General features: G+C 38.9%; 19 protein-coding genes and 3 long non-coding RNA genes across 31 annotated transcripts in view; 13 read left to right on the top strand and 9 right to left on the bottom strand.

The window, feature by feature from the left end:
* Nucleotides 1-1,768: 1,768 nt before the first annotated feature.
* Nucleotides 1,769-6,708, top strand: LOC134814969 (uncharacterized). Of its 2 annotated transcripts, none has more exons than XM_063823359.1 (9): nucleotides 1,769-1,960; nucleotides 2,094-2,297; nucleotides 2,445-2,732; nucleotides 2,902-3,206; nucleotides 3,380-3,555; nucleotides 3,687-3,872; nucleotides 4,027-4,119; nucleotides 5,985-6,168; nucleotides 6,319-6,708. In XM_063823359.1, exons 1-9 carry the CDS (start codon nucleotides 1,832-1,834, stop codon nucleotides 6,482-6,484), a joined length of 1,731 nt encoding a protein of 576 aa, XP_063679429.1. In that variant the 5' UTR covers nucleotides 1,769-1,831; the 3' UTR covers nucleotides 6,485-6,708. The 2 variants fall into 2 exon arrangements, with proteins under 2 accessions (XP_063679429.1, XP_063679430.1); XM_063823360.1 differs by having other exon boundaries at nucleotides 1,772-1,960; nucleotides 2,080-2,297.
* A 157-nt stretch (nucleotides 6,709-6,865) lies between these two features.
* On the top strand, nucleotides 6,866-12,029 carry LOC134814968 (muscle M-line assembly protein unc-89-like). 2 transcript variants are annotated; one of them, XM_063823357.1, is made up of 4 exons: nucleotides 6,866-7,099; nucleotides 7,317-9,977; nucleotides 10,143-11,772; nucleotides 11,945-12,029. In XM_063823357.1, exons 1-4 carry the CDS (start codon nucleotides 6,922-6,924, stop codon nucleotides 11,949-11,951), a joined length of 4,476 nt encoding a protein of 1,491 aa, XP_063679427.1. In that variant the 5' UTR covers nucleotides 6,866-6,921; the 3' UTR covers nucleotides 11,952-12,029. The 2 variants fall into 2 exon arrangements, with proteins under 2 accessions (XP_063679427.1, XP_063679428.1); XM_063823358.1 differs by lacking the exons at nucleotides 10,143-11,772; nucleotides 11,945-12,029 and having other exon boundaries at nucleotides 7,317-10,083.
* Nucleotides 12,030-15,447: 3,418 nt separating this feature from the next.
* LOC134815035 (uncharacterized protein DDB_G0271670-like) lies at nucleotides 15,448-19,554 on the top strand. Its single transcript, XM_063823482.1, has 3 exons — nucleotides 15,448-15,563; nucleotides 15,762-15,879; nucleotides 16,949-19,554. Exons 1-3 carry the CDS (start codon nucleotides 15,465-15,467, stop codon nucleotides 18,505-18,507), a joined length of 1,776 nt encoding a protein of 591 aa, XP_063679552.1. The 5' UTR covers nucleotides 15,448-15,464; the 3' UTR covers nucleotides 18,508-19,554.
* A 5,246-nt stretch (nucleotides 19,555-24,800) lies between these two features.
* Nucleotides 24,801-26,404, top strand: LOC134815081 (uncharacterized). The gene is made up of 2 exons (XM_063823555.1): nucleotides 24,801-24,927; nucleotides 25,065-26,404. The coding sequence occupies exons 1-2, from the start codon at nucleotides 24,890-24,892 to the stop codon at nucleotides 26,332-26,334; spliced, it is 1,308 nt and encodes a 435-aa protein (XP_063679625.1). The 5' UTR covers nucleotides 24,801-24,889; the 3' UTR covers nucleotides 26,335-26,404.
* Nucleotides 26,405-41,263: 14,859 nt separating this feature from the next.
* Nucleotides 41,264-48,972, top strand: LOC134816035 (zinc finger RNA-binding protein-like). The gene is made up of 15 exons (XM_063824725.1): nucleotides 41,264-41,432; nucleotides 41,786-41,958; nucleotides 42,361-42,467; nucleotides 42,792-43,134; nucleotides 43,283-43,394; nucleotides 43,500-43,750; nucleotides 44,151-44,343; nucleotides 44,484-44,638; nucleotides 44,914-45,033; nucleotides 45,218-45,469; nucleotides 45,658-45,820; nucleotides 46,057-46,184; nucleotides 46,407-46,703; nucleotides 46,830-46,976; nucleotides 47,158-48,972. The coding sequence occupies exons 1-15, from the start codon at nucleotides 41,336-41,338 to the stop codon at nucleotides 47,500-47,502; spliced, it is 2,883 nt and encodes a 960-aa protein (XP_063680795.1). The 5' UTR covers nucleotides 41,264-41,335; the 3' UTR covers nucleotides 47,503-48,972.
* A 2,127-nt stretch (nucleotides 48,973-51,099) lies between these two features.
* LOC134816036 (transcriptional adapter 3-like) lies at nucleotides 51,100-54,795 on the top strand. Its single transcript, XM_063824726.1, has 9 exons — nucleotides 51,100-51,186; nucleotides 51,771-51,891; nucleotides 52,211-52,297; nucleotides 52,442-52,603; nucleotides 52,952-53,268; nucleotides 53,367-53,481; nucleotides 53,656-53,760; nucleotides 53,899-53,994; nucleotides 54,307-54,795. The coding sequence occupies exons 2-9, from the start codon at nucleotides 51,772-51,774 to the stop codon at nucleotides 54,499-54,501; spliced, it is 1,197 nt and encodes a 398-aa protein (XP_063680796.1). The 5' UTR covers nucleotides 51,100-51,186; nucleotide 51,771; the 3' UTR covers nucleotides 54,502-54,795.
* A 10,641-nt stretch (nucleotides 54,796-65,436) lies between these two features.
* Nucleotides 65,437-69,116, bottom strand: LOC134814662 (tubulin alpha-1A chain-like). The gene is made up of 6 exons (XM_063822828.1): nucleotides 68,924-69,116; nucleotides 68,492-68,776; nucleotides 68,103-68,342; nucleotides 67,602-67,976; nucleotides 66,179-66,495; nucleotides 65,437-65,733 (listed from the first exon to the last, which is right to left on the bottom strand). Exons 1-6 carry the CDS (start codon nucleotides 68,924-68,926, stop codon nucleotides 65,598-65,600), a joined length of 1,356 nt encoding a protein of 451 aa, XP_063678898.1. The 5' UTR covers nucleotides 68,927-69,116; the 3' UTR covers nucleotides 65,437-65,597.
* A 10,175-nt stretch (nucleotides 69,117-79,291) lies between these two features.
* LOC134815401 (uncharacterized) lies at nucleotides 79,292-80,389 on the bottom strand. Its single transcript, XM_063823933.1, has one exon. It carries the CDS (start codon nucleotides 80,387-80,389, stop codon nucleotides 79,292-79,294), a length of 1,098 nt encoding a protein of 365 aa, XP_063680003.1.
* Nucleotides 80,390-89,029: 8,640 nt separating this feature from the next.
* LOC134815399 (solute carrier family 22 member 15-like) lies at nucleotides 89,030-93,431 on the bottom strand. Its single transcript, XM_063823932.1, has 13 exons — nucleotides 93,267-93,431; nucleotides 93,044-93,161; nucleotides 92,496-92,930; nucleotides 92,104-92,314; nucleotides 91,737-91,864; nucleotides 91,448-91,598; nucleotides 91,205-91,308; nucleotides 90,782-90,932; nucleotides 90,272-90,486; nucleotides 89,970-90,164; nucleotides 89,820-89,865; nucleotides 89,612-89,717; nucleotides 89,030-89,189 (listed from the first exon to the last, which is right to left on the bottom strand). The coding sequence occupies exons 1-13, from the start codon at nucleotides 93,429-93,431 to the stop codon at nucleotides 89,112-89,114; spliced, it is 2,103 nt and encodes a 700-aa protein (XP_063680002.1). The 3' UTR covers nucleotides 89,030-89,111.
* Nucleotides 93,432-97,289: 3,858 nt separating this feature from the next.
* On the bottom strand, nucleotides 97,290-99,670 carry LOC134815316 (nucleolar protein dao-5-like). Its single transcript, XM_063823834.1, has 2 exons — nucleotides 99,483-99,670; nucleotides 97,290-99,234 (listed from the first exon to the last, which is right to left on the bottom strand). The coding sequence occupies exons 1-2, from the start codon at nucleotides 99,584-99,586 to the stop codon at nucleotides 97,488-97,490; spliced, it is 1,851 nt and encodes a 616-aa protein (XP_063679904.1). The 5' UTR covers nucleotides 99,587-99,670; the 3' UTR covers nucleotides 97,290-97,487.
* A 3,709-nt stretch (nucleotides 99,671-103,379) lies between these two features.
* Nucleotides 103,380-106,015, bottom strand: LOC134815580 (ciliary microtubule associated protein 1A-like). The gene is made up of 6 exons (XM_063824123.1): nucleotides 105,903-106,015; nucleotides 105,447-105,557; nucleotides 105,220-105,333; nucleotides 104,912-105,022; nucleotides 104,532-104,765; nucleotides 103,380-104,215 (listed from the first exon to the last, which is right to left on the bottom strand). Exons 1-6 carry the CDS (start codon nucleotides 105,946-105,948, stop codon nucleotides 104,082-104,084), a joined length of 750 nt encoding a protein of 249 aa, XP_063680193.1. The 5' UTR covers nucleotides 105,949-106,015; the 3' UTR covers nucleotides 103,380-104,081.
* Nucleotides 106,016-109,900: 3,885 nt separating this feature from the next.
* Nucleotides 109,901-151,039, top strand: LOC134815095 (ras GTPase-activating-like protein IQGAP2). 4 transcript variants are annotated; one of them, XM_063823572.1, is made up of 24 exons: nucleotides 109,901-111,313; nucleotides 111,558-111,701; nucleotides 111,969-112,085; nucleotides 113,269-113,433; nucleotides 113,984-114,001; nucleotides 114,578-114,747; nucleotides 115,399-115,456; nucleotides 118,937-119,095; nucleotides 121,151-121,301; nucleotides 122,621-122,721; nucleotides 126,527-126,634; nucleotides 127,548-127,696; nucleotides 134,086-134,160; nucleotides 144,212-144,365; nucleotides 144,754-144,831; nucleotides 147,139-147,262; nucleotides 147,384-147,558; nucleotides 147,760-147,967; nucleotides 148,145-148,405; nucleotides 149,004-149,140; nucleotides 149,324-149,428; nucleotides 149,634-149,715; nucleotides 149,850-150,128; nucleotides 150,356-151,039. In XM_063823572.1, exons 1-24 carry the CDS (start codon nucleotides 109,961-109,963, stop codon nucleotides 150,461-150,463), a joined length of 4,479 nt encoding a protein of 1,492 aa, XP_063679642.1. In that variant the 5' UTR covers nucleotides 109,901-109,960; the 3' UTR covers nucleotides 150,464-151,039. The 4 variants fall into 4 exon arrangements, with proteins under 4 accessions (XP_063679642.1, XP_063679640.1, XP_063679643.1 ...); XM_063823570.1 differs by having other exon boundaries at nucleotides 149,850-150,156; nucleotides 150,356-150,586; XM_063823573.1 differs by lacking the exon at nucleotides 113,984-114,001.
* A 653-nt stretch (nucleotides 151,040-151,692) lies between these two features.
* On the top strand, nucleotides 151,693-152,576 carry LOC134815094 (ras GTPase-activating-like protein IQGAP2). The gene is made up of 2 exons (XM_063823569.1): nucleotides 151,693-151,931; nucleotides 152,162-152,576. The coding sequence occupies exons 1-2, from the start codon at nucleotides 151,704-151,706 to the stop codon at nucleotides 152,279-152,281; spliced, it is 348 nt and encodes a 115-aa protein (XP_063679639.1). The 5' UTR covers nucleotides 151,693-151,703; the 3' UTR covers nucleotides 152,282-152,576.
* A 10,091-nt stretch (nucleotides 152,577-162,667) lies between these two features.
* LOC134814608 (ATP-dependent translocase ABCB1-like) lies at nucleotides 162,668-189,065 on the bottom strand. The gene is made up of 30 exons (XM_063822734.1): nucleotides 188,941-189,065; nucleotides 188,339-188,444; nucleotides 188,117-188,216; nucleotides 187,851-187,949; nucleotides 187,449-187,608; nucleotides 186,608-186,779; nucleotides 186,010-186,251; nucleotides 185,677-185,845; nucleotides 183,796-183,916; nucleotides 183,296-183,411; nucleotides 182,359-182,562; nucleotides 180,408-180,657; nucleotides 180,148-180,245; nucleotides 170,181-170,237; nucleotides 168,312-168,383; nucleotides 168,051-168,162; nucleotides 167,844-167,914; nucleotides 167,392-167,517; nucleotides 167,065-167,142; nucleotides 166,849-166,939; nucleotides 166,543-166,668; nucleotides 166,241-166,412; nucleotides 165,959-166,114; nucleotides 165,425-165,578; nucleotides 164,710-164,788; nucleotides 164,464-164,582; nucleotides 164,134-164,236; nucleotides 163,884-163,987; nucleotides 163,595-163,741; nucleotides 162,668-163,422 (listed from the first exon to the last, which is right to left on the bottom strand). The coding sequence occupies exons 1-30, from the start codon at nucleotides 189,027-189,029 to the stop codon at nucleotides 163,225-163,227; spliced, it is 3,891 nt and encodes a 1,296-aa protein (XP_063678804.1). The 5' UTR covers nucleotides 189,030-189,065; the 3' UTR covers nucleotides 162,668-163,224.
* A 1,298-nt stretch (nucleotides 189,066-190,363) lies between these two features.
* Nucleotides 190,364-191,896, bottom strand: LOC134815739 (uncharacterized). Its single transcript, XR_010160286.1, has 3 exons — nucleotides 191,100-191,896; nucleotides 190,805-190,937; nucleotides 190,364-190,516 (listed from the first exon to the last, which is right to left on the bottom strand). It is a non-coding gene; the product is annotated as an uncharacterized LOC134815739 (long non-coding RNA).
* A 2,768-nt stretch (nucleotides 191,897-194,664) lies between these two features.
* LOC134815709 (uncharacterized) lies at nucleotides 194,665-200,496 on the top strand. Its single transcript, XR_010160279.1, has 3 exons — nucleotides 194,665-195,739; nucleotides 196,904-196,991; nucleotides 200,463-200,496. It is a non-coding gene; the product is annotated as an uncharacterized LOC134815709 (long non-coding RNA).
* A 3,898-nt stretch (nucleotides 200,497-204,394) lies between these two features.
* On the top strand, nucleotides 204,395-205,949 carry LOC134815598 (uncharacterized). Its single transcript, XR_010160253.1, has 2 exons — nucleotides 204,395-204,481; nucleotides 204,692-205,949. It is a non-coding gene; the product is annotated as an uncharacterized LOC134815598 (long non-coding RNA).
* A 1,538-nt stretch (nucleotides 205,950-207,487) lies between these two features.
* LOC134815717 (protein FAM193A-like) lies at nucleotides 207,488-221,678 on the bottom strand. The gene is made up of 17 exons (XM_063824292.1): nucleotides 221,634-221,678; nucleotides 221,116-221,194; nucleotides 220,899-220,972; nucleotides 220,573-220,671; nucleotides 220,185-220,324; nucleotides 219,889-220,063; nucleotides 219,594-219,744; nucleotides 218,858-218,945; nucleotides 218,288-218,464; nucleotides 218,002-218,109; nucleotides 217,627-217,805; nucleotides 214,825-215,013; nucleotides 213,752-214,650; nucleotides 212,939-213,623; nucleotides 211,016-211,047; nucleotides 207,946-207,995; nucleotides 207,488-207,764 (listed from the first exon to the last, which is right to left on the bottom strand). Exons 1-17 carry the CDS (start codon nucleotides 221,676-221,678, stop codon nucleotides 207,674-207,676), a joined length of 3,261 nt encoding a protein of 1,086 aa, XP_063680362.1. The 3' UTR covers nucleotides 207,488-207,673.
* A 22,454-nt stretch (nucleotides 221,679-244,132) lies between these two features.
* Nucleotides 244,133-253,961, top strand: LOC134814864 (protein Wnt-1-like). The gene is made up of 6 exons (XM_063823163.1): nucleotides 244,133-244,210; nucleotides 244,424-244,499; nucleotides 246,121-246,268; nucleotides 250,971-251,144; nucleotides 251,356-251,453; nucleotides 251,657-253,961. Exons 1-6 carry the CDS (start codon nucleotides 244,140-244,142, stop codon nucleotides 252,125-252,127), a joined length of 1,038 nt encoding a protein of 345 aa, XP_063679233.1. The 5' UTR covers nucleotides 244,133-244,139; the 3' UTR covers nucleotides 252,128-253,961.
* Nucleotides 253,962-256,114: 2,153 nt separating this feature from the next.
* LOC134815398 (uncharacterized) lies at nucleotides 256,115-258,796 on the top strand. Its single transcript, XM_063823931.1, has one exon. The coding sequence runs from the start codon at nucleotides 256,115-256,117 to the stop codon at nucleotides 258,794-258,796; it is 2,682 nt and encodes an 893-aa protein (XP_063680001.1).
* A 561-nt stretch (nucleotides 258,797-259,357) lies between these two features.
* LOC134815397 (uncharacterized) lies at nucleotides 259,358-264,633 on the top strand. The gene is made up of 4 exons (XM_063823930.1): nucleotides 259,358-262,714; nucleotides 262,881-263,542; nucleotides 263,920-264,011; nucleotides 264,218-264,633. The coding sequence occupies exons 1-4, from the start codon at nucleotides 259,358-259,360 to the stop codon at nucleotides 264,553-264,555; spliced, it is 4,449 nt and encodes a 1,482-aa protein (XP_063680000.1). The 3' UTR covers nucleotides 264,556-264,633.
* Nucleotides 264,634-270,630: 5,997 nt separating this feature from the next.
* Nucleotides 270,631-280,129, bottom strand: part of LOC134815585 (cyclin-dependent kinase-like 4) — a 10,391-nt gene continuing 892 nt past the window's right edge. The window contains exons 3-13 of one of the 5 annotated variants that reach the window (XM_063824137.1): nucleotides 279,408-279,498; nucleotides 278,299-278,386; nucleotides 275,099-275,211; nucleotides 274,766-274,905; nucleotides 274,240-274,410; nucleotides 273,768-273,839; nucleotides 272,394-272,552; nucleotides 271,976-272,115; nucleotides 271,598-271,719; nucleotides 271,291-271,352; nucleotides 270,631-271,089 (exon numbers count right to left, since the gene is read on the bottom strand). In XM_063824137.1, coding sequence (XP_063680207.1) covers nucleotides 271,057-271,089; nucleotides 271,291-271,352; nucleotides 271,598-271,719; nucleotides 271,976-272,115; nucleotides 272,394-272,552; nucleotides 273,768-273,839; nucleotides 274,240-274,410; nucleotides 274,766-274,905; nucleotides 275,099-275,211; nucleotides 278,299-278,386; nucleotides 279,408-279,498 — 1,191 coding nt within the window. In that variant the 3' untranslated portion in view covers nucleotides 270,631-271,056. Of the gene's footprint in view, nucleotides 271,090-271,290; nucleotides 271,353-271,597; nucleotides 271,732-271,975; nucleotides 272,128-272,393; nucleotides 272,553-273,767; nucleotides 273,840-274,239; nucleotides 274,411-274,765; nucleotides 274,906-275,098; nucleotides 275,212-278,298; nucleotides 278,387-279,407; nucleotides 279,499-280,129 lie in introns of all 5 variants that reach the window. The other 4 variants (XM_063824133.1, XM_063824135.1, XM_063824134.1 and 1 more) reach the window with 4 other exon arrangements.

Raw genomic sequence — 280,129 nt, 5'->3', positions numbered from 1 at the left:
CATTGTTGAGGGACTAACCCGGCGCGCGTTATATTTCGAGAAAAAAGCGGCGGGCGATACTTCGAAGAAATTTAACTGAGTATCATCCGTCAAGGTTAAAATTCTCTCCTGGCAAAATACTGTTTTGATCACGTGATCAGTGATGTGAGTGTAGCGCTCGCGATGCACTACTGGGCTGCGCCGCGCATCTAAAAATGCTTTTCGCAACCTTCGTTAGATCGGCAAGATGCACCACTGGGCTAGTGCCACGCCGAGCTGCTAAGAATTAACATCATCAATTAAGTGATATACGATCATATAAGGAAGTTTGTTTTATATAAGGTTAGGCATATGCTTCATTTAAGGATTGGGTAGAGCTGGAATCATATTTTTATTCTATTTCAAAAGTATTTTAAATAATTTCAAATTTGTATAATATATAAGTGCATACATTTAATATTTATTCTGTGGTCAGACCCACTTTAACAGCGTGTATTTTTTATTAAATACGTACCAGCGCGCTAGTTGCTATTGCATATTGACGGATTTTACTCGTCTAAATTTCTTCGAAGTAGCGCGCGCCGCTTTCTTCTCGAAACGTTATGGCCCGATGGCCACGTGCTACGACATACGAAGGCACGTGCTACGAAGTAGCGCCGGGCCAGATCATGCATTAACAATGGTCAATAGTTGCTAGCATACTTATATTATTTACTTTGCTGTCAGATCAAGTATATTTATAATTAAATTGTATGTTGGATGTTATACATCATCTAGCGCAAAAAATTATTTTGGTATTCTTTATTCGGATTTATATTTATGAATTGATTGTGTAATGAATCGGTGATAAATAATAAAATTGTATTTTCTCGAAAAATTGTCTTTTCTCTGCAATACATTGCGAAAATGTAATTTCGATTTATGAAGTTTGAAAGATGTTACTCTGTACTGCAATGCGCGCAATTTGGCGCCTGTGTTTTCGGTATATGGTGAAAATACATAAAACGATAAAGGAGCTACTAAAGCTGACACTAGCGAAAGAGTATGTGACAACAAAATTAAATAGTCTTACAATATTTATTGTGTGATTTGCAAACACCTGAATGATGCAGTCAGACCAGAAAATGGCGTTAAATAAATTTGTCTCTTGATTTTGATAGCAGTCTTGTTTCAAACCAAAAAGATTAACGAAGGGACTTTTTGTCACTATAGTTATACGTAAAAGATTCAATCGTTCAAACAATGTATACATTCAATTAAATCAAGTGATGCAATTGGCAGAGCACAATCGATGCAAGTGTTATAATTAGCAGAGCAGGGACTTGGAGTATAAACGATCAGTTTGTAAAAAATATTTATCCGATCCAGAATTCAGGAGGAGATGGTGGGTGTGTCATACTCACAACCTGCACTCTCCTGTATCATGCTGGACTATTCTTACCACTTCTTAGCTACTCCAATTCAAGTCCCTCAAGACATCAAAAATATTGCTTTGCTTGCTTTTACTGATATTAAATAAAATTTTTGTTTTGTTAAAATTGTTGTTTTCTTGGACCTTTTTGAATTGGTATAGAAATATCTTGAGTTTATCAAACTGTTTGTCCAATTTCCCCTTAAGTCATTTGTTAATATTGTTACCTTAGACAGCCACTGTTATGTACAAAATGCTACTGCAAGTGTGGTTAGTGTGGCGAAAACTGAAGTACTTATATGACCAGGCATCAGTTTCCTTTACATTGGGGTGTCAATTATATTGACGATATGGGATTTAATATCTACCTTTTATTATGCTAGGTAACGTCTTAATGGAATAACTAGATACGATGGTTTGTTAAAAAAGATAAGTTCTACAATGCCTGAGCTGCAGGGATCTGATCAGGAAGATATTAAGGTAGCACTAAGAAAACTCAGGAAAAGATTACGACAGATTGAGTCCCTGGAGAAGCTAACTCGTCCTTTGACATCCGAGGAGATTGAAAAAGTGAGTACCAAGATTCTAACTGATATATCAATTATCATACACAGCACAAGAGCCATTGTAAACATTACATGTTCAATTAACTGCCCGCATATTGGAGTATAATGAGATTCTTATTTCAGTCTTTAAATCTCAGGTTAAGAGTAAAAAGAATTGTCGAGAATCACTTCAAAATTTTGTTAAGCTTGCAGAGGACTTTGATGTTTCTATGACAGAATTTACATCAGAAAGTGGACAGATAACTTCTCATAATGATCTTCAAATTACTCCATCATCAGTTCAAAATAGTGAACAAAATGGAAACACAAATGCAATTCTAATCAGTGTGCCTAACCTAGAGGTAAGGTAATTTTTTTCAATTTGATATTAGATCCTTTAATTCTACATGATTATCCTTACTAATAATGTTGATCATACTATCTGTTATACTATGTTGTATTGTCTTTTTTGTGTCAATACGACTTCAATGAAATCAATCAAAATTCAGCTCTCAGAAGGTGATCATATTGAAGCAGAGATAAACAATGATTTCATAGAAGTTCAAAATCAGAAGGGAAATGATGCAGTAAAAACAGAAAATGAAGCTGATGTGAATGGTCCATCAGAACAGCTCTCAAAAGGTGATATTGAAGCAGTGATGCACCATAATTTCATAGATGTACAGAATCAGAAGGAAAATGATGCAGTGAAAACAGAAAATGAAGCTGATGCAAATGGTCCATCAGAACAACGAAAACGAAAGAGGGGGCCTTCAAAGAAATTAGAGAGACAAAAGGTTTGTGCTCACATTTTAATTTGATGCTATTTTTCCAAAAATTGTTTTGGATTGCATATCAAATCATTATCGTCATTTAAAAATTTAAACCTTGTCTCTGCAAGCAGCTTAGTCTGACATATAAAATTATAATTACTGACTTGGTTGTTAATGATTTGCATCTTTGCAGTTTATTGAAACAAAAAGTAAGTGGAGCAAATCCAGGTTTTGCTTTTTGGACGGCCATAACGACAAAGTTTGTTCTTTGGCCTCAAACAAAGAAACGCTTGTGTCTGCCAGCAAGGATACAACTTGTAAGGTATGGGATAAACATGGAAAAAAGCTACATACATTGGGGGATCACACCTCCACAGTAACAGGGGTGTTTCTTCTTGAAGATAAGATCTGCACAATTTCATATGATTGTAAGCTTCGAATGTGGGACACAAAGTCTGGAAAGCTAGAGCATTCTCACTATCTTTTCTCTCCCATAACGTTAGTATTATTCAATTGTTTTTAAACTTTATTGGATTTTGTGTTAGGAAAACGTAATTTAACAAGCCTGATCTTATAACATTATCTACTGAGATCTAGCATATTACATTAATAACCTTGAATCAACTTTAAAGGTATTCTATAATTCAAATTATTCAAATTATTATGATTAGTTGTGCAGTGATATTTGGTAAAATGGCTCTGATTGGAACTGGAGGTGGAAAAATCATGTATTACTGCACAGAAACATTAGCTGTTAAATGGGAAACTGTTGGACACCTTGAAAGTGTATTATCACTTGCTCTTAACGAGAAATTAGTAGTATCAGCTTCACTTGTTCCAGACTTATGTAAGTTTTGGTGTTTTTAGTGTGGATTAGAGTTCAATGAATCCTTATCAATCATTATTAAATGTCTTAATTTGGTATCTACTGTCTGTGTAAACTGAAAAGTAGATAATGAAGTAAATCTCTGTGCCCAGGTGTGTGGAAAATCTCCAAGGATCTTCTATCAGTATCAACAGTCCCAATGACAATTCCTGTGACGCGTCCAGTAAGATGTATGATCTTACACAATGAGAAGCTATATTTTGGAGACGACGGTGTAAATATTAAAGTATTTCACTTCAATTCGGAGAACATGGATAAACTTAAAAACCACGACACTGGTTTGTTGTAGATTAGTACTTACATTGCATCATTTGGGTTCATAATGTAAAATGTATCATCATCAATATCATCGTGCCTCCCCTCATTTACTGATCGCATATAATGGAATCTTTAACTAACCCTCAAACCCTGCTAAAAATGATTTAATTTCAGATCACGGAAGCACAGATTCTATGCTGATTTACAAGAATTGCTACCTGGTTTCAAGTTCTTACAATCTGGATTCTGGCAAATCATCCATAAATTGTGAGTTCAAAGATCAGAGTTCAAAATAAAATATCTGATTATTATGACATATTGTGCTTGTATTGAACGTGAATTTGATTGTGGATAATAAGAATTTTGGCACAGAAGCCTTGATCCCAGCCATTGATGATTGTACCCAGTCCTGATTAGTTTGTCCACTCTTGTGAACACATCCTGTAACTCAATCAAATCAAGGCTAAACCGATCTCTTCTAGATGCCCAAAGCAGGTTCGATAATGAGTGTCATAATGACAACTTTAACAGTTTTGGACCATGCTAGATTATTGATAAAAACGTGGAATTTATGTAAACAAATACTTAATTACTTATATATTGCCGTTTCCGTACGGCGCTATATGTAATATATGTTAAAAGCGCGCCGCAGCTACTCCCTACCTCAACATTCAAGCGCGGGTTTCTTAAGCGCGCACGTACGTTTATTCTTGGCCGTTAATCAGACCCATGACATAACGCTATAGGTGGCAGTGACTGTAATTTTCTTCAACAATTACTGAATTATCCATCCATAAAGTGATTTACAAAATGACACCTAAACCTCGTGTTTCGGTGTTCACTTAAACGGTACTTGGCGGCTGAACTGTGGTGTCTGACGTTTGCAGCTAGATCGGACTCTGCATGATATTGTATTAGCAAATTTGTATAGTGTACTAGAAACCCGCTAGTCGAAAGCTTTGTTCGAGGAAATTTTAAAAATCAGTTATGTTTTAATTTCTCTTCGTCATATAGCTCTGTTATACTGTAGACATAATGGAATTTATCTAACAATGGCGACAGCGTTGTTAGTATTTGGATTCCCAAAACGATACTTTTTACCGCATCAAAAAATACCAATCACAACCAAAGTTATGAATATAAGTCATAGCGTGAGCGTAAATGTGAGCTAGTTTTGAAATTATGACGTAGCATACAGCATCACAACGCGCGTAGTTAAGATGTTATTGCTCGCGCACGTGCATTTTAACGTTGCTACGCAACAGCGCAGTAAACCTTTGCTAAAATAACGACATTATTCTAACGGTTATTTTACCTCACTTCCGACGTTAATTATAAAAAATCTAAAGCCTAAATCAAAATTCTAAGAATGCTATAGCCTATTCCTATCCTTTTTTTACAACCCTGCTAAAAATGGCGAGGTTTCAACTCCATTTGCGAGCTGGGTTTGATTTCACCAAAGGGTCATTTTGAGGTCGATTTTCGGTGTTTTTTCTTCTATGTCCCCGTTGCCGGGGAAATTTCGTCAAGTTTAAATTATAGTATAGATAATTGTTTAGTGTTTATAATACTCTGCAACCTGATAGCACGGCTGACACAAAAACAAAATGTTGGCCTGGCTTGTGCATAACCAAGTAAATAACACGCACTCCGATAAAAGCCGTCTGGAGAAACACCGCAAAATGTTCATTGTAGTCAACGGGCACAAAGAAGCACTACTAGCAATTGTGTCCTTTACCCTCCTACATAATTTGAACATTTTTGTGGCTAACTCATTGAACAACATCTGAATTAAAATCTGTCTAGTATTAAAAGATTCAGTAAGTAATTTTTCATGTACGCTGTACACTGTAGTTAGTAAATCAAATCAAACTTTTTCGATCAGCCGCGCGCTGAACCAGTGTTGCACTAGGTAAAAATTGTGTATATTTTGTTCATTTTTGAGTGTAAATTAATTTATTAATTTATCACAAATTATTTTATTATAATATAACCACTTATGTGAAATGGTTATTTTGACTTTAAATATTTGAACTAAATATGAATTGATTGTGGGTATAAAATAAAATTTGTTTTACTTAAAAAAAAAAAAAAAAAATTTGTTTTACTTCAGATCAACTCCTATTCCTCAGTTCGGTTGTTGGAAGATCACAGCTATCTGTTCACTGTGAGATGTCCTGTTTACAATCCCATCACATGCATGTCATGTGATCCGTCAAGTAGTTCAGATGAAACTCTCGAGTTGTTTTGTGGTGGATTCGAGCTAGGAGTTATTCAACCGATCAGGGATCAGAGTGCTGAATATTACGAGATAGAGTGAGACTTTGCTTTGTTACTACTTTTTAAGATGTCGTTAGAACTAAAAGTCTAATTAAAAACGAAAAATGTATGTTCTTTCAACAATCATTTATCTTTCATCGTATTCAGTCTTCCCAATCTTAATCTTAATCTGACTGTTTCTCCCAGGGAGGTTAAAGTAGTACAACTAGAAGCATTGCGAGACAGATTTGTAGACAGCTTATCAGAAGCCTTTTCTAGTGACGAAGAAGAAGTGCATTCTAAGGCACAAAGAAGGGAGAGTGATGTTGCAGACGAACCAGGAGCGCCGGGGTCCTGGTGTTCAATATCTTGAATTTACTGAGACATTATGTTTTTACCCAAGATCTGCTTATCATTACATTTAAAGAAATTACGGCCAGAAGATTTATATTTAAGATTTATTTGAGATTTGAGGGTAGTAAGAGCTCACTAGGACATTTTTTAGATTAAGTTTTGTTAAAGTTGTTTTAATTTTGAAATTAAAGTTATTGTTATGGTAGTAATAATGCTAAGTAAATATCTATTCGTCATTTTATAGCTGGGAACTCAAAATCTAGCCGTCTAAAATTATTCATGGAAGGGTGTATACTGAGTGAGAACTGAGACTTGAAGGATGGACAAAAATGATCATAATAGAGTGCATCAACGTTATATAGTTCTATAGTTATGATAATTGAATGTTGATTTTGAAACATTTCACCGCTTTTTAACTGAACGATTGTATCTGTTACAGGTTAAGTATAATTAGGTATGTCTGCAACAAGTAAAGCAGTTCCAAAGAAAGTCACAAAGATAATTCGTAAAGATGGAATAACTTACCGCCCGGCTGGTGGATCATCACAACCGCTAAAGAATTCAGAACCTGTCAAGCCTGTAATCTTTACCCAACCAACGAGATCTAACTATGCTACCGTGGGTTCGTCTCAAGGTTTGAAATTAGAAACGAATCGTCAAATTGTTACTTAGCAGATTCACAATAAAATGATCTTACATGATCTGAAAATCTAAATTCGTGACTCGGTACATAATTATAATATGAACAAATTGACATGAAAATGTGCATAAATAAAAATTATATTCATTTAAATTTTTTGATTCCTAGAAAAGTTATGATGATCATGATGAATAGTTAATCAATGATTCAGGTAAAAAGAAGACATTTGGTAAAGTTATCAAACGTGCTGATGGAACCAAAATTGTTGTTGTCGATGGAAAAATTGTCAAAACTCTCAAAGCAAATTCTAAGGAATCATCTCCTTCAAAATCGGAAAGAAGCAATGAAGATTCTTCTAAACCAATACTTATCAATGATGACGCTTTGTCACCTTTGACTGACATTTCTGCTGATGAGCTTCCGCCTGAATCACCAAACGTTGTGCAAAACAAAGCTGAGGAGAAACAGCCTTCATATAAAAATCCTGCCAGTTCTGTAGTGAGAATTAAGAGGACAATAACATTTAATGGAAGAAGCAGTCCTGCACCATTACTTGAAAAGCCTGAATCTCCCGATAACAGTCTTTCTTCTAGCCCCATTTTAACAAAGAGTTTCAATGTAAGAAAACGTAATGTAGATCAAAGAGCCCAAAGGCCAACCAATTCAATTCGGAAGCCGACTTATGTGAAAAGACCAGTTTTTGATAGTAGAAGCAAACAAACTTCAAAAGATGTCAGTATTCACAAAAGTCGTGACCATTTGGAAACTAATAGACCTGAAATCAAAGAAGTTGCACCACAATCACAAAAGAGAGATCGCAGATCTAGATCCCCAAGGAGAACCAGATCTCCCTACAGAAATAGGTCACCTGCACAATCTAGGGGATCTGGAAAATATAGGCCATCAAAACGCCCAAAGGATAGATCGAGATCACCAACAAAAATTACAACAACTGAAAAAAGATCCCTCTCCCCAAAGAAAACATCTCCTGAAAATGCTCAAAGTAGCCTTACATCACTATTGGACCAAGAAAATAGTATTGGATCTAAGGATGCCATTTTGAATCTAATACAGAAACAAGCTGAAGAAATGCTTCAAGCTCAGCACAGTGGCCCAATTGACGAAGATAAGAAGAAAAAACTTCGTGAGGCTATGGAATCTATTTTAGAAAAACGGGGAATCATCAATCCTTCAAACACAAAGACCAGAAAGAAAAGCCATCTTCGTTCAGCTAGTTCAGACTCAAGTGATGGAAGGGGGTCACCTCAAATTTTAGAAAAACTTCATCTGAAATACAATACCAGCGCTGATGCTTCCACTGATATTAAGAAAATGAAAACTGATCCATTTGATATGGAAGCGATTAGTCCTTGTATTGATAACATTTCAGTTGCATCCGAGGAGCAAAAAGTTAGTGACGTCAGTCATTCTGATATGGAAATGTCGGATGAGGAAGCCAAGAATGACATTGAAGATGGCAGAACACCAGCATATAGGAAAAAACCTGTTGAAGTAGATGACCATGCCAAAGAATCTTCAAGTAAAATAATTCAAATCAAGTTAGGTAAAGATGAGGATGAAGAAGCGTTTCAAGCACTTGCAGCAAGAGTTGATGGCCTAAAGAGTTCTTCAGATGTCCAAGAACTGATTGAAGCAATTGAGAACAGAATCAAATCATTTCTTTCTAACAACATTGATCCATCTAATCTTGAAAAGAAGATCAAACGTTATCAGACTCTGGTGGCTAAAGTTGTGATAGAAGCTGAGTCTATAAAAGAAAAAGAAGAGGACAATAAAATAACTAATCATACGCATCGGCGCAGCAAAAGTAAAGAAGTAATGAAGTCTACTCGACCAGAAGTTGAACAGAGCCTCAAGGCTACAATAAGCTACCCTGTGCAAACTCAGGAACAGAAGCAGCCATGGTTGTATCAGAATCCTACTCCAGAAGCAATGCATCAGAATAATGGTAATCACGGAACCCCTCTTCTGCACAATGTTCCTGAACCTGAGCCTGAACCAAGTAATTACGATAAGATACAAGCCCAGTATGTATCCCAAAGAGTTGGGTATCACGTTTGTTTGCTATGCATGATTGAGTCGAGCGATGTGTCCCACTTTCGAAAACATTTGAATGGCAAAAAACATCATGAAGCTGTCCTAACAAAAATACGGCAACTGTCTCAGACTGATTCAGCAAATGTTAAAAAATACAAAAGACATGACCTTGTCATAAAGTGTAAATTGTGTGATATCATTTGTCGAGGGCAAAAGAAATATAATGAGCATGCAAACCACAGAAGTCATCAAGCGTTAGTTCAAGCGTATGTTAAAATAGGACGAGTAGTTCCAGAACCTGAGATACTGCATGATCAAGAGGACAAAATCAGAGAACAACTGGAAGAAATACAAGAGTCGGAAACACCTGCTGTTGGAAGAGAATACATGTCAGTGAAAACGGTAAAGGATTGTGATGATAACGTGATGGATGCATACCACTGCTCTTTGTGCAAAATCAACTGCAACTCTGAGATTCAAGTAGAAAAGCATGTTAGGTCGAAGAAGCATTACTTGATTTATGTTAAAGTCACACAACCTGACGTAAATGTTCAACTCAACACTGCAGAGCACAAAAAAAGAAGAGAAACTTCGAAGAAAATTGTATCAGCCATGAAAACTATCAAGCAGATGGAAGTAATGATGGATCGCAACAGAGATCGTATTGGAAGAGATGCTCCTACAGCTACAGTTACAAATTATGAAAATGAGGGAACCCCTGACATGGCATTAAGCATGGTCAATCAGCCTCCTTCATCTTTTCAATCACAGCGTTCAAGTTTCCCACCTTACAGCTCCAGTCAAACTCAACTTGGTCAGTATTATTACAATTGTGCTTTCACAGTGTCTTAAATTGCACTAAATGATAAAAAACAGCAATAAAAAATGGGATTTCATGAGTCATGTATTATATGTGTGCTGCAAACTAAATTTATTCAATTTGTCATGTTTTGATGTATAATATTATCTTACTTTTCAGTGCCGGGTTCAGTTCCTTTCAAGTATCAAAATCGGCCTTCAACTCCAGAACAAATGAAGTCACAAAATGCACCATATTATCGGGACCCTACCACAAGATTTTCTTCTCCACTGCAAAAAGCTCCATTGGCATCAGCTCCCCTACCTTATTCCTCTCGTGTGCCTAATTCCGCATCTGCCATACATGATATTCCAATATCTTCACCAAACAGCAGTATTGCTGGTATGATTAATAGTCAAGAGATGTTGCAAAAGAGGGACCCTCCACCTTTTATGAATATGAATTCTAGGAATCAAGAGCAGTTTCCCAATCGAGGAGTGAATGACACTTATAACCATGGAAATAATTTGCAAAGCTATCAAAACTATCCCTCTCGACCAGAAATACCGAGAACGAGCAGGGACAATTCAAGTGAAAGGGTTAAGAGTTTCAGTCCCACCTCCTCACATTCTGCTCCATTCCAAGGTCCTTACACGTACGGCTCTACATTAGCTCCATCGATCAGCCATTATGGAAAGAATTCTGGATCATTTGGTTCCGACAGAAGCTCAAGTGGTGACAAATTTCAACAAAACATTGGATCTCAGTCCTTTGGCCAATATGGTGGAATCAATGAGCATCAAAAATATAGTAATGCTGATTTGTTTAAAAATCTGGATGTTGGTCCAAATAAGTTTCCCAACAATGAAGTGCGGACAGGGTTCAATCGAATCACTCCTGGTGATTCAAATGCTGAGTTGTTCAAAAATCTGGATGTTGGTCCAAATAAGTTTCCCAACAATGAAGTACGGACAGGGTTCAATCGAATCACTCCTGGTGATTCAAATGCTGAGTTGTTCAAAAATCTGGATGTTGGTCCAAATAAGTTTCCCAACAATGAAGTACGGACAGGGTTCAATCGAATCACTCCTGGTGATTCAAATGCTGAGTTGTTCAAAAATCTGGATGTTGGTTCGAATAAGTTTCCCAACAATGACGTACCTACAGGGTTCAATCGACTCACTCCTGGTAATTCAAATACTGAGTTATTCAAAAATCTGGATGTTGGTTCAAATAAGTTTCCCAACATTGAAGCACGTAAAGAGTTCAATCATGGTGATTCAAATAGGAGCAGTTACCAAACAGAGCAAAATTTTCAGCCACAGCCACAACAACCCTGGTTTGGGTCTGGCAAGGTCCCAGCTAGTCATGGTCAAAACTTTGGTGACCAGAATCCTCACTCTGAAAACACTTCACAAAGCCGTAATCCTCCTTTTGATTCCCATCATAGTAGTTATGTTGAACAGACATCTCGAGAAATTTCATGGCCAAACAGACCCATTATGAACATGGCAAGAAAGCCTACTCCTGATGAATTTGTGCCATCCTCTGGTAGTAAAGCTGGGAGCATTTTTAACAATGCACCTCCTTCAAACCAATCTTACTCTGACAATACCAGAAGTACTTACAGCTCAGCATACGATAAACTGAAGCAAGGTGATCAACAGTCCACGCCTCCAGCACTGTCTTACGCTCAGTCCATGCCTCCAGCATTGTCTTATGCTCAGTCCATGCCTCCAGCAGTTTCTTACGGTGGCCCCACTTACAGTCACAAACCTACATACAGTGGTGTTTACACCAATGTTAGAAGGTAATAATTTTCGCATTGATATGACTAGTAGCTATCATCACCGATTTAATCAGCTTTACTAGAATTTTAGATCTTTCCACATAATATGTTAAAGCCTAGCTATGGCTGTTATCAACCGTGTTGCTCAGCATTTCCCTATTAAATGGGTCTGACCTCCAATCAAATATTTCAGAGGATAAGGTTGCGATACTGAGCTGGAAACTTCGTAGCTCATAAGATCAACATTCCCGACAGCTGAAGATCACTCGACACTGGTAAAGACCTTTGTGGAAACCTCGCTATCACATTCAGAGCTCATTGAGGGGACCCGTTAAACAACCTGTGTGCTATTTGTATTTGTCCTGCTGTGAATGTCGCCTGTTTTACTCATGTGGGAAAGTCAACCATGAAGTCGACCAAAAATTAATGGGTGCCTCAATAATCTTGAGACCACAAATACGATTGGAGCAATGTCGAAAGTGTGGATGAACCAAACTGAATATCATATAATTATGGAAACGTATGGTAACTATATTCAGTGTGATTTTAGATTTAAGAAAATTAGTTGGTACTTTAACATTTCGTCTGTTTTCTTCATTTTCAAGACCTATTTGATTTTGATTTTATATCGCTTTGTCAACTTTTAGCATTTGAAGTTTGATAGATAAAGACATATTTAACATTGTTTTACAGTTTTATTGATGCTTAAAAATCACCCAAGAAAATAGTCTGTAAAATCTTTTTTACCTTCGGGCCCAAAGGATAATTTATTGATTTGATACTATCACTTAAATATAAATACCTGATTATCATCGAATTTTTCTTTTTAATCGTTATGAAAAATATTAACGTTATTATAATATTTATAGAACTATTTCTTTTATTAGTTTTTTCGTAATTTAGAAATACCATATGGAATCAAATTTTTGATAATATGACAGTATGACAATAACTAATATAATGATTGTTGACGAGACAATATATGTAGCGACAAATATTTAAAATTAATCAGCTTTTTGATGAATGCACATTGCACATGATGTAGTTTTCAAACTTTCTGAATCGATGATATTTGTACAGGTTTCCGGAGCCGATTCCTAATTAACAACTATGGCTTTAACTGCTGAGGAGGAAATGCTGATTTCGATAATCGAATTCAATCAGAGTAAGATAGAAGAGCTCCTTACCTCACGGAGCCAAGCATACCAATTACAGAACAACTTGTTGCTGCTTAGTCCAACTGCTGCCTCTAAGACGTCTAACTCTCAGTCAAGTGGTTCAATCAGCAATGAACGTGTTAAAAAATGTGCTTCTGACTCCAAGAAAACTGTTCCAAAAATATTGACTTCATTTTCAGAAGATTCTGCTAAATTGAACAATCAAAATGCAAATACACTTCCCACAGAGTCTACTGATCATGAGGGAATGGAAATAGTTTCAAATGTAATCGTTGACCATAGTATTCCTTTACCCATACTTTCTCATGAGCCTTCGATCCAATTGCTGCCACCTGTTAAAGGTTATTACTCGCCTCTCTTGCTTAAAACAGAGGCTGAGAAGGCAAAATTAGATGCAATTATCAAACTTTCCAAAGGCGAAAACGAGCCATCAAATATTCCTGGTCTCGGTCAGGACACCGACTGCTGCGAAAGTGTAGCTATCAGCAAAGTTGATATAAATCAGTCGAAACAACTTAATGCGTGCAGTGATGATGCAACAAATTCAGGTAATGTTTGGATCATAAATAGAAATAATGGCAAACGAAGAAAAAAAGCCAGATCGTCGTCACCAGGTTGTGATCTTAGAAACAAGTGTCAACCTCCTTCTAAAAGAAAGAGGTGCCATTCTTCATCCTCAGTCCTTGACTCAACTTCACTTGAAAGTATCAGACCAAATCCGTCGTTTGATTCCAATTCGATTACAAACGATCACCCGGAATCGAGACTAAAAATTGAAGTTGTAATCGAAGATGAATCGGAATCATCGGCGACAGACAACAGTGACAAACCTGTTAAGGAAAAATCTCTGGCACCAGCTAAGAAAGAGGATAATCTTTCTCCTAAAATAAGTAACACGACTTCTTCACCTACGAAGAAAACAAAAATCCTCCATTCTTCCATGAAAAGAAAGAGACAGTCTAGTGCAAAGCTTATTCAGAAGATAGTTTTGAAACCAAGCCCAAATTTGAATAACAGCTTGGAACCGTATGTGGCCTGTTGGGCACATTGTCCGGCAAAATCAGCTCCAGTCCCAAAACACAAGTTCATGGATCATTTAATGGAGTATCATACGCGTCCTAGGTCAATAGCCCTTCGTAACCAGCAAATTGTGTGTATATGTCATGCTTGTGAAACTGTTGTTCCGTACAATTTCAAGTCTAAAACTGATCATCTGAATAAACGATGTACCAAATGGCATCAGCAGTTCTTCCTTTTCATTGAAAATGCTCAGGATAACTATGCTATTCCCCGATTTAATGCACCAGTTGTTAAATCTCCTGGCCTTGCAGGCATGTTCAAGTCTATCAGCCATCACCCTCATTTAGATACACTGACCTGGCAAAATGTGAAGAACGAGCATTTTTGCTATCATTTTTGTAGCTTTTGTAATGTTTTTGTGGAGGATACAATGAGGTCCGTCACCGACCACAAATCTACGGCAATTCACAGGGTGAATGTTCGGAAATCTACTTGAAGCTAAATTTTATTGACAATGATGGGTATGATAAAGTGTTCCTTATCAGGAACCTGGTGTTTGACAGTGGTGGGTAAGTAGACTTTATAATGATATAGAAATAGTTTTTAACGTTAACACTCGAAATTGTAATGTCAAAGTTACATTAATTGTTTGTTTCCATCAAAAACAGTGATTTTTAGACTTAAAGAGTTTTTAACAGTCATATTATTCAATATACGTTATTATTTCCATCTAATATTCATCTAATTTCCTGGTTATCCATTAATTGTTTGAGAATTTTGCTACAATTTGCATTTATTTTTAAATCTCATTAATTGAATGTGAGACTATTGATTAATCATATATTATCATAATTAATCATATACTATATTAATTATTAATAATTATTTAAATAATTATTTATTACCAAATGAACGAATTATCGTATTTCATTAATTATGCTTTAATCAAAATTTTCCTGAATTGTCAATCATGTGTTTCCTTTTAGAACTGCTCCTACTAAATCGCTCGCCGAAATTTTAAGAAGATTCTTGTGAAAAGCCCGTAAGGGTATGAAAGTAATCTATTTCGGTGTATTTTTGGACGCTGATTCCGAATCACCCGCCCCCCCCCCCCATGAGTTCATGACGGAGGGTACAAATACTTCCCTGGAGAGTTGTGGGCAAAAAACTGTTTTGGTCACGTGACAGGCTAGTTAAACACGAATTCGATTGTTAAGGGCTCGGGTTAGGGTTGTGGTTAGGGTTATGAATAGCTTCGGGGTTAGGGTTAGTGTTGGGATTAGGGTTTATGTAAAACAGTTTTGTTCGGCTGCAAAACCATAAACACCAAAGTCATGTGATAATTTTTGGGCGAGCGAATTAGTAAGATCCTTTTAGACCATTTGGGAGCAGATTTGCTTTGAAATCACGATAATATTTCCTATGTAAAATATATATTCAAAACGTCATATTAAGCGCAGAAATATTTAAAGTATGATTTTATTTAACGTCTAGCACGTGTTGAAGTGTCAGGTAATGTCAGTACAGAGAAGGAATGTGACAAGTCTGAGGAATACCAACAATCCTAGGTTCCAACGAACCATAGATAGTCCTGGCAGAGACGTCCGCAAATCGGTCAGTTATTTCTTACTAAGTTCCGTTTTCATAAAGTTAACAAGGACTTGATTTTCAAATCACTGATCCTATAATGATATCACAATGAGTAACAAAATTCAAGTTACAATTGGTTCAATAATTGAAACTAACCCATTCTTAAGTTGGTAAGTAAGCTTTAGGTTAGATCCTAAGATTACATTTTTGTAATATTTTCAGAACGGCAAAATCCGGATAACTATCTCGGCAGATGACACCAGTAACAAATCCGATAAACCCGGAGCTCCTTCCTCTAGTCATTCTGATGGTCAACACTTTCGTGACCAAAGTCGACTAGGTATGAATCGTTCAGAATGTTTTCTTGCGTTTTTGGTGCTGACGACTTATATAATATCTACAGGGTGGGCCATAAGTCAGTACCCATACGTTGGCCTTTATAGCTCAGTCACTGAGTGCCCAATTTAAATACTTCTTTCTGGTATGACTTAGTACCACCACTGGTTCGAGGAATTTGTCAACTCGAAAAATATTCGCGTTCATTTTTTTCAAATGGAGGTTCATTTTCACATTTATTTGATAATTTGGATAGTCGGATCAAGCTAAATGTTATTGAATTGTGTTTGGCCATTCGAATTACGTTTGTCCTGAAAGAATTAGAACTGTACCTTCTCAGATGACCGAGATATGAAGCATAACGAGTTTATTCATTACGTGTGATCAGGTGATTGGTTTACCTAATTACGTGATAAGGTGCCCCCGTTAACTACCCCGTTAAACATTATGGGAATTGTTAAGGGTGCCCAATTAAGGTGTCGTGTCACGGTGTCACATAATCACCCAGTCAATATTGTTAACGAGATACAGAAAATGCTTGATAACTTCGTCATTTCTAATCCGTTTTGCCTCATGTTTTTAGATCATATGCAACATTTGATAATATACCGTCTCTGAAAAAATTAGGCGTTCAGCATGTTCAGAGAAAACAATATAGGTGTTTTAATATTGAATGGGCGTGGTCTAAAATATTCGAATTTTTAAATTTTGACGACGGAATCCTCGAACCAGTAAGTACAGTATGCCATCTGCAAAGCAACAGCTTTCAAATATAAAACACGGCGGAGCTATTAAGGCCAACGTATGGGTACTGACTTTTGGCCCACCCTGTAGTATTCATAAGTCATAACCCTTATCACATCTGAGCATGTAATATAATACTACTGTATCTGATACAGAAACCAGCTAGTCAAAACAGAGATTTTTGAGGACTTCTAATTAAATCAGTAATTTACTACTTTCCGTTTATCATAATATTATTGAACCACTGACCACTTCGAGTTAAAATTCCGGACAATTTTATTAATATTATCTTCAATGGAAACAAAGTTTTAAGTTTTCCTTAATCGCAGGTAGACCGCAAGAGAATGACCGGGAGATTGATCGTCAAAGACGGTCAGACCACGCTGTTCCACAGAAAAGACAGAGCCCCCCTCGTGCTCGAACGTCAAATCATTCGAGACAATTTGCAAGTACAAGCAACAATAATAGAGACAACCATAGATCAGTGACTAATGAGGAGATAACGAGAAAAAGGAGAAACGTGTACAGTCCGGCGAGAACCTTCAGTGATAAAACTTCATATCGTATTTCTGATACGAAGACTGATTCTAGGGGTCAGTTAAACCACAGGGCCGAGCGGAATTGTCAGTTCAAAAGTGGTGGCGTAAGTTCTCATGATCATAGCAGATTGAACGGATCTCATGGCAAAAGTGCCAGATCGACCAATGAATCGTTACATAACAACAACCATAGGCCTTCGAGAGGCTTAAACAGAGACAACAGACAGCAGGAAGTTCAACATAGTGAAACTGTGCCAAGTTTATCCAGAGCAAGACGACGAAACTCCTTCACAAATGGTAGGAGAAGATCAGATCATTTGATACCTTCCAAGAAAGTTGACAGATATCATAAAGTCCAAACGTTTAATTCTGTCGACTCTAAAGCTGCTGCTGTATCTCCTACGTCCTCTTCAAGTTCAAACGACGAGAAAGCTATAAGAATGCAACTTTTGAAGGACAAATACGACTCCGGATCTAGAAGACGTGATTCTGACGAAGTTTCTTTCGTCAAACAGGAATTTCATAATCATCTTGACGACGAAATTTTCAACCCGCCTTCAAAAGGAAGAAGACAAAGAGCTTCCCCTGTTGAAGACAAATATCGCGAGGAAGCAGTGTTAGATTCGAGGAAACGCAAATCGGATCTAAATCAATATCGTAGTACTGTAACTAATGGTAAAGATAGGCGAAAAGCAACGAAGGGCAAACCTAAAAAAGCTCTCGGTCTTATAAAAGATGATGGCTTGGACTATGATCCTGTTTTGCTTAACAAGAAATATGATGAATATAAAAGGAAGAAAGATGATGTGACTGTAAGCAGCAGCAGTTCTTCTTCAAATTCCTCTTCTTCCTCAAACTCTTCCTCCACCTCGTCTACAACCTCCCTCGATGTCACTGCTGATTTGAAACGATCTCGCTGGAACTCTGGATCAAGCAACGGCAGCTCTAACAAGGCTTCCGAATCAGCTGCCTCCAAGCCTTTCGGACCTCCCCTTGCAGACCCAGATGTTTTGCTAAAGATCAAGCCAGCAAGTCGGGAGAGCTTGATTCGACAGAGGAACTGCAAATACTGTGCCCTATTCCTGAAGACCAAGGACGATGTTGACAGGCACACCATGACTCATCGTCACAGGGTGGTCACTGGAGAGTACTTCATTGATCGTGAGTACCTTATAGGACCCCCTTATGCTGGAGACAGGGTACAATGTACTATTTGTAATGCTCCGGTGGGAAATGGAGTCTCTATTGACAGGCACGAGGATTCTAGTCAACATCGACAGCAGCTTCATCGCTGGATGGCTCGTCAACAGCCAAAACCACCTATCAAGTATTATATTGAGCCTAATTGATTGTGATCTTGTTACAAACTCTAGTTAATAAGTTAATTGATAGAGATAACGTTTTTCCCAAAGAAATCCTTCAATTAGGTTTTGCTGAACTGATTTAATTTTCGGGCTTTCATCTAATCAGCATTAATCTAGACGTCACAATTTGTTAAAAGAGTATTACAAAGAATTAGTTAAAAGTTTGCATGTGATAATAATAATATATTGGTATGGGTTTACTTAATTTTTTGATGATGGACAAGAAATTGAGACTTTCTTTTTTTGGCTATAATAGTCAGATTTATAGACCAGATGCTTACAATTTGAAACCGTTTTGGTACCTTTTCTAATGAGCTTCATTAAGAAGGTGCCCGTGGCAGTCTGAAACCCGAATGACAAGAAATATTTCAGGCTTGTCCACGTAGACTGCATGTTTTTGGCGATTTAGTAAAAATTCTCGTGTGTATTTCTGACGGTATCTTCAAAATTAAGTAGGTTTCTGCTGGTATGTATGTAGACTGTTCAATCATACCAAATAAGAAATCTATCATAACCATCCGGATGCATCCGGTCTGATGATGGAACTAAAGATTTCGCTATTTTGATAAGATAAGAGCTTCCACTGTTACCACTGATTTGAGTATAATTTGTCACTTTAATTGATGTAAACGATCTGATGAAAAATATTAATTGAAATTCTCTTAATGTATTTGTTACATTTTGTATTATATAATATTGTCACACTAAATTGTCATATATATTACAATAGTAAACTTTTTTGGCGGCTGTTGAACTGTTGTCAGTGTAACTATTCCATTGTCATCTTGAGAGCTTTTTTACTTAATATTTACTTACTGGCAATAGTAAATTTTCTGTAAGATCTGATGTAAATGATGATTGTACTTTGGCACTCTTACCAAATTAAGAGTTGCAGAAATTACTCTCAGTTAGGTATTGAAGGACGTTAAAAGTTTGAAAACATAGACTCTGTTGGGGAAGTGTGCCATGTTTATTTTTACATGTGATATCCATTGACCAATCATATTTTAGCAGCGACCAATTAAATTTCAGAATATGGCTTGTACCTCTCCACAAGTGTCGAAGTTTTCAGTGAAATAGAATCTATTAATTATATCATATTTAGGACAAACTATGCAAGTATAGAAAGCATAATTTCTGAGTATTTCCTCATTCCTGTTAACTTTAAAGGACCAGTTAACTGAAAAATTTGTAGTCTCCAATTTGGCTAAGATTTAAATCAGCTGTGACAAACTCGTAAAAAATTGTATCGCCGAAAGAACCAACTCTCTAGCTTACGTGTAACGCGTGTTATTGCAATAATAAGCTGTGGCCGCGTGACGTCATAAAGTCCCTCAGTGCGCGCTGGCATAGCGTAATACAATGCACAAATGTTTATCATCGTCAATAAAACACGTGTAACTCACTCAAATTTTAGAGTTATGACTATTTCCCTAGTTCTCCAAAATCCTTATAGTTTTGGCTATCACCCTAACTATATGAATAGCTGATTGGATGTACAGTGCTCACGTCAGGATTTTAAACAGTGACATAAGTTCTTGAACAGTGGCGGGTGAATGTACGGTTAGAAAGTTTCTGCTATTACAAGTTATGTCATATGTGATAATTTTGGATTGTTTTCATTGCTTCATTAAAACGAAGGGAGACTGTACCGATTATTTTTCCCCAGTCCATGAAACTAATACACAAAATAATGTGCTATATATTAAATATAGCTGATCAGAGTGTAACTCTGTAATATAATATTACAGTTGTTCGGAAGAATGCGAGCAGTCAAATGGTTCGCTATCCTAAAAGACATAGTTCCGAGAGCAATTATATTTCTAGCATAGCGAAATTTCTTACTTTAATCCACACGTGCCAGACAGTACAGGAGACATGAAGTCTGGCTATTTTACGGCCGTTCCCATCGGACCATCAGTAGAAGTAGCTCCTATCAGAACGGTGCCGTGGGAACTGAAAAATACCCGGTATACGTAATACTGATTGGAGTGTACGGTGAGCGGTGTGTTTTGAATTTGACTTACCTAGTTATCGTCCTACTTGTATGATCATCGGTAGGTACATAACATAAATAAACTACTGGTAAAATTAAATACCAAGTGCAAACGTGTTCAGTCAATCGACCCACTGAACAAATATAGAATTTCCAAGACCCTATTATTCTTTGGCCATATATATTGCGGCACGATCGATTCTTAGATGGCTAAACGACATACGTTAATCTATACAATTCTTAAACTATGAGATAGCACTTTAATCTAGAAATACACTTATTATATTACTCCTGATTTTTACATTTCAATTTTCATGTAAAACATTGTAGCCATAGGTTGATCATGGACACTGACAGCTTAATTTTAGATAATAATGATTTATGAGTTTCTCTAAAGTTAACTCTAAACTAGTGTAGTCCAGTCATTTAAGGACATTTATGGAATTGAACCTGCAAATTTTCGTATACTCACGAAATTTTGCAAAGACCTTCTCAAAAGTATGAATAAACGATTTTCGGTTGGAGACATATTGACCACGCCGATATTGACCCAATAACGTAACCGACCCTTTGCTTCTGAAGGCCGTAGACTTCTAAATAGGCTTAAACGAAGCGGCATATGCATGTTTATATAGGAGTTACTGAGCAACACATGGCCTAAAATCCTTACTCTTCGAGAAATTTGCCAAAAACCATTTTGGGCGTGGTGCTGAGCCCATTTTCGATAGGATCGTGATAGAGTCTTTAGACAGGGTGCAAAAGAACCGCAATTAGCATATTTATATATGACTTACGAAGAAACAGATGCCTTAAAGTGCTTACTTTTTCAGTTATTGGCGAAAAACTGATTTCCGGTTCCAGAAATCATGCAAAAGTATGGGTATCTTGTAAATTGGGCTATGAAGGCCCTACAGATTTTTGAATGATTGCAAATTGTGCAGAATGGCCATGTTTATATACAACTTATGAAGCAACATGTACCCTAAAACACTTATTTTTCGAGTTATTTAGGGGAGAAATATTGTATTATGTCCATTTTTACCTGTAAAATACAGTCTCACGAGCTCTTCTGTGCGCGCAAGGGACTTTATGACGTCATCGCCAAAATAATACAAACGCTAATTACACGCGTTAGAGAGCAGTTAGAGATTTAGGAATTTCGATTCGTTGCTCAGTTTGCTATTTGTCACAATCTGTCAAAATATGAGGATAACTTTTTTTTGAGTTAACTGGTCCTTTAATAGTGTTATCTTTGCCCTTCAATATTATAACCAATAACCAATAAACATGGTGTTTGCAGTTTCAGCAGCATGAGCCCTAGAAGTTAGAACTGCCCATGAGTTTTAATTGGTATGTTAACAGCGGCTGCATGACATCTTATAATAACACGTTTTAATGTTCATGGGCATTTGCAATCACCTCGCTCATCGGTATTTTTTCTACCTTATTACAAGCAAGTGCTTCAAGCATGCCGCCTCATGATATATAGATAATGTTACTGTGTTCAGTTTCTAATGTTTGATTTCAAATTTGAATTGAAGGATTGATTTTGATATCTACTGTTCAGTGTTCAAAATGGCGTTTTTAATATCTAATCTACAAATTCATCCAAAGATATTAAGAAAATTAGTTGATTATATTCTCCCCTGTCCGTAATCCGTATCATTCAAATTCAATGATTGAAAATATGTTATAATATGTACATTTTGCGTGTAAACTGTATAATCCAATGTACTCATCATTATATTTCAGATTAGTAGCTAGTAATGGAAGCTTATTCGCCCTCTCATGTTACCCGGGACAGCAGCTCAGAAGAGTCGGATACAGATGCGAGGCAAGGATACCTTCATGATGATAGAGCAGAAGTAGAATATGAACCACCTAAAGTTAAAACTTCCCATTTGAGAAGTAAGTTTTCCAGCGACGAACAAGATTCAGATCTAGTTGTTGTAAAGGAAAGAAGTGATCTCCGTAAAAAGCTGGAATCTCGACGTATAAGCACAAGTGACAGAGGTTCTTTAAGGAGATCAAGGAGCAGATCTCATAGCAGATCACGTCACAGACGACATTATAGAAGACAATCCAGTTCTCGGTCTCACAGATCACGGGGATCTAGAGATAGGTCTAGAGATAGGTCCAGATCAAGGTCAATGGAGAGATCGAAGAATAGAAAATCTAGCTACTATAAGGAGGATAAACTTGATATTGAGATTAGAATCAAAAATGAGTCCCGAACCAACAGTCGCAAAGAAGTTGGAAGCAGTAGTCGCAGTCACAGAAGTAAAGAAGCTGACGACAGTAACCGCAGCCAAGATGGTAGTTCATCCACCATGTCCAAAATGTACACAAAGTACACAGAGGAGCATTACAAGAAATTAGCAGCATTTAAAAAGACCTTGGAGTCAAAGTTCAATGTCTCAGTTGACAGTATTGTCAATGGTATTTTGGATACAAAATCCGCAACTGAAATCAAAGATTTGTTAAAAGTTGACATTGATAAAGTGCCCAGCAAAGCAAATGCCTCTGTCAATGCCACAGCTAAGTATGAGCAATGTATGCACTGTGGCAAATTGTTTCATGTCAACTCGCCTCCTGACCTTTGTGTGAAATGTCACAAACCACGAGATGAAATATCGCTAGAAGCTACAATGATGGTTGACAACCCCCCGTATGACCATTTCAGACAACCTGTTGCCCCTCCTGGACGTGGACCCTGGTCTGACCAGCCCTGGATTATGATGCCCCCTGGAAACATGCCCATGATCCCGCCCGGACATATGCCTATGATTCCTCCTCCTCAGATGATGCCCATGATGCCCCAATGGAATATGCCGCAATTTCCGCCGAATATTGCAGGATTGCCTCCCAATGTTCACGACTTAACACCAGCAAACCCACCACCAACTTTAACATACAGTAATGAACAATCAATACAAACGTCTAATTACTCAACTGCGATTAATCAATACAAGAATGTTACTACTCAATCTTCATCGTCACCAGCTTTGCCAGCAATTCGTGGTCACACCCTTCTTCCTCCTGGTTTCGCTCCACCTGATCATCTGTTTGCTCTTAACCAAAAATCTAATTCGTCAGATTATACGGGATTAACCGGGCAGACGGCTATTGTCATACCGGATGAAGAAAATAAAGATCGTAATGATATCGTCCCAGAATCAAAAGCACGTTCAACTCAAATTAAAGACGATCTGAATTCAGACCCTCAGTCGTTTGAGGTTCGTACAGAGAATAGTGCCCCAGGAAAAAGGAGGCCCGTCCTACTCATGAACCCTGTGACTACTTCAGACAATTCTCAGCCGCCAAATCCTGCTGATCTTATGAGAACTTTAGTTACACGAAATTATTGACTTAAATAAGTTGAATATGTTGAATATGTTGAATATCATAATGTTAAATATGTTCTCAGCTGATTGCCAGCTAAAACATCATTTGCTTAAGTATCCTAAACTGTTTCTTTGTGAGATGTTTGTCACAATTATTTGTTTAACACTTTGACCACCTTCTTTTATCTACGGTACTATAACTATTTGTTATATTGTGGTGTCTGGTGATAATGTATAAACGATTGAAAATGTTTGAATTTAGTTACAATATCATTAATCACTGTGACACTGTGATGAACTAGAACAATTTCTAGACTGCTATTTTTATTGTTTAGTAGCGAAACATTGAGGCGATAAGGGATTGTACACATGATATAATAACGTTTACCAGATTTTGTGTTTCCATTGTCTTCACTTAATAAAGGTTATCGTAAGTAATTAATTATTTTGACCATTTGAGCGATAACTTATTAAGTAGTTCACTTAGAATTAATTAATTAATTGCGATAATTATAGAGCATTATATTAGGTAATTATATATGTATGCGATACCATAATATGGGATCAGAAGGCAATTTAAGGGCATTTATAACAATTTATTACTTAGTCAATGATATAGAACGGATACGGGTGTCATATTATTTCAATACATTCTGCGCTTTGGTACCCCTACAAAACTTAAGACGCTTTTTATTGTTTGATCTATTCATCTCTATAATTTCAGCAATATTCATTACCTACCAGTGTTCATTCACTTAACAAATAATGTACCATTCCTTTAAATGATCACTGTAATTGGATGATAGCGACTCAAATATTAGACTTGTTAACACATGATCATCTACATTTTCAGAGCTCAAGGCAATGGGAAAAAGAAGGAAGATACCTGATGTTCCTGATCCATATCTTCGTAAGCCTACTCAGCAGAGGAAGTTTGTGGATCGTGAAAAATATAACATGGCCGATATGATATCTAGTTCAGACTCACACAGTGGTATTGTTATCCCAAAGTTTTCTTCCCTTGGATATGAGCCCCAAAACACAAGTGCTCGAGTTAACTACAATGTAAGTACAAGGGTCAATCTCAATCATAGCACGTTCTCAACTATAAAAGACTGTAATAATGATTCTAATAGAAGAAACATGCAACAATGTTCTTCAAGAGATGCTGAAATCCACAAATCAAAGCCGACTGTTTCTAGCTACAGATCACGAAGTCCCAAAAACTCAAGATTCAAATCTAGGAGCACTGAAAATTTTAGAACATCCAGATTTTCTCCAAGTCGTAACAAAATAAATAGATCCCGATCTAGATCACGGTCCAAATCACGGTCTAGATCACGGTCCAGATCACGATCCAGATCACGATCCAGATCACAATCTAAATCATTCAGCTTCAACTTTCCAAGACATAGATCTCCAACTCCTAAACTCTCAAACCTGATGGATAAATATTCTGCTCCGAAGGAGAAAAAAGGTCCTGACGTTGCCAATGTATTAAAATCTGTTCTCGTTAGTGTGCTCAATGCTCCAGATGTCAAATCTATGATAGCTTCTATTCCAGCAGGGAGTAGTCGTGTTGAACTGCTCAGTGGATTGATAGAGGAACAACTCACCCAATCTGTTTCCAAAAATCTTCTCAACCAGATTATTGGAGATACTTACAAGGCGGTTCCTTCTGTCAGTGATACATCATATTGTGATTATGCAACTTTAGGTGACGGCCATAATGTGTATCAAGAAAGTAAAGAGCAAATCCCCGGATCGTCTGAAGGAAAAATACTAGGTAGTCATGATTCATCGACACTAATCTCCCTTCCTAGTTCCAAGTTTGTTCCTTTAGAGCCTACAGTTGAGCAGTCGAAAATGTCTTTACTAGGATCGTACGTAAAGAATCTATTTCATAAAAACGAGATAAAATATTGTGACGAGGACAGTTCAGAGAGCAATGAAATGCTGTTGATTGACTATAAAGCCAAATACTTGCTACGTGACGGCCATCAAAGGATCCTACCATTAATGGCAAGAAAAGCAAACATCAACCAAGAGATGTACTGTGGACATTGCAGGCAAGAATTCGTGTCTCTGGCTGAAAAATGTACACATGAGAAATCTTACTTGCACCAAATGATTTCTGGAGATTGGTGGACGAAGCACACGCAACCTCCCAAGTATATTCCTATGTTTATCAACAACGTTAGGTGTGAACGTATGTTCATTTGGTGTATTATATGTTTTGAGAAACACGGAATAGATACAAATGAGCAATTGTTCCAGCATTTAAAAAGTTCTCATCATCAGTTTAATATGTCCTGTTGGAAGGAATGTTATGATACTTGGCCTTTACACGAGTGGTGTTTATGGAAGGATGTACAGTCTTTCAAACAGACTCTACCTAAATCAATTACTGTTGATGGATTTGATTGGCCAAATCAGGTAAAGTTTTGCATTCTACCCGATGACAAAATTTGAAGACGTTTCCTGCATACCTATTTAGAGTTCAAAAGTTTTACTTAGAATTAAACAGATTTATTATCTTCTTAATTTTTTAATTTGTATGTTATATAGAACTGTTAGTTTTAGATGCAGCAAATTCGATCTTTCAATTGTTTCGCTTTCTACTTACATTATGTGGTATCTTAATTGTTTCCTAATTGTGGATAATTATGTTTGAAATGTTTCTTCGTCTGTTGTAAACAATTTTATACTATTAGTCTAAATTTATATAAACATTTTAAAGCTATTCATGATGAGCCAAATGAAATTTACTGCCAGAACTATTTGATGTGAAAAATAGGCTTATATTATTAAGCTGCATAATATAGGTACCAAAAGTAACTCTCGCACATTAAAAAAAAAGAAGATACCTTGAAACCCTGGTACTTTTGGTTACTCTCGGGCATTAAGCCCTCTTCTCTAAATAACGTATCATAATTAAGATGCCGCAATCGTTGTATTTTGAATTGCTGGGTGAATGGTAGGGACACCGTATTTCAGTATTGTTTTTGTATCAGCATTTCCATTTAAACCAATGGTTTCAGGATTGCGATGTCTTCAGAAGACCCCTCTTGCAGTATTGAAAGGCCCGATAGCAGGGAAAATGTGGTGGATGGAATATCGTCTCCGATTGATGTAACTACTTCTCAACAGCCCTCCACTGGTTTCGACTTCGCTAATCAGAGAGGTGACTTATATGAATCGGAGGTAGTTAATGAAAGAAAATATCATCACACTCCTGATGAAGCATTACCTCAACCTGGGACAACCAAACATGCAAGTAGCACTTCTCATGTTGGCTCTTCGATTGATGTTACTAGTGCAAGTGGTAGCTCTACCCACTTAGAAACTTCTCAACAACTCCCCCCTTGTAGTAAAAACAATCCTCTCGCTAGTGGTACAGAGAGTTTGGAACTTCCTGAAATATCCTCAAGTAATACTGACAGTTGTGAGGAAACAATGATGGTGGTTTCTACGTACGATATAACTGATGAAACATATGAACCTGATTTGGAAGTGGATAATAATCAGTTTGGTGTTGGGGATTGTCAGAGTTTTCCTCATCCCGAAGGGACCTTGGACGGGGATAAAATTGAATGGAGCGAGGAAGAAATGCAATTTGAAGAAGATGAGCAAGACATGGAGGACGAAGCCGATTCCGAACTTGATTTCGTCGAAGAAACAGTTGCAGAAACTGCTCAAGAAACTGAAACCGCTCCTGAATGTGCTGATGAAACACATGAACCTGATGAAACACATGAACCTGATCTGGAAGTGGATAATCAATCATTGTCTGGTGTTTGGGATTGTCAGAGTTTTCTTCATCCAGAAGGGACCTTGGACGGGGATGAAATGGAATGTAGCGAGGAAGAAATGCAATTTGAAGAAGATGAGCAAGATATGGAGGACGATGCCGATTCCGAACTTGATTTCGTCGTAGAAACAGTTGCAGAAACTGCTCAAGAAACTGAAACCGCTCCTGGATATGCTGTAAAAGGTAAATCATTGTCTCACCACCTTCAATATCTCGAGGATTCTGCTACAATCAAAGAGGACCGATCATCTTATCTTCAGTGCTTGCGAGAAATACCACATCATTATCAAGAATATAAGAAAACGAAACCAGCACCGAAAACCAAATTAGGTAACTTTAAGAAACTGATTGAGGAAACTCCATTAGATTTAAACGATAGACGTAAAGAAATAAAACGTTATCTCAAAATTGAGGCTCCAGTGTTACACACTCTTTTAAATTTGTTGAATTTTATCCCTGATTTAGATACAAAGAATAAAATCGTGGCTTGGTTGATGCATCCACGACACTCAAAACAACTTGCCCATCTGTTCAAGACTGTGCTCAGTTCTAAAACTCTTTGGGAGCAGGTAATCAAAAAATCCCGTAAAAAGATTCTGAAATATGCAGTAGTTCCTAAAACAAGTGCTCCAGACGAGTGCGCTTTCCCGGTTGTACCACTTAAAAAATGTAAAGTTAACCGTGATTTCGCTCCTCATCAGAAGTGCCAGTTTTACCACGACAAAAGGCTGTGTCGATATAAGATTACTGGCTTACAAGGAAAAGTTAGAAACATTTTACAGAAATACGATATTGCTGTTAAAACATCCTACTGTGGATCAAGAAAGACCAATTTTCCTGAGGAGTATACTTCCACATCTCGATCTGATAATCAGAAAAATGCCCCTGTTGAATGATACTTGACGTGTGATGGATTTCAGTATTATTAAGTAGTAGGTAATGACCATTTGCATTTGTTGAAGCTTTTGCTTTTAATCCAATTATCTTAAATAATAGCGCTTACCATGTGTTACCAAGGAGGCTTGCCATGTTATTACATTCAACTGTTCAGTTTTCAGCATGCTCTCTGTATAAATTTGTTTTACCTGGAATTTCTATTGTAGAGATAAAAACTTTGTTTTAAATTTTTATCGGTAACAGATTTGGTAATATTGCAGACAGATCCGTCTGAAAAAATCGATCTACCGACACAAGAAGCTTTCAAAGGTTTTTTTACTTTTTTGAGTCCCATTAGGTGCCCTTTATGGCTGAACAACTTTTCCACGTGTCTTAAGGCCACTTTTTGTCACTTTTACCACTTTTTACCACCTTTCTTGTTTGTCGAAATTATGGGACTCAAAAACGTAAAAAACCAAGGAAATGTGATGATACATTACATTTCCTTGGTTTCCCTGGTCTTTTCTTGCCTTCTTCGAGCTGTAAATGAGCCATGAGGCCAAGTAGACGTTTTCGTGATAAACTGTAAAACCTCTCTATACCGGGTCTCTCGCGGTATAAAGCGTTTCATATACCGCATTAAGGGCCATATAATATCTAGACGTATTGTGTCGTATTGTGATTGAATACAGCTCGATATTACTTACATCACCCACCAAATGCGCTATGGGCCATTATACATCACATTTATTGCACAACTTGGTCTGATTGTTGAGGAAAAGAAGAGGTCTGGTAATCCAGGTAGGCCGGTTTATCTACAGGGTGGGCCTAAAGTCAGTAAAGACGTTGGGTCTTATACCTCCGCCGTGTTTTATATTTGAGAGTTGTTGCTTTGCAGATGGCATACTGTACCTACTTGTTCGAGGATTCCGTCACCAAAATTTGAAAATTCGATTTTTGGGGGCCACACCCAATCAACATTGAATTGCTTATACTGGTGTTTGTGAACATGTTAGAGACTCTGTTGTAACATATTGCAATAGGTCATTAAATCCGGAATATGATCTGAAAAGATGGTGCGAAACGGATTTAAAATGACGAAGTTATCAAGCAATTTGTTTATCTCGTTAGCAAAATTGATTGGGTACTCAATGATTACCCAATTACGGCACCGTAATTGGGCTCTCTACACGATTCCCATAATGCGGATCTAGCCTCAACCCAATTACCTGATCACACGTAATGAACAAACTCGTTATGCTTCATATCTCGGTCATCTGAGAAGCTAGAACTCTCATTTTTTTAGGACAAACGTAATTTAAATGGCCAAACTCTATTCAATGAAATTTGGCTTGATCCGACTATCCAAACTATCAAATAAATGCAAAAATGAACCTTCATTTGAAAAGAATGAACACGAATATTTTTCGATTTGACAAATTCCTCGAACCAGTGGTGGTAGTAAGTCATACCAGAAAGAATTATTTCAATTGGGCACTCAGTGATTGAGCTATTAAGACCAACATATGGGTACTGACTTTTGGCCCACCCTGTAGATTAGCACAATTGACGGTACATAGAGGTTTTATATATTACAAATGTGATTATCTTAACCCCACTGATTCATCATTGACATCAATAAAATGATAGTACAGCAGGCTATCGCTTCGATCTTGACTGTGCCTTTGGTGCAGTTTCTGTGAAAATCGATAAGGCTGCACTGTAATTAATTATGAAACTCTAATATCGTGTGGTTAATGTTTTTCAGTTTCAGACCTTTTCACTTAGATTTACTGAACTCCAACTACAAATATTGGTGATTTTAGTATTCTTGAAACGAATCACTTTTGGCGAAAAAAATATTTCGAATTTTCAAAAGATTTTTAAGTCTACGGTAGAAAAAAATGTTTTTCTAAAAATTACTTTCCTCCGCGTTTTAAGCTATTCATTTTGAGCCAATAAAAAATTTAAATTTTTTGCTAATTAGCTAACTGATAATTATCCAATTAACTAATTGTAAAACTGTAAAAATTGTCTTCATACGAAAGTTTTTCTTCCTGATAAGATGAACACCCTGGATTAATCCGCAACCTTTTACGATGTTCACAACTAAAGATATTCGACAAACAAGAAAGGTCAAAAGGTGGTAAATAGTGGTAAAAGTGACAAAAAGTGGCCTTAAGACACGTGGGAAAGTTTGGAAAAGCTGGTCAGCCATAAAGGGGACCTAATGGGATTCAAAAACGTAAAAAATCCTTTGAATGTTTCTTGTGTCGGTAGATCGATTTTTTCAGACGGATCTGCCTGTACAATGGCGTGGAAGTGATCAATATTAATTGCACTACAAAGTTTCAATTTAAGTCCTAGCATAGATATAATTCAAGAGTATTGTCATGTTGATATTACACACGTCCTATAATTATCAAGGCCGCTGTAAACATTTTGCACACTGCACTGCCCTCCTAGCTCGTTTTTTGCTAAAGTTTAGATTACATCCCCACCATTAAACACGTATTTTCTATGCAGTTTTTTAGCTATGATTTTTTTTGAAACCAATAAACGGTTAAACCATTTTTCCAATCAACTTGCAAATTGTACCAAAATCCCGTTTTGATCCTGGCATATTGAGGGATCTTAACCTTGTCTGGTAATTCAACTGGGATCGCGATCGGAGCTATGCCGGTTACAGGATTCTGGTCAATCCTTGTGCATGGTAATAATATATAATTTTATTTGAATTGCAGATTTTTGCAAATTCACAGATTTTCTCTCGAAAAATGTAACTTTTCTTTTTGAATCAACATTGTTAAGATTTTTCAAATCAATGTACAAACTGAAGCTTGATCTGTTATATTATTATTTGTTATATATTGTTATAATATAACACATTATATATATTATTTAATCTGAAAAATTCTAAAAGAATTTGCTATTTTCAGTCATGGCCCTGAATCCATATGATGAAAGAGGAGATAGCTTTCTGTATGACTGTGACGAGGTCCCATTTGATGAAATACCTCCCGAACCGGGCAGAGAAATTAAAGATTCAGGTTTCGGCGACTTAGTTATCCGTGTTCAAAAGGACTCAACCGAAAAAATTGAGAGTGATTATGAGGTTTCTAGATCACCTTTATCACCTTCGGATTCTAGGTATGTTGGTCCTCTCCGGCGAACAATTCATCAATCCAGAGACCGAATCGTACATGGGCCTGAATATCCTAGGGATCATGATAACCATGACCGCCAAGATGTCTATGAAACCAGTAGAAAACGTCGTTACGTTTCCTCCGATCGAGGGAACTATGAACGGAGTGTCAGAAGAGCACTCCCTGCAGACGAGGGTTATTATGAAACTGATCAAGTTTCTGATTATCCCCAAAGACAACCATCAACATCTTCTAACTATTATAGCAGAGACGATCGTAATGACAAAAAATCGCCAACCCTTGATGGACCAAAATGTCACATGGCTAACCCTTTGATGAATGGTCGGCGTTTTAAAATTGATTTGAGGCAGCATAAAAACTCAAATAATTCCAGGCCTGAAACAACAGAGCGTCAGAATGCTAACTCATATGAATCTGAGGTAGTGAACGAAAGAAAATATCATCACACTCCTGATGAAGGATTACCTAAGGGACCGAATAAACATTCAAGTAGCACTTCTGAGGTTAGTTCAGCATGTAAAAGGAGACCTCTTCTGTCTAATACTCAAGCAAAGCCATCAGTTTTCAAGCCTAAAACGAGGCCATTATCTGAACGACTGGGACCTCCCGTGAAAAAGTCTGCTCCTCCACAACAACCACCTGCTTCAAGGACTGTAAGTTCGGCCAAGAAGCCTAGTACCAATTTTATTAAACGTAACATGGCTTCGTCTTCAAGCACCATTGATAGGCATACAGTATCACGTGTTGGTGCTGGTAAAGTTGGGGCAGCTTCGGCAAAACAAGGTTCACAGATTAAGAAAGTGGCGAGAAACAATCCGTTTTCAAAAGCAAAACAAAAAGCTGCTCCAAAGAAAACCAATCTGCAAAAGAACATTGCGCTTCTGACAACCTCTGGCAACAAGAGCAGTAACACTAAACCTGGGATTCTAAGTCCAACAGCCGGGCCAAGTAAAGGTCCTCCCAATGCTATAGCTGATTTAATTCACGGGATTCTATCTGAACCTGATGTTAAGGAGATGATAACGACCATTGCTAAGCAATCAGTGCCATTGCCTCTTGGAGAGACACCCACGGAACAAGATCACATTATTTCAGCAGGCCCTTCTGTATCTGATACTCGTGACCTTGAAGTCGATACGTCCAATATTCTTGACCGTGCGAATCAACTGCTCAATAATAATTTCCAGGGTATTGATGCCACTGAGTTTAAAACAAATAGACATATTCCAACGAATAAACTAAAGCATGTCAAAGAAAGTCAATATTGCAAAGAATGTAGGTTAGAATTTCCTACCACCATAATGAGAGATCTTCACTACAAAACCGAAATGCACTGCTTTGTGAACGGAGACTGGTGGAAGTTTAACCCGAAGCCTCCCTCAAGGATTTCCAAGAGCAGGTACCCAATAAGTGTGTTCTGCATTATGTGCTGGGATATTGTCCGAGCACAGACCGACACGGCGTTAACTTCTCATATGTCAAGTAAACGTCACAAAACGAACAAACAGAAATTCCAGCAAATATATCGTCGCTTGCCACTCCATGATTGGTGCATGTGGGACGAACTTTCGTTGAACTTCCGGAATGACTTCGTTCCAGTGCCGTCTCAACTTCGCAATGTTATGCATCCAGAGTACTTCTACGATCAGAGAGTGATTAAGAAATAACCAACTTGCTCTTATTCTCGTGTGTAAGTTGGTGAGTTGAACCTTTGGACAGTTTTATAGGTTGATGTGTGTAAAATGAATTGGTGCTATCTTTCATGTATGATAATTGGATTTTATTGTTTTATGGGTTTTGAGAACTATTCAAATAAACAGAGCTTTTGTTATTTTTGTAAGTATGTAGCCGTAGAGCTGTAAAATTTCTTAATGATATTTTTAAAACGGTTTATCTCTGGTAAAGCCTCATTTCTAGTTAAAATCGTTGCCTTTCTGTCCATTGTAAAAATGTACTCTTGAAGGGCGTCTACTTCTTGATATAAGACTTTATTTTCCTAAGGCTAAACCGAACTTTCAATAACTTAATGGTGAACATGTGGTAATAGAGCTCAAAATCTAGGATTCGATTATTCATTTTACACGCCGTTTTTGTCAAATGGTACTAGGGAATGGGGATAAAGTATTTTGACAAGAATGGTTTTTAAACGAGCTGTTAAATTCGCATACAGGACCGCTACTAGGTATAAACTACCTTACACAACCTATAATATTTTATCAAGTGTAAGTTACAAACTTATTTCTTTCCGAAGTATTATTTTCCTTTTCCATTTACCTCTCTTCGAAAAACGCATTCTTAGATTTAATACGAATTTAACAGCACTGTTTTCAATTAGGGAAATAATGAAGTGTAGTCTGTTGATTATTACTAATTATGTTATTTCTATTAATACTAATTTATTCCAATAAATTATTCAAAAGGGTATATTCTTGTATTATCGAGCACATTGATTTTATAAACTGAGCTATCAAAATTTTCGGCGGAATTTGCTGTTTCCCTCTTCATAAGAAGTATTTTTGAATACCTTTTTATAAGAACAGATCTATATTATATATTTTGTAGATTCCTTAAAGATTCCCCAAATTTCTCGATTTCAATTTCATTTCATTAAAAATTGTATACACTTGTGCTGTTCTTACTTCGTAGTAAATAAAAGAATAAGTGAAACATTTTCTAATTGCATGTAACTTACTATAATATTTTGAAACGATTATAATATCACGTTTCACGTTATGCTCTTTTTGTTCCCCCATCGAGCATTTTAACCGTCATAACATAAAGAAAGTGTTGAGCGGTTATTCACTATTCACTGATCTAACTGTTATTTTGTCTCCACAATTACCGTTAATTTAACAAATGACACCCAGGAAGCATGCAGTCTGCTGCAGTAGCACATGGGAAGAGAGTTGTACAGTTTCTCAACCACCACAAACGGCAGATAACATACACAGTTGTTGGCACGAGTCTAGCAACCTTCTTCATCACCTCCAGAATAGCCACCACGGCAGTTGTCACCGGTAAAAGCATGGCCCCTACCTTCAACGAGAGATCCCCAAAATCACGTGTCCTGATCGACCTCATGACTCCAGTCACCAAGGTTAAAGAGAATGACATCATCCTGGCACATGACCCTGAAGAGTGTGATGCCTACATTGTTAAGAGGGTAAAAGCGTTGGCTGGTCAGCTGGTTGATGTTGATGAGGACAACCAGGGGACTTATGCGCGTAAACATGCGTACCAGGGCAAACTAACAGTTCCCACAGGTTACTGCTGGTTAGAGGGAGATAACAAGTATAACTCTGTAGATTCTAGAGAGTATGGGCCCCTCCCTCTCGGTCTTATTAAGGGGCGGGTTTTGTTTACTTTGTGGAGTTAACGTAGATTAGGTGTGCTTTTTTAGGTACATCATATTGTGTCCAAAGTTCAGTTATTTAAAGTTAGCTTTAAGGTTGTAGACGTTGTAAGTTTATACATTACAGATTTAAGTACAGTATTCTATCGCATAATTGGGTTAATTCAACTCTGTTCTGCTATTTATAAACCTTATATAGTTATATAAATTCTGGTCACGTCTAGGATGTTAGAATAGGTTTCACTAAAATTGAATTTAATATTTGTGATAACTTTTGAAAGCTTCCGTTTTTATTATTTTTGTAATGCAATTTAAGAAAGTGATTACTGATTAATACTGAGGTACTTGGACTGCTCGTTTAGTCATATGGATTGATATCACTGTACATTTGTTTAAAAGTATTTGTCCAGGAATTCTAATAATTTTCATCGGAAATTTCTATATTTATATGCGTTATAACCTTACTATTTGTCCATTTTGATGACATTTTTCACTTAGATGGCTGAGTTGGATTCAGCGGAGAAGATTAGCAACAAGAGAGTCAAAACTGATAACCTAACTGAGGGGGAAGGAACTGTTTCTAGTCTAGCAGAGAAACAGAATACTGTCAAGGGAGTTGATAGTTTGCTACTCTCTTCATTACAAACTGAGCTCAAGTACCAGGTCTACAGCTTGTGGAGACAGTTGAACCTCATTGAGACATATGATCACCCAAAAGGTGTTGAGTACAATGAAAACGAAATGATATCTGCTGATGCATACAAGGAAAAATTAGCAGAGGATATCGATACGTCAGTCCTTCCAAAATGCTGCATTGAATGTTTTGCCCACATTTCAGGTGACCAAAACCTTTTCAAACATCACCGTCATCATAGACAAATTTGTGGCGATAATATTAAGAATTATCACTATGTACCCGTTCTCGAAATGGATCACTCAAATGCCCTTACTCCCAAGTTTAGACCAATGTCTTCTGAAATCATCAAGAAGGTTTATAACTTTGAGTTTACCCTGTATTGCAGACTTTGTTTCAGCCCGGTGGAAAAAGCATTTTCAATCAATTTCAAGCATTTGAGTACTTCCAGCCATCAAGATGGTTTGTTTAGTTTCTCTCTAGATCAACATTTGAGATCTTCCCAACATACCTCCGCTGTAAAACAGTATTTTAAGAGTACAGTGACACAGTGTAATCCACCAAAGTTTCTACAACTTATTAAGGGGCCTATTAAACCGGGTGATGATGTAAAGGCCCCTCATCCTACTAATAAATACCACCCTCATGTCTTTCTAATGGGTTGTTGTTGTCGGATGGCAGCTTGTAGGTTTTGCGAAACACCTCCGTATATCTTTGAGTCTGCCATGTCATCTGACTTGAAATTCATTAATTGTACGATTTGCAAAATATCCTTTCCTTCTACTTTTGGAACTCACTTTATGGATATTGGGACACATGTGAGATCACGATCACACTGTTTAAGTAGAAGAGATGCTTTTATGAAAAACGGTTACATTCCTCAAGACACGAAGATATTCAAGGTTGCTAATTGTAAATTGTAAGACATTTTATGAAAATTAATTCATCCAGGCTTGTTGTTTATCTTGTAGATGATAATGTTATGTAATCACTGATTAGTAATATTTCAAATTCAAATAATATTCTATTTATTTAATTGTGTTGCTTAACTTACAGGTATTCTTGATCTTGTGTAGGTAAATTGTTACAATCATAGTCTCCTGAGAGATATTAATTAACGCTAGATGGATATCGGAGGTGATCGAAGTCTTAACCATGCTACCGAAGACTTAAATGCAGCTCGAGACGAACTAAGGAGCCTTGTTACCTCTCTTTTCAATAAACTCGATCAGCTGAAAGAGATTGAAGACGACTTCGAACTGGACCCGGACAAGAACATTATAGAAAACTTTAACTGCAAAAGACAGATGAAGTGTGGGCAGTGCAGCACTCAGTTCAGCAGCTGGAGTGAGATAGAGTCACACAACAGCACCCACCACGAGAATGAAGTTGGAGATCCCCGGATTTGTAATATTTGTAACACAAGCTTCACTGACTGGCAGGAACGGAACAATCACATGCTTCTCCAGCATCCAATCGACTCCCGCTTCACCGCTGCTCCAGCGCCCGCCGTCCAGAACAGTACAGCTCTTTGGTGTTGCTCCATGTGTAGCAGCCAGCACTTTCTCGACCAAGACCACTGGAAAAATCATTACAATTCATTTCATGCCAAGTATATGGGTCACAAAACGTATAATTGGATGGTCACTGTATGTGATATAAAAGGGCGTGGTATTGTAAATGATTCAAGTGCTGCACTTTTGTGCACTCTTTGTGACGTTCAATTTCCATATGCTCCTGATATTTTCAATTTTGACTTCCATGCTAAATCAGCTCGTCACATCGAGAAAGTGAAGGAATTTGTCATCCAAAAGAAGCGTCTTCCCATGAAGTTTCTCCGGATTACAAACATGAAGTATGAAATAACAGGGCTGTTCCACCCTCATGAGCTGCAGAGCTCGTGCTGTTGCAGAGATCTTGCTTGTCAGTTTTGCGGTTTCCACAAATCCATGATAAACAAGTTCCCCGATGGATCTGCAGTTTGGTGTAACATATGTGAGAGTAATGTTAGTTGGACCAATATTGAAGTTGGGAGCGAGCATGTTAAATCAACTGAGCACTACAAAAATGTTTGTTCTTATGTTGTACAGCATGGTTTTATACCCGGTTTTAATGCCATGTTCAAGAAACAGGGACAGTTTATTGAGTCTGTCTCTTCTTCCAGAAGGTGACACATTTTTGAAGCATGATCTGTGAAATTTGTATCCTTGTTTATATTTTGGGTATTTTGCTGTTCCAATGTTTTCACTGTTTTGAGCGGAATGCCGATTTTATTCGTACTTGAAATAGACAGCTTTTTGTTTGAATAGAACTGCAAGTTTGTGATGAAATTATAAAATAATGAAATTCCATAACAATCGCGCCTTATGGCTACAAATCAAAATTTCCCTGAAAATAATTTATGGCATTTAAAAAAACTCCACCTGTTGTATCATTGCTTCTCATTCAGTAACGCTTACGACTTCAATTGTATCATCAATGAAATTCTCAGTTTAATGGTTTAATATTTACATTCACTGTAAAAAAAGATGTTTCACTCGTTTTCTAATTTCTGTTTTTTAAAGCTTTCTTTTAGGATTGTATGGCTGGAAAGGGTCAAGAAATTCCTACATTTTCCGACCTTCAGCAGCGAACCAGCGGGAATTCAGATGATCCATTTTCTAGTTACAATGCGAGCAAGACATCTGACGATGATCCATTTGCATCTTATAATGCAAAGAAATCATCTGAGATTTGCAGTTCTCCATCTGAAAGGCCCAACATAACAATAAGTGTCCCTATTCGGAAAAGACACGACGAAGTTCCCTCAAAAATGAGACGAGTAACACGGAGCAACAGTAGAGAAAGAGATGATCTACGAATTGAAGTCAAGCAGCACGAAAGATCTCGTGAACATAATAGATCTCGTCATGCAGATAGACCTCGAGACAGAAGAGATGATCGTCACCATTCGAGAAGTCATAAAAGCCATGATAGAAACAATGATCGCAGTCAGAGACCCGATCACAGATATGATGAACGAAGATATGATGATAGGAGGAATAGTGATCACAGAGATGATAGACAACGTCGTGATAGTGACCACAGTAGGAACCCTGGCTCGAGAGAGGACAGAAGAGAAAAGGGTCCAATTGAACCCAAGCCCCATATAGACGTTAATGAGTTTCGAAAGGTTCCAGCTTTTCGGCAGCAGGTGGAGGAAGCTCCTCCAGTAGAACCAGTAAGTCTTTCTAGAGACCCCCACAGGGAAGATCATCGACAACCACCACCACATCCTGATCCTCGTAGACATGAACCCTATCCAAACAGAGAACACTGGGATAGACAATATGCTCCTCCTCCTCCTCCTCCTCCTCCTCGTCCACATCCTGCACCTTCTTACCTGGACGAGCATCCTCATCACCATTCAGAGAGGCTTTACGATAGACCAGAACCCCATGAAGTGAATCACTACCCACATCGCCAAACGGCCCCATACCCACAGGTCCTACCTGCACAATCCTATATTGACCAACGATCCCGACCACCATACCTCCACGCTGCTTCTGAGCAACCTCCTCCAGATAGGTTAATTCCTCCTCATATTGAACACAGGCTACAAAAGCCTGAACACCAGCCTGAGCCCTACCCTCATTGGGACAGAAGTAGACCTCCGCCTCCGAGCATCCCAGATTATCACGATCAACACCACCCTAGAGATAGGTTTGGTCCTCTCCGAGGAGCTCCGCGCAGTCATGATCATCGGCCACCTCCACAAAAATTACCTGACATTTCTGATGTTGCACAAATTATGAAAGGCTTGAAGGAAAGTGCTTCAAAGAATTTAGAGAGCACAAAAGAAATGATAACGACTTTGTTACCACCTAAACCTGCTACCGAGGAAGCTGGACCTGTAGATGAAAGTGATCTACCCCCTCGATTAGGTGACTCAAACTACTCCTCAGTAGCTGTATCTTACAAGGAACCTTCACCACCTCCTAAACCACGGACACCTGCTAAGAAGGGTCCTGACTACACAAGCATGTTCTCTAAAACTGCAAACGCGTACAAATCTAATTGGGTTAAAACTCCAGAGAAAGAAGAACCCAAAGCGTCCGGATCCAACGATGCAGAAGGTGGGGAGAGGGTCATAAAGCTTTCGGGAAGTCTTGAAGTTGATTTGGATGATGTAAATGAATCCCAAGTAAACTTGCTAGCAAAATACTTGAAGTTTAGGACTCGAGGTCTCAGAGTTGTTGCTGATAATCTTCCACTCCGCATAAAGAAACAGTCTGAGAACGATGACGAAGATAGTGCCCTTGAGACTGTAAAATCGGTCAGAAGAGCATTTAACACTAAACCCAATCCCATTCCTGGTACTATGTCATGTGATCTATGTCGGAAATTCAACCTCCCTCCAGATGAATACAGAAGGCACATAAACTCAGATTTCCATTGTTGGATGGAAGGGTCATGGAAGCACAGACTCCCGGGTTACCTCCCACGGTTCTCAATGGTTTGGTGCACTATTTGCAGGGACTTCTTCATGATAACCTTTGAAGGGAACACAGTGCTGGGGCATGAGGACAAGGAAGACCACAAGAAGAACAAATCCGTGTATCGTCTTCAGTACGACGATGTACCAAACATCAAGTTTTGTCTTTTATCCGAGCTTCGGACGACTAAGGTTAAGATGCCAACTCCGTTAAAATGCAAATATTTTACTCCGAGGGAAGCGTTAGAATCTTATAAAACTGCTTATTCAAAACTGTGTGATAAGAATTTAGTTGTGGATTGACATTCATATTAATTAATTATGGATTTTGTTTTCTTGTACAGCAGCAAAGCCGAGATCGATTTGATAGGGACCTGTGGCATTATTTCTGATTGACAAACCAGAGACTTCTAACAGTTTTGCTAATTTTTTAAACGAAGATTGGTACTTTTTCTGCATTTGGTTTTTGATTTAATCAGATTTGATATCTAGACAATATGTTAAGTTGCGACAATGTGATTGTTTATTGATAGCTGTTTTTATGCATCACGTAGAAAAATCAGGTATTATTTTGTAAAAATTATGATATCTAGTTGCAACTTTAATAATTGATTTCCAAGTTTCGAATTGTTGTGAGTCTAACGACTGCCATCACGCGCAGAGTAAACCCTTTTAAATAGTCGGTCAAAGCACGACAAATAGGATTAGCTCAAATAAAGAAATATTGAAGATAACGTGTCGTACTCCTTGCAGCTTAGCATGTCCACTTAAAGAATTTGGTAAAGCATATTTGGGGATATTATCGAGATTGAAGATCATCGTTTGCGTTTGAATATCATGCATTGCCTCTCTCTCTGTAGAAAAGATCTCCATGTATGATCCGTTTTTTAATTTTGCATTATATTCTCTCTGCACAGTGCACCAAACGGTACCTGGCAGCGACATATATTATCATAGTATCTACAGTCTACTCTTGCACTCTACAGTATTACTGCAATCAATAATCAATACGCACTATATTATTCGATATTGTAAAAGCAACAATCCTAATAAATAACATCAAACTTCCAAACACAGCTAACCTCTCATTACTTCCCCTTAGAATATACTATATTTATAAGAACACCAGAAGAAGTAGTAGTAGTACCCCCTCGACAAGATGGCGAACAGTGTGACGGCCCCCTATTACGGACCCTATCCTACAAACATACAGCCCGGTTACAGCACCTCCCCCACTGGCACTCTCGGTGTTCAAGGTTAGTTTGCTTGATACTTTCATATTTTAGTCACAAGATACTTGTTTTGGAACTTTTCCTCTGTCCCACACATATTATTAGCATCTTTAACTTTCGGCCTATTTTTATATGTTTGTTCGATTAGCTGTACATTTGTTTATTGATATTTTTAATAAGTTTCAAATCAAATCAAAAATCACGTTTGTCTTGTCATTCAGCTAGCATGAAACTCATAATCCTGGATAGTTCAACAACCCTTTCTCCAAAACAATATCATCAATCAAAACGAGCATTAAGATGACGTCATTCAAATCGAGCACTAAGATGACGTCATTCAAATCGAGCACTAAGATGACGTCATGTACTCTATCCAGGAAGTATACCAGGAAGTCAGCCGGCCTACTCCTCCTACGACAACTCAAAGCCGTTCAGCGGGGCTGCCATGCTGGCAGCCTCCTTCACCAGCCCCACAGCCGGCACTGCTCCCCAGTACTCTGCAGCTGCTGCTTACTACAGCCAGCCTAACACATCTCTAGCTTATGGTCAGGTAACAACGATCTGTCAAGCAACCTGGACTCTTTCGTCCCTTTACCTGCTTTGTTCCCTTCATATCGCACGTTTTTATTGCAGCTTATCCAGTTACTGCAGCTTATTCCTTGCACATATTTGAAGGTTCACCTATTTTTACTTAATAGAATTTATGAATTATGTTATCCATCTGCATCTGTAGTATAAATGGGTGGCTAAGTATGGATTTGGACTAGTATCATTTTACTTTTTCATCACCATATTTCTGTTATATTGTATGTTTGAAAGTAAGATGTTAAAAATGTAACCCATCTCGCCATGAAATCCATGTTGACTTATGTTGACTTATGTTGAATTATGTTGAATTATGTTGACTTTCGTTGACTTATGACTATGTTTACTTATGTCGACTACTTTTCAGCACACGACAAGTGGCATTTACAGCAACTACACAAACCAGTCACAGTTACAGGCTAACACCTCTCTCACAGCTGCCCACGCTCAATTAGCTGCAGCCTCTTTGCGAGGGTTAGTTCATGTGTTATATTATTTAGTAATTTCTATTTAATTAGTATAATATTTAGCAATTAGTATTGCTCTGAAATTTCAATACTCAATACTTAAAAACCTGAATGTTCAATGGGTACAATAGCTTTACAGCTTTGCCGCCAGCTATGTAGACATTGGTATATGATATATATATATTATATGTATTGTCCATATTATTAAATATTACTGTGTTGAGACGCCGATGTTTTCGTTTTTAAGGCTATAATTCCTTAAAAGCAACTCACATGTTTAAGGAGACTAATGTCCGTTTCACTTCGTTAAACCTCGTTTTTACCTCTTCAGATTCCAATCCCCCCCGTACGGAGCAGCAACTAACTACAGCTCATTACAACACACCGGTGCTACCAGCGTTCAGCCTTCTTACGAACAGACCCTCTACAGCAAGGTTTACAGCGAGCAGCTGGCTGCAGCACAAGTACAAGCTGCGCAACAACAAGCACAACAGCAAGCGCAGCAACAAGCGCAGCAACAAGCGCAGCAACAAGCACAGCAACAAGCACAGCAACAGGCGCAGCAACAGCAGGTTCAAGCGCAACAACAAGCTCTTACCGCTGGGTTCCAGCAGAAACATGACATTGTTGATGGGTACATTCAGGCTGGTGGTGGAAATAGGCTTCAAGCTAGTGTAGGTTCTATACAATGATAATTTGCAAATACTACCAATTTCGTACTTTTGGTATAGATACCTCCTCTAGGATTCAGTTTTTAGCTCTCTGAATGTAAGCAAGTAATCAGATAAAGTTGGTACAAACCTTAATAATGTTACCCCGCAGATAATCCCGCACCAAACCCCACACCACCTCCTCTCCTCCAAACAGCAGCTCTCATCACACATCACACCTAACTCCCCTCCCTCTGAACATCGGGCTTCTGTCTCTTACTCTCGTTAGTACATTGGGTTGTTAAGTGGGTGGTCAATTCCTTATTATGGTCTATCAATCTAATGTTATTTTTCTAATTATAAGAAAACTGACAACAACAACTTCGCAGATCTGGACTCTCTTCAATCATCCTTCTCGTGCCCCCCTCCAGTAGCACCACCTATCTCCTTGCCTCCCAAACCCACCCCTCACATGCCTCCCACCACCAAGCTATCATCCCTGTCCATGAGGGAACACAGGAACAAGCACTCTGACATGTCACCAGGATCCCATCACATGTTCAAGAGAAGTGTGGTCACGTGTAAGATTCCCTTCCAGAAGACAATACACATGCACAATCATCTCTGTGAAACTTGCAAAGTGAGCTACTAACTTTGAAATCGATGTGTTTTCCGAGATACTTGCGTTGTTGCTTCTAAGGCAACTATAATTTCTGTTTTTTGTATTATGTAATAACTAATGAGTATTTGTTACAAAACAATATTACAATATCACTCAGGTGCCAGTAAACATACAAGGATCACATATCACTAAGGTATCTTGTGCCAGTAGTAAAACTGTAAAACATACAAGGATCACTATTACAATATCACTAAGGTATCTTGTGCCAGTAGTAAAACATACAAGGATCACTATTACAATACCACTCAGGTATCTTGTGCCAGTAGTAAAACATACAAGGATCACTATTACAATACCACTCAGGTATCTTGTGCCAGTAGTAAAACCTACAAGGATCACATATTACAATATCACTCAGGTATCTTGTGCCAGTAGTAAAACCTACAAGGATCACATAGAAGGTCAGCGACACAAGAAGCGTGTAGCGCTGCGGGAGCAGGAGAAGAAGAACGAAGAGCTGGCGACAGTGCCTACAACCGGTGCCTCGTACAAGTGCGTGTTGTGTGATGTCACCTGTACTGGCAAGGAAACATTCGATGCGCACATCACAGGTTTAATGATGTAAAATCATCTCATATCAGGATATGTTACGCGGTTTTTATCTGATAAAAATGGAATATGAGGTAGTGTAATGGATTACCACACATATTCGTCACATAATCACGGTATCTGCATCCTTATTCTCCACCAGGTATGAAACACAAGAAAGCGGCTAAATTGTACAAAGAGTTGGGTAAAGAAATACCTCCTCACGAAATAACGGGAGATACAGAACCCAGACCAGAAGTTCCGGTGGTAGGACGAGAACTCATCGAGACCAAGAGCGACGCTTCCAAATCATCTAAGGTTTTACATTCAGTTTTGTTTTATTTTAATTGTGTGATAAACCTTGATTGTACATTTAAAGTTGAATCATGCTATGTTATAATAGTGACTCAGTGTCAATAATGAACCATTAAAATCCTCCACTTGTACTGCTATCGGATTCGCTTTAATAGTTTAATAATTAGGGAGAAGTTAAAACCCCAGATTCAACCTGACCAAAAAATTCAACACTTTCAAGTGCATTGCTCTTTTTATGTCTAATCTATTTATCTAACCTTACACAAACATTAACTCAGGTTATCTATCATTGCAAGATGTGCGACTGTACTTTTAATGATGATCTAGCTAAAGAGCTTCATTTGAAAGGACGTCGACATCGACTGAACTACAAGAAAAACTACGATCCTTCTCTGAAGGTAAGATTGTATGAGTCTTTTGTTGAAGTCTACTTAACAGCTACTTTCTCTCCTGAAAATTAAGAACCTAATCTTCCCACCCAAGTTCTATTTTTAACCTGGATGAAGAAAAACAATATGAAAGATTGAACTTGGTGGGTATCTTAATACTAAATAGCACATCAATAACAAAATGTTCCCACAGGTAGAAATACAGCCGAGTAAACGGGAGAAGATAGCCGAGCAAAAAGCGCGGCGCCGAGCAGAAGAAGCAGAGAGACGTAGGAACATGGTGGAAAGTAGACGGCATATTTGGGAGCAGAGCAGGTGGCGCGCGGAGGAAGAGTGGCACGAATGGGCGGAGGCGCGCAGCTGGCATCAGTACGAGTCAATGAAACAGAAGCAGACGGCTGATTACGAGGAGAGGTTCACTAAAGAGAAGGAGCATTGTAAAAAGGTAAAACTTAATTGTTAATAACTTAAATCTTAATGACTTTCTGTTATTGTTAATTTAAATTTTATTCTTAATAACTTCCAAGTTCCTTAATAATTTCCTTTATTCTTAATAAACTCCTCTTTTTGGTTTTTCGCCAGGATTAATATCATGTTGTACCCACATTTACCTAACAGTTACCATGATTACAGATGGGACTGCCAGAGCCCACATTACCACCCCGTCCCCACATCCCACCTCCGCCGCCCCGCCAGAACAACGCCCGGTTTATCTGTCCTGGAGTAGACGAGTTCTTGATGATCCAGAAACAGAGCATGGTCAGTCCTAAAGAGGAGCATCTCGACACTTTGCAGGGTGAGTCACTGTGGGACACTGTGGGACACTGCCAGATACTGTGCGATACTGTGCGATACTGTGCGATACTGTGCGATACTGTGCGATATTTGATTATCTTAGCAGTTGTTTGTAGATCAGTTTCACAACCACAGATAAGACCCTCTATAATATTATATATTATAATATATAATATTATACATACTATTTTAATTTCCAACCGAGAAAGTGCCATATTTTAAATGTTTCCCTTTCAGATCTGGTGAGTGGAGTTGAGATGGCGCTCAGACAGGTTTCAGATATCCTGTGTGCAGAAGCAAAGGAGCAGATGACTGCTCAAGGGGTAGAGCCCAGCACTACTGCTACTGCCAGGATAATTAGCACTGTAAGTATTTGCTGGATTAATTAGCTAGAATCATTCGGTAAATTAATAGTTGCATGTTGTTTGACCGATATTTAAAATGTGAGCACTCTTCAATCGGTCACCTTTTAGTCCTTTGTGTGTTATTGTCATTCGCGTGGTTATTGGTTAAACTCACTTGAATAATAATAATACTAATTCTATGTACTCTTAGATTCTACAAAACCTAACTAGACAATTATCTAGATCCACAAAACGGGCGACCTTATCAAGGCAATCCTGCTAAACGAGAACCTAACAGCTGACGTAGCAGTACTCTGCACAGAGAAACCAACCCTGTCAATCCTGAGCACTGTGTTTATTAAGTTTAAGGATCTGTTCCAGTGTCCAGAGGACGGTAAGGTGGACCTTCAGGCGGAGAAGGCCATGTTTGTAGTGTCCCAAGGGGAGGGACCCAGCTTTACTGTCAATGTTAAGTTGACGAGTCCTGCGTTTGATGCTCCTGTTTCTGAGGACGAGCGACGTGCTGAGTTTGTTGCTAAGGTGGGTAATCTGGACATTTAGGTGCTATTTGCAGTTCTGTATTACTAAAAGTTTAAATATTGTAAAAGTCTGCTCCGTGCTATCATTCAGATTACATTAAATATTAGCTCTGACCGTACTAACCAGGTGTTGGAGAGGAAACATTGTGAGATGACAATGGCAGATGTTAATGAGGCTGGATGGTACAAGAGCCGCTTTAAACCCAACACTCCAGCAGTCATTGTACTCAGAATCCTGGCTTCTCTTAGACTAGAACCCGAGTCAGAACTTAAGGTATGTATAATATGTCTTAAGTTATGTATAATATGTCAGTGCTGCTTAGATTGATATATTATTAGAGGTTGAATAGCTAATCTCCTTCAAATTTCAAGCTGTGTAATATAACTTAATTGCAAGATATGACAGATCGTATTGACTCGCTGCAATATTAGTCCCTTATTGTTCTCCCCTCCAGGATTTATCTATTAAAGCCCTCCAGATGCTAGTTTTCATAGCGTTCAAGACATTTGGTCACATCAAGGCAGTGGCCCCAACACTGATCCTGCGAAGATTCTTCGAACTTCTGGCGGCTGGATACGTCCTGACGGAGGACATCATTCCTCACTGGCACCAAGCCAAAACACCCACCTCCAGTCTGCTCGACAACTTGGAGGTGCAACAAAGAGAGAGGATTACCGAGTATGCGCAGTACGCGCTGCGCTGCATTGCGTTTGGTCAGCTTCACCGAGTGCTGCTTATCCCACCTCCCCCAAACCCACCTGCTTACAACCCCTCTAACATGTCCAACTCTAGAATCTAACTGACTGGCTCATTTATTTATCTCTTTACACTCCTTTTATCGCATCCTGTCGTGACTGAATCCCAGCTATTTTACTTCTTCCTTTTCTATGCCAATTCCTGTTTTATCTCACTAGTTACTATTGCTGCCTATGGTTTGGTTCCGTGTTCTAATCTCTGCAATTTGAGATATTACATTTATATGACTGTGTTTGTGCAAACAGCAGAAATTTTTAACGAAAGTGAAAGGTTCACTTATGATTTCTTAATTTTTTGCCCAACTATATGTCTCGGCATCTTGCCAAGAATGTTCCTATTTTATTGACTTTTGAATCATTGATACCCAGGTTTATTTATTAACTAAAGTATATAGCTTGATCGTTGAGCAATTAGTCATCAGCTTTTGGCTTTCTCTTTCTTTCTAAAACTACAGTCAGAAGGTGGGAGTATTCCTACAAGTCTTATTAATCTTTTAAGTAAGAACTCTAATTATTTAATGTTTGGCAAGAAAATGTTACAATCTGTAAGAATTGTGAATGTAGAGTGTGGAAGGTTATGTTCATAGGTGAAGGTATGTGTGGTAGTATTATTAGTGTGTTATTTACGGTAAAAGTGGGCTAAACTTGTACCTTGTAAAATGTAACATGGTCCTGCAAATATCAGGAATCATTTCGAGAAGGACTGCCTCAACCATTTTTCTCAATTCTGTAATGTTTTGAAAGTTCAATGGTTGTCCCCTGCCTCTCAAATACTTAAATAGTTCCTGAAATTGTATTACGTGGAATTAAAATTGAATAAGTTATTGTTTGGTAAAGCGTACGTTTTATCAACGATGATGTTTGGGGACAACAAACGACACGCCGTTTGACACGTCGTTTGAACATGACATTCTTTGTCTGCTAATGACGAAAATCTTGTGTATTGCTGTAAGGTTTGACTTGCATCAACATGAGTGAAAACTTAAAGAGTTAAAGAGTGTAACTAAATGCCAAGAAATACATTTTCTACACGTGCAATTGAAAATCTGACCACTTTTATCTCGTATAAAGACTGCTTTTGGCTCTATTTTAGTCTGAACATTGAATGAAGACATTGTTCATGACTGAATGGAAACTAGAAAAAAGTAGACTTTTGGTAGTACGGTCTTTATTGTAACTTTATTACTTGATATCACTTTATTAGTAAGATTAACTATCTTTATTATGCCATACAGTATCAACCATAATATTTTATTAACAAAACGCGGGGTAACCGGAACCAAACTGCAAAGAAGGGTTAAACCATGGATTCTAACTGACTAACAGTTGACATAATAATATGGCTTTCATGTTACGAGATTGAAGGAAAATGTGTCGGAGACTGCGTGGTCACTGGTTCATTGTACCCTGTGTTTTATCTCACTCACATGATCCTATACGATGCAGTATATTATTGAATTTAGAGTAGGAAATGCATGTTAACTATAATAATGATAAACATATCTTAACAGTCAAATCCTTGTAGTATACGTTCGTAGCAAACTATTTGCGTCATTCCAAGTCTCTCTTGCGGTTACCATTTACCTTTGTTGTGCCAAATTTAGGTATATATCACAAACATTTTAAAAATCTATAGACTATACCAGAATCACAGCTCTCGCGGCCTCACCTTATAGATTAGGCCATTTTAAGTGTATTGGAATGATGTAGATAGTAAAAATAGCATACTTTGCCTGCGCTCGGCTGCTTCAACATACGACAACGGAACGATCTAGTTCTAAAGGGACGTGTTTATTGTTTATATTATGTGTTTGTCAGTAACCAAATACTAAGTATCTTACTGCTTCTGAGCTTGGGACCGTTCTCACATGACACATCACGTGGCATGACGTCACACCACGTGACTTACTAACCCACGTGATCGTCGTTTAGTTTCATTTGTGTGCGACCTGGTACCACCATATTGGCTTAAACACAGAACAGCTTGGGTTCGAGATTTCAAACTTTACACTGTCTCCTTTCTACCGCTCTCCCCTTCTTTTCCACAGTAAAATATATCCTCAAAACATATCTGTATGTATGCCTGTCCTTTGACTTTTAACAGCACAACTTATGTAAACATTAGCAAGCTTAAATGAATTCTGTTATCTCAATCCAAGTTGTTCACATGCCTGCTTCTGGACTTGTCTAAGGATATTTATTATAACTCCTTTTAATGCCCTCATAATAATATGACCTTTCATAGGAATTTGTGCTACTATGTTTCTCTTGATAGGCCCAAATCCAACTTTGCTTTTCCTCGTCCGAGAACAAGTCCAAGGGGCGGCATGTTGAGAATTTCTTGCACCAACTACTGACGATTTTGTAATAAATCCTTGGCTAAACTTTGATTGAGGTGTTTAACAATGTTGAAAGATATTATAATGACAATGAAGATATTGTGTCAGGAAGTGTTTCTTAAACTAGAGACGGAGGAAATCTAAAGTAATCCTAGCATGAACACCTCGCGTCGGAGTGAGTATTTAGAATCGGCCAATTTACCTTATAGATCTCTCTGCAAATAACAGGCTACACAAATTAAATTTTTCTTAATGGTTCTGACTTAATTTTTTTCAATTTATAAGTTGCATTTGGTGTGTAAAGTTCAAAACAGTCAGCTTTCGTTTGTGAAGAAATATATGAATTTGCATTTTGAAGTCGGAAAGATTTTAAGATTTCAATTTTGAATCCTATTGAGGCTTAACATTTTGCCCCAAATTAACCCAATATTTTAATCCTGTCCGTAAATTCAGAGAGATCCGTCGGGGGCCTTATATCTTGTACAGCATACTTATTGTAAACTAGGCCATTCCATACCTAACATATTATTACCGAAATTCGATACTTCTGATGAAAAATACCATAGGTTTTGAGATTATTATTTTTGTCCTGGCTGTGAACTTCTTTTTAAAGCCTATCTTGAAGAATGAAGGCTGTATTCTGATACTTTGGTCTTAGGCGATCAGACATGGACAAGTCTTTTACAAATTACATGCAGGAAGGCAAGAAATTGACCTAGTTTTCAATAAGTATGCAAGTTTCGACACTTTGATTAGTACCACAATTTGTAATCTAATTTATTACATTGAACATGCGCTTTACTGCCTGGAAAACTTGGTTCAGAATCATAGAATAGAAGGTAGATGTCTTATCTATTAAAACTGTTAATATTGTCTGATTTGTGATATTTGCTAAAAACTCCAAATCTAAATCTGTCTTTTTAATGTAGAATTCCTGAATGTTACGAACCAAGTTAGTCCTTCACGGCTTCAAAAATGTTCTGAATTCTGAGTCAAGTTTAACACGGCAGTGAAGCGCGGCTTTATTAATAGAGTATTGCTTTTGTTGTTGGGAAATGGTTGAAGTATAAAACCTTAGTCCTAACCTAGCTACTCACCGAGTCAAAGTTATGATCACTTATGCATATTGCATATTATATACACATTCTTTCGTTAACGTTCTGTAGAAATACAGTGCTGACGAGAATGTCCCAGATCATATACATGGACTTGGTGATGTTTTCTAATCGTAAATGATAGTATTTGAGAGTGTAGCAAACACGACCATTTGGAGAATAAGAACGCTGCTATAAATATTTTAACAGTAGATAAAGATGTTGCTATAACCAAAGAGGCGAAACCCGCATGATTTGGAACGTGACCTTCGACCCCTGACCCCAGATCAAAAGTGTACGTATTTTGGGTTTTAGCAATATCTAGTTCCCGTTATTTCATAGCTCTAATTTATGTTTTATTGTGTTGACCTGCTGAAATTTTGCTCAGGTAAAACCATCCGTTCTGTGAAACAGGATTTAGAAATAAAACTGGAAAAAGCCACTCCAAACTCAAAACCATAACCCTAACCTGAAAATAAAAATCATAGCTTGAAATACTGTGAAACATTGGAAATGGCAGTAATGAAAAAATTTGGACTATTCTAAAATTTTGCCAATATATTTGACTTGTTCACTGTGATCATGTACCTAACCTTGTAAACAACATGTCCCTAGACAAGCCCGAGAGGTCAAGGTGCATGAGCTGTCACAATCTAAAACATGCTCGACGTAGCGCGCGGAGCCATTCTCATGACTAAAGTGGAAATCTTTTCAACAGCACGGGCACGAGTGTTTTTAATTTTAATTTTCCTTGTTTTGGAAGGTAAAATGCAACTTTTCTACTTACGATATTGATTAATCTTCCAACTTCCAAGTTCCAGGGGGACGGAATTCAGCTGAATAAACTTACTCATTCACGCAATCTTACTACATTGCTAGGATGACAGAACACACTATTCCAAATCTACTGGACTATAACAAGTCGTGTCAAGCTTTCTCCTCTGTATTATCCAGACACAGGGAGTCTTACGTCAAGACTGAGGAAATCTCCAAACTTCAGGTGTGTAGAACACTTACATGGTTTTAATCTCTTGAAGTTTTAATGCAGTTTTTAGTGAAAGTTCACAGATGACGGAACCTCAATGTTGAGTCACTACTGGACAACACTTAGCCTACCCGCTAGGCGTTAAGGCTGTGCAATACATCCAAGCATCGTTCTCATATTACATTACATCCTGCAGTAGGAGAGGGCTCGAAAAATCTTGTTATTTATACACAATTATTGGCGGCGGGATATGAAATGACAAAAAACGGGTTTGGCAATTTCAATAAGTAGCCGAACAATGATGACAAAGATTTACAATATTTGCGTATCTCAGAGTGACCTGGAACGGCTGTTGGCGGACGCCGAAAAGAGATTAGCTTGGCTTCAATCAGAAAACGAAGGCATAGACTCTTCAGATAAGGTTTTTAGAATTAATTTATATCCATTAAACTATTTGTATCAAGTTATTATCAGATTGTACTTATCAGTAATGGTGATAAATTTACCAACTTTCCGTTTTCAAATCCCTTGTCACAAAAATAGTTACCATACTAATCTTGTTCAGGGTATAAGTAGCGACAGCAGTGATTCTCAGTGTACTTCTTCCAACTCACCTAAACACAAAGCGGGCTGCAAGAGGGGTCCGGGAAGGCCTCAAGTCAACGATAGAATTAAAAACATGAAACTCTCGAGCAGACTCTTTAAGAACAAAGTCAAGAAACCCGAGGTTTGTAGTCATAAATGTTTTCCCCAAGACATTAATACTACTCTAGCGCAGTATTACTATTGAGCTATTGTCAGTTGTAATGGTATCTCCAGCCCCGTTTCCTGAGTCTATGCCTGACCCAGGCCATATGTGTAGCAGGTGATCGTCTTGCTGGGGATATTTTCAATGGTGTTTTGCAGTAAGTCTCTGTATTCGCTATTTAACGTTGTTCACGCCTGGAGTTGTAAATCATAGATGATGTAGACTAGTGGACCATGTTTTTTAGTTCATTATTAAGAATGTTTGATTTTGTGACTAGACTACTGAATACCATGTAACCCATAATCACATAATGTTTGTTTCCTGCAGCAGCCTCCAGTCGACAAAGCACCCCCTATCATATCAGATCGTCCCCACCAATTCTGGCAGTCATTAGACGCCTGGTGTTCTGACATAACATCAGACGACATGGACAGCTTACAAGAGCTCCTCAAGTCTCAGGACTACGATGACGAGTACTTTAAAGTTCCAGCGTTGGGTACCCATTATTCTCAACGCTGGGCTATGGAGGACCTGTTAGCAGAGCAGAGAGAAGGTTCAGAGCCTCATGGGAGAAATAACGAGATTTCTAATATTACACCAGCTACAATAGCTCAGCTTGATAACAAACCTGGCAATGCAAACAAGTTAGTTTTTTATTTTAATTTTATTATGATTACTGGATCCGATCAAGTTTTTGAGGTAAATGCCACTGCCATTTTTACTAGATTTTGATCTTCTTCAGGACTCTAGGTCCGTTGACGGAAAAGCTTCTCTCAGCTCTTATCGAAGAGGGAGTTTGCTCCAGGAGTGGCGATGATCTAGACGAAATAGAAGAAATCACCTCGCCTAAAAATGAGGTCGGTTTGTCTTTACTTATTAAATCGTATTCATAAAAAAGTTGGAAAAATTCAGTTTTCGTGAATTTTGAAATTTCTAATTTTGAATTTCATACATTTGGTACAGTTATTGTTTATACAACGTTATAGAACGTTCCCAAAAAACTTGGATCTAAATTTTGTCTTTTGTAACAGCCAGGTACTAGCAGTTTAACCACGTCTCACGTCGAGAGTAGAGTCAGGGAGGAGCTGATACAATTAGGAATATTGGATGACAGCGAGGGAGAAAGCGAGGACGAGGTCAGCTCATTCACTTTTCTGATTTCCTGATTAGAACTCAATTTGAAATTCTAACCAGAACTTTAAATTGTGTTTTTTCGTTTCGACCGCGACCGCACACTCTATGATAAAATAAGGAACTGACTTTTTTCCCATCAGGTTCTGTCGGAGTTGTTATCAAAACAACAGGAACTGAGGGACCTGGTGGATTATAACCGGACACAGCTCGGTCTCCTCTATGATACTGCTCTAATGGTTTGGCAATTTTATGAGTTTATGCTATTTTTCACAAGTTTTGAATTCAAAATTGCATAATTTTGTACATATTCTAAATAGTTTAGTCAAACTTAACACTCGGAGGACTGTTCGAAGCATAATATATGTTCTAATTACCTGTAGCCAAATGAAACCATAATATCATAATATGTCGAGGCTTTACAGAATTTTTAAAACTTTTGAGTTTTGATGTCTTCTCTAATTAAAGTCTGTTCACTCTCTTCTGATTTCTCACAAAAATATTTCCTTTTCTTTTCATACCCTTTCTTAAATTTGTATCTATCCTCCCAGCATATGAAGCAGCAAGACATCCGGCACAAGATAGACGAGATTGATGAGGAGGTGTGTGATACGTATCGTAACTTCATGCTAAAAAAACACAAGAAAATACCGTACAACAAGAAGGAAAAGGAGCAAGCTAACAAACTTTTGCAAAATAGAGAAGAACTCAATAAAATGTTGATGGAGAATTCCTTTCTCACTTGATGATCGTATAGGAATTCAATTCATTGTGAAATTCAAAATGTTCGCCGAAATAAAGGTGTATGAGGTACAACAATGAAGTAGAACGTAATGGTGGTCAAAATTGTGAAGATGATGTTGAGTTTACAGTAATGCAGTACGAACTATTGTAGAGCATTTTTGGTTTTATTTTAAACAATTGTTCACCGTTTTATTATCCTTAATTTTGATTTGTTTTGGGAGTTTTTTTATGAATTAATCATAATGTCTGTAACTGGATTTCAAAAGCGCTTTATGTTAAACTAGTTTACCCGTGTGTATCCGTTCATTATTAAGTGTCCACTGTGCATAAACTTAAAGTGTCCGCTATGTCGTTAAATTACCGAATCACCTGGATCACTGTGAAACCTCTCTGAAGAAGCAGCAGCATGTGCAGACACCACGGTGAAGACGTCCTCGAGCAGTTAGGGCAGTTAAAATTAGTTCCTCTTTTGATTTTTTCCCAACTTCCCTCAGTAATATAGACAGATAGACAAATATTACCCCATATGCACCCCATGATTTTCCCTTCCTAACCTTGATCTCCCTATCAGTAATCTGTGCTTTCAATCCAGGAGGCTGGTACACGAAATCATCCTCACTTTCTATGCTTTCTCCCGATCGACTTCGAAGGTCGTTAGATCGATCCTCCATATTCAGTGCCATCACATTGGTCTTGCCTTCGTTTATATGTTTCCCTACGCTCGCTGCTGCCGATTCTACTCTGAGCAAGAACTCGTTTGCCTTGTCCATGTCTTCACATATTAATGCTATGCCGTCCGCAAAGGCCCAAAAATCTTGGCCCTATTATTGGAATCCCGGTAAAAATTTGTGTCTATTTGCTGCGAGATGGGGCCACAGGGTGAAGCAAGTGTGACCTACGTCACACTTGCAAGCGTTACCTCAACGATGATTAGCGAAGGCGACTATTTTGCTCCAACCAGAGCCCTAGCGCTTGCAGTAGCGCCCGCCGCCGTCACGTAGCACGCGAAGACTCATGATTCAGCGAAGTTAACTATTCGCCATGAACCATAGTTAACGTTCTCAGTTCAATTGACATAGGTCGCACCGTGTAACCAGGAAGAATTTACTTTAATGAGTACAATAGTATTATCCAATATTACTCTGAACTTACTATTTGTTATATCTACGGTAAAGGACACACTCACAGACGGAGGTCAGATTCACAAGTTTTAATCCGACAATTTAGTGCTACTTCAGCTAGTGAGTTATGTCCAATTTAAGGATAAGAATGGATCTGGACGAGTCATTTTAGGGCCTATCAAATAATTTCCACCAGTATTTTGACGAGCTGAACATTCTGCACCCTTTGAACATCCTCGATTTGCTTGAATCTCAAAAATGGCGAGCTGGAGGTCAGATTCACAAGTTTTAATTCGACAATTTAGTGCCACTTCAGCTAGTAGTAGTGAGTTATTTAGGGAAGTTTGATTAGGGTCGAAGAAGCTCACAGCAGAAAGTTTAACAAAAGGAATAGTTGTATTTTCAAAAGTCTGTCCCATTTTCAGATATGAAACTTTCTGATCACACATTTGACATATTGGATAAAATTTTTGCCCAGAAACCAATTAGTCAGTTAATTGATGATAGTATGAAACCAAATTGGGACACTGGAAGTCAAATTCTCGGGGGAAAAAAAGGAAAATCATACTGTCCTATACTCTGTCCCATTTTCAGTCTCTGAGCTGAAATTTCATGGGCAGAAATTTTACAGTTTTGACCGAATTTCTGAGCCGCAACCAATTAGTCAGTCAACTATAGATGGCAAATGACACGATTGAGGTGCTTGAAGTTTGATTTGGATCGGAGGAAGCTCACAGCAGAACGTTTAACAAAAGGAATAGTTGTATTTTCAAAAGTCTGTCCCATTTTCAGATATGAAAATTTCTGATCACACATTTGACAGATTGGATGAAATTTTTGCCCAGAAACCAATTAGTCAGTTAATTGATGATGGTATGAAACCAAATTGGGACACTGGAAGTCAAATTCTCGAAAAAAAATGGAAAATCATACAGTCCTATACTCTGTCCCATTTTCAGTTTTTGAGCTGAAATTTCATGGGCCGAAATTTTACAGTTTTGACCGAATTTCTGACCCGCAACCAATTAGTCAGTCAACTATAGATGGCAAATGACACGATTGAGGTGCTGGAAGTTTGATTTAGATCGGAGGAAGCTCACAGCAGAAAATTTAACAAAAGGAAAAGTTGTATTTTCAAAAGTCTGTCCCATTTTCAGATATGTAAATTTCTGATCACTTATTTGACAGATTGGATGAAATTTTTGCCCAGTAACCAATAAGTCAGTTGATTGATGATGGTATGAAACCGAATTGGGGAACTAGAAGTAACCAATAAGTCAGTTGATTGATGATGGTATGAAACCGAATTGGGGAACTAGAAGTCAAATTCTCGAAAAAAAATGGAAAATCATACTGTCCCATACTCTGTCCCATTTTCAGTTTTTGAAGCTGAAATTTTATGGGCCGAAATTTTACAGTTTTGAACGAATTTCTGACCCACAACCAATTAGTCAGTCAACTATAGATGGAAAATGACACGATTGAGGTGCTGAAAGTTTGATTTGGGTCGGAGGAAGCTCACAGCAGAAAGTTTAACAAAAGGAAATGTTGTATTTTCAAAAGTCTGTCCCATTTTTAGATATGTAAATTTCTGATCACACATTTGAAAGATTGGATGAAATTTTTGCCCAGAAACAAATTAAATAGTTAATTGATGATGGTATGAAACCAAATTGGGGTACTGGTAGTCAAATTCTCGAAATAAATGGAAAATCATACTGTCCCATACTCTGTCCCATTTTCAGTTTTTGAAGCTGAAATTTCATGAGCCGAAATTTTACAGTTTTGACCAAATTTCTGACCTACAACCAATTAGTTAGTCAATTATAAATGGAAAATGACACGATTGAGTTGTTGGAAGTTTGATTTGGATCGGAGAAGGCTCACAGCAAAAAGTTTAACAAAAGGAAAATTTGTATTTTCAAAAGTCTGTCCCATTTTCAGATATGAAAATTTCGGCACTATCCGTCGCGGAGTAGAGTCCGCGGCCCGGAGCCGCCGGTGCTCCGCCAAAATGTATTTACACTGGACTCGAATACATTTTGGCGGACTCCGAGCGGAGCCGAGCGGACTCCGAGCGGACTTTAAAGTCCGCCGCGGACTCCGAGCGGCGGCTCGGCGGAGTGTCCGCCGCGGACTAAGCCACTAGGCGGACTCCGGTCCGCCGCGGACTCCGGCGGAGTGCTTGGCGGACTCCGGCGGACCTCTCCGGCGGACTTGAATCCGGCGGAGTCCGGCGGAGCTTGGCGGAGTCCACCAGCTCGGCGGACTCCGCTCGGAGTCCGCCGAACTCCAACAGAGTCCACTGACTTCCGACCTCCGACTTCCGACCCTCGGCTAAATTTGTCACGTGACATACAATTACAACATAGCATTTTGCAATATTGTGGTCAGATGAAAAGGTCGCTAGTGATAAACCTTAACCATTACCCTCACAATGTCAATAGTGTACAACTCTAGTCCTAACTTTGACCCTATAATGTATAAACGTTGACCCTAACCCTCCACCAAACCGTCAGCAGCGAAATATCAATGTCATTGACTGGTCACGTGACCAAAACAATTTTTGCCATATTATCTCATATAGGGAAGCGTTTTTAGTTTTACCCTACACGTTGCATGTGGCGTCATTCGGCCGGATCCCAGCAAGCAAAAATACGTCGACCATCACAGGACGACGCCAGCCAGCACTCTCTACGCTCTTCGAGCTCCGATCGTCCTGTGACGAAGTAAGGACGAAGCCTGAGGTCCTCAGGTAACATCGACCACCGATTGAAAATTCAGAGATTTTTTGACATAAAGGTCAAATGTAAAACTAAAATCTTGATGTTGATTGATTGACGACGTCAATTTTTGAGCACAGCGCATGCGGAAAAGGACCGCGTAGCTAGTCAGGATGTTGATAAATATTTGACTTGTGGCGCGATGTGTTGCTCTAACTATAGCCCTCTCGCTTGCAGTAGCGCGCGACCGCCGGAGGCGGAAATGACCTGGTTAGCTAGGTAAACGCGATGTGCCTTGTAGGATGAAATCCTACTAGCTGACGCCACTCGCAGCTGTGCTGCTCGCTGTACGTCAGCGATCGAAATTTATACGCGTATCACCCGTTAAGATGTGCCACCCGACGCGCCACTTAATTTTTCTCGTTGCTCGTCGCACGTCGACGAACAACAAAGCTCGTTGCGACGCGCAATGAGCTGCCAGGCTAGGACATCGTCCTGGTCCAACAAATTTTGGCGAGCGATTTTCTCCAAAAATTTAATGAGGGCGCCGACTTCCACTCTGGCTAGGTTTCTTTATTCTTGTTACCCAGCGCGGCGGGTCGGGTACTCATATACTTGATTTTTGAGAGTACCCCATCTTATGAACGATAAATGAACTTATATGTTACAATATATTTTGAAGTTTTTGAAGTATATTATATGTATTGATTATTCTGTGGCAAATAAAATTCTCTTTTTCTTAAATTCTCTTTTTCTTAATTCTTGTTCATTGAAATATTACCGCCAGCGAGGAGCTGCAGCTGCGACTGCAAGCCGTGTTACCCACTTCCCTGTACTGTATTGTGATCAGCATGAGTTTAATCAAAGTAATGTGTATCACTCGCTTCACTCGATCCGAAATTAAAGTATATAATCCTACAACGCCAAGCTAGTAATACAGTTTTATGAAAGCACTCTGGCCAAGTCAGTGGATTCTTTTTACCTAATTTTACCTAATTAAGGAACGCGCGCTGGGTAACAAGAAACCTAGCCAAAGTGGAAGTCGGCGCCCTCATTAAATTTTTGGAGAAAATCGCTCGCCAAAATTTGTTGGACCAGGACGATGTACTAGCCTGGCAGCTCATTCATCATTGCGCGTCGCAACGAGCTTCGTTGTTCGTCGACGTGCGACGAGCAACGAAAAAAATTAAGTGGCACGTCGGGTGGCACATCTTAACGGGTGATACGCGTATAAATTTCGATCGCTGACGTACAGCGAGCAGCACAGCTGCGAGTGGCGTCAGCTAGTAGGATTTCATCCTACAAGGCACATCGCGTTTACCTAGCTAACCAGGTCATTTCTTGTCATACGTTGTATAACCCACCGCGCACGAAGTGCGCGGCTCCCCTCGTATCGTCAGGACGATAAAAACGATAGTGAAACGACCGTGGGGGTCGCAACGTGATACAAGTCATTTCCGCCTCCGGCGGTCGCGCGCTACTGCAAGCGAAAGGGCTATAGTTAGAGCAACACATCGCGCCACAACTACAAGTCAAATATTTATCAACATCCTGACTAGCTACGCGGTCCTTTTCCGCATGCGCTGTGCTCAAAAATTGACGTCGTCAATCAATCAACATCAAGATTTTAGTTTTACATTTGACCTTTATGTCAAAAAATCTTTGAATTTTCAATCGGTGGTCGATGTTACCTGAGGACCTCAGGCTTCGTTCTTACTTCGTCACAGGACGATCGGAGCTCGACGAGCGTAGAAAGTGCTGGCGTCGTCCTGTGATGGTCGACGTATTTTTGCTTACTGGGATCCAGCCGAATGACGCCACATGCAACGTGTAGGGTAAAACTAAAAACGCTTCCCTATATGAGTGATGAGATAATATGACAAAAATTGTTTTGGTCACGTGACCAGTCAATGACATTGATATTTCGCTGCTGGCGGTTTGGTGGAGGGTTAGGGTCAACGTTTATACATTATAGGGTCAAACTCAAAGTTAGGACTAGAGTTGTACACTATTGATATTGTGAGGGTAATGGTTAAGGTTTATCACTAGCGACCTTTTCATCTAACCACAATATCACAAAATGCTATGTTGTATGTCACGTGATAAATTTAGCCGAGGGTCGGAAGTCGGAAGTCGGAAGTCAGTGGACTCTGTTGGAGTCTGGCGGACTCCGAGCGGAGTCCAAGCTCCGCCGGACTCCGCCGGATTCAAGTCCGGCGGAGAGGTCCGCCAAGCACTCCGCCGGAGTCCGCGGCGGACCGGAGTCCGCCTAGTGGCTTAGTCCGCGGCGGACACTCCGCCGAGCCGCCGCGGAGCCGCTCGGAGTCCGCGGCGGACTTTAAAGTCCGCTCGGAGTCCGCTTGGCTCCGCTCGGAGTCCGCCAAAATGTACTCGAGTCCAGTGTAAATACATTTTGGCGGAGCACCGCCGGACTCCGCTCGGAGTCCGGCGGCTCCGCCGCGGACTCTACTCCGCGACGGATAGTGCCAAAATTTCTGATCACACATTTGACAGATTGGACGAAACTTTTGCCCAGAAACAAATTAAATTGGAAAGTCATAATGTCCCATACTCTGTCCCATTTTCAGTTTTTGAACTATAGATCAAGATGACAAATGACAAGATTGAGGTGCTGGAAGTTTGATTTGAATCGGAGGAAGCTCACAGCAGAAAGTTTAACAAAAGGAAATGTTGTATTTTCAAAAGTCTGTCCCATTTTTAGATATGTAAATTTCTGATCACACATTTGACATATTGTATGAAATTTTTGCCCAGAAACAAATTAAATAGTTAATTGATGATGGTATGAAACCAAATTAGGGTACTGGTAGTCAAATTCTCGAAATAAATGGAAAATCATACTGTCCCATACTCTGTCCCATTTTCAGTTTTTGAAGCTGAAATTTCATGGGCCGAAATTTTACAGTTTTTACCGAATTTCTATAGATGGCAAATGATACGATTGAGGTGCTGAAAGTTTGATTTGGATCGGAGGAAGCTCACAGCAGAAAATTTAACAAAAGGAAAACTTGTATTTTAAAAGTCTGTCCCATTTTCAGATATGAAAATTTCTGATCACACATTTGACAGATTGGATAAAATTTTGCCCAGAAACCAATAAGTCAGTTAATTGATGATGGTATGAAACCAAATTTGGGCGCTGTAAGTCAAATTCTCGAAAAAATTGGAAAATCATAATGTCCCATATCTGTCCCATTTTCAGTTATTGAAGCTGAAATTTCATGGGCCGAAATTTTACAGTTTGGACCGAATTTCTGACCCACAACCAATTAGTCAGTCAATTATAGATGGTAAATGACAAGATTGAGGTGCTGAAAGTTTGATTTGGATCGGAGGAAGCTCACAGCAGAAAGTTTTACAAAAGGAAAAGTTGTATTTTCAAAAGTCTGTCCCATTTTCTGATATGAAAATTTCTGATCACACATTTGACAGATTGGATGACATTTTTGCCCAAAAACCAATTAGTCAGTTAATTGATAATAGTATGAAACCAAATTGGGGTACTGGAAGAAAAATTTTCGAAAAAATTGGAAAATCATACTGTCCCATATTTTGTCCCATTTTCAGTTATTGAAGCTTAAATTTCATGGGCCGAAATTTTACAGTTTTGACCGAATTTCTGACCCGCAACCAATTAGTCAGTCAACTATAGATGGCAAATGACAAGTTTGAAATGTTAAAAGTTTGATTAGGGTCGGAGATAGCTCTCAGCAGAAAATTTAACAAAAGAAAAAGTTGAATTTTCAAAAGTCTGTCCCATTTTCAGATATGAAAAATTCCGATCACACATTTGACAGATTGGATGAAATGTTTGCCCAGAAACCAATTAGACAGTTTATTGATAATGGTATGAAACCAAATTGGGATACGGGAAGTCAAATTATCGAAAAAAAAAGGAAAGTCATACTGTCCCATACTCTGTCCCATTTTCAGTTTTTGAAGCTGAAATTTCATGGGCCGAAATTTTACAGTTTTGACCAAATTTCTGACCCACAACCAATTAGTTAGTCTATTATAAATGGCAAATGACACGATTGAGTTGCTGGAAGTTTGATTTGGATCGGAAGAAGCTCACAGCAAAAAGTTTAACAAAAGGAAAAGTTGTATTTTCAAAAGTCTGTCCCATTTTTAGATATGTAAATTTCTGATCACACATTTGACATATTGTATGAAATTTTTGCCCAGAAACAAATTAAATAGTTAATTGATGATGGTATGAACCAAATTAGGGGGTACTGGAAGTCAAATTCTCGAAAAAATTGGAAAATCATACTGTCCCATACTCTGTCCCATTTTCAGTTTTTGAAGCTGAAATTTCATGGGCCGAAATTTTACAGTTTTGACCGAATTTCTGACCCACAACCAATTAGTCAGTCAACTATAGATGGCAAATGATACGATTGAGGTGCTGAAAGTTTGATTTGGATCGGAGGAAGCTCACAGCAGAAAATTTAACAAAAGGAAAACTTGTATTTTAAAATTCTGTCCCATTTTCAGATATGAAAATTTCTGATCACACATTTGACAGATTGGATAAAATTTTGCCCAGAAACCAATAAGTCAGTTAATTGATGATGGTATGAAACCAAATTGGGGCGCTGTAAGTCAAATTCTCGAAAAAAATGGAAAATCATAATGTCCCATATCTGTCCCATTTTCAGTTATTGAAGCTGAAATTTCATGGGCCGAAATTTTACAGTTTGGACCGAATTTCTGACCCACAACCAATTAGTCAGTCAATTATAGATGGTAAATGACAAGATTGAGGTGCTGAAAGTTTGATTTGGATCGGAGGAAGCTCACAGCAGAAAGTTTTACAAAAGGAAAAGTTGTATTTTCAAAAGTCTGTCCCATTTTCAGATATGAAAATTTCTGATCACACATTTGACAGATTGGATGAAATTTTTGCCCAGAAACCAATTAGTCAGTTAATTGATAATAGTATGAAACCAAATTGGGGTACTGGAAGTAAATTTTTCGAAAAAAAAAGGAAAGTCATACTGTCCCATACTCTGTCCCATTTTCAGTTTTTGAAGCTGAAATTTCATGGGCAGAAATTTTACAGTTTTGACCGAATTTCTGACCCACAACCAATTAGTCAGTCAACTATAGATGGCAAATGACATGATTGAGGTGCTGAAAGTTTGATTTGGATCGGAGGAAGCTCACAGCAGAAAGTTTAACAAAAGGAAAAGTTGTATTTTCAAAAGTCTGTCCCATTTTCTGATATGAAAATTTCTGATCACACATTTGACAGATTGGATGAAATTTTTGCCCAGAAACCAATTAGACAGTTTATTGATAATGGTATTAAACCAAATTGGGATACGGGAAGTCAAATTATCGGGAAAAAAAGGAAAGTCATACTGTCCCATACTCTGTCCCATTTTCAGTTTTTGAAGCTGAAATTTCATGGGCCGAAATTTTACAGTTTGGACCGAATTTCTGACCCACAACCAATTAGTTAGTCAACTATAGTTACACTCATCCTCCATTGCTAATCATGTCTCTCTCTGTCTGTCTGTCTGTCTGTCTGTCTGTCTGTCTGTCTGTCTCTCTCTGTCTCTGTCTGTCTCTGTCTGTCTGTCTCTGTCTCTGTCTCTTTGTCTCTGTCTCTTTGTCTCTCTCTCTCTGCCTCTCTGTCTCTCTCTCTCTGTCTCTCTGTCTCTGTCTCTGTCTCTGTCTCTGTCTCTGTCTCTGTCTCTGTCTCTGTCTCTCTGTCTCTCTGTCTCTCTGTCTCTCTGTCTCTCTGTCTCTCTGTCTCTCTGTCTCTCTGTCTCTCTGTCTCTCTGTCTCTCTGTCTCTCTGTCTCTCTGTCTCTCTGTCTCTCTGTCTCTCTGTCTCTCTGTCTCTCTGTCTCTCTGTCTCTCTGTCTCTCTGTCTCTCTGTCTCTCTGTCTCTCTGTCTCTCTGTCTCTCTCTGTCTCTCTCTGTCTCTCTCTGTCTCTCTCTGTCTCTCTCTGTCTCTCTCTGTCTCTCTGTCTCTCTGTCTCTCTGTCTCTCTGTCTCTCTGTCTCTCTGTCTCGCTGTCTCGCTGTCTCTCTGTCTCTCTGTCTCTCTGTCTCTCTGTCTCTCTGTCTCTCTGTCTCTCTCTGTCTCTGTCTCTCTCTCTGTCTCTCTCTCTGTCTCTCTCTCTGTCTCTCTCTCTGTCTCTCTCTCTCTCTCTCTCTCTCTCTCTCTCTCTCTCTCTCTCTCTCTCTCTCTCTCTCTCTCTCTCTCTCTCTCTCTCTCTCTCTCTCTCTCTCTCTCTCTCTCTCTCTCTCTCTCTCTCTCTCTCTCTCTCTCTCTCTCTCTCTCTCTCTCAGGATTAATACACTCATCTTCCATTGCTAATCATGTAAGCGCGTTGACAGCACGTTGAGTTAGCTGCAGAATCGACCAACAGTAAAATTTCTGACCCACAGCCAATTAGTCAATCAACTATAAATGGCAAATGACACGATTGAGGTGCTGGAAGTTTGATTTGGATCGGATGTAGTTCAAAGCAGAAAGTTTAACAAAAGGAAAAGTTGTATTTTCAAAAGTCTGTCCCAATCCCATTTTCTGATAATGAAAATTTCTGATCACACATTTGACAGATTGGATGAATTTTTTGCCCAAAAACCAATTAGTCAGACTGTTAATTGATGATGGTATGAAACCAAATTGGGGTACTGGAAGTAAAATTCTCGAAAAAATTGGAAAATCATACTGTCCCATACTCTGTCCCATTTTTAGTTTTTGAAGCTGAAATTTCATGCACCAATTCAACTTCAGACACCAGCCTAAGGGGCTGCGATATGTTTTTCAATACACAAGACTGGTTTTTGCATAGAGTCACCAGTCCACTGTCCAGTCCTACATTTCTTGCATATCCGTGAAAGAACCGAGCAGTAAACTAGCATGAAGCTAGGTAAGAAAAAAAAAACTGCATTTCAACTATAATAAGGCCAAGGGGATGATCCTTATAATGTGGCCTGACTTTTAAATCTGTTTTTCATTTGGACAATTATATGTCTCGGATAAAAACCAAATTGCCATTTAATGCAGTAATACTGCAATTACGTCCAGTCTGTGCATACAAGGAAAACAAGTTCTAGAGCTAAAATGTTTTGGAGAAATAATAACAGCAAAACGAGTCTTTGCATTTCAGTCAAATTCAAATATTTCTATCTGTAACAAAAGAAGAACACGATATAATGATATACAATTTTATTGAGAAATTAGCTGTAAACTTTAAAGGTTCTAGAAAAATCTAGTATTCCTCTTCATCGTCTTCTCCTTCGTTATCAACAGAGTCCACACCGACCTCCTCGTAGTCCTTCTCCAGAGCAGCCAAATCCTCCCTGGCCTCCGAGAACTCACCCTCCTCCATACCCTCTCCTACATACCTGAAACCAGCATTAGGTTAATAATCAATAATTTGATCCTTTATTCTCACTTCATATCCCCTCAAGTCGTATCGATTACTTTTCAGTTGGTAACGGGTCACGGGGTCAGGGCACTAGGAGTGCAGGAATGAATGTTGGATTGCAATTGGATGCAATCTAATATCTGTAATATCACAGCACATATGAGGGTTAATTATAAGGACTCGGAGTGAGAAACGTCATACTTCTTTTCATGATCACATTGAAACAGTTTATGCCATATTTGGTTGCAGAGCTGTAGTGTTGTGATGGCAGCCTTTAAAATTGTGGCCAAGAGGTAATAACAGTGCAAGAACTTCAGACGCAATATTTCAATCATGTTAAACAGTATAGTGACTATCAGCTAGGGGAACTGTTACAACAGTCTTACAAATACAAGGTACAAGATGAGTAGAGAGACACTGACCAGTGGACGAAGGCTCTCTTGGCGTACATAAGATCGAATTTGTGATCCAGACGAGCCCAGGCCTCAGCAATGGCGGTGGTGTTAGACAACATGCACACAGCTCTCTGGACCTTGGCTAGGTCACCTCCAGGAACAACAGTTGGTGGTTGGTAGTTGATGCCAACTTTGAACCCGGTGGGGCACCAGTCGACGAACTGGATGGTTCTCTTGGTCTTGATGGTGGCGATAGCAGCGTTAACATCTTTGGGAACAACGTCGCCTCTGTACAGGAGACAGCAAGCCATGTACTTGCCGTGTCGGGGGTCACATTTCACCATCTGAAAGATTGGTTCTGTTTAATATCTATAATAGAGATGGGAAGGCCAGCCTGACCATCTATTGTCGTTATTCGTATATTTAGGGTTCTGAATTTGCAGCAAACTGTACCGTTACTGTTAGCAACCCGTGTTTAGCAATTAGCCCAGCCATTCCACGTTAGTAGTCTAACGTGGGATGAGTTAGCCCAGCTGTATATTTGTTAGGCTGTTGCCATGGTAAACATCAGTTATACTCTTGGGCCAATCGATTATTTGCCGGTCGTATCCATAGCAACCGCAATATACATTGCTGAGCTGAAATTGAATCAGCTAAGTATCAAGTGTGACACACAATTAGCAGAATCTAACCACGTGGCAAAAATCACATGATCAGGTCCCCAACATGCAACCTCGTGATATTCTCAGTCATGTGACAGTGCACGTGCGGTCATGTGACTGTGCAACTGCACGTGCGGTTCCTGGACATGTCACGTGGGGATGTGACACCCTCATTAGTCGTGTATAAGGTGGCGCCATATCCCAGATCATGATTCTATAAATGTGACTGTGGGATAGAGGGGTTATTTTGAGTATTGTGTATGAGATTGTGTATAAGATTAAGAGCGTAAGTGATTTGCCAAGCAGGCCGACAGATTTAATAAGTAGTTTGTCAAGCAGAGAATTAGAAATTTATGACATCAAAATTAAATTCCAGGTCTTAAGAGTGAGAGAAAATATTGGTTTTCCAGTTCTACACTTCTCTAATTTGTAATCAACAAATGTTAATAATACAGAAATGAAGAGAGATTGTATAAAACCCGTTTTATCATCGGCCCGAAATAATTAGGTATAATTACATACTAACGATGTTCTGATATCCTTAATTTATGTCTTAAGACTCAGAAAATGTATCATGTGCGTTTCTTCAGGGTTCTCCCTACTAAGATTTCAAATTTCAACCCAATTGCCAACACTTCGAGCACTAATTTCCAATTTAGCTGATAAGCGGATGAGGTCTACTGGTTAGTATGAGTACCTTCTTACTATATACGGCTTATAATGTTTAATCTGAACGAGTAACCAACAAACGTAATCAGTTAAAAGAAGAGAAACTGGTAAACACTGACCTGGTTGGCGGGCTCAAAGCAGGCATTGGTAATCTCTGCAACAGAGAGCTGCTCGTGGTAAGCCTTCTCAGCAGAGATAACTGGAGCGTACGTAGCAAGAGGGAAGTGAATCCTGGGGTAGGGTACCAAGTTAGTCTGGAACTCAGTCAGATCAACGTTCAGAGCACCGTCAAATCGGAGTGAAGCTGTGATGGAGGAGACAATCTGTGCCATCAGTCTGTTCAAGTTGGTGTACGTTGGTCTCTCTATGTCAAGGTTTCGTCGGCAGATGTCATACACGGCTTCGTTGTCGACCATGAAGGCACAATCGGAGTGTTCCAGGGTAGTGTGAGTTGTCAGGATAGAGTTGTAGGGCTCTACCACAGCAGTTGAGATCTGAGGATATACAACTTATTAAAAATGAGGAGCATAATAACGATGAAGTTGCAAGACAACAACCGTGCGAAGAATTGTGTAAAATCAAAACCAAGATGACTGAGACTGGTGAGGTTTATAATATACCTGAGGGGCAGGGTAGATGGCGAATTCCAGTTTGCTCTTCTTGCCGTAGTCCACACTCAGTCTCTCCAGGAGAAGAGAGGTGAACCCAGATCCAGTACCTCCACCGAAGGAGTGGAAGACGAGGAATCCTTGCAGACCGGTACACTGATCAGCCAGTTTCCTGAGTCTGTCAAGACAGAGATCAACAATCTCTTTCCCGACGGTGTAGTGACCTCGAGCGTAGTTGTTGGCAGCATCTTCCTGTAGTAGTTGTGTTACTAGCAACTTGTGAGCTTAAAGGTAAAATGACAATCAACTGTGAGCTACATTGATAAGTTGTTGTACAATCCTGTACATTTTATTTGTGTATTAGTCCGCTAAAAATATGGGTACTGTCGTCTGTCGCAAACCTTTCCAGTGATGAGCTGCTCTGGATGGAAGAGCTGTCTGTAGGTTCCAGTCCTCACTTCGTCAACAACAGTTGGCTCCAAGTCAAGGAACACAGCCCGAGGAACGTGTTTCCCGGCTCCAGTCTCGCTGAAGAACGTATTGAAGGAGTCATCACCACCTCCGATAGTCTTGTCAGAAGGCATCTGGCCATCAGGTTGGATACCATGCTCCAGACAATAGAGTTCCCAACAGGCATTTCCAATCTGCACACCGGCTTGACCAAGATGAATAGAGATACACTCACGCTGAAAGTAAAAAGCTTTGAATATGGGCATGCATACTGATTGCTGGCGTTCAAACGGAACTACTGTAGTAATGTAACTATTTGCAGGTACACAGAATAATATTTAACAACTTAAACGAAACATGAGTATAAAGTTTACTTGTCTTACCATGTTTAGGCTGAATAAATCGTTAAAACTAAGACTCAGTAAGAGTAACGGGGAACCTCCGAGAAAAGAATTTTATAATGAGCCTGATGTACATTAGCTGTCATTATATAGGTTTGCGTTGGCAACGGTTGCCGTAACCATGGAGTGTATTGCTGTCCGTACATTGGTCGAAGTTAAGGCCACTTGACAAGATAATGCGCTCTCATTGGTTAATATAAAGTGCAGGTTAGCCCACGTGACTGCGCGTGTGATCACGTGACTGCGCGCGTGATCTATTGGTAACGCGGACCAGGTTAGCAGCAATCTGATTATACATGACGCAACAGATTCTTAGCGGGGTCTCTCCATTGTAATTAAGGAGTTTCCTCCAGATAATAAGCAAACCGATTAAGCTTGGACCTTGAAACTGAGTATGCTTCAGTCTATGGCCGAGAGGTGCTCTGCGGTAAAAAATGAGCCCGATCTGAAGATAGCTTTTTAAGATCGTGTTTGAATGTCGTTAATGAACATTTTGTTTGTTATTTCTTGCTATTCCGTAATATTAATCGAAATTAGTTATTGATTAACTGATCATTCTCAAAAGCATGATACTGATAGAACTACCACATGATTTCCCCTTCCTCTCGTCATTAAAATGTCCTGCTATACCCTTCAGGGTACCAGATGTTTGCGTTGCAGATTGGTGGATTCAGCTCCCAGTCCCCCACAGCCGAGGAAACATATGACAAGTATGGAGAGTCCACTAATTGTGCGGATGATGGAGAAGGGGGAGGATAGCTAACCAAGTCTATAAAATACAATTTGATGGTGAGTTTATTATAATCCATACCTCTCCTTTTCATCCACCAAACTTTACCTCATTTTACGTTTAATCTCAACGTTTGGTAATGCTACGATCAGGGATTGACCATTTTATCCTGGACCCGGCAAATGATTGACAAGAATCTAGCTCAATCCCCTGAAAGATGGCGCCAATCTTGGTCGACCCCAGGTTTCGCTACTTGAATGTAAAAAGATCTGAACCAATTTATAAATTTTCTGAGGTTAACATATTATTGAAATTGTTAGGTCCGAAAAGCACGGAGTGTCTTGATGAGGATGACCTAACAGGTTACAGAGGCCAAGTGTTAGTGACCAGGTCTGGTCGGGAATGTCAGAGATGGGACTCTCAATGTCCTAACGAACACACAATGACTAATGAGAAGTAAGAATATATTCCATGATGTGTATGAAGTGTGTTATGAAGTGTGTTATGATTTATGCAGATGAATATAACTCTTTTAGTACTGTTCCATCTTGTAGGACTCTTATATAACAAGATGGAATACTAAAAGAGTTCCCGGAGAACTTAGAGTAAATTTTACTAAGAAAGTTAGACAGTTAAAAACTAAATTCATTACTTTTAGTACTGTGTTTCACAGTTTCCGAGGATTAATTGCATCAATACTTGTAGTTATCCGTCCGCGGGACTTTCCGGGAGCTTTTGCAGAAATCCTGAAAAGTATAAGTCCTCTCAGTTCGTCAAAACATTTAATTCATCAAGCATGATGATTTGTTATTTGATGATGGTAACCAGGCGACGGGGGCCACCTGGTCACTTAGTGTAACAAAACTAGCCACGTAGCATGCGAATTAGTCCCCAGGTTGAAGTTAACGAGGGAGAATGTTGGTGCATTAAATAAGGGTGTGTTGGGAGCTTCAAATTCACTATTAAATCACTAATTATACTAATTGCATACTAATAGCACTAAAAGTAATAAAGTAGATCGGTCGGTAATGGTCTCCTCAGCTCGCCAGGAGTTTGGTGTTTCAACAGCTATGGCACGGTACCTCAGCGGGAGTACTGTGATCTGCCTAGATGCTCTGATGCAGGTAAAGTTAGCTGTCTTTCTTCTGAAACCAGAGTGCCTGGTGACTACAGTCGTTCGAAATAGAAATAAAACTTTCCGATTGGTCAAAAATCAAAATAGAAAGGAATTATTGATAAAATTATCGATTTTTCTCAAAAAGCCCTCATTTAAAGACGCTTTACCATTTAACATGTTTATTGTTTAAGGTACTATATCAAAAGCTTTTCAGCTCAACGTAATCCAATTCCAGGGAATGTTGTGATACTGAAAGCAAACTGTGCCGACAAAATGACGGTTTATGTTGACGGATATTTGCAATACGCCGCTAATCTGGATACTTGGAACATTGAGTCCACAGTCGTGATACCCAACGGTTTTAAAGTCATAGCGATAAAATGTGACAATATATTAGAGGAGATTCAGGGTTGATAACATCTGTGGAAAATCATCTTGGAGAGCGGGTCCTCCTCTCTGATACCACATGGAAATGTTCTAGAGTATTTGAAGAGGGATGGCAACGGGAATACTATGAATCTTCCTCAGAAAACTGGTAAATCGCAACAAACATAGGAAAAAATCGTGGACAGATAAGCCCACTTGCTAGTTGGATCTGGACTGAAGATAAAGTGGACACCATCTACTGCCGGGGAGGATGGCCCTGGACCAGAGGTAGTCATTACGGTCTTTGAAGGAAATTAATTAATTGTTTTGTCAATGGTCAATGGTATTGGTACTACTATAGGTATATTGAATTCGTAAAGTGTAAAGGCCGAACAAGAAATGCTATTGTATTTATCAATTTATTTGATTTATAATGTCCAATTTTCAGCTATATGTCCACCCTTACAATTGGGTCATGGATCAGTTCAACCTGGTGGGCCCATACCTGCTGGAATAACAGTAACCTTCTCCTGCGATGTCGGCTACAAGTTGACCACCCTCTACCTTGCTACATGTCTTGACTCCTCAACCTACGACGTAGAAAATCAGGTGTGTTTTCCTATCACAGTAGGTGAGTTAATTGGTAGTTATAGAATTTAATGGAATTCATGTCCAGTGACCAATTACTAATTAGTGAGTTCACTGTGGATGTCACAAGACACAATTGAGGTATTGAAAGTTAGAATGCTGGAAAAATCTTAATTAGCTGTGGAAAAATTCACTTTGAAATGACCAAATTCGGCCCAGAATATAGGTTAATTTCATAATTTATGGAACCATAAGTCTGCCTTTTATCTCCTGAAAGTATAACACAATTATTGCAGAGCGAAAGGAGATGTTTAGCGACTTTGCTGATGATGGGACGAACATGTACACCAACATTAGTATGGACTTTTCTTCTTTCTTTTTTCTTTTTTTCTCAATACAAGGCCATATTCACGGGAGATTACGATAAAGGATGTGGAATGACATTTGATATCATCGATACTGATGTCATGTACCATCTTGACTTCTGATTTAACTATGAAGGTGCTTATAGAATACTTATCCAATCGTCCAGATGGAATGGACAGTGGGGCTACAGATACCCACCGCTGAGATCGAGCTTACCAGATTTGGCCTTAAAGGACCAGTTAACTGAAAAAAAAGTTATCCTCATATTTTGACAGATTGTGACAAATAGCAAACTAAGCAACGAGTCGAAATTCCTAAATCTCTAACTGCTCTCTAACGCGTGTAATTAGCGTTTGTATTATTTTGGCGATGACGTCATGAAGTCCCTTGCGCGCACAGAGTAGCTCGTGAGACTGTATTTTACAGGTAGAAAATGGACATAATACAATGTTTCTCCCCCAAATAACTCGAAAAGTAAGTATTTTAGGATACATGTTGCTTCATAAGTTGTATATAAACATGGCCATTGTGCACAATTTGCACTCATCCAAAAATCTGTAGGGCCTTCATAGCCCAATTTACGAGATGCCCATATTTTAGCATGATTTCTGGAACCGAAAATCAGTTTTTCGCCAATAACTGAAAAAGTAAGCACTTTAAGGCATATGTTTGTTCGTAAGTCATATATTAATATGCTAATTGCGGTTCTTTTGCACCCTGTCTAAAGACTCTATCACGATCCTATCGAAAATGGGCTCAGCACCACGCCCAAAATGGTTTTTGGCAAATTTCTCGAAAAGTAAGGATTTTAGGCCATGTGTTGCTCAGTAACTCCTATATAAACATGCATATGCCACTTCGTTTAAGCCTATTTAGAAGTCTCTACAACCTTCAGAAGCATGGGGTCGGTTACGTAATTGGGTCAATATGGGCGTGGTCCGCCTGGGTTTTCTCCACGGTCAAAAAATGTCTCCAAACGAAAATCGTTTATTCATACCTTCAGGAAGGTCTGTGCAAAGTTTCGTGAGTATTTTAACATTTGCAGGTTCATTTCCATAAATGTCCATAAATGACTGGACTACACAACTTTAGAGTTAACTTAAGAGAAACTCATATGTCATTTATCTCAAATTAAGCTGTTAGTGTCCATAATCAACCTGTGGCGACAATGTTTTACGTGAAATGTAAAAATCAGGAGTAATATAAAAAGTGTATTTTTAGATTAAAGTGCTAGCTCATAGTTTTAGAATTGTATAGATTAACGTTGGTAGTTTAGCCATCTAACAATCGATCGTGCCGTAATATATGGCCAGAGAATATTAGGGTCTTGGAAATTCTATAGTTGTTCAGTGGGTCGATTGACTGAACACGTTTGCACTTGGTATTTAAACTTACCAGTAGTTTATTTATGTTATGTACCGATGATAATGCAATTAGGATAACAACTAGGTAAGCCGTAAGTCTAATTCAAAACACACCGCACACCGTACACACCAATCAGTGTTACTATTTGGTAGACCGGGTATTTTGGCGGGAATTCTGTTCCCACGGCACTGTTCTGATAGAAGCTACTTCTACTAATGCAAATGGTCCCAGAGGAACGGCCGTAAAGTAGCCAGACTTCTTGTCTCCTGTACTGGCTGACACATGCGGATTAAAGTTAGAAATTTCGCTATTATATAAGTATAATTGCTCTCGGAATTGAACAAACTCCTACTTATCTAGATCCTTTCTAAATTCGTTAGAGTTTCATGGACTGGGGAAAAATAATCGGTACAGTCTCCCTGCTTGTGTAATTAAGCAATGAAAACAATCCAAAATTATCACATTATATGACATAAGTTGTAATAGCAGAAACTTTCTAACCGTACATTCACCCGCCACTGTTCAAGAAATTATGTCACTGTTTAAAATCATGACGTGAGCACTGTACATCCAATCAGCTATTCCTTTAGTTAGGATGATAGCCAAAACTATAAGGATTTTGGAGAACTAGGGTAATAGTCACAATTCTAAAATTTGAGTGAGTTACACGTGTTTTATTGACGATGATAAACATTTGCAATGTATTACGCTATGCAAGCGCGCACTGAGGGACTTTATGACGTCACGAGGCCACAGCTTATTATTGCAATAACACGCGTTACACGTACGCTAGAGAGTTGGTTCTTTCGGCGATACGATTCTTTACCAGTTTGTCACAGCTGATTTAAATCTTAGCCAAATTGGAGACTACAAATTTTTCAGTTAACTGGTCCTTTAAAAGAACGATATCATTGTGCTTGTAACGGACGAGAATTTCGAAGTGACTGTTAACAATATAATAATAACCCCAAAGTTTGTAACTGACTTAGAAAGATTGCACAACTACAAAGGGGTGTCTCTTCGTTACAGTGGTGATTGTATACGGTTGGACTTGAACAGGAGCTATATGACGAATGGAGGTGATATAATATATAATATATAGACTGGGAGAATGAAATAACAATTTATGAAGTGGCATGTTATTGTTGATATGGTAAAAGGTATGTTTACTAAGATCTATGGAGGAGTGGCCTATAAAAAAGTAGATTTCTACGGAAATGATGCTGTCTGCCTTTTCAAATACTTCGTCATGGCAAACGATCGACAGAAGCTATATGTGTTGGTAATTCTAGGTATAAATTTTACATGCTTCAGCATCATAAAATCATCCTATACTGTTATTAATCTCCTCTCAATGAGATCTTCAAGAGCTGTAAGTATGAAAGGCAGGCGCAACTCAACTGTCACAAGGAGGAACCAGCAAATGAACCAAAATATTTCAATTATAATCCTCACAGATCCCCTTCATCTTGACGTGTGCACACGTTTGAAGTGGTAGATGCCTCCGCGTGGTACGCACTATTCTCAATAGTAGTGCTGCCCATCAACTCCGTCATTAACCCTCTGCTGTTTGACACAACTATTTCTAGGATCTGGTTTAAAGTTTTAAATAAAACCAAGGGTGTTGTCTCTCAAAAAGGATTAATAATATCTCATGCCGGGAAATCATCCCTCTCAAAAACAAATGAATCTACTCTTCAAACAGCGAGCCAGGCTGCATCGTCCCAAAAAGTAAAACTACGAGCACTTAGCGGTGGAGCGACGGTAAAGAAGACTCAAGTAAAACTAACATCACATCAACAAACAAATGTTAACGAATCCGGGGCCCCATCGGGGACGAACGTGTTGGTGATCACCCATAAGGACGTGATTTATGCTGATATCGCTGAATCTCCTGTCTAGACGATATAACAAGAAACAATAGACTCCGAGAAATGTAATGACAACGTTTTGTGAAAATCAACCATCGACTAACTTACATACAAATAGTCAAAGAATGTTTTTAGGTGAACAAATCAAAAACAGAACTACTGAGTACTGGTGTTAGTAAAGAGCCCTTTATATCTTTTTTCTCTATTTGTTCTCATTTTAGTGAGACAGCTTGGTTTTTTTTCCTGTACGTCATTTCATGTCATTGGTTCTACTTATTAGAATCTGCTTTTGTCTTGACATGTCACTGTACTACATTTTAATATTACCTACAATAAATTGTACGGTTTCTGCTGTTAATTTCAGTTTCTAGATAATATAAGTGTGGTTTAATTTTATAATTAAAGATATTTTAATTTTGTCTTTGCCTTATAATGAGTTATAGTCTTGTTCACATTTACAGTTTACACATTTGCTCACATCACTCACAGTCAGCTGCTCTGACATGGTTAATCACCTTCATTGTATACAAAATAACGAGTAATACATCAGATGAACTAGAGTTCTGCAAAATATGAATTATAATTAAGCACGGTACAATGTATTTATGGAAAAATAGTCATTTATACTCTATAGTGACAGAGACTACTTATTTAAATTTTTAACTTTCGCTTAAAGTGTTTATTTTCATAAAACATTTTTACATTCCAAATAAATGATGTTTAATAAAAAATGTCTTAAAAATGATTAAAAAAGGTTTATTATACGGAAAAATGTTATAAAAAAACTTCTTACTCACACGACTCTAAAAACTAAAAATTACGTGAAAGATGACCCCTCCATCAAGGTTGCTGCGTCCGGCTCCAGGATTGCGATCTCCACCGCGACTTCAGGTCTTTCACAAACACTTTTGAGACGTCCGACATTAGCTGCAGCTGCTTCTGGGTCCTCTTCATTTCCGGGTGGATAGTACTGGCAGAGCAAGATAAAATAAATCCCGGCCTCTCTGTACTTGCAATCCACCTCTTTGGTACTCCTCCAAACAATGTTTGTGAAGTCATGAATATCATGATCAGGGATTTCTGAAGAACTAGAAATGGATTTTGCGCTGGTGGTGTAGTCCCAGTGAATCCATTTTGGATACCAAAACAATGGAGGTGCCATTTCGTAAGTTTCAGTTTGGGATTGAAGTTTCTCAAAGTTTGAATAACATAGCTCTCCCCGATGTCTACGTCAAATGTAAATGTTCCTGTTGGGTTCCACCCGGTAACCCTTTCTTGAGTGCTGAAGGTAAAATCATCCCCCGGGTTCGATAAACCGAAACAAAGTGGTTCGGTATCTACGTGCCGTGCCCGCAGTTCGTTGTGCTTGTCTAAAATTAATTGCTCTAAAGCCGTGGGGGGATCCTTGCAGAATCCTTCAGCTGGGCATATCAGCGTACAGAAGAGAATTGCTATTGTCACAACCTTGGCAGTCATTTCGCTGAAAAGTTGGTTTGGTTATGTAAAGTGGACCGTGTTTATAAACAAGGACTGTAGAATGACAAAATTACTAAAAGTAAACAAACCTTTAACAAGCTATGTAAGTTAACCTCTGACTATAAAATGAAAACAATATTTCCTCTGCATGTAACAAACACTGTGCATAGAGTCAGCCCTGAAAATTTCGGCGCCCAACGAACGCTGTTCAGAATTTTGAATGATGCAATAGATTAAAATAATATTAATCCTAATTCTAATTCTAGTAAAATTCCAAAACAGATTTTATCCAAAACTGGGGTTTCTATCCTCGTATTGAAGGCGTGCCCTCTGTTTCCAGTACGTGTTTGTTTATTGCACGTGACGATTATTAACTGTACGTGACGTGTGTTTTTACTGTACGTGACGTGTGTTTTTACTGCACGTGTCGTGTGTTTACTATACGTAACGATTGTTTACTGTACGTGACGTGTGTTTACTATACGTGAAGCGGACGATCGTTTACTGTACGTGTCGTGTGTTTACTATACGTGACGATCGTTTAATGCACGTGACGTGTGTTTTTACTGTACGTGACGGCTCTTACTAATTCGCTCGCCCAAAAATTTCTCGTGACTTTGGTTTTTATGGTTTTGCAGCCGTACAAAACGGTTTTACATAATTACCCTAATCCCAACCCTAACCCTAACCATAACCCCGAAGCTAACCATAACCTTTACCACAACCATAACCCTAACCTGAGCCCTAAACAATAGAATTCGTGGTTTACTAGCCTGTCACGTGACCAAAACGGTTTTTTGCCCATAACTCTCCGTGGAAGCATTTTTACCCTACGTCATGTGGGGTGATTCGGAATCAGCGTCCAAAAATACACCGATTTAGATCAATTTCACACCCAAATGGCCTTTTCACAAGAATTTTCTTAAAATTTGGGCGAGCGATTTAGTAGGAGCGGTACGTGACGTGTGTTTACTGTACGTGACGTGTGTTTACTGTACGTGACGTGTGTTTACAATTACTGTACGTGACGATTGTTTACTGTGCGTGACGTGTGTTTTTAGTTTTTACTGTACGTGTGATGTGTGTTTTTACTGTACCTTGTCACAAGCATTAAGCAGGTCATCTAACCGGCGCAGCCTATCATTCTACGAACACATATTTCAATTTGTGATTTGAAACGTTCAAAATGTAACCCCTAGTCCTACCATAGCAACCATGACTGTAATATAAGTCTTATATTATTCCTAATCTTTATACTAAGAAGGCCTATTTCTCTGATAATGTTAGTAAAAATAAAGTTCATTTTTCTAAAGATACACTTTTGGAATGTCTTAATTATTTGATTGATAATTCTTATGTTACTTATCAGGGTCAAATTTATAGACAAGTTATTGGAATACCAATGGGTACCAATGCAGCACCACAAATAGCTAATGTTTATTTACATGTTTACGAATATAAATATATTAAACTTTTGATAGAACAAGGGGATACAGAAAATCTAAAAAGATTAAAAGACACATTTCGTTATCAAGATGATTTGATAGTTTTTAATGATTTCAATTTATTACAGAATGTATTAGAAGATATTTATCCTAAGGAAATGATAGTAAATAATACTAATATTTCGGCTCGTAAATGTTGCTATCTAGACTTAAACATTAGTATTTATCAAGGAAAGTTTAGAGTGACGTTATATGATAAAAGAAAAGATTATAATTTCAAAGTTATATCTTATCCTTTTTTGGATGGAAACGTTCCAAATAATTTGTCTTATGGAATATTTATTTCTCAATTAGTACGATTAGCCAGAATTAATTCGACACTTAAGGGTTTCAAAAATTGTGTTACCGAACTTTTAGGTAAATTGGTTGCGCAAGGATTTAAGTTAGCTGCTTTGCGCAACAAGTTTGTCAAGTTTTATAAATCAAGGTTAAATATTTGGGGTAAATATGGTAGTGATATTTATGATGAATTTATTGAAATGTTTCAATCACCTAATATTATTTTGTAATTTGTATCGACATATATCGTTTTTCAGTTATATAAGTTACCTAATATCTATTAATTATTCTAGTATTTGTGATTAATTTGTATTGATTTATTATTTGTGACTTATAAATTAGTAACCATTATTTTACCGTCTAAAAAAATTTTTTTGTCAAAAATTAATTTTATGAAGGAGTAAGTTGACAAAAGATGCGCATTCGTATATTCATTTATTGCATGTTTAATTTGTGTTTTGTGTTTAATTTACGATTATTTGCATTTGAGATTCTGCGATTAAATTTATTTTGTTGATTGTAATGAGAAAATACTACAATATAATCAAGGTACGATGTTGGATACCTGAGTTCTATATCTTTCGATAGCAACTCCATCTATGTATCTGCTTAGCTTCCATCACTGATCCTGGTACTTGAGATTCCAGGTGTGGCTTTAAACAATGTTTTAAGGGCCCAACACTCAGCTCACTCAGTTGATGGTAGAACAGTGGGTCTTTGTGCGATGTTGTAGCAGGGACTCCACTTCTTGTTTTCTCTTGCTAACCAGATTGCATAGGAACATCTGAGAGCAACCAAAGCCGCCTCTTGGAACACTGCTTTCTTTACTCTCTTTGTAACACCAAAGTAGTTTAGTAGGGCTGGTAAGGTATGATGCCAGAAGCCTCTACACCCAACCTCTACCGTAAAAAGCTGAGCTTTCCACCCACTGCCATGCAGCCCAGGAATAAGCTCTCTGTTGTAACGTGCTTGTTTACGTTCTACTTGGTCACTAAAGTTACTCTCGTCACCAACTGTCAACTCTACTAATATGACCACCTTTCCTTTATCAGACCAGACTACAATATCGGGACGTTCTGCAGTTCCGTAGATGTGCTGGGGGAACTGTGCTGGGAGGTCATCTTCGTCCCAGATAATCTGCCAATCTTGGTCTTTCTCAAAAGGACTCTCTCTTTTCATCTTCGTCTTCGGTTTTTGGTAACAGCTGCTAGATGACTTGAAGCCTGTCCAGTCCTGAACTTCAAGTTTAAAATCTTTGTTGTTGAACTTCTCGATTTGATCCAGTAGGGATTTCGCAATGACCCGCAGCACGTTGTCATGCCTCCAATTGTATCGTTTGTTGTTCAGCGAGAAGTTGCAAGCTACCAAAATGTGCTTAATGTTGCAGTGTCTCCATCCGCAAAGTGGACAGTGTCCTGTGTCAGCATAGTTCCACAGGCTCATGTTTGCTGGAGTATTTGCAACGTCATGGGTTGCATTGAGGTGGAACTTAAGAAGAGCAGGGCTCATCTTGTAGTTGTAAATAAGGTTGTTCCAACCTAGGTCTAGCTGCATGGTGTTTTCCCATGTTAAGAATTGTCCTTGAACTCCCTTGTCTACCAGTGTCAACAGGATATCCTGCTCTGAGATGTGGGATACCAGTTCTTTCAGTTTTTCCTTTTCACTGGCTACACTCCTCTTGGATCCCAAGCCCATCCTGCCTTGCACTGTTACCCCTACTAACTCTCTGAAGTAGAGATCTCTTTCTCTAGCACTCAGCTCATTAGTGTAATGTTGATATTGCATAATTTATTGTAAATGTAATATATGTTTCAGAAAATTATGTAATGTAACGTGATGGAGGTTCTTTAAGCGGGAAATTCCAGTCCAAACCCTGGAAACATGACATAAATGATAAAGGATTTGTTTTACTTGTTGCATGAAAAGCACTAATATATATAATATGTACAGCAGGGTGTCAGAATTATTGGCGTGTTTGAAATTTTATGTGTATTTTATGATGAAATCAATATTTTTCGACGGGTCATAACTTTACTTCTGAATATTGAAATTACAAAATTCAAAAACTGGTCTGTAGACAATCGTCTGAAATTTTTCAGAATTTCAAAATTTTGTGTTGATATACCTCAAAACCCATAATTGAGGCCGTTATTTAAAGGGTCGATTCCATACTTGGTTAGATTTACGAAGGAGTAAGGAATTTATGTGTATTTTTTTTTTGGTGAATTTTTTCTAAAATTATTCTTTAGACTAAAGTGCACAGCTCTTCAGGCGATAGCGAAACATATCGAAAACTATAGATTTTATAAAAGCTCTCTTTCTCCTCTAACTGACCCAATAAAATATAGTCGGGCGGACTCATCCCGGAATTCAGGGGAAGCAGCCGAAGGCTTCAAGTCCGATAATCCAAATTTTTCTCTTTCGTCGTGATTATCAACGAAATTTAACTTCTTTCGGACTTCGTTTTTAGACTGAACTGTAGTATAAAGGATTATCTCTCGAATGATCAAAACTCCATAGGAAACTGACCCTCAGAAGTCAAGTAATGATCGTTTCTAAAAGCTTGGGTAAGCTAAAATTTCACGCAGAATTGTCTACGCGCCAATAATTATGACACCCTGCTGTATATATGTAGGAGAAAACACAACGCACGAAACATACAGAGATCAGCTATGAAGGGTGATTCAGAAAATAAAAGGGAAACAGTGGAAAATGTTTGATGGTTGAGAAAGTTGTGCAACTTGTACGAGGGTCTGTGGCTTAATACCAGGACGTGACACGTTACGTAACGCGTCACGCGTATCGCATCCATGAGTATAATTATAAATAAGACGGGTTTGTTGTTCCTTATTACTTTTACCCTAGCACTAAGTCTAAAGCTAAATTACTGGGCCCGCGCGCCCAGCCTGTCATTCCGCCGAATCTCTATGTTAATGAACATGATAGCCTGAGGTCCCCAGGTAAAAGCTAAATTGAGTTATCGACGATAATATGCACTCCTCGTCAATACTGAAGTATATTCGTCACAACTTGATTTTTACATTTTTAGATTAAAACTCCGAAATTAATTGAATTTGCATTTTTTTTCTTCCTATGTCAATTTTTACAGTTACGATCTTTTCTGACCATCAGGAAATAATTTTCAATTCTTAATGTCATAATACAGCGTTACAGGTTAAATTTCAAGTTACAGGTTAAATTTCAAGTGGTCCTTAGGTGCAAAAAAAGATGTTGCAGGATTAGCGAAACACAATTGTTGGCCAACAATTTCAAAATTTGTATTTTACCAATTATAAAAAAATAGTGAAATGAAAAATTTTAATAATTTTCATTTTCCTGTAAGTGTAATTTCTTGAGTTTGACCAATATAAACCTAAAAAGAAACTGAAAAGAAATAACACACATAATGCATAAATTGTTCGAGTGTTTTTGTGGTGTACCCGCGACGAAATTATTTGCCCTTGATAATGAGCTTAATATATAACGGGTGATACTCGTAAAATATTTGGACCGTCGACGAGTCCAACTTGGCGCGCGTCCTGGTAGATTGTAAACCTACAATGATGAGCCATCTCGGTTCTTTGAGTTTTGTTTTTAAACATGTATTCTGTTTTTTGATTTATAGCGGTTCAGAGGAAACTCCGGTCATGATCATTTTTCAACGGATTCTGGGTATAGGGTCCCGGTTAGCATCAGGCACGAGGTTACCACTTACCAGCCTTCGAGCTATTTTTACATTACGTGTTCGCATTTCCTTTTTCCTGGTATTTCCTGGAATGTGGAAATTTATTCTCAATTTCGATCAAAGTTGTAGATGATTCATTAGTTAACATGTTTTTTGCAGCTGTTGCAGAGTCATAATTTGATCTGGATCTGCATTGCAGATACAAATCAAATTATGACTTTGCAAAATTCAGCTGCAAAAAACATGTACGTTACGTATTTTCAAGCCAAATGATCTATAAGGTGGAATTTGTGAAAACGATTTTATGGTTAATGTCAGTCTGCGACCCAAGACATTTATACTGGACCTCCAGGAATCATTATTTCAATAAAGCACCGCTATCATCTAATTTGATAATTGGAGAAGCAAGAAATAGACAAACAAACTCGGTCTTAACCTCAATGATTAGTTTGTGCAAGGGCCGTCAATAATAATAATAGAGTGGAAAATGAACATATATTCAACAATAAAAATGCAAATTCGATAAATCTTGGAATTTTTATCTAAAAATAAAGTTGCGACGAATTACTCATTATAATTGTTAGGCTGCAGGCTTGGCTACCCTGTACTCATAGAATAATCCATAACCTTCTAGAATATTCTGAAATATTTATTTTACTTTTAGTTCAGGAACGGTCATAAAAATGAGTTTGTAACAAGGTCGATTATATTTTTTTAAATTTCCAGCTTTCTCTCAGAAAATGAATCTGGCTTTCTATGGGAGGTAATTAGAATTACACTTACATTCACATTCTCAGATTTAAATAAAAAGCATGCGAGATCACCTGGTCCAATGAGCGGGAAACGGAGAACATGAAGCTCTGGTGACGTTATAATCACGTGACCTCAGGCTCATCATCACTTGACCTCCGACCCGATCAACTGGGTTCTTGCCTGGTCAGCTCCCTGTTGCCTGATCTTAATTGAGGTGACGTACGACACCTCGTTAATTCAATAAATGTCTGGAAGGCTGCAAATTTTCACATGCCCTTGCACAACTAAGGAGTTGTGCAAGATGACGATACGCATAGAGGCCGCAGAATTATGAGGACTACCAGATCCTCGTGGAACTTAAGCGATCTATGATATCACGACAGGCCATACTATAATACAAGTACTACTGGCAGCTGCTGATTTTAGATTTCAGATTTCAGATTTCAGATTTCAGATTTCAGATTTCAGATTTCAGATTTCAGATTTCAGATTTCAGATTTCAGATTTCAGATTTCAGATTTCAGATTTCAGATTTCAGATTTCAGATTTCAGATTTCAGATTTCAGATTTCAGATTTCAGATTTCAGATTTAAGCACACGTGTAGCATTTAGAAGTTAATTGGAAGTAAAAATTATATTCTTATAGCTGCCATATCAAAGTTAAACTTATAATATCTGTGCATGATCTATGCTCCTCTCTCATATGAGACCGACTGGCGTGCGAATAGAATTTTTATTGATAACAGTAAATTATTTGCAAATAAACTTAGCTGACCCAGAATTCTCCCGCGGCACTAAATTAGATTTATCAGAAGCATAAAGTCTCCGGTAAAATTTGTTGCGTTTATGTGTTAAGATTTTGGATTTGATTAATATGAATAATATAAGTTCTTTACGATTATCACAATGCTGGCAAGCATTACCGTCGCCCTTATATTCACAACACTATCTACCCCCTATACGATTATATCCCCTTTATTGTTTTCCAGGCATTAAGACTCATCGAAAGTAGTTCAGCAGGTACATTTAAGTTCAAAACATTCTAATTCAATGTTGAAGATGACAGGAATAAGAAATAGTTGTATGGAGGTTTTTAAGAAATTTGCGCAAAATACGCGCCAGCATGTTATACGAAATTAGGTAAAAAACCCAAAATCGCCATATTCAGGTGCCTTAAAAACCATGTTAAAATTGAGTTAGAGATCTGAAACTTTGCAGGGCGTCTAGACCTTGTCCAAATCGACTGTAAAAAAAATGTCATGTTTCAGGAGTATCGGGAAGTGGGTTTTCTGGAACCCCTGTTTTACAACAGATTGTCGTGAAGATATATATGTATGTATAGACGCTTTTTGCAGTCAATTGTAGCCTACATTTAAGTGTCCGTAGATTCAAAAGTATAAACGATACAGTCATTTCGAACCACAGGTTTTAAAGATAATTGTTTAAGCTTTAGTTTACATTGTATTGAAAAATAATTTAACGTCATCATCATCACTTGATGACGTCATCAAGTTAAGTGTTTTTAAAACTTGACTTTTGACAAAGTAACAACTTTTTAAATCGATTTTACACTATTAAGGAGTAATTTTATTCAAAATCTGAGGACATTTTCATCTTAGATAATTGTTCAAGCATTCCGAAAATCTACCGGAAAAGTTTCCTACCTTGCTCCTTCATAAAGATATTTGCTATTGAAGTTAGTGCTTTTTTGAAGAATAATTTTATAAAAACACAAAAGTTGTGAATTAGTATTCTCTGGTGTTGGGCCATCCCTTGGGTTGTGGAGCTCAATTTTGCTTCTTAAAGGTGTAAATTGTGTTATAGGCTAGTTTTAAAGTTAAAAATCGAAAAGTTGCACACGTGGGGACACGCCCAAATTCATTTAAAATCGCTAAAATCGCTAAAAATTTTGATTTTCACGATTTTTATCAACTTTGGAGTCCCGCTGTGATCCAAGTTCTTTTTGAAATCTTCTGAAACTTTGCATGCTTATCAAACTATATATTAAATACCACTATGCAAAAATTTACGGTGATTCAATATTGTATGCGCACGCGACGTCCGCTCAAAGTTTGCACGTGCGAAAGGTGAGAAATTTGCTCATTCGTGATTTCGAATATATTCTGCTTTCCACGATATTTAAATGGCATTATATATGAATTTAATGCCAACTTGAATGAGTAAAAAGTGCCATATTCAGTCGGTTATCGACAGAAATACCTAACTAAACACAAGGAAACGTTTTCAAAGGCAGAATTTCGAAATCGTCGAAATTACCTCCTTGTTAATGAAGTTTCGACTAGCTGTGTAAATTATCCTGACATTATAATCAAAAAGAGATGATATTTGACCAAAACCCATAATCATGGGTAGAGTGTACCGCTGCCAGTGTCTCTCTTTTCCAAACAAAAGGAAATGATATTAATTTGAGGAACAGTCCGCTAATGCAAATTGATACCGAGAATGAAATCGGTCGCTCGCTTTTTCCATTCGATCACGGCTTACGAATTGTAATAAAGCTTATTGATTTGAAAAAGCGAGCGACTGATTTCATTCTCGGTATCAATTTGCATTAGCGGACTGTTCCTCAAATTAATATCATTTCCTTTTGTTTGGAAAAGAGAGACACTGGCAGCGGTACACTCTACCCATGATTATGGGTTTTGGTCAAATCTATAATGTAATTTGATAACCAGTATTGTAAACCAGTATTTTAATGTAAAACTGCTATTTTTTATTTGCAATGATGCAAGTGCGAAGAACACTGCCATCTCCACGGAACTACCGGCACTATCCGTCGCGGAGTCGAGTCCGCGGCGGAGCCGCCGGACTCCGAGCGGACTCCGGCGGTGCTCCGCCAAAATGTATTTACAGTGGACTCGAGTACATTTTGGCGGACTCCGAGTGGAGCCGAGCGGACTCCGAGCGGACTTTAAAGTCCGCCGCGGACTCCGAGCGGCTCCGCGGCGGCTCGGCGGAGTGTCTGCCGCGGACTAAGCCACTAGGCGGACTCCGGTCCGCCGCGGACTCCGGCGGAGTGCTTGGCGGACTCCGCCGGACCTCTCCGCCAGACTTGAATCCGGCGGAGTCCGGCGGAGCTTGGCGGAGTCCGCCAGCTCGGCGGACTCCGCTCGGAGTCCGCCGGACTCCAACAGAGTCCACTGATTTCCGACCTCCGTCTTCCGACCCTCGGCTAAATTTGTCACGTGACATACAACATAGCATTTTGCAATATTGTGGTCAGATGAAAAGGTCGCTAGTGATAAACCTTAACCATTACCCTCACAATGTCAATAGTGTACAACTCTAGTCCTAACTTTGACCCTATAATGTATAAACGTTGACCCTAACCCTCCACCAAACCGTCCGCAGCGAAATATCAATGTCATTGACTGGTCACGTGACCAAAACAATTTTTGTCATATTATCTCATATAGGGAAGCGTTTTTAGCAAGCAAAAATACGTCGACCATCACAGGACGACGCCAGCCAGCACTCTCTACGCTCTTCGAGCTCTGATCGTCCTGTGACGAAGTAAGGACGAAGCCTGAGGTCCTCAGGTAACATCGACCACCGATTGAAAATTCAAAGATTTTTTGACATAAAGGTCAAATGTAAAACTAAAATCTTAATGTTGATTGATTGACGACGTCAATTTTTGAGCACAGCGCGAGCGCATGCGGAAAAGGACCGCGTAGCTAGTCAAGATGTTGATAAATATTTGGCTTGTGGCGCGATGTGTTGCTCTAACTATAGCCCTCTCGCTTGCAGTAGCACGCGACCGCCGGGGGCGGAAATGACCTGGTTAGCTAGGTAAACGCGATGTGCCTTGTAGGATGAAATCCTACTAGCTGACGCCATTCGCAGCTGTGCTGCTCGCTGTACGTCAGCGATCGAAATTTATACGCGTATCCCCCGTTAAGATGTGCCACTCGACGCGCCACACAATTTTTCTCGTTGCTCGTCGCACGTCGACGAACAACGAAGCTCGTTGCGACGCGCCGCGCAATGAGCTGCCAGGCTAGGACATCGTCCTGGTCCAACAAATTTTTGCGAGCGATTTTCTCCACAAATTTAATGAGGGCTAGCTTAGCGTTGTAGGATTGTATACTTTAATTTCGGATCGAGTGAAGCGAGTGATACACATTACTTTGATTAAACTCATGCTGATCACAATACAGTACAGGGAAGTGGGTAACACGGCTTGCAGTCGCAGCTGCGGCTCCTCGCTGGCGGTAATATTTCAATGAACAAGAATTAAGAAAAAGAGAATTTAAGAAAAAGAGAATTTTATTTGCCACAGAATAATCAATACATGTAATATACTTCAAAAAAAACTTCAAAATATATTGTTAGTTCATCTATCGTTCATAAGATGGGGTACTCTCAATAATCAAGTACATGAGTACCCGACCCGCCGCGCCACGCAAGCACCACACTGCAATTGAAATTGGAGATATAATGTATAAGCATAATGGGCGCGGGGGCGCCGCGCACGTGGATCGAGCCGGCCCACGTACCCAAATTGCAAATGCAAATGTACATGTCACAATGTCACACTCACAGTCACATTTATTAATTTCTACACAATTTATTCATTATACTTATTTGCCCACGAGTGCTGGTATCAGTTTGTGTCTTAAGACTAGCTACGCGGTCCTTTTCCGCATGCGCTCGCGCTGTGCCCAAAAATTGACGTCGTCAATCAATCAGCATCAAGATTTTAGTTTTACATTTGACCTTTATGTCAAAAAATCTTTGAATTTTCAATCGGTGGTCGATGTTACCTGAGGACCTCAGGCTTCGTCCTTACTTCGTCACAGGACGATCGGAGCTCGAAGAGCGTAGAGAGTGCTGGCTGGCGTCGTCCTGTGATGGTCGACGTATTTTTGCTTGCTGGGATCCGGCCGAATGACGCCACATGCAACGTGTAGGGTAAAACTAAAAACGCTTCCCCATATGAGATAATATGACAAAAATTGTTTTGGTCACGTGACCAGTCAATGACATTGATATTTCGCTGCGGACGGTTTGGTGGAGGGTTAGGGTCAACGTTTATACATTATAGGGTCAAAGTTAGGACTAGAGTTGTACACTATTGACATTGTGAGGGTAATGGTTAAGGTTTATCACTAGCGACCTTTTCATCTGACCACAATATTGCAAAATGCTATGTTGTATGTCACGTGACAAATTTAGCCGAGGGTCGGAAGACGTTGTCATACGTTGTATGACCCGCCGTGCACGCGCGGCTCCCCCTGTATCGTCAGAACGATCGTATCGTCACTACGTTTCACATAGTGAAACGACCGTGGGGGTCGAAACGTGATACAAGGAAGACGGAGGTCGGAAGTCAGTGGACTCTGTTGGAGTCCGGCGGACTCCGAGCGGAGTCCGCCGAGCTGGCGGAGTCCGCCAAGCTCCGCCGGACTCCGCCGGATTCAAGTCTGGCGGAGAGGTCCGGCGGAGTCCGCCAAGCACTCCGCCGGAGTCCGCGGCGGACCGGAGTCCGCCTAGTGGCTTAGTCCGCGGCGGACACTCCGCCGAGCCGCCGCGGAGCCGCTCGGAGTCCGCGGCGGACTTTAAAGTCCGCTCGGAGTCCGCCAAAATGTACTCGAGTCCACTGTAAATACATTTTGGCGGAGCACCGCCGGAGTCCGCTCGGAGTCCGGCGGCTCCGCCGGAGTCCGCTCGGAGTCCGCTCGGAGTCCGCTCGGAGTCCGGCGGCTCCGCCGCGGACTCGACTCCGCGACGGATAGTGCCGAACTACCGCTGTAAAGACTCACTACAAAAGGCGAGGGCATCATCTACTCGGGGCCTTTTTCCAGTCATCGGCCCGGGGTTGTGCTCTGCCGTTTACGTTTATCATAGTATTAGTACTAGCAGAAACATGTCTTTTCAGATTTTTTAAAATTTCGTTTAAATTGTATATAAAAATCGAATGTTATTATTCTAAAGCAATACCTTTACGCGATCATAATTATAGCTCCAAGTTCATGATTGACAAAGGAAGGAATAGAAGCTCAACAAACATTCTGTCAGAAATTATTCGAAAAACGTTTTTTAATGTTATTTTGTAAATGCTTCGTTGTCGATGACAGAGTCCGTGGCTGCTTTATTCAAGTTCTGTAATCTTCTTGACTGAACCTGAGAATATAGAATGCTAAATGACCCCTTTGATTGATTGATAGGTGTATCAAATTGTATATAATTGGTATATTTAATATTTAACAATTAGATACCCTAATTATGATAAGTCACTATAATTTTTGAGTGATCCAATTATTATAAATGTAATATTCCAGGATTGCTGTTGTGTGTTGGTTGACAGTCTCACCGACTAGTCATCATAATAAAAGTATAATTCTATGCATTATCACTATGTAAAAAAATTTCCTTCATGATTTTTCAATACAGTAAAACCCCTTCTTACCTCGCCCGATTTACCGCAGCTTTTTCCTTTCTCCCAAACTTATAATTTATTTTGTTATCGCCAAAAATAACTAATAATAATCAAAAAGGTTTATAAAGTATGATCACAACAAATGGATTTTGATTCTTGAACAAACCTCTTCTGCGGAGGTGGGGGTTGGAATTCCTTTTGTATCTGGAAGCCTAAAAGTGGCCAACCCTGCTAAGCCAGACAAGATCGCAAAAATTATGAATGTCCCTGGCCTGAAAAAAACTTAAATAACCATTCGTGTGGCAAAATGCTTTTTGTCTGAGAATGAATCATTCAAAATTCCACTGATTTAAATGTGTATTAAATGAACTTACTTGCTCCAGGCGAACATCAGGTTCGCATATGGTCCACAGAAAGCACCTGAAAATGTGAAATATTTGCTACTTTATTCAAAAGAGTTTTGAAGTATCCTCGAAAATCGTTGACAATGAAATTTTCAATGTTAAAATGTTTAATAAACATACCAATACGGGCAGCACACGAGCAATAGCTGCATATCCTTCCTCGGTGAGAGATGGGTGCTAGTTCTGCAGTGTAAAGATAAACAAAACCAAAGACTGCTGAGACGAACATGCTCCCAATGAGACAGCTCAGTTGCTCCACCGTGAAGGAACCACTGATCTTGCTAGGTATCATTGCAAACAGGAAGGAAGCACTGCCTGAATTTGAGGATTAGTCATCTATCATTGTTAAGGTTCCTGGTGGATGAAAATAGATGATAGGCAAAATGAAAGCAACTCGATATTTTCAATGGCTTGTGTCTTACCAACAAGGAACATCATAATGTGGGAAGGTTTCCTCCCCCAATACTCCAGCGGGAACGTTAAAACAGTGTACGCTATAAATTCTCCAATGGCTGCGTAGAGATAGCTGATGTAGATGTTGCTACCGAGAGAGGCCCAACTAAAACTGAATCCGTAGTAGATAAAAGCAGACACCATCCACAACCACATCTGTACCATTAGTTGCACCAACATCTCTCTAAAGAGGATTAATAATGGTTAATCTTATTTTATTCTCCGTTGAACTATCGCCCAGTGAATTGAATAAAAGTTATTTCTAGCATCCATTTCCTTCCAGATTTGGGCATATTATTATTTGGCTTGCACATATCAAGGAATAATTTGAAGATTTGAGCTCCAGCAAGTCTATCAAAAGACTGCTGGGTTAAAACATCTCCCCCTTTTGATTATGGAATTCCTAACTATAATAACTATGTACTAAAGCTGTACAGTTGCCATTGAGATCGAAGCTGATAGATGATATTAAATCTTACTTGTATCTCCAGAAATCTTTCATTGTGCTGATAAATGACGGTTCCTCAGTTTTCTCATCGCTGTCCTCTAAAGTCAAACTATCTACATCAAGACTGCTATTGTTCAGCTTTACCAGCCATTTCAGACTCGCCTTGGATCCTTCTACATCTCCTGGGGATCTCTCGGTAAATATGGGCTCTTATTGAATCACTCGCAGAAAAAGTTTCACGTGAATTAATTTATCCTAATTTGGGAAAGCTTACTGTAATTTTTACACCAACATGTGAAAAATCCCTAACTATCAAAGTAATTTATATACCCTCGCAGGACATAAATTTTTTAAGATGTGAGCGAGATGTATATCACTTTTATAATTTTATGTTATCAACATCCAGAAGACATATCGTGATCAAAAAATTGACCATCCATTTGTAATTACCCACTTTTAGTGGTAAGAAGGAATCCAGGAGATTCTGGTGTCAAAAGAAGAGGTATCAGATTGAAGGCCAAGTAGAAAAACCCAGGGGTAGCTGCTAACCAGTGCCAACTGTGATTATTATCTCTGTTATTGCTGTTCCGTTACTTTATTCCAGAAAAAAATCACTGACCTCAAAGTTTATCTTAACCTTTTAAAAAAACCCGTTACATTTATCAAGTATTATAACCTACAGAGTTCTCTTTAAAACCTGTATATCAGATACCCAGTCATGGTAACAACAAGATACCCTACTGCCCAAAATACGAGAGTGACAGTGTTAACAATTGCCCGGTACTCGGATGCCGTATACTCCAGTAATAGCACATACATGCCCATGAAGCCTAGGTAGACTCCAAAACCTGCAAAGATTTGAAAATAGGTAAATAGATACAAAGATAATGTCATGTGATCATTGACGGAAAAGTGAGTCAATAAATCCCAGACAAAATAAAAAGCAGTCGACTCAAATACATGAGTAGCTTAACGAAACTATTTACCTTGAAGAAATCTGCACACGAATAAAAACTCTATTGAAGGTGAAGCAGCGTTGGCAAAACAGGCTATTGTCACTACAGCGTAGCCGACCAAAGCGCCTTTTTTCCTTCCTATCACATCATACAACCACCTGATAAGATCTTACCGAATATTGGAAAAAAATTTTAAAATCATTTCAGAGTAAAAATATAAATGTATGCTATATTGTCGACAATTAACATTTTACGAAAATGGGAGAACATACATAGTTACATAAAATAACAATATCAACTCTAGACTATGATCTACACAAGGAATTAGAAGGAAGTTATAAGTCAACCTTCCAATTGATTTCCTTTAAAGGCCGATATTAGAGCACTACGAACCCACCCGCCTGCTGATAGCCCAACCCAAGCTCCACCGAAGTAAACAGACTTAATGATAGATCCGAGGTACTCCCTATCACAATAGAGATCCCAGTCAATTGCAAATGAAGTCCGTCCTTTTGTGTCCCAGTTAAAGTCCTCACTGACATTTAACTGACCCTCGTATTTACTTTCTCCCGATCCACATAGGTCATCTCTGTTAAATTGTTCTTTATCTAATCGGAGGTTTTGTCAGTTAGTAATTTTGAATCTTAAAACCAATACAGTTGATTAAACACACATACAAAAGGCCAGAGTCGCATCGATAATTATTCAGGTTTCATAATCGTTTCATCAACATCGCCAAAAACTGGTTACCTAACCTGAAAATACCGGTTACTTATAAAAGCCGGTCACCTGGACAGTGGAGATTGTAGCTCCCAATTCTGTTAAGTTTGATGTATTTAACTCGATCAATCACAGTGAGCACGCCTTCATCATCCGCCAAATTCAATTTCTCTTCGCTACTGGTAGATTCGCAAAGAAGAGTTGTTTCTTTTTGCGACCAAGTCGATCCAGCAAAGGTTATTTGGCAATTCAAGCCTTCCTTATCAGTCTCCATATCATAGGGAAATTCTTTTGTGCAAGAGCTTGCCTCATTCTTGCAAAATCTCATCGATCTTATCACAATTTTTTGGCCACTTGCATCAAAATCTAGGGTCCCAAGATGGGTTGTAGCGTTCTCCCATAGTTCCAAGGTCAGTAGGTCCGCAGTTAAGTCATCCTGTCTAAGTTTGATAGCGCATCTACTGTCAATAAAAACAAGTTCATCTGTAGGCCTTGTCACCCAGCCTGTCAATAATCATTGATCATCGTGAGTTTGGTGCAAATTCAAGAGACCGATCGCGAGCTTTGTTTTACTTTAATGGGAATAAGAAGTGGCAATCACTAAAATTTAGACTCACCTCGGTCAAGGAACTTGGTAGTTCTTTTATAGCAATTCTCACTCGTTGATATACATCTCCAATCTGTGTAGGGCACGTAACCTCCAAAATTTGGGAAATAAGCTACAACTGCACACGTCTGAGTTGGAATTAGTCAGTATTAAATATAGTGATAATGAAGATTATGTGAATAAATTTCATTAATCAGAGTTCGCAAGATACAGACAAAATGAATGTTTCTTACCATGTTGAAGGACCCCAAGCCCATCATCAAAGCGATGTACAGCAATGTTGGTTTAACTGCTACTTGGTTGACAACATCCTCGATGGAACTTTTTTGTTTTGAGATGGCATCTTCTGTTTTCGAGATCTCATGGTCGTTTTTGTTGATTTCTTCGTCGAGCTCCATACTTTCAATTGTTCGGGTAGTGATCACTGATCAGTAAGCTTGAAGTATTTTTAAAACAAAAAACAAAAAAACATGAACAAAAATAAAGTGGTAATTAACGTGGTAAAAGCGGTAAATTATCTCGCGAGTTCTCGGAAATAACGGGATCCTATTACAATTACGTAAACAGTTAAAAAATTAAAACATCTGCTAGCATCTTAAAAGGATAATAAAGGCCGTCAACTCGGCAATCTACCAACGGAAATCTGAACACCTTACCCTAACACTAACAAGAAAGTTTAACAATTTTCCTCCTTATATGGATTGGTCATATCACGTGATTGAGACAGTTTTTCGACGATATCACGCCAGGGGAGCATTTTACTCATGCCATGTGGGGTGATTCGGAATCAGCATTCGAAAATACATCGCTTGAAGTCGGTACCAACTGTCGGGGATCCTTCGAAGATCAATTGTAAAGTGATTTAGCACGCTCGTATGATAAAGGTACAATTAAACAAGGGAGAGTGAGTTTGAGATAGAAATACGGCTTTCATAATTCGTTTACTGTTACTGATGCGGAACAAGTAGGAACTTACTTATGATATTAATATTATAACAACCTTTCAGGATTGTGTAATTGAGATAAAAGAAAGGCACCCTGGTTGGTATAGGTCACCTCCAAATCATACATCCAGCAGCTGTGAAGATTAATAAAGTTAATTCACTGTTGAACAGAAACTGAGATCAAAGCTGAGAGTGACTCAGTGACGGCTTTTTGTGGGTTTGGAAGTTTATTGATAAAAGATGGGTAAAATACCCTAAAAATTACGTAAGCCTGAAATGGCAACACTCAACAGAACTAAAGCTGAAATAAAGCGGAACCCTCAAAGAAAGGTAGCCAGGCTGGTGTAGGTCACCCTCAAATCAAGGGTTTTTCTCGAAAATAAATCATTGTCTTCTAATTTACACAATTCCGATCAATTAGGACCATTCATCACGCAGTATCAGTTTAATTTCATCAGAAGGTTTCTGCATCGCACACTCTGGTGTTAATTAGTTTTAACTCTATTCGCCATATACGACATACGTCCAGATAAAAAGCCAAGCCCATATTTTAGCTTATTGCCCAATAAACCCCAGAATATTGAACGATATTTTTAGGAGAAGGACAAAAATGATCACAAAAAGATCCATTTAGCCATGCCCATACATGTTTCATTACATAACAGGTGGCAAAATAGTATTTCAGATTGTGAGTATAGGTACTCTAATTCACTTCGTTATAAATTGACTGTTTGCCAGATTTCCAAGGCAACGTTGTGCATTTACAGTCACATTTTATATCAAGATTGTCGGGGTTAGCCGGGTTACTGCCAACCACCCAAAAAGGGGCAGGCGATACGTTAAGACTGAACAGATATTAAAAGTCAAGACTCAACAGCCATTTTTCAAACTGAAGTAGGCCGGGTTAGGACGTTATAAGGAGTAGGACGAAATCAGCAGCAAGATTCCTTATCGCATTTTAAAAAAAGTTATGGTACTCTCAGTCGTATTATAGTGTTTCACATAAAATTGGCTTCTTCATTCGAAAAGATTATAATTTTGACTCAACTAAATTCATTTATCATCAAACAAAAAGATCAAACATTTTAACTTACAACATACAATATAAATGTTCATAAAAATAAACTTTATGTAGAAATTTGCAAAACGTTAAAGTATTAATTTCACCAATTGTTTCATAAAACCATAAAATGCGTCTGAACAATTTTGACTTATATGGATCTACCAAGCAATTCAACCACAAAAAACTTGGTTACAAAAAGTCAAATCTTTTAAGCTTTTAAGACACTTCACCCATAAAGCACTTGGCAAATTTAAATGGCAGCTTTATTCTCGATAACAGTTTCTGGTTTCTGAAATATATGACACACGTTGTTCGGCAAAAAAATATCCAAAAATTAAAACAAAATGTCAAACCTCCTCTGGGGTACTGAGTGTTGGAACACTTTTTGTTACAGGGAGCCTAAGAGTAAGACTAGAAAACCCTGCCAAACCAGCCAAGCAGTGCTGCAAGCCGCCGTTTATTTTCAAAACGGCAGCGGCGTGGTTAAAATCGTCGGCGGCGGCGTAATCGGCGTAAGGTCACGTGATTTCGCAGATTAAATTTTCCTCTAGAATAATGCCATGTGGAGAGCAATTTTTAACAGTTTTGAATTTTGACACGAGGCTCGTCATATCTGTGCGTTCATTTTCACAGAAGAAAATGGCTTATACCATATACTAAAATGTATTTGTTGCTCGAGGAAGAAGTTTCCAAACATTTATCCGTATATCGTCGAAAATTGCTAGGACAAAATGTAAAATTAACGGGCTGTGTCTTTAAATAGTCCTCCAACGACCTCAATTTTTTTAACAACGGATCAAGAAAGGCTGCCAGATAATGTAGTCCAGTACTAAACAGTCTGCTGTCCCATTGCAGCATAATTTTATATTTAAGATCTTTAATCATATCAGAGTCCCCAGTTTTTGGTGAAATAATGTCATATAGGTTCACGCCGTGTACGCCGTTTGAAAACGGCGGCGGCGGCGTGCAGCACTGGCATATGCGAACACTATATCTCGGCATTTTATACATTGGACATACATTTGGCTGATAAAAATATGTCACAAACAGAGACTCACGATATTGAAAGACATCAGGACGAATAGTAGAATCACAAAAAGGAAGCTTGGTTTAGGCTTAGCCGCCACGATGTTGACAACATTTTCGGTGGAGGTCTTGTCTTTTAGCTCTGTGATCTCTCATTTACACTTAACAGGTGGTTGAGGAATAAGTATCACTCAGTAACGGTGTTTTGGGACTGCGACCATAGTTCAGCAGTGGTTATCAAAAAAGCAAGCAAGGAAATGAAATTGGTAAGATATCAGAAAATGTAAATGGTTTATGAGAAGCTTAAAGTTAATATGTTAATATGACGCTTAATATGTTATTTGAGAAGCTACAGATAGTGGCCAGTGGGGATTGAGATCAGGTGAACCTCTCCAGTCTCTATACCGTTTCTTTTTTGTTTTTGGTTTTCGATTATGCTATTCACTCCAATAATCGTAACCGACAATTATCTCAGATAATTCGTTTAAAATAAATTATATTATTATCAAAATATATTTTTATCAGTATAAATAAATTTGTATCAGTATGAATCAATTTTTATCAAGAATACTGCTACAGGTCATACATCCGAATCCCGACGGCACTCTCGTGGCACTCTCGTGGCACTCTCGTGGACCTAGGGCTCGGTAAATTGATGGAATTACTTTAGAAGGAGCCGGACTAATTTCCTGATCAAATACAAATAGAAGTTCGCAAATATTATAATATGATTATGTTCAGTTATCTTTCGCACCAAATCACAATAATTTTTATCAAAAAACGACGGTTGATTGTTAGTATCTGGGAATTGAATTAAGAATGGTCACAGCTGAATGCCGCACAGGGGAAGTCACCAAGTCGCCAAACTTTAAACAATTCTGTAAACTAGGGTTTTCATGGTAGTGGTACTATTACTAGCTACGATCAACATATTTAGGGAATCTCATTCCAAATCACCCCCATGATATATAGGGGTAATATATAGGGTAAATATATGATGAAGTGTTATGTTGTGCTCACGTGACACGCTAGTCGAACGCTCATAAGATTGTTTAGGGTTAGGGTTGCGTTTGGGTACACTTCCATAAAAACCACAGACATGAAAGTTTTGAAAGAGGGACAACGTCAACAGTGTGTGCAATTTAATGAAGGACGCATTTATTATAAATGTTGTTTAGACTTCAGAATTGAATAATCGAATAAAATAAGTAAGACACAATCTATGAAGAAAACAATTTCTCTTGGGTAGAATTAATTTCATCAAAATGATATTTTTAAAGCGATAAAAAGTATCGCCTTTTTTCGAATAATATCGAATTAATATCACTGGAATAAATTGTTAACAACACATCGTAATCAAACTCGATCATATTCATACTTACTGAGTGTCACAAAAGTAAAAATCTTAATCCCAAGAATCATCATGGTTTGGATTTTTTCGAGAAAGAAACCGATTTATCAGTTCCTGGACTAATTTTCATTATAGATTTAACGCTATCTGTTTCAGATTTTTCATCTATTTCATCTGAATTACTAGATTGTTTTTTTTCGGATAGGGGTTTCTGAGCGGTTTCTGTTGACGGTTTATCAACTGAGGATTCCTCTTTCGTAGTCTTTTTAGCTGAAGCTTTTTTACTAGGTTCTTCCACGGTTGATTTTTTCCCAGTTTTCTGAGAAGAGATTTTCTCGGTAGTGTCTTTCTGATTCGTTTCTTTTTCAGATAAAGCTTTCTCTTTAACGATTTTTTCGGCTGATACTTTTTTACTCGCGGATTTCTCGGCAGACACTACTTTAGCAGTTGCCTCGTCTTTAGAAGCTTTTTCAGTCGCCACTTTTTCGGAAGGGGCACCTTTACTAGAAACTTTGCCACTGGTGACTTGTTCAGATGATGCTTGCTTGGTGATAGACTTTGCAGTCACATTTTTATCAATGGAAGCTTTCTTAGAAGAAGCCTCTGTGGTAGACGGTTTCTCCTTAGCAGCTATTTCTTTTGTCGAAATTAACTCAGTCGAAGTTTCATCCTCTGTTGAACTATCTCTCTCAGGCGATGGGATAGAAACAGTGTGCCTTGCTGGGGGCCTCGCCTTGACGGCTTTGATATCCGTTTGTTTTTCAGTTTCTTTGCTGTTTGTCTTTTTAGCCGGCGATGGAGTTCCTTTCACTTCAGACTTTTTAACCAGTGATGTCTCCTTTGCTTCAGACTTTTTAGTAGGTGATGTCTCCTTTGCTTCAGGTTTTTTAGCAGGCGGTGTCTCCTTTACTTCAGGCTTTCCAGCCGGAGGTGTCCCCTTTGCTTCAGGCTTTTTAGCCAGTGGTGTCTCCTTTGCTTCAGACTTCTTAGCCGATGGTGTCTCCTTTGCTTCAGGGGTTTTAGCTGGAACTGTTTCCTTTGCTTCAGGATTTTTAGCCGGTGGTATGTCCTTAACTTCAGGATTTTTAGCTGCTGGTGTGTCCTTTGCTTCAGGCTTTTTAGCCGGCGGCGTCTCTTTAACTTCAGGCTTTCCAGTCGGTGGCGATTCCTTTGCTTCAGGCTTTTTAGCTGGTGGTGTGTCCTTCGCTTCAGGCTTTTCAGCCGGCGGCGTCTCCTTAACATCAGGCTTTCCAGCCGGCGGCGATTCCTTTGCTTCAGGCTTTTTAGCTGGTTGTGTTTCATCATCATCGAGTTTTGGGCAACTGCAGTTTTCCAATTCTTTTTCAGTTTCATCTCGATTTAAAACATCAGCTTCAAAATCGCTGTCGTCTGAATCAGAATCAACAGGTTGACATTTTGGTTTTGAACCAGTCTCCTCTTTAACTTGAACACACTTCTGCTGGTCATCATTACTTCCAAAGAAGTCGTCTAGTTCCCCCGTTGTATGCTTTTCTTTGGTCTCCGACTGATCTATACCAGAGTCAGTGTCTCGCTCAACTGGTGTCCTTTGATCCTGCTGTCCGCCTGTCTCTAGCTCTCCTCTATCATCTAGACATATGGTGTCCTCATCTCTGTCCTCTTCGACGTGCTCTAACTCTACACAAACTATGTCTACACTGAGGCCCTGAATTACAGAATCTGTTGCCGGTACAAAAAGCTCTCCGTTGGTGCATCTCCTAAATTCCTGGGACAATGCTTGCTGGGATTGCAGTCTCATTCGTCCGATGGGACGACGTCTTTTCCTCCATGTCTTTGGCCTGAAATTTTTAATGTCATGTACTTTACAGTTATTCTATAAATGTACCATCTGATCATTAAAATCAACGACACACAAGAATTTATACAGAAATCAGAAGCGACTAATAAAATTTGAATCAAGCCAAGTGTTAAAACATAATCCTCTGCACGAACTCTAAAAATTATAAACCACAAAGTCAAATTATACTGACTGTTAAAAGTTTATAAAAATTGATAAAACTCAAAAGAATCAATGAACTTATCGTACGAATCATTAGAATGCGCCGAACTTGGACTTTCAACGAGCTGAAAATCTGTGTAGTTGTTCCTGGGGCAGTGTCGATCTTTAACTTTCGCCAAACGGTATTTCATCTCAAGACTAAAACATCTGCAGTGGAACGAATACGACCTCAGTACACGACAAAATGCTTATTTAATCTGCTAAGCATACGTCGCTACGCCTGCATGTTACAAAGTAAGCTTATTTATATACGTTAGCTCAAACAACAGCTAGTTTTATCTCTTCGTTGGCTCATCACTCAATCATCAATGCTTCTGCATGTTTGGCAATGTTACAAATAGTTTAATAGGCATCCTTTCATAACTTGTCCTTTCATCAAGGCTGCTAAGTCAAATTAACTCCAATTTATGAGGAAGCTAAAATTTGATGTTTTCCTTCCGAATATCTGAGTTAAAGAAATGTAACTTAAAGCTAACATGTATGTGTCATCACGACATCTTTATAATACTCAGCCAACGTCCCAGTGATATCTGGTGAAAACTAAACACACTTCGTTTGATTGTTTCAGGATCTGGCCTTACCTTTAATACTGATGTCGTCCCAATTACCCTTTCCAATGACAGCCAAGTGGTTTGATCCAGGTCTAACAAATGAGCTTATGAGAACGCGCGCACGCACAAATCATGTCACGTCGCGTCACGAGATAACGCAACCATATCACGTGATAATCACAGAATTTGCACCGCGCGCGCTCATACGTCCTGACTGTCTCAGAAATGAGACCGGCCACAATTTATATCGTGGCAACGTCGCATACTCGCATATCGTAATCACGTATTAGAACTGACTAGTACCTTTAGCCTGGTCATTAAGAGTTAGCCAGTTAGATATAAGACTATATATGTAATATGTCCAATAAGTGGTTCAACAGACAGTTGCTATGGATTAATGATTCATAGAGAGTCATTACTGGACATCTCCTATTCTTTGTCTGTATATGTAGATTGTAGTCCTCCAGTGCAATGTTGCTGCCTGACACATGTCACAACATGCAAAAGCAATATTTAAGAATTTGAACCAATGGTGTGGCAACCAACACTGCTACTACCACTTTGCGGGGGAAGGGCTGTATTTGCAGTTTGCTCAGCATTTAGCAATAGGGTTTGCTTATAGGGGCGGCAGAATGTGAAAACTTTAAAAGTTTAAAGCACAATGGCTTGAACGAGGTAGAATATATTATAGAAGATGTGTGAGATTCACCACTTAAATCTGCTTTATATATCCGATTGTGCTGCACAAACGTTTCTCTTTGATCGCCACATGGCTCTATTGACATTCGGGAAAAGGAGATCCTACTATAGGGTTTCATTGAATGGTATCAGAGGTAAACCGCCTGAAACCATTTGTGTTATTGATACCATTCATCCGACTGATATCTTTGTTATATTAGTTCCGCAAATGGTGATTGTTAATATGACTGGAAACCTTCTGGCCGATATATGTCGACCCTTTTACTTTTTTATTAGAGAGAAAAAGGAATTGATGCGTTTGTAATAGCAAGGGAAGCATTTTAACAGGATCGTGTTTCACATAATAATATATTTATCAGAATCGCTTGAAATGTACCCAATCGTAGAACAAACTCATATGCAGGAGAATAGCACGTTTGCTACTACAGTTCTTGAGTTCTGGTCCGAATTATCATATCAATTATCATACCTTATATATACTGACCCCTATTGTAGGTAAAAATTAGAGTTTCTGATCGTGGCTAGAGAACAATTTATCTATTAAGAATATTGTCCAGCCCATGTATTAAATCGAGTATATCTTTAAGAGGTATTATAAATAGGAATATGAATTTCATCTTACAAGTGGTATTAGTAAACTTCAATTTATCATTATCATTATCATCACAGTTTGGTAGATGTTAACTTTGAGAAAAATCTCATTAGATTTTCGCTCAGTTTTACTATTCTGACTTCTAAGTGAATCCTTTCATTCAATTTTTGCAATCGATTCAGCAATTTAAGTTAATTCAGTTTTTCGACATGCGGCCTCGTTGATTCATGAATGAGAAAATCAATTTTCCCATGCAAAAAGATGAGGTCAACTTGTGAAGTTGTAGCCATCAAACTGTCATTGATCAAGCATCACCATTCATGTCGGTTCTCAGTTATCAAGAAGGCTTCATCTTTTTCTTGAACGTAGCGAAATAAAGCTTGCCAACTTGACAAGTCGTACACGAGAAGATAGTGCAAATGTTTTGAGAAAAAATTGACCGCAGTGGCAGAAACAGACTAAATTTAATTAAAACAAAATTATTTACTAATAAACATAAGTTTTAAAAGTTTATACATGGTTTTTGTCTATATATTTATGCTAATCTTAAAAGTGCCAGCAGACAGCTAGACAGAACTTAAGTATGAAAGTAACAAGCATAAAATGTAAGTATTCATTTCCTGAATAACCATTCCAGCATCTTCTAATGTCAGTCACTTAGTAACGATGTTTACATTTTGGATATTATTTCTTGTAGCTTAGCAACATGATGCAAACTTAACTCGATTTTCTTCTTAGCTCAGCAACGTCGGATCAAATTTCGCCTACTTAGCTCGCAGCTGTATTTATTTGAGGACTTTTTACCAAAAATGTATACTATCTTAATGCCTAGAGACCAAAAATTCTTTTTGAGTTGATTATACCAAATTGGTGTTCAAAGGAATTATATTATATAGTTACAAGGTTGAATGAATTTAAGGAGCGAATTAAGGAGCGGAGCGTTGTCAGCGTTATAAAGTCACGTAATCTGATTTTCCTGCACCAGTTTCAGGGGTGTAACTAGGGAACTTAGTAAGAAATCTTATAATCGTGGTAAAAAGTCCTGTTTCTTATCTTATCTTTTTCCCGTGGTTCTCTTCCTTAGTTTTGAAAGCTTTGAAAGTAAGTTTAATCCAATAATTTACATCGCCAGCAACCAGTCTTACAATTACAAATATTGTCCATAAATGTAAAGAAAAGGGGACCTATCCAAACAAGGACATTCGCCAGGTGAGCGATGTCGCTATTAGCGTATGTACTCATTTTCTTTCATTTTGTGACATAAACTAATTACAACACTACAAATCTATTACATTTATTGAAATATTCTAAGCGGGTAATATCCTGTCCAAACCCAGGATACATAACATGAAGACTTTGTCGTAACTTCGTATGAAAAGCATTAATACACTGGAAATGGTTAAGGGCCTATACTTTTTACTGACTGATCATCCACAAATCCCAGTATGAAATGAATGGATTGTTGCCGCGCTTGTGTTTGTTATGGCAACATATCAATATCATTTCTAAGTCTCAACAGCTGTCTCTCCCTTCATATTCATCAAGCATTGATTATCATCACACCGTCACAACCTAATCGTTCGCAGCATGACAAATCACCGTGATATTACTAAAATATCCGATGCCAAAGTCAGCCTTCGATTTACAATCGAGACCGGACCATGAAGGTAAACTTTAGGTTCAGTGTTTTTAATAAGACCACCTTAACGGTAATAAGTTTGTACTCCTAGATAGTTGAAATACTGAACAACAAAGTTGACTTTTTAGAAAAGAAAAAAAGCTGCTCAGAGGAGGTCGCTAAAAGTAGCATGTATCAAGTAAGCCTCCTACAGAAATATTGATTAAATTGAGCACTCTCTTATAACGTTCATGCAATGCACGTAACCTTCATAAAAATGTTTGTGAACTTCATATGGATCGTTCAGATGGTTATTTCCATGAATATTGAGATGGATTTTACTGTTTAGTATTTGTGTAAGAGTATATTTACTTCAGTACAACACCGTTTAAAGAACTCTTTAAAAACAGGATAAAAACCCCCAATTATAGTTTAGAGCGTGTACAAGCGAATCAAAGACATAATTTGTTAAATATAAATCTGTAGGTATTTTATGTTGGTACTACAAAAACATTGTACTCAATCAAAATAAAATGACTACGCTATTGGTTGTCAAATCATCTAGAAGTTTTGTTTGTCTCAGACATAAATGAATCGTCGCACTAAACTAGACGCATTAATGAGAAGTTTATTCTCGCTCGTGTATAGAGTTATAGAGCATTCACAGATGACATCATCGCCAAATTCGGTCAATACTTTAGAAAAGTTATGAGAACTTTTATTATTATAATGCTGATGTTATTTGTCTTTGAGTAAAGAAATATCTGAATAGCAAAAAGTGATGACGCCATTTGTAAACGCTTAACTCAACATGTCAGTAAAATTTCTACGCAAGCTTAACTTGCGTTACATAAAATAGTAATGTGTATAAAACAAGTTTTTGTGTGCTTCCCGAGCATACTGCTGCCACAATACCGACTCAAAATCATGTTATTTAAAGCACACCAAAAAGTGAATAAATCACGTATATGTACATAGGAATATTTTATTTTACAAGTGACAAAAGAAGCATGACCATGCACACAACCTTTTCCTCGAGCAGCAGGAGTAAACGAATAAAGATTAAATCAATGAAAATCTCATTTAGACTCTTTTAAATTATTTTGAGTTCATTTCTAGGAAAACCCTAGCCCCTATCCCCACTGAAATCAACTTGACTTGGAAGCTCACTCCACTTCAACAATGAGAGGAGTAATGTACTCGGAGTGTCGGATTCCAAGTGAGTAAGAAGGTAAACGCTGCTTGTTCAACAGAACCATTTCCGGAGAATAAGCACCAGGACCAGGCTTCTTAGTCGAATCTGAAATTTTAAAGGCTTAAATTATATTTGAGATAAACACCAAATGTGGACTTTTCTAATACAAAATCTTGTATATAATGATAAGATTTAATATGTTGTCATGGCAACCAGGGAACAATGGATGCCAATATAGCAATATATCACAAACAGATTACAGTCTTAGTTAACAGAACCGATTTGTTACAAACAAATTAAAATGCCAGGTGATATTTAACTTGTAGCCAGGTAGCATATAAAATCTTGGCATCATTCCAAGGAGTGGAATATAACCCGAAGATAAATAATCGAATAATTTCGAGAACGTTCTGGAACAAACCTCCAGGCATGTAACTGCGTCCCAGCATGGAGTAACCGGGAGCCTTTCGTTTGGTAACATCAGGTCGTACATGTTGGTAAGCTCCTGGGCCAGGTGCTCGGGCCAGATCTTCCGAGAAACCTCCTGTCTTGGACCTGCCGGTCATTGAGAAGCTAGCGGAGTTCATTTTAGTAGGGATCCTGCTTCCCAGGAAGGTAGGAATTGTGTAGACGTTGGGAGCTGGTGTGCTGTCTCCTGAAATTTCGACAATTTTAGATCGAACATTCTCAATTAAACCATATTGGTCTCCTTTAGCTGTCTAACCATCTGCATCAGCTATATGTTCGTAAATGGCTATTAAATAGAAACTGTTCATTTTTGTAACTCCTAACATTACATACGTTTCCTGTATCTAGTTCTCATAGCCATAGAGTAAGCAGGGGCATGTCGTTCTCCTTGAGGATGGACTTTTTCCGGGGAGTAGGCGCCTGGTGCTGGAGTCTGCACTGATCCTGATTGACAAAGAGTGGAAGGCGGTCAGTTTGTTGGTTAATGATTAATTTTATGAAAATGTGAGTTCACCGAATTTGCTGCTTTAGTATAAGTGGTTTGTTCAATAACCAATTTAAGTTGCGATCGTAACGATCTTGGCAAATAATGATATTTTTAATGCAAATGTTCTATTCATAGGTGAAAATTTATATCTCACTTGGATCCTTTTGCCTCCCTAGGATAGAGTACATAGGTGTCCCGTCTCTACCGGTCCGGCTAATTGTTGCATCGATGAAATAGCCAGGTCCAGGGCTGCAGTCCTTTTTGAACACTGGAGAATATATTATTTTAGCGAAGTAATATTCGAATACCTTTGTTTGACTAATTTCTTTAGGTCAATGATTTTAACGTAGAATGTAAAACAGTAAACATCAAAATACTTACTAGTATTCTCGAGACGAGCTCCGAAGGAATATGCAGGAGCCTTCTTCTTGGTGGGATCGTGGTTACCATAGCCAGTTGTATTGGGGAGTCCATATCGTCCTGGCCCGGGTCCTGCGGCAAAATATGATTTGTTTAGAAATAAACCAAGAGTTTATGAATTTATACTGAATTGGATGTACCGAAATTCAAGATTTAAACATATTTTAAAATCGCTCGTTGGTAGCATATGAAAAGCAAGCAGCACGGCAAACAATAGAACAGAAGTGATGTTTTGTAGTAAATCTGTGTTAACTTCTACAGGAAATAGTTATCATTAATGGATAAAGCCTTCAGAAGGATGGACTTGGTGATGGATTGAGGTGATGAACTGTGAGATGACATTGTGCTGGCGAAGTTAGAGGGGAAAAGCGATTCTTAATGGCGATTATATTCTATAAACAAGGTAATTCTTCGAACCTCTTTCTCGAGCAGCGATAATAGGCACTTTCTTTTCGTCTTCCATAGCAGTCTTAACTCGGACTAAAAACAAGGATACTCAATCAATGAAACTTAAAGAAATGAGACCCGACTATACCAGAGGGATACGAACTGTAGTTATAGAAACACCTCCGCAAGCAATTCATATCTGCACAGAGAGTCACGTTAGTAGATGCGCGGCGCATTTAAAGAAAAATTCATAATTTTAATGTTTGATCATTAATATTAAATTAAACTGAAACAATAATAAATGTTGATCAGTTATCTTAAACTTTAAACTTGCTGTAACGTATCTGTAATCTGACAATCAATGCTAACACATTATTTTGATGGATTTGATGAGCAAAACCTTAATGTATAAATTCAAAATTGTATAACCCTGTGCTCACAAAATGATAATTTTATGTTTTATATTCACATTTGGTAATCATTTGGTAAATTGGTCAGCTCAGTAGACATTTTAACGGGTGATACTCGTAAAACATTTGTTTCAAATATTGAATATTGACGTCGCGAGGAGTCGAACTTGGCGCGCGTCCTGGTAGGTTATAAATTTACAATAAACATTGAGTTAATTTTAAAATTTTGATTTACTTTGTAAATGTAAAAATTCAATATTCATTAAACAAATTTAAGTAAAAATGAATTATTGTTAATAATGGCGTTGATTCACGATGTCAATCCTTCGCAGCTCGGTAAGGCACAGTGGTGCATTTTGCCGATCTACCGAAAAAGAATTATTTGATGCGCGGCGCGACCCAGTATGCAGTAGTGCATCGCGCTACAAATAATGGCGTCATCCAATTTTTCAATCATGATTGTTTAGTTTGTAATTTAATTTAAGTAATCATGATTGAAAAATTTGACCATTAATTGCATTAATCATTGATAATTACAATTAATTGACGATGTTAACCCTTCCAGATTGTTGCTTTGCAAAGCAAAGCAATTGCAATTGCAATCACGAGATCTTTGATTTCGTCGATGCGAAGCATGAACAGGAATGATTGATGATAATTCGCGCGGCGCGGTGAAATTCTTTAAAAATTAATTGTTTTTACGTTGTAGGTTTACAACCGACCAGGACGCGCGCCGAGTTGAACAAATATTTTACGAGTATCACCCGTTAATTTTTATGTACTTGTCGTTTGAATTCTGACACGTTGACTTGATAATTGGCAATTTTTTCATATTAATATATTTTAAAAAAGCAAAGCAATTATGATCATAATAATTGATAATGCGCGCGGCACGCCTAGTCGAAGTGGAATTGTTTTCAAATACTGCAAACTCTGTTTTTTGTCTTTTTCTACAGGACTGTGGAGCTATGACAAACTTATTTGACACGCCAATCCCTATTCGCTGCGCCCTTTTTCATAATAAAATATAAGTTTCTTCATTCTTGTAAACTTTAAGTGAGGGAACAGAAAAGCGAGCAAGAGACTTGCAAGCTAGGTAGGAGATAGACCACCATATGTAAATCAACATGGGTGTTAAGCTGACCGCCAATACTAGATACGGAACCTTGTGAAGCCATTCAAAATATCGACAGAATGTTGCTTAAAGTAAATAAATTATAACTGTATATGTATCATTCGACTGGTATCGTAGTAATGATCTCGATTTCAATGTTACCTATTGTAGGGTTAATAATTGACTCATGAAATCTTATCTTAAAATGTGTAGTTAAATTGAACCCAACAAGATTGATTATCTTTAAAGGTCTGAGAGGAAGAATCTAAATTACGCTGCACAATTTTAGCCTCAATGTTCTAATCAAATATTGGTTCAAATAGGGGAATAACCTTTAGAATCATAATCCATCTGTAAACAACACATGAAACACATTAATTAGGCAAATAAAACTATCCCATGTCAGTTATTCTATTCAGTGATTCTTACCCTAAGAATAAACTGTTGGGCTTGGCGGTCCCATGGATGATGGACTTTTAATCGGTTGGAGACTCGCTTGTGCCATCAATTGCAGAGAGTGCACAAAAAACTAGATAGATAGACTAATAGATAGTTCTGGTAATGAACGAGAAAACAAGTAATTTACAAGCAGGTCAACTGAAATGTAATTGATGACTTATTTTGTAGCAAATTAGTTTTGATTCTAACACTTCTAATTAAAAACTTTTGTAGAAATATTTATTATGATGAGTGAAGATGTTTGTGTCATTGTTATTTGATTTGATTAATTGATTTGGTTTGGTTTTAACACTTCTTGAATAGTACACAAGGTGTGCAAGTATTAAGTAAGTGAGAAAAGGGGTATCATTCAGGAAGTTTAGCACATTTAATGCTCACAGCCTCCAAAAACCCCTAACATTTCTGAGACTGAGCACAAACTTTCCCAAAGGTTTAAAGTTCCGAGAAACACTCTACTACTTATTTCTGGTATAGTTTCGGGTGCCCAGATGTTCACACACAGGCATTGAATCTCAGTTTCTGAAGGTCTTCTGACTGGAAGACCTTAATTGTTTTTTATGTAACTGTGTCAACCAAGAAGTTGAAGTTTTAAATGAGTGAAATCTTTGGCCTAAGTACCCAAATAGCCCAATTACTAAAGATAAACATTAGGACAGACAACCATCTACCCTAATGTATACCTTCGGTGGTTAGGCTTCTTGGATTATTAAAAGTAAAGTTAAAATATTTGCTGATGATCTTAAGCTTATAGCTAATGCCTCCGAGCATGAAACTATAGCTAATGATCTGAACGAACTAGAGATGTGGGAGAGTAAATGGCTTTTAAAGTTTAATCCTACTAAGTGTTCAGTAATGCATTTAGATGTTAACGATAACCCAAGATCAAGTTATTCTCTTAATGGAGTTACATTGGCAGAATCTGTACAGGAAAAAGACTTGGGAGTTATAACCCATAACTCTCTGCTTTGGAATGAACAGATTAAGGCTTCAATATCTAAAGCCAACAGAATGATATGTTGGATTGTTAGAAATCTGATTATCAGGGAAAAATCTGTGATGATATCCATTTACAAAGCTTTAATAAGACCCCATTTAGAGTATTGTGTTCAATTGTGGACTCCAGTTGCGGCTCATGGAAGTTGGGGGATCATCTTGGAGCTGGAGAGCGTCCAGAGGCGGTTTACCCGTCTGATTGACAAGGTGGGTACTCTTCCATACAGTCGTCGACTGAAAATCCTCAATTTGACAACGCTGGCAGAGCGGTGAATACGTGGGGACCTCATTGAATCTTTTAAAATGATAAGTGGTTTGGCCAATTACGGAGCTGGTTTGTTCAGTATGAGCAGATCTGGTCTTAATGTGGTATCAAACAGTAGATGCAGTAAAAGTAGAAGTAAAATGAAGAAAGTCCACAGTTCTTTTCTTCCGGAGAGGGTGAGACCATATTGGAACAAACTCCCCTCGGATGTCAAGAATTGTGGGACTGTGTTAAGTTTTAAAATAAGATTAGAGGCTTTCAAAAAAGAGACTATTTTAAACGGATCCGTAAATGATATTCATTTTTGGTATGTTTCGGACGAAGTATTAGGAAAGATTGAGGGATTAAATTATGCTACTAATAAAGAGAAGCACAATGAATATCTTGTGTGTCATCCTCATGTTGCTAAGAAACGCTTTATTAACTTATATAGTAGTGGAAAGTATGTAAATTAGATTCATTTTATCTTGGTTGTTTAGGCCAATAGATTTAAGATATTTTTAAAACTTTAGTAGATATATTTTTGATGATGTGTGATGATGTTTGTGTCATTATATTTTGATTTGATTTGATTTGATTTGGATACTGTCATCTTCACATGGTGTAAGGTCTGGACTTCTGGCTGGCTGTGTGTACACAGGTACTGCCCAATAGTTATTTGGGGAAATCAGATGTATGTTAGTCATGACTGTATTTATTTATGAAGAATATTTATGAAATATGCTGGTCAATTCATGATCAGTCGAATTGAAATTAACTTAAAAAACCTTTTAATTTCTTGATACAATTTTGTCAATTGGCATGGTTTTCAGGCATGGTTGAAAGGAAATGTACCTATTCATAAAAAATGACTGAAACTGATGGCTCAACTCAATTGTTTGGTGGGGTGGCAAATGTGAGAGCCAAAACCCAGAACATCCATGACACTCCACGTTTTTACGATGGGGAGGAAAATGGTGTTGATGATAGAATTACAGCTGATAACATGGATGAGGCAAGGCAGCAGAACATGGCGTATGAGTACCTGTGCCATTTAGAAGAAGCTAAAAACTGGATCGAAGCTTGTATCGAGGAAGATTTGGGACCAACAATGGACATTGAGGAGGCCCTGCGGAATGGAGTTATTCTTGCCAAGTTAGGACATTATTTTGCTCCTGAAATTGTTACTAAGAAAAGGATTTATGATCCTGACTTGGAGCGCTTTAACGTGAGGGGTCTTCATTTCAAACATACTGACAATATCAACTACTGGATGAGAGCCATGGCTAGCATTGGACTTCCTCAGATATTTTTTCCTACCACACCTGATTTATATGACAAGAAAAATATGCCAAAGGTCATCTATTGTATTCATGCCCTTAGTATCTGGTTGAGTAAACTGGGAAAGGCTCCAAACATCGAGAATTTGCTTGGTATTGCAGAATTTACGGAAGAGGACATTACTGAGATGAGAAGAGCTTTGGAGGACTATGGTATATCTATTCCTGCATTTAACAAAATTGGTGGTATTTTGGAGAAGGAAATAGGTGTTGATGAGGCAGGTAAACATGCTGCTGTTATTGTTATCAACGAAATTCTCCAAAAGGAAGACCCAGAAGTTACACTCAAGGCACTTAACAACAAGAAAGCTTATCTCAACTACATTGAAATTCCTAACAGTGTAAGGTACCACGAAATTTTGTTTTTGGCAAAGCTTGATAAAACTGAGACTGCTCTGGAAGAAGGTAAAACATCGGAGGAAAGTGACATTTACGAATTCTATCTGACTCATACTGAAATCCAGGACATTATTGATGATATCAATGATATAGTTCGAAAAGAAATTGCTGAAAGTAAGTTCAGAGCTGCCATTGCAGAAATCAATAGATGTGCGATGGGCGACTGTGCCCAAACATTACTTGCTGCACTGCAAGTAACTGCTTCTCGATTAAAGAACGTGAATGACTTGAACTACGACTTGTATCTCGAATTTCTCAAGGCTGCAAAGCTATCAAAGGAAGGTAATCTCAACGTTGATGAAATTCAAGAAGTTTTAGAGTTGGCCAATGAAGAAATGAGAAAAAGAAGAGACCTCGAGGGAGCTCTGAAGGCTTTGCATGAGAACTTTTTGGCATCCAACATCGATGGAACATTTGAGGCACTTCACCACGTCGCATTCAAGCTCCCAACTCTTCACAAGAATGCTGCCCCAAAATATCAGGTTACCTACCTTGATAGTTCTGTAGCTTAATTGAATAAATTATTAGTTTATGAATCATCATTTATTTTTATAAGAGTGAGGGAGGGAGGGCTCCAATAATGATGATGAACCCTGATTTGATCATGTATTTAATAAATAATATACATGGCATCTTAATATATTCATGGTGGTCATGCAATGCTTCTAATGAATCATAACTTAATCGTTATAATTAGATTTTTAACTCTCATATATTTTTCTTCAGGCTACCTTATTCTTTGAACTCGCAAAGTTGCAAGACAGAGCCGAGAAAGAAGCTGAAAAGGAAGGTGTAGAACTAGAAGAACCCATTACTATTCGATTGACTCACGCTAACATACAGGACTGTATCAAGGCTGTAAACAACCAGGTAAATGTGACGTCACTCACGTAGAACATGTCTCCTTTAAAACTCAGAGATTTATTCGGAAGGTACAAAAAGTGCTTCAATCCCCGGGCCGGAGTAGTTCAGTGCGTTGAGTTTGCAATTTGTTCTAGTCTATTCGGTACGGCTGATGTATTCGGAATGTTATTATGTCTTTAGTTGGGCAAAGTGCCAGAAATCAACTGATCCAAAATAAGTATGTCCGGCGAAGTTATTGTTTTAATGTATCCTAATCTGATCCCAATTTTTCAGCTGAAAGAGGTACGGCGGTTTGCGGAGGCGATAGCCAATATAAACGGGTGTTTGGTTCAAGACGACCCACAGGAGACCCTAGGAGCTCTACATGTTCAAGCTGCTGGTATCAAAGAGGTACGTTATTAACCATTTACTTCGGCCACAATAAAAGAATTTATTAGTTATTAACATTCGATTCAGCATATTATGTCATTAGTTTTAGTTGTACAGCAGGGTGTCAGAATTATTGGCGTGTTTGAAATTGTATGTATTTCTTGATTAGACTCTTTAAAATCTAATTTCATCTAAGAACGTTTGTAAAAATACATGTACTTCTAGGAGACTAAGACTTTACAACAATGTGCTGTTGTCAATTCAATAATAGCTGTTTTGAGAAGCACACTTTAATTCAATAGTAGCTGTTTTGAGAAAAACACTTTAAAATCTTCTCTGAAACTTGGCTGATGGCCATTTCAAAACTGGAGCAAATAACTGGAGAACCTGATCTTCGAGTACAATCATCTTGCTCTTGGCGTAAGCTGCTGTTATTTCCTCGAACTTTGTACAAGTTTTATGAACTGCTTACTTAAGTACTTTGTGATGGGTTTTAAAGTTTGTTTTAAAAAGCTATTTTCCGGGTTTCAGTAGTTTTTATTACACTTCTAAGTGTGAGCATTGTATGAAAGTTTAGAATATTTGTATGTCTCAATAACGCTGGGTCGAATGTAACATACCTTGGCACTTGGAAAGGATCCCTTGATCTGTAGTCAGCTGTAGTCAGCTGTAGTCAGTTGTAGTCAGCTGTAGTCAGCTGTAGTCAGCTGTAGTCAGCTGCAGTCAGCTGTAGCCGGCTGTAGTCAGCTGTAGTCAGCTGCAGTCAGCTGTAGTCAGCTGTAGTCAGCTGTAGTCAGCTGCAGTCAGCTGTAGTCAGCTGCAGTCAGCTGCAGTCAGCTGTAATCAGCTGTAGTCAGCTGTAGTCAGCTGACTTATTCACAATTCCTACTAGAAACTCTGTCCGTGCGATGTCAATTCGCAACATTTACGATCTGTTTATTGATTGATTTAAACTCTCAACTATCACATTATGACTGTGTGTGTAATAATGTGATACCTAGATAATTATACAATACAATTAGAAATTCCCCATTTCTAAGGTAGACGTGATCTGGTCCCTGATTACTGGTCAGGTTCCTTGCTTGCTTTCTTTGTCACGAACACACTCACGCAATGATCATACATCTCGTACAATAATAAAATCTTATATTGCACAGTGTATAACATACAAATGATTATAATTTATATTGTCATGATATTGCAGGTATTAGAAAGATGTGCCGATGACTACCACGTGTGGATAAAAGAAGGTATCTCAGTAAAGAAAACAGAGTCTGAGATTGCAGAGGGCGACAGCTCCTGGATTGAAATGCGAAGTCCTGACAATCAGATATTTTTCTACAATCCCGAGTCCAAAGAGCTTGTCTGGGTAGGTTATATTAAACGCTTCATTGACGTAGTAGCTATTTAGTGAACAGTTTAACCATTACTAATACATCTTTAAAGTACACATTGAGCGTGAGAGCACCTTTATGCAGCTCTCGATTTACCCAGCTCGTTGTGAATGAAGCATTGCAACAATCATTTTGACCTTTGAAAATTGAAATAATTATGCCCACTGTTCGACCTGTATTTTTTCTGAATAAACGCTGCTCAAAACGTAATCCCTCATAAAACTCGTAATAAAACATGTGAGTGTCCTGAGATCTGAAATACCGTTAGTGCTATGATGTAAGAGTAACTGTTCGTTAACCAAATAGCGATATTTAATCTAATAATGCCTTACAGATCGGAGAAATTTAAGCTGATGTTATCCTGGCATTCGTCCTTATTAATGTTGTGTAATATTATAACAAATGAGAAACAGTCGCCGTTTTACATGCAAAATATGCATGATATTTGAGCTGCTAGAAGGAATGCAAACAATTTAACAGGATAATATGTTAATGATAATTAATTCACTAATGATTCTATCACAGCAAACTGAATTGAATTCCGTAAGTAGCTAGCCCGATATTTGCTAAGATTTATTTGTGAAACAAAGCAGCGGGATGCTACATTTCTTACATTTCTTTCATTTCTTACATTTCTAACCTCCATTTCACACCATTTAAACCAATCGCATGCCCAGTCTAATGCTATGCTAGCGATTACTAAACTACACATTTTTTAAACATTTTATACTTTTTGTGTTTTATAATCTGATCATTTCATTCAATTACACACGTCAGTTGGGTAATAGGCCAATTACTGCAAATCACTCACGATTTGAGGTGTTTGACTGTTTTTATACCACGTTGTGTGACGCTTCCCTCCCCTTAGGGTTTTAATGACACTGGTTAATTATTTGCTGTAATGTATAACATTGTATAGTGTCTTCCTTTTCAGCTGACGCGGGCAACTACATTCTAACTTTGCCCGGCCAGCTTGCATACAACTAACTTAACTTGCAGATTATTACTGTCTTAATGTTGGTTAAATTAATCATAATATCATGATTCAATTATCTTTCAATTAACCTATAATTAAACCCCCCTAATCGTGTGACCTGAACCTTTTCTCTTCTCCATCAGGTTAAACCAGAAGGAGCATCAGAAGTTTCCCACTATATGGCGCAGGATGAGATTCAATGGATCGTGTCACGTGTCACAGCCAAGCGGCTCCGTGACGAGTGGTTCGATACCAATGTGGACGCTGTGGTCCGCCTGCAGAGTATTGCGCGCATGAGCATGGCTAGAAAGAGGTAAACCCGGAAAAACTATTCCCGCTGTATTAGTTAGTGGCGCCAATAATTTAACACTGTTTAATTGTATATATTGGAAATTAATCAAAACACTACATTCATTTTCTGTTCATGTACAATGACTTGACCGAACAAACGCGCACTCACTCGACTTTACAGGCTACACTGTGAATGATGAGCTGTTACATTCTCAAAATGACTGTAACACCACTGTAACACCACTGTAACACCACTGTAACACCACTGTCACACCACTTATCATGTCTTACACGACTACCTATACTGACCTGCCAACTGCCAAGGCGGGTGCAGGAGGAAATACAATTTAACGATCATCTGAAAATTTAACGGTGCCGGCGCCTCTGGAATCTGTGTTGCTCAAAAGAGCTGCATTATGACACATCTATCATGCGCAGTATATTTTATAGGCTGGGCATGAGCGACAAAAGTTTAAATTGTTTCACAAAATTTTGGTATGGCTTGAGAAGTTCGATCCCATGGGCATGATCAGACCTTTTGAACTAGACAACATTGGTACAAATATCTCCATTCTCCACCCTGCATATTTTACAAACTATTCTGAATATCAGGATGCACGAACTTTGTAGTCCGCATTCCTAGGAGTCCTGCAGCTCACTTTTCATTTCTCAGGTTTAAGGCCAGACTGAAGTTTTTACACGAGAACGAGGAGGCTGCTCTGAGAATTCAGGTAAATTTAACTTTGTAGTGTTCAGTAGGGAGCATCACTGCTTTCGATATATACAAAGTGAAACAAGGCAAATGACTGGTGAAAGCTAAATGAAATGGTCGACGTTTCGGCACTCATTGGCATTTTAAAATATTAAGCTCCAACAGAATTATGCGCTGTTGGAACTTATATTTTAACTTATTGTTTGGATGTATTATTTTTAGAGCAGCATATTATTTTAAACTACCGTGCATGTTTAGCCAACTTCAAGTTGGGGACCACCTTACTTACTCGTTTTAGTTCCTATAACTGAGCTCATCTACTTAAGTCAGACCCTTTTTGATTTAATCATTAATCTTATTAAAATTCCATGATGAGTACCGAAACGTCGATTATTTCATTTAATTTTCATCAGTCATTTGTCTTGTTTCACTCTGTCTGTTGAGAGCTGTGATGCTCCCTACCAAACACTACAATGTTAAAAACTCACGCTCGGCCTTACGAGATCTAGGTAAATTTAAACTATTATATTTTATAAATAAAAACTTGTTCCATGTTAGATCCACATTGTAGATACATAATATCATAACCCCTCCATCCAGTATGAGTATTGGATCTTAACCAAGACGTAAACGCTACTTCAGACTTGATGTGTTATTCTTGACACTGAGTAGATACAGTAGTACTCATTACCGCTCTTAAAGCAGATGATCACCATTCACACTGGTTTAGTAGTTAAGACTGAACGCAACTCTAACAATTTAATGTTCAAATCGTAGCACCGTAGCAAGAATAAGTCTCCTGTTATTGGATGATAAGCGGTCACGTGATGCCCAAATAAGGAGGTCACGTGGTTATGAGAGTTGTTTTATCATAACTATTAAGTCTAATTCTGCACACGTGATAGATAATACTAACACTCACACTCAACAGGGTATAAACTCTAGAGATATTAGAAATAATATGAGAAATATCATTGCTATTATTCATGATCTCAACTAACTTCATATAATTGGTGGTTTATCAATATAAAAAAGGTTCATCATAATAATATAATATAATTAGTTTCATAGTATAATTAGTTTCATCAAATGATATAAGCCTGCCACATATCGATAAGATATCGCCTAAATTCGGTCGGCAGCCTTTTTAACATTATACTGCCTAAGAACACGAACAATGGATTTTACATTTCGAAGAGTGCATAATATGGGAGTATGGGTCATGTGATTAATGTTCAGAACTTCTGAACATGATCGATTAACAGATGCCAAAATTATGCCACTAATGTAAAAACACTATTTTTGAATGTAACAATATCCTAAACTTCAAATGAAGATGTCCATATTATTATACTATAATACGTGTGTTATAGTTCTCTACTTGTCTAATAACGGTCTTGTGATACCGACTATTGTATTTATTAATATTGCCATTCTCATTATTTTATTTACTCAATACGCACACAATACATATTGCAAGCATTCATCATTACCAGCATTTTGGTGCGACACATGAACTTAACACATGATTGTTAGCCGCCGACAAAGCTGTTAATACATAATAAATATTACATGATCGTTTGTTTATACGATCATATTATTTTCTTTTAATTATCATATGCCAGGATAAAACAGGATATTGTTACAGTATCTTGGCACCTGTCACTATATGGACAAAATAAAGAAAGTATTTGTGAACGTTTGTAACAAATAACAACCTGTTACTGCTTATATAAACTTATTGCTCACACAATAATTATTCATGCTATTTTTAAATACGACAAATTTTAAAATTACGACAAAGTAGGTTTGCGCCTGGAGTCACACTTTATTGAATAAAAATATCTGTGTACTTCCTTGCACACGGAACAATTCACTGATAAGCAAAGAAAATAACGGTTGATTTGTAATGAATGAACATGTAAATAGTCAACTGTTTGTCTGTTCAGCAACGGAACAATTATCCAAACATTTCTGGAATGTCGTGTTGGGATAAATATCTCAATAAATTTAGTTGGATATTCGATCAGTCGTTAAAAATCATAAACTATATACAACACTACAAATTTATTACATTTGTGGAGTATTATGGAAGTGCTTTAATCAGTCCACACTCCACATCCTGGCTCTATAATATGTAGGAGCTTGTTTTAATTCTTAATGATAAGCTCGAATAAGCATCGGATAAGGGAAGTATTTACATTTGTCTTCGTAATGTAACGGTTATTTAAGGTAGTTTCTGAGGGTCCCATTTTGTTAGAGGTTATATTGTTATGTAATGCATACATCAGTAAAGAAACTCGTTAGATAACACCGTAAATAAAATCGTTAAGTGTCACAATTCAACCACTTGCTGGAAACAAGTGCCCTTTGATCTCACTACCGCACCGTATAGATAGGTGAAATTAGAAACTCCGGCCGTGGTCATTGGTCGTCGGACCTCCTTTTAAAGTTTAAGAAAACTCTCAACATCCACTTTTAAATGTTTCAACACTTGGCCTTTTCAGGAACTTGGCTTGTTTTCCACATGGGTGCTAGACATTTCTTTTCGGATTGGTATTTCAGGAATGTAGAGCTAAATTGAGCCTCTTAACAAGGCCATAAAATGAACGTTTAGCCAGGTTCTGTGTACTGTATAAAAACTGTGATAATCATAACCAACTGGTGTTATACATGGTAAATGGTTTGACACCATTTTACACGGACACAAACACGTTTCATCTCGGTTCATACCTCATGGTGTTGAGTTACACTGGAGAGATAAGGTCCCTTACTCTACTGAATATGAGATCATACCCACATCAACTCACATTATCATTCATCTCTGTTTATCAACACATTTACATGAAACAACTAGACAGGTTCCCTTGTATAATGTGGTCACTTGTGGTGATTTTGAGAAAGATGCAGATCTCCTTATTTAGGCATCACGTGACCGGTACCATTTCCTTTGTTCTCTGAAACAAAGTGAGAATAGGTCACACGGTTACCCCTGTGGCCCTGAAGATAAAGTTACATAACAAATAATGATTCTCCTGTTCATTTATTGTAGTCCAATAATATCCACCGCGGGTTAATTAATAAATATAGAGTAGGATGAGAAAGTGCGGTGTAGTAGTATTACTGGAGTAGTAGTAACTAGTGTGTATATAGTATTACACGTGTCAAAGCAACCTCACAACTTGGTAAACTGTTACAAACAGTAACTCACCCGTCCAGGGCAATACGGGCTAAGAACTCTACTTTCAAAGGAAATGTATCGTAGCACAAGTGAAGAAAGCGTGTACCGAATATTTATTGTTAAGATGATATAATATCACGATATCACGTTAAATTACGTTAATAATTATTGGCACTCTTATTTAATTTTTAGCAGCAAATCATCCTTACAATTCTCTAGCACAGTATAACAAGTTTTACTCTAATCTCTTATTACATATACAAAATGTTTTGATTTCATTCTCAAAACAGCAAAATATAACTGTGCTACAATTTTCAGTGTCTATGGAGGGGATACCTAATCAGAAAAGAACTGAAAGCCCGAAGAGACTATCTGAACGCCAACATGAGACATATTATCAGAATACAAGCCTGGGTCAGAGGCTATCAGATCAGGAAGAACTACCTTCAGCTCACACAGGACAAGCCTTCAGTTCAGGTGAGGAAACTGGAAATGGAGGAAATTAGGCGGGAAATTATGACTCTCATTATTTAAAATCTATTATTTAAAACTGCTCGGGCTAGGTGTTGAGCATCTATTTTGAGATCCGATCTCGAAGAAAGCTTAGAAATGCTGATTTATTAGTCCTTCACGGAGTTAAGATTTTTAAGGTTTACTGGCGCTCCCACAACGAACAATTAGTCAACAATCCGTTGAATAGTTCAGCTATGAAGCGAGGGTGACATGTGTGTTACCAGAGTGTTACCAGGTGTTACCAGGTGTTACCAGGTGTGTTCCCAGGGGGCCAGCTATGTGTGTGGTTCTGTGACACCAGCTGTGTTACACCACCATTCTAATTCAAATTGGTTAATAAAATACGACAGGTATCTGGTTACACCGTTTTCTGTGGTTCACTGCCCCCACGGCCCCGGATATACTGTCACTGATCCATCACGTTACCTTGCGTGTAGATTCCGTGTGCCTGAGCTGAGTGCTACGGCATTTGCGTGTGTGTGTGTGTGTGTGTGTGTGTGTGTGTGTGTGTGTGTGTGTGTGTGTGTGTGTGTGTGTGTGTGTGTGTGTGTGTGTGTGTGTGTGTGTGTGTGTGTGTGTGTGTGTGTGTGTGTGTGTGTGTGTGTGTGTGTGTGTGTGTGTGTGTGTGTTACGGCATTCGCGTGTGTGTGTGTGTGTGTTACGGCATTTGCGTGTGTGTGTGTGTGTGTGTGTGTTACGGCATTTGCGTATGTGTGTGTGTGTGTGTGTGTTACGGCATTTGCGTGTGTGTGTGTGTGTGTGTGTGTGTGTGTTACGGCATTTGCGTGTCAGTGTGTGTATGTTTGTCGACCCCTCATATAAAAAGTGTTGGATGCTAATTGCTACTATACTCAGTGTATAAATAACTGCTGGAGCTGTTTAACGTGGTGTATTTAAAGCAATTTAGGATTGGTTTAGAACGCCCCTCCCTGTCCCATGCATTATTACACTATGTGGTTGGGGCATTTTGCATAGTAAATATGGTTACTACTCATATATATCATATTATTTGATTGGTATTCGATTTCTGATTATTTCTCTAGGAATATGATTATTATATCTCAATTTGGCTTTAGGTAGGGTGCCCCGCTAAAAGAACTGGATTCTTCCAGGAAGCATCCCGTGCACAGAGCTTGGTCTACATATATATTAAATTATTAACCATTCATTCTGTATGTGCACGAAAATTTATTTCAATCAATATATAAATAAATTGAGTTCTAACATTTATTACGTAACATCTATTTTATATTATGAATATTATGTAATAAATGTAAGACTTTGATTTATTTATATTTTAAGTTATTATTTCTATTCAAACATCTGTACACTAATAATTGTTCGCACGTCATTGCGCCCCTGAACAGCCCTGTCCCCGCACATAACCGCATTCTCCCCACATTAGTGGACCTTGTAAAGGTAGATATTACCAAGCTAAAGATCTAGGCTCGTTAACTGTCCCTTGCTCCCGGTGCTTTATCATGTTTATATGTAATATTATCAACTCATAATCATGATAACATGTCTTCATTCATTAATCATGAGCAAGGTGTGTAAGCCTTCCATGCAGCAGATTTCAGACGTTCCTGCGCTAATTAATATTTGACCCTGGTTGGGACCGTTTGAATGTTAATACCCAGTGTGTCATTGTAATGGTTAGAAGGTATTGTCAAATCTGTTGTTTATTCAGCAGATTCAATTTGCAGGTATCCGTTCTCACAAGCCAGCCCTGTACTGCAAACTTTACTAATTGACGTAGTTCAATCCATATTTTAAATAGTGGACTGAAGTTTCCGGTCTGCTTAATAAACATTAAATAAAATAAAATAATAAAAAAAAATATTTTTTATATTTATTTTAATCCATATTTTAAATAGTGGACTGAAGTTTCCGGTCTGATTAATAAACATTAAACAACAACAATTACCTTAACATATTAAAGTGAGGCTGTAGTATATTTACTGCAATACTAAAGAATATTTTAATAGTTTAATACTATAATACTATATACTATCCCAGGTGCTGTACAAGTTCCTCTACCTGCTGGACCAGTCCGCAGTAGATCACGCAGAGGAGGCAGAACTGAGGAAACACAAGGCTTCCATCGTCAAGGAGATCAGACACAACCAGCAGCTCGAGAAGGAAATCAATGAGATGGACATCAAAATCGGTTAGAATATTATATTATGTTTATATTATAGTTGGATTTTTGGTATGCAACTTCTCTTTAGTTCCAGTAATTTGGTATTATTCATCATTGTTACATTGTTACCATAGCAGCGGTAGTTCCACTACTACGGCTGTGGAAGCCGTGTCGGCGGGTACCCAAAAAAGGAATTTTTGTTAAATTCTTTAAGCGGTAAGGTGGCAACACCGAGAAACAAGCAAGCAAGTACCTATGACGTGTCAAAGTATGCGCATGTAAGCACAACCAAAGGAACGTTGTGAAGACCGTAATTTCTTTTAACTCTGGCATTCTTCTGCTTGTAATGTGCGAGCAAACACTGATTGAGTGTAGGATCGTGATACAGGTATTGGACATTCGGGTGTCATATTATCATATTATGTAAATTCCTTACATCGCTTTCAATCATATCTGCTATTTTGAGCAGGTTGATTTATGTTACACATACATGACATGCCTCTGATTCTCAATACTATGGGTTACTCCGTGTGTGTTGACGCTCCTGACTACTAGATACTCAATGTTAAACCGTCTGTTACTTTAACTACGCCTGAAATTCCCTCGGGGACCCCGTTTAAACCATCACCCTATTAGCTTCACATAGTTAACATAGCTAACACAACTTTAGCTTTTTAGCTTTTTAAAGTTCTTCCAGTCTGTTAACTGTCTACAAATATGTTCAAACATTGCAGAATACTTCTGAAACAAACTAAGAAATCGTCTCTTACATATTTTATTAGCCATGTTTTCATCTCTGTTGAGATTCAATTTTAAACACGTAATCCGTACAAAAACACTAGAAACGAGTACAGATATATTATATATTATGTTAGTTATATATTCTATAATATTATGTTATTTGTATATATTATATTATGGACTCCAGTTATTTTCAAGCTTGAAGACCTCCTTGTTATAGTTCAATCTCATTTTATCTTACTAATATATACTAGTATAAAGCGAGACGATATATATTATATGTTTTCCGTACCATTTTACTGACACCACGGCATCAGCTTTAGCACGACTTTCCGCAAAAACCTTAAAAGATATACAATATAAATTTTTTGACTGGTTCAAATGCTTTAATGGCCTTCAAATCAGCACGAAAAAATAAAAATTGGCCAAGGAATAAGAATTTGAGTGCCCAAAATTTGGACTCCCAAGTGGTTTCAAAAACGCGTATTAAATAGGTAATAATTATTTTAGTCTCTTTAGGGTTAGACGGGTTCCTGCTAGTTATGTTAAAGCGTTGAAAGTATAGAAAAGTGTAAAAATAGCCGCTAACAATTTACTATCGGCAGGTTTACTAGTGAAGAACAGGCTGACGTTATCAGATGTAGTGACAGCCAGTAAGAAACTGAAGAAGGGAGGCGAGGTGGTTCCCAAGAACCGGGGACTCAAGGTGATTTTTACTAGATTTTATTGTTTTTATTGTTTTTATTTTTTATTTTATTGTTTAAAAAGCTTCACATTGTACTGTGGAACATTAAAATCGTCTCAATCGGAATCTTTAAATAGTATATTTCCGGTTACAGTTTATATTGGGCATTATTGTAGGATTTTGAAGATTAATTGTTCTTAACGGAGGTTCTTTGGCACCGTTTAAACGTTTCAATTCAGCAAACATGCCAGCAATATAGCATGGAATTAATGTGTTACATTGTCTGTAAGAATGTAAGCATTTACCCAACGTTTTATAGATGTCGTCTTGTTGCGGAGTTAACGAAATTGTGTGTAAGAAAACACACAAATTCATAGTAAGTGGCTTACTCAGCGCTGATGCTTGAACCGTTTTTATGTACAGCCAGATACCAAGAGAATGGATTTTATTTAAGAAAACTGTCGTCCTAGGACGATGTCAGTTAAAGTTCCATTAGCTACTAATTGAATAATTAGCTACTAATTGAATAATGAGGCGAGAAATAAGTTTGTACCTAGACGGTATATTTGTTATACTATTACTATCATAATATAAGTGTCATCGTTTACCTTGAATTGTACCTCGCACAACATATAAAATTTAAATATTAACTTTGTGTTTTGACCGTCAGAAAACGTTACTTAAAATTACAAACGTTTCACGTGCGCTTTTACGGTAGGTTTGTCTCATTAAAGTACACTTGGTACAATGTCACAGACTAATAAGTCTAAACAACATTCGTAATCTATTATGTGTGTCGCGCTGTCAGATCTGTTATCTTTGATATATTACACAAAAACCGCAAGCTTTTTATCTACCCTCCCCCGGATAGAACGAGCCCAAACAACCCAGCCTAATAATGAGTATCTCTAAATATCAAGACCCCGTGTTCCCTCTGCATGTAGAGGTAGTAGAAGAGACTTGACTGGCTTGGTTTGAAGATTCCCATTGTCTGGAGTTTAACAGTTGGTATGTGTTTACGGCTCGTTTGTTCTCTGGTGGACTACAAAGAAAGCCTACAAGATAAGTAGGTGCTGATACTGGCTAAACTGTTTCACCCACACGGCCGTACCGATCCGAGCCTGGAGCAACAAGGCGTAACTAGGGCAACAAGGCGTAACTAGAGCAACAAGGCGTAACTAGAGCAACAAGGCGTAACTAGAGCAACAAGGCGTAACTAGAGCAACAAGGCGTAACTAAAGCAACAAGGCGTAACTAGAGCAACAAGGCGTAACTAAAGCAACAAGGCGTAACTAGAGCAACAAGGCGTAACTAGTAACTAGAGCAACAAGGCGTAACTAGAGCAACAAGGCGTAACTAGAGCAACAAGGCGTAACTAGAGCAACAAGGCGTAACTAGAGCAACAAGGCGTAACTAGACCAACAAGGCGTAACTAGAGCAACAAGGCGTAACTAGAGCAACAAGGCGTAACTAGACCAACAAGGCGTAACTAGACCAACAAGGCGTAACTAGAGCAACAAGGCGTAACTAGAGCAACAAGGCGTAACTAGAGCAACAAGGCGTAACTAGAGCAACAAGGCGTAACTAGAGCAACAAGGCGTAACTAGAGCAACAAGGCGTAACTAGAGCAACAAGGCGTAACTAGACCAACAAGGCGTAACTAGAGCAACAAGGCGTAACTAGAGCAACAAGGCGTAACTAGACCAACAAGGCGTAACTAGAGCAACAAGGCGTAACTAGAGCAACAAGGCGTAACTAGAGCAACAAGGCGTAACTAGAGCAACAAGGCGTAACTAAAGCAACAAGGCGTAACTAGAGCAACAAGGCGTAACTAGAGCAACAAGGCGTAACTAGAGCAACAAGGCGTAACTAGAGCAACAAGGCGTAACTAGAGCAACAAGGCGTAACTAGAGCAACAAGGCGTAACTAGAGCAACAAGGCGTAACTAGAGCAACAAGGCGTAACTAGAAGCAACAAGGCGTAACTAGAGCAACAAGGCGTAACTAGAGCAACAAGGCGTAACTAGAGCAACAAGGCGTAACTAGAGCAACAAGGCGTAACTAGAGCAACAAGGCGTAACTAGAGCAACAAGGCGTAACTAGAGCAACAAGGCGTAACTAAAGTCTTTAAACCAGGTCGTGTGCATACCACCACGTTTCAACACTTCACCGTGGTTAAAAACTGAATTGTTGCAAAAATCTGCAATATCCTCCAGCCGTTAATTGTACTAAAATAATGCTCTGGACGGTTTCCAATGTTGTATGTTGCTTAAAAGCAGCGGGAACCGTACGTTAGTTTCTCCCAGCGAGATCCGTAGCAATGTATGGCTTTTGTACAATCTAATTCACACATTTTCAACGTTCTATGCGCTTCTCTACTGTCAACATGGTACATCAGCTCAGTGGAGAAGTGACACTTTATAAATTTTATAATGTATGCAGTAGTCAGCAGAGTGTTTCAATGTAGAGTACAGCTTGACACACTATTTGTGACGCAACAGAAACTTGGCTTTTATCTGACCTGTAACTGACCGGTTATTTTTTGATATTACCAACAAATCCGATAGCACTGTCATTATACTGGTTAGGTGCCTAGTTTATGTCTGTTTAAATGATTGTATTTTATATTCGGATAAATGGTACAGATTACACTGAAACTCTGGACCTGAAAATCAAAACCGAAAGCCACAACCTGGCGCCAGAAGTTACAATTTTCGCTGTTGTACAAATAATGTGCAACTTAGAGGATCGTTCACATATTATTACGTATTTTCCAGGGCGTTTTTTATCAATTCGATAAGATCACGCATTTATGCCATACGAAAGACCTCCTACAAAGCCAATACTAACTGCTATTAAGGCAACCGTGTGGTTAAATTTCCGGTTTCACGCAGATGCTCAGGTTCCGAGAACAATCAATTTCTTATAAAAGTCTAGACTCGCCGTAAATTCTATATTTATATCCAAAGAACGACTGGAAGTCCTGGTCATATTCCATTGCTTTTGGTAAAACAAGGAAATGAAAGGTTCTCACAAAGCATACTGTACAGTTCAAACCCAAAGGTTTCAGTAGAGAGGTTGGTTTTAACTATGTTTAAATTCTGTTTCGGATCTTAGGTGTGCACGAAATTGTGGAAAACCCTCCATCATCATTTGAAGAAATTAGATTCAAAAGGCATCACAATTTGGTCTCAATTCATGTCGCTCGGAAACAATGTTAATTATGCTGATTTTAGTAAGTTTTAGACTTGCTCCGCCTTTTAAGTTTCGGACCATTGAAATACCTGATGAAGATTCTCCATTCAAGCGGACCTAAACTGGTTCGGGAATAGAAGTTTGTGATGAATAATGGAAATTACATTTCAGGGACTTGCCATGTTACCAATATTGGATCTGTTGCTTCAATGTTCAATATTTATTTTCACATTTAAGCTTAACTAGTTATACCTAATAATTATTTTCAGTCTGATATAATATATTTTATTATATGACATATTTAACAAAAAGAATGACAGCCGCATTTATGGATCCCGCTCTAGCTGTAGAGCTCCTGGTTTCGCAAACAAACAATATAATGTATGACAGAACACGCTACTGGCAGCTACTGCTAGAATCTAAACCCCACCTACCCCCCCCCCCCCCCCTTCTCCCTTCATGTTCTCTTTGTTTCTTCTCCCTCCCTTCCTCCTCCACTTCTTTCCCCCATCCGAAATCCGCATTCCACCTCTTCTTTCTCTCATTCCCCCTCCCTCATCCGTCTGTGCACCTTCTCTCCCTCCTCGTTTCCTTCCCTTCCTACACCTCAGAAACTAACTATATTCTTACAGGAGCTGAGTAAGGAGAGCAGAGAGATGCTGGAGTCGTATCAACACTTATTCTATCTGCTGCAGACAAACCCTAAATATCTCGCTAAACTCCTCTTCACAATGCCGCAGGTAATTAGTAATTAACGAATCTTACTTCATAGATCTCTGTTTAATCTAAATATTTATAAGATTGTGGGCAGTATAGCTAGCGGTAATGCGCGTATTTTGTTACTCACAGGATTAAACAGACTATGATTAGTCAAATCTGGATAAAATCGAGGGTGTGAGTCCAGGATTTTTGTGATTTCGACACCTGTTGATATAATCTATTCAATAACTATGATTAGTGATTCTGGATGGAGAGAAATGTCGCCATCTGTATCGTTAAGAAATATTACTGCTTCAATCAGTTCGGTCAGTCGTATCGCACTTTACAATGCAAGGACCTCTTGTACCTAACATTGGCTTTGTCAGAAATAAAATTTTGTGCAGACGAGAATATTCCGTAATTATAAGATGAGTCCATTTAATAATGAAAATGAAATAAAGGATACTATATGTAAAGGCACTCTTTCGGCTCCAATGATTTTGGACGGCGTTTTACATATTTTATAAGTATTTTATAAGCATGTTTAACGCTAAGAATGTTAGTAAATATTGATGATTCGAAGTGTTAAAATCGGCAGTTAAACTCGCATTAGTCCACTTACTACTAAGTAAAACACCTTATTCAGCGTGGGTAAAGTTGATGTGGGAGGACAAAAAAAGGGAGTAATATAACAAATATATAAAATGTGCATATATGATATGTCATTTATGAACTGCTGGAATTTAACCAATGTTTATACTGTAACACTTACTGTCTTACTGAATATAGTGATTCAATTAGTCGAGTAACTATTGCACATAATGCTGTCTAAAAGAGGTACTTGAACGTGTACAAAATTAGGGTATGCATTCTGCAAGAATATCATCAAGACGACTATAATAATTGCTGTAAACCCTCTTGCGCTGTTATAAATCTCACCTGAAACTTCTTCAGAACAACTGCACCAAGTTTATGGAGAGCGTGGTATTGACGATATACAACTACGGAACAAACTCGCGGGAGGAGTGCTTACTGTTACGTCTCTTTGAGAACGCCTTAAAAGAGGAGGTTCAGCGAAAAGTTGACAAAGTTCAGGATATAAGGTTAGAGTAACTCCCTCCCTCCCTCCCTCCCTCCCTCCCTCCCTCCCTCCCTCCCTCCCTCCTCCCTCCCTCCCTCCCTCCCCCCTCCCTCCCTCCCTCCCTCCCTCCCTCCCTCCCTCCCTCCCTCCCTCCCTCCCTCCCTCCCTCCCTCCCTCCCTCCCTCCCTCCCTCCCTCCCTCCCTCCCTCCCTCCCTCCCTCCCTCCCTCCCTCCCTCCCTCCCTCCCTCCCTCCCTCCCTCCCTCCCTCCCTCCCTCCCTCCCTCCCTCCCTCCCTCCCTCCCTCCCTCCCTCCCTCCCTCCCTCCCTCCCTCCCTCCCTCCCTCCCTCCCTCCCTCCCTCCCTCCTCCCTCCCTCCCTCCCTCCCTCCCTCCCTCCCTCCCTCCCTCCCTCCCTCCCTCCCTCCCTCCCTCCCTCCCTCCCTCCCCCTCCCTCCCTCCCTCCCTCCCTCCCTCCCTCCCTCCCTCCCTCCCTCCCTCCCTCCCTCCCTCCCTCCCTCCCTCCCTCCCTCCCTCCCTCCCTCCCTCCCTCCCTCCCTCCCTCCCTCCCTCCCTCCCTCCCTCCCTCCCTCCCTCCCTCCCTCCCTCCCTCCCTCCCTCCCTCCCTCCCTCCCTCCCTCCCTCCCTCCCTCCCTCCCTCCCTCCCTCCCTCCCTCCCTCCCTCCCTCCCTCCCTCCCTCCCTCCCTCCCTCCCTCCCTCCCTCCCTCCCTCCCTCCCTCCCTCCCTCCCTCCCTCCCTCCCTCCCTCCCTCCCTCCCTCCCTCCCTCCCTCCCTCCCTCCCTCCCTCCTCCCTCCCTCCCTCCCTCCCTCCCTCCCTCCCTCCCTCCTCCCTCCCTCCCTCCCTCCCTCCCTCCCTCCCTCCTTCCCTCCCTCCCTCCCTATATTAACTTACATTGTACTATATAATATAATTCCTTTTACATTTACATCATCATTATAATACGAAATCGATTCTACATTAATTTTAATTGAATCAACATTGTGATTCTTCAAATACTTGTGTACAGACAATAAAGACACCAATTAGACTGAAATGTGATCTGTAGAATAGCTGCGTAACTTTTCTTGCGCAGAATTTCAATTTGACTCTAGGAAAGTAGGAAAGTTCTAACTCAACACCAATAAAACGGGTTAAAGTAGTATGTTGTGTCTAAATTGGAGTGCCAAACACACAATATTCAAGGTAGACGTGAATTTAATTAGAACCCCTGTACAGACTCAATAGGATTAATAACAAGTGTTTTATATTATATACATTATATTTTTGTCAGAAGTTTTCATAGCTCTTAGGTATTGATGTGTATACACATACAATATTTCCCAAACCGAAACGTGAGTCGAGCAAATCGTATACATTTAAAATCTAACATGATGCGATAGAAAAATAATATTTTGTCCCTTAATTTAGGGAGAATTACACGGAATATGCCCCTCTTTTACGATATTAAATTTGCTCACTTATATTTCATCCGTGGAAAGTTCTCTCCTGAATCTACACAAAAGCTAACTTTGAGTAGATGTTTTGCAACACAGACTGCGATACCCTTGGGGGGTCCCACGTAATGTTTTACATAATCCACAATGGGGCTATATTACGTAACTGCTCATAATATTGAAGTAACTATGAGATAATTTACGTTCCCATATCGTTACTTACTTTGTTACTTTGTAGGGCTTCATAGAATCCTCTATCGGGCCATCGAAAAAGTCGACCCCCCGGACAGTGTAGAAACTGTTTTATCACCACTCCAATCAAGCAAGGAGTTTCCATTCCGACGGCTGTATCCTGGAGCTGGAGGCTCGTCTGGAAATGACTTCACAAAGTTCGTTAAAGCTACTTTGAATTGCATAGGATCCTCGATGGTGTGCATATGTGTTGGGATTACATTCCATAATCGAGGTCCAGTGACTGCAAATGAGTTGTCATGTAGTGCTTGATTACGTTGACTGCTGGACTTAGCTATACTGGGCACAACTGCTTTTTGACCATGTCTGAGAGTCGCCGAGAACTGGATACCAATATCATTAGGGCACTTGCAATGCAGAACTTTCCACATGTTGATGATTAAATACCGTTCTCTTCTTCTTTGCAATGACATCAGATCTAGGGCCTTTAATCTCTGCCAGTAGTTGAGGTGCTGGATGCCATCTATTATCGATGTAAACGTACGCTGAATCCCTTCTAGCTGTTGGATGTCCTTGTTCTTAGAGCAATTCCACAGAGGACAGCAATACTCCAGATGACTTCTAACGAGAGACTTGTACAGAGTCATCATGGTGGCTTTGTCTCTCGTTTTGAACGCACTTAGCACCCAAGAAGCAACTTTTCCTGCGCGTTCAGCTATCCTGTTGACGTGTGGGGTCCAGGACAAATCAGCGGAAACTGTCACTCCTAGATCTTTCACCGTTTGAGTGGGGTACAGCATGTTTCCGTTAGACACTTCATATGTTTGAGCTTGGATGGCGAATGGATGATCAAACAAGGAGTTCTTGGGACAATGCTTGTGAACAAGAAGCTCGAACTTATCCTCATGAAGGGCCATGTTGTTGCACTTAGCCCAATTAACAACAGAGTTGAGATCATCCTGCAGGACATCTTTGTCGGCCAAACTGTAGATATGCTTAAGAATCCTAGTGTCATCAGCAAAGAATCTGATGACAGACCCTTTAACACATAGCTTCATATCATTTATGAACAGAATGAATAACAGTGGCCCAAGAACGGTGCCTTGTGGAACTCCACTGAGGATTGCGGCAGCAAACGATGATACACCATCTAACACAACACATTGCTTTCTTTCAGTCAGGAAGGATCGGATCCAGTTTACCACCTTCTCATGAAACCCCAATCTCTTCATTTTCAGAAGCAGTAACCGATGATCGACCTTATCAAAGGCTTTGGCAAAATCCAAATATATAGCGTCAGTGTCTGCATTTCTAGTAAGACCTTGAACTATATCGTCTACGTGACTTAACAGCTGGGTAAGGCAGCTTCTTCCTGAGCGGAACCCGTGCTGGTTGTTGCAGAGTAACTGATTTTTCTCAATAAAGTCAACCATTACACCACGGAGGATACGTTCATACACTTTGATGATGTGCGAAGTGAGAGCAACTGGTCTGTAGTTGACTGCCTTGGCCCTGTCACCCTTTTTAAATAGTGGTGTAATATAGGTGTCTTTGTAGAACGATGGCACTGTACCGTTTTCAAATGATTCCTCCCAAATAATACGTATAGGAGAACACAACTCCTTAGCACAGTTTTTCAAGAGAGTTGTAGGTATTCCGTCTGGTCCACAAGCAGAATCTGTAGAGATACTTTTTATAGCTGAAATGATATCTTCGTCACTAATTCTAAAGTCCTCTAGTTCTTGTGGGTGCTGGATAGAGGGAGGGGAGAAAACCGGATCCTTAACATCAGGAGAGGTCGGATCGCTAAACACAGAGCTGAACTGTTCCTGCAGCAGATCGGCCATTTTCTTGGGGTCTGTGGTTATCTCCTGGTTGCTATCAAAGAGCATGTTAATACTGGATTTGATCTTCGACAGAGACTTAGCATAACTGAAAAAGAACTTGGGATTTGTTTTGATCTTTTCAACTGCCCTGGATTCCTTTTCATCAAGTCTCTTGGTATGGGCACATCGAATATCATACTGTAGGAGTGCAACCTTGTTCCTAATATTTCTGATGTGATCGTCAGGTGCACCATTGTTGACTAAGGCATTCAGCCTTGCCTTGAGTCGGTTCCTTTTACGCCGCAAAGCATTGGTATGTTTTGGGCGACCAGAAGGTTTAGCCTTGCGGGGAACATGAGACGAACATATCTGAAAGAGGGTGTCAGTAAACAAGGCTGGAAAGTCTTCAAAAGAGCATGAAGAACGAAGTTGAGACCAGTTAGTGTCTTCTATCTCGTCTCTGAGCGAGCTGAAGTCTGCTTGGAGAAAATCGAGGCATCTGTACGAGTTTTCATCAAACTTCGGCACTGCTGATTTCTCCTGTTCAAGTGGGTTATATGCTAGCATAACATCTACCACGTGATGGTCTGACATTGTTGTGGTTTTGCATTCAACATTTGTAACAACTCGGTTGTTGTTAGTAATAAACAGGTCCAAAACATTGTTTCCTCTCGTTGGACACATTACGTACTGACTCAGCAGATGATCAGACATGAAAGTTAAAAAATGCTGTGCTGACTGCTGAATTTCTTGCGTGCCTCCAGGTTGAACACAATTCGTCTGCCAGTCAATTGAGGGTAAGTTAAAGTCTCCAGTCATCATGATATCGTAGCTGTCGTCATTAATACTACTGATACATACGGAGAAAAAACTGAGGAGTGCTTTAAAGCTTGATAAGGATGCATTAGGCGGACGATAAGCCACAGCAACACATGTCTTTATAGTGCTGAAACTACAGAAAAGTCCCTCACACGTGCCGTCATCAAACGTGTTACACTCACTGACCGGTAAGTTGACATGAGAGTAGAGTAGAACACCCCCTCCCACCCTTGCATCACGGTCGCTGCGAGATACCGAATAGCCTGGTATTTGCAGTTGTGCGTCTGACATATAGGACTTGAGCCACGTTTCCGTAAGTGCTATAAACGGTAACGAGTGGTTTCTGGATTTCTCATCTTGAATAAGAGCTGAGATTTCTGGCACTTTCCATCTACTCGTACTTGATGCACTAGGATTCATGGACTGGACATTTAAGACGAGGCATGAGGAATAAGGGGCACGTGTGTCCTCTGAGGCGGTAGGAACTGCGGGTACTGGTAGTGGTATAGTGGGAGTGCTGTTCCTGGCTGAAGAGGTGGAGGTGGTCCGGGGTAGTGGTAGGGCATTTGAGTTCTATAGACTTCGAACCTAGTACCCTTACGCTAAGATGGTTTGATATAATTCGACCACTTTCACATAAACATATTTTAAGCCTCATTATTCCCATTTTATATCCGCTCTTAAAAGTGGATCTGTAACCCTCACGTGTCTTAGTTCTTAATTTTTAGAAACTTAATTTTACGTCAATTAACAGTGGCTAACTAAATAGAAAATGATGGAATCTCAGCTGGTAGTGATCATACTTACCTCAATAACCATTGTAAGATAACCTTTAACCAGTTCAACTGCTCTACATACCGGCCCAGTGAGGCTCCCTCCCCCTTTATATTTCAATACTTTTTAACAAAAGGTCGTCTGAAGAGCATATCAGATCTAAGGAGACCTTATCGTGACTTCCCAGATTGTTCAGAGGGTCCGAGAATTAAGGAGGATATTGTTGACTGTACTTATAATTTAAACCGAAGAGGATGTAGTGACATTTAATGATACACCAGAAATTTATTTCTGTGAGGGAACGCAACATTGGGTACACAACAACGTGGCCCGTCCAATTTCAGATCTCCTTATTTGGGCATCACGTGACCCGTCCAATTTCAGATCTCCTTATTTGGGCATCACGTGACCCGTCCAATTGCAGATCTCCTTATTTGGGCATCACGTGACCCGTCCAATTTCAGATCTCCTTATTTGGGCATCACGTGACCCGTCCAATTGCAGATCTCCTTATTTGGGCATCACGTGACCCGTCCAATTTCAGATCTCCTTATTTGGGCATCACGTGACCCGTCCAATTTCAGATCTCCTTATTTGGGCATCACGTGACCCGTCCAATTTCAGATCTCCTTATTTGGGCATCACGTGACCCGTCCAATTTCAGATCTCCTTATTTGGGCATCACGTGACCCGTCCAATTGCAGATCTCCTTATTTGGGCATCACGTGACCCGTCCAATTGCATATCTCCTTATTTGGGCATCACGTGACCCGTCCAATTGTCTAAATGTCAGGGAGTTCATTTAACCAAATTATATTATGTTATTCTGGAACTATCCTGTATTCAGTTTTTCTGGTCAACCATGTTAAGTTATTGCCTGTTTAGGCTAAGAAGTAGAATCGTCAGTTAAATAGAATCGTCGGATAAATGAACTTTCGCTTGTAGTTGAAAATGCGGATAGTAATGTAAAATAAGCCAATACGCAGTGTTCATTATGTGTTGTTGCACCTTTGTAGAGTGTAAATATAAAATCACTGGTAGCTCAGCTGAAACCATGATCATTGTTCAACAAACTTAATTTGTAAGGATATTTAAAAAGAAATTAAGTAGGTTAATTTGTTGAAAGAAAGAATTTAGGTAGGATATAGTCAGTCTAGTTTATTTATACATCGGAGATTGAGACGTACAAAAGTGTTAAGCTCAATAACGGTATAGTTTAGAAACCTTGGGTAGGCAACACTAGACTCACATGTATTATTCAAATCTTACGTTTCCTCAGCCAACTTGGTTGTTGGAATGGCTACAGTTATATAGAGATGAAAATAGTTAACGATTACCTTTTTTCAGTACGGGTTCACCAACTGTTATCAAGATAGTTGTTGGATACTACAGAGGAACACAGGGCAACCAGAACTCTCTCAAGTAAGTCTCCTACAACTTTTATACCAATTTGTAGACCACAATAATAGCAGCTAGTATAGCCCTATATTATAGTATAGCTAGTATAGCCCTATATTATAGTATAGCTAGTATAGCCCTATATTATAGCTAGCTAGTATAGCCCTATATTATAGTGTAGCTAGTATATAGCTCTATATTATAGTATACCTAGCTAGTATAGCCCTATATTATAGTATAGCTAGTATAGCCCTATATTATAATAGTATATAGCTAGTATTATATAGCTCGATATTATAGTATAGCTAGCTAGTATAGCTCGATAGAGACTGTAGCGTACGTCCCAAGTCTCTCTAGCTACTTTACTACTGTAGATAACTTACTGTTGGTCGATTCTTGCAACAAGCTTGCTATTGCAAATATGCCTAATTGTTACGAGCACGATGGAAGCCAGCTAAAAAACTGCACAAAGTTTTGAGGAGATCCGATCTCAAATTTATATTATTATTGTTATGTAGAATTCCGATCTAGCTATTAGCATTGTTCTCATATTTCAAGTAATTGTCATAGTTCCCTCTGAGATATATCCACGGAGTGGGACTGAGAACAAAGACTTTACCTCCCAAATTCCATCTCCCCCCTCTGTAGAAATATCAACACAAATGTACCGCATTATTTGAGGGAGCTTGTCTTGTTACTCTGTCAAGCTTACTTTGAGAAGTCTTGGTGCATTCATTGGAACTCAGCTTGCAGCTAACTCAACGTGCTGTCAACGCGCTTACATGATTAGCAATGGAGGATGAGTGTATTAATCCTGAGAGAGAGAGAGAGGGAGAGAGAGAGAGAGAGAGAGAGAGAGAGAGAGAGAGAGAGAGAGAGAGAGAGAGAGAGAGAGAGAGAGAGAGAGAGAGAGAGAGAGAGAGAGAGAGAGAGAGAGAGAGAGAGAGAGAGAGAGAGAGAGAGAGATGATGGATGAGTGTATTAATCCTCCTCGCTAAATCTCAATCCTTTTGTGAACCCGACATTTCAGAGATTTGAGGAGGATTAAAGTAAGATAACTAATGTAAAATCCGGATTGGAATATTGTTTATGAGTCGCATGGTTGCAATGTATTCTCGTGTAAATTTGTAAGATAACGAATACATGATACAAATGTTTGAGAGGTAACAGCTAACATTAAGCTCACTCTTAAGACAGCAGTCATAGGACAGTGCCCATACTGCTATTCATGATTGGGGCCTGTCAGACCTGCTCCTCCCAATTCATAATAATTAATTAGACATAACTCCAACATAATACATATGCTACCGATACACTTGCCCTGTCGAAAAGGTGAACCCATCTTGTTGTGGTTACTATTTAGGCAGTAGAGTCCATGGCCATCCGATCCCCCACAAGGCGCAACCTAGACCAATTAATGGAAGTAAAGCACCTTGCGCAGTTCTCAAATAGCCACTGTGTTTGATAGGACACAAAATGTGGGACGATAAGAATAAGACCGTTAGTACGTGTTTAAAAAGGATCAGGAGTATATTACTAAGGTAGAGACAAGATTAGATTACTTCATTACTTAGCTAGAGACAGGAAACTCTCTGATGATCATTAGTAATACATGTAATATAATATAACATGTAATATATATCACTGTTTCTATCATGATGTGGTCGTATCATTGCTGAATAATTTTCTTGGAAATGACTTTATTTCTAAGTATCTTATTTAAACTTAAGTAAAAGTGCTTCGCAGAGGCCGTATTCTAAAGACGACACTATGGACATCAATGTGGAAGGTCTCCCAATACAGCAGGTCAGCAGCTTCACTTACTTGGGTGCTATCATCAGTGCGGATGGAACAATTGACAAAGAACTATCAGCTCGAATTCAGAAGGCCTCTGGGGCATTCTATCAGCTTAGCAGTATATGGTACAGTCGCAACATCAAGACACCGACTAAAATCAGGATCTACAAAGCGGCTGTCCTCACTATACTGCTTTATGGAAGTGAGGTATGGAATACCACACAGGCGCAGATGAAAAGATTTGAGGTGTTCCATCATAGATGTCTGAGAAGAATCCTGAAAATCAAATGGTTTTATCACGTATCTAATGCTGACGTACGTAAGCGGGCCAACATCGCCCCTGTTGATACTTTCGTACGAGCAGCTAGGCTCCGATGGTTTGGCCATGTGGTGAGGATGCCAGAAGAAAGAATACCCAACTATCTTCTGCACTGGATCCCAAAGCATGGTAAAAGATCAAGAGGTAGACCTCGGAAAAACTGGCTGTCATGTGTCCGGGAGGATGCAGCAATCTTCACAGGTGTCGATAACATCACGATAGAAGATGCAGAACAACAAGCAACAAACAGGGTACATTGGAGAGGCCTAATACATCGGAGAAAGGAGTTACTATGTGGTGCAGGCCACTCCAACGACTAGGAGGAGACCTTTTCAAGTACAAGAAGTAATCTTATTTAAACAGGGTGAAGTACACACTATAAAGATACCGTAGCGTTGTTACCAACGATTTCTTTGTACAAATACAAATACACGATCCATTAGAACAGTTGGTTCGCCTCAATTGGTCTGATCCCGGTCTTTATGAAGACCATGCTCACTGAATAGGAACGATTACTCCGATGTTGTGTGAAGCGACCTTGCCGCCGGATGTGTAAATACACACCATGTACACTGTACAAATTGATGTCGTGATGCAATGCTACATGATAAATTCCTAACGTGTTTTAGCTCCTTGAAATCGGATTTGCGCGACCAGGATCTTGACTAGAAATATTTATTATACAAGGCGAAACATTACAAAATTGGCGTTTAGTAACAGGTCACAAGAAAACCCCGGCTTGAATGAAGTGTGAGGTCAAGTTTATTATTCTATGTGAACGCATATAATCTGTTTATTATTCTGCGTGCCCATTATTCTGTGCGCATAAAAGTAATAAAAGTAATGATATTATCACTCAACTTTTATCATATAGTTGGTTCTTTTACCAGCATTTACTAAATCATCTAAGGCTGCATCTAAGGTCATTACTCATCCAATGGTTTGACATGTCAAGAGTTAGAAATATATTATCAAGATATAATATCTGAAATATTAGACGCAATATCAGGGGGCATTAATTAATTGGATGACATGATCAAATCTACAAGATTGACAGTATCCTCTACTCTCATATACCCGCACGCGCCGCACGGCACATAATCAATTAATCGCTTATTAATAGCGGCAGTTTCCCTGAAATTAAAGAAACCATCTCTCTCTCTCTCTCTCTCTCTCTCTCTCTCTCTCTCTCTCTCTCTCTCTCACTCTGTCTGGCTGGATTCTAAATTTGTCCCTGGCAAGAGCTGACAGGAAATGGAGGTGGAGTTGTATGAGGAAATAGTGAAACACAACCATTGTTCACAATCATAGCTCAACATTTAGTTGAGCTACATGCATCAACAAACTGTTCTAGTACACATAATATTATGACACATAATATTATGACACATATTATTATGACACATAATATTATGACAAACAGTAAGTCTTATAGACCAATCGCTTATTAATTATTTTGTACAATCGTCAAAATGTGCTGAATTATAATCGTTAGCGGGGAAAGTGTACATTAATACAAGAGTACACAGTTCTAGACACTTACGTGAGAGTAATTGCAGACCTCAACACCCCCCACTAGAAACAGTTCAATGTACCGGAACTGTAATGTCCAAGCTAGTGGTTATTACATCAACCCTGAATCTCCTCAGCATGTAATTATCTCCTCGGAGAAACAATTCTTCAGTAGAGATAAGCGGCCAGTATGTCCGCTTTTTGAGTCTACCAGATCCGATATAATTAGCTTGAAACATGTGTGTTGCTAGTGTGATTATTATATGTGATGGCTGGTAAGACAAAAGTATGTCCTACTGACTCTGTCTGAGGGAACTAATTGTCTGACAGGTCGGGGAGCTCTAGGAGAGAGATATATGACGTTGTGATGACGTCAGGCCCTGACATTGGGGTAGCTATCTAGAATAGGTGTGACTAACGACCCTCCCAAACAGCGTGGTGGCCGCTAACCAACGTGGTGGCATTTAACCTGATATGATTGAGGGTGCTCCCTCTATCTCTCAAGTATTCTGTTAGTAACCAAACAGCTTGGTGGCATTTAGCCTGGTATAGAGGGTGCTCCCTCTATCTCTCAAGTATTCTGTTAGTAACCAAACAGCGTGGTGGCATTTAGCCTGGTATAGAGGGTGCTCCCTCTATCTCTCAAGTATTCTGTTAGTAACCAAACAGCTTGGTGGCATTTTACCTGGTATTGAGGGTGCTCCCTCTATCTCTCAAGTATTCTGTTAGTAACCAAACAGCCTGGTGGCATTTAGCCTGGTATAGAGGGTGCTCCCTCTATCTCTCAAGTATTCTGTTAGTAACCAAACAGCCTGGTGGCATTTAGCCTGGTATAGAGGGTGCTCCCGTATCTCTCAAGTATTCTGTTAGTAACCAAACAGCGTGGTGGCATTTTACCTGGTATAGAGGGTGCTCCCTCTATCTCACAAGTATCTCAAGTATTCAGTTAGTAACCAAACAGCGTGGTGGTATTTAACCTGGTATAGAGGGTGCTCCCTCTATCTCACAAGTATTCTGTTAGTAACCAAACAGCTTGGTGGCATTTTACCTGGTATTGAGGGTGCTCCCTCTATCTCTCAAGTATTCTGTTAGTAACCAAACAGCCTGGTGGCATTTAGCCTGGTATAGAGGGTGCTCCCGTATCTCTCAAGTATTCAGTTAGTAACCAAACAGCCTGGTGGCATTTTACCTGGTATAGAGGGTGCTCCCGTATCTCTCAAGTATTCTGTTAGTAACCAAACAGCCTGGTGGTATTTAACCTGGTATAGAGGGTGCTCCCTCTATCTCACAAGTATTCTGTTAGTAACCAAACAGCTTGGTGGCATTTTACCTGGTATAGAGGGTGCTCCCGTATCTCTCAAGTATTCAGTTAGTAACCAAACAGCCTGGTGGCATTTAGCCTGGTATAGAGGGTGCTCCCTCTATCTCTCAAGTATTCTGTTAGTAACCAAACAGCCTGGTGGCATTTAGCCTGGTATAGAGGGTGCTCCCGTATCTCTCAAGTATTCTGTTAGTAACCAAACAGCGTGGTGGCATTTTACCTGGTATAGAGGGTGCTCCCTCTATCTCTCAAGTATTCTGTTAGTAACCAAACAGCGTGGTGGCATTTTACCTGGTATAAAGGGTGCTCCCTCTATCTCTCAAGTATTCTGTTAGTAACCAAACAGCCTGGTGGCATTTAGCCTGGTATAGAGGGTGCTCCCTCTATCTCTCAAGTATTCTGTTAGTAACCAAACAGCGTGGTGGCATTTTACCTGGTATAAAGGGTGCTCCCTCTATTTCTCAAGTATTCTGTTAGTAACCAAACAGCCTGGTGGCATTTAGCCTGGTATAGAGGGTGCTCCCTCTATCTCTCAAGTATTCTGTTAGTAACCAAACAGCGTGGTGGCATTTTACCTGGTATAGAGGGTGCTCCCTCTATCTCACAAGTATCTCAAGTATTCTGTTAGTAACCAAACAGCCTGGTGGCATTTAGCCTGGTATAGAGGGTGCTCCCTCTATCTCTCAAGTATTCTGTTAGTAACCAAACAGCGTGGTGGCATTTAGCCTGGTATAGAGGGTGCTCCCTCTATCTCTCAAGTATCTTAAGTATTCAGTTTGCAAGGTATGTGGTGTGTACTGGAATTTGTATTCGGTTCCTTATAATGCAATGGTCACCATGGTGTACATGATTATCGGACGCTGTAAAGTATAATTGGTTATCAATCATAGCTGTCAGAATTGATCACGATGTTTATTGTACAGAAGGTAAACTATGTTATGTTCGCACAGGTGAGTTTAGTAAGATGCAAGGAGGCCGCCATTCTTCAGTGTTAGTAACACTCCTCACCGCTTTTACTTCGTCTATTATTCGGTATTAGACGTGCTAATCTAGGTCGTTCCAATTATTGTTATAAATTATTCAGTTTCCAGGTGACCGAGGTACCATCATACCAAGATAGGCCCTACCAAGGTACAGCATACTGTATGTGTCACGATATGAATAATGTAACGGAGCTGAGAGCAGGTTATCGTTATCATTTATGCAACAAGAGAAACGCCATCTTAAGACGTGATGAGAGTGAGGACTCCTCGGACTACATTAAAATATTCCTTCTGTAACGTCCTTAATAAATTTAGCAGACTTGTAGTGCTGTGATTAGTTTAAAACTGTATAATATTAATGTTTATTTAAGTTCAGCGTTACAAAATATATAAAATGCCCTACCATAGTGTCAGATTCACTAATCTGCAACTGAGTCCCTCATTTATGACAACTTGAAATTTGATATTCCAATCTTTAGCATGTCATAATTATTAGTAATCCAGGTGAGTGCTTACATTTTTCACGAGAATTGTCAAATTTTCACACTCATCTGTGGAAACTGGAAAGTAAGAGATGCCGGAATTAGAAATAATTGTGAATGTTCTGGAACATGGTAAATTTAGGGGCTATCCAGAAATTTTAACATGAATATTCCAGGACCCTATAATGAATATTCTAGAAGGTCTTGTATCAGGCCAGGTGGGGTCCAGGTGGGAGCTACACTACTCACTATATCTTAAATACATTCCTCTGAAATTTGATTACATTCTATTCAACAAGTACAATGTGAACTCATTGCGCAATATGGCATCCTTGTGTTAGCGAGTTAATACATAGGATTGGTAAGGTTGCCATGTCACTACACGAGATGGAGGTAGTGCGCATCACATGACCGTGGGAACTAATTTGACCATTGTGGGAGGTTTTGGGTGTCAGACATGGCAATGCACCGAGAAAACAGTTACATATATATTTATAATATGTTTCCCAGATAATTGTCAACAAGGGTTTGAAATTCCCATACCATAGAGAACGCTGTAAGGTATGTATAGCTGAGATGCTGAACGAATGTACACTACATGCTTGTGCGGTATGCGAATAATAAGCATAATAAGGTAGACAGTATTGTTGGAATTTCAACCTTGTTGATAGATAACAATATGCAAACCCAGAAACTTTAAGTGTTCGTATATATCTACACCGTAGTATAGATTGCACTGGCACAAATGTTTTGGAGTTCGGCCACACAATGAAAAACACTTTTAGATCATGGAAAAAGATGCATACTCTAAATACTCTTTGGAAATTAATCTTGAAATTAACCTTTTTGGAAATTAATCTTGAAATGTATCTTCTCCCAGAAAGACGTCTTTATCACATTATTTATAAAATGTAACTTTTCCAAGAAAATCGTCTCATTCATATGTTAATAAGAATTTATCAGAGCCTAACATCCCAACTTTAAAACTGCACTCTACTTCTGAAGCTATTTAAATAGAGCGGTAGTAATGTGTGAACTGTGAACTGTGAACTGTGAACGATCCCAGATGGACGTTAACCGCATTGTGGACATGTAAAGGAATCAATACTAATAATCTCAAGATGTGTGTGTGTGTGTGTGTGTGTGTGTGTGTGTGTGTGTGTGTGTGTGTGTGTGTGTGTGTGTGTGTGTGTGTGTGTGTCTGACTGTCTGTCTGTCTGTCTGTCTGTGTGTCTGCCTGTGTGTCTGTCTGTGTGTCTGTCTGTGGGAAATTTCCGAACGGCTTAATCAAGAAAACGGTAAGAGTTACGGGGCTGGTTTTTTCGGTATAGTGCAGAGAAAACTCCAACGAAGCCAAATGATAAAGGTTTTTTAAATCGGTCGGTGATAAGTGGTTGATCATTTTGTGACCCAAATGTGATACTAACGTGTGTGTGTGTGTGTGTGTGTACTCTCCCACTCTCCCACTCTCACTCTCTCTCTCTCTCTCTCTCTCTCTCTCTCTCTCTCTCTCTCTCTCTCTCTCTCTCTGCCCTCATAATAGATTTGCTATAAAATTAGGTAATTTGGCAGGGAACTCAAGAGTAAAGATTGCCTATCAATTATTACTATCAGATACGTGAGGTGCACTCAGAATTAAATTGTGGTCTGTTTGGAATGAGCGAGTTCATACTTTCGCACCTTTTTAACTACGAAAATGTAATGCGTGTTTTCGAATATAATTGGCGGGTTTATACTTTTGCATTTCCACTGCGATAGTGAAGTCCCGGCCGTAGGCACGGGTTACACTAGTGCTTCATAATTACAGGCTTAGCGTCTCTTATCCAAGGAAACTAGTAAAAGTCATTAGTAAAAGTCATTGCTACCGCTCAATAGTCGAACTGGCACTGGAAACCTGCCAGGTATGCAAATAACAATGTTCTCTCATGGACTATGAAAAAGAATCCGCAAAATTGGAAGTTCTTAGCATTGCTGTTCTTTCCACTATCTTACCACAATCCTGCTGCCTTGATATCTTTCAGGGATCAGATCTGATATGTAGATCTGACACAATATTGGAAAAAGTAGCTGGATGTTGAGACTAGGTCTTTCTTATATCCAACATATGTTAATAATAGTGATTAAATAAAATAATTAAATAAAGATACTGAATAAAGTTATTAAATAAAGAAACTAAGTAAAGTAATTAAATGAAGTAATTAAATAAATTAATCAAATAAAGAGTTAGTCCGGTTATGACATGCCCACAGTTATTATTGTGTTATACACAGTGTTGCAGTGTTGCAGGGTATAACATTACCTGTAATACTAGGTGTGGCTGTGAGGTACACTGCTGGCACTGGAGGGACCGGGTGCGTCAATTTGGTGCCTTAATGTGACATTTGAGAAGTATCATGTGGCATGATTACACAAAGTGTTAGGGGCCATCTACTTAGGACGTCCGGCAAATAGGGAGGGGGTGGTTTTGGAATTTCGGACAAATCCGGACAGGGCGAGAGGGGGTGGTTTCTTAGATCCCTGTATATTCGATTCCCAGAGCAGCTTATGAGAGACGAGACACAACTTGCATATTCTCCTTATCTCCTACTGCCTTTAAAACTTATTCGATTGGATGGCTACTTAAGTACTTAAATGTAACTGTGTTTAACTTGTTCGACACAAAATGTATTATTGTCTATTTAAGTAACTACACATTTTATTAACAATGAATTTGAGTTGGTTTTATTTTTACTCTTAAAAGTAGCTGGAAATCCCGACGTCCGGGGGAGGGGGTGGTTTTGAAAATTCGGACACACCCGGACAGGGGGAGCGGGGTGGTCCGAAAATATGCGATTTTGGCGGACGTCCTAAGTAGATGGCCCCTTAGGAGGTAAACTTTAGTGGAGTCAGCACGGTAGTGTTTGGAAATTTGAGAGAACTCATTAGCGATAACAATATTGCGATAAGATAAAATACACAATATTAAAATGAGAAGTGAGCAATTTGTTGTACGGCTAGCTTCCTGTTACCTACATGATTATCATGTCCCAATTTGAAGGTTGTAATCACTGAGAAATCAGAAGTGTAGGTTCTGGAATTTAAGTCTTTCATCTGAGTATAGATCCCAAAAAAAAGTAGCAGTGTAATCAAATATTTCTGTTTACTAATGTACACATTCTACATGCTTACATACTTTATGCAAATCCTTAATGTTATCACTCTTTTAAGAGCCATTTCTAGTCTCATTTTTTAAGTTGTATGATAATATGTTAACTACTACTACGAGTGAGTACTATATGGGTTTTGTATATATTTGGGTATGTCAATTACATGAGCCGCGAGAATAATTACTATGACATTGAGAGTTTTGATTCACTGTAAGTATCAGTTGGCTTCCTAAATATATGGCGCTCAGTACATTGAAGAATTAAGATGAAGCAGCAGGTTGTCAAACACGGCTACTATAATACTCCCAACACTTGCATTGGATAATGAGATTCTGTTGTGGTGGAGCCGTGGAGGCGACACACGGGCTTGTTTATAGACAGACAATAATGGCTTTCAGTGGAGAGGCAGTGCACATTAAGTGCTTGAATTCAAGAAATTACAGTTCGAGTATCTGATTTACCACAATGGTAGAGATAAGTAAGGTTTTACTGTAGTAATGATGTAACATTGATAGGTCGCTGCTGGGTCCACTAATTGAACAAGTAATGGAGGACAGCGATCTGAACATGAACATCCACCCTCTGGAAGTGTACAAAGCCTGGATCAGCCGGACCGAGATGGAAACAGGGGAAGCTTCCAAACTTCCTTACGACGTTACTCCTGAACAGGTGGGAGTTTTATTTAACTAGATTGTGACCTTTTGTTAACTGTGTTATAAAACGGTAAACTTTTGTGAACCGTATTTTGGACTCTTGTCTCTTTTTGTCTTGTCTATTTTTTGCTAGTATAGAGTAGATTTTTAGTGAATAGTGATATCCTTTGCCTTGTCAACAATTAATTGTGCACTCTTTAAAAAGGATTTTGCTGTAATGATATTAGTTTACTTGGACATTTATTAGTTGAAATATTAATTTGCCGGCAAACACGATGTGATCATTAAATTTCGTTGATTTAGTGTTCAATTTTTGCCGCAACCCCTCATTTATTTAATAGCTGACTCCGATGCCTGGTCATTTAATTGTGTACGTCAAGAGATGTCATTAAATTCTATTTCAGGCACTGAAACATAAAGAAGTGACGGACGAGATTGAGAACACCATCAAGAAACTGGTCACCATCATCAAATCCTTCCAGGTAACTGATGAAGATTATAATATATAGATCGATATGTCAAGACGGAGTTATTAATAATTAAGAGTTACGATTATATTAAAGCAAGCTTCTAGTTTCGGGATAGCCTGTAGCAGGCAACGCCCGATACTAATGCTTCTACAAACCTACACAAGTGCAAGTAAGTAGGTAAATATGTCATGCTAGGCATGTGGCACCCATTACGGTAACCATCCATTGAAGTTTTTGCTTTTCGCTGTACTACATTGCACAGCTCCTCAGTTACGATCATGTCATCATGATTTGGTTTATAAATTTTGTACTAGAATTGGCAGGATTCTATAAGGCTTAGATAATCTACAGAGCCTATGTAAACGTTTTATAATAACATACTTTGTTTATTATATTGTGAACTCTCAGTGGCGATAATTACACATCTGTTGTCTAGAGAACCAGACAATCGTGCCATGCTCATCTGTATAATTAAACCAGAAAAGTACTTAGCTGTCTAATTCTGAACGTTCTGCCAATTTATAAAATTTAGAGTATTGACATTGTGCTTTTTCTCATTTATAAAAATCTTCAACCTCAAATTAACTACCAACTTGAGAATATTCTTTCTTACTAGAACAAGAAACCCTTCACCAGAATCTTATCAAGTTATTCAATACTTTTTACAGATAAAACCTACATTCCTACGATAAGAAAATTTACAGTCCGAAACCTTTTACTAATGTTAACCGGCAAAATTTAGTTGGAGTAAAATATTTCGTGTGTTAAAAAATATGCAAAACCGTAGAGTATGTATACAATCAAGTCATGAGTCTATTAAGATCTAAAAGTGATCAAAGCTGTGCTATTTAATATGGGACATGTCAAACTTATCGTTACTTTTAGAAGCCAAAAGTGCACGTCATATTGACATCTGTCAGTAACTTAATGTGTGACATGCTGTATAAGTCCTTATGTTTTTGCAATTAAAACAGCTAATTTACATTTAATTACTAATGGGATGCACTAACTATCAAGGTAACAACTCGTCTCTTGATTCTTAATTAAAGTAAATCTGAGACAACTAAGGAACCGCAAGTCTATTATTATTTATCGTATATTTGTTTGTATATGTTTATTCGCATTTATTTATTTGTATATATTTATTTATAGGGATTAGAATGACTCATGACAGTTCTTTGTTTATCACATGTCAAGTTGATTATGTAATATTCGGTTGGCCAACATTGTCATCTGTTCTGCAATAAGTGACACTTATAAAATATGTGTTGTTATTTATCAAGCCAATATACATTGACTGTTATAATGTTTGCATAATGTATGCAACTAAGACGATCATTACATTTGATGACATGTGTCCGTATATATCCAATTCAAACTGTGCTCATTATTTATAAAGAGGGTAACCAAGCGTATACAAAGAAGCCGTTCCTACCCTCTTTAAGCCTGTGACTTCAAAGTTCAAACTATAAATGGTTGCTAAATAAAGAAATTACTTCTTTCCATATGCTGCTCGTGACTGTAAACAGACTTGACTACTTGTAGGTAATCAGTTTTCTGTTGGATATTTTTGGCAGCTTGCTGTACACACATATAGTTTATATTAGCACAACAATGATGATAAAGTTAGATTTAACTTCTACTTCCTCTTCGAACATGTTCATCATTCTGTAAACTGCCTCCTGTTTTACAGTTTACACTTTCATACGAAAATTTAAATCGGTCTGTGGCTGATATTAAGTAAGCTGTGACTTTATGGAATGCGCGAAAGTAATGATTGTAATACGTGCGGGAAGATGGCGCGCTTTTGAATTTAATTTCTTCAGGTCGATGCGCGCACTTCGTGTACATTCGAAAAAGAGACCCGCGCGTGCAATCATCCCCGCTTACTCCTACGTCAAGTTAACCATATTCGAGATCGACCCTTTAATTTAACAGTCTACATCATAGATTGTGAACACAATACAAAGCTGGTATCGAAAAACACACGCAATTTCGAACGTGCCAACTGCCAATTATCATGGCAGCCTGCTGTACATTCGATCTCACGATGACCTTATAAGCCAACTGCGAACTGTAAAGTGTCAACACACAACACAAGAGTTGGCAGAAAATGAGAATAGTATTCTTTCACCAAGTAGTTCAAATTTTCCAATGTCACGTCGTGCCTTGAGCTTTTCAAAATACATAGCACATCAGATCGTGACAATAAACATTCCCGCCAATTTGCTTCAGTTCAAACATCAAACAACGAAGACGTTCATATTACCTATTTGCTTACAAAAACTATTGATCTTCATGTTATGCTTTTTTTTTCAGGAGAAGATAATCGGAACAGTCGACCAGATGCCGTACGGAATTCGGTACATGGCTATGTGCCTTCGGAAAAATCTCAAAGAAAAGTTCCCAGAATCCTCCGAGGAAGAAATCTTGAAAGCAGTCGGTATGTTCCACCTTAAGCTTATTTAATCGTGCTCTTCTTTTCATATAGACATTCAAATGAGATATGATTAATGATGATACTATCGACATAACATTATTTTGATATATTATCCCAATTTCAGGAAACTTGTTGTACTACAGATACATGAATCCCGTGATTACAGCCCCAGACTCTTTTGAAGTTATTGAATTAGGAGCAGGGTCCAACATGAACAATGTTCAAAGACGGAATCTTGGCTCTATCGCTAAGATATTACAACACGCAGCCAGTTTTAAGATATTCGACAGCGATGCCAGGTATAACTGGTATAATATGTTGATTGGAGTCAACTTTTGTATCTTGTACCTATTCTCGTTTTTGGACAATTTTCTTTTCGGCTGTGTGGTTCCTTGACATTGACATAGCGGGGCAGAATATACTGGATGGACATGTCTACTTATAACCATACCATGATATCTTATTTGTTTCCTGACACGAACCAGTCATATTATTTACAGATACCTGGCTTCCCTGAACTCCTTCATCAAAACAGCCTACATTAAATTCATGGAGTTCTTCGACGCAGCAAGCACGATATCTGATATCGACGAGCACTTCAACATGGATGAATTCAGTGATGTGACGATGTTGAACAAGCCTATGATATTCATTTCTCCGAGTGAGATAAACAGCACCCACCAGCTGTTGCTGGACCATCAGAAACAGGTTAGTGAACAAATATAAGTTAAACTAATTTCAAAATCCACAAATAGTAAATAGGAATGCTCACAATTAACTGCTCATCAGATAATAGCTTAGGTTTAAGAAACTTGTATCGTATTCTCACACACCTATTTATTTATCCAATTGTTCAACTTGGTACTGACATGTGATCCCTGACAGGTGACTGAAGCAGACGATGATCCTATGAACGAAGTGCTAGCCTCGCTCGGTCCTATTCCAGAGGACGAGGCCATGCTGGGAGACAAGAGCACAGAGTTTGGACTGGTTCTCACCAACAAGTGGGAACTCAACATGAGCGATGAAAGCAATATTCAGGCCCTGTTCAGCAAAACCAAGTACCTGATAGTTGACCTGTTGAAGATACAACGAGGAGAGACTTTCACCGCAATCCTTCATACAGATGCCAACAAGCAGCAACAGGTTACATCTTTATTGCTCTCTGCATTCATTTTGTTTTACCATCATTTATTGGAAATGTGTTGCATGAACCATAGCACGTAACTCGTCACGTAATTGATTACGAGATGCGTTGCGCGCCGCTTAGTTAGGACCGAAGACTCCATCTCGCACTGCAGTACGTGTCTTCTAGCTAGCACTTCATACCGTGCTAGTTGATCCCATTTTTGCAACACTGGCCTGCTGCGTGACTGAATTCCTGCAACCACTGATATCAAGTGCAATTCACTGATCACACGAACCCGCGAACAATCATCATCAATCAAAACACAACCTCGCTCCGGTTCACCATCACATTTTTGACATTCTTTGAGAACTTGTTACAAAGACGGACTACAGATCGGCCGAGTGTTTATGAGGCAGTAAAACTAGCGGGCTGCGATGAATTGGGACTTTAAATATATTGGTTCTGTTACATCGCTTCCTCAAATTATTTGTTATGTACATAGTAGTGTTGAAAGTATTAATTAATATAGGTTCGCCGTATAGACGCCCACAGAGAGTTCAATATCATGTGGGAAACGAATTATTGTTATAAACGGCTTCATTTTATTGTACTCAGGAGTTGTACAAAGCGATACACAGCAGACGGTTAGCTGCAGAAAATGAGAAAACGAACGAAGAGGAAAAAAACAGTAAAATGGCTCTATTTGACCCCAATGATAATACCATCAAGAAACTCAAAGAGCATATCCTCAAGTTTGTTTTAACTTATTTTATTCCTGTTCTTACCCCCTGTTCTTTCTTATTTTGTAAAATCATTAAATAGCTCAAAATGCCAACAGTTTTTTGTTGTTCATCCCTTATCTGCTTGCTGCATATCATTAACCCTGTGAATGACATATTTTGTCATATTGGAAAATATGATGTGTTATTTTTCAGGAATTTGACAATTTTAGAACAACACAAACTAGTAACTCCTACTGAAGATTACCAAGAAATACTGACGTCCATCGCAAAGGACATCTGCAACCAGCGGAAATACAGGTAATAACGAAAACTGATATCTACATCTTTGAATTTTACAAAGTCAATCATATTTAGGTATTCAATGAAAATTTCTTTATAGCAATAAATGAACATTTTCGGCCAACTGATTGGCAGTAAACACTAGGTGCCTTCATAGTTCATTTTAATTTTTAATCCAAAACACACTGCCTCCCCACGTAAAACATTTATTATCTCCCCTTAGACAACGAAGAAAACAAGATTTGAAAAAGATTGGAGAAACGGTGGAACGTATGAGCAAAAAGAAAAAATACTACGGTGAAGCCGTAAGTTGTTCAAGAGATTCTGTTGTGGTAACGATATAAACGCCATTTCTACAACGTCCTAACATATAAATTCGTGTGAGCCTGACCAACAATTACCAGGAGTAAATCAGAAACAGTAACTTTTGTTTTTTCAGGTTACCTACTATCAAGAATATGTGAAAGCGTGTGTGAACAACCTGTCGAAGGGTGGCAAGTCCAAGAAGGGAGACAGGCGGAAAACTGCACGATACAGTGCCCACAAGCTTTACGAGAAGGGGGTCCTAGTGGAGATCGAGAAAGTTCCAACTAGTTCCTTCAAAGCAGTTACGATAGAGTTCTCATCAACTGATCAAGTGGGTGTGTTCGAGGTATCCGGTAAACTGAGTGGTTTCAATATCGACAAAATCAACGTGGTCTTCGAAAACTTGCTACAGGTACGTGGTCTTCGAAAACTTGCTACAGGTATCAGAGTTTTCCATCAATTTAAGTTCCATATACTTTATGATATAGATGGAGCTATGACAATTGCAAACTAATCTCTTCCGGCTGTTGTTCATTTTTTAAATCTGTTGGGGCGGAGTTCAAATTGAGTAAAGTTGGGCGCCCGAAACTTGCATACATTTTATGAATCTATTCCTTCTAAATGTGACATTTCTCCTAGCTTCAATACGAAGGAGTGTCCACGTTAAAGTTCGAGGACTCCGGGGTGGTAATCAACGTGAACCTTCTCATATTCCTTCTCAACAAGAAGTTCTACGGAGTGGAGTAACCCGCTACACGAGCAGACGCGAGTCTCTCAAATCTACTTGATTTTTAGTCTAACACAAACTTTAACTCGGTTTTAACATCATGAGAGGCATCAATAGTATGACCCGATCCGAGTTGAGTTTTGATATGTTGAGCTGCATGCAAGAGACGTCGGCTATCAGTCATGGTGCATAGAGTTTGTTGACAAACGTGCGATAATGTGCGAGTTTCATAGCGTCACAGATTAATCAATTTTATTTCTCATTTAACATTCAACGTCTGAACATTTTGATCGACAATGCGGTCACGGAACAACAACTGGTGTTAGAATGAATGATGTTAGTTTCCTTTGATTTAGATCTTAATAATAATTTTGTTATCAGCGAATGGTTGAACGTAAAACTGTAATAGCAATAGTTTAATAGTAATTTAATAAAACTTTCGATGAGATTGAATTACCAATCTGTGAAGGTGATGTTTCTATTTTGTGACATGTTTTGTTTTTTTACTCAGTTAATAAGGGCGAAAAGCCGTACTTTCCTAGCAATTGGTATAAATGTGATTCTGGAGAATGGAATTCTAACTTTCTACCATGAAATATATTGTTTTTCTAACTTATAGTTCAAAAAGTATCTACAATTATGATTGACAGAATCAATCTCAATAAGGGGTCGTTCACATATTACGTAATCAGCCGAGGGGGGGGGGTTCCAAATGCTTCGGTCGGTTGATTACTATATATACGGGGGGGGGGGGGGGGGGGGTTTGGTCGTTGATTACGTAATCACAATTTTCTTTTTTACCTCTAGAATAATAACAATTTGACAATATTTTAATTCAAATTCCACTCAATATCACTCTGTTAGTGATAAAATTTAGGAATTGATCGAATATCTGGCTATAATAGTAAGTATTTTAGGGGCCATCTACTTAGGACGTCCGGCAAATGGGTAGGGGGTGGTTTTGGAATTTCGGACAGAGGGAGGGGGGCGTCCGGAAATTTTGGCAGAATTAACGAAAAAGTCTCATTTATTTCAACTCTTTGACAATGAATTTGAGTTGGTTTTATTTGCACTCTTAAAAGTAGCTGGAAATCCGGACGTCCGGGGGAGGGGGGTTTTGAAAATTCGGACAGGGGGAGGGGGGTGGTCTGAAAATCTGCGATTTTGGCGGACGTCCTAAGTAGATGGCCCCTTAGAAGGTGCTTGGCCGGATATCATAACAATGATTTCGGCTCATCGTAATAGCATGATCAGGGTAGCATGAAAAAGTCCAAGAAGGGAGACAGGCGGAAAACTGCACGATACAGTGCCCACAAGCTTTACGAGAAGGGTGTCCTAGTGGAGATCGAGAAAGTTCCAACTAGTTCCTTCAAAGCAGTTACGATAGAGTTCTCATCAACTGATCAAGTGGGTGTGTTCGAGGTATCCGGTAAACTGAGTGGTTTCAATATCGACAAATTTAACGTGGTCTTCGAAAACTTGCTACAGGTACGTGGTTTTCGAAAACTTGCTACAGGTACCAGAGTTTTCCATCAATTTAAGTTCCATATACTTTATGATATTATAGATGGAGTTATGACAATTGCAGACTAATCTCTTCCGGCTGTTGTTCATTTTTTAAATCTGTTGGGGCGGAGCTCAAATTGAGTAAAATTGGGCGCCCGAAACTTGCATACATTTTATAAATCTATTCCTTCTAAATGTGACATTTCTCCTAGCTTCAATACGAAAGAGTGTCCACGTTAAAGTTCGAGGCCTCCGGGGTGGTATTCAACGTGAAGCTTCTCATATCCTTTCTCAACAAGAAGTTCTACGGAGTCTACCATGAGCCTACGTGAGCAGACGTGAGCAGACGCGAGTCTCTCAAATCTACTTGATTTTTAGTCTAACACAAACTTTAACTCGGTTTTAACATCATGAGAGGCATCAATAGTATGACCCAATCCGAGTTTGAGTTTTGATATGTTGAGCTGCATGCAAGAGACGTCGCCTATCAGTCATGGTGCATAGAGTTTGTTGACAAACGTGCGATAATGTGCGAGTTTCATAGCGTCACAGATTAATCAATTTTATTTCTCATTTAACATTCAACGTCTGAACATTTTGATCGACAATGCGGTCACGGAACAACAACTGGTGTTAGAATGAATGATGTTAGTTTCCTTTGATTTAGATCTTAATAATAATTCAATCTAATAGCAATAGTTTAATAGTAATTTAATAGAACTTTCAATGAGATTGAATTACCAATCTGTGAAGGCGATGTTTCTATTTTGTGACATGTTTTGTTTTTTTACTCAGTTAATAAGGGCGAAAAGCCGTACTTTCCTAGCAATTGGTATAAATGTGATTCTGGAGAATGGAATTCTAACTTTCTACCATGAAATATACTGTTTTTCTAACTTATAGTTCAAAAAGTATCTAAATTTATGATTGACAGAATCAATCTCAACAAAGGGTCGTTCACATATTACGTAATCCGCCGAGGGGGGGGGGGGTTCCAAATGCTTACGGTTGATTACGGGGGGGGGGGGGGGGGGGGTTTGGTCGTTGATTACGTAATCACAATTTTCTTTTTTCCTCTAGAATAATAACAATTTGACAATATTTTAATTCAAATTCCACTCAATATCACTCTGTTTGTGATAAAATTAAGGAATTGATCGAATATCTGGCTATAATAGTAAGTATTTTAGGGGCCATCTACTTAGGACGTCCGGCAAATGGGTAGGGGGTGGTTTTGGAATTTCGGACAGAGGGAGGGGGCGTCCGGAAATTTTGGCAGAATTAACGAAAAAGTCTCATTTATTTCAACTCTTTGACAATGAATTTGAATTGGTTTTATTTGTACTCTTAAAAGTAGCTGGAAATCCGGACGTCCGGGGGAGGGGGTGGTTTTGAAAATTCGGACAGGGGGAGGGGGGTGGTCTGAAAATCTGCGATTTTGGCGGACGTCCTAAGTAGATGGCCCCTTAGGAGGTGCTTGGCCGGATATCATAACAATGATTTCGGCTCATCATAATAGCATGATCAGGGTAGCATGAAAAAGTCCAAGAAGGGAGACAGGCGGAAAACTGCACGATACAGTGCCCACAAGCTTTACGAGAAGGGTGTCCTAGTGGAGATCGAGGAAGTTCCAACTAGTTCCTTCAAAGCAGTTACGATAGAGTTCTCATCAACTGATCAAGTGGGTGTGTTCGAGGTATCCGGTAAACTGAGTGGTTTCAATATCGACAAATTTAACGTGGTATTATGATTCATAATAGCATGATCAGGGTAGTAGTTAGTGTAATAAGCGCCAAGCGCGAGCACAGAATTTTTTTTCTCCGATTGTACAAAATTATATATCAATGTTTTAGTCAAGATGTAAATAATTTTTATCCACCGTGTAGCAATGTTAGCTCAGCGTTCATCAAGATTGCGATTTTTACGCCGCGCACTCGTCATACGCATGAAAAAAATCGAATCGACGATAGAAATCGAGCGCTATGCGCACATTATTCGCTTCTTCACTGTTAATTTCTGGTTGATTTCATAAACGTTTTGTTTGAAACGCTTGAAACCAAGAGTTGTCCACTATTTTATTGCAATTATCTACTTGAAGTTTCTTTTTATGTTATCAAACTGTTTAAAGTGGAATATTTTCTGTGCTTGATTATACACTGTAATTACATGATAGGGCCTTGCTAATGTAAATTGGCAATTACAAATCACTTAAGTTTTCAAATCTATCGCTCAGCTTATGACCTATCTTAAAGTTCAGCTGCTTGGTTAAATTAAAGCTGGGCACAAATATCATTTTTGCAAAGAATTCGTTCAAAAGCAAGTAAAGTAAGTAAGTACAGCACATAGCATGTTCTAGCAGTATTGCTATTCACTTGATCTTTGATTTTACTCTGTGTTTCGGAGTTTTTGTTAAGTAGCAGGGTCCCCTGTGTTTTACTGACCAAACTAAGCCGCAAGTCTATGACTGCCTACCTCATTTTAATTTAATTAAAGAAGTATAGAACTGTATGACATATGTCTCTCTACTTTATCCGTTTACGTCTGACCGGTTGCCATTTTTCACTCTATGGTTATATACTTCTTTGTACATAATTCTGACAACAAATATAAAAGTGCCAAGTGGGTATCTATGTAATTTTCGTATCATTTTAAATTTAATGGTTACCTTCATATACCCAAAGTTTAATGTTATATCTCACTGTACCATATTCATTAACTTATAGCTTATGACATATTATATGTTTTGATTTTATGTCCAGCCTATACTCGAAAGGTATTCTTCTAACAGTTTTTGACTGACTTGAATGTCCTGCACAGCAGTTTGAAGCTTCTTTAAATTATTTTTATTCTTATTGTATTGCTGTGTAAATTTAATTATAATTCTAATTTATTTATAATTCTCACTTTAATTAATTTTCACTTCGTTACTTTTCATAATGAATGTTTTTGGCACATCAGAATGAGCAAATGAATCGGGAGAACTGCTTCCTTTGACTCTGTCAAGTAAGTACATTATTTCCAATGTATTTGTTGTTTTGATAATCTTTCTTCGCTCTTATGAGTGGGACAATCATTATTTTAATGATATTGTTGACGAAGTGAGAATCTCCACTCAGTGTTTTTAAAACAATGAGTTGAGATTCTCAACTCAGTGTTGATATAACTCGGTTTCTGTTTGGAGTAAGGAACTAATTTTGGGCATCAGGCTGTTGAGTTTTTATCAAATTAACTCGGCTTCTGATTGGAGTATAAAAGAGCTAAATTTGGGCATTAAATGATCATATTTAGTAGAGCGTAATTAACTCCTCAGACTTCAGGTTAATGAGTTACTACTGTCATATGACCACACCCTTTTGAGCTCTCGCGAGTAACAATAACAGCACTTACAATCAAAATAACTCAGTTTCTGATTAGAGTAAGGAGTAAGGAGCTAAACTTGGGCATTGAAGTGTTCTAAATTATCACATTGAGTGGGTAGAGTGTTATTTAAAAATCCTCAGACATCAGGTTATTGAGTTATAATACCCCAAAAACTTCTTACGCTCTTGCGAGTAGCAATTGACACATTTCATACTAAATGTTCATCTTGGACATGAAATTGTTCAAAATCATCACATTAAGTGGGGTAGAGCATGGTTTTAAAGTCAACATGCTTTAGATTGTTGAGTTATTAGTCCATATCTTATTTTACGGATCATCACATTGAGTGTCGTAGAACATGGTAAAATCTTCAGACTTTTTGCTGTTGTATTTAAGACAATATATGAAATGAAATGAGCTATTTATATCCCGCTCATATGATTAACCAACAACACAAGGAAGGTGGTTAACCATGTCAGAGCGGCTGACTGTGAGTGATGTGAGCAAATGTGTAAAAGTGAACAAAACTATAACTCATCATACCGTAAGGCAAATAATGTTTTAGTAAATAATATTAATGTATTATAAATCAAAATCTTATGATATTGTTATTATCTTAACAGTTACTGCTGTAACTTACAATTTTAAATTTGTATTCCTTGCATTCCTTGTATTCCTTGTATTCCTTGTATTCCTTGTATTCATTGTATTCCTTGTATTCCTTGTATTCCTTGTATTCCTTGTATTCCTTGTATTCCTTGTATTCCTTGTATTCCTTGTATTCCTTGTATTCCTTGTATTCCAGTACGTAATAAAGGGTGTTTAAGCTGGTATTTCAATATTTGCTCAATATTTGCTCAATTTTCACAGATATCATCAAGAGTTTTGTGACAAAGTAAACTTATTTGTGCGACTGTATGATATTATCGTAATTCCCAGTACTTCCAGATCATCAAGTAATCCTACTGCACTACTCAGAATTCCTTGTCAGGGTGCCCTAAACATTCCTCATATATTTTCTTAAATGCAACAGCATAAAGTCTGAAGATTTTAAAACCAAAATTGAGCAAATATTGAAATACCAGCTTAAACACCCTATATTACGTACTGGAATACAAGGAATACAAGGAATACGAGGAATGTAAATTTAAAATCTTAATTTGCAACAGTAACTGTTAAGATAATAACAATATCATAAGGTTTTGATTTATAATATTAATATAATTTACTAAAAAGAAAAAGAAAGATTTTGAAAATAAATATTTAGTTTACAGTCCTCCTGTTAATGCTTAATCAATTAACACTAATACAACCACGCACCAGTCACATAAATTATTATGTGGTGGTTATACGTTTACAGTGTCATAATTGAAACATCTTATTACATGGTAAAAATAGGTTAATTTTGTCACAAAAAATATTATAACTCTGTTTGCTCCTTGCTGGAAGATAACCAGTTTGTCGAAATTTGTATGATGAAAAAGTTATATTGAATTCTAATAGAGGTATGGTGATCTTCAAAATAGGGCATGCATTGTTAATGTCGCCACATAATTTGTTGTGAAAGTTTGATAATTTTTCGTTCACATCCATATCCTTATTATTGTTGGAATTGATTAATACAAGAAATATAGTAGCCCATACCAGTTTTCTGCATTAAATTTATATTGTTGAGGCACAAAATGGTAATTCTGTCACTTTTTTGTGACTTTAAGGTAGCATTGTTAAACTTGAGGTTTGATGTGCTGGACAGTGGACAATAATCTACCACTTATTTCTAAAAGAATATTGAAATCTAATAGAGGTATAGTTCTTCAAAATAAGGACAAGAAAGGTTGACTTCCTTACATCATTTTTTGACAATGTTAATATCAACTGTCCTCTCTTGGATAACTCTGACCAAACGTAAAATGAAGGCAATCGGTTTAAATCTCATATGAAATATTTTCAGGTACTGATTCTATATAACGAGGTCTGATCGTCATTTTCTTACAGCGTTCGATGTCTCTGTGAAGGTAAAATGGTGACATCCTCTGGATCAGGCAGAGGTCGAGTGTTATCGGGATTAATACAGATTGATGATCCCGCTCGTCGGAGAAGATAAAGGCCTTGCTCAGCAATGGGTAGGGTTTGCAGTTTAGATAGCCATGTGGCACGCTGCAACTAAATTATTCGAGATTCTTCTCGAATAATTTTCAAGACTTGATGTCAATTTATTATTGGAGAAAATGGAGATTTACGAAGGTCAATAGATGCCAGGGTCGGATTGAGCTGACAAAGCTCAAGATGAAAAGGTAATTTAATACTCAGATCATAATGTTTTGTTGCATTTACCTAGAAGTTAATTGTTTTGGAAATATGCTGTGTAATAAAGGTTAGTAAGTTCTAAAAACATTGAATTAAAGTGGACGCCAACCTTCAGAGAAATTTAAATTTATTACCTTCCCAACCTCACTTTAACTCTGTATGTTAATGTATTCTTGTGTAAAATTGTATTGATCCCGTTTGATGCGACAAGGAAAAATGCTCTTATCAGGAAATGAATTTACTCAACGTTTCAATGTAGCAAGATCGTATTCATGATCTCAAACTATTTGTTATATGGTAGTGTTGAAAGTATTAAAATAGTATGTTAACAAGCATTTCGTTCTTGGAAAGAATTGGCTTATATATCATAAACTAACGATGATTATTTCAATTCAATCAGGATAAGAAGATTAAGAAGCACAAGTTCAACTTCAACTTCAACTTCAACTTCAACCTCAACTTGTTAGAACTGGAGAAAGAAGTACCACACCGTACTCAAAACCCAAACGAGATATCATTGATCTTATTGACGAGGAAGAAACAATGAAAGAACTGCAAGACTGCAAGAGCTCTTAGACAGCTCTCCCACAAAAAGTACAGCCAGCACAGACAGTTTTGCATATGCTGAAGTTGTTCACAAGGAATTTTTTGGCTCATTGCTCTAAACCGAAACGATAACCATACATATCAATATCTTCAAAATCAGTATCTAGGACGTGTAAGGTTAGGTTTTATATTTATTCGCATTTTGAGATGTAACGGCCATTTCCACACTTAATAAATCTGTCGGAAATCCGAATTTATCTTACTGCAATCACGTATATATATCAGTTATCTGCGCTTATCGGCAACGAGCCGTTATATTATATTAATGCTTTTCAAACAAAGTTAAAACGAATTCTTCATGTAGTAGGTACATCCTGGGTTTGGACAGGATATGCCCATTTAAAATATTTCCATCACGTTACATTACATAATTCTCAATAAATATAATAAATTTGTAGTGTTGTAATTAGTTCAAAGTTTTAATCGGTCTCGCCGCTTTATTCTGTATTTGCCTAACTCATTTAAGAGTGAGCACACGACAGTATAAAAAAAGCAGACGACATGGCGTCAATTTGGGGAGGACCAACTCCATTTCAACGGATCATACATCTTACATGATTATACATATTAAACATCGTTTTTGATTTATTAGATTTGGTCCATTACATAAGCGATTAAACGGATAATAATTGTACGTCATGTTGCCAGTTATGATAATCCAGGATAACTGCACTTGATAAAGGGAATAAAGGTCACTTTTCCTTAACATTTAAAAAGCTTGCACATACTGAGGTAATTTATGTAGTTAAAGTGGATACCTCCCGAACTACCGTAATTTAATATACTCAACGGATTAAAAATCTTAAATACGTCCTTCGAGGTCACATTTCACAGGACAAAAAATGCCTACCCATTTTATTTTAATATTAATAAGTTATTTGAATATTAATAAGTCCGGCATCAACTTGAATTATTCTTAATATCATAACTCGCAAGGTCTTGTGAAAGGATTAGGGAACGTATTTTAACTTAAACTTTATTGCTGATATCTAACTGAGAAGGAAATCTGCTGTATTTTTGTTATAAATTTATTCGAATCATAGTACATATTATGAGTAATGGTTTTAAAAATATTTCTTATCTGATGATGTAATAAAATTGTTTACGAGAAACAAATGTTACATAAACGCTAACCAGTTTTGAGGGGTACAAATGAAGAGGACTTAAAGGCTGTACATTTTTCACCGTTGATTAAAACTTACATCTATGGAATGATTAAAAAGCAGCCGCAACCTTGCTATTCAGCAAGTCTTGTTGTATGAAACAAATATTATATTGACTGCTAGTAAAATAGACATTTTAACTTCAAAATTTTAAACTGTATAAGCATCTCTCGATTCGATTCGATTAAGGGTCTGATTTTATAGCTTCATATTCGATTTGAGCTTCATATATGACTGTTAATGACTGTACATATGTTTTAATTGAAATTAAGTTCAATCAAATGCAATCAAATGCGCCGTTTATTTTTGAAATCACAAAAATAGCAGAGAAATGCCCTCTTCCATTAGACATGTAACTTAAACTTCAGTTTGACCTCTGTACTGCTGTTACTGCTAGGAAGGCATTCTTTTTATTTTACGTACAAGCTATAAACAATAGCTTATTTTACGGATGTAGTATATCTAAGATTTTATCCAGTATGTATATATACAATAATTATACATGCTGGATGAAATCTTAAACTTAAACTTATGGCTCTGAACTTGTACTCACCGGCCTCACTATAGTTTAGCATGGTTTAAGTAGATAATAAAGTTAGTAGCTAAAAAATAAGCATGAAACCTGCAGCTTAAAGTCTGATAATAAAATTCTGGTGCAAATAGTATTGGATCCCATAAGAGTTGCGAAAATAACAAGAGAGCTTTTCGAATATGTTGCAAGGAAATCTGACCGAAAGGACCGTGGCCGTACTGCAAAAAGAAAAGGTTCGCCATTTTGTTGTTTGCTGAGAATAAGAACCATATGCTTTTAGCAAGAATTAGCGCTGGCGCGCGCGCCAAAAATTATTATGTGTATGTAAAAAGTCAATGCGTTAACACTTTGATCTGAACGTGAACTCTTCGTAGCGCGGATCACTGGAATTTTTATTTTGAAATAACTCGCATACCAATGCAGGAATTCATAATATGAAGGTGTAGGACTCATAACACATTGATGAGATAAATATTGGTATCAAAATTTGACCAAAAAACTCATCGGATGATGGTAAGAAAACGTTTTTACACATTGACAATCAAAACCCAAAAAAAATAATATCAGTGTCAAATTAAGCGAGTGAAAATTGCTACACGGTGAATTTCGATGCTTCCGTATCCCCCGCACACTTTAAAAAGCATATAAACGATATTTGGACAAAAAAATTCTGTGCTCGCGCTTGGCGCTTATTACACTGACTATAGCATGAAACAGAGAAAAGTGATTTCTAGGGAAAAAATTCAAGGGTGGGGGAGGTCAGGCCATGATTACGTAATATTACTGTCAGGAGGGGGGGGGGGGTTGGCTATTGATCACGGTTGATCACGGAGCACGGAGGGGGGGGGGGGTAAAAATTGCTAAAATATTGATTACGTAATATGTGAACGACCCCTATAGTCTATACTAATAGCGCAGGACTGTAATAGGATCGTCTTCAGTCTATGGTGACATTTTTTGGCATCTGCATCCCCAGATTAAGTGATATATTGCTGGATACTTTGTATTTTGCTCATAGTTTGTACAGTAAATATTCGATCATTTTAATTTTGAAACGATCCAATGAAATTTGGCATATTTGTCTCTCACACATAAGTTTGAAATGACGTGTTCGCTTCATAATACGGCTCGTTAGTTCCCCTGGCCCTTTATGCCACTAACTTGAATATCAGTCAACCATAACTTCCTGATCGGGAATCAGTGTTGTTCATAAAGAAACGTGGGAAGTGAGACATCAATGGTGAATGGGTTCACTCTGATTTTTGTGAACTTGTTTTCGAGATGGACCAACAAACTAAGACCCGGTGCATTTTTGGTCCAATTTTGCCAAATCACACCAAAACCGAGATTACGCGTGCTCTACCAGTACCACTACCTGTACTTGTACTTGTAGCTTGGTCATACGCACCAAAGTTTACAGCTTTAATTGGTCCATAGATTGGTCAGATATGAATATTTTTGAATAAGAATAACTTTATATGAAAGGTAAGGGTGGGGTGGCTTAACGAATCTCAACATAGGTAGGTAGGAAGCCTAAACTATATTGTACATATTCTCTGTGAGACGTGAGTTATAGTTGAAATGTGGATACTAAGACAAAATTAAGAATAAGACCACAAAAAATGAACAAAATTTCATGTACAATGTAAGTGTATCTCGGTTTGCAGTTATAATCGCGAAAGTGATCTCATTGAAATTGAAATATTACTTAAAATCCATCATGCATCAGTAGTCAGTACTGCTGTCGTGAATGCAAGCGCGGGAGGGAGCTCTGGTTAGATTTAGAAGAAATTCAACCTCCCTCCCCTCTTCCTTCTGCTTCTTCTTCTGCAGCTGATCACTATGAACTCTGAACTCTCGTCTCTTTCGCCCAGAAAACCTTATACCGCCTGCCGAGCTTGCTAGAGGTGCAGACTGCAGATCATTTTTCAACAGCACGTTTGTCCTTACCTGGGGACTCCAGGCTATTATGTTCATAAACATAATAGAGATTTGGCGGAATGACAGGCTGAGCGCCGCCCAGTAATAAATTGTCGGATACTTATGATATTGATAATGATATTATTGTTATAAATTATAGGAAATTGGTTATAAATTATAGGAAAAAGCTCCGCATACATTTAATTTTGACCTGTTTCAGGGTGATCACTGCGCTAGTTGAAGCCTAGATTAAAGATTGTTTACATTGGATTAAGTCTAAATTGTAAGCCAGTGGTGACAATTAAAATACATCTATCCTTTCAGTTTCATCAAAACATTTTTTAGCAATCTGATAGTTCAATATTCTACACAATACAACTATAAAGAATCAACAAACAAGATAAGATTGTACAAAAGAATTGGTTATGTTGATGCATGCACATTACACATGACATATTATGTTAATTTAACATAAACAAAGAACATTTAACAGTATTAGATAAGTCGTAAAAAATAATGCTATCGTTTGGTGAGTTTGATAATAACATTTTATCCAGCGATTGATTTACAAGAGGGCAAACGAAAATGTATACAGAAATTTCAAGGAATTAGCGAATAGAGTGGGATTAGACATAAAATATAAATGTGTCATTAGACATGACGTGAAGGAAGGGACAAAGGACAAAAGAACTATCTACGAAAAAGTCTGCATACATTCAATTTAGACCTGTTTCAGGATGAGCACTGCGCTAGTTGAAGCCTAGATTAAAGATTGTTTACATTGGATTAAGTCTAAATTTTAAGCCAGTGGTAACAATTAAAATACATCCTTTCATCAAAACATTTTTTAGTTATCTGATAACAATATTCTACACAATACAACTATAAAGAATCAACAAACAAGATAAGAGTGTACAAAAGAATTGGTTATGTTGATGCATGCACATTACACATGACATATTATGTTAATGTAACATAAACAAAGAACATTTAACAGTATTTATAGATAAGTCGTAAAAAAGAATGCTATCGTTTGGTGAGTTTGATAATAACATTTTATCCAGCGATTGATTTACAAGAAAAGGGCAAACGAAAATGTATACAGAAATTTCAAGAAATTAGCGAATAGAGTGAAATTAGACATAAAATATAAATGTGTCATTAGTCATGACGTGAAGGAAGTGACAAGGGACAAAAGAACTATCTACGATTAAGTCCAGACCATCTTAAAATTAACTAAATACACGTTTTAGGTTTACAGCTAGCTTGTATACCAAAGAAAGTTTTGTATTTTGTGTTTGAAATTTCAGTTATAAACCGCAGCCGGTTCCATGCCAGCTTACATGTGGCCAAAAAGTCTCTATTAATACTCTGGAAAAGTCTCAATCTAATGTTGGTCAGCGGATTTGATGAGGTTGTAGTAAACCCCTTTCATGGCTATCAGTTCCGCGTGAGTCCCACTCTCCACAATTGAACCCTCTTGGATGACACAGATGAGATCTGCTGTCTGGATGGTTGAGAGTCTGTGGGCGATCACCAGACATGTTCTGCCTTCACGTGCTCTGTCCAGAGCTTCTTGTACGACCTGGGGATAATCAGGACTACAAGTACATACTTGTTCACAATACAAACATTGTGATACTAATTTTAATTGTGGATCTGCTCATTTATTTTTGATTGCCGATAATGGATTTAACACTGTAACAATTCCGCAGCATGTTTTATCAGAAAATCACTTGATCATCTATATCTCTTACCTTCTCGCTTTCGTTATCCAGGGCACTGGTTGCCTCGTCTAGGAGCAGTATCTTAGGGTTCCTAACTAGAGCCCGAGCAATGGCTATTCTCTGCTTCTGTCCTCCCGAGAGCTGTGTCCCCTTTTCACCAACACGGGTGTTATACCCCTGATATGGTGAACAGTGAGTTGGAATATTAAATTTAAATTTTATACTTAATTTGGTTTAAATACTTAAGTACTAGAAAATTAGAATCAGACACCAACTAATACTGTGAATAATGAATGTAAGAGTATTCTGCGCGATTTACATCGGGAAGAGACATGATGAAGTCGTTGATGTTAGCAGCGATAGCAGCTCTCCGGACTTCATCCTCTGTCACCTTTCTGAATAGAGCTCCGTACTTTATATTCTCTGAATAAAAACTCTGTTTATTGGTCAGTTATTTTTACTTTATTGACGAATATAGGTGACAACGAAATCACACATCTTTATAATGTAATCCTATTTGTATACTCCTGTAATTTCAACAAATATGTTCAGCTACAAACTGTACTGACCCTCAATAGAGTAGTCGAACAAGATAGGTTCCTGAGAAACTAGCCCCATCTGTTGTCTCAGATGCGCTACGTTAATCTCTCTGATGTCAATGTCATCGATCGTCTGAGAGTGGACATTTTTGATTATAATAACATCAAGTTTATACATAGATCGTTATGAATAGATTGTTTTCTTCTAAATAACCTTGAAATAGGAGCCATGACGGTTATCAAACATTTTGATAGATTTAAGTTATGTATTGCTAAAATATATCAACCAAAATATTATGTGATGCCACTCTAGATATTTGAATCACTGAGGTATAATATCCACTGCAAGTTGCAACTTACCACATTGCCGTCGAGCACATCATAGAATCTTTCTGAAAGTTGAACTGAGGTGGATTTTCCACAGCCACTTTCACCGACCAAGGCGATTGTCTTGCCTTTGTCGACATTGAACGAGAGACCTGAACAAAAACGATATGTAGTGGTGCACCTATTATCATAACGCTATTTATTTTGTTTACCAATATCCTAAAACTCAAGTGAACGTGTCCATAAACGAAATATTCAGAATCATTATTGAATTTTTACCTTTCAAAACAGGCAGGTCAGGGCGTGACGGGTAGTTAAATTTGACGCTGTTGAACCGGAGAAGTCCTTTAACTTCAGGCTGAAATACGGTATCTATACTAATAATCTCAATAAATGTGTGGGACGTTCGTGTTGTTCGGTTGTTGTTATAATATTAGGCGCGCACGCTCACAGTACACGCTGCATGTTGATTGTGTCGGCTATCAGCGCCATCTTTATCAAGACTTAAAAGACGGCGCGTTACTGCAAGTTCAGCCAGAAGACGTTTCCTTAACATGTGTAGTGGATTTATTTCTGTAGTGGATTTTACGCGCCCACGTACATTAAAATATTTATCATTGTAGAATTTAAGACGGTAGCCGTCAGAATAAACTCCTCGAATTTATAGACACTAATATGAATAACTAAGTCACACAACCCCACTCAGGCTACCCATCCTAAATAACCTAAAATCTGTGAAAAATCCCCTAAAAATCCAGAATGAGAATCTTTACCCCTGTAGGGGATTTGTGTTGCGATTTGTGTTGCGATGTTTTCTCAAAATTTGTAGCACATTTGAAACACACGCCACACGGGCCCATTTATAGCAATAATTTGTGGCACGCTTGCCCCCATCTATATCTGAACGTTTTAGATTGATTCAGTGTATATGTTTGGCATAGAATTATTACAGTAGTTGATATGAAGGTCAACCAAAGTCTAATAATCTTATTACCTTTATTCCTTTCTCGGTGTAGGCGTCAATGATGGGAGGTTCTTTTATGAGTTTGAAAAGCTTGAAAGCACCAGCCTTTGCCTTTCCGTAGTCCGGTAGCATGGCCATTGTCTGACCGACTGACATGGCCGAGAAGACTATCCCAGAAAATACCCTGTAAAAAATATTTTCAATCATTCACTGCATTTTGTTTCAGACTGATGCTTGAGTAGGACGGTTCCCTTGCGATTTGGCTGACACAACATCAGGACACAGCTACCTTGATGTGAGCGATACGATTAACCAGTGGCGTTACGATTTTAGAGGATACGCCAGTAAATCTCTAAAAATTGTGTGAGCAAAAAAAGCGCAGTTTTGCTAGTACTTTAGTTAAGTTTTTCCAAATTGTCCCCGGGGTCAGCGGGGCCACTGCCATTCACATTGTAAAATTATTTAGCACAATATTCAACTTCTAACTAATGGATATCAAACAGAAATACATGCATGTTAATTAATCAGACATAATTATGACATAATTATGAACATAAAGCTTACTTCATGAGATCAGTAAAACTCAGTTTACCACTGTGCCCATCTTCAAGATTCATGAGATAGTTACCATACGTAAATACAGCAGCATATGTGAAGAATATGACAGCTTCAGCCAGCCCCATGGATAGTCCTGACAAATGGGCTTGCTTCTTAAACTTCCTGAGATTTACAATTCTTATTATTTGGCAATCGGAATGTATGAAATATCTTCTTTTTGACAAAGTAACATTGTACAGAACTGACACAAAATATATAGGGTTTAAGTTATATTTAAGTTACACTTACTGGGAAGGTTTTTTAAGGGAGTCAGCGTATTTCTTTAAGAACAGTGGCTCAATACACAGCGAAGAAACAGTCCTCATGTTTTCGACGGCTTCAGCAGCAACTTGGCCAGCTTGTTCGAAAAGCCTTGTCATAGACTTCATGGTCCCAGATAATTGCATCATTTGTACACTTCCTGGAAAAACAAAGTAATGTGGAGGGAAAGGGGCCGCCGGGGTCAGCGTCTTTTTGTTATCCATTTGTTAGGAAAGTTTCCATGGATGAATGATAAATGACTTTACAATAACGAAGATGATATAGAATACCTGCAGCAGCTACGAAAGGTATACAACCGAGAGTAACCAAAGTCAGACGCCAACTTGCAAAGAACGCTATTCCGATACCAACTCCCAATCCAATTATGTTTTGTAACATCGAACCGATCCTTACTCCTGAGGAAGCCGAGGGAATATTAAAGAATTCACGATTGTTTGAACTTGTAGCCGACCAGATCTGGTGCAGAAAAGGATTTCTCCTAGTAAAAACCACGTGACCAACAATTCATCTAAATAAAAGCTTCTTTATAAGCAACAAGCCTGTAACTAGCTACATGTATAAACTAGAAAACATACCAGTAGCTCCTTTGATAGCAGCCGCATCTTCTGATAAGCGAGTAGTAAGTGCTCCAATCGAGTTCTCTGGTAGGTCAAAGTACCCCATGTTCTAGACAATAGAGGCGTTTATACATATCATATCCGCAAAAAAATTCACATCTAATTCAAGGGAATTGGATGCTTTTTTATTGTGTGTCGCCTGGAAAAAAGTTTTTTTAACAGAAAGGAACCTACCTTTCGGAGCAGAGCTTTAAACGCATTCTGCCGCATTCTGGTGGTGAAGCTTAAACCACTGAGGGTCATAAAATGAATCTGAAATAATGGGACACAGTTTTAGAATCACAATGGCAGTAGGGAACCGGTTACATTTTGAAACAATGGGTAAAGGGTTGCCATATAAACGATAATTTCCAGATTCAGAAACATAACAATTGAGAAATTGTTTTATTTTTGTTCCCGGACTTATCTGAAAACACAGAGGTTACATAAAGAGCTTGAACATATTCCTTTAAATTGTAATCAAGAGATTTGAAACTGAGATACATACAAAATCCTACATACCTGTAAAAAGTTGGCAAGACCAGCGACAACCCCTACAATTATAAAGAATATACACCACTTGTTGGTTTCACTGTAGTCAGGTTTGTAGTCCGCGTTTTTTGGATCCGGCACCACTATAGCCAGGGCCTGAGAAGTTGAATGTTAGGATATAATGTATAATGTATAATGTATTTAATGTATAATGTATAATGTACCTCACGTACTTTAAATCACATATAGACATAGTGTAACGTCCATTAGAATATCAAAGCGTGGGATGTAGTCGCATTTCTTTGAATCTACGTTGCAGGTAAATTCAATGATCGACTATTCAATCTGGATTGATTCACTGGACTCATTAGATCCAGACCCGTTGCGATAACTCGATCAAGGGGAAACTGATAATATCTATAATCTAGAATAAACGTTAAACAATCAGTAGAAATTAAGAAATTTAAAGAGATAATGTAAACCCCAATAACTTCCGCGAAGAGGACTGCGAAGATTGGCATGTGTGCACCGTTAACGGCAGCACCGAATGCACCTGGAGAAAATCATTCAGATAAAATTAAACCATCAATAATTTGATGACTTCTTTAAAATCATGTGACACATCAAACGAATCTTCATCTGACACTTCCAATGAGAATTCAGATAAAATATATGAAAAGTTGACATACCCACGAGGATGCACGCGTTCTCGTACGCATTGTTCTGTTGCATTATCTCCCAGAAGCTTGCCATCTCCTGTGCTCCTTCCTTTTCCTTACTTTTCGGGTCTTTAATTGCTACCTGATAAAATTTTAGAATGTGCAAAAATTACAAGAACGTTTTGGTAAAATTAGTTTCATGTTGAAAAACATAGATGAAACTCTATGAAATCAAATTTGAAAGTAGATTTTATCAAATTTTCACTAAATCGATAATTAACAATATCTCACCTCGAGTTCTTTCTCCTTCTGAGATACAGCTTGTTTAATGGATTTCTTGGACACCAGTTCTTTTACTGAAGCCTGCAATATTTCCTGATCATTTTTCGGGAACAGAAGCTGAAGTTAGTGGTCAGTCAGTCGCTAATCAGTCCGTCCGTCCGTAAACATACATAGTAAGACTAACAAGTTACTAGTTACTAACAAGTTACTAGTTACTACCACTGCACTGTAAAATATATATATTCTGGTAGAGAGGAACAAGGTAATACAATACGATATCATAAATAACGGAACATCTGCATCGACACCACCGCTCTAAGTATGAATTTGTAATACATTTACATTAGGAATACCCTCAAATCCCTTGTATTGAGGATTAAAATGTTGTTTGCACATAATATGGGTATCAAGTATCTGGCCAGAAAGCCGCACAATGTTTTGAGTGTGGAAGGTTTGTGATGTTATTTTGGTCTATTGGGGTCTATAGATCAAAAAAATTTGGTTCGAGACATTTTTTATGTTTCCACCAAGTCTGTGGCCACGCCCTTTTGTCGATCGTGGGAAAATCTCAAATTTTAATTATATGATTTTTTAAAACTAAGAAACCGATTGGTGATGTCTATTTTTAGAACATACTCAAATAATATAGCCACGCCCACATTGATATTTGAGCAACAAAATTCCCGAAAAGCTGAACAAAATTGGTAATTTTCTTGGAAAAGTGGGGTATTAAAACCTGTGTTTTTGACAAATTAAACCAATTTCTGATTTTAACTTGACTTTCAGCCCATACACATTACACAAAAGCCACGCCCATATTGATATTCAACTCAAAACGTTCCTGAAAAATTATCATTTTTCTTGTACAATTGGGGTATTCCGTATTAACACTTATGTTTTGGTTTATAAAAGATCGAACACGAACAAAACATTTTTCTTTGAACTAATATTACCAAGGGCATCCAGAAAATATCGAGTTTCTAGCCCTAAGTACAGTCATTTTATGAGTGGCAAATGTCATGTGGTCGACAAGAAATTTCTAGAACTTTTAGATTTAAGGTTTTGATACGTTCACATTGACACGTCTCCACTCACCACGTCATCAGGCATACCAGTGCCAGTACTATTTGAATGAGATCATCACATAATATCATGATGGCGCTGCCTTCTGTAATCTAATTTCAGCCAGCATTATGTCATTAAGATACGGTGATCTAATGCCCCCCCCCCCCCCCCCCCCCCCCCCCCCCCCCCCCCCCCCCCAATACGAACTTTCACAACAAAAGCAAAACAAATTTTGATTCGGGTCTCGAGATGAAAGGTATTGATTCGGTAAATCAACGATTTAAACAAAGACTGTTTAGCATGATATTGACAACTTTCAATTTGCTTCAATGCAACTCATTTGATTCCAGGAAGATCACGTACAAAATATACATCTTTGAACTGGCATCAATAAGAAGGCTTAAAAACATCAATGCCCATGTCCATTTGACCGATAGTTGGGATATAAATTGGTAATAAATTGGTAACAAATTGATTGGCCACCCCCTCCCTATTTTCTTTCGCCGGATAAGTACAACCAGAGCTGAGGGTTGTTGTTGTAAACGGACCCACTCTTGAGTCTATGTGAAGTTATGAAAAGAAGTGCACGTTAGATCTGATAGAATGGGAGCCAGTATTGGTTTGACCCCCTAACAATGAGATAATGGTAGTACTGTTGACTATAGTTGTAAGAAATTGTAAGTTATTGTACAGTAAGTTACTGTAAGTATTATAGTAGTTATTTCAGGCCATTGAAAGTTATTGTTAGTAATTGTATTCAGGCATTGACGGTCATTGTACTGTAACTATTTTTGAAATACACAGTCCACATACCTTTTTCTGGACGTCCTCAATGCTGGGTAGGGCTGGTAGCTCTTCTCCACCTTCGTTCTGAGATGATGCGTTTTGTTATAAACTATTGCTGGAATGTTGTTTATTTTGAGAGCTCAATATTGTGTATAGACAAACAATGGTCTAGAACAATATACTCCTCCTCTGTTACACACAAAGTGGATGGCTAAAAATAGCTCAAATATTATTATCATACAGTTACGGATCTACAAGTCATTCGTATTTTATTCCTCATCTCAATCTTCCATTCATTCAGCTGTTTTAGTATTAAATATCATGTAACCGATACAATGAACTTAGTAAGACAACATTACTTATAATAGTACTGCTATAATCAACTTTTTTTAAATCAGTTTATATAGTTCACGAAGTAAGGAATTAAAAGAATCCCTTCAGACAGGAATGTTCATGTGGATTTGTGGAGGTTATTGCAGTGTAAGTGTACAAAATAAGTTAAATGCGATATATATCTAGGTCTCAGAATCGAATTAAGTCTAAGATCATACAAATACACGCTTACCTTGTAATGCCATACATTTTAAAATTCCCTTAGCAGTTAGCTCTATTAGTCGGAGACAAACCGTTCTAAAAGGCTCTCTCGTTAGCTTTTCGTGTTAAAAGCAATTTCTCAACGGTCATCACCTCTCTAGATGATGGGCGCCACACCCTTTTCTAGAGTTTTGCGGTCACTCGGATTTTTCTATTTCGTGCTTGAGTTCTCCTCTTCATGTATAGTCAGTGTAATAAGCGCCAAGCGCGAGCACAGAACTTTTTTTCTCCGATTTCGATAAATTTGGTACCAAAAGTTGTCTAAAATGTGAATAAAATAAATCCACCGTGTAGCAATTTTCGCTAAAAATGCTACACGGCGCTTGTTCGCCGTGCGTGCTTTTTTCGCGCAAATTTTTAGTTTTTGGCCTATAACTTTCACATTTTCGATTATTATCACATAATTATTATGGTATCGTAATCAGCTCATCGAGACGAAACTTTTGGTACTAATATTTTAAGATTTAAAGGGCTTTTTTTTTTCAAAAGTTTTTAAGAGATCTCTAGAACAATCAAGAGATCTCTTAAGAGATCTCTTAAGAGACATTGCAAAATCCATGGTAAACGGCGATATAAATATACCGTTTTAAACCCTCTCACGAGTAGAAATTGACGCACCAAATACAAGATATATTAGCTTCTGATTGGAGCTAAGTTCTTGATTTCGTGAATCTACGGTACTTGAAACATCTTCGGTTGATACTTGATACTGTGATTTATGCATTCTTTACCTGCTTGAGCAGCTTCTTTAATCTTTATAACACAGACAGAGTATGTAACTCAGATATTTCTTTGCTCTCTAGAACGGCAGTATAATATAATATTTTGTACACACGTTCTTAACTGGGCTTACCTCAACTAATGGTATTATAGTAGTGAATAGCTTGTTGAAAAGTGTTCTGTATGCAGGATTAGAGAAGCAATGGTCATAGTATGCCCTTGTGGTCTTGGTGGCTCAACGGTTGTTGTTATTTTATAGCTTGCGGCAGGACCCATTCTATACCGTCTAGTATCTACCTTATCATTCAAAACTCACACTACTTTTACGAAAATTCTTCGTCGTGATTTCATTTTGATACAGGTAAGGGTGCCTCATAAAACTTCTATGTGTATAACATAGCCAATTTCCTTGTTTAAGACGTGTCACTTTGTGGACAACCCCCTCATGCAGTAATAACACTTTAAAACAGCTAACACTGTGGATAGAATTGAATATATTATGTTGAAAGTGGGAAAAATACTGAAAAAACAACAACAACTTCATAACTTTATAAAATAAACCTGCTGGGAAAAACTGGCTATAGAAAATTTTATCCGGCCCCCAAATAACAAACTTAAAACATTTGTTTCTGCCACTATAAAAGCAGATCAATAGGGAATGGAAAACGCAATTGTCACATTATGGCAGGCGAATAAGGGTTAAAAATCATTCAGAGTCTGACCATCACGAATTGAAAATCGCTGGTATTCTTTGGTCGATTTTCTTAACTTTCGTTTGCAATGCAATGTATAACAGAATTTTGCATAATCATCATGTTATTTATATATTATCTCCGAACCCCTTTTATGAGGACAGAAAATATTTGTAGAAATTAAAGTTCATAATCGAAGATTAGAGCGACCATCTGTCCAAAATTTACTATTTTCATCACGTTTGAGATTGTCAGCTGTACTGAAGACATTTGTAAAGTTGAAAAACAATTTGGTCTCTCCCGATATTTATTAACCGATCTTAAATAAAAATACGATGGAGGCTGTTAATCGAAAAACATTTAAAGCCTGAAAAATCGGCTGCTAGCTATGGGGACGAAGGAAGAGTTAGAAAATATAATGGCTCCCAAGGAAAGAAGCACTTGTAGACCTAGATCAGAAGTCTACTAAAAAGCTGAAAATCGAAAATTCGCAAATAATTTACAAATCACTTACCCGTGATGGTGATAACACCTGTTTTTGTTTGTTCGCGAAGAGACGTGCCGGTTCGAAAATAATCCTCCAATAAGATAAAAACTGTTCTCTTTTCTATAGATATATTGGTTAGAAATTTGCCTCAGTTGGAAGTGTTTGTAACCGTCTTCCTTTAACATTTAAATAATTTGTAACATTTAACTAACTGAACGTTTTGTAACACTATAATAGGAAATGTCATGCTGAAGCAACACCAGGTCATCTTTGTGCTCTCATTGTGGACTGTGCCTGTGAGCACGACTGAAACTAGAGGTGAGTCATCGAGTTAAATAATCGTGCTATCCAGTCGTCTAGTACACAATATAATCGTGTTTATCTGTATATTAAATCGGAAGATGAAATTTGGGTTATCTTGATCATCGCTATTGCAGAGTGGCAGACCGTTGAGAAAGGAGTAAAGTTTGACCATATCTTGGATGAAGTACCACTGGAAATAAAGTCTAACACCGCTACTGGGACCCCTAGCAAATATGTCTGGATTCAAGGAACCATAGCAGTTCCTATAAGTGGTCTTGATGTATTCTCGTTAGGAATATTAATCGAGGACAACAGCGCATGGTTGGCAGATTGTAACGGCCCAGGTGAAGCATTACTTAACCCGGAACCAGCAACAACTGAAGTAGTTTGGACAATCTTCAAGACATCTAAAGAGTTGATTATTGAGTGTAACGGGGAGTTTTGCTTGAAGTACACTTACAGTGATTCTGTTCTAGGAGACATCAAATGCACATCTTTCAACCAACCATCACGTCAAATGTTCTTTGTGGATCACAGCTCACAAGTCGCTGAGCAGTACAGGGCATCAGGTAAACTACGTTTAACTTTTAGATGAACTCTTTAAGATCAGAATATTTAGTTATCTTCTTATTATTATACTCCAGTTACTGATAGCTGTCAAAAGTCATAATATTTTAAATTTCCAATCAATCCATGATGTTTAATTGATTCACATCTCAGATTGGAAAGCAGTTAAACTAAAAGAAGTCGTTAACTTTGACATTGAAACAACTCCACTTCTACTTAGAACTTGGGCTGATAACGACAACTCTCAGCTCTGGATTAAGTTCTCTGACGCCTCAAAAGCGGAAGTGTTCTGGATGTCATTTAAGTTCAACGAGTTCAGTATCTGGTTAGGCCCAGATTGTAATGGTGGGTACAGAGGAAGACGGCTTCACAATGACCAACGTTCCAGCTCATTTCTACAGAACTTGGACTATATTCAAAACACCCACTCACCTGAAGATAGAATGTAACAAAGTTGAAGTTTGGAGCTTTGAGTACAGAAGTTTCCCAGATAAATGTCATGCTGCCTTCACCAGAGATTCATCTTATCTTATGTTCGAGACTGGCAGCCCCCCTTCACCAACAATCTTCTACAAACCATCAGGTAAAATAAAAAAGGTTATGTATTAGAAATGGGGCCATTTTTCTAATGTCTAGTAGAAGCTCTTGTTCTTGTTCTTAAAAAGGACCGTTATAAGTCAAACAGGTCATGTAAAAACTCTGGAATTCCCCTTATTTTAAACACATTCTTACAGTGATATGCAAGACCCCAACGTTTCCAAACACGGACCTTGACCCTGAGTATCCTCCGATCCCTGGAAGTACCCTGGAAGTGAAGTGTAGGTCTGGTCACGTGAACACTGGCTCTCACACTATCACATGTCTGGAGGATGGGTCCTGGGGCTGGGAGGAGCAACCTTTCTGCCTGCAGACAATAGGTATACTATCACTAATCTCTTCGCGACCCATCACAATTTACTAAAACCCGGTAGAGTTTTATATAATCAAAATAATTTTGATACATCCAGAGACCCAGTCCTAACCCTATGGCGCAACCTGATTTAAGAGAAAGTCAGTAGGTCACTGCAGTACCCAGTCCCAACCACATCGCGCATCAATACATGATTCTCGTTCTTGGTAGAGCTGCGGGCCGCGAGGGATTGACATCGTCAATCAAGGCAACCCAATGATCCAACCCATTGGTACTCTGCAAACTGTTGTTTATGAATATAAAATTAACTTTTCCTCAAACTCAGATATCCAAATCTTCCAGGGCACCGTTGGCATTTTTATTTTTTAACTATCAAAATAACCGGCGGGGACGTGACGGAACTAGAAAATGCTTGCCAAGAAAATACCTGCCTTTTCTCCTATCATAAATTTATCCGTGCTTGAGTTCTCCTCTTTATGTAGTAAGCTTAATTCAAATCCATCAACATTTCTAGAAACAATATTTGGTGCGTCAATCTCTACTCGTGAGAGCAAAAAAAAGCGGTATATTTATATCGCCGTTTAACATGGATTTTGCGATGTCTCTTATCAAATACAAGATATATTAGCTTCTGATTGGAGCTAAGTGCTTATCTTGGGCATAAAAATGGCCGGAATCATCACATTGAGGGATAGAGCATGATTTCGTGAATCCACGGTACTTGAAACATCTTGGGTTGATACTTGATACTGTGATTTATGCATTCTTTACCTGCTTGAGCTAGAGCTTCTTTAATCTTTATAACACAGACAGAGTATGTAACTCTGATATTTCTTTGCTCTCTAGAACGACAGTATAATGTAATATGTTTTACATACGTTCTTAACTGGGCAAGTAAGCAGTGAGCTACTAGTTCACTAATGGTATTGGGACAGCTGCAATTACACGGTTTACCTTACCTCAACTAATGGTATTGTAGTAGTGAAAAGTGTTCTGTATGCAGGATTAGAGAAGCAATGATGGTATGCCCTTGTGGTCTTGGTGGCTCAACGGTTGTTGTTATTTTATAGCTTGCGGCAGGACCCATTCTATACCGTCTAGTATCTACCTTATCATTCAAAACTCACACTACTTTTACGAAAATTCTTCGTCGTGATTTCATTTTGATACAGGTATTGATCTTATCTTTTCGGTTTTCATTATGAATTTTAGCAAAAATTTATAGATTTTTAAGCGCAAATTTAGCTAAAGGTGGGCCATAATGAACACAATCTAGATGTATGTACTGCACATCAAAATGAGGTTCATCCCGTATTGCGTAACGTTAAGTAAATTTTTGCCGACCCTTTAAATATCTAGCTTGGAACTTGTTGCGCATTTTGTAGCAAGTAGCATACTATACTCACAGTTTCAGTTAAGAAGTAAGAGCTTTTACATTTCAGTCCAGACTGACAGAAAATAGGCGGTAACTTGCTTGTTAATGTTAACTTTGTAAAATTAGCCAATCTTAACCTCGCACAATTATTGTAATATCAGAAAGCTTGTGAATATAAAACCAGCATGAATTTTCCGCCACATAAAAAATATTTTACTCAGTTTAACTCTACTTAGTTTAACAGCACAGCTTTTGTAACGTAACCATGTTTGTGGTAAAAATGTAATAAAATATGTATGTAAGTACCATTTGAAGGGCCAGTATGTGACTAGTAGGTTACCAGTATGTGACCATTTGAATGATGAATAATAACCAACACAGCATGTCATGTGTCTTAAAGTTAATAATTTGACCGTAGTTTATTGGTTGATGTCCAGCTTGCTCGATTATTTGCTTGAGAAAGACCATCACGTACAGTTACTGAAACATTGCTTCGTCTAGGAGGTAGTTGTATCTCAGTATCAGATATGTGACTACGGATAGTTGATGTAAGATGTTTTGTACACTGTGTACACCTTGTACATTTTACTCTAACGTATACAATGTAGAATGTAGACATAAGTCTCAGGACACGATATATGATTTGTTTCTCTAAGCACTGAAAATATGTGTCTTTCTGGTGCCTATCCAGGAGGGAATATTAATAACAACAACATATAATACATGTAAAATCCGGATTGGAGTATTATTTATGAGTCGCATTGTTGTAATGTATTCTGGGTAAAATTATCTTTATCCCGGTTGTTGCGACAAGTAAAAATGCTCTTATTAGGGAAAGGAGATTACTCGACGTTGTTCTGTTCATATTAAACAGAATAATTTACCTATTAAAGTTATATTTTCCCCAGCTAGAAAACTAAGAAATATTGTGTGCAATAACAGACCGTATGATAAGAGAACCTGTATTATTAACTCCTGTAAAACTGAAAATAAAGATTGTGAGGTGAAGAACGTTGTGTATAAGATTACCTTTAAAATCTGTAATAATATTTATATTGGTGAGACGTGCAGGAGGGCACATGATAGGCTCGGAGAGCACCTAAGATATGCTAAATTTCCTTTAACTCCTTCTAACACTAGTCAAGCTTTTGCTATTCGTTATAACAGTTTACATAGAGGGTCAGAACCCAATTTAGAATTTGAGATTTTAAAAACAGAAAGCAACACAGCTAGAAGAAAGATTGCAGAAGCAATGCTTATTTTGAAGTTCAAACCTAACATTAACAAGAGAGATGAGTTAGAAACCATCAAACGTTTTTTAGTAACAAGTACATAATAAACAGGGTGTAACATATTTTATACTTTACAGACAGGGGATTGTCTACACATATGTAGTGATATTTAGTGATATTTATAGGTTTTGTTTACTTTCTGAGTACAGGGACCACATCTCACACACGCACACTTCCGCCTCCTATTCAACACACTAACCCTTATAACATCAATCAAACCATATTAGGCTCCCACGTTTCACACTTCTCATTGGTCAGTACGATTCCCGCCATTTTCACTCCACACTAGATACATACCTACACACTTCACATCATGCACCTGTTCACCGTTGTAGCACTCCATGCTTCTGTATCATGTGTAGTATATTTAGTAGTAGTTTTAGGAATGTACAGTATTTACTATAAAAGTTTGTCGTCGTAAAAACTAATTTTGTTATGAATTTTGTTATGACTTTTTTGTATCGAATTTTTGGATAAAGTTGATTGATTAAAAATAAATTAATGTACACAAATTTTGCCTCAGATATATGTTTTTTACGTTTTGAATTTTTAACACTTGTTTTTAGATCATGAATACGATGTAGTTACATTGAAACGTCGAGTAATCTCCTTTCCCTAATAAGAGCATTTTTACTTGTCGCAACTAACCGGGATAAAGATAATTTTACCCAGAATACACAACATATAATACAATATAATATATACGATATCCTTAGACGACCAATTCAAGTTAAGTTACACATTGAGAACAGATATTTTCAGCCAAGCAAAACAAGAAGACACTAATAGTTATTCATTATTTCAATATAACTGTAATTTAAATCAATATGGCAAAATGACTCGAACCCCAATTTTAGAAGATCAATAATTATGAGAAACATATTATATGCACATATCGATCAGTGTTAGCTATAGTATTATAGTTATTTGAAGAACATGAACATTCCCCAATAATTGGGACGATAATTTAGAAAATTAAATGTACACAAATCATCGTGGCTAATAATGTGATATGTGAAGCCTTTAACTTGAGTTATAAACTGTGTAACATAGCATGTAACTAACGATTGAGTAAGTACAATGTACATATTCTACTGATTGTGTGAGATCTGTAGTGAAGAATGTAGGATAATTATGTGCGTACAAGCAAGAACACGCAGCTCAGCAAACAAATTTTGAAAACGCGTTTGAATGTGAGTGATAATCATTTAAGTAATTACTAATTGATCAATTAGGTAATGACAAGTGCTAGATTAGCTTGGTAGCAGACGGTTTACCAAAAGGTTTGAGTCCGCTTCCTCTCCTTCACCTAGCCTCCCTGACGTTTTAAGTCCTTTATCTATCTTTACAGTTTGGTAGATCTAACTTTACTAACAATATTTCCTTGTCTAACTCAGTTATATAATAGTAGGAAGAACTATAACATAGGGTAACATAGTATAATGCAGCTGGAGGGCTACAAGATCGGGAACATTGCCAAGTTAAGCTGGAACTGCCTATGTAGTTTTAACTGCTAAAATATTAATTTCGTAAACCGGATTGGCGTTCAATAAACTAGGGTGTATATTAGCATTTGTTGGTATTTTTTATTCATCATTCAAAATTATTCGTCGGATACAAAATTAATCTATTATATCGTCTGACAATTGACATAACAATTCAAATTTACGTCATCATATCCGACGAAAACAATCTCCGATATTAAGTATTATATTCATCATTCTACGTGGAGTATCTGAATGCAGCCGAATTAAGGACTTCCAGTTTCTATGTACACGAACACATTTCACAACCTTTATTACATGAAAGTGGATTTTACCAACCTGGATTTATCTCTGAGTCTGGACACTAAATTCCACACCACATACCACAAAATCACATAATTGGTAATCCTTTTGAAACCCAACAATTCAGAATGAAACAGCTGACGTTCAGTCGCCCCACGATAAATGAGTGTTTAATCTTAAGATTGATGTTAGTCATGAATATATCAAAACTAAACATCTTTAGTCACAAGCGGGTCGCCTCAAGTTACGTCGTTTTCATGTTTATTGTTTATTATATATCAATTTTGTGTAATAATGGTATGCAGCGGCTGCATTGCAGTCGCCTCAAGATAAACGAGTGTAGGATCTTAAGATTGATTGTAGTCACTAACACACGAAAAAGAAACATCATGTTTGAGTCACGAGCGGGTCGTCTTGAGATACGTCGTTTTCATGTTTACATCAATTTTGTGTAATAAGGGCAAGGTCGTCACGGGACATTACAAAGAATATTCCAGAATGTTTAGTAAGGAACTTGAAGAAGTTCCACATAATATTTCTTGTAATGAGATCATTAGTTTTTTAAGGCTCAGCCTTACACCACACGTAGTGTATAATGTATAATGTACACTGATTGATAGTCATATCACGTACAAGGTACACACTATCTGGGAACCTTGATTGTTTCGTTCGGAGCGGTATTTCTTAGTTGTTTAGCTAGATGGTGCATCAAGTTAGCCTGGTTTCTTTTAAAATACGGAAGGGTGCACAATTAAATTAGCATTTACCTTTCTGAGGACAATAACACGACTTAAAATTGAAAGCTGCTCTCAAATCCCATTAAAATACCCATCAGGGAACCTAACTTTATCAAGAAACTTGGCCAGTTGCCAGGACATACCACATACCACAGCTATAAATAGTGGGCGCCAGTCAGTTACAATAAGAAACATTGTGTTTTAAACGTAGCATTTGGAAAGTAGCACGTTGTTGTGCACACTCGCACGTGACGTGGTACAACACCACTATCAGCCAAGGAAAAAAAAAAAATTTACACACGTAAATATTCATAATTAATTGATATGCGGCTTTTTCAGTGTAAAGCCGGAGCTGTTGTGTAAAAATGCGAGAAGAAGGTAATCTTTCTGCACCTTGATGATGACTAAGAATCATCGGTCCGTATTTCTAGTAGCTATGATTGAGACTGATGGTTTACTTAATTCACATATTATTATAGCCTGGAGAAACTGTAACGCTATCCAGATATACGTGCTCGGCAAGTTTATACCTGTACTTGTTGCTGGTACATGACAAGAGTGTGGTAAAGTCCCTCCTTTGCTAGCAATTCCTCGTGCGTTCCTTCCTCTGCTACGCACTGGTTTTCTCCTGAAATTATAATTAACACTTAGTAATTAGTAAAGGAGCAGAGGGTTCGGGGTTAAATACTTGGTTAAAATATGATTCGTTAGTTTACTGACGTAAAACTAATGAATTAGCTTCTCTGAGAAAGGAAAATAAAAATTGGAAAAATATAATAAAAAACAATACCAATAGCAGAGATGGTGTTAGCGTTGATGGTAGTAGAGAGCCGATGAGCGATGATGAGAGTAGTTCTGCCCTCCGCAGCGAAATCCAGTGCCCGCCTGTACAATATCCTCGCTCTTGTTATCAGCGCACTCGTCGCCTCGTCCAGGAGCAGTATCTTAGGGTTGCGCACCAGAGCACGTGCAATAGCAACACGCTGTTTCTGACCGCCCGATAATTTGGATCCGCGTTCTCCACATAGAGTTTGGTATCGCTGATGAAAGTGAAGATAAGGATACGTGTTTGTGATAGTTTTAAAACAGCATTCTAGAACATAGTTACTAGTAAACACTTGATCTAAGACTAAATCGGTTATTATTCTAATGACCAATTAAAAGATATAAAATAATAGTGAATAATAATCCCTGTTCAGGGCACTGCACACTATATGCTTCATGAATGATGTTTGGTATGAACTCACTCCAACACAAGTCAAAACAACAACAAACCAAAATATTGCGAAAACTATGAAGTTTTGTATTCTCATATGATGCGAAAACAGAAAAGCTAGTGCAAGGTGGTTTTTCGCCATCTTTTAAAACCTCACACAGCCACGACACACATCATCACCTGATTGGCTTTTTTAAAAAAATATTTGTCCCTGATCGTACGAGAGTTTATCCGGTTCCATTTCTCTTTTCTTTACCAGTTCATGAACCAGGACTCAGGAGCCTGTCCTGAGATCGCTCTTCTTCGGAGTTCGGAGAGATCTGGTCTCACATACACTTTGTCGTTGAGTGGCGCAGCTTCTTAAAGTTAACTTGACATAGCACTTGATGGAAAGTGCTGTGACTTGATAACGAAACTTTGACTGGGCGCTTCGGATAATCGAATTATCTTTACGAATCTTCAATCTTTCCTACTCTGGTAGCAGACTGCAGAGTAGGCTCAACTTTAAATAGTCCTATCTCCTGGAATACCTCTTGTATCCGCTCTTCAACATTCTCGTCCTCTTGTTCTGGCAGTCCAAACAATACATCATTCCTGCTCTGATTCTCCTCCTGGACGACGGACTTGACCACTTTCTTCAGCCGGATCTGCCATTAACTATCAGTCTGGCAGACCAAAACGATTTCCGCAGCAGCTTCACTGCATGACTTAAACTGTTCTTTTAAGTTGCTCTCCGCTGACGACTTTACAACAGTCTTTACTGCGTCAGGCTAGGTGTCCTTGTTGTCGACAATCTGCTCCTGTACGTCTAATTACCCACATCTCATTCTCGATTAGCTGGCTCTTGATGGAGCTCAGCTCAGCCTTCAGCTGTTTCATTTATTCCGCCTGAAACCACACTAAGTTGAACAATTCAGAAAACAATCTTACTATATATAAAGCGAGACGATATATATGGTTCCGTGCCATTTTACTGACACCACGGCATCAACTTTAACGCGAATTTCCGCAAAAACCGTAAAAGATATACAAGTACAACTGAAAAGTTTTTGACTGGGCCAAATGCTTTAATGGCCTTCAGTTCAGCATGAAAAAACAAACAATTGGCCAAGGAATAGGGGTTTTAGAGCCCAAAATTTGGACCCCCAAGTGGTGTCAAAAACGCGAATTAAATAGGTAATAATTATTTTAGTCTCTTGAGTCTTGACACCATTTTAGTGTTATACGGGTTCCTGCTAGTAATGCGAAAGTGTTACGTCCTTCATCGCACGTTAACACACTGCTGACGTCATTTCAACTGGAACTTGTTCCAGCGCTTTAGGTATCCAAGCAGAACATTTACCAAGCAGATCCTCCAACTCCTTGTCGTTAACAGTAGCCATGGCTTAAACGCTACAAGCACACATAGTAATAGGCGAGATAAGCAAGAGACAACAAAATTACAAACGAATGCAATTAGTGTGTGGCGTGAACTGATCTAAATCGAAATGATACTTTTTTTTGGATGCCAGGACTGAAAACTTACATTTGGCAGTTCCATAATGAAATCGTGTGCGAAAGCTTTCTTACAAGCCTCTTCAATCTGTGTCTGAGTGACGTCACTCCTGCCATATCTGATGTTCTCCTCGATAGTAGTAGCAAACAAAACTGGCTCCTGGCCAACCAGACCGATCTGATTACGCAACCACTGTAGGTTGAGATCTTTGATGTTCACTCCGTCCAGTAATACCTGGGATGAAGGGAGTAATCAATCAGTTCGGTACACTGTTGGTGAGTTGGTGGTCAATCTGAGGTTGTGCTTACTCAAAGGGAGGAGCAAGTTAAAGTGTTTTTTTTTATTTTAAATTTCTTGAAATACTGTCGGAAACGTTGAGCAGTTCAACAAGTGGTCATGTTGTAAAACTTAGAGTTGTAAAACGTAGAGTTGTAAAACTTAGAGTTGTAAAACTTAGAGTTGTAAAACTTAGAGTTGTAAAACTTAGAGTTGTAAAACTTAGAGTTGTAAAACTTAGAGTTGTAAAACTTAGAGTTGTAAAACTTAGAGTTGTAAAACTTAGAGTTGTAAAACTTAGAGTTGTAAAACTTAGAGTTGTAAAACTTAGAGTTGTAAAACTTAGAGTTGTAAAACTTAGAGTTGTAAAACTTAGAGTTGTAAAACTTAGAGTTGTAAAACTTAGAGTTGTAAAACTTAGAGTTGTAAAACTTAGAGTTGTAAAACTTAGAGTTGTAAAACTTAGAGTTGTAAAACTTAGAGTTGTAAAACTTAGAGTTGTAAAACTTAGAGTTGTAAAACTTAGAGTTGTAAAACTTAGAGTTGTAAAACTTAGAGTTGTAAAACTTAGAGTTGTAAAACTTAGAGTTGTAAAACTTAGAGTTGTAAAACTTAGAGTTGTAAAACTTAGAGTTGTAAAACTTAGAGTTGTAAAACTTAGAGTTGTAAAACTTAGAGTTGTAAAACTCACCTCTCCCTCAGTAGTGTCATAGAACCTCTCAATGAGCCCTACAGCGGTACTTTTACCACAACCACTGGGTCCAACCAGAGCGTGTGTTTCACCCGTCTCCAGCGTTAAATTGAACCCTGAGTGAGTGACGAGTATTAGGGTCCGCCATGTGGCGACGGCCCACTTGGCGTGGGTCAAAAGTCACAGTGTGTCCAGAGGCCCCGCCACAAGTCACCGGAGTCACGCAACGAGGCACGTAGTGTGTTTAGAGCTCCCGCCAGTTGGCGTGGAGACTCTCGAGGAATAGAGGCTCGGATTTTAAAAATACGGGCCTTGCTAAATCCACGCCAAGTGGCACAGTGTGTTTAGGTGGCGGGCATAGACTCAGGCCATGTGGCCCGTCGCCAACAGGCCCGTAGTGTGGGCAGACCCTTAAGTTTCGCAATATTTCATAGAAGTTTTGCAATTTACTCCATTCGTATCAAAAAGTTGTATTTCAAGACCAACATGTTGTGCCAAACCTTTCATGATTTGAACATCTTTTCTTGAAGGGTAGCAGAAACCGACATTCTTAAACTCGATCTTCCCAGCGCATGACTCGGGAATCAATCCCTTATCTTCCTCGTAGTTTATTGTTGATTCCTGACAAACATTAGTAAACATTATGGTAGACATTATAGTAGACATTATAGTAGACATTATAGTAGACATTATAGTAGACATTATAGTAGACATTATAGTAGACATTATAGTAGACATTATAGTAGACATTATAGTAGACATTATAGTAGACATTATAGTAGACATTATAGTAGACATTATAGTAGACATTATAGTAGACATTATAGTAGACATTATAGTAGACATTATAGTAGACATTATAGTAGACATTATATATAGTAGACATTATAGTAGACATTATAGTAGACATTATAGTAGACATTATAGTAGACATTATAGTAGACATTATAGTAGACATTATAGTAGACATTATAGTAGACATTATAGTAGACATTATAGTAGACATTATAGTAGACATTATAGTAGACATTATAGTATACATTATAGTAGACATTATAGTATACATTATAGTAGACATTATAGTAGACATTATAGTAGACATTATAGTAGACTTTATAGTAGACATTATAGTACACATTATAGTAGACATTATAGTAGACTTTATAGTAGACATTATAGTACACATTATAGTAGACATTATAGTAGACATTATAGTAGATATTGTAGTAGACATTATAGTAAACATTATAGTAGACATTATAGTAGACATTATAGATATATACTGTCTCTATCTAGCGTGTCTTGAGGAGTTTTAAATTTCCTCGAACAAAGCTTTCGACTAGCAGGTTTCTAGTACATGATAAAAATAATCAGTCTTTCGCCGTCTACGTGTCCAAACGCAAATTATTACGTAAATTAATGATTTTGTTCATGCGTGTTAAGGGGGCATAACCAAAACAGTGGTTTGTGCCGTCCAACCCAAATGACCTCATAGGCAAGTCAGTGACCCTCTAGCTCACCGTTTCCACACCAAAAAATAATTATTTTGAGAATACCCATTTTTGTAATCGAGCATTTCCTGGTTAGAGTGGCATTTTCGGAAAAACACAATTTGTTTCATGGAGAGGCTATAAGTTAATCATTTCTTGCGGTATCGGGTTGAAATTTTGCTCGCCGTCTATTCACATCTATTTCAAGGTGTGTGTAAAATCTTGATATCGTATCTAAAAAGGCTGCGTTTTTATAAATTTTTAAAGTCAAAAAGCTGAAATTGTCCTTTTCAGGCTTATTTTAACCAAAAAGTCAGTCAGGGAAGATCGGATTGTTTTGATGCTTGACATGAAATTGTTCTCTGAATTCTGGCGCAGTTTGACAGGTTTGGTGTATGCTCCCTTAAAGTGTGAATCATAGTGTAGATATTATAAGAATCGTAAATTATTTTAATTTGGTTTACACATAGTGTTTGTGTTGCTGTGCAAGCCCAGTGTTAGTAATATACTATGGTAGCTGAAGTATTCAGTATTCATGGTAATGGCATCACCACATCAGCATATTTCAGTGCAACCAAGACTATGAAGATGATAGACTAGAGTTCATTAATCATAAATAAATTATCAGCGATTGAAACAGATAACAGATTAGCTGTCCCAAGTCTGACAGCTACATACAAAGTAGCGGTTCACTGTGCGGTCTTTTCAGCAAGAAACTGTCGCGTGTATTATGTTTCATTGAGTATACCTCAAGCCTCAGGGATATCTTCTATAATTGGATGAATATGCTACTAAGTACAGCAGCTGTAATGCACGTGTTACCATGATTCATACTAAACATTGTAACATTGTTTATTAAACATGTCCTAGCTATGATATTTCTCAACTCACCCTGTCAATAGTTTTGAAAACAGTAAAAGCTGCACCTCGACCCTCTGCCATGGTTTGGAAATGAGGGGCTGCGTGGCCCATTGCAAAGGAACCAATCAGGATGTTGAAGAAAGCAATGAGAATGTCACCAGGGAGAGCTTTCCCTTCACCGCATAACTTAGCGCCATACCTGACAGTTATAGTCGGATATTAATTACTGTTACACTGTTACACCGTTACACTGTTACACTATTACACTGTTACACTGTTACACTGTTACAGGAAATTTGACAGGCTATACCTCGTTAGAAATCGATAAAATCAGAAAATAATATTAACAATAGAAAAACTCACCAGAAAGCCAGGGCGTATGTAAGGAACATGATCAACATAGTGATACCAATAGAAAGTGCTTTGAACAGTCCGTTTTTCTTCCCTGATGCCTCTGAAGATGCTAACTTCTCGTTGTAACGTTTTGACTCGTGCGTTTCTGCCCCAAATGATACCACTGTCCTTATTGCACCTATAACTTCTTCCGCGATACCTCCCGCAGCTGCGTACGCACTCTGCTCTTTTTCGGCAAATCCCGCCATGATCTGCAAATTTATGTGATGAGTAATCACTATAACAATCAAAATATGTAGTAATGTAATGTAACTTGGAGGGGGATATTTAAAACATATAAGTGATACGAAAGATTTTATTAGCAGGAGCTTTCAAAATACTTGTGTAAATCGTCTTGTTTCGATTCAAAATAACATGCTAATTTCACTTACTCTATTATTATTCAATGTCATGGCTACAACTTTCTATACTTTCAATAACGACTCTCAGTAATTAAATAAATCGGTGGTATTTTTAATAATAGAGTTTAAGAATCTTAATATAATGATATTAAAGTTTTTAGACTAAATACTTATCATATATCATTAAGTGAGAACTGTCGGCTAACCTTACTAATGAGATATCCAGCAATAGCCATAAGAGGTGAAGTAGACATGATAACGAGAGATAATCTCCACTCGTAACAGAAGGCAATGATAAAGCCTGCCAAGAATGCTGTCATCCACTGGACTGCCAAACATACTTTGTCCGACATACCATCTCTCAGCTTACTGATATCACTGAAATATGTTCACTGTTATTTTCCTTCGTGTCAAGAAATAACATTGATTACATATTTTGGCCCCCAGTTTGATGCTGAGGAATTTACATTTGAGACCTAGTTAACTGAGAGACTGCGCGACAGAAATTGTATAACAAAATTTTTGGTAATTTGATTTTGTCCTATTTTCTATTAAATGAAGAGCTGAGAATACGAACTCATTACTCAATGACTCTGATTCTGACATATCACTTTATTTTTGATTGACTATTCTATAAATTGTAGGCAAGAGTAAAGTCATTGTATGAGACAAGGTGAATGACACAGTTAGAAATTACAGAGAAATGATACTCCTGTTAGGTGGCCAGCAGTTTACTCGGTAATTAAGGCAGCTGTTTTTTCAAGTAATACTTTCTTCATCTCTTGGCACATAAAGTTACACGATTTACACGATTTAAGGTCCAAAGCACAGATTGTGAGGTTGACGTAATGTCACTAATGGTGGGGTAGTCAAGGTTACATTGCAAGTTTGCAAACAAACAACCCTGTGGCTAAAGCTATAATATGCAAAAACACGGTATTATAAGTATGTACCACGTGAGTCAAATTACCAAACAATTTAACACTGAAATTTACAATCTCAAACCCTCCTAATAAAGTAATAAGATTAAAATTATGAATATTTAACCTAGTGAGCCTAGTTGTGAGTTCTCCGCTGGAGGTTTCATCAAACCATCCTATCTCCTGCCTCATGATAGCCCTGAAGTACTCGTTCCTTGCCTTGCTGGACTGTCGTTCCGCTGACAGGAGCATGAGCGTGGTCGAGAGGTATCCAGCTAATATGTTCACTGTAATTTATAATACACTGTCAGACCTTACATCGAAATAAATGTGTGAATAACAGCAGAAGAGGTGGCTAAGTATTGATGATGGTCACTGGAAAACCGATGTTGGATGCCCTTGCGAGCTGATTTGTTTATTAGAAGTAATAAAGTATAATTGTTCAAACTGCAAATAATCCGGAGTTGAAAGTGTTAATCTTAAATATGAAAAATATATGAATTTAAATTATTCATATCTTTTTACATACCAAAGCCCAATCCGATGTAAAAGTATGCAAACATAGCCATTTGCGATCCACGAACCGTTCCATCTAATCCAACGCCAGCTAGATCATCTATCATTAATCCTGGAGCATGAAATATTTTTTAAATGATATTACAGAGATTAGGTTTTGGGACTTACGATAAGTCGAGAACAAATCGAGAAATATCAAATGGTAATTCTCTGAATCTCTGAATGCTAAGAAAATAATTATCACCAGAATTTTACTCATTCAAATTTTATTGAACTTACCAAAAACAATCATGATAGAAGGCCAGCCTAACCCTTTTATAGCAGCAAAGAATATGGCAACTGTGATAAAGAGCCCGTCTAACTTAGTGGCATATCGATACTGAAAATGGTGAATTCTATTAATTTGTAATAATAAAGCATCATAAGTAAGGACAACATGTGTAATGGATTGTTGATGTTACAGCAGGAGTGTAATAATTAATGATGATTCATTTGACTCACATATTGGCCAAATGTAACCTGGTCTGGCTTTTTTTCTTCTTCATCTTTTCCTTTTCCTTTCTTCCCCTTCTTACTTTTCTTATCACCTTTCTTATCACTATCATCACTGAAAAACACATTTAACATTTACAATATAATTGTAACAATATTTCAACTGTCAGTTCAATGAAACAAGAAATTGTTTCAATGAAACTTGAAGAAATTTAATTTTAGCACATTTTACAGAGTCAACAAATTTATAACAATAAGAATATAATGCTCATTTTTTGTATGACTTTCTGTCCTTCACTGCTAATTGGGTTGAAAACGGACAGGCAACTAACGGGGCAAGGAATGTGCACACACCGAAACATTACTTACTCGGACCAGATATTTTATGTTGTGTAAATGAAGTTAAATGCCACTTTCTTACACTCACATGACAAGACTTGGAAAACCTAGGGGAATGAGCCAGTTATAAATTTTGGAAAATAACATTTGTGCAGTCAAAATCTTTTACAGTCAACGATCTAAGACTGAAGAAATAGCTTAGGTATTATAGTTCCACAGATATTAAAATGTGAGGTAAGTTAATTCACCTTCTTCAACTAGGAAATTATTACCTCAAGTCGATGGCTGTATCATTGCTGACACCATTTTCAATTACAGTTCCATTCTTTTCCAGGTCTGGAGTAACCTTTTTCTCTGCCATCTGTATCTATTTATTCACGCACTTGCATGAAAACCTAATGGGGGTTATTCAAAATTTCAAATCTAAAATTTTGCAACACAAATTCAATAATTTGAATTTTTTTGGATTCAATAATTTGGAAATATAATCTTACTTATAATTCAGAAAATTATTTATGCTGTATGCTGTACGACCGCCCACGTGCAATTTAGATGAAAAATAAGAAGTTGCATAATAACCATGGTAACGGTGTTAAAAGTGCATGTGCAAGGATTTGAAAGGGGCATTTTGATCGTTTTTTTTGTTATTAGGTGGTGTTCAGTGCCAGCTCTATTTCAATTGGCTATATCTTCGGTTAATGGACATTTGTTGGTGCTATAAAAACTGACTACCCAAGAATACTATTAGCTTCATCCCTGTGACCACGGGCTTTCTAGTCATTATTATAATTCAAAGAATTGTTTTTTGTATAATGTAGAATATATGTACGACCACCCACGTGCAAATCAGATGAGAAATAGGAAGTTAGGTAAAAAATCAAAAGGTTGCATAGCAACGGTGTTTGAATGAGCATGTGCAAGTGCAATGATATTGATCGGCTTTGTGGTAATTACGTTCTGTTTAGAGTGTTTAACTGTCAAAAATAAACAGGTAATTTCAACAATGGTAATTGTCTAGCTATTATGTAAGGTTAGACACCCTCAAAAATAAATAAACCAATGTATGTATGTATGTATGTATTTTGACACGGGGCAGCGCTAGACCCCATGTAGTGCCCTCAACCTACTTTTAGATTTGAAGGTCATAAAGGCGACAACAATGCCAAGAGGACAGCGCAAGCCGGTGAGCTGTACACTGGGCACGCGCGCGTAATAATAAAGCTCAAACAGGTAATAGACCCCGCGAGCATATAGAATCAGGATTTTACAGGATGTGGGCAGCCGGCCCTGTGAAGGTGATGGATGCGTGCAAATCTGAGGGCTTGAAGCGAGTGTATTGTGGAGCTAGCGTACTCTGATAAGTGAAGTAGCCCGAACCAGGTAGCTCACCTGCTCCGCATCGCGGGGGGCCGCTCCAGTTTACAGATGTACATGCGGAGATATGTCGACGCTCGTGAGTGAATGGGGAATAGCTGATTTGTGCGAAGGTAATGTGTGGGTTATGATGGTGCTGTTACTTTATAAGTTCTAAGCTTGTAGAATGTGTTGCAAAAACCATCCTAATTGAGGTTTATTGGTTGGCGTATATAGTGAACTAGTGGGGTTTGACGATGGAAGAGCGCTAAGATAATTTTGGGAATGTAGTATGGGCAGTGACAGATTCAAGGTTGATGGAGATAATTAAAACAACGAATATAACTGCAATTGTAAAAAGTAATAGCAAATATTTGTAAGTGAATCTCGATTGTTTGTGAATCCTCTTTATCGACACTAGGCAGAGTATGATGCTGAGGCGAAGTTCGGGACTGATCTGGTATCATCTTCCTTGAGTTTACTAATCAGATCAACCTGGAGTGATGGAACGTTTCAATTATGTGGATTTGTCGTAATCTCGTGGATTAGTCGTAAGCTCGCGCGCGCGCAGGCTCGCGCGCGCACTAAATTTTCTGTTTAAAAAATGACGACTATTAGGTTGCTACGTCCTTGAGTTGTATGGCGTTCGCGCGTTACGTTTAATGCGGGAAATTTGAAGGACGGATTTAACCGGTTTGAGTAACTGGATTTGATTGAAGTTGTGTTTGGTGGAGCAAGGCGGTAGGTTCGTTTTTTAGGGGTGATTAGTGGGAGTGTTCTAACCTGGTGGTGGTGGAGGAACTGCTAATACCGGATGAAGGGGTACCCTGGAGGCAGTGATTGGATCTCTACTGGTTTGGAGAGTGGGAGTCCTTTATTTAGGTTGTTTGATGAATATCTGTGTCAAGTCGTCAATCTGGAATAACTCGAGTTAGTAATTTATAAAGTGGGCTGTAACATTGCGTTCCAGCCCTGAGAGGGAAAATAAACTAGTAAGAAGATGTAATTATTGGAAAATTGATGCAGATTACATTTATTGACTGATCAGAACAAGGAATAATGTTATGTGGAGTCCAACTTGTAGTTATTCATCTCATGTGATGGTTTAGCGAAGATTTCTGGATCGGAGTAGTATGATGCAGATATCAGATTTCGTAGTGCTGATCCATTGTGTCGATGTACTGCTGCTTAAACTGGTTTCCACGTATGTATGTCACAAGGGTAGCCGGGGTACTCGAATCCTAATTAGATCTCTAGCTTTGTGTTCGCCGTAGAGTGGAGAGTGGATATCCATAGTGCTGTGTACCTGTGTAGGGTTGAAATTCCAAGGTTGCTGAAATGATGATGGTGTTAGAGAAAGACGCAAGGTGTAACATGCGTTACACCGTGGTAAGAAAGGCATTATGGTAGCAGAGAATGCATTATGACAGGAGAATGAGCGAAAGTAATGCAAATGAAAAAAAGGACCGAATTGACGAGGTGATTGAGTGAGTGAGATGCTGCATTGCTACTGGCTGACTCGCCAGCAACAATGCAAGTCCAAGAAGAAAGAAGGAGAGACACTGTCCGTTATCTGGGTGAGCCACCACCGACAGTGCTCCCACTTATGTGGGGCTGAGGGTGTTGGCTCCAAGAACCAGCCGTGAGCGAACAGCGCCTGTCCCCCTCTATGGTTAACTTGAGAGTAACAGGACTATGCCATTCTCCAGGCCAATCCGTTCAGTAACCAGCTGACCCAGCACCACCTCTGATGGAAGATGTGGTTCGGATTGGACTTCGCTAGGATTTGTCAGTTTTTCTGTAGACACTAATGCTCCCTCGAGGAAAGACATGAGCCCCGGCGAAACTGACCAAAAACGTGGCAGGGATTCTCACCCTACTAAAATAAATAAAAAAAAAAAAAAATAAATAAATAAACCAATACAATTTATATTTTATTTGAATTGCTTTACTTTCTACTTTACGATCTACTGAGAATTGACTTCATATGCAGAGAGATAGAATCCGGAAACACAAAAATTCTGGGCCAGATGCGGGATGTGCTGGAATTTCTAAAATGGAAGGTGAAAGTATTATATGCTGACTCTGTCCTGCCAGGTGATTCAAAAATAATTGGACTGAATGATGCCTCGAAATTGTTCGAGCTCTCTAGGAAAGCCTGCAATTACACCAAGGCCTCTATCAAACAATTCACTGAATTCGCATGGCAGGAATCTATTAAGAACCAGTTACAAATGGAGGGCTGGTCTCAAATTCCCATGGTGTCTACCACCCCCCCCCCCCCCCCCCCCCCCCCTGAAGTTCCCTCACTATACTAGCAGAGAAACTGAGGTTCTAGTTATGAGTTTGTTTTACAAAAACAATCTTCTGAACTCATTTCTATATATCCTTGACAGACTGAAATGGCCTTCTCCCTATTGCTCCTGTGGTCATGAAGAACAAACTGCAATTCATATACTGACTAGCTGTGGTCATGTTGACGAAGACCTTAGGGACCAAGCCTCATATCTTCTCAATGTTCGTAACGAGGTCTCCAGTCTGGAAGATCTGGGTACTCCACACTTGGCGATCCTAAACTGCTCCAGAGATCCAAAATTCATCCAAATCTGCAGTGAATGTGTGAACAATGATGACCTCAAGCTAAGAAGGAAGATATGTATTTCTACAGGGCCCACCCACGCCTAGCTGGGGAGTCTAGTCCCTATATATAGGGACTATATTATAGCTATATTAGACGGCCAATGCTCTATCCATTGGTATGTACGCGGCCTTACCCAGGCCTGTAATAAATGGGGAGTCCCTCTTAGGACGACCAGTGCTAGACACTGTTTACTACTGACTGAATGGAAACCTACTTAACTCTTTGGATTGGTAGAACCTGTCTGGTAACATGAACATTGGAGCTAGTTTTAGATTAGCTCATGATATTATTGTCGACCTAGACTGCTTGGATGTATCACATTTCAACCATTGTTGGGTGTGTTACTTTGTTTTGGGATTTACTTGTGAGCTTTATTTATTGATTCTATCCATAAAATTGCATTTCCAATGATATTTATGTAACTTGAGAAACTTTTTCTACCAAAACGTTTTCGATCGGGAATCGTCTTTTAATTATTTTGGGGAATATTTTGACTTGTAGCGCGATGCACTACTGGGTCGCGCGCGCATCAAATAATGCTTCTCGCAACTTGTATCACGTTGCGACCCCCACGGCCGGTCGTTTCACCACGGTCGTTTCACCCTGTAGCGTCTTCGACGCTACAGGGGGAGCCGCGCACTTCGTGCGCGGCGGGTCATACAACGTATGACAACTCGCAACCACCTTCGGTAGATCGGCGAGATGCACCACTGTGCCTCACCGAGCTGCGAAGGATTGACATCGTGAATCAAATTTTGACTTGATATAACGACGTCGTCGTAATGACACAAGTGCCTGATCAACCACCTTATTTGATACTGTTTTAAAAATAAAGTATTTATATTTTTAACTTGGGGTGTAAATATTTTTAGGGATTTTATTTTTTAAATTTCAGATCTATCATACTATTTGTTACTAAAATGCTCATTACCTGGCGACCCCAGGTTATTATGTTCATTAACATAATAGAGATTAGGCGGAATGACAGGCTGAGCGCGGCCCAGTAAAAATGCTCATTGTAGCCTATAATATTTATATTTTCATATCATCATACTTTTTAAGTTGGAACTATTTTGGCGCCTCTGGAGATTTTGTTTTTGTGTCCTGAACATTTAGTATATATACCGACCAAATGCAAATGTTAAGTTGACCAGTATATGTAAAGTTTTGCTGCCGAATCGGATGATTTTTCATTAAAACACCTATCCCTTTCGAAATAAAGAGTGGAAAATTCATTCTTGTAGCGCGATGCACTACTGGGTCGCGCGCGCATCAAATAATGCTTCTCGCAACCACACGGTAGATCGGCAAGATGCACCACTGTGCCTCACCGAGCTGCGAAGGATTGACATCGTGAATCAAATTCATTCAAACAATACATAAAACTAAATTTATTAATGGTAATCGTCTAAGCATGAGGTTCTATTGTATCACGTTGCGACCCCCACGGTCGTTTCACTATGTAGCGTCTTCGACGCTACAGGGGGAGCCGCGCACTTCGTGCGCGGCGGGTCATACAACGTATGACAAAGGTTCGATTAATGAATTACTAAATTCATAAATTAAAAATAAAATCTGAGTAAAAACCCCTCAAAAATTCAATAAAATCTGAGTAAATTTCATAAAAACCCTTTGTCATGTAGTAAAAGTTGACCATTGTTAATGGTCTGGCCCGGCGCGCACTACTTCGTAGCACTTGCCATCGGGCCATTTCGAGAAGAAAGCGGCGCGCTACTTCAAAGAAATTTTGACGACTATTTTTGACGGCCCAACGTTATTGTGGCTTTTGCTATGTGTTAGTTCAGCCGAATTAATTATTATGTAATCAAGATTATTTTTTTCTTTTAGTTAGTTTTCATCCGGCCAAACATTAAGCAACTTATATTCAATATTACAGTACCATTTATCAATTAGTATATAGCTAAATATGTTGTAGCGCGATGCACTACTGGGTCGCGCGCGCATCAAATAATGCTTCTCGCAACCACAGTAGTGTGCAAACCAACATTCGAACCACCAGCAGCTGGTGGTCAATTTCCTACGAACGCGACTTAATTTTGGTTCAGACTGGAGTCGAGCGCTACGTTATAGCTGTATATATAGCTCGTTTCACGACGAAATCTTCATTTATTGAGTTTGTCTGTCGATTACGTTGGTATCTGCATTTTTAATTTTGTATTCGAATGCCGTTCATTTATTTTATTAAATAGTTGTTTTTCGTAACAGCACACTAGTACGTGTTTCCTTTTGTTATTCTTACATAATTAGGAAGATTTTAATCTTCAAGTTCAATACTATAAATAATCAAATATTTACGAACACCGATCATCGGTATGTACCCATTATTGGTATCGAAGTTTTATGTTGAGCTGGATATCGAAAAATTTCAAATTGTAATGCTGTAATTTTGTACTTGTTTAGGTGTAAAACTAGGATTAACAACTTGATTGCTAGGAGCTAGGAAGAGATTTTAGTAATGATGACCCTTTAAACTTAAACTGTCTCTCTAGTGCACTTCGATCGGTTTTCTTTTCAATTTTGATAAAACCTAGTCGTGATCTTTGTTTCAGAACTTCACTAATTTATTAAGTTTTGTAGTTTATATAGACGGAACATGAGCAGATACCATTTGATTAATAATAATATATCCGATTTGATATATTATTCTGTCGGAGTTTGAGTTCAACATGGACACATTTATTAACATCCCGCATGAATTTGTGTCGTCTTCACAATTTTTTGCGCTGAATTTGTATGCTTATTAATACTGCCGCATGATATCAGTAGCTGCTATGAAACTAGAGTGTATAGCATGTGTATTATACGATGTTTCCCACGTAAAAATCGCAGGTTGTTTTGGTGCGGCTGGGCACTCTACTGGTGATTGACACCAGAGACTGAGAAAAACTTTGACATAATTTCCAAGTTTGATATGACCTAATAACTACCACATTTACAGGAAGTATGGTAATACATTCTTGTCAGCTGTCTGGGCAAATCTTCTCTCGCAGAATTGGATTAAAATTTAATGTATTTTATTTCTCACTTCCAACGACAAACGATGTCGCAATTGTTAGGTACGTAAGATTTGAAGTTATTTTGAGATTCAATTAATAAATTTTAGATTGCAGCTTGATATCACTTAGTATGTACATTGTACTCGGTTGCAAGGGTAGAACTTATGAGAATACTATCATAGTATTATTGCACTATACTATTATGGGTTCATCAAAGTTCGTATCATGATTTGTCACAATTAAACCATCGAGTCACTTGAGGAAACCCGTTAAAGCTCGCAATTGGCGACGAGATAAAGTTTGTGGTACCTCTAGATGTTAAGTTAACTCTCAGGCTCCAATCTTCCTTACTATACCTACCACTCCTTCTTCCTTGATAAGAAGTAGATCCATCTGGAACAGTGAGCTGCTTCTTCCCTTCTATCCCGTACTAGCCTACTCAGCTCTTTCCAAACCGTGAACAACCACTCCCGGTGCTAGAACTTTAACCGCATAATTATAACAGCACAATTCTTTCGCTTGAATCTCAGTCTGCTGTAAGACTGCTGTACCGGTAGAGTTTTTACTTGTATGATTCAGCAATCTGTTCTTTAGATGGTACCGTTACCTCCCGCCATAAGACTGTGCCGTCTTGGTGACCTTGAGAATATCATAAGGTCCGATATATAAGAGCACTATCCAATATCGAGACCCACTCAGGATCCCAAACCACGACTCCTTTCGGTCGTCTGTACCTGCTTTTTTCCTCCCAGCAATGATACTGTCTTTCATCGCTGGCCTTGTTCTTATAAGTGTTCACTCGGCGCTCACAAGATAACATGTTCAGAGATCTGTTGCAGAACCTTGTCGTGCAGTCATTTATATACTCCTTGACTAAGAGCTACTTTACACCTACAGCAAAAATGTGCTAAATGATACCCATCCTCTCCTCACACTACTATACTTGCACTTACCATCCTCATCTTCACCATAGAGGGGGTTAAGAGGGTGGCGTACACAGCATCTAGCACGAACCCAATAAGTGAGTCTACAGTGCGTGTCGAACTACATTGCATGTACCCTTATATATTAATTGAGACAGAATTTTAATAAATCAACAAATTCTTAGAATTTAAAAAGGTAGAATTTAATTCTATGGCATTTATTGAAATCTGCTTTTTTAAAGTTGAGAATTGGTTTCAATTTCTAGAATATCACGATAATGTTGACTCAAAACTGTTTCAGGCAGCTATCAAGTCTCAAGATATGACATAATTTGATAGAATGTTAGTACCAATGCTATCAGTGCATTCAAGTCGAGTTCTCGATACAGGTATTATAATTAGGTTCTATTGACCGTTTTTGTAGTCTTAACTCATTTTTATTTGTTATTATACGACCAATTAAAACCTAGCAAACCAGACTTCTTTATGTGCTAAATGTTACTTTAACCTTAATAATAGCAGCATTGTGGCAGATATCCAGTTACATTTTTTCCAGCCGTATATTATAAATATACAGGGTGGGCCAAAAGTCAGTGTGCAAACGTTGGCCTTAATAGCTCAGTCACTGAGTGCCCAATTGAAATAATTTGTTCTGGTATGACTTACTACTCAGGAGGTGACCGGGATTCCCGGAACCGGGTCAAGTCACATTTTTCATCGCGGTCCCGGTCCCGGTCAAATGCTGATTTATGATCCCGGTCCCGGTCCCGGTTAATTCAGGATTCTTGGTCCCGGTCCCGGTCAATCACTCAAATTAGCGGGGATTTTGACCGGGATCTTTTACATAATTTCATTCACTGTGATTTTAAGTTTTTACTTTCATTCATTGTGAATTTCATCTTTAAACAACCTCTGAGCCAAATAAAACAATGTTTAAAATTGCTAAACAAGTTTAGGTAACTAATATCGTTACATAACTCATAAGTGCAAAGTAACATCAAGTTTTCAACTCGGGCTACGCCCAATTGTCAATTGGAATTGGAGAATGAAACTGTTGAATAATTTGAGGGATCATTGATTGAGGAATGAGGAATGAGGGTGAACTTGAGTAATCAGTACATGAACATTATTGGTGTAGTACATTAGGCCCATGCCCCATATTGACGGGTTTTTACTAGTTTTTTCTAATTTAATATTCTAGTTATTACTTATTCAAATTGTTCAATTATAATGTAAATGAAAGTTGCAGCTTTCAATATGAGAATACCAGTTTTGGTCCCGGTCATCCCGGTCATCCCGGTAAAATTGGATTGTTGGTCCCGGTCCCGGTCCCGGTCCCGGTAAGATAGAAATCCCAGAAATTATTGGTCCCGGTCCCGGTCCCGGTAAATTGATAATCTCAGTCCCGGTCCCGGTCCCGGTCCCGGTCAAGTCACATTTTGTATCCCGGTCCCGGTCCCGGTCCCGGTCAGGCCTGAAATCATGTCCCGGTCACCTCCTGCTTACTACCACCACTGGTTCGAGAAATTTGTCAAATCGAAACATATTTGTGTTCATTTTTTTCAAAAGAAGGTTCATTTTCGCATTTATTTGATAGTTTGGATAATCGGATCGAGCCAAATTTTATTGAATTGTGTTTGGCCATTTAAATTACGTTTGCTCTGAAAAAATGAGAGTATATATATATTACTCATGCAACTAAGATAAATTGAGTATAAATACTCAATTTATCCTAGTTTAAGTTGCAAGTTATATAACTCATTTTCTAAAGGTTTCGTAAACTTTAATCAATTACAGAGGGTGTGGCCTCTTTTTCACTGAAAAGACGCCATCAGATTTCATTGCATTCTGGGACCAATTTTGGTGTGATTTAAACTATCCTACAAATTGGTGTTTACTGTTTCGACTTTTGTAAAATCACTGTAATAATATAATCTGTATTCTTATAGTTTCAACCATAATAGTGAAATAGAGGGGCTGGCCAATAGCCACACCCTCTGTAATTGATTTAAGTCTACGAAACGTTCAGAAATTTGTGTGTAATTCGGAGATAAATTAAACAAGTTGTTATCGGCCACCAGGCACCATGATTATTATTTTACCATGTGTAAACGGAATGTTCTAGCAGACTGTATAATACTATAACATACATTTTCTTACACACACATAATCTAATCTCTGGAATGTTGCTAATTGCTATGATATGGCAATGTTTTGATACTGTGTATTATCATGATTATACCTTACAGGCCGATCTTCCGATGGAGTTCGGTTGCCATGGCAACAAATCATTATGATAAGGAATTTGTAAACGCAGTCACAACTCGATGTCGTGTACGGTGCGAGCGGTTATTTTATGATAGGTAACATCTACTTTTTCAGCATTTGCGGGATGACCAGTTCACACGTATATTTTCGCAGACACAACTTCGCATAAAATTATATCCAATTATTCTATAACCAATTATCTACACGGACTTCTGTCTAAATATGAATGAAATCGAGAAAACCAAATATTATATGATTCATCCTGAAGTGCTGAGTTCTCACGGCAGTATAATCATGATCCTGATAGATATCACAGTCTCCTTAAATGATTGTCTCTGCTGCTTAATATATCTGGATTGTCGTTGGGAGGCGATGCAGATTTGTTTACTTTTAAGGGGGAGGTTCTGCTCAGCAGGAGAAAGAGGTGATGCACATTTTGTATTTGTCTGACATGTAGGACTTGAGCCACGTTTCCGTAAGTGCAATAAACGGTAACGAGTGGTTTTTGGATTTCTCCTGAATAAGAGCTGAGATTTTTGGCACTTCCCATCTACTCGCACTTGATGCACTAGGATTCATGGACTGGACATTTAAGACGAGGCATGAGGAATAACGGGCACGTGCAGTGTATCCTCTGAGGCGGTAGGAACTGCTGGTAGTGGTATAGTGGGAGCGCTGTTCCTGGCTGAAGAGGTGGATGTGGTCTGGGGTAGTGGTAGGGCATTTGAGTTTGAGGGAGGCTGGACCGTGGTCGACTATTTCTGATAGGAGTCCGATCCTGGTTTGCATCGTTTCCAACAGTCTCCGTAACTATAAAAATCCTGTGATCTGGTATTGGTTACTTAAACTTATTTAATTGAACATGGTGTTTGACGTTGGAGCTTATCACTTTACAGTTTACATCACCTTACCTGAATAATTGAATAGGATGAATACTGAATAGCATTTATTAATGCTGTCTTTACCCGGAGAACTCTGTTTTACTTGTCCCTCGGTAACACAAGACCGTGAGCCGTGACACTTAGTCACAATAATTAAGTCATAAGTCAGAAAGACTTATGAAGAAGTCCATAATTCGTACACCCATGATTATGTTAAATATAGATTGACTCCAGTCTCCATTGTTCAATGATTTCATCAAAATGTTTTAGGAAAATGTTCACAGATTTGTTAATTTTGGACTCAAATTAACGTTGAGAAAAACTGAATTTATTTTGGAAAAATCCCGGCTAAAACCAAAATCCCGGCCGGTACCAGTATACCGGTACAAAATCGCCAAATACCAGCCGGTATTCCGGCTGCGCCGGTATCCCGGTCGAGTTCTGTCTGAGACCTAATTTTATCTATTTCTCGTGCAATTTTAGATCAGACACAGTCATCTAAATTATTTAATAAGAAGGTTTAAATTATAGGCAATTAAAAACAATTGGGACTATTATTGTTTATGAGTACATATTATACGAATATAAGGTGGTTAATATAATTATAACACATTTAATATAAAACATTTAAGACACATTTTTTTATTCCTGCATTGTACTCAATAATTTAACTAGTAATATTATATAAAAACCACATTTCTATTTGTACAGGGAGCTGCTGGTAAACTACCGTCGCTATACATCGACTAGGATACAAGGATACAAGGATACAAGGATACAAAAGTGATAATTATTTTATTGAATTCACAATAGTTATAATTCTGAAATAATTTAAGGTTACACAATTCTAGTTATTTACAAATGTGTAGGGATAAAATAGAAATGTTTTATAATACTATTTTTGAGGTCCTATAGCATTATGCATTGGCCAGTATTTGAGTGGAAATCTGGGCTCTTATAGTAGGCTGTAAAATGTTCGTTCACAGAGAGAATTGAATGGATTGCTCTTGCTGTGGCATTAAATTTTGTAGGGTCTAGTGTTTTATCGGATAGCAAACCGGCTAGGTCAGTAATATTTTTGGGATGGAAGTTAAATTTTTCTCTAACTGAGGAGTAGAGTAAACAGTCAGTTAGAACATGAATTTCGTCCTCAATAGGCTTAAGCCCCTTGCTGAGAAAGCAAAAAGTGCACCATCGATGTTCTCTTGGTACTAGGGGGGTTTCGTAACGGCCCCTCTCAATGTAAAGATTGTGGCAGCTAATACGAAACCTTGTTAAGCTTTTCCGAGCATCGGGGATCTTAACCACTCCTAAGTATGTTTCTGGTTCAAAATCATGTTTAATTTGATTGTAGAATTCTAATTTAGGTGAGGATGCCTTGGCAGATTTCCAGGTATCCACAAATTCTTCCCTCATGTGACTGATTTGGGTAGAGAGCTTGGATTTTGAAGAGGATGAGTGGGGGAAGTTATATTTGGTGAGAAGATTAGAGATGTTGGTGTACCAAGGAAGGCCCAGCATAATCTGCTCGTGAAATGCAGCGGAGAGAAGTTCATTTTCAGTGCTTTCAAGACGACTATAGAAATCTATTGCAAGTTTGCAGGCTTCAAAGAAGAGGGGGTGGCGCCCACTTTCGCCCCAGCAGCCTATATTTGATGCTTTTGAATGGACAGACAAGGACCACTTGATAAACTTAAGGTGGAATCTTTCATAATGGTCTTGTGAGATGTACCTGAGAGTATGCTGGGGGTTGGCTTTGCTATCTGTTTTGGAGAGGTATCTCATGGTTTTTGAGTGAGGACATAAGATTTGGCAGCCATAGAGCAGTATCGGTTTTATTAGAGAGTCAAATAGAATGTTTAGGGAATGGTGAGAGAGGGCATCTTTGACGATATTGCCTTTGAGGCCATAGAGAGCACGGAGAGCCTTGGCCCTCAGTTCAGTATTTGCTGCTGTAAAAGATCCATTTCTGTGGAATATAATGCCAAGATAGCAGTATTTTTCGGTGTGTTGGATGGGCTGGCCTCCCAAAATGAATGTTTCATAGGATTGTTTTCTTTTAGGAGGGCAGAATATGAGAATCTTGGTTTTTTTAATGTTTACTTCAAGGCCCATAGAGTTACAGAAGTCGAATAGGATGTTTATATTGTCTTGCAAGGCCTTGGGACTTAGGGCAAGTAGGACAAGATCGTCAGCCCAGAGCAGATGTGATATTAGGACGTCAGCTAGAATAGGATAATCACCAACAGATTTCAGGAGAGATGACAAGTCGTTGATATAGATTTTAAAAAGGTCCGGTGATAGGGGGTGTCCCTGCTCTGTTCCTTTTCCAATGTCAATATTAGGGGACAAGAGTTTGGAGATTTTTATATGAGCTATTGAGTTTCTATACATATCACTTAGGCAATTGAAGAAGTTTCCAGTTATTCCAAGGCATGTGATTTTGTGCAGAAGGAGGTCCCTACATACAGTGTCAAAGGCCTTTCTTAGATCAACAAAGCATGCATAGAGGCGAGCTTTCTTAACCTTGGTATATTTGTCAATGACTGTCTTAAGGGTAAAAACGTGGTCATTTGTTTGAGCACCCTTAGAGAACCCTAGTTGTTCTTTTGGGTCAGGGCAGTAGAGCTTTTTGAAGTGCAGGAGACGCTCAAGTAAGATGCTAGAAAATAGTTTACCCATACAGCTACCAACAGCTATTGCTCTGTAGTTGTCCGGGCTGAAAGGGTTGCCAGACTTGTAAATAGGAGTAATGATGCTGGTGTGCCATGGATAGTAACCAGAGACCAGTGAGTGGTTGAAGTTTTTGAGGATGGCTTTGAGACAAAGCGGAGTTACGCTCTGAAGCATCTCGTTGGATATCAAGTCGTTTGAGCAACTTTTACCTTTTTTGAGATTTTTGATGGCAGAGGTCACTTCAGATTCTGACATGAGCTTATTTAGGATATCCAGATCTGGTGGTTCAGGGTAATGTTTGTGATTGTGGTGAGTGAGATCTGGCTCCTGGTCTGGTTTTTTATAAAGGGATGCAAAGAAGTCATGGAAGCTAGCTAAATCAAATTTGTCAAGTAAGGGGCTAGTGTCATGTTCTTGTTTAAGCCGTTTAAATTTTTTCCAGTCGAGTATGTGACCTTCTTCTATAGCTTCATTTAACTTCTTAAGGAAAGCTACTTTCTTACTGTTTACAAAATTGCTATGCTTGTTGCGTTGCTTAAAGTATTCTCGTCTGAGGATACAGTTACAGTGCTTACTACCAAGCCGGTTTGCTAGCCTATTTAGGTTCCGCCGTGAGGAGTTGACTTGTGGGTCGAACCATTTCTTACGGGCAGAATTTTTGGGAGGCTTTTTCACTTTTAAGGCTATATCAGCAGCACTGTGGAGACATTTTATGACTGCATCGTTCAGTTCGTGATTGCCCTCCAGAGTACTGCTAAATTCATTTGTCACAATGCTTTCCAGATTGTTGATAATTTCGGGCGAGGTAAGGGCTTTTTTAAATAGTGAATGGGAGGTGTTGCTATCCCACTTATAGCCACAAGGAAAGTTAGAAAAGTCTGGGAGCTGGAAGTTTGCGACAAATGGTTCAAATGTAGTGAGTTTCAAGACTAATGGACAATGATCAGAGTATGATGTAAACTCTTTTACTTGGAGAGAGTTTACATGATCTCTTGCCCATGAGGTGATTACAAAATAGTCAACCACACTGCTTCCATTGTATTTGTGACAGGTCATTTTTCCAGTGGTGTCCCCAAGGGTACGACCATTAAGAATTTTGAGTTGGTTATTGATAACCATGTCAAGAAAGTGTTGGCAGTGGGGTTCAGATATTGTAAGGTCAGAATTATTTCTTGGTTCTTCTATGTCGTGCTCGAGTCCAATGTCGTTATAGATGTCATGGATGGCAGGTGCATTACAGGAAAGGATATAGTCTGGGAGTTTTCCAGTTCTTGCATTTGCATCGCCACACATAATAACTTCTCCCTTTTGACGTAGTCTGATACAGATAGAGTCAAGAGCAGAGAAGGTATTAGCAGTATAATCTGGATTCTTCTTGACATAGGACGAGTATGCAGGGCTAATATAATAACATACCAAAAATAGGTCAAAATCAAGTTTAAAAAAGTTCTTGTCCAGTTTAGCAACAATAATGTCATCAGATTCATTACAAAGCACACTAGAGACACCTTTTCTTAGGCCATTTTCAGCAAGAATGCAGACCCCTCCTGAGCGTGAATTTTTGCGGTTGCTATTAAAAGAGAGGTATCCTTCAATCTTAACTTGCTTCTTTGTTTCTTGGAGACAAAGAATGTTAGCTTGTTTGAGGATTGACAAAAATTCGCTATTTTCAAATTTGTTAGACCCGTCTCCTGTGCTGTCCTGGATGTTCCAGGACATCACAGCGACTTGATCTCGTGATACTTGTTTTTTCTTGAATTTTAGGGTTAATCTAACGCTCTGTAGGGGGCTGCTTTCTAGGGGATCTCATACCAAAGGCACGGTATAGGCCAAGTTTAATATTCAAACAAAGTTTTTTCAAACCATACTCTGAGACATGGAGTTGGTCCTCCTTCAACGGGTTAGGAGAGTCTTGGGATGACTCAGCAGCAGAGATGGCACGGGAAAAGTTTCCACTATGACTACAATCCTACTTTTAAAAACAAACTACATACATATCTCACATTTGCGAGGACTACTTCATCACAAGCAAAAAATCGCCATTGGTAAATAAAGTAGGTTCTTTTCACTGACTTCGTTAAATGAGTTACATATTTTCACACAAATTACGTGCGTGATCATTAAAGGGTTGCTTGTGTGCAGTTACTTCTGGGCCAGCGCCACCCTGTTGGGAGTTTTCACATAAGTAAATTTGCCGATAATACAATTTTACTCATTCTGGACATGTTACCTATATAATTATCATTATACTAGTATTTCTTCAGGTCTGTCTTCTATAACCACGATGAAAAGAAAAGCTGGGCGAAAAAATTTGAGACTGCAGAACTGGAACACTCTATTTGAAGACAGTGGCTGCTGAGTGCTGAGCTGCATCAAATCTATCAGCATCATGTAACTTCGATCAGGAACAGACTCCATTTCATTTCCGACAACTAGCACCTGTTTTCCCTAGACTTACCAAGTATTAAGTAACTGCATTAGTATTAGGTTAAATTAAAGGCCCTACATCGAACAAGTCTAACAATTAAAACTTAAATGCAAGAGTGCACAATTTATCACTACATATCTTCCTCTTTTAATTCTAATCAACACACGGTTTCGTCTTTGTTTCACCCAATCGTGCTGATAATCAGTAATCATGCACTCTGCACTCTAACTTCGAGATGTTTCAAAAGGGCTCCCGACGATTTGAATTATATCAATATTTTCTTTTGATACATAGATACTGATTGGGAGGTTCATCATACTATTCTTGTCACATGGTAACGATTAACGATTAGCTGATCAGCTTCCAGCATCGACAGGCCGAAATCCATAAATATAATCAGTTGTAATAATAATTATGCACACCTATAATTAACGATTATCCATCTGCCGATGATCGATTACCATTTAATATTTATCATCGTCCGGATCATCATAATATTTTAATTTAAAGTTACAATTGAACGGTGTTAAGAAAGATAATTTAAGAGAAATGTTTTGAAAGTGCCTGATTTCGAGTATAAGATCTGTACTGATACATTAATTTTCAGATTGTTATTATATAGTTTATTTGTATTTGTTATATTATCTTATCCGCACAAGTTCGGAAGCCATCTGAACGGTATTGCCAGACACAGGCATATATTTATTTTGGGGTATCATGCTCTCAGAAATTTCAACTCAGTCCGATATTATAGTTATACTAACCTGCATTGCATAAGGTTAATTGTCTCTCAGTCTAGTGCATAGACCTTTTATTTTGCATAAACCCTTTATTTTGATTGGGAAAACTTTAGTTTAATGTGGTTACCGTCTCTAAAGTTGGCATGATAGTTAATAAACTCTTATCTATTATGTCACTGAAGATGACGCCTTTCAACATGTTTGACGATAGCCTGTAGATTGATAGTTTGATCTCAGTATTTACAACAATTCATCTAGTTCGATTGATTCAAAGGGAAACAAATTCCTCTCTTATCTATTATGACTATATTTAAATTCAATCCTGTAAAGTAATACTCCTTTTTTAGTAATTTATACATGTGTTTTCTCCTTCTGATTTTTAAACTATTACCGGACACGCTGAATAATAATGACATCAGTGAATTTAAAGCTATCGTTAATATCACTCAGAAAATGCGCGTCTTTAGCGCGTGTCTTGTTGTTATGCATCAATCCTTCGGTAGATCGGCGAGATGCACCACTGTGCCTCACCGATCTGCGAAGGATTGACATCGTGAATCAACTAAATATGGCATTGTAATTTTGCATGTGGCATGGCTGAAATGTAACGCTTGATTTATATTTATGTTAATTAATTGAACTTTCAAATAAAATAAAAAACATCCGTCAATAGTAAAAGTAACCAAATGACAATTAAATTAACTGGCTCTAAATTTATATTTTAATCTTTTATTTTTCTTTCGCTAAATCGCTCATCTCATGCAATTAGTTTTTAAATTAATGTGAAAAGGCCCTGATGTTGGAAGACTTTTGACTTTGCCGCTTCAACGGGCCGCACAAATTCTTGTTTGTGTTCACAACGATTTTGTAGCGCGATGCACTACTGGGTCGCGCCGCGCATTTTCTCGCAACCACATATGCAGATCGGCGAGCTATGCGAAGCATTGACATCGTGAATCAACAAGCTTTAATTGACGATGTCAATTCATCTTGCGGCACAGTAGTGCATCTTGCCGATCTGTGAGAAACCTCATTGAGTGCGCGGCGCGGCACAGTAACGCATCGCGATACAACAACAATTGCTATATTGTTCATAAATGAAATATAAATTCGGCGCAATGATAGCAGATAGGCTGAGCGTTGACGGATGTTACTCGTCTAAATTTCTTCGAAGTAGCGCGCGCCGCTTTCTTCTCGAACTATTAGCCCGAGGCAAGAGGTAAATTAGTAGCGCGCGCAGAGCTAGTCCGTTATATAACAGGGCTAGAACCATGGTCAAGTTTCTAATTATAATAAAACCAGCGAAACAAAGTCCCTCTACGTCATGGAGGGTGATTCGGAATCAGCGTTTAAACTCAAGCTATTATGTTAATGCAATGAGAGGTTGATCTTGGAGCACGGAGGCGCCTATACTACGTACACCACGAATTTCAATTATCATAACACAGATCCTACGTTTATTATATATAACAAAAGAGCGGTCCTGCTTATTAATATATCACGCTTCGGCTTATAGTGTAGAGTGAGTTAGACTAATAGCACGCAGAAGCGAGCAAGGGAGCTGGGTAACCGCTCTCTCTGTAAAGCTAGATAAGGTTAGACCTCTTACGGAACACGCGCTGCTAATGATATCATATACCCCTCTAAAGGGATACGCGACGTGTAGCAAGTTGATCAAGGATCACCAGTGCGTGCGCAACATCTCTTTGTTTACAGTTTACCATTTACAGAGCTGAGAGCTGTTTTATTTTACCAAGTTTACTGGACTCGCTTCTCTCTTTAAGGAATTTGTAGGCCCTTCCCCCAGTAATTGAGACAGAATTGATACACCCTTTATAACAAATAGGTTTAACCGATTTGATAAAATTCTAAAAACTAGAAAATATACAAAATTTATATTAAATTTAGAATGTAGAACTCGAAGTAGAGCTGATTGACAGATCTACTACAATCAATATCTAAATTTTAAATGCACAGAGTTTTAAATTAAAACGCTCATTAATTAACAGTCTGGCACCAATTTCATCTGTTACAATTTCTACGGTTGGTTCAGTCATTGTACTTGTAGGCGAACAAGCTCAGATGGGCTTCTTGGCGTTGATGTTGATATTTTTCCAGTTGAGTTGGATCTTCTGTCGGGTCTTCAGGGGTTGTGTGTCCATGCAAAACCTGGAGGTCACGTGTTTTATTGGATGTGGAGAATATGTTGTGTGCAGTGCAGTGTATGATGTGAATTATTGTAATGAAGAATTCGGCACCATAAAAAGTATCTTAACTAGTACCAAAAGTAGGAAAGAGCACTGATTCTTCTAAAAAACGAAGTGCGCGGAGAAGATTTTTAAAAACTTACCTTTTAAAGGCTTCAAGCTCTCTCTCAGATTCGTCCAAATAGTCCATCTCCTGAAAAATACCAGGTTTTAATAACAGCCTTATATCAAAAGTTCATCATATCATTACCAACCAGAAAATTGAGAATTTTGCATCTAATTCTATGAAATTGTGCTAACTGTGTTCATATAATCACATACTCCAGTAGCTGGGAATAGTTGAGTGTGCACTTCGATGTACACGATTTCTGACAACACAGGGTTGTTTGTTAGATCATTCTTAACCAAAATCGTTTAGGTACGCAATTCGTGTCGCTAGACATAACCCTACAGGGCAACTTTTCTAAATTACCCTCAGTCGCGTATACGGGATTTTTGTATTTCAGCTCCTGAAGGTCATAGAGACTTCTATTTCAGCTTAAAATTACCGCAATGGCCATATTTATATACAAGTTATGAAGCAACATAAGGTCTCCAGTGCTTTGTTTTATAGATATTGACAAAAAACTGCTTTTTGGCTCAGCGAACCAAAAATGGGACTGAATTTTGGTAACTTGAACTAGGAAAATCGTAGAGACTTGAATTTTAGCTTAAAATGAGCGCAAACATCACATTTATATACAACTTATAAAGCAATATAAGCCCTTTAATGCTTATTTGTTAAGATATTGACAAAAATCGGTCATTTTGGCTACATGCGTGAGGAAAAATACCAAATTGGGCAACAACTTTGGTCTTTTTTTGACCAGTTTTGTGCTCAAGTTATTGAAATGTGCTTTGATGTTGTAGATCGGGTGTTTTCTTCCAATATGGCCTATTGGTTTCGGTATAAATCCGGAAGCACCCGGTTCATGGGTGATAGGGGTTAAAAACCCTAAAATGTCAGGCGATGGGCGAGACAATTGTCTGAATTTGGTTATAAAAACACTTGCACTCTTTGCTAGGGTTTGCTTTTTTCTGCTACATCGATCCGATTTCTAACTACTAATCATCCCCCTCTACATCATTCTCTTTTAGATACATGATTTCTATAAGTTCTTAAAGGTACATCCGGCATGATGTAAAGTCTATATCAAAGCATTTTAATGTGGTCTTAAAAGTTGCAAGATATTCAAGTTCACTAATAAAACAAAGATTGTAGGTTATCGTTCTTTTACATATCGAGTAATTTTGGCTACACATGTGAGGAAAGATACCAAATCGGTTTACCAAACGAAGATTGTAGGTTATCTATTATTCTTTACATGATTATTGACGCAACTTCATAGTCAAACCTGTATTATTTTAAATATTTAATATTTATCCACACTCTCCATAAGAATATTATTGGGAGTCATTTTTGTGGTTAAAATTCGATTAAATCAGTATTTCCAAGCAAAAAAGTGTCCCAAATTTCTCCTCCGAATATGGTCCGCTAGTTCGAAATTTTAGCACTTATAAACTTTATTGTTAGATATTACATTAACTAGTGTAATACCACTGAGACCAGATCTAGTGATCTATTCAGATAAAGCGAAGAATGTGCATCTGAATGAAGAGAACTTTTCTGATCAAGAGAAAAGAATATGAAGAGATATCAGCAATTGACAGAAGAGATTGCAAGCTCCAGACAGTAGCAGTTCGAGGCATTTACAACTGCATCCTCCAAACCTTTATGAACCACTGCACCTGATCGTAAACACTAAAGAGAAAAAGGCCTGCATGAAGATCGCTGAAATTAGCATGAGGGCATCATACACCATCTATCTGTCCAGAAACACCATTTAAATATGGACAGATGATTGGGACTTAATCCAGAGGCTAGTAATTGCATAGTAGGAGCGTATAATGTTTGTAGAATGTAATTATTTTTAAAAACTACCGTTCAAAACTTATAGATCAAGTGATTGCCTACCCACAATTATATTACAACGTCGTGGGGTCAGTTGATATTGTTGCTAAAAATCAGGAGCAAGCGTCTTGAAACAGGATACCATGAATCTGTATAAGTTTTAAGTAGTTTCATTCTACGTTTAATATTATTATTGGGTCGTTTACGTTAAAGTTATATTTGGCCATTTTATAGCCTCCCCCTCAAAAAGCCCACAATTGCTCAATATTATGTAAAAGAAGGATAACCTACAATCTTTATTTTATTAGTGAACTTGAATATCTTGCAACTTGTTAAAACCACATTAAAATGCTTTGCTATAGACTTTACATCATGCCGGATGTACCTTTAAGAACTTATAGAAATCATGTATCTAAAAGAGAATGATGTAGTGGGGGATGATTAGTAGTTAGAAATCGGATCGATGTAGCAGAAAAAAGCAAACCCTAGCAAAGAGTGCAAGTGTTTTTATAACCAAATTCAGACAATTGTCTCGCCCATCACCTGACATTTTAGGGTTTTTAACCCCTATCACCCATGAACCGGGTGCTTCCGGATTTATACCGAAACTCATATTGGAAGAAAACACCCGATCTACAACATCAAAGCACATTTTAATAACTTGAGCACAAAACTGGTCAAAAAAAGACCAAAGTTGTTGCCCAATTTGGTATTTTTCCTCACGCGTGTAGCCAAAATGACCGATTTTTGTCAATATCTTAACAAATAAGCATTAAATGGCTTATATTGCTTTATAAGTTGTATATAAATGTGATGTTTGCGCTCATTTTAAGCTAAAATTCAAGTCTCTACGATTTTCCTAGTTCAAGTTACCAAAATTCAGTCCCATTTTTGGTTCGCTGAGCCAAAAAACAGTTTTTTGTCAATATCTATAAAACAAAGCACTGGAGACCTTATATTGCTTCATAACTTGTATATAAATATGGCAATTGCGGTAATTTTAAGCTAAAATTGAAGTCTCTATGACCTTCAGGAGCTGAAATACAAAAATCCCGTATACGCGACTGAGGGTAATTTAGAAAAGTTGCCCTGTAGGGTTATGTCTAGCGACACAAATTGCGTACCTAAACGATTTTGGTTAAGAATGATCTAACAAACAACCCTGTGTTGTCAGAAATCGTGTACATCGAAGTGCACACTCAACTATTCCCTGCTACTAGAGTACATAATGGTAAGTTAAGGGAGACTTAAAAGAGACTTACATCAACTTCGCACTTTGGCAGGAAAATGTCATCTGAAAATGAGAGTTTGTTAAACATATGGACACTTGAGAATAACTATGATCGGAGTAGTATAATAATAATAATAGATTGAATTTGTATTTGCTAAGTCATTTAATATGCATTTTGTGTTTGTTTCTCCCGTTTTTCTTCCCTTGCGTTGCAAGCCCTGTCTCTTGTAAAAATAACCACTTTTGTAGATACACACAGTCTCTACGCCTTTATCCTCTGGTCCCTAGGGTCAGCTGACTCTGGGCCAGAGGAAAAATTACCGATTGCCAAGGTTTGATGCCAAGGCAGTCGAGACCTCTTATTGAGACCCGATATAATAATAGATAAATAATTTGGTCGACCGCAGTCAGGGAACCTATTCGCGGTCTAATTGATTTTCGGTCACGGCCCTTTCGGTACAGCTTTTATGTCAGCATAAAGGGTTGCAACCCCAAATCTACGTGAGCCCGCTATAATTATTAAGAAATAGGCCGCTTTCTTGCTTCCCTCATTTGCACAAGCTTTAAATGAGCAATACATAATAAACAGGAGTGTTCCAAAGATGCTAAGATGGTCGGTCATCATTTCACTTAAAATGATGATTTGGGGGAAAGAAGTAATTACTCCACCTTGGACATCAGCTCTAAAGAACCTTATCTCAATTAGAGGACATCCTCCAAAGAAACTTATCTCAATTAAAGGAAAATTATACGATTTTGCACAAATAAGGCAATATGTTTGGGAGAAGTTTGGTAAACTCACTAGACTGTGGCTAAACAACTGATGTCATTATTTGTTTAAATATAAGGTAACACTTACAAACTGATTGTTTGTATTTGTAGCTTTTCAGCCTTTTTGCAGTGTCTGCAGCTGTAATTTTATTCGTACATTTGGTACTTGATTTATTTTTGGTCTACCCATATTACTGTGCCTCTGAATTATCTTTCGTTGACCCAATTATCTTTTCGTTTACAATGCCAGGTATCGTTTATTTCATAATCTTAAATGTCTGGACGTATTTTTAGTCAATAAGAGATCACATGATTAAGGAAAGGTGACTTATTGAGTATTGATTGGGTAACCATTATTATCTAAAAGATTAACGTGACATATTTGGTAGATCCATGTGGATATGTCAACAGTGTCATTATCAGCAGTGATAATACTCATCACCATATCCTCCACTTCAATAACGACCCCGAAAGTGAGAGAAAATCAAACTCTGAAGATAACATGTGAAACTGGTTTCATTACGATTGAGTCAGCAAGTTACGGCGAACCAACAAGGAGTTGCCACGCAACAGGATCCTTGGGGATAGTATCAGGAGCTTGTGATGATCAGAAGACGTGCGAGATTAATGCAAATAATGAGGTGTTTGGTGACCCTTGTCGTGGGGTGGGGAAATATCTTACAGTCACCTACACGTGCAGTTTTAGTGAGTTAAAGTCTCTTCATCAAATACTGACAATTTTGAAGTGTCTCACCATAAACCATAGTAATGTTGGTTATTTGTGAATTTAATGGTTTATGATTGGCGCATTTTGTGGAGCTAGTTTATTTTGTATTTTAAAATTTAATTTCCAAACATTCCACCTCCAACTAGGAGACTGTAAGTTCGAGGAGCAGTTATCAGATCACGCGCGCACGTGCATGCCGTGCGCGGCTCTCTCTTCCGCAGGTGTGGTGGACTGCAGTACATGTCCCAGTGGAGTACTTGTGTTGGTACCGTCACTGCTGGCAGGGCAGGTTGCTAGTGCTCTACACTGCTTAACAAGTGAGTGTTATAATCACCACCAGTTCTTATTTATTATTATTCAGCCGCAAAACCTAGGGTGTTTTGTGACTGAATAACAATAAATATGATAACGAATAATGAATATGATATGATGATAAAAAGTATTTAAGGAACATACCTAAACTCTCGTTCCTCTTCTTCTTCTTCTTGAACTTCTTCTTCTTGGCTGATGTATCATCTTCCTTGGCCTTCGACTCTTCCTTGAAGACACACTTCTGCTCAGCGGGCCTTTTCGGGGCTGGATCACTTCTAGTTTCCTTGAGGGGCTGTTTGGTGACCTTTCCCTGCAGCGCCTTCCCTTTAGCAGCAACTGATTTGTTGTCAATTGGAGCTTGTTCTGGCTTTGCCGGCGGCTGGACAGACTGCTTCGTCGGGAGTTGGTTCTCCTTGATCTGTTTTGGGAGTTCAACAGGCTTCTGGTTCAGTAAAACTTTCTTTTGAGAGACTGGAGATTTCTGGATTGGAGCAAGTTTTGGTGAATCTGGTTTGGAAGGGATAACTTTTATTTGTTCGATTTGTTTGGTTGAAATAGGTTTCGACTCGACATTGTTAACTTTTGGCGGAGGGGGAGGTGGACCGTAAGGCGTGTTCGAGTTGATAACAGGTTTTGATCTTTGGGCAGACTTTGGTAGAGTGATGGGTTTTCCAGCATTCTTCCCGTGATAGGCCTCTTTAACATTGATCTTTGGTTTCGAAGATGGCTCTGGTTTGGGCCGCTCTTTCTTCAAGGTCTCAACGATGATAGCCTCTCTGGCCTTCTCTGATTCCGTTTTGTCCTGAGGTTCAGCAGCAAGATCAGCCTCCTGAAATGGATAACTTTTAATTAATCGGGCAATGATCGAATCTTGATAATAAAACACTCCCAAATTTAAGAATTACACGATCAGTAAATTGTTGAAATTTCTACTTAACACTGAATATACATTAATACCTTATCCATAGTTTTCAAGAACTGGAATGTCGGCATCAGCTTGCCGTTGGGCATGTTATTGCGGTTAGAACGATCCATCATTTCACGCGGCAGCTTCATGGACTCAATCTGCTGGGTTTGTTTGCGATACATGGGATGGTCATCTATTCTGTAACCGCAGAGGAGGAGAGCACGTTGTTCCTTGCTCAGACTATCGTATTTATCCAGGTGGAAAGAGAACGTTAGTGGCTTCTCTTCGTCTTCCTTTTCGTCGGTTTTCATCTCCGTCTCAACACTCATCGGAGGAGCTGTGTTGTTCGAAGAGAGATTTGATTCGCTACTCTGGCTCCGACGCTCACTTCTCGTTTCTAACGATGGTGAAGCGTCCATATTTGTTGTTTCCGACAATTTGTCTGCTTTGTCCATCGCTTTTGGTCCAGAGGAAGATTCTTTCCTTGCATCTTCATTTTTACTGTGATCCTTTGGCTTGCTCTTCCTTTTCCTTCGTTTCGTTTCCTTGCCATCCTTACCCTCGATAAATGAAACCAATTCCTCCACGCTCCGACTATCTACAGCATTAGCTGGCCTCCCCTGACAATCATTTTCATTCTTACTGACATTGTTTGATTGAGCGTCCACTTTTAGATTGAAATTGTTCTGGTGCTCTGCACAGAGCTCTCGCCGCGCTTTTTCCGGATTTCTCTTGTACTCTAACTTTTTCCGCAGTTTCTCTCGGAAGATCTCATAATTGTGCGAGTTTTGTGCGGAGGGGTTGGGATGCCCGACCAGTTCGCAGTAGCAACACGCGCAGTATTTAGGCTTGTCTGAATCCTTGGATGACATGGAGCTGGTGGAGAGGCGCCGTTCTGACGAGGGACGGTCCTCTCCGTCGTCTATAGTCTGCGTACTGCTGTCACAACCTGCAAATGGGGTCGTTATTAGACATGTTTTTTTAACAGGAGCTTTACTAGTCATGGACTCATAAGACTAATAACTGACCGGACCAGTTCTGAATGTTATGCGCATAATATATAGAATAGATACAAATATTTAATATTATATTATTGACCAATAATATCTTGATATTGACTGACCAACGTCCTTGATATCGTTGAGTATGTGAACCCAATTCTTCTCTAACGGCGATGATTCCTCTGTGGGAGAAGATTCCTCGTCAGTAGGTTCGTTAGCCGCCAGTGAGTCCATTAGAGTGGTACAAGCTGCACAGTCGCACACACACGAAGAGTCATCTTCTACACGAGTAGCTTTTATCTCTATAGACCCTGAGGAGAAGATTTATCTATACTATATTTTAAACTTGACCAAATCTCCCCGGCAACGGTATAAATAAACACAAATTTACCAAAAAGTGACTATCCGTTAAACCCAATTTCAGCATTTTTATAATTTTGATTTATGCCTTATTTTTTTGTAAATAATGTCGGAAGTGAGCGAAGTCCATTAATAATGGACAAAACTAACTCACATTAATTACTCTCACGCTATGACTAATCATAACGTTGGCTGTGATTGATGTTTTTGGTGTGATAAAAAGTATCGATTAGGGAATACTCAGAACTTAGTCGTCAACGTCAAATAAAACTCCGTACTTTTTACAGTATGGAGCTTGATGAAGAAGAGAAATTAAAACATACCTGATTTTACATTTTTACAAACTATCGGACTACGATGAATGGGGACTGGGCACACCATGGCAACAATAAAATATATAGACTCTGTTACATCTTTACATCGTTTCCTGTTAACATAAATCTCCGTAAAAAATGAACTGGGGTCTGGCAATACTACTGTAGCTTTCGACTAGAGGGTTTTTCGTACACTATAGTTGAAAGTTGATATTTGACAATTAATTACCTTATCCACAAAATAATTGCAAGCACGCAACAACTATAATATACCAGCCGGATCACCATGCCAGTTCGCATCCAGTGACAAGCCTAAATTTACTAAAATAATCAAAAACAAATGCGTATAATAATTCAAAGCGACTCGGTCGCGGTATTAGGCTATTAGGGCATAATGAAAGAGTAAAGCCAAAGCTGGAGAATACCAATATTTGTAGTGCTGAGTTTAAATGGTACCCTGGCAACCAACCCAGTACTAGAGCTCGTCTACAACATTAACAGCAGGGTACATGTTTTACACACAAAAGGAGTACGATGATGTGAAAGGAACAACATTAAACTACTGCAACAGAAACAAGATCAGTGGAAATGTGAGGACGTTAATGCCATTATCGAATGATAAGGAAGTGTGAACTTAACACAGCCTATAGGATCACAGCATTCTGCGAGGCTGCAAAGTCCTGCATATTAGATTACCATATGAATTAAAAGCTTCTCAGATTACAACATGGACGCAAAAGTTACCAGTTATGTGTGTTTATTCCACAGAATTATGATATAAAACACAGAGTGCATGTGCGTAAAAAGTTCCAAGAAGGTTACTGGTATGTTTTTGCAGAGTTATGCGATAATTAGATCAATGTAACTGTGACTAAATTAGCCCCAATATCGAATGAGGATAGAGTACGGAGCCCACAGCCAATAGGATCGCTGCAATCTGTAGACACCAACATCTCAGAAACCATTGAATTACCATGGCCATAAGAACACGTACACTAAGATAATCAGATTACCAAAGGAACGCAAAGGTCACCGCTTAACATGAAGATATACTGCAGACACCTGCTACATACTGCAGTAGGTATTATATTACAATCACCATCCTACACACAAGTAGTAGATCTGTACGAGATTATGTGAAAGTAAACAATACAATTGTACAATTGAGGTGTATAACATTATTAACAGCAGTGAGCAGAGTGAATGTGTTAAATTACTGCAGTAGAATTCAGATCAGTTGGAATGTGAGGATGTTAACGCCGTTATCCAATGAGGAGGGAGTGTGAGCATAACACTAGCCAATAGGATCACAGCATTCTGCGAGGCTGAATATTATGCAAAGTCTTGCATACAATACTTCCTTACAATATGGACGCAAAAGTCACCGCTTACATGTGTTTATTCCACAAAAAACAACATATAAAGAGTGTATATATGCACATTGGCACAAAAAGTCGAGAGAAGGTCACTGGTAGGTCGATGGTATATTCATGTAAGCTCATCAGGTTACCACAGCCTAGCTACAGGGACGCAAAGGTCACTTCTTAAATGTGTTTATTCCACAAATAAATATACATTATATACAGAGTGTATGAGACATGAGTCCTGAATAGGATGGCTGTATAATATCAGCTGGGTTTGTGCTCCAGTCCTGTGTGTTTTCCTGACATCCTCTATGACACCACTCTAAAGCTGATAATGGTTAAACATCCTCTGAAAACTGGTGCCTAATCCACACGGTTAGGACATCAAATCTGTTCTTCTTTGTGGCTTGGGTGCTACACTCCATTACTTGTATTATATATTATATGATTCTGGATAAGTTGACGTGTGCCGACCAAACCCGCCAGTCGAAAACTATTTTCGAGAGAGTGTAAAATCAGTTATGTTCTAATTGCTCTCCTTCATCTACAGCTTATAAAATTTACATTCCACACACTATTTTCAACTCACCCTGTAGCTCTATACTGTAAAAAGTACGGTTCTTTAGTTGACGTTGACGACAAAGTTCTATAACCTAATCGAAAATTTTTACCGCATCAAAAAATATCGTTCACAGCCAAAGTCATGATTAGTCATAGTGTGAGAGTAAATGTGAGTTAGTCATGACGTATCATAAAGCACGAAAACACTACTCAGTTTCTAGTGGTCAATGTTATGTACGTGATATTATAAGATTATAATCCCTATTCAAGTTACTTGAAACTAAATAAGGTAGGTAAGAACAACAATAGTCATATTTAGGTTTACCTGACGAGAGCTTGTCTACTTTGACACTTTTGAGGACTTCGCTGGCGGCTTTAAGTTGTGTTTTGGGATAAATAGGTGGGGCGGGAATTGTGTGTTTTATGAAAAGTTTCTTATGTCCCAGAAGCGAAGATGGAATGTTCTCGATCTTTTCTTCTTTGTTCGAGTCTGAATCTTCTTGACTGAAATTTAATAGAATACAGAATTTACGATGAAATGATTCAAATAAACGATGATTTCAAAAATGATTGAAAAACCTAGTGTGCACCGAAAATTTATAAAGTTTATTTCAAATTCACTTCAAACTGAAAAGCATTTGAATGAGAGACTGCAACTACAACTGCTGCATTGATCAGAAAAATGGCGCGATTTTCTCACCTTTTCGTCGAATTCTGAGAAGCGAAGATAAATTTTCCTTTTAAAGATGACGGCAGATTCTCGTCCCCGTTTTCAAATGAGGCTTGTCCCTCGTCCTTGATTAAATTCCTGGAACAAGGCCGGCTAAAAAGCGTTGACATATTCTGACACGGCTAAAGACTGTTATTACATTACACTCATACATTCAACAATAACACACTGTCCCACCTATTAATATATTATTATCTGTATACTGTATAATATGAGCATATAAAATTGCATTCCGCAGAAAACAAAAGAATCATACTTTTTGATGGCCCTCTCCCGAGCATGGATGAGATGTTGTCTGCTCAGAAACTCCCACTCCTCGTGATCCTTCTCGCTACTGGCCACCTTCTCGTTGTTCACAAAACTGGCCAGCGAGACTATTGCTTTGATCCACTGCTGCTCTATTCGAACCATCTCCTCTTCGAACGCTTTTAGTCTGAAGACAAGCAGCATGTTTTGGGAGAATTAACAACGGATCAGATGAACGTTAAAAATACAGTTAGCATTTGAGGGTGTCTGGTTTCACGGGACAGTTTGAATTATATTCGACGTCACGTTTGCTACCTTGCCAACACAGAGCTCAAATTGCACCAATAACTCTTGATCTTAGGGACATGAGAACGATTGATAATGTATAATGTATAGTTACAGATAATGTATAGTTACAGGCTGCAACAGATCATCACTAGGATGTGGTCTATTAGTTTTACTTCTACCATCAAGCAACATAATATAATGTGTTTCATATTTTCATGAAAGTTACTGTGTAAGTTAAGATAAAAACAGAGCAGTTACTGTTTCTTGAGAGAGAGAGAACCCAATTACAAACCTGTAATACACGGAGCTGTAACTCTCGAACTTTGAGTTAGTGTTACTGGCCTGCTGCAGTTCTCCGTACTTTAACTGGATACAAACTCCTGCAACAGAGAGAGAGAACTCATTATCTGTAATTACACGCTCATTAGTCGTTATCTGTCATTACACGCTAAATACTCATTATCTGTTACTACTCACCAACATTACATGTCTGTTACACTTCCTCTGTTTACAACGGACTCATTACTTTGGTAATTTATTGCCGGTCATTACAAGCAGATAGTGAATTACAAGCACTGTTGGTAGATGTGCGATACATCAAATACCAGATCATATTCACACCACCTCTCATATTCACACCACCTCTCATATTCACACCACCTCTCATATTCACAACAGCCCCTATACAATAGTGCCATGTTGAGAGACGCTGTATGTTCAGTGTCTTGAAGACAATAGACATTACACAGTACACAGTATAATGTTCTACATAGGACTTTAACCTGCATGATATAAAGCTGTTACACGAGTACACGCTAAAGCGAGCTGTGTACAACTCGTGCTTATCGTGCTTTTACCGCACTTGAACCGCATTTTTATTGTAATCAGTCCGTTGAAACAGAAAAATGCAAGAGAAAGGAATCGGATTTTATAGTTAACATAATATACAGAAGTTGAAGTAACTTGAAGAATTACAGGAACAAGAAAACAACTAAAAAACTACAAAAACACAGCACAGTAAAACTTACCAGGTAAGCTTTTCTGAATGATAGGATCTGAGTAGACGACTTGGTGGAAGAGATGCTGGTTAACTAACATCCAGGTAATGCCAAACTTTGCCATGTGCTCGTCTTCCAACTCCACCAGGAACGATTGCAGAGTAATGGTTGCGCACAAGAGCTGCATGACATAAGAGAAGGTAATGAGATGGGATTATATTTGTGTAATTGAATCGCAGCCAGATTATAGTCTGATTGGATTGAATTCGTTTGATAGTTAAACAAACTCCAATATGATTAGCATTTAGCACGAGATTCTTCGCACCTGTTCATATTCATCAAGAAGAGTCTGGGCGAATTCGCGAGCATGTTGAGGTATCCCAATAGAGGAGGGATGACAGAGGAGATGCTCTAGGAGGTGAAACTTAACTTCCTCCACGTATTCCCTCCCTTGAGTTTCCAGCTGGTGATAAAGCTGCTGTGGACCTCTTTCGCATAGCCTACGGTGGAGAAATTAAATTAGACACATCAATTGTTTTGTTTTTCTTCGAGAAACAGTATCATAAGAATCGAAATATTTTTTATCAATTATAAATCTCAACATTCCTAAACTTTTCTTACGTTTCAGCATTCGCTGAGGTTACGAACTTGTGAACGAGAGATTTCATCTTCTCTACGTCAAGCATGTGATCAATTGCTAGCTCTGTGCCAGCTTTGCGGTAAATACACCTCACAGTGTGCCGCAACTCTACCCACATCAGCTGAAAAATAGAAGAGAATGAGGAATGGTCAATGGATCATATTAAAAGGAGCGTTTTCAATGTGTATGAGCAATTAGGGAAGATTTGCTGAGAGTTGGAAGTTTTAAAATCTTTACCATGTACAGAAATTAGCATTTTTCTGAAATAATTCTGAAATTGCCGATCAGAAGCTCCAATTACAGACTAATGAACCAGCTAAGTTGCTACTTTAAATTAAACTTATTATAAATTAAATTGCGAGTAGAAACCTGGGCTGCCTGAGAGTCAATGTCAGACTTGTACCGATTACTGGGACCTCTCGTTTCCCCCAATATGTCGTATATGTTACCTAATTTCAGATCATTGCCCTGGAATAGCACATGTTATTGCAGGGAAGCAAGAATAATTCCCGTTTTCATGCCAGTAAAGATTTTAACTAAGTAACTTCGCTTTTAAGTAGAGTTCACACCTTACAGCATACAATTATCACGTTCTCAACATTGCATTATAGTCATCTGCGAATGCAAATTCCGAACGCAAAATAACAGGCTGCAATATCTCCATATGTAGGTATGTGGTATGCGCTAAATCTCACCAGTAGTAGATCAGTGCTGTCAATTTGTCTGCACTCGCAGCAAACCCAGAAAAACTTGTTCTCTGGATCCTCATCTGAAATAACAAAAATATTATTATTTCGCATTTATAAAACTTGAAACTTTTTGACCCTCAAAGTTCAAGGGCACACATGGTACTATGATACTCTTTAAAATATACTGATAAAATTATTTGAAGTTATCACAAAAAGCACGTACTGTTTTTTGCGGATTTGGGCTGAACTTTCTGGCACAATAAGCACTTGCCCGGAGCTAAAGCACCACCCTCCGCTAGGACCTGGCGATAAATGTTAGTGTAGCATGCATTAACAGCAGCACTGAACCACTTAAAAGCATTATCAGCGTATTAACGAAGTTAGCATGACTCATGACTGATGACGCAGGATATTTTAAATTACTACAGATCGGCCAATGTATCATGCTTCATAGCTCGGAAAGGTAATGGACTGTAGTCTTAGATGGGGAAGAATGGTAGCGTAGATTATGTGTAATTTATACACGGTTAGGGCTAAGAAGGCCGTTGTTGAGGATGACATCAGACAGAAATTACCTGTTGTATCTGTTCATTATTAGATAGCGGTGCTCGTGCAAACTTGCAAATAATAAATCGTGCGCGTTTTGCGCGAAATATATTAATATTGAATCGCTAAAAATATACCGCGCGTTACGTAAACGACATTAAATTTGGGGCGGTCTAAAACAGTTTAGTTACTTACATCACTTTCGCTGGTAACGCTGAACTTCAATTCCAAGCTGGACATCCTAGAACGGAAGAATGATTATGATTTAATCGATAAAATGTTGTTGAATAATTAAAATAAACAAATACGCTGAAGAATGTCAAAACCCTTTGTTATTATATTATGCCCGTTATGATCATTACAATGCTGACAATAGCAGAGTTTGATAATTGAGGAAGTCCATTACAATCAACTAAATCCGTCACACAAATTCAAAATCTTTCTTAACAAACATTGGGTGAAATAAAAATATTCATATTTTGAGAATTTGCCTTCTGTTTCGTAGGTTAATTACTTAACTAAAACTTAATTACTAAAGAGCATTGCAGTTGCATCCTTGATTATGATCTTATTTAAGTTATGACGTTATTTTGTCGTAGCTTTGTATACTTTGCCAAAGATTATATGGACAGAGAGTAAATAAGATAAATATAAACTGATTAATAGTATCAGCCTTAGCTGCGATGACAACAAATTACAGCGATGCTCCAAATCTAACAACGGATTTTGAAGACTCAACATTCAGAGGTAAAGGGACATTTTCTTTGCGCTGAAGAAGGAAGAAAAGAGTTAAGGAGGGAGATTAGCAACCCCTCGAGAAGGGAGGGAGATACTTTTCTTGACATATAAAATACAAATCAGAAAACTTTCTCAACCTTTACAAAATATATTAAGTCAGAACTAAGAAACATGGGAATGCTTAACAACTTTGTACTTTGATGCATTGCTAATTCATGTAGGAACGGCCAAAAGTTAGCAACCTTTCACAAATCACTCACTTTTAAAAAGTACAATCACCATAAATTGATTAATATCAGATACAAATATTAGCAGCTAAACTTATTGCATGACTGCACATGGGATCCATTAATACAATGGAGACAGTCACTTGTGCTCAGAATCGGCTCTATAAACATCCTCAACTTTGAAGAAATATATGCCTGAAGAATGAACAGTGTTCTTATAGAGTTGTGCCCTGAAGTCTTTAAGTTGTTAACACAGACACTGGGGCATTATGGCACATGACTTGCTAAGCGGGGAGTCCAGGCGAGTTATCAACGAAAAAACTTGGACAGTGTCCAAGTTTTTGATCTGGAATTGTTCACATACAGGGTGTCCATTGTCCAATGGACACTCTGTATGTGAACAATTCCAGATCATGCGACTTTGAGCTCGACTACATCAGCAAATACAATATGAGATTATAAAGAGTGTTAGGACATTCTACTAAAGCACTGTAGAGTGCTTTAGAGTGCACTGTAGAAGCATACACTAATGATAAATAATGCTTACATGAATAATATACTTACGTTATCACATAAATCCCTACTAGGACAATAGTTTCTACTTTATTTTATAACGTTAGTTTTGTGTGTCATCAAGTTTCAGTTATAAATGTAGTTTATATCTGTATCAAGCATTTCTTTGTGCAGAAAAATTCAAAATACAATACACAAAATTGCTTACAGTCTAGCTAAGTTATACTATACATTACTCTCTCATCGCAGTACCCTACAGTTATTTAACATTGCTAATAATGAGCGAGAATACATCACCTAAAAGAACAGTTTAAGCTATGTACTATTAAGTAAGTAGTAGTAATAGTAGGAATGTAAAATAAAACTTATTGCTTCATTGAGTAGTAGTAAAATCTGACTAGAATACTTATAATCGTACGATTACTAATTGACGGAGAAAGGATGTAACTTATTAATTAATACTCTCTTTTCATTTCAATTCTAACGAATAACCTGGTAGCCTCTCTAGCCAGTACCCATATGTAACATATGTATTCATAGAGACAAATAGTAATTATGAGCTCAGTAACCCATCAATTAACCTGGCTATACTTTACCGGTCATGATATCTCGAAACTATAATATGCTTTAGGAGTAAACTAATGAAAATTATACCTCGATTTACAGTTGCAATTTGCTATTATCCAAAGAGTTATGGTAAATAAAGGGTTTACTTTAACTGGTTACAAGTCAATAAAAGGAGCTTAATGATCTTATAAGGAAACCAACAGTTGAGGAAGTGTATTTTGCAAGAATTATTTTTGCCAGGGGCTTCGGCACGAGGTGACATTTTCGTCATTATTACATTTTCCGTCATTTTCTAGTAGTTATACACCTTCTACAAAGACCTAACAGAGCCCTAACCTCCACGTTAGCAATGTCACAGAGACTTACTAGTCTCTGCACTATACTGCCACTAAGCTGGTCCATTTTATACTACTTAGATTAACACATACTTTCAGGAGTGGACAGCAGCAACCTAATAGTCGGAGTGTTCAGTGTGATTTTGGTTACAGCTATTGCACTTCTCATCATATGTGTCATTCTCAGATGTGGGGCAGCCTCTCGCACTGTTTCACAGAGGACCAGCAAAAGTGGGCCCTCCTGTCGGACTAACTCAACAATGGTTCAACATAATCAGTGCTGAAGACAACCAGAACTTAACATTTGTAACATGAGTTGACCAAGTTTAATGTGAACAGTTGATGTCTTATCTTAAAACCAATTTGAGATTGTTATCCTAGTCAAGGTTATGGCTTGTTTCAAGTGCTTATATAATGCTGTGTTCACAAAACATTGGTACGGTTTTAAACATCTGTACTCTGTAGATTAGTTTATGAAAGAGCAACCAGCTAGATATTAAGCTCTTATTTTCATTGTTAATCGATTTAAATTATGTTACAACTGGTCCAGATATCAAATATGTTACATAGCTCTCGAAATTTGTATACTTTGCTGCACTAGGCTTTTCAAATACATGCTATTGTCAAAGCCTACTTTGAGTATGATCCATTTCTCACCAAAAGGTACCTTTATCTTACCCCAAAACATAGTTTTCGGGTGCTCTACTTGTAGCTGCTGATCTCCTGAGTTCATATATACAATTTCATAAAAATTTGACAAAAAATGACCCAAAATTTATGCTGTTCAAATTACCCTGAAATGACAATTTTTCCTAGAGTCTTCATGACATTTTTTCGAAACTTGACATGCACAAACTAGAGACTACAGTAAAACCCCGATTTTCCGCTACCCGATTTACCGCAAACACTGATTTACCGCGAATGTTTCCTTCCCCCAAATTCCGCGGTAAATCGGGGTTTTACTGTATTTGGAGAATTTATTTTAGAGTCTAGAATTTAAATTGAGGTCTCCCAAATTATACAGTTTGAGGTTATAAATTTGGTATTGTTTAATATCTATGGTCAGTGGATAGGTTATATGAGATTAAAACGTTGTTTCAAAAGTGCAAGAAAATGGCAGGAGACCAATAAAAATAGGTCAAATTATGTTATCCTGATACAAAATCATATCATAAGAGCTTTTCTTTATATATTATGTGCATGTACATCATGTGTTGTTTTATCTATCTGGTTAATATAATATGTGAACAATCCCTAAAAGAATAACACTATACTACATTGAACCTCCTATCCCTAGTTCAGGTCCCTTGAAATCATAAATTCGCCAACGTTTAAAAAGTCTGGTATTTGAATGGGTGGAAACTTAAAATTTGCATTAAGTTAGTCTGAAAGATTTTCAAAATGGCAATAAACTGGCCAGAGTGACACGCATCAGAGAAGTTGTAATGACTCAAGTTATGCTCATTTGAACACAAAATTTTCAGTAAAATGCTCGAAGTTTGTCTTGAATTAGGGCTGATTGAGTGAACTTATATAATAATGAGTTATATTCTGCCGTTTTCTGACAAAACTGCTTAAAGACCACTTAAAAATCCAAGGTTTTTAAGCACTGTTGACAGGTTTTTGACAAATTTTGGCATTTTAGGTGGTTGAGGGGAGGCGAATGGTTCTAATGGTTTCTGAAGGATTACAGGGATACTTCTTGACCCGAAAAAAAATTTTGGTTAAAGAATTCAGACCCGTCACCAAAATTTTTTGATGCTGGCCATTATCTCAAAAGTTTTTTAACATTCCCTCTTAAGAAAGAACTTTGGTGTCTGTGCTTCTGCTTGAATAGCGCGGCGAGGAAAGAATTTTTTGCTCCTTTCATCAATGTTATCCAGTATCCTCACTCTGATTTATTCTTGGATTTAGCAGGAGATGTTTATTCCATGTAAAGTCCATGAAGTGGGTTATTACTTCTTTTGAGTAGCTGACAACACCGTTCTGGACACTAGTCAGAAGGTCTATTTTGCTTCTGTTCAGTTTGTTGGTCCCAGTTGTCTGCGTTAGAAACTTATGTATCTTGATAATATGGTGCTAGTATTGATGGGCTTTTGCCTCCTCTAGCTGCAAGATGACCCCTTGCATAAATGGGTCACTTGTAAGTGCTCTTATCAAGAATTTTATAGTGACCATCTTGTAGTATATCTCAAGGGGAGGAATCCCAAGCGCGACAGAGGTCAAATCTTTGGGAGGATGGTGAGTGGCCCTGCTTACCTTCAAGAGGACCCTGGCATAAAAGTCTTTAAAAGTATCGAGGTTATCTTTTAGCCATATTGCATAATTGGAGCAGCATATAGAAGTTTTGTGAGTACTACTGTTCTGAAGAGCATTCTGAGTGAGCTTGCATTCAGACCTCTGTGGTGGGTGGAGTTTTGGGTGATCCTGTACCAGGCAAACCATCATTGTTTGAGTTTGAAATTTGTGTGACCCTTGGCCTTGACCGTAAGCTTGTTGTCAATGCTTATTGCTTAGTCCAAGAACAGTTGATTGATATGTATATGTTATGGGTCTACTGTCGACAATGAATGGTCTTAAGGTTGTTGGGGGGGGGGGGTGTCATGTCCGTCTATGTCTGCCTATGTCCTGTCCTTTTTGGATTCTATGAGACAACGGACGTGTTTTTTGGGACATTGGCGGACACGGACGGACATTGGCGGACCCGGACGGACATTGGCGGACTCGGACGGACATTGGCGGACCCGGACGGACATTGGCGGACTTGGATGGACATTGGTGGACATTAGCGGACATTGGTGGACATTAGCGGACAAACATTTGAGGACTCAAGAGTACTGAAGAGTACTGAGGAGGATGGCTGAGATGGATGGCTGAGGAGGATGGCTGAGGAGGATGACTGAGGAGGATGACTGAGGAGGATGACTGAGAGGGAGGAGAAGGATCAGGAAGACCCAGGAGGAGGAGGAGGAAGAGGACCCAGAAGGAGGACCTAGGAGGAGGAGGAGGAGAACTGAGGAGGATGACTGAGGAGGAGGAGGAGGACTGAGAAGGAGGAGGACTGAGGAGGATGGCTGAGGAGGATGGCTGAGGAGGATGGCTGAGAGGGAGGAGGAGGAGGAAGAGGAGGAAGAGGACTGAGGAGGAGGAGGAGAAGGACCCAGGAGGAGGAGGACCCAGGAGGAGGAGGACCCAGGAGGAGGACCCAGGAAAAGGCCCCAGGAGGAGGAGGAGGACTGGGGAGGAGGAGAACTGTTGAGGACTGATGAGGAGGACTGAGGACGAGGAGGAAGAGTAGGAGGAGGACTGAGGAGGGGAGGAGGAAGAGGACTGGGGAGGATCAGGAAGACCCAGGAGGACCCAGGAGGAGGAGGAGGAGGAGGACCCAGGAGGAGGAGGAGGACTGAGGAGGACTGAGGAGGAGGACTGACGATGACTGAGAAGGAGGAGGACTGAGGAGTACTGAGGAGGATGGCTGAGGAGGATGGCTGGGGAGGATGGCTGAGGAGGATGACTGAGGAGGATGACTGAGAGGGAGGAGGAGGAGGACTCAGGAGGAGGACTCAGAAGGAAGAGAAGGAGGACTCAGGAGGAGGACTCAGAAGGAGGACTTAGGAGAAATGAGAAGGAGGACTGAGGAGAACTGAGGAGGAGGAGGAGGAGGACTGGGGAGGAGGAGAACTGTTGAGGACTGATGAGGAGGACTGAGGACGAGGAGGAAGAGTAGGAGGACTGAGGAGGGGAGGAGGAAGAGGACTGGGGAGGACCCAGGAGGAGGAGGAGGAGGAGGACCCAGGAGGAGGAGGAGGACTGAGGAGGACTGAGGAGGAGGACTGACGATGACTGAGAAGGAGGAGGACTGAGGAGTACTGAGGAGGATGGCTGAGGAGGATGGCTGGGGAGGATGGCTGAGGAGGATGACTGAGAGGGAGGAGGAGGAGGACTCAGGAGGAGGACTCAGAAGGAAGAGGAGGAGGTCTCAGGAGGAGGACTCAGGAGGAGGACTGAATAGGAGGAGGAGAAGGAGGGGGACTGGGAGAGGACTGGGGAGGAGGAGGACTGATGAGAAGGATGAGGAGGAGGACCCAGGAGGAGGAGGACTGAGGACCGAGGAGGAAGAGGAGGAGGATGAAGAGGATGAGGAGGACCCAGGAGGAGGAGGACTGAGGAGGAGGACTGAGGAGGACTGAGGAGGACTGAGGAGGATGGCTGAGGAGGATGACTGAGAGGGAAGAGGAGGAGGAGGAGGAGGACTGAGGAGGACTGAGAAGGAGGAGGAGGAGGAGGACTGAATAGGAGGAGGAGGGGGACTGGGGGAGGACTGAGGAGGAGGATGGAGGACTGAGGAGAAGGATGAGGAGGAGGACTGAGGACTGAGGAGGAAGAGGAGGAGGATGAAGAGGAGGAGGAGGACACAGGAGGAGGACCCAGGAGGAGGAGGAGGACTGTTGAGGACTGATGAGGAGGACTGAGGAGGAGGAATAGGAGGAGGACTGAGGAGGGGAGGAGGAAGAGGACTGAGGAAGATCAGGAAGACCCAGGGGGAGGAGGAGGAAGAGTAGGAGGAGGAAGCATCTAAATGTTATTTCCATTTTTGTCCGTTTTTGTCCATTTTTGTCCGCTCTATTTTTTGTCCGTTTTGAAAATATAGGGTACCGAACGGACAAAAAACATGATCCCCCTATAACAGCAAAAATTGAACATTTTATTTAGCAATTTAGGTGTCCATTAATGTCCGCCTATGTCCGCCTATGTCCGCCTATGTCCGCCTATGTCCTGTCCTTTTTGGATTCTATGAGACAAGCGGACATAGACGGACGTGACACCCCCCCCCCCCCGTTGTTACATCAGGTGCAGTTTTGGGATGTATTGACCATCTTACTTATAATTCAGAGAATTCTTTCTGTTGTCTGTATGTACAACCGCCCACGTGCAAAACAAAGGAAAAATATGCACTTGCGTAGTAACCATGGTAACGAGGGTTGTTACACGCACGTGCAGGCGCAAAGATTGTTAAAACGGCATTTTTTATCGTTTTTGTTGATATTACGTTGTAATACTGGTTTCGTTGGTATAGGCCAACAATAATCTGACTAAGCCAAATTAGGTTTTTAAGAAGTGGTGATTTGGAATATGGTGTTACTGGTGGTTTTACCGTATCATTAGTTAGATAAATTGCAGTTCTGCTGTCAGTGTATAAGAGAAAAATTCATTCCGGCGATTATTGGTAGGAACGTGTCTGACCTGCACAGGAGAATGTTTGCGCTACCTGTAATGTTTGCGCTACCTGGATCAACAATACCTGGTATTGTTAATCCGGTAGAGATCACGGAGAAGGAATGCTAGATGTCACTCAAGATAACAGAGGAGCTGGTTGACCTCATCTATTGCCAGGAGACATCCCTGATGAAGTTGGATAAAATTAAGATTAAGGGCAGAGTAAACAGTCTCAAGATAGTTAAAAATTACGCTTGAAGAGGGAGCTCGCTTAGATAATGAGTGAAGTGGATGAGACTACCAGGGAGTCACTGCAGCTGGTACAAGAGCATGGGTCAGGAGCTTGGCTAACATGTCTCCCCATTCAAAAGCTAGGGTATGCTTACAGCAAGCAAGACTTCAGAGATGCTGATCATCTCTGGTATGGTTGGGATATCCCTAACACCCCAAGAATCTGTGATTATGTGAGCTAAAAATGATCACAATCATATCATCAACTGTAAGAGAGGGGGTTATGTGAACTGCCGTCATAACAACGTGAAAGACTCAGTTGCTGAATACCTTAGGCTGGTGACCAAGGATGTGAGGATTGAGCCCCTGTTTAACAGACTTAACACCTATAGAATCAGCCAACTTCCAACAAAAGGGCAACAATGCTGATAAGGCTAGGCTCGATATATCAGTGTGGAGCACATTTGTGACTTGTGAGGACTTTCTTTGACGTGCGCATTTTCAATCCCAAATCGCCTACATATCAAGGAAAGCTCTACATTCTGCACAAGAATGAAAAAGAAAAAGATCCAGACGGGGGGGTGGGGGGGGGGGGGGGGGCCAATGACTACCAATGGAGACTTTTGGGGACTAAAAATCATGGGGACTAGAGGTCAACTCGTTGACGTAATTCACCATTTGTCCCCATAAGTCCCCAGAATTTTTGACAGTTATTTATGGTTTTCAAGTTAGTTTAATAACGATACGATCGAGATGTTTTGTCCAAGATAAGAGTAGGATAAATCTAAATGGGGACTAATGGAGACTTTTGGGGACTAATGGGGACTAAAAATCGTCTAAATGGGGACTAATGGAGACTTTTGGGGACTAATGGGGACTAAAAATCATGAGGACTCGGGGTAAAATCGTTGACGTAATTCCCAAGTCCCCAAAAGTAGTCATTGCCCCCCCCCCCCCCCCCCCCCCCCCCCCCCCCCCCCCCCCCCCCCCCCCCCCCCCCCCCCCCCCCCCCCCCCCCCCATCCAGACATGAACCGAGTGCTACAATTGGAGAAAGGGTCATTCGTCCCCCTTGTATTTACCACTACAGGAGGAATTGTACCTGAGGCCAAGCGTTTCATAAGGAGACTTGCTGTGTTGATAGCCACCAACACCAAGGAGGACTAGAGCCAGGTGAAGTGTAACATCAGGACATGCCTGAGCTAGTAGCAGTTAGAGGGAAGGCAAGGAAGGCATGGACTGCCCCTATATCCATGTTTGAAGCTCTCCCATCATCTGTTCTACTTCAGAGGGAAGTGATATTGAATCTATCTACAATAGCTCAAAGATTCTTGAAAATTGCAAAACATTCTCAATAACAGAGTTGAATGCCACCGTCCTACCTACAAATTCAGCTAAATATTTGTCAAAATTATTTCTAAATATTGATGGAAATGCATCAAACTTTGACAACTTTGCAGTTGAATTGTCTTGTATCGACCACAAATTCTCTGTTATCGGCCTTGCAGAAACAAACACTAATCCCGAAAATGGAACTCTGTATCAGCTTAACGGATACTCCTCCTGTTACCAATCACGCTACTTTTGCCAAGAGAAAAACCAGTTCAAGGGTAAAGGGTCAGGAGTGTGTCTTTACCTACACGATTCCCTTAACTTTAACAAAATCACTGACTTATCTCTCTGTAATGAACACATAGAATCACTGTTTGTATCTATCACTAGCTTGCAAGATCCAACTGTCGTAGGGGTTATATACCGTCCCCCAAACGCATCACTTGAGATGTTCAACAAAGCGTATGAATTTATTCTCTCAAAACTGAATGGCAAAAAAGTATATATTCTTGGTGATTTCAATGTTAACATTTTGAACGACCCATCTCCATCAGAGGACAAATTCCAAGAAATAATATTCAACAACGGCTTCATACCAACCATATCAGTACCAACTCACCAAATGCCTGGCTGTTCCAGGACCTGTATTGACAATATCCATACCAATGTCGTAGATCAATCCCTTATTTCTGGTGTGATATCTGACAAGATCTCCCACCATCACCCTATATTCACTCTTATTGAACTTTCCCCTGACTCTGTGCCAACACCTGATTCATCAGACAAAATTACTATACACTACGACTATAGTAATGCTAACTTAGAGAAGCTCTGTCTTGAAATAGAAAACGATATAGATAGGTTCCACCACAGCTGTAACACATTTGACTCTTTCGTGCAGTTATTTCAAGAAAAGATAGATTTGTCTTGCAAACTTCTAACTCCTAGAACTACTAAACGTAACAGCATAACCAACCCTTGGATCACCCAGGGCCTCATTAACTCCATCGACAAGAAAGCTAGGTTATATTTCGAATGGAAGAAGACTTGTACATTAAAACTACCTGATGGGGATCCAAACAAGCACATCTACTACAAGGAATTCGACAAGTTTCTCAAGAGCTCAATAAAGATGGCAAAGGCTATGTGCTATACTCAAAAATTCGAGAAGTACAGCATGAACTCAAAAAAGACTTGGGAAATTATAAATGAACTCCGTGGCAAAAATTTGTCTAGATGTAAGGACGATTTTGTCATAGATGGCCAGAGAGTTACTTGCAGACGAATAATTGCTAACAAATTCTGTGAATATTTTACATCTCTTGCAAGTAATCTCAATAAAAATGTACTGTCAAACAATAGTATTTCTCTGGAACCAGTAGAATCATTTGCTCAGTTTATGTCTAATTCGGTATCTGACTCCATATACCTGGAAGAAACTAATGAAGAAGAAATTATAGAGGTGATCAGAGATTTTCAAAATGGTAAGGCGAGTGACATACCTATAGTTGTTGTTAAAAAACCGGCCAAACTCATTGCTGGTACCTTGGCTAGGCTTTACAACACATGTATACAAAGTGGTACATTCCCAAGTATTTTTAAAACTGGTAAAGTTATTCCTATTTACAAGAAAGACAATAAGGAATGCATTGAAAATTATCGGCCTGTATCAATATTACCTTTATTTGGAAAGATCTTCGAGAAGGTCATTTATAAACGCCTCTATAATTTCTTCACATCTAAAGGTGTACTAACAGACTCACAGTTTGGATTTAGAAAAGGCCATTCTACCACCCATGCTCTACACAAATCTATAGACTCCGTTACTAAGTCTCTGGCAAGCAATAAACATGTCCTAGGGATATTCATTGACTTGAGCAAAGCCTTCGACACCCTTGATCACGATATTCTTTTATGCAAATTAAATTCCTACGGTATTGGTAGCAATGATTGAAATAAATTTTCGTGCACATACAGAATGAATGGTTAATAATTTAATATATATGTAGACCAAGCTCTGTGCACGGGATGCTTCCTGGAAGAATCCAGTTCTTTTAGCGGGGCACCCTACCTAAAGCCAAATTGAGATATAATAATCATATTCCTAGAGAAATAATCAGAAATCGAATACCAATCAAATAATATGATATATATGAGTAGTAACCATATTTACTATGCAAAATGCCCCAACCACATAGTGTAAATTTATATAGAATTCAAATTCCATATCATCATTAAACCTCAATACCTAGTCAATATAATAGCCCAAGCAAAATTAAATAACTTCTTATATACCTTACTGTCATACTACAAATTAATTAAACATTTGAAATCTGTTGACCAGAGAATAAATTTCTAAGCCTAATGCAAGTGAAATAATTTAGATGCAATAATGAATGCCTAATGTGAGTATCATTTGTCAATGTCCTTGTAAAAAAGTCTGTACAAGAGATATGAGTAACTAATATAGAAGAAAAAACAGGAAGTTGTCGTCTGTTGTAAAATAAATAAAATATCTAGAATATAAATTAGAATATAAAATAACATTCAGTCAATGTGTCGTCAATAAACTGTACAATTATCAAATGTTAAAACTGGGTGATACAGTCACCAAAAAAAATACTAAGTATGATAAGTTAATAAATTAAATGTGGTCTATAAAACTACCACTAAGTATAATAGGTCAATAAATTAAAAGTGGTTTATAAAACTACCACTGTGGGAACCCCTTCTCCAGTTAAAACATGTCAGTCATGTGCAAAATCAATCAGAATGGTAAGGTGGTAAAAAAGGGAATATCTTTTCGATACATCAATTATATATGCCTCAGATTTAAAAGAATTAGAAGTTACTTAGTTATCGGCGACTATGATTGCAGTGTAAAATTTGTCATATGAATTGTCGACGGTATAATTAGGGTCTGTTGTTATAGATGATAGTAGCTGTTTCTTATACGAATCACTAAAGCTTTTAACATCGGGCAGATTTCATAGATCTGTTGGAACATTATTCCAACATTTTGCCCCCAAGTATTGAAAGTTTTTATGTGATGTTGATCTATTGACATATAGGTTGCAGCTTTCGCCGCTCCTACTACCTCCTGATATGTAACTAAATTTGTTCATAAAGTTTGTAGGACAATTGTCATGGATGATTCTAAACATATAATTTGACAGATGGAGTTGTCGTCTAAGATGGAGTGGTAACCATTTCATGTCTCTATAAACATTAAGGCTGCTCTCTGTTTTTGGAACATTGAGAGCTATTTTGGCTACCTTTTTGTACAGAGTATTAGGGGCACAGCACTTACCTTACTAAAAAGCTATTTGACTAACAGAAAGCAGTATGTTATGTATAACGATGTACCATCAGAAACAATGGACGTGAAATTTGGAGTACCACAAGGGTCAATTCTAGGGCCGTTACTCTTCCTATTGTATATGAACGATATAGTAAACTGCTTTTCAGACAGTGAGGTGAAATTTGTACTTTATGCTGATGACACTAATATCTTCATATCAGGACCATCTAGAGAAGCAACATACAAAAAAGCCAACTTAGTACTTAAACATGTCTCGATTTACATGAAATGTAATCTACTTCATATCAACATGTCCAAATGCTGCTACATACATTTTAAACCTGCCTCTGAATATGATGACACCTGTGCACGGACCAGACCATTTGCTATCCTGCTAGATGAATCTAGATCAATATTCATCAATGGTAAGGTTATTACTAAAGTCAAGGATACCAAATTCTTAGGTGTTGTTATAGATAGTAAGCTAAACTGGATTGCCCACATGCACTACATCCGTAAAAAACTGCGATCTATGACTGGTGCAATCTGCAGAATTTGGCACTCGATACCTTCTGAACTATATTTGAAAATATATAATGCTCTTTTTGAATCACATCTCAGTTATGGTATAAGTGTTTGGGGTGTTGTCCTCAAAGAACGGTCCAATGATAGTCTTTTCATCACACCGAAGCACTGTATAAGGATCCTTTTTGGCGACCTTGACTCATATTTAGATAAACAATCAACATGTGCACGTACTAGACCATACGGTATGCAAAAACTAGGCCATAAACACTTTGAAAAGGAGCATACAAAACCCATTTTTAATAGATTAAAAATTCTTACAGCTCAAAACTTGTACAAATATCACTGTATTTTAGAATTCTCTAAGATTATCAAGTACCACTGCCCATACTCCCTTTATGAGGCTATCAACATTTCAAACCGTGCAACGAGTCTAATGGTTATTCTCCTAAATAAATCAAATACCTTTTTGTTTAATGCAGCCAAGCTTTGGAACGCTGTTCATAAACAAATTTTAACTTCAAGCAATTGCTTAGAAACGTCCATTAGCTTGATAAAACTGAGAACCAAAGCACTATTAATACAAGCACAGGCAGCTGACTTAAAAGATACTTGGACTCCAAACAATTTTAAATTGCAGTAATCAAATCTAATTGCAGCGGCACACACTTACTATTACTATCATGATTGTACTATAGACAGAAAATCTTTCAAATCGATTTTGGGCGCTTTTTAAACATTTGTTGTAATGTTTTTAGATAAGTTAAATATCTAAATTTATAAAATTTTTTATCGAATGAATTAATTGATATTTAATAATTTATTCGGTAGGTTTATCTGGTATTGATATTGATTATATTGATATTGTTATTATTTAACGAAGCTAACTCTAGACATAGTTAATACTACTTCTTTTAAGACAGGGACTTGGAGTATAAACGACCAAGTTTGCATAAATTTCTACCCAACCAAGAACTCAGGAGGCAAAGGTGGGTGCGTAAACTTTTGGTCTGCACTCTCCGATCCTGTATCACCCTGGATTCTTCTCGACGTATCTTTGTAAAAGTTATATACCTTTTAGTCAATCTCCTGCTACTCCAAGTCCCCTAAAATATCTGATCTAAAGTTCGTGCTAGTTATATATATGAAATATATTTTTGTCTGCTTTAATTGATACTAAATAAAATTGTTGTTTTCTTGAAATTGTTGTTTTCTTGATTTATTTTATATTATAAAATTGTTATTATTCCAGTATAACATATAAATTTTCTAATCGTGTAAAATCGTGTATATGAAGAAGCTGCTTTCGTGAATACAAATTTGTGCAGTATTTGGAATTTGGTTTGGGGCTTATTTTCGACCAAAACGGTTGCATTATTTGTATGGATAGTTGCAAAACCACGATATCAGGATAGGCAATAATTTACCACCGGGGTCAGGCTCCTGAATAAATTCTAAAATCGTATCAACAGTGAAAACTGGCCACGGGCCTAAATATTACATATCAATCAATTACAATTCATTAATATTACCAATATTAAAAACTATCGAAAATATTCAAGAAAGTATTCTCTAGCCAAAGGGCTCAATATTTCAATATATCAAAATCGTATCAACTGTCAATAAACATATACCAACCGTAAGCAGTCAAATTTAAAAATTGAATTAACTGATGCTCGACAATGATCCGGTGCATAGTGCAGCACCTAACAGGTTAGTTGAGTTCTTTGAAGGCAAAATGGTGGGTGCAAATGAATGCATCCAAATTCTTTCTTTATCTTTGTTGTTGATATTGGAATTATACATCTGCTAATCATTAAAGTACGTTTCTTTCCCGCACTCTTTCCCGCACTCTGATAAATGATAAACGCCGAGTGGAAAGTTACTCCACATAACATAAAAATTAATGTTTTCAGTAGTCAATCACGGACACAAAGAAGCCATAAGCAATTATCGATTTCCCTGCTGCACAACTTGAATAATTCTGTGTGCGTTGTTGACTTATTTTGCCTCACGTTGTAGGCCCGGCGCACACGAGTGCACAACCGTATCGTGGCTTTTAATAAGACACAAATTTTAAAAAGGACAAAATTGTTATTTACCACAAAACAATCAATACTTCATGTTATATTCATAAATAAATTCAAATTTGAATTACAACCATAAATACAGCCCGCCGCGCACACAGCCACAAATTGTTCATGTTGAGAATTAATCCTTAAGTGCGGCTGTAAGCACCGCGCGCAGGATCTATTCAATTGTTATGGTAACTTACAATTACATATCACATTTATTAATTATACTAGAGCCAAAATTTCAGAAGCAGAATACTTTTTAGGGAACTTTCAGTCGTTCGCGCAGTACAGGCCGTGAACACTGCAATGACAATAATGTGTAATGGAGAGATTCCAAAAACCGCGCGCTCATGATTTGTGAAATTGAGCGCGCACCTCTGTGAGCATCGGTACCACTCAAGTATAATAAAGTACTAAGCAGTACACGGTTCTGCCACGGTACATTAAATTGAATAAAATTACGAGGAAAATTACGACGTGAGACAAAATTTATTTGTCATACGTTGTATGACCCGCCGCGCACGAGTGCGCGGCTCTTCCTGTATCGTAGAAACTCTTCACTATAGTGAAACGACGATGGGGGTCACGACGTGATACAAAACTTTATAAAGCTGTAACATACAATTAAATTTAATTGTTAATGTTTTATAATAATGTAATTTCAAATTTAAACCAAACTTTTGATTTCAATTAATAATTTATCGATAATAATTTATCGATAATAATTAATCGATTAAGTTGTACTTATCTGTACCAGCCATTACATTCCTCTCAGAATTTGTATTCTTGAGTGGAAAATATAATTTTAAAACATTTATATTTGTTCATTGCATGTTGTCCATTATTTATAAACTAATCCAGTGTGGTGCGTCCGATTTCGCATAAACACTTAATGCCTTGGGTAATAAAGAAATTAGCGCAATTTTTTAACCAGCCTGGTTTAGTGTTGTATTGCTTCGCTAAACTTTATTGTGGGTTTGGTTTGCTCCTGGGTTCATAATCCATAATTGTGCTGTTGATTGACAATGTCAACCCTTCCATATCTGATATCGTTGCTTTGCGAATTAACAGAGCAACGATCTAGTCGATGCGAAGCAAGAATGCTAGTTTGCGCGGCGCGTCGAAGCAGCGAAGTCCTCCAATTTTGCTGTTAATCAAATATGCCATTAACAAACACTTGTCCAGTAACGATAACAATTTTATGTCAATATTTGTGTTATATATATTAAAAAACTTTTATCAGGAAAAGAATAAGATTTGAATTATTAAGAACGACAATAATTGCTCTTAGAGGAGAAAGAGGGATAAAAAGCGGTAGTAAAGTTAAGATGTCAGATTTAGATATTAATTTAGAGCCAACAAATCGAATTGGCTACTTTTACTACAACAACAAAGGGTTTATGAAATTTTCTAAGATTTTTTATTGAATTTCTATATAGAAATTTTATATAGGGTTATTGTTATATTATGTGTGTATTGTTTGAATAATTTCATATTTGTGTTCAAAATGCTAAGTAAAGTACGAGGGTTAATATAAAATAACAATGAGTTGAATTGTAGTGCGATGGAAAAATCTAACTATAAACTAAAATCTAAAATAAAACCCAGTTTACAGTTTAAAGAGAAGAAAAGAATATTCAAACAATATACACATAGTATAGCAATGGCCAATTGGCTGACTATAAGGTCATGGCCTGAACTTTAGTCTTTAATAGTCAAGTGATGCTAAAGCAGAGCACAAATATGTAATAAGTTAATAGATAAAAATACTGATTCAATGATTAAAATTATAGCTGTGAGTGTCAATAAATTACTGTGTCATAAAAAAAGGAACGATGTACACGTGATCTGAGATACCAATATCTCAATATCAAAAGGATAGTGTCTAGAAACATTCATAGTCCATGGTGGCAGGTATCAAGTTAAACGAAGTTACACTGACTGGCAATGTATACGATTGCCGTCTCCCTCTCTCACCCCTGACCGCTATCAGGGTGCTCCTGAGGATTGAGAATCTAATCCTGGTGCGCATGTAACACATAATAGCCGCATAGTCTTCTCCTCTCTTCTGGGATAGTTTTTCAGCGAGTCTCTTGTGGTATCTTGTGGCTTGTGGACCCCATCCGCCATTTGTTGAGTATATAAGTGGGGTAAAGGTGCCTTTTTCCACCTGGATGATTCTGTTGTTGTACTTTTTCATTTTCCTCATTTCATGAGCTTTATAGATCTGTTCCATATCTTTTTTGACATATGTGGGTGAGTTGGGGTGGGTAACACAGACATCAAAGAATGTTCGTTCAAATGTGCTCCAGAGACCTCGTGAGGATACATCAGGTGCAGCTCTATCAGCATTGGTACCAACAATTTCTTCATTATCAAGGGGTATCAATGCTGGCTCAGTCACTACATCTCTGCATACTTCACGCTGCAGCTCTGCATTTAGATCGCGGATGTTGTTGTGTCTCATAGAAACATAGCCACCTTTCTTGCATATAAGTGTGTGATTCACATTATTTCTCTCTCCACAAGCACAGTGAAATGGGGTGTTAGGGATCTCCCAACCATAACGCAAGTACAGAGCATCACGGAACTCAATCTTGTTCAGGGAGTAGCCAAATCTCTTCAATGGAAGTGCAGTAAGCCAACATCCTGAACCTTTCTCTTTGATGAACTGGAGAGATCTCTTTAGGTTGGGATCTCTTACACTGTCCTCTATTGATTTGCTAACCGTAAATAAGTGTTTCTCCTTGATTGCCTTGAGACTTTTTATAATGTCATTTTGAATTGACAGTTTAAATGTAACTTTTTACATTACTATACTTTTCATTACTTATATGTTAAAATAATAATTTTTAGCAACTTGGGTGTGAACAAATTTATTAAATGCATTTCTATATTTGAACTTTATTGGATCTCTTAATGTTTAATTCTTTCTTATATTATATTTTATTCGAAACATTCCCAAAAACATTATTCATTACAAAACATTACATTTGGCATCGAGAGGTTGGTGTTTGAGACCCGGCCGTGCCATCAATCCTTGGGAGCCTTTAATTCAGGGTATTTTATGAAATTGTCTGGGTATCCGTCAGGGTATGAATTAGCTACACAAAACTGCTTGAGAGAGTGCTTAAATTTGATGGTTTGTATGTACAAGATCCAAAATATATCAGTTAAATTGAGCAAAATTTTAATAATAATAATAATAATAATAGGATTATGGCCACATGGCCATCTCGACAAAACTTGAAACCCAACTGCACTCTACGCTATTGCAGTTCGCACAATATTATCAAAAAGAAAAATGTTCCTTGAAAGTGGATCGGTTTTAATCAGAGACGATCACCCAATTGAAGCTTACACCCTGTGTTGTGCTGTGACAACTCCCATATTTTGGGCCTTCTGTTCCAATTGCAATGGTTGCTTGTTCAAAGGAGTTTTTATTCGGAAGATTTATAATGGTTTGAATCCTGATTAAAACAAGCCCAAGGGTTGCGCTAAGAACTTTCATCAGCGGAATGATCAGGACTTCCGTCGCGTGGTCGAGCGTTAAATGAGGAGAGAACCTGCCAAAAGATCTTTTGTCTTAGTACACAAGAAATCAAGAAAACAACAAATTCAAGAAAACAACAAATTTTTATTTAAATCAATTATAGCAACAATTTGAAAAACTTTAAAGCTCTTCTATTACCATGGAATATACTACGGGTATGGTGACTTGGGCTATTGAGTTGTTAAGTAGATTAAGATTAGTAAACCTGCACTTGATTGTATTTTTTATAAAAACTAGAAATTAGGCTTCACGGTAAAATGGAGAAGCAGGCTGATCTTGGAGAGAGCAGACCGTAAAGTTTACGCACCCACCAGGGCTACCTACCTATCAATAGTACTGACTACTACTATCTTACTGTGTGTTGGTTCTCTCTTCATTTGATGATACAGTAGAACAAAGTTATCAATAAAAATATAGATAAAAGCTGTGTGAGAACTTAAAATTTCTGCCATTACAGGAATGTATAAAGTCAATCATGTACAGCAAACAAATAGTATCAGATGTATTTTGATATGTACATAATCTTTGCCAGCACTCGACTCCAATGACTAATATCCCCTTTCAAGCTGCATTTTATATCAAGAAAACAACAATTTCAAGAAAACAACAATTTTATTTAGTATCAATTAAAGCAAACATAAATATATTTTATATATAACTAGCAGGACCTTTATACCAGATATCTTAGGGGACTTGGAGTAGCAAGAGAATGGATAGAAGGTACTGCACGTTTTGCTCTAGAAACACACTTTTAGAGATTTTATCGGCGTATCCTCTAAAATCACCTAAGTTGTTCAATTTTAGGGAGGGATGCTTTTCCGGGGAGGGGGCGCCAACAGGCAACGTTATGCCACTGCTTTCAAGCCCGTACATTCCTTGCCCCCTCAGTTTCTGTCCTTTCACAATCCAATTAGCAGTCAAGGACAAAAAGTCTTGTTTGCTTAGTCTGAAAGGAAATTAAAATTAATAATGAAAATAATTGATTAGACCAGTTCTTACTCCTTTATAGAATAAACTTGATTTAATCTAATTCGTGAACATGTGACAGAAAGTATAATAATTCACATATTACGTAATCAATATTTTTGCTATTTTTACCCCTCTCCCCCCCCACCCCCCGTAGTCAACCGTAATCAAAACCCACCACCCCCTCCTGACAGCAAAATTACGTAATCATGGCCTGACCCCCCCGCCCCACCGGCCCCCTTTTTGACTTTTTTCCCTGAAAAACACATTCCTCTACATTTCATTAGAATTAGAATTAGAATCAAATACACAGCAATACAATAAAAATAGTAAATAATTTAGAGATGCTTCGATCTGCTGTGCAGGACATTCAAATCAGTCAAAAACTACAGTCATGCTACGGGCTACCCTGATCATTATGAGCCGAAATCATTGTTATGATATCCAGCCAAGCACCTTCCAAACTTCCAAACTAATTACTTTTGCAGCCGGATACCCGATCCATTCCTAAATTTTATCACTATCAGCGTGAAATTGAGTGGAATTTGAATTAAAAAATATTGTCAATGTTATTATCCTAGAGGGTAAAAAAGAAAATTTTGATTACGTAATCAACAACCAACTCCCCCCCCCTCCCCCTGTAATCAACCGTAATCATTTGGGAACCCCCTCCCCCCTCGGCTGATTACGTATTATGTGAACGATCCCTAAACCAGTTTAAAAGTCAATTGCGAAATATCTTTCTCAACATATTAAGACAAGCGAAATGTTGCGAGCAAACGAATTTCCTAACAAAAAATCACTTTTGGATTGTACAAACAAAATGGATTATATCAAGGTCATGGTACTCACTGAAGAATCTCCCTTCCCCTTTCCTCCTACACTAAATTATTTTACAGTGTCTATTGTGTTTATCCAAATTCTAGAATAGTCTCTGTGATAATATGATCTTTAAACGTTGTCCCCTGCAATGGCATTTGTGTAGGAGGAAAGGAGGAGGAAAATTTTGATTAACAATAATAATGAGTTAAAATAATGTTAAAATGATCCACTTTAAAAAGAGATTATTTTTTCAGAAAATTCGTTTACTCACTTATTTCGATTGTCTTAATATGTTTAGATAGAAATCTTGCAATTGACTTTTAAACTGGTAAGAGATAACAATTTGTTAATTTTAGAGTTGCACTGTTGACAAACCATGATTCTGTACAACTCTATGAAAATGAATGATCTATTTAAAGATATGCGATACAGCTGTTGCTTACAGCTTGAAATTTTACACAATTTCTAGAATGCAACTGTTTCAACAGTATAGCATTACAAATATAACAATACTGCTCAAAATGTAAATTAAGACACCAAATAAAAACCCTTAATATCTTGTTCTGTTCAGCAGGATCGGAGTAGCATTTAAAAGCTGATTTTGAATTTCAAACGTGACAGATATAATGGCTTTAACTTTCAAAACACAGCTGAGTGCAGACCGCCTTGTCTCACTTTTTTTACTGTAAGTGCAAAATGTGCTCTTCTCACGACATGTGTTTGGAATGTCGTAGCATTCTGCATATCTGAGATCTGCACACTTGTTACCCAAGTGTTAATAGAAAGCAGGAACCACAAGGGAGGATTAGATAGCCTGGTGGTGAAGATGCAGCCACAAGGGAGGATTAGATAGCCTGGTGGTGAAGATGCAGCCATGACTTGACATCATTACAAGGTAAGTCGCACCCGCAGGACGTGCGCTAGTCGCACAGTCTTGACCACATGGTGCCGCCGAGAAGAATTGTGTAGACAGCACATGGTTTACCTTTTAAGAATCTTGTCTTTCAGCGGTATTCTGAGACCTCTATCTTTCAAATATTGCTGACCACACCCCCACTGTTTCTAGTGTTTTAAAATTAGTTTTTTCCTGAAAAGGTTTTGAGAAAGGTGACAATTCATGTTTGCCTTTTAATCCAGCAGACTGTGATTTTTGGGAATAACGCCTTTAACTATTTTCAAAATAGCTCGGACTCCTTAACAGCTTTTGGTCTCTTAGGTCATGCATATAAATTACCCTTAAAATTAAATGGAAACCTCAGTTGTTAGTTATATTTGACCACAACTGCTCTTTCTCCTCCTTGACCACCATGTAGCGTGTACGGTGTAGCCCTGAAATCACATGTCGAGGCTGGTACTTACCAGCAACCCAATCATTTACCATGCTAACCTAACACCGTATCAATCTGCTTGCAAGTTTTATTTTTATGGAATTTCGGAAAATTTTAAAAACCTTCTTTTTTTTGTGAACCTCTAAGTCTGACATGCTTGGGAAAAAGCGTCGTTGAGAAGTATCTGTAAAGTATTTGACTTGCTCAGAATTTTTTGGGTACATTATTTCAGTTTCAATTGCAGATTATGACACTAATTTCTAGATGAACTCGGTGCAGTGAGGATAAATAGATTGTAGGATGGTCACCTTTTTGAACTTTTAATCTCGTCATTATGTTGTTAAAAGAATTTATAATACTGTCAACTTTTTGAAAAAATTACTGGCAAATTTAACGGCATTTTTTATGTAACAACTTAATCATTACAATCATCGTCAGATCTACAAAATTTATCATAATCAAATTATAAATATTATATGTGACAGATATCAAAACCTAATGAAAAATCATGTAACATTTATTATTATGATTACTGTAATACAATATACACGCTGAATAGAATAGGAAAGAATACAATACAATCGAATAGAAATTAGATTCTATTTTATATACTGCATATTCCCAGGTAAAATATTGATACTTTAATAATATTGAAATATTATATAATTGATAAGTAGCTTATCGCTACACTGGGTTGTATATCAATTATCAGTACAGTATAACCCCGATAGTAACACACGAACCACACACACGACTAGACACTAGACAGACACTATTACTAGACAGCATGTACCCTCAATCTTGCTATAATATAGCAATCTTGCTATAATATATCGATGACTCTGGCTCCCATTTGGGATCTGGTGTAATGTTACTAAATGTAATATATATCTGCATGTAGCTTGCATTACTTGTCAAGAGATATGCTTATTATTATCACGTCACTAACCACCCTCACCAATCTTAGCTGAAATGTCTGCGAAAATACTCCTCAACTGCCTTATTATTATCATGTCTCTGCAGTGTTCCTTAGCTTTTTGGTGGTAAGTAAGAATATTGAGCATTAACTGCTTACTGCCGCTTATAGATTAAGATTTACAGTACGTTATAAATACTCGTACAAGAAGTTTTCTATCATCAAGTTATTAATGCAATTCTGCGCTAATCTAATATAAACTGTTGATCAGTGAAACTTTTGACTTACAATTTTCTGAAATTTAGCGCATCATCGCAAAGTTACATATTTTTATTTTCAGGTATTTGGGCGAGAAGAATGCCCCGAGTGACTGCCACGATGAAAAGAAATTGAAACTCACCTCAGACCAAAAGAGGGTAAGTTTCGGTGGTGACGTAGATCAGAATGCTAGACATTCCGTTTCCGTGTTAATGAGCACACCTGGACACAGTTCACCTGTCAATAAGCCGGTTAATAACGTTCCTGTTCAGCTGGATTTCACTAATTCATTGGCCTTCATCACCAGCTGACAACTTGATACAGCACTATATTTCTCTCTGCTCTAATATCCACTCACTTACCCTCACTTACCCTCACTTACCCTCTCTTAACCCCTCCCTGTACTACCCTCCGGGTTTTCTTATTCCGTGACATAAACACAATTTACGTTTTTAAGATACAATTTGGGACACAATTACCATGGCAACACTGAACACTGTCAAGTACCAAGTCTGGGAGGCTAGAAGCCAGGAACAATCCCAAAATATAAGTTAAAGTATATCGGTCTGCAGGTATATGGCAGCTAATTTTGTCGTTCCCTTTGAAGGGGATGTTGACCGGCAAAGTTGGTTGACAAACGGGCCGTGTGCTCACAACACCTTCACAACAAGAGCTGTCACGTGATCACAACACGTCAGACACACACTTTTCTGAACATCAGTCCAAGTAAATTAACAGAATTCTGGGGTAATTATAGCAACAGTTATGAGTTATATCTAGCCCAGGACACTGCAATATAGCTGGCCACATTGAGAACTTTCTGAAACGTCGGCACTTTTCAGGACTGCCCCTTGAAACCTTCTTCTCCTGTGAGAGGGGTAAAATTAGCGGACATTGAATTTAGGTTCATACTAACTTCAAATACACCACATGTGTGGCATGATGAGATTAGGGGACATGGTGGGGGCAGTGAGCATGTGAATCAGACCTTATATTCATCTCAAGATTGCAAATTGCAATCTCCCGGCTACGGAGGTTGTCTTCTGATTAATGAGACCAAGCTCTGTTGATTGAGATGACATGCTGGGGTCACGTGACCGGTCCCGTGTTTATCACGTGACTTAGCAACACACCACGTGACTTAGCAACACCTTATGAAGTGGTCCCGATCGATCCATGGAATGTGCTTGAACCAAGTCATGGAATGTTAAACTAATTTAGTAATTTCCTTGACATGGGTGCGCTGCTGTTTGGCAGGGTTCCAGCCTGGACCGCTACGTATCTTATATCCTACGTGGGCGAGATAGTGTCTAGGAATTTAGGCAGGTTTTTAACTGTTTTAAAGATTTTCTAGACAAATAAACGTGAAGAGATCGTCGTTATTCACTTAAAATTTAAAAGGGACTGTCTGGAGACAATAGTTGCATATTAGCCCAGGTACCTGGTATCCAGCAGCTGGTTACACTTGGTTAAACCTTTGTCAAGACATATCAACTCCTCCTCCCTCTCAAATATTTGCTATTAGCCGCATTTCATTGTTATGTGGTCAGCTATTTTAGAGACCCAGTAGCGATTCATTTCATTCTAAATACGTGTGCATTCCAGTCCAACAATCCGACAACAATCTACTTGACTTTCCGTTTGGCTTGTTCGTGCTTGCGAAAGAGGTGATTTCAGGTATCCTTACTTTCATGGAAACCAAAACCGCACACCCCGTCGACGGTGACTGGAAATTAAATTAACCCAAATATCCTTATTAAGTTTAATTCATCCCGGCAGGAGTGTGGAGAGAAGAAGTTTATCAAGGCACTGGGTCGAGGTCTGAATCGGGGTATCCAGCAGTGCGGGGAGGAGTTCTCTAAAAAGCGCTGGAATTGTCACACCAGCAAGGAGTATCCTAACTTATTCGGAAACATTGTCAATAAAGGTAAGGTCATTGCTCCATTTAGCTGAACTTGGTTCTGAACCTACGTTGATTATTATCGCCGACTTCGTAAACAGAAATTCCTTTGTTATCCTAGAACAATAACCAATTTACGGGAACATACGTTTTTGGTGGTATTCCTGTTTTGGTCGGATATAAAGCTAATTGAATATAGAGCTGGTGCGCGTCAGGTTTCGCAGTTTAGCTGTATTGCACAAGTATGCCGACACTTGACGTGGGCAACACCTATAATTAATGATATATTGTAATAATATGTGATATTGTAATAAGTTAGAGGAAGGAGCTAGAGAGGGTGAATACTCCATTTGTAGCAACTCAATTTGGGGGAGTGCCTCTTGTTAATGGTTAAGCAGTAGTTTAAGTAGCTTCTAACTAAACTGTTTTCTGAGTTGAGGGGCTACGTGCCAGGCGGGGTCATATCAACAGGGTAACACGTGATGTCACGTGACTTTCTGCTAACCGTACACGTGACGTCACGTGACTTTCTGCTAACCGTACACGCGACTCCTCTTCTATTTCCTTCTTATTGGTTACTAAGTGCGATACTAAGTGCAATGATTGCTTGACCCATGAATATGATTATCCCTGCCACCTGTGTCCCCCAATAACCAATGTCTAGTCCCCCTGACCCCCTAGTCCCCCTAGTCGTGTCTTAATATTACTGATCCAAGTCTAACTAATCCCATGTTGTACAACTTTAGATTTATTATGTGCAGGGCGGATTCCTCTAACCCTATTAACTACACAATAGTCAATACAGTTGTAAGATAAGCAGATAATTCACTCGATTGGTGTACAATACCTATGTTTAACGGATGGCGGTGGCTCTATGTTCACCACACAATACCAAATGTTTATATAATCCACCCCACAGTAACATGGTGAAGTAGCCACAACTTGCCTCATCCCATTGTACTGCTTAACCACAATCTGGGCGATGTGGTGCTACTTTTTAGCTGCAGCTACTTACTTACTTACTACTGTTGTTCTTCACTAATAGGTCAAAGTAGGGGTTAGTGTTACTATAATGTTAGACACATACTACTAATCTACTTTATAAACTGAACATGATGAACATTGAGCAGACTGTAGTTTGGTAGTATGTGTCTAACATACAGCGTGATATCTAAACTTAAGTATGACCAAATAGGCCCTGCCCATTCTCTCTCAAATACGACAGGGAAACATGAAAAATAGTCGTTGTTATTCGTTACGGCACACATATTTTCACCTGCGGATGGTTGCTAGGTAACAGCTACTGATAATACACTAATGATGGTTGTAGGAGGAGGAGTATAAATACTTGAGTACTTTGTACTGACGCCTCGTCACACTAATGCTGTTTAACTGTTAACTTTTAAAACACAACTTTTAACTGGTCTGACAGACTGTGGAAGGTTTGCAAGTACTGGGGGGGGGGGGGGGGGGGGGTCTGTTGACTGGATTGATATTGGTGATTATAGCTCTAATAATAATATGTAACAGCTAAGTATCTGCTTTTCTATAATTAGCAGGCTGGTGATATTTCCAATTTTTGGCTCTGCCGTAACTTGGTGAGAAGAAGTCTATTTGGGAGTGTTTGATGTGATTAACATGTATGTGATCTGTGGGGGGACAGTGCACCATTCCATATTGTATTTCATTAGTTCTTACAAATCATAGCTAGCAACTTGTCAGAACATATCAGACATCAATTTTTCGGAAATAATTCGTTTTTTTTGCGGTAAATTTGTATCTTGCCAGTCATCAGCTACTTTTCAATCGAATTCGCTTCTTTCAAAACAATCCGCCAAAGGTTTATTGGATTGGTGTAATTGAATCACGTTATAAGTCGTATTGTTGTCCATTTATATATATAGTTTAGTCCCCTACTGCAATTCGTCCACAATACACATGTGCTCAAGTCTCATTCCCAAAAACTTGTGAGTTTTACCCTCGCCAAATATTTCCTACTCTTAGTTTCAAAGTTTTGGAGTCTGGCCAGGTGGGTTCAGGACAACATTCGGCGGTCAAATCCAGCTATTTCATGTCAGACTGTCTGAGCAAATGTGGACTCATGGTCCTGGGGACACCAAATATTTCAGAATGTCTCTGTAGTTGTCTAGCTCTGTACCATTTTCTTGATCCTTCACCCGATCAAATTGCATGCCTCCAGTCTGCCTAGCCCCATCCATTGGTCATTTCTCAGTCCATCAATACAATAAGATTCCTGTCGGTACTTGCTGTAAACAGAATTTCTGGGGTGCACTTTGCTGAGTTGTAAAAATCTGTAATAACTAATAAAATGTGTAATAACTAATAAAATGTGTAATAACTAATAAAATGTGTAATAACTAATAAAATGTGTAATAACTAATAAAATGTGTAATAACTAATAAAATGTGTAATAACTAATAAAATGTGTAATAACTAATACTGGGTTCCGTATTATAACCATTACATCATATTTAGACCTAACTTACACTTCTGTATGAGAATATCTAACTTCCTTTACACTCATACACAAACTTCCATGTACTTAAATATATTAACATATACTTACATATACTTGCATATATTATATACACATTATACTAACATTAGAGTAGCACCGAATTTAAACAGCCGATAAATTTCCTAGATAATATATGTGGGGAATGTAGCGTGACTTTTCAGTTCTGAAAATTGTTGATTGTGTAGTTATGCATGACATTCTTATATATTGCGCATATTTTGGGGTAATATGTCTGAAATTTCACCTACTTTGTGCTCTCCACCGCATATTCAAGCAGCTTGAAAATTTCGTTTCCGAATTCCAAGTGCTTGAAGCTTGAGAGGTAGAATGACAGAGATCAGAGAGTCGTAGCCGCCCCGCTCAGCTCAAAATAGTTTTGTAAGGTAATTTAGCGGCAACCTCAGAGCTTCTCACTTTTAACTTGATACAAACACTAAAATCCATCAAGTTTTGATTGCTGCACGGCAAAGATAATTTCTGGTATGCAGTGCATTCTTCTTCATAATAACAGCATTGGTGAGCGATGTATTTAGAGTTGTTTTGATAGTAAGAGATCTAGTGCAGCTACCGTCACAGTTTCAATAAGCCTTTGTTCCAAGCGAAAGTAGGCAGTTGCGCAAGAAATATCCCCTTTCTCTAAAATTGTGAACCCTGGTGTCTCCAAAAATTGGCGGAATGTTGTTGGTAGGAGGGAAAAAGTAAATTAGGGTATGGGCGGAGCCAGGAGGCCTGTATCTCTGAGGTGGCGTATTGCTGCGGTTAAAACTTTAAAGTGTAGGGAGGCCTGAAGAGGGAAGCCTGTGGGCCTGTACACAGACAATTAATCTGGTGTCGCTGTACACCCTAACCAATCTCTGATTAAACCGCTTCTCTCTCTTACGGTGAGCGAGGGGACTCAGCCGTCACTCCGCAAGACCCGAATTATCCACGCCACTTTCTTAGGGGGCACTAAATTTACTTTTAATTTCTCTCAAGGTATTTGACACTAAGTGTGTATATTGTCTGGACAGGGGAGTGGCTACACAGAACTTGTATTTCCGCTTATATCTGACAGCCCCGCGCTTTGCAGTGACCGGGTCCGGTAACATCTCCCTTTCACCTGCAACAGGTCACCCTTTACACGATGGGCTCATTTCGTGACGTCATTCTCCCCCCGCTGATGCGGAGCGGAAGAATGTACCTGGAATTTAGCCGAAGCCGCACATTCTCGTAACTTCACCTATTTAATACCACTCTAAGTCTAAAGTAATCCATGCAACCGGCAACCTTGGACATTTAGAGTAATTTGCTGTGCTAGCCGTAACGCGCGTTTACCAAATTATGGCGAAAATGTGCGCATTTGCTAAATTCTGGAGCGCGCGCGACGTGAACCAACGTAAACTGTAACTTAGAGGTGAATTAGCTAGGGCCGGTGGTGACAAATTATCCAAGGTTAAGACGAAAGAGCTAGGCCTCTTTCTCGATTACAGCACCAAATCATCAAATTTGTGGTCGATTGTGCACAAAGAAGTGCGGCATTTGGTTAATCCAGGACGTTGGTGTTCAGAGACATTAGCCTAGATCCATACTCCATTACTCTCTTCTAACAAGTGCGAACCCCTTCTCTTTTTAACCGAGACAAAAGTTTGGCTTCTTTGCCAGCCGAGATATTATTCACTCCCTTTGACACGACGCCAGCAGATTGCAGAGCCTCTGTGACAACCTGAAAGCGATTATTACGGCTATGGTTATTGCTTCTCGAGGTAACTGCTTATCAGCGACTGATTTGGCAGTCTGTTCTACTAAAATCCCGCCTCCAGCCTTCACAATCAGACTAAACAATCATACTTTCAACTAAGGAGGGGTCTGATAGACATACGATATCTGGGATAAAGGATGATCTTAGATCTATGTAGTAACGAATTTGTTAGTCTTACATAATACGTATGACACTGATATGGAGCCTTATATTGGAGAGATGATATCCTTGTTTACAGTTTAGAGTTACCGACGCGGAACTGTTCCTTGAAGTCCCGATACGATCCCACAAAGAGTACCGACAGAGAACAGTTCATTATTCATTCACCCAACAAACCTATTATCAATATTATGTCACTATTAAAAGAGTTACCATCTCACAGGTTTCCCGACATTTACAAGCCCTTTACCGACACACTTTTTACCGGGTTTACCGACAATCAAATGTTTCAGATCTGAGTGAGACTGGGTTTATCTACGCCTTGATGTCTGCTAGCGCGATGGTGGGCGTAGTGGACGCCTGTTCTGATGGTGATATCTACATGTGTGGGTGTAGGGAGATGAATGATGTGCCGGATCCGCAGCCAGACTGGACTTGGGGCGGCTGTTCTGATGCAGTCGACAATGGTGGGTTTTAAACTCTGTAATACCTGCTCTAATCGACTGTGCCATAATCTGATTTACTGTCGGTTGTTGTGGGAGAATTTCAGATGTAAAGTTTAAACATCAATCTAACCATTAATCTATTTGTATTGTGATGATTGATATGCCCAATATTGTTTAGGCGTGGCTGCAGTTAATAACCTTTTAAAATTAAAGATCTCCCACCACATTTCAGTTGTTATAGACAAAACAAAGAGGTTTGTAGACAGCCCGCACCAAGCCAACTCCATGCCAGACAGAATAAAGCGGCACAACAACCGAGCAGGGACCCTGGTAATCCTACTTGTTGCTTGTTTACTCGTTTCCATGGGTCTAATGACGATATCACAGATTATCACTTATCTTGGAAGTCGGTTAACCGTGACGTTGGGAAATAACTTTTAACTGCTTCACCGTTCGGGGAGCCGTTAAGGGTTTTATCTATTGATTTTGAATTGGTGTTTTGAAAAAGGGTAATAAGATTACCCGTGTTTCAGGCTGTGCGAGATAACATGGAGACGATATGTAAGTGTCAGGGACTCTCCGGTTCGTGTACCGTAAAAACCTGTTACCAGAGGATACCGACCATGACAACCATAGGTGCTAACTTGGTAACCAAGTACAAGTACGCCACTAGAGTGCTGGACACTAGACGTGATGACACGTGGGTACTGTACGATCTACACGGAATACAGCCGCGCCAGAGTGAGCTTATTTACATGGAGTCCACCAACCCGGATCAGTTTTGTTTACCGAATGAAGCAGTCGGCAGTATCGGCACTCAGGGACGCATTTGCAGCGTCACATCCCTGGAGTCAGACGCGTGCAACAATTTGTGTTGCGACCGCTCTTACCTAGACTCCCAGAAAGACGTGAACTATGACTGTAAATGCAAATTCGTATACGACAGTCTAGCAATGAGGTGTGAGCGGTGTCGGAAGACTGTTGTAGAAACAAGATGTACGTAAAATTAGTCTCAGCTCGTTCCAGCGAGCTTATCACTTCTGTTTCTTATTGTTGGAGTTACTTGTTACTAGTTATTTGCGCCTCTGTGTGCCCTAGCGGCCTCTAAGCATTGCTCTCATGAAGTTCAATCCGCAGTGCATTCTCAGCCTCAAGTTCCAGAACTTTTGAACCTGTTTATGTGGTTCGATTGAAAAACGAACAAAGAATTAAAGACTCAGAATTATATTAACCGATGTTTTTATATATTTTACTAAATTGTGTGCGATAACTGATGGACAAAGAGTGAATTGTGTTAAACCTCAGTTCAGCTAGTCGTGCTGTGAGACAACATTTTTTATTTCACCCGCCCTACTTGCTCTGGCTCTTGCTGTTTTCTGCAAAGCTAATCCTGGGCCCAAGAGGGACCTAATCAAGTTGACTAATGTGGCAAAGTGCCAATGCCCCATAAATTGAGCAGACACTTTTTATGTTTTCAGTTGTTAAACCGGGAAAGCTTGTCACATTTGTTTCTTCAATGCATTGAATCCTCAAGTGTGCTCTGTGTTAGCATGCATTTTGCAGCACTTCTAGATTTTATGGGATTTTTAACGGACGTTACAGAATATAGAGGGTGTGATGGCCGAGGATCCAACAGTTTTAGAAAAGTGTCTCAGTAAAACCCGAAATAACCCCCTGATATTAATATATCTGTTTCTGTTTCCAAAGGGGCACTCACGGGGCAGCCTTGCTTAGTTGTGCAGGATACGCGCCAGTAATTTTATTTCCCTTCTGCGGTAGGTTATTGAATGGGGAAACCGCCGATCATATGACCGAGACGGGGTGTTTTATTGGGCTATCGTTATTGAGGGAGGAATACACTGGTGGCTGGAAAGGAGCTGGCTTTTTGATAGGCTGGGAAACGTCCGTTAAAACGTCTGACAGATTGCCCCGTGAGAATTATAGGGTTAGAGTTAGCTTGTGAAATGATTTCCCTCATCGACAGATATGCTGATAATGATATGGAGGCGATCTTTAGCGCCAACACCAGAGATGTGAATGACTAAATGACATATTTGTACCAATTGAGTACACATTTTTCTCTTCGAAATTGTCGATCGGTTATCATTTCCCGCTCAGAACTGTTTATGTAATTGTTATTAGAATTTTGATGAGAATTTTTATCATTATTATAGCTGGCAGCAAAACGCCTGAAATCTGACATAAATGGATATTGATGGAGCGGAATAATCATAATTAGATATTGTCTGGAATTAGATATTGTCTGGATTAGATATTGTCTGGATTAGATATTGTCTGGAATTTTGACGCTTTACAGAATGTAGATACAGTGAAACGATTTGCTGATGTAAGATAGGTATTTTCTTGACTAGGAGTCTTACTCCTTATAAAAATACAACAGATTTTTATATGTTTCTCTCCAATATTGATATCTGAAAGGTACCCTAAAGTTATGATTATTTGAATTACTAAGATTATGATCTCAGATTTTAATCCCGCGGATTCAAAGTTTCGCTATTCATCTAGGCAGTGCTTTAATTTTTATTATATTTGATGGTTAATATTATATTATTAATAATAATAATGCGGCATTACTCCGTTGTGATGCTGTTTAGAAATTGAAATAATATCGGCATTTTAGTGGCTGAAACTGAGCACGAATTGCATTTTGATATGAACCGATCTTACGTTGTAATTACACCGATTTGTAACTTTGATATTTGAAATTAAACGTTTATGGATATTATACATTTATATTACATTTCAAATATTTGAACCAAACTTTACGCTGCTGAACACCATTGTTACTGTATACCAAGATATCAATTTCCACTCTGTAAAATCTTGTGTTACTTTTCGATTAAAATGTGTCTACTGCCTAGTGACATGAATTTCGATCAATCAATAGAAAATTTGATGAACGATGAAGTAGCGACGATGCATGAAGTCCTCAGGTATTATAAACATAATGAAAATCACCACAAATGCGAGATTAATTCGCGTGGGATTCGCAAAATCTGGAAATAAATCCTTAATTTCATCTTTAGTGTTTATGTTTTACGAGTAAGCCATTACAGATAGGCATGGGCATATATACACTGTACACTGGATAGAGCGTAGACTGTAAAAAAGATTTGCTTTGTCAACTATAATAGCCGACATTGCGTTGTCCGACTATTCACTTATATTTCATATTCGCAACATCAAACATGATAATCGGTCTAACTCGGTCTACCAAAGTACAATGAACAATCATCGTTAAGAAGTTAGGGGGGAGGGTCCGGATCCCCCTTTGTTCAGGAGTTTGATATGATTATGATATTCATTGTTCTAATTTTTATATACCGTTTGCTTCATGTTCAAGCGTCATATCAAGCATCAGTCGGTTGATATATATCTAGCTACAACAAGGTTAAGGACCGGAGGGCCCATAAGCCATCTTACTATATATAAAGCGAGACGATATATATATATATATCTGTGCCATTTTACTGACACCACGGCATCAACTTTAACGCGACTTTCCGCAAAAACCGTAAAAGATATACAACTTGAACTTTTTTGGCTGGGTCAAATGCTTTAATGGCCTTCAAATCAGCATGAAAAAATAAAAAATTGGCCAAGGAATAATGATTTTAGAGCCGAAAATTTGGACCCCCAAGTGGTGTCAAAAACGCCAATTAAATAGGTAATAATCATTTTAGTATTTTGAGTCTTGACACCGTTTAGGGTTATATTATACGGGTTCCTGCTAGTGCATATAATGTGCAAACTGCAAACATTTCTGCTTAAATATTTATTTATTCTAGCCATTTTCCATGTCAAGAATTTTGTTACATAATCCTCGAAAAAATATTGAATATGTCTCCGCAAACTTAATTGAAAATTCGATTGATGCAACAATTGAATTTTCAATTAAGTTTGCAGACATAAAGACTCAACGGTACTTGATAACCTGATTCCACGTATGAGGGGACAAGCCTTAATATCTCGATCATCTCTCCAGGAGAAATGTTAATATGTATAATAATGTAATATGATCTGAATAACCAACCACAATGCTATAATAATATAATTTGACTCGATCCAAATATTTGACGGATGGTACTCGTCTAAATTTCTTCGAAGTAGCGCGCGATGCTTTCTTCACTATAGCAATCAAGTCTAAAAAGGGTAAAATTATGAAGCAACTGTATACATTTTATATTATAATAATAAGTGGGCTCCAAATAACATGTCATTTTAGTTGCGCGCGCGTCCCAGCACCAATATATTAGAGAATCAGGTTCGATAAAAATCTACTTTCGAATCGAGCGCTCAATGTCTCGAACAAGATAGAGCTTCATTTAGAAAATTATTGCGCTTCGCTATTTTGCTTATTATACGTGTATGTTTACTGTTTAGTTGTAGCCATAAGCTTGTAGCTATTTATTGCACTAAAGTTCTGTCGTCTTTTTTTATTTTTTTCAAAGGACCAAGCTGACTTATTCATATCTATTTTGACGGCATAGCAATTAGCAACTAAACTAATTACAACACTACAAATCTATTACATTTATTGAGGTGGAATGACCAGTGATGACGTCAGGCACATCGGCAGAAGCAAGGAGACACAGATTACTCCTGCAGCAGCATCTAACCCTCTACTCATCGTCCCTAAGTTGCTCCCTCTCTCACTCATTCTAGCCCTTGCAACATTCAATGTTCGTGGGCTGAGCAAAGAAGTAGACCAACATATATTAGGACGTGACTGTACTCAATATAAATTAGACGTTATAGCCCTTCAAGAAACTAAGATCACTCAGCCATTTGAAGCAATGTTACCCTGTGGCAATAAGTTGATTATCATTGAACAAAAGGATGCCTGTTATGCAGGTCTGGGGTTTGTGGTATCAAAGCGGCTAGTACCGTGCATTGTTCAATATCATCGTGTCAGTGACCGTGTTGCGTGGATAGATTTCAGATTGCCTGTAAAGCACGGTGAACCCGTCATGTTTAGAGCCGTCAATGTGTACTGCCCCACTAACACCAAATCAGAACTCAGACCAGAAATTGTCAGGAAAGTGTACAAGCAAGTCAGTTCAGCTATTGTCATTCCTTCAAGATACGAGCTGTTTGTGATGGGAGATTTCAACGGTAGGCTGGGTAAGCTTGATGACTCAGATTATGTAAATGGTGTGTCAGATTATGTCGGCAGGCACGGTATGGGTAAAAGGAACCATAACGGTCACTACCTTCTCAACTTCATGTGTAGAAACGACCTGTTTGCTGCTAATACTGCCTTCCTTCACCGTGCGAGTCATCGGACCACTTACGAGGGTTTGGTTAATGTCAAAGGTCAGTCTGGTAAAAAGCGTAAAGTGTTTACTCAGATAGATTATATTCTTTGTAAAAGAAGAAGTAAATGTCTGCTCAGAGATGCTAGGTCGCACAACGGTATGGTGTTTAGTTCTGACCACAGGCTTGTAATATGTAAGATTGAATTGTCTAAACGCCCCTTGTTCTACGCTAAAGCTCCTAAACGTCCTAAAATGTTTGACACTCGCAGGCTCACATCAGACCCCGATTGTAAACGAGCGTATGAACATGACATTGCTAGTAGACTTTCTACTGTAATACCCTCAGGTGATCCCAACAAGGACTTTGCAGTAGTACTTGGTGAAGTTCATAAGTCAGCTGCTGAGACCCTAGGCTACAGGAAGGCTAAGAATAAGTGCTTCTTCTCTAATGACCCTACTGTTGTTGCCCTAGTCGCAGAACGACACAATATACGCCTTGCCCTGGCAAGCACCAACAAGCCCTGTGATAGCTCTGTACTGCGAGGACGGGGAAATAAGCTCGGTAAAGACATCAAAAAGAGACTGAAGGAGCTAGAGTGTGCTAAGGCTGACCAGTTAGCTGAAGAAATTTCATCAACTGACGACACGCGTCAAATGTTCGAAGCTGTGAGATCCTTAGCTAAGACCAAAGAGACAAAGCCTATAGTTGTCCACAATAAGGATGGGTACCCTATTGGTACAGACCTCGCTAAAGCTGAAGTACTCCGTGATTGGTACGAAGAACAGCTGACTGGAGATGAACCTGCCCTCGACCCGTTTGAAGGTCCCCCTTCTCCCCTCGACTGCCCTATCACAGAATATGAGGTAAAAACCGCTGCTAAACGCCTCAAGAACGGCAAAGCCAACGGACCTGACAATACCCCCAATGAGCTCCTCAAATATGGCGGGAGTGCGCTATGTGTCCATTACGCCAAAATCATCAACACCTGCTTTGAAGAGAACCTGTTCCTTGATGCTGTCGGAGAATGTTTCATCACCCCTCTTCAAAAGCCTGGGAAGACTCCTGGTGAACTGAAAAGCCTCAGACCCCTGACATTATGTAACTGTGCTCGTAAGCTGCTATCCCTCATTACACTCAGGAGAATTGAAGCAAAGGTAGACGCTTACACAGGTCCATGGCAAGCTGCCTACAAGCAGAAGAGAAGCTGTGGAGACCTGGTATGGTGTCACCGTATGTTGATCAGCATCGTAAAAGAAAGAGAGTGGTCTTTCCACAAGATGGGCCTAGACATGTCCAGTGCCTTCGATACGATCAGTAGGCAGACTGTGCTCAACCTCCTAGAGGACGCAGGGTGCACAAGAGATGAGATCAGACTAGTGAGATTCCTCCTGAGCAACACCAAGATCAAGGTGCGAGTCAACAACGCTACCTCCCTTGAATTCATCAGCACCAATGGAGGACCCCAAGGTGATAGTGTTTCAGGCCTCTGTTTCACAATCACTCTAGCTGGTGCCTGCTACCACCTGCGTGCCGTGACGCTGCGCCCAACCCCTCCTATAAGCCCTAGTGGCATGCCTGAAGAAGATGCCTACTCTGATGACATCGACTATCTTGGTGAAGACAAAGATGCTCTAGAAGCCCTCCTCCCTATCGCTACTAAGGTGTTCAAAGAGTGGAATCTGAATATTAATGAATCAAAGACAGAGTTTGTACACGTCTACATAGCTGGGAAAGATGAGGTCATGGATGATGGTAAACCCCTTAGAATGAATGAAGAATGGTGCAGTAGCAAGTTATTGGGTTCTCTGCTAGAAAGTAGGAAAGATGTCACCAGAAGAATCATGCTAGCCAATGTAGCATTCCAGAACTTCAAGAAGGTCTGGTGCCAGAGTAAGATCCCCCTACAGAAGAAGCTGAAGGTCTATGAGGCCCAAGTAGTATCTATCCTCATGTATAACTCTAGTTGCTGGGGAATGCCAAAATCGTACTGGGACAAACTACATGCATGTCACCGTAACCACCTCAGAAAGATCATGAACGTCAGCTGGCCACGCAGTATGATGTCCAAAGATACCCTCTACAAACAGAGTAACTCTACCCCTATGTCTGAGCGTGCTGAGTTATCTAGGTGGAAGATGCTAGGACACATACTGAGGAGCGATGAAAGATCACCAGCTCAAGCTGCGCTGTGTTTTGCTGTCGAGATGTGTAGTGAAGTTGGTAGACTCGGGGCTCACAGACGTAACCTCCTACACCACCTGAAGGTTGACCTCTGGAAGCGTTTCATCTTGCTTCAGTCGTATGATGATATTCTTCATTTGAGAGAACTTGCTAGTGACCGTGGTTATTGGAGTAAATTGTTCGACTTTATACTTGAGTACAAGTCAATTTGACTTTTGGGACATATAATCTTACAAAGGATCACATTTCGGTTCTAAATTATTTTAGGATTGTTGACATTTGTAAGATTGACATGTTTGATAATAAGCAATTAGCAAGTTATCGACGATGTGGAGAATGTACATTTCGATTTGGCAATCTTCTTAAAGCGACCATGTTTGGTCACATCATCTTTTCGGGCGATACTTACATTTTTCTTCAGTCCATTTGAATTTGAATTTGTAATCTGGTTAAAACGTACTCTTTGCAGTAATTCTGAATAAAACCATCACCCTAAAGAATCCCCGGATAAAATTAAAACATTTAATTATAACTTTCGATATTATCTGTTATTACTAGAGTAAAATCCAAAATTACTTCGACAAGTCAGGACACAGGAGTATCAGACCATTTTTCGATTTGAAAATGATAAATCACGCAACATTATCTACAGTTTAACTGTGGTAAACGTTGAGTAACTGCAGTACAGTTATGACAGTTCACAATTACGGGCCAATAATTTGAATTTTATGCTGTATCTTGTGCTATCCTACTGTAATTTCAGCTAACAGCAAATGACAGAAAAGAAGGTAAAAGTCGGAGATGTAATAAAAAGTGACGAAAAATTCGACTATGTGGTCTCTCAACTTGGACCAAAGCTCTTGTACAAAATCCAATACGAAAACTTAAAAGAAAACTTTGCTGAACTAGTGCCAGCAGATAAGGTCAAGGATTTGGATGACAATTTCTTCAGACCGAAAGATGCAAACGCCAACTTCGCAAGCGAGGGTGACAAAGTTAAAGCTGAGCTATTTGGGGAGTGGAAAACTGCAACTGTTTTGTGCACTAAATTTGGAGAATGTGAAATTACTTGTTACAAGAAGGGAACGAAGAAATCTTATTTTTCTGAATGGATAACACTGGCTCCCAAAGAAGAGAATGAAAAAACCAAAGAAACTAATTTGTTTATCCCAACTGAAAGTGATAAAGTCGATACCCGAGTACTTTCTCCCGAACCAGGAATTAGAAAATATACAAATTCTGGGGGATTCGAGAAGCTGTCCGAGAAAGTTGATTCTATCATTACATCTGAAAAATGGGACGAGGTAATCTCTAATTTGAACAGCTTTTATATAAAACCACAATGGAGTGGACAGCCTCTCAACGATGATTATAACATTTTCCTTCTCACCTGCAACTTTGATAAGATCTTTGTTGATAGGCTAAAAATCCTTCTCGAATCTTCTGGGCTGACAGTAACAACCTCAGAAGAAGAACTCCACAAATCAAGGGTATTACTGCTCCTTTACACTGACAACGCCTCCTACGACGCCACGCTCATTCGTCTTCTAACCAGAGGTGCTGAACTTGCTAACAGCGGCGAACTTTGTATTAAAGTTTTAGTCCACCCAACATGTTCCGCTTTCAGACAAAACAGAATCCCTGACAACATGGCTTACTCCCTTGCTGACAGTAAGTGGTATAACTGGATCGGTGTGGATTCCCCGGAGGTCAGCTTCACTGAGATGGCTTCACAGATCAAAAGTTACACCGAGAGAAGTGAAGCTGATTTGGTGGAACTCAGTACTGTGTGTGGTATATGGCATTGCAAGGTTGTTGTTAGTGGGGACTTTTGCTCTAATTTCTACGATAACCGATGTATGACACTGTACTTGTACACTGATGATGACGGCAAGGTTCGGGGCCGTACTCCCTCAGGTATCGTACTTGAGGGTGACTTTAACACTGACAGCAGGATCCTTGATATCACTGGTGCATACTGTGGACCGTGGAATCAAGAAAACGAGGGGTGGAAGGAGGAATATTTCCAGATAATGCTGAGGATAAAGGGAGTGTTGGACTATAAAGGCAGCCGATTTGAAGGGCAGATCTGCGAGGTATCATGTGTTGGAGACAAAGTGTACGAGTGTGTGGGTACACTGTCAGCTGACCAAGAAAACGAGGGGGTTTCAGGGTTTTACGAGATAACTGACACCCTCTCCGAGTTAAAAGGGGAGAAGGGACACATGACTATCATCCAGCAGCGAGGCGGGGATCTGTTAGCAGATATCAAGGGACACCACGGTGTAATGTATCCAGGGATATTTGATTCGGCTAGTCGGCGGTTCTGGTTATACGTTCAGAATACTCCCAGCTCCTGTACAACCTACGAGGGAGTGTTTAACGCTGGAAACAGGTCCACTGAGGCTAGTGGCTCTTTCTTCAAGTGTAAAAACGGGGTGACAGTAATTCCCAAGACGAAGTTCTACGCTAAACGTGAGATGGTTGGGGAGACTGTTCAAGTGGACACAATGAACACTGAAATGTTTTTACAGCTTGTAGCTGACGCTCAACAACGGTCCTTGCGCACGTCCGTCATCAACTCATTCACTTACGTTCCCCCGAAACCTGAAGATTTCCCCGTACTAATCGTAGGAGCTGATGAGGATAAGGAAGTCTTGAAAGAACTGAAATATAATCTTCTGAAAGCGGGAGTGGGCCCTATCTCTTGTGATGCAAATGATTTGGATTCTGCCCGAAGTGTTTGCTTCATCCTGTCGGCTCATGTCCGTGATAATACTGACCTCGTTGAAACCGCCAAAAAGATCTCAGTTAAAGACGTCCCATTCTTTATCATAGCAAATGATGCCCGACGAAATATATTCAACGACAAGTTCTGGAAAGATCTGAACCTGAAAGAAACTCTACTAAGTTGTCTTGCTAGACTGAAACAAACAGGCAAAATGACACTAGATCCGAATTCGTTACTCTTCAAAACACTTGTCAAGGAAGTTAAGAGTAACTACAAGCCTCCCGTCTACTTTCTATCGGGAATGTGGTCCGTTAGAACATTCAGTAAAGTTGACTTCAAGAGTGGATACAACGAGGCCGCTGCTGACGCCAGGAAAGGGAAAGTCAAACACCTCACTTTTCCCAAACTTCTCTATATTTTAACTGACGGTGTTTCTGGGAGGGTTGTTGGAATCAATGATTTTGTTTCTTCAAAGCAATTCAAAGGACATGTAAACAATGAAGAAAGCACCTTCACATTTGATAACGAAGATTCTAAATATGAGTTGGTTATTGAGAGAGATGGTCAAACCATGCAGGGAACTTACATCAACAGAGTTCAAAACATCCAAATGGAAATCACCTTGACACTCGAAATAGATGAAATCAGTGGCATATACACGGTAAAAGAGCAGAACCAAATGTTAGGTATTGTAAAAACAGGACAACACTCAGTGGACGTTTACTACAGGAACTACATCCTGCCCGGGGTGTTCTACGGGAGTAGGTTCTACTGCACCATACCCAGGTGTGTCAACAGGAAGCCAGTTCTCAGCACCATGGTCGGGGTTATCCAGAAATCAATGTCAGGATCCAGCCTGATCTGTTTCGAGTACGCTTCCCTGGCCAATACCAGGTGTTTGTCGTACGTGTACGATTATTTGCAGACTCGGTTTCAGAAACTTGATGAAGCCGACAAGATTGGAGTGAGTTGTGAGGCTTATGTGCTGGATTTTATTGAGAGGTACATTGAAGCGTTCAATGATGTGGATTACGTGTCGTATAAAGAGCTGCATACCGAGTCTGTGATAGAAGGACAGGATGCGTTTGAAGCTTATTGTAAGAGCACTCATGATATCATGGGGAAGATTGAGAATTATAGTTTTGTGGGTCGTAGGAAAATGCTGGAAACAAATCTGTCGCATCTCTCAATCTCCCGCTACGAGTTTGATATTAAATACGGGGCTAGAACCAGACGAGAATTCTTCATTATTGACGAGAACTGTTTGTTGAGAGGAACAATGAGTTTAGAAGAGGAAGCTCTGCAGTTCCACTCATCAATATACGATGTTATGATTACCTACAGAAGTACGGATAGTGGTTGGGCGGACCTCCTTCAAATGTACTTGGAGAACAACGAGGTAATATACTTTTAGGAAGTTGTTAATATAACAAATTATTTGTTATGCATCAGTTGAGGTGCTTGTTCTTTATCGGTTATGCTGTTGTTGCACAAGTTTCTTTACTTCTTAAAGCTCATTATTTAAACATATCTACAATATTTTGTGAAATTTAACAACATTTCAGGTGCTGTGCTGGAGGGACCAGCGGATGGAAATCGGAGCTAACTGGAGTTCAGACATCACCTCCGCTATTCGACTAGCTAAATGCGAACTTTGCCTGCTCTCCGAAGAATACCTCAAATCAGAGATGTGCACCAAGGAGATCAGCTTAGCATTCGACTCAGGCAAACTAATAATACCACTTGTCCTGCCCCACACAGACCAGAGCAAGCCACGCCCCCTGGTAAAGTCCACCTACAAGCCCTCCTACCCTCCCCATCAGATTAGCCACGAGACCAGCCAGTCTACTTGGATTGACTTCCGGCCTGCTTCCTCTGACGTGGATCCGGAGAATGTAGGTCAGTTTGAGCTGATGTACCTGGACCCGCTGAAAGTGCTGCTAGATCGTCTCCAGCTCTCCAAAACCAGGTCTAATATCTGTGATATTAACGGTTCCTGGCTTGTTTCTATCACGGATACTGTTGGGAGGAAACTTAAGAGCAAAGTTGCTTTGGAGTATATCAGAAGAGTCCCAAGTGGAGTCCTCCAAGAGGAGTCCGGCAAACCGGTAGCACGGCTGAGTCCTCAGTCGATAGTTTGTGGAACTAGACTTCTACTGTACTTCGTTAATCCTAAGACTTACGACCTTGTTTTGGGCATCAAAGCTATGATGTCTGGCGATAACAGGTACATTAGTATATTGTACAAGGGATAACTTCAACATCTTTTCAACAATCAACCAAAACTGTTGCTATGGTTACCGTAACAGTTTTGATCAGTTACCATTTGAATATATTTATACCTCATCATTGTCGACGAAAGAGCAGCTAGAAATTTGATATCCTGTGTTGACTTATAATTATTATATTACATCAGTTTGTCCACCACAACACATTACAAAATAAGTCATAACTATTTTAACTCATTTATACTGACGTAGGTCGAATGTAATATCACAATCGTTGACACAACATCGTACTACTTTTAACAGCTTGCATGCTAGTGGTCTTGCCATGCTGTACACACTATATTATATATATTTATATATACTGTTCTTGTTTCAGATCGTTCTCAGGAGTTCTACTCGGAGCAGACTGTAGGTCCGTGGTGTACGCGCAGAAAGTCGAGGACAAATTCCGGTCCATTGAGCGAGGAGGTTTCTGTTTTGTAAATACAATCTTTGTGAACATAAAATTTGAAATTTGGAATGAAAGATCGAGAAGTGTAGTAATACTTCTGGATCTATGCCATAATCGGATTGCCATACCTAAGGTTTGTCACAAATACTTGGTGTGTATGGCATAACCAAGTTTCCTCACTATTCAAGCCTTTACTATATTAATGAAGCTAACTACTCAACAGGTTTGGTGTACACAGCGGAGACAGCCTCACCAAACTACGATCTCCTCACCCGACTTCACCCCCAAATCAGCCGCACAGAACTAGACGAACTGTTCACTGCATTCTGTAAGATAGACATTAGTCAGGACTACAGACTGTCCCCGGATGAGATCACGTCCTGTTTGAAGATGATAGGCAGGCCCATGTCTAAACGGCTGGTTTCTGAACAGATTAGGCGGTTTGATGTGAAACAATCGGGGGCGTTGGAGTTTGATGAGTTCGTGCACTTTTTAAGTAAGCAATCCGGGGCGGGAGCTATTACAAGCAAACATGCCAGCAAAGTGTGCTCTGTCATGTAAACATGCCAGCAAAGTGTGCTCTATCATGTAAACATGCCAGCAAAGTGTGCTCTATCATGTAAACATGCCAGCAAAGTGTGCTCTATCATGTAAACATGCCAGCAAAGTGTGCTCTATCATGTAAACATGCCAGCAAAGTGTGCTCTGTCATGTAAACATGCCAGCAAAGTATGCTCTATCATGTAAACTGTAAACGTTGTTATTATCATGTAAACAATGTCTACTAATCATTGTTTGCATCATATGCTTTTAAAACCTGTGAAGATAAGATATTTATCCAATCACGTTCAAGAAAGTATTTTACAGTAAAATATTTGATAATTCATAACTCTTCAAAGTTCATAACCCAGAAATTTTGGCACAACCTTCATCGCTTGGTTTGCTAAGGTTTGTTCGCTTATCATGTAAGCCACTTTACACAGCTATTTTCAATTTTGTAGAAATTGCACTAATGTAATTGTAAGATTTTCCAAAGCCATCTGTCCCCCTATTTTGGCTTACGTTATATGTGAACGATCCCTTATCAACTTAAACACATTTTAACAGACGTATTTCATTCTTTTAAATTTATTCATGTATCAGAGTTTTTTAAATAGATTGGGAAATACATTTTGTAACCATGTACATAGTAAAATCGATATTGTATGTAAAATGTTTAAGTGGCTGTGAAATTTGATCTCTGTGACTTTCCAAATGAATGTGAACCGTTTTTAGGGGTTCGGGTATAAAGAAGGGATCATGCAACTGTATAAAATTAGATTCAGGGATTTTTGTTCCGTCCAAATTAGATGAGAAATAGGAATTTGCATAGTTACAGCATGGTAACGTACATGTGCATACTGCATCAAATGATATTGAAGTGACATTATGATCTGTTTCGTTGTGAATAAGTTGTTTTTTTATGTCACATTATTCGGTTGTTTCTTCTGTTCTGATGGATATTTATCTGTAAAGTGTAAACACTGATTTTGAAATAATAATCACCACCTGGCCGAGAAACCTACTACTACCTACCTTTTGAACCTATTGAACCTACTAACTAGGTTTACTGACTTAACTGACTTAAGTCGGCTTCTTGGTCCGAGCAACTACAATTCCTCGCCACACGTCGCGGTCAAGCATAACAGATCTTATCTCTTCAACACAGGAAAGGCTGGTGTCCTTCTTTAGCATGTCCAGAAACGTAAGGTGGGGCCTCCCCGGTCTCCTGTTTCCATGCTGAGGGTCCCAGAACAGAAGTTGGTTTGCCAGAAGGTCGTCATGCCTGGCTACATGTCCAGCCAGTCTCATTCTTCTGGAGGCTATCATCGCTGATGGCTTGGGGATGTTGCCGTATAAATCACTGTTGTTGATGACTTGTGGCCAACGTATGTTCAAGGCCATCCGGAGCATTCTAGTGTAGCATCCATTGATCCGCTTAGTCATGGATTGGCTTATCGTCCATGCTTCAGAGCCGTACAGGAGTACGGGCTCAACCGTTGCTCGGAAGACACGGATCTTTAAGTCCCTGCGCATTCCAGACTTCCAGGTTGTCTTTAACTGATGACAGGCCCCCCATGCCTTTGCTTTCCTAACATCAAAGTCCTTCTCCGCACTCATTATTCTGCTTCCAAGGTAGACAAAGTCGTCTACTTGCTCTATCTCCTGCCCGCTTGCTGCTTTAATGACGGTAGAGTCAGACTCAGAGAGATTGACTCTGATGTACTTCGTCTTACTCTCGTTGAGGTGAAGTCCAACGGAGTTAGCAGCCAGCTCCACACTGAGGAGAAGATCTTGCGCTTGCTCTGCGGTGTCTGTTGTCAGTGCAAGATCGTCAGCAAAGTCGACATCTGTCATCTTAACTGCTGGGTATCTCCTGCTTCTTCTGGGGTTGACAGTGAAGCCCAGATCTTTGCCTCTAAGTGCTGTTGTCATCACATAGTCAATGACAATCACGAAGAGGTAGGGCGCCAGTGTATCTCCCTGCATAACTCCAGCAAGTATAAGGAAAGCTTCAGTCAGACCATCCTCCGTGATGACTCGTGCCATGGTGTCCTTGTACATAGCATATATCAGCCTAACAATGGGCTCTGGTATCCCATATGCCAGGAGTATCTTCATCAATATACCCCTATGAATGCTATCAAAGGCCTTCTTAAAATCGATGAACAAGAGAAGGGCGGTCAGGTTTTTGTCTCTAGCCCCCTCCAAGATCCTCCTTAGACACAGAATGTGGCTGGTGGTACTGCGTCCCTCCCGAAATCCGTTTTGGTTGATCCTCAGGATTTTCTCCATCGCTGGTTTGATTCTGTTAAGGATCATACGATTCAGGGTCTTACTAACAATGGACGTAAGAGCGATTCCTCTGTAGTTATCCACTTTAGTTAGATTTCCTTTCTTTGGCACAGGCACGATGTTGAGTTGCCGCCATTGATCAGGGATTTTTCCATCAACCAAAGCGCTGTTACAGAACTCTAGAATCAGGTCGTCCATGTCCACTCTTTTGAGAATCTCTGGAGCTATGCCATCATCACCATAGGCCTTACCCTCCTTGATCTGCTTCCTCGCCTCCGCTAACTCCTCCCTGCAAAACAGACCAGTCTCTATATCCTGCTGGGGGTGGATGGTTTGGATAACTATTTCCTGGTCAGGTACAGATGGTGGTTGACCCAGGAGCTTAGTGAAGTGGTCCTTCCAGCTCTTCAATCTCCCCTCTGCACTACCTCCATCAACCAGGCTGCATGGCTTGCTTTTCCTGCCATTTATGTCATTAATAAGGTCCCAACTTTCCTTATTCTTGCACCTGTCAGCAGCATCCTCAGCCCGCCTGATCCGAGAAACAAGAGTCTCCTCCTCAACCTCTTTGTAGCTCACTGCAAGTGCATCCTTACACTCCTTAACTACCTCTCTACTCTCCTCTGTAGGATTCTCATGATATGCGTCTTTGGCCTGAAACAGAGTTCTCCTCCTCTCCGATACCCTAGGATCTTGGGAGGGGTTGTTACGTTGTCTTCTTGGGATGGGCTTCAGCAACTTATGATTGGTTGCTTTCACGGCATTCATAAGCTTTCCGTACTGAATCGTGGGATCGTTCTGCTCACTAGATTCTTCCTCCAGTAGCATAGAGAATCTGTTTTTCACCTCCACAGAATACAAGGCTTGCAACTCCTTATTCTCTTTGAGCAGTCTGTAGTCATATCTTACTACTCTAGGTGCATTCTGGCACTTTCGCAGGCTGAGTTTGACTGAACTAACTACTAGACGGTGGTCCGACCCAAGAGAGTTAAAAGAATTGGAGACAACAGTGTCCTTGACTGAGTTACGCCACTTCTTCCTTATCAGGATGTAATCAATCTGACTCTTGCTCAGTGTTCCGTCAGAGAGATACGTCCATAGTTTACCGGGACGTTTCTGGAATCGGTGGTTAGTTGCCTCAAGGTTTCCCTCCAACAAAGTATCCCTGAGAAGCGATCCGTTTCTGTTGGATACTCGATGCCAGTACCAACCTGAATCCTCCTCATTCAATCTGCTAAGATGGGCGTTAAGATCACCAACAACCATTAGCAGATGATGGGCTGGTACCTCTCCTAGTGCAGATCTTAGTCCCTCGTGAAAGTCCTCTGCCTCTTCATTTGATGCTGCTTCAGTGGGACTGTACACCGTTATTACTGTAAGCCGTGGGTTTCCATCAAAGGATATGAGAAAAATTCGCTTCCCAAACGATTTCATGAGACTCACTGCTTTGTAGGCCTGCTTGGTCAGCATAAACCCAACTCCACCAGTAGCAGCTTGTCGGGTGTTTCTCCAAGCAGGTGTGGTCACCAGGTGCACACCCTTCTCAAAACTCTGGATCTTGATCTCCTCCTCATGCACAATCCGGTGCTCTTGTACCCCTAAAACTGCAACTCTACTCTCAAGAAAGAGCGATGCTAACTCTATCCTCTTATACTGTTCCCTAACAGTACGAACGTTCAGTGTCCCGATGAACGTTTTCCTACTACACGACACAACGCTGCCACTATTACTGCTCTTCTTTTCCGGTTCTGTACTTATCCTGTTGTGTTGTGTTGGGTACGTCAGTACATCATCGCCTGGCCCTCCCAGATTGGGTTTTAAGCCAACCAAGTCATAAAACTGCCGACCCTCCACAAGATTCGTGTTAGGGGCTTTAACCCTAGTGCTGTTTAAATTCATCATAGTTGTTTTTCAAATAGCTAAATGACCCCATGGAGTCCCCTCCATGGTGGCAAATGGTCATTTCCCAAAGCCACGCTACCGGAACATTTGGGTTTGAACCGCAGGAACATCAACTTGAGTTGAACTTTTTATCAGACTTTAACCAATCGAACTGTCTGCTCAGGGTAAATGATGTGGTGAATTCTTCTTCTTCTTCTTCTTCTTCTTCTCCGACACTACCCGAAGGTAGCCACTCCTGTCCCTGAGCTAGGGGGGGCTAGGGTGTCAGCATAAGCTAAACTTTTGCAGGAGCTAGCCCTCTCCCTGACTGCCCGTTACCCCGGGTATGGGGGGTCATCCTTTCCACCAGAGCGTGGTCCAATCATTTGGGTCGTAGTGGAAAGTCAGAGGATATAATGACCAACACCTCCAGCTGATGCTCCGCACCTCTCTTCTTCAGAGGCTAGGAGTTCGAGAGACAACTGACGTTCCTATCTTGTCTCTCCGGGGGTCAGCTATCTACCCGTCGCCCATCCTGATTCTTGCCTGGAGTTCACCACCATCCATCGTCCAGTATCCAGTCTTCACCACGTGGAGGCATCAGGAGGACTTGTTGCAGAGAGGCTAAGGTCGACTTGTTCGACTAAGTACTGACAGGGGGGCACTAGCGGGGTACCTCCGATTCACAGCCCTGGCTTTTATAGTGAGAGCACAGAACTGCTAGTCAGCGGTGATCTTTTTGATCACCTACGCATCTACAACCATTGGAAGACTAACAGGTTTACTTATTTATTTACTTACTAAGGTGCCAACTGCCAAGTTATTCACTAGATAAACATCAGAGTTAAATCACAAGCATATTTATTCCTCAGATTTTGTAAGTCACATCAGTAAAAGTCGCACATGACCCTACCTTTTATAACGCCATTGACTTAAACAAGTAGCAACAACACCATCATTGGAACCATTTCAATGATGCTATGTATCGGGTATTCTTTAATCTGCTCCCACTTCGCACTTAATGCCGATAAATCTATTGGTATCAGAGGCCAATTATAGTGATAGCGATAGCTGATGATGCCATTGAGTAGATGTAGTGGCCATATAGGAGATTGACCATATCTTTCACAAGTAACTATTGTTTTGGTTTTTGTTTTGTTCATCAAGTTGTTTCAACATCGTCAATGACCCGATATTGGCACGCGTTTCTGTACCTTATTCTGCAGGCGCGAAAACATCTTTATAGGTTAAATGGCGCGTTGCTACGGCAACCTTTCAGACACATGGTTACGTGCCACATACTTCCGGCAAAGAATGAAACTGTGGAAAGTCCATAAATCATTATTTTAAAAACTGGTTAACCACAATCTTGCGTGTAAGTTAAGGCGCAAGCACAGCTAATAAAAATAGAGTCATACTGACTGCTGTCGAACACAGATATCTTAACAATTTTAACTAAAGACCACGAGTAGCAGAATTTCAATGTTTAAACTAACAAATGAGGATAGTTTTTAGATCATTTTTTCTAAGAGTGCAGTTGAAAATTGATCTCGTGATGGAGTTTTAGTTCGGAAAATCTGTTTTATTTTTCAAGGTCGAGCCACAAGAACAAATAATGCGCGCGATAAAATATCGCACACAGCGCTCATAGTATTAATTTAACAACAAAATTATAAATCGCGCGTTCCATAAAATCGAACCCGGATCCAAATACTGCATCCTTGAAATGGTACAATTCTAACTATAAGTCAAAACTTAATTTTCTACCGGTTTCTACTCAATACTACAGGACTTATGTTTAAACTTTTCTGCTGTCGTTTCCTAACGCCTCAAAACTATCTTAATTCCATCCTCACGAACAAACCTACCTACTGGAACACCACACACAGTATTGAAACAATTGAAATTCAGTTATTTGTTATCGTACATTTGATTATACTGTTCATATTGTTTACAGTTCAAGATAGGAGTATAACATTGGGAAGAATCAACAGCTAGGGAGTGAATATAATTAAAACATTCGTGATAAATTCCGAATAGAGAATCGTCTGTCACCTTCGATCTACATCAAATCTTTACGTTCTGCGTTCAAGCTTTAAACCGACCAACTACATTCTTTTTGAGCGTTTTTTTGTTAAAGATACAAGAGTAAAACATTAAGTCTTTTATCTGGTACTGTAAACCCCATTCTGATGACCTTATGATCGTGAGTGCTTCAATCAACAAGTCCTATTGAAATCAATGATGTGGTTAAAAGTCTAAACGTCGTCTTTATTCGGTAACAGGGCACGAGGGACTTTGTGGGCAGGTTTAACATTAGCTCGAGTCGTATTAACAGGGTTGTGTTCAACTGAACCTTCGACCATTTAGTTGGGAGTTCTGAAATATTTTAAATGATCATAATGGTTATAACATGATTATCCTATTATGTGGTCATTAGCCAATCAAATGGTCATCGGGAGAACAAACTAGAACTGTCGTTTGAACAGATCATAAGAACTAATCGTTGTCAGTTGAGTAATAACAAGTCTGATTCTAGGCTAATGATAAGAAAGCTAGGTCTCGTGTCGTTCAAATCACCTGGTTCGGGAATGGGTCTATTGAAATCTGGTGAAGCTTACTGGCACGCGACTTCTGCTTCTCTGAAGTTAGAAGACTACGTTATTAACTTTTAAATGACTAACTCAAAGCTTATTATCTATAAATAGGGTCATTTACAAACAGATAACCAAACGTTAATGTTACACTAAAGTTTCTATATATATATTTTCTAGAAGCTTCTATTGCGAAGCGATCTAATTTGACTTGACAAACATCATTACCAAAGCCTAGAAAATAACACTATCGAGCATGGAAATTGGAAAGTTCTGGTCCTTTCTGTACAGACCTTCATATTTAGAAAGGTGAGGCAGGGTTAGTTGCGATCTGGAATCTTCCTTCTTGTACATTTTCTTGTTCCCGTAGAGACCTTTAACAGCAGGTTTGGCTCCTCTGCCACCGAAATCGAAACTGCGAGTATTCCTAGGTTTTTTGTTACATGTAGAGAAATGAGTCGTTCCTATGGCAACGCTAGATTCTAAAACATGAGATAAGACCTTACTAACTTCATATCAATACGTTAATCATGATTATCAAAAATGCTGTCCGCTGACCAAGCCATGTTCAATTTTCAAATTATGTGGTAACTATGACAGCTGAGTCGAGCGGTCCAGTAAACATTGACAAGATTGTGGTAAAAGATTGTGAGGTGCTGAAAAAGGCTAACTTAGTCGGTGGGACCGGTTCTTGTTTAGATTCCGGTGAAGTAAGAGGGTTCTCGTCGTTTGAGACGACGCTCGTCTTGCTCTTGGGAGCGGGAGGGAGTGTTAGTGCTGCGTCACCATCCTCACCACCAGTTCGTGAAACCTGGATTATTTTCTATGTGTTATTAGCATAAAGGTGCTTTAAATAAACTTAACTTGTAAGCCTGGGGGATCTCATAGTCGCATCTGGTTAGGAATTTTTAAACGCCCCTCTTGTACATTACAAGGTGGATATCAGTCGACAACTCATTACATCTTAGCTGAACTATCGAACTTCCCATCTCCCAATGCTGTTGAGGGGCTTAGTTACACCAGAAAACCGAAATACCTTTATCTAACCACCCCTTTCTCCCAAACATGTATTCCCGAGTGTTCGTTTACCTGGTATATATTTTCACAGTTCTCAGAGCGTTTGAGAGACGGTATGGCAGGCTCAGCACCGTAAGATTTTGACTGTTTTACCACAACTGATTTGTTAGGCGGATTGTTGTGTCTGCTGTCATCTTGTGATTTCCTTTTTTCTCGCATCGCCGCTGTATCCTGCGGAATTGAGTTAATTTACTTTTGAGAGAATTCAAAGATATTTCATAGAATAGAGATATGACAATTTGCCATTGACGCGAATGAAGAAGAAAAGATAAAACTACAAAGAAGTGCTGTACACGACTGTTAAAGTTGATCTCGGACGATGAAGTGTCATTCACAAAACACAAAAAGTAAGATGCATGATCCATCCCAGACGCTCTTTTCTCTTATCTATTATTGTGACCGACAATGGAGCGAAACTCCAGGAGAAAACACTACGGATATTTGTAGTGCTTGCGTGTATATCAGAGGTGAGGACAGAATAATGTGGCGTTCAGAAACAGAGAGAGAGAGAGAGAGAGAGAGAGAGAGAGAGAGAGAGAGAGAGAGAGAGAGGGAGAGAGAGAGAGAGAGAGAGAGAGAGAGAGAGAGAGAGAGAGAGAGAGAGAGAGAGAGAGAGAGAGAGAGAGAGAGAGAGAGAGAGAGAGAGAGAGAGAGAGAGAGAGAGAGAGAGAGAGAGAGAGAGAGAGAGAGAGAGAGAGAGAGAGAGAGTCATGTTAAAATACAAGTACATGCTTGTCAGTCCGACAATTTCAAGACAAGCACAGAACGCATTATATAGCTCCATCATACGCAGCGGTCCAGGGAAATGTGGTATCGAGCTCTTATCTCTGGCGAGGTCACTTGTGTTCTACCAAATACCCATTCAATTGCATTAAGGGAATTGTACTTAGTACACTGTACATACATCAAGCTAAAGTGAATCCTGTAGATGTAATGAATCAATCTTAACTCTGAGATTGTCTAAATAAACCAAGCCTAGTATGCGCCTAAGCTGATTGCTTTGTTCAGAACAGGTTCAGGAGTATAATGAGTTCGTCATGTGTAGAAAATGAAAACCTATTGCTGTGATGTCTGTCTCACATAAAACCTATTCACAGTCAACACAGTCACAAAACTTGGGACAAAACAGGAGACAGATATTCTGTAATCAAGTTATTTTTAACTGGCAAAAACAAAAAGATGACATGCGTGTTATCGCTAAACAAAGAAAGAGATAATAATAGATAATGAGATAATCAAAGACAGTGAGATGATTACAGATAATAAGATGAATGCTAATCAGGCATCACTCCAACTCAACACCAATGATTGAAGAATAAAGGGAAGATCAGAGAGAAGAAGTCCTAAATCAAAGGGACCTGAAACGTATTTTCAGACAATCCATACCTCCGAGTGTGAGTACGAAAAGGAACGACCGAATGCATGACTGGTTTTACTTTGCTTGGCAACATTGTGATCCTGAAATACTTGACATATTTAACACTAAAAAACATTTACATTTTACAACGCGCACACATTCATGATATTTGTAAGATCTGCTACGGTCTGCACATTATTACACACCTAAGAGACTGTATGCGAGTACACTGTAATTTGGAACACCTTGGAGGAATATACAGCTAACACGTCATCTCATTTAAAACACTAAATGTGTACTGGTCACGTGTAATAAAGACCAGATCACGTGTGAGCACTGATCACAGTTTTTTAAAAGCCGTGCTTTACTCCCTTGACAACGTCAAATGGAGGGTGACGCTGCTAACAAGCGGACAAACATTGACAAAACACTGATTGCTGAATGCCTGTCTTCAGAGAAGGCCTCACTTTGCTGTGATCACGTGCCACTTATTTCAATTACCTTGGCTACCTTGGACTTTTTGGAGAATACAGCATTGCCCCCAAATTCCTTGTGTATTTTGGTCCTGAGCTCCAGTATGAAGCGGTGTCCGAAGTTGTCGTGGTTAAAGTAGGAGTGTGAGAGAAGTTGGGTACATGTTGGGCGGTCGTCTGCGTCCAGCATCAAACAATCCTGTTAAAGTGTTCTGAGTTAAATGTTAGTTTTTAATGGACAGTTCCTAATAAGCAAGCGAGAAGGACTCCTAGGACGATATTTTGGATCAAAATCATCTGTATCGCTGGGCCAGTTGGGGACCGAATCTTTAACAAGGATAATCAGTCTGCTAAAAATAGCACACTCAGCCACTGAGACCTTACTAACCACACCTTCTGGAACCTCATAAATTACGTTTGCTCATGTGTGATGGAGATAAATGGACAGAAGCGCTGTCACGAAACTCGTTCCAGACTACATTTGGATCGACCTAGGCATGTAGTTCCTACTACCTAAGCAGGTAGGCCGGCAATTAATGCATTATTAGCCTCACCTTGACTATACCAATTGAGTGGGAAGACAGTCCAGGAAGTCTCTTTTCGAGTGGGTCGACATGGTTCACTTCCGGCAACTTCATGCCCACAAATATTGGGTTCTTCATAAATATATCCTTATATCTTTGGCTCAGATTACCTGTTAAGAGAATGTTAAAATCTTGTGATTAATAAATTTGGACGTTGGGCATTAAGTTGTCATAATGCACTGGATCCTCCTACGCGATTGCGGAATGATTACACAAATCGTAACGAATAATTCAAAAACGTGGTTACTAAACGAATATGACGTCACTTTACACTGATGACGTCACTTTACACTTTAGACTGACCCAGCCATGAGGTTATGTGATATAACTGATCAATATCCGAGTCACCAGGAAAGAGGGGGTTCCCTGTCAACATCTCAACAATCAGACAGCCTATAGCCCACAGGTCAACCGCTCTGAGGTGGGTTACAAGTTTAGAGTTAGAAATTAGAGTCTAACGTCAGATATTAGACTTTAAGAGTAGAGTTCACTCTAGTAAATCAGAGCAGAGTTAAAAAGTTAGAGATATTTTCAGTGTGGATACAGCTACCCTTCCCCACGCCATAGTTGATAATCTTTTTGGAAATATCATAGTAATAGAGCTATATCTTTCTATCAGTACTACTCAAGGCGGTACAAAGTCTCCCAGAGCACTGAGTAGACATTGCTAAGTCCTAGTAAATCTGAGCTTTTTATTTGCTATTGCTGGGATAAGGATCAGCAAGTCACATCTCCCCTGACCTGGTGTCCTCAATTCTTATCATATCAAGTTTCGTTCCATTACTTCTAAAACACCTACTTTTCCGAACATAAGCTAAATAATCGGATCTACTCTTAATTAAATCTCTTGAATCAAGACTTCTCAACTTGTCCACACCTATATCAGTATCTGAAGTTAATAATAAAATCAATAACCTGGGTTCAGTCATTAAACAGCAAGCTCCAAGTCCAATAAATCAGGACTAACCTAATAACGTTACTTAGCATTGGAAACCATGACGATGTAACTTGATATTTACGAGCACACAATAAATATTATGCTTACACATAACCCCATATTATATGATCATTACGGATTTTGCGAATTATAATTGTTGAGAATTCTTTGTTGCCCATTAGTTTCCCACAACTGACTGCAAGGATGAGTGGAATTACTGGGAAATTAAATCCAATAATATGTGCTCTAACAAAGTTATTGCTACCCCAAAAGTGCTCCCCACCCCCTGATCTCTACTCCAAATGTGCTCCCTACCCCCTGATCTCTACTCCAAATGTGCTCCCCACCCCCTGATCTCTACCCCAAATGTGCTCCCCACCCCCTGATCTCTACTCCAAATGTGCTCCCCACCCCCTGATCTCTACTCCAAATGTGCTCCCCACCCCCTGATCTCTACTCTAAATGTGCTCCCCACCCCCTGATTTCTACTCCAAATGTGCTCCCCACCCCCTGATCTCTACTCCAAATGTGCTCCCCACCCCCTGATCTCTACTCTAAATGTGCTCCCCACCCCCTGATCTCTACTCCAAATGTGCTCCCCACCCCCTGATCTCTACTCCAAATGTGCTCCCCACCCCCTGATCTCTACCCCAAATGTGCTCCCCACCCCCTGATCTCTACTCCAAATGGGCTCCCCAACCCCTGATATCTTCCCCAAATGGGATCCCCACCCCCTGATCTCTACCCCAAATGTGCTCCCCTCCCCCTGATCTCTACTCCAAATGTGCTCCCCACCCTCTGATCTCTACCCCAAATGGGCTCCCCACCCCCTGATCTCTACTCCAAATGTGCTCCCCACCCCCTGATCTCTACTCTAAATGTGCTCCCCACCCCCTGATCTCTACCCCAAATGTGCTCCCCACCCCCTGATCTCTACTCCAAATGTGCTCCCCACCCCCTGATATCTTCCCCAAATGGGCTCCCCACCCCCTGATCTCTACCCCAAATGTGCTCCCCTCCCCCTGATCTCTACCCCAAATGTGCTCCCCACCCCCTGATTTCTACTCTAAATGTGCTCCCCACCCCCTGATCTCTACCCCAAATGTGCTCCCCACCCCCTGATCTCTACCCCAAAAGTGCTCCCCACCCCCTGATCTCTACCCCAAATGTGCTCCCCACCCCCTGATCTCTTCCCCGAATGTGCTCCCCACCCCCTGATCTCTACTCCAAATGTGCCCCCCACCCCCTGATGTCTACCCCAAATGGGCTCCCCACCCCCTGATCTCTACCCCAAATGGGCTCCCCACCCCCTGATCTCTACTCCAAATGTGCTCCCCACCCCCTGATCTCTACTCTAAATGTGCTCCCCACCCCCTGATCTCTACCCCAAATGGGCTCCCCACCCCCTGATCTCTACCCCAAATGTGCTCCCCACCCCCTGATCTCTACTCCAAATGTGCTCCCCACCCCCTGATCTCTACTCCAAATGTGCTCCCCACCCCCTGATCTCTACTCTAAATGTGCTCCCCACCCCCTGATCTCTACCCCAGATGGGCTCCCCACCCCCTGATCTCTACCCCAAATGGGCTCCCCACCCCCTGATCTCTACCCCAAATGTGCTCCCCTCCCCCTGATCTCTACTCTAAATGTGCTCCCCACCCCCTGATCTCTACTCTAAATGTGCTCCCCACCCCCTGATCTCTACCCCAAATGTGCTCCCCTCCCCCTGAATCCTGATCTCTACCCCAAATGTGCTCCCCTCCCCCTGATCTCTACTCTAAATGTGCTCCCCACCCCCTGATCTCTACCCCAAATGGGCTCCCCACCCCCTGATCTCTACTCTAAATGTGCTCCCCTCCCCCTGATCTCTACTCTAAATGGGCTCCCCACCCCCTGATCTCTACTCTAAATGTGCTCCCCTCCCCCTGATCTCTACTCTAAATGTGCTCCCCACCCCCTGATGTCTACTCTAAATGTGCTCCCCTCCCCCTGATCTCTACTCTAAATGTGCTCCCCACCCCTGATATCTTCCCCAAATGGGCTCCCCACCCCCTGATCTCTACTCCAAATGTGCTCCCCACCCCCTGATCTCTACCCCAAATGTGCTCCCCTCCCCCTGATCTCTACTCTAAATGTGCTCCCCACCCCCTGATCTCTACTCCAAATGTGCTCCCCACCCCCTGATCTCTACCCCAAAAGTGCTCCCCACCCCCTGATCTCTACCCCAAATGGGCTCCCCACCCCCTGATGTCTACTCTAAATGTGCTCCCCTCCCCCTGATCTCTACTCCAAATGTGCTCCCCACCCCCTGATCTCTACCCCAAAAGTGCTCCCCACCCCCTGATCTCTAGCTGACATGTGCTCCCCACCCCCTGATCTCTACCCCAAATGTGCTCCCCATCCCCGGCCCTGATCTCTACTCCAAATGTGCTCCCCACCCCCTGATCTCTACCCCAAATGTGCTCCCCACCCCCTGATCTGTACCCCAAATGTGCTCCCCACCCCCTGATCTCTACCCCAAATGGGCTCCCCACCCCCTGATCTCTACTCCAAATTAAGTACTCACTTCCCGTAGTTGGCATCTCCTACAAGGAGTTCGGGAGCCCGATACCATCGCGTAGCCACGTAATCAGTGTACGTTTCACCCGGACCAGCTGAAATTACATGAACTTAGAACTTCAGAGCAGGTTACAGGTATTTAAATCACATTATATATATAGGGTAGAACAGTTCAATTCGATTAAATGGAACTGGAGTATATTAGTAATACTGGAATTAAGATAAAGGGCACAGCCATCTTGAATCTTGATGTTAATCAGTTACGAAAATGTGAGACACGGACAGGTAATATCTCCAGGGTAATGTCTCCAGGGAAACAGGTAATGTCTCCAGGGGAGCAGGTAATGTCTCCAGGGAAGCAGGTAATGTCTCCAGGGAAGCAGGTAATGTCTCCAGGGAAGCAGGTAATGTCTCCAGGGGAGCAGGTAATGTCTCCAGGGGAGCAGGTAATGTCTCCAGGGGAGCAGGTAATGTCTCCAGGGGAGCAGGTAATGTCTCCAGGGGAGCAGGTAATGTCTCCAGGGGAGCAGGTAATGTCTCCAGGGGAGCAGGTAATGTCTCCAGGGGAGCAGGTAATGTCTCCAGGGGAGCAGGTAATGTCTCCAGGGGAGCAGGTAATGTCTCCAGGGGAGCAGGTAATGTCTCCAGGGGAGCAGGTAATGTCTCCAGGGGAGCAGGTAATGTCTCCGGGGGAGCAGGTAATGTCTCCGGGGGAGCAGGTAATGTCTCCAGGGGAGCAGGTAATGTCTCCGGGGGAGCAGGTAATTTCTCCATGGGAGCAGGTAATGGTTCCAGGGGAGCAGGTAATGTCATCAGGGGAGCAGGTAATGTCCCCAGGGGAGCAGGTAATGTCTCCAGGGGAGCAGGTAATGTCTCCAGGGGAGCAGGTTATGTCTCCAGGGGAGCAGGTAATGTTTTCAGGGGAGACACGGACAGGTAATGTCTCCAGAGGAGCAGGTGGTTATTAAGGCAGACTTTTCGTAAAGTGTGCTTGACCAGGTGTACTGAGTTCAGCTCATCAGACGACCACTAACGACTTGTTACTAGCTAACACTTATTTAAAAGGATCAAATATATCCTCGTAACATGTAAAAACATGAACTTTGTAGGACTTACCTAATGTTCGAGCAAATCCAAAGTCACATAATTTAACGACTCCCATCTTCGAAACCAGAATGTTCTCCGGCTTTACGTCTCTATGAATTATCTGCAGAAAGTTTAATTGCTATTACTTTAAGCACATAAATATTAGTTATTTATCACAGAAATAGTGTCTAGTTTACATATTCTGAAGGAACAATGCCTTTTGCAGTAGAATATTTTATTAACTTATGTAGGTACATCTGCGACCACCAATAGCACAATAAGCCATGCAGCATTTTCTTAATAACTTTAAGATTTGAAAATAGAATCTTCTTGGCAGTAATCGTCCCTCATGTACTCTCATTGCATCTTATCCATGTCAAAAATTATACTTGACATTTGTCATTTTGATATTCAAGCATGAAAAATAATATTTTATGGCGATCACTGCACATGAGAATTCTAATTGTTTACTGTGTGGACAAAGGTCGGTCACATTTCAGTCGTCTAGACGTGAATCCATGATATTACATTTGTACTACACGTGATTAATGTTTAAATGTTTAAGATCACTGATTCTCATTAAGCAGTATACAGGCACTGCTGGTAAATGGCATGGTTGACGTGTCGGCATGGTAATGTTATCATGTCTTCATATTATGTACAAAATTAAATTACAGGCCAAAATTCCACAAAGATTGCATTATTATACAAACCTATACATATATATACAAACCACATGGGTTTTCTTTGGA

The sequence above is a fragment of the Bolinopsis microptera genome, chromosome 5 (assembly GCF_026151205.1).
Source record: "Bolinopsis microptera isolate Bmic1 chromosome 5, MBARI_Bmic_1.0, whole genome shotgun sequence".
NCBI lineage: Eukaryota > Metazoa > Ctenophora > Tentaculata > Lobata > Bolinopsidae > Bolinopsis > Bolinopsis microptera.
This window is presented reverse-complemented; position numbering and strand designations above follow the sequence as displayed.

Excerpts from the sequence above, each read along its gene's own strand:
- LOC134814969 (XM_063823359.1), top strand. The coding sequence starts at position 1,832 with ATGCCTGAGCTGCAGGGATCTGATCAGGAAGATATTAAGGTAGCACTA. Across the intron at positions 2,733-2,901 it reads AGAAATTAGAGAGACAAAAG|TTTATTGAAACAAAAAGTAA; the intron begins GTTTGTGCTCAC and ends GCATCTTTGCAG. Across the intron at positions 4,120-5,984 it reads TGGCAAATCATCCATAAATT|TTCGGTTGTTGGAAGATCAC; the intron begins GTGAGTTCAAAG and ends CCTATTCCTCAG.
- LOC134814968 (XM_063823357.1), top strand. The coding sequence starts at position 6,922 with ATGTCTGCAACAAGTAAAGCAGTTCCAAAGAAAGTCACAAAGATAATT. Across the intron at positions 7,100-7,316 it reads TACCGTGGGTTCGTCTCAAG|GTAAAAAGAAGACATTTGGT; the intron begins GTTTGAAATTAG and ends TCAATGATTCAG. Across the intron at positions 9,978-10,142 it reads CTCCAGTCAAACTCAACTTG|TGCCGGGTTCAGTTCCTTTC; the intron begins GTCAGTATTATT and ends CTTACTTTTCAG.
- LOC134815035 (XM_063823482.1), top strand. The coding sequence starts at position 15,465 with ATGTCAGTACAGAGAAGGAATGTGACAAGTCTGAGGAATACCAACAAT. Across the intron at positions 15,564-15,761 it reads GCAGAGACGTCCGCAAATCG|AACGGCAAAATCCGGATAAC; the intron begins GTCAGTTATTTC and ends TAATATTTTCAG. Across the intron at positions 15,880-16,948 it reads TCGTGACCAAAGTCGACTAG|GTAGACCGCAAGAGAATGAC; the intron begins GTATGAATCGTT and ends CCTTAATCGCAG.
- LOC134815081 (XM_063823555.1), top strand. The coding sequence starts at position 24,890 with ATGAGCCCCAAAACACAAGTGCTCGAGTTAACTACAAT. Across the intron at positions 24,928-25,064 it reads GTGCTCGAGTTAACTACAAT|CTACAGATCACGAAGTCCCA; the intron begins GTAAGTACAAGG and ends GACTGTTTCTAG.
- LOC134816035 (XM_063824725.1), top strand. The coding sequence starts at position 41,336 with ATGGCGAACAGTGTGACGGCCCCCTATTACGGACCCTATCCTACAAAC. Across the intron at positions 44,639-44,913 it reads ACGCTTCCAAATCATCTAAG|GTTATCTATCATTGCAAGAT; the intron begins GTTTTACATTCA and ends ACATTAACTCAG. Across the intron at positions 45,821-46,056 it reads GCATCTCGACACTTTGCAGG|ATCTGGTGAGTGGAGTTGAG; the intron begins GTGAGTCACTGT and ends TTTCCCTTTCAG.
- LOC134816036 (XM_063824726.1), top strand. The coding sequence starts at position 51,772 with ATGACAGAACACACTATTCCAAATCTACTGGACTATAACAAGTCGTGT. Across the intron at positions 53,269-53,366 it reads AAACCTGGCAATGCAAACAA|GACTCTAGGTCCGTTGACGG; the intron begins GTTAGTTTTTTA and ends GATCTTCTTCAG. Across the intron at positions 53,482-53,655 it reads TCACCTCGCCTAAAAATGAG|CCAGGTACTAGCAGTTTAAC; the intron begins GTCGGTTTGTCT and ends CTTTTGTAACAG.
- LOC134814662 (XM_063822828.1), bottom strand. Across the intron at positions 67,977-68,102 it reads CCATCTACCCTGCCCCTCAG|ATCTCAACTGCTGTGGTAGA; the intron begins GTATATTATAAA and ends GTATATCCTCAG. Across the intron at positions 66,496-67,601 it reads GCTTTGAGCCCGCCAACCAG|ATGGTGAAATGTGACCCCCG; the intron begins GTCAGTGTTTAC and ends CCAATCTTTCAG.
- LOC134815401 (XM_063823933.1), bottom strand. The coding sequence starts at position 80,389 with ATGCAATATCAACATTACACTAATGAGCTGAGTGCTAGAGAAAGAGAT.
- LOC134815399 (XM_063823932.1), bottom strand. The coding sequence starts at position 93,431 with ATGGAGCTCGACGAAGAAATCAACAAAAACGACCATGAGATCTCGAAA. Across the intron at positions 91,865-92,103 it reads GTTGGGCTATCAGCAGGCGG|GTGGTTGTATGATGTGATAG; the intron begins GTGGGTTCGTAG and ends AGATCTTATCAG. Across the intron at positions 91,309-91,447 it reads ACTGGGTATCTGATATACAG|TTGGCACTGGTTAGCAGCTA; the intron begins GTTTTAAAGAGA and ends TAATAATCACAG.
- LOC134815316 (XM_063823834.1), bottom strand. The coding sequence starts at position 99,586 with ATGAAATACCGTTTGGCGAAAGTTAAAGATCGACACTGCCCCAGGAAC. Across the intron at positions 99,235-99,482 it reads TCGGCGCATTCTAATGATTC|GCCAAAGACATGGAGGAAAA; the intron begins GTACGATAAGTT and ends TAAAAATTTCAG.
- LOC134815580 (XM_063824123.1), bottom strand. The coding sequence starts at position 105,948 with ATGGAAGACGAAAAGAAAGTGCCTATTATCGCTGCTCGAGAAAGAG. Across the intron at positions 105,558-105,902 it reads TATCGCTGCTCGAGAAAGAG|GACCCGGGCCAGGACGATAT; the intron begins GTTCGAAGAATT and ends ATTTTGCCGCAG. Across the intron at positions 104,216-104,531 it reads ACGCAGTTACATGCCTGGAG|ATTCGACTAAGAAGCCTGGT; the intron begins GTTTGTTCCAGA and ends TTAAAATTTCAG.
- LOC134815095 (XM_063823570.1), top strand. The coding sequence starts at position 109,961 with ATGACTGAAACTGATGGCTCAACTCAATTGTTTGGTGGGGTGGCAAAT. Across the intron at positions 147,263-147,383 it reads AGAAATCTTGAAAGCAGTCG|GAAACTTGTTGTACTACAGA; the intron begins GTATGTTCCACC and ends TCCCAATTTCAG. Across the intron at positions 147,559-147,759 it reads ATATTCGACAGCGATGCCAG|ATACCTGGCTTCCCTGAACT; the intron begins GTATAACTGGTA and ends TATTATTTACAG.
- LOC134815094 (XM_063823569.1), top strand. The coding sequence starts at position 151,704 with ATGAAAAAGTCCAAGAAGGGAGACAGGCGGAAAACTGCACGATACAGT. Across the intron at positions 151,932-152,161 it reads TCTTCGAAAACTTGCTACAG|CTTCAATACGAAAGAGTGTC; the intron begins GTACGTGGTTTT and ends CATTTCTCCTAG.
- LOC134814608 (XM_063822734.1), bottom strand. The coding sequence starts at position 189,029 with ATGGCAGAGAAAAAGGTTACTCCAGACCTGGAAAAGAATGGAACTGTA. Across the intron at positions 168,163-168,311 it reads AGAAGGAGAAAGAACTCGAG|GTAGCAATTAAAGACCCGAA; the intron begins GTGAGATATTGT and ends AAATTTTATCAG. Across the intron at positions 166,413-166,542 it reads ACCTTTCGTAGCTGCTGCAG|GAAGTGTACAAATGATGCAA; the intron begins GTATTCTATATC and ends TTGTTTTTCCAG.
- LOC134815717 (XM_063824292.1), bottom strand. The coding sequence starts at position 221,678 with ATGTCCAGCTTGGAATTGAAGTTCAGCGTTACCAGCGAAAGTGAT. Across the intron at positions 218,946-219,593 it reads CATTCAGAAAAGCTTACCTG|GAGTTTGTATCCAGTTAAAG; the intron begins GTAAGTTTTACT and ends TCTCTGTTGCAG. Across the intron at positions 207,996-211,015 it reads TGCCAAAGTGCGAAGTTGAT|GAGATGGACTATTTGGACGA; the intron begins GTAAGTCTCTTT and ends GGTATTTTTCAG.
- LOC134814864 (XM_063823163.1), top strand. The coding sequence starts at position 244,140 with ATGTCTGCGAAAATACTCCTCAACTGCCTTATTATTATCATGTCTCTG. Across the intron at positions 244,500-246,120 it reads TCACCTCAGACCAAAAGAGG|GAGTGTGGAGAGAAGAAGTT; the intron begins GTAAGTTTCGGT and ends TCATCCCGGCAG. Across the intron at positions 251,454-251,656 it reads ACAACCGAGCAGGGACCCTG|GCTGTGCGAGATAACATGGA; the intron begins GTAATCCTACTT and ends CCCGTGTTTCAG.
- LOC134815398 (XM_063823931.1), top strand. The coding sequence starts at position 256,115 with ATGTTTAGAGCCGTCAATGTGTACTGCCCCACTAACACCAAATCAGAA.
- LOC134815397 (XM_063823930.1), top strand. The coding sequence starts at position 259,358 with ATGACAGAAAAGAAGGTAAAAGTCGGAGATGTAATAAAAAGTGACGAA. Across the intron at positions 263,543-263,919 it reads ATGATGTCTGGCGATAACAG|ATCGTTCTCAGGAGTTCTAC; the intron begins GTACATTAGTAT and ends TTCTTGTTTCAG. Across the intron at positions 264,012-264,217 it reads CCGGTCCATTGAGCGAGGAG|GTTTGGTGTACACAGCGGAG; the intron begins GTTTCTGTTTTG and ends ACTACTCAACAG.